This window comes from Pleurodeles waltl, chromosome 4_1 (genome assembly GCF_031143425.1).
Source record: "Pleurodeles waltl isolate 20211129_DDA chromosome 4_1, aPleWal1.hap1.20221129, whole genome shotgun sequence".
Classification (NCBI taxonomy): domain Eukaryota; kingdom Metazoa; phylum Chordata; class Amphibia; order Caudata; family Salamandridae; genus Pleurodeles; species Pleurodeles waltl.
Genome location: NC_090442.1, coordinates 199,524,890 through 199,813,247, shown reverse-complemented (window position 1 = coordinate 199,813,247; position 288,358 = coordinate 199,524,890).

Sequence of the window (288,358 nt, the reverse complement as noted above, 5' to 3'; positions counted from 1 at the left end):
CAATTAATGACCTGTAGCTGTCTGTAGTAATCACATCAGGACACTGTTGTCATATCACCAACATCTGTAAAATGACAAGCCATGGGTGACAGTAAGTTGAGATGCAAAGGAAGTGAATCCCTTCATGCTACAGCCACACAGCTAAAATCAATAGTCAGATTAATGTTCAGTACCACTGTCTCACCTGTGTGTCATTGGAAGTATTGACGTATAACTGATGTTCTGTTGTCCACAGCCTCATCCTCTGCCTCCTCATCCTCACTGTCCTCAGGACCCGCTGCTGCCACAGGGTCATCTGCAGTCTCCTCCCCCTGAAGAAAAGGCACATGTCGTCTGAGGGCCAGGTTGTGCAACATGCAGCATGCCACTACTATCTGGCACACCTTTTCGGGTGAGTAGCACAGAGATCCACCCGTCAGATGCAGGCTTCTGAACCTGGCCTTCAGGAGGCCGAAGGTCCGTTCGATGATTCTCCTGGTTCATCCAAGTGCATCATTACAACGGTTCTCAGGCCCTGTCGTGGCATTCCTCACAGGAGTCAGGAGCCACGATAGGCTTGGGTAGCAGAGTCACCTGCAAGTATCGAGGGACAAACATTAGCCTGACACAATGCTATGGGGATAACACCTGAAGGCATACACTGACATACAGTGGGTGGGGATTCTGACTCACCTATTAGCCACACCGTGTGCCTCTGTAGTTGGGCCATCACATTTGGGATGCTGCTATTCCTCAAAACAAAGGCATCATGCACCAACTCAGGCTACTTGGCAGTGACATGGGAGATGTACTGATCCGCCAGGCACACCATTTGCACATTGAGTGAGTGGAAACTCTTCCGATTCCTGAACACCTGTTCATTCTGGCGGGTGGGGGGACAAACGCAATATGTGTACCGTCAGTCGCCCCAATAATATTGGGTATATGTCCCATTGCATAGAATCCTGCCTTCACAGTGGCCAAATCTTCCACCTGGGGGAAAGCAATGTTGCTGCACATGTGTTTCACCAAGGCATACAATTCCCCTGCCAGCACGATTAAGAACAGTGGCTGTGACATTCCTGCTGCCAAACCCACTGTCACTTGGAAAGAACCAGTTGCCAGGAAATAGAGCACTGATAGAACCTGCACAAGAGGGGGGATCCCAGTGGGAGGACGGGCAGCTGATATCAGGTCAGGCTCCAATTGGGCACACAGCTCTGTGATTGTGGCATTTTCCAGTCTATAGGTGAGTATTATGTGCCTGTCCTCCAGTGTAGCCAAGTCCACAAATGGTCTGTACACAGGGGTTTGTCTCCTGCTCCTATTCATCCGCAGTAGTAGGTATCTAAGGGACACAAAAGTGAGTAGGCTGTCACAATTTGAACAATGGAACCACCACCTCAGTGTGCACACAGCATTAATGTGATGGGACAGTAGGAATGACAATGTATGAGTAATTTTTAGCAATGACGCAGTTATGTAAGATCTGAATGTTGTCCACCACCATGAAATGGCAACCGCCTGTCCTGTATCTAGGGACAGGTGGAAGTGAGGTAACTCCGCCGACGTTGGGCGTTGTGGCGGAAGGCGGTCTTGCACCGCCGTGCACTTCCTCATTGGCTAATATGAGGCTCTATGGAGTACAGCGGCCAATGGGGATCAGCGGTGATGGTGTACACCCCTGCAGACGTGACCGCATTTTCTATCTGAATCCTCACTTGATTCCTGACTCTCCACAGGACAACACCTACACTGTGTGTGCTGCTGTGACCTGTATCTGGAACCTACCATGGCCCGTGTGACCGGGGAAAGGGAACCCTGCCTTCACTTCGATGGAGTTGGAGCGCTTGGTGGATGGGGTCCTACCCCAGTATGGACAGTGTATGGGCCTCCAGACCAACAGTTGAGTAAACCTTGGGCATGATGCATGTAGGAAGATTGCATGGAGATGAGTGTGCAGGCATCGTGTCAGTTGGGGGGGATGTCTGGTGGTAGTGCACATGGTGGGCACCGGGGCGATGTGTGTGCCAATAGAGTTGGAAACGGGATTTGTGGGCCATATATGTGACAGGCTGGATTGTATGTGTAATGCTGTCCTCCTGTCTGTATTACCTCTGCTGGTCAGCGGCCATCAAAAGAAGGGATTGTGGCGTGCCATCGCCATAGACGTGTGGACCATGGGGTTCTACAGCATGCGGAGCACCCACTGCAGGAAACGGTGGGAGGACCTGAGACGCTGGCCACCGAAGACCGCGGAGGCCCAGCTGGGGATGGCCTCCCAACGAGGAAGGGGGTGCCCGTCGGAACCTGACCCTCCTGATGGTCTGCATACTGGCGGTAGCCTACCCAGTGCTGGATGGGCGCTTGAGGGCATCACAGCAGCCACAAGGGGGTGAATACTGTGGGCGTTATTACAATAATTGGTAGGTGGCATGGGATCTGGGTGGTGGGTGTGAGTTAGTGGGTGCCCCTTAATGCCAGGACAGACATTGCAGCGTGATCCAGCCCAAGGGTAATGGGTGTATAGCAAATGCAGGTAACCTAGCTCGGTTGCATTCCATGTCAGTCGGGGCTTTGTGGGGCCCAGTAGGGGTGCAGTTGGCGGTGGTTGGCCTTCACCTTGCTGTGGGATCTAGCCAAATCAATGCCAGTGCAATGCATAGTGCTCAATCCTGATCCCTGTGCGTGACGGTGCTGTGTATGCCAATCGTGGTGCTGTAATTGACCCAGTGTTCCCGTTCTCTCTTCCCCCCCTTTTTTCTTCTGTCATCCTGTCCATGTGTGCATTAGCATCATCTGGCGGATGAGCAGGGGCAACGGTGACAGAGGGAGCTGCATCCCACAGGACCCAGGAGGCAGAGTCCACCCACGCCGAGGGAACCAGTGGGACGGAGGGTGAGGGGAGTACCACTGCGGAGACAGGAGGTGACAACACTGACTCAGATACCTCCTCTGATGGAAGCTCACTGGTGGTGGCGGACACCTGTGTAACCACCCCAGCTGCAGGTACAGCCGCCACCCCCATACCAGCACCACCCTCCCAGTAGCCCCTCAGTAAGTAGCCCGTGCCCGCTCACCCAGGAGGGTGGGCATCTCCTCCGCCCCAGGCACCTCAGGCCCTGCCCCAGTGAGCACTACTGCCCTGAGTGAGGAGGCTATTGACCTCCTGAGATCCATCTCTGTAGGGCAGTCAACCATTGTGAATGCCATCTAGGGGGTGGTATCCCAGATGCAGCAATGCAATGCATTCCTGGAGGGCATCCACGGTGACTTGGCGGCCCAACAGAGATGGATTCAGGCTCTGGCCTCCTCTCTGATAGCAGCCATTGTCCCTGTTCCTACTGTCCCCCTCCAACTACTCAGTCTCATCAACCCATCCCATGCACACATACAGACGAGCATGCATACAAGACATCACACAAGAGTCGCAGAGTCAAACACAGGCATCACACTTCAGTCCACAAGCACTGATACAAACAACAGACAGTTGCACATACATCCACATCCACTGCTTCAACTGTCTCCTCCTCCTCCTCCTTCTCTACCTCCCTCACAGTCACATCCACACTCACACCTACATGCACTGCTTCAACAGCCACTACCTGCACCACCACACCAAGCAGCACATACACCTCACTAGCAGACACCTCCACAACATCCATCCACATGTCCTGTGTCCTCTCCCTCCCTGTCTGTCCCCCGTCCTAAAGGACACAAAAGCAGGCACTCAGACACCCAACAGCCATCCACCTTACATCAGCACACTGCCCATGCACTTGCACCCAAATCCAGCAGTAGTACTCCTCCAACAACCACTCCCTCAACCTCCACTCCCATCCCTCCTCCCTCATGCCGCCCCACCATCCCTAAGAAGCTTTTCCTTGCCCAACTTGACCTCTTCTCTCTCCCTCCCTCCGTCCTGTCCGTGAGAGCAGGGTCCCAACAGCCCAGCCCACCACCTCAGCCAAATAGTCCACTGGGACAGTGGAGGCACCTCCTAGTGGTGGGGGCAAGACAGTGAAGGATCCCACTCCACCAGCCAGGAAAGGCAAGGATCCCACTCTACTAGCCAGGAAACTGAAGGATCCCACTCCACCAGCCAGGAAAGGGAAGGATTCCACTCCACCAGCCAGGAAAGGGTAGGATCCCACTCCACCAGCCAGGAAAGGGAAAGATCCCACTCCACCAGACAGGAAAGGGAAGAAGCCCTCATCTCCAGCTGAGACACAGCAGCCTTCACCTCCTGCAGAGGCTGGCAGGGTACCAACACCACTACCACCAGTGGGCACGAGCCCTCATCCCCTGCTGAGACACACCAGCCCTCGCCTCCTGCAGAGGCTGCCCACGAGGCACCTTCCCCAGCTGTGACACAGCAGCCCTCACCTCCTGCAGAGGCTGCCAGGGTACCAACACAGCCACCATCAGTGGGCACGGGCCCTCATCTCCTGCTGAGACACAGCAGCCCTCACCTCCAGCAGAGGGCATGTAGGCCACCCTCCAGGGACTGATGTACAAGGAGCCCCCTCCAGAAGCAGTGAGCAGGTTCCCCACCTCAGAGACTGTGACCTTGCACTCCCAAGCACAGAGAAATGGGCATGGATCCCCCTCCAAAACCAGTGGGCAACTTCCCCAGCTCAAGTGCGGTGACCTTGCACTCCCCAGCACAGAGAAATGGGCATGGACCCCCCTCCAGAAGCATTGGGCAAGTTCCCCACCTCAGAGATTGTGACCTTGCACTCCCCTGCGCAGGGAAATGGGCATGGAGCCCTCTCCAGAACCAGTGGTCAAGTTCCCGACTTCAGCTGAGGTGTCCCCCACCCTCTTTCCCCCTGAGGTGCCTGTCCACTTCCGAGATGTTGCCCCTGCAAGTTTTGTGCTGAGTTAGTCAGGATCAAGTTGGGGCTTGGACCGTGCACTGTGGCCATGTGGGACTTTTGTACTTTGGACTGGGCATTGGCCCTTTCTGGACAATTGTTCATATATCTTTGTTCTCCAATTGGTTAATATGGTGGCTGTTGCCATGCAATTACAATCTCAGTACTGCAGACCTGTAGTCCTTGTATTGTTATGCCGTGTGTCCTGTGCCATTGGTTTGTGTCTGCAGCTGGTTGTGTGTATGGTGTGTGTGTGAATGGTGTGTGTCGTGCTTGTGTGTGTCACTCTCCCTTTCCTCCCTCCCTCCCTTGTGTGCTAGGTGGCTGTACTCACCGACGTCGTCATCGTCGGCATTGGTGTTCCAGTTGGAGCATGGCGTAGAAGAGCATCGGGAAGACTTGAAGTTCCATTTCCAAGGCGGCGTTGATCTTCTCTGTGTCTCTGATGGTGAGCCTTTCGTTTTCTTTAATGTGTTTCCTCCAGGCTTTGGATGGTGTTGGTACTGCCCTGGAAATCGTGGCGGTTTGCTGTGTCATGATTTGGTTGTACTTGTCTTCCGCCTGGCTGTTGATGGCTACCGCTGTGGTGCGTGGTGTTAACTCCCTGGTGGTTGGTGTGGTACATTGGCTGTCTATGGGAGTTATCACCTCCATGGTCCTAATTTGGCGGTAATTACCGCCAGCCTGTTGGCGGTATTACCGCCACTTTAACAGTCACTGCCAATGTCATAATGACCACCTTAATGTGTATCTACGTATCTAAACCCAACTGTGACACTGCCTCTATATTTCTGCAGCAAATATTGAAGTTGAACGCTGGTGGCATATCTGCTGCCTGTAAGTGCTGTTAAGCTTGTCAAAATCTAACACCAAAACACTGAAAAAAGAATTGAGTGCCACTGGGTACTACACACACTGTAAATCATAAGGATGCCTTAGAAACACTCCACCAAACTAAGGACAATCAAGAAACATAGATCCATTGTCTCATCATTGACGTCTTTTTGTGTGTGAAAAATGGAGTATGGTAATTTCAAGAAGGTGATCCTGCAGCTAAATCCTAAGCACTTGCTCTTCTTAGCTGAGAAGCAGGGGTGCACCACCTCAATACTAGCACAATTGATAGCGTATGGCCTTAGAATCTAGAGCAAAAAAAGAGAGAGTTCCCAAAGGACTTATATATTTCATCACTTAATTAATACATGGCAACATTAATAAATGATACATCTTTCAATGCTTAAAAAAAGAAGAGACTGGTGTAGTCAGTTGCATATCACAGTTTTATTGCAGGGAGACCTCTTTTTAGTAATTTGTGTGGTTGTATATCACAAGTGGTGACATACATTGTATTCAATACATGAATCAGTGTGGGGTGCAGCACAGTGACCAGTGAGTGAGGAATGGGAAAGGGAAAGAAACACCCCTTTTAATTGGCATTCTGATATCAACAATTATATAATTCTTGTCCATTGAACCAGAAGTTAGTCAATGTTTCAACTAGGGGTGGGCATAACTTTCGGAGTTACATGAAAACTCTATGAGATTCTAAGTAGTTCTGCCAATGGGCAGAAAATATGCATGTTGCTCTCCTCATGCTGCAATTTAGCACTGGTAGCCCAAGCAGTGTTGAAAAATGCACAGGAATGGTACCACGCGGTGCGCACGTCGATTTTGCTGCAACAGCAAATCTACTTGAGAAAGCAGCCCTCTGACTGCAACTGCCCACATTAGGAAATCGTGCTACGGGACACCGAATCTCATTCAGGCTCACCAGTTCGCATTGCTGGAGCCTTGCGGGAAACAAATTCTGCTATAGAGCAATTGGTGGAATTTGCTGGGAACTCTGCGTTACAAGAGTAATGTGAAGTCACCAAATTCCACCAATTCCACGGGCAAAATGAAATATTACACCCACCCCTGGTTTCATCCTCTATTGTCTGATTTCTGAGAGGGTCACCATCAGGACAAATGGACAGAGTCTCTTATGAGGGTCACCATTCTAAAAGAAAAGACATATACACAGGCCAGATCGTTTCTATTTCAAATGAGGAATATAAAATTCACCCAGTGATCATTTCCTTGGTTCTGGTTATGTAATTAAAGGTTTCTTAGTGAACATCCAGGTTCAGAATCCAAGAATAAGGCCGCTTTTGTTATTCTTATGAAGGGAGTCAATGGGAAAGTGACAGACCTATGTAGGGCATCAAGAAGTTCCCAAAAGAGGCAAGAAGGTGATGATTGAATCTCTAAAGTCATAGATGCATTTGGAGGAAAAAGAGTGAGATGGAGAAGAACATACATTATCTCTACCTCTTCCACATCCTGGATGCAGTGAAAGTGTTGTACAACTAGCTGGTGCCAGGGGTGCGGTGTTTTAGTCTGACGGGTGTTCGACTGTAAAGGATCCAAATAGCCAGACCAACAGGTGCCCGGGCATACTATGGTAACCCAGGCCAATGATGTTAAAAAACATTTTTTGTACAAGGATGCCAGAATTAATGAGGTGACACATTGACTTGTTTTAAGGTGGAGTCCATCGGGATACTTGCTACTGAAGCAGAAATCAAGAGAGCACCTTTGCCTGCACAATCATTGTTGCTGTGGGTACCCAGGTTACATACCAAGGCACTGAATTCATTCATGAAAGAGACGCCTGCTCGGAATGAGGCTGGTGTTTATGAATATAAGGGAAGTTACGGGAGGCACAGTGGACCGGTTCACTTATCATCTGAGTACTATAATTCAGACTTTTTTAAATGGGCCTACACAGGTCACTGCATAATTGTAGACAACATACATGGTGGTGGTTGTTGATGCAGCCACGGCATGGAGGAAAGAGGGAATGCAATATGGGTTTTTGGACAAGAGGATAAAGACGATGGAGTGGGACAGGGAGGATAAGAAATGGCAGGTTCAATAGAAGGGACATCCATGCCAGTTCTTAGAAACAGATGTCTAATCTAGCCACTTCAAGGAAAGTGGGCATTTTTGGGGGCTGAGTAAGAGAATAAGAGTTACAACATCATGTTAGTAGCCACCCAGTCCTGTGGGAGGGGGTCAGTGAGTCAAAATAAGGTAGTAACACCGGAGCCAATTCATAGCATCAGGGTTAGGGGAAATCAGGTGGGTCCTATTTTCTCTCTCTGAATTAACTCTGTTCATACATACTGAAGCTTAGCTACTGGACTCGGTGGAGACATTGCCCTAGATCACTGTAGAGGAATGTGGTACTCAAATCCCCTAACCTATTCCATCTTTTCTAAGATTACTAAAAAAAAGGGCAACAATAACTTACCATCTCCTGATTTGGTTCTTGATGAACACTGAACGGGATTACTCAAACAAATGCACAGAATGTACAAAAAAATCGATTTTCAGTTAATTTAACCATAGTTTGTGGATAGAGTCTCCAGAAGGCCTTATATGCTGGTACTGTACACGTGTAGCAATGCAGAATTCTAGGAAGGGGAAGGATTCTGTCTCTTCTGCCAGGCGGACACCATTAAAATTTAAAAAACGAGGGATTTATGTCCAGCCCTAATCGGATATGCCCCTTTCATTTACAACAGGATATCTTCCTATCTCAGTAAAATTGAATCCGATATTCCAGACAGGAAAGACGCAAAACTTCAGCCATCTCCTCCTTTTTAACAAAACCACCAATGAATCTTCAGAGAGCATCCAGTGAGGGAATCCACCAGATAGCACACTACCCGCCCAGCCACCTAGGCAGAAAGGCATGAAGAGAACAAGGTGGAGCTTCAATCTCTTGATGCAGCGAGTTAGGGGTCCACCTTTGGACATGTTCACTCTATGTATGTGTGTATGTATGTAGGTATGTAAAGGTACTTGTGTAGCACAAACCTAACGCTGAAACACAGGAATGCTGAACATAGGGAAGACAGTCCAGGGTAAGTATATGTATATGTACTCTACCTGAGGGTCCCTCAACAGAGAAGAAAATGTGATGGAAATGACTCAGCTAACTCTTTTAAACTATTCATGAAACAAATAAGACAAGAACATGTTTGGCTTTCTCAAGGTGAGGTATTACAGGAAGTGGTTCTCTGTTAGATTCGAAGATGTAGCGTAGCAAAGCCGATTGACTTTAAATCAGGTGAAGAAAACCTGTCCCAGTGTGATGCAGTTGAGGTCATAGGTAATACCCAAAACGTTGGTCAAGGATACTGGTAACGAAAAGCAGATATATTGTGGTCCGTCTGAATCAGGGCATCCTTCTTCGTATCTACTTCGTCTTGAGAAAGCCGCAGGCCTGCGCATTGAGATAGGGACGAAACACGTGTTGGCTGTTTGTCTTATCATTCACAATTACACTTTAGAGTCTATCATGAAGAAGAATAAACATTACTTCATATTAGAACTTTGTATTCCGCATGAAGTAAGTTTTCTACTTGGTCAACCAGCATTGTCTCTTAATTATCTATATCATCATAAAGCCCCTCCTTCCCCCCTTGCACTTCCTGCTTGATTTCGTCAGCTGTGTGTGTCTATAGTTGCGTCAGCGTTTTGAAAATTGCAGCAAGTTCTGTAAGGGGACAATGTTGCTAATGTCGCAGCTAGCAGAACTGGCAGCGACCAGGCAGAGTCTGTCGCATTCACCACACGTGCTAGACTAAGGCGGGGAACAATGTAGCAGTGGCAGGCTCTGTGCTGTGTGTGAGCCACACCCATGTCGGCTCCTAGGCTCTGCCTGTGGCTCTGATTGACTGCGCATGGTCTAAGCTAAAGGCTAGGGCGAGGGTATATGAAGATGCTGAGTATAGTGTTAACAGCACATAATTATTGATATATTGGCATCATTCTTAAAAAGAAGCTGAGTCTCTGAGGGTTAGTGTAGCAAAGTACCATCTTTCTTGGTATGTTACCCCCATTTTTACCTGTATGTCAGTAGGTATTTGCCTGTCTCACTGGGATCCTGCTGGTCAGGACCCCAGTGCTCATAGTTTATGGCCTAATGTGTGTGTCTTTATAGTGCTTAACTGTGTCACTGAGGCTCTGCTAATCAGAATCTCAGTGCTTATGCTCTCTCTGCTTTTAAATTTGTCACTGTAGGCGAGTTACTCCATTTACCAATTTCAATTGGCACACTGGACCCCCCTTAAAAGTCCATAGTATATGGTACCTAGGTACCCAGGGCATTGGGGTTCCAGGACATTCTTATGGGCTGCAGCATTTCTTTTGCCACCCATAAGGAGCTCAGACAAACCCTTTCACAGGACTGCCACTGCAGCCTGCATGTCATAGTGCACACATTATTTCACAGCCATTTTCACTGCACTTAAGTAACTTATAAGTCACCTATATGTCTAACCTTCATTTCATGAATGCTAGGTGCAAAGTTACTAAGTGTGAGGGCACCCTTGCACTAGCAAAGGTGACCCCACATAGTCCAGGGCCACTTCCTGAAACTTTGTGAGTGCGGGGATGCCATTACACATGTGTACTAGATATATAGGTCAATACCTATATGTAGCTTCACAATGGTAACCCCGAATATGGCCATGTAAGGTGTCTAAGTACATGGAATTGTCCCCCCATTCCAAATCTGGTATTGGGGAGACAATTCCATGCATCATGGGGGCCCCACCAGCGACCCTCAGTACTGCCAAACCAGCTCTCTGAGGCTTGCAATGCAGCTACAGCTGCTGCCACCTCACAGACAGGGTTCTGCCCTCCTGGGGTCTGAGCAGCTCACTCCCAGGAAGGCAGAACAAAGCATTTCCTTTGGGAGCAGTGTGTTACACCCTCTCCCTTTGGAAATAGGTGTTACATGCTGGGGAGGGGTAGCCTGCCCCAGCCTCTGGAAATGCTTTGAAAGTGATGCACTCCTTGCATAAGCCAGTCTACACCAGTTCAGGGACCCCTTGTCCCTGCTCTGGCGCGAAACTGGACAAAGGAAAGGGGAGTGACCGCTCCCCTGTCCATCACCACCCTAGGGGTGGTGCCCAGAACTCCTCCAGTGTGTCCCAGACTTCACCCATCTTGCTTTGCAAGGTGTGGAGACACTCTGGAGGCCTCTGAGTGGCCAGTGCCAGTAGGTGACGTCAGAGACCCCTCCTGATAGGTCCATACCTGATAAGGTAGCCATTCCCCCTCTCATGGCTATTTAGGGTCTCTGCTGTGGGTTCTTTTCAGATTCTACTTGCAAGTTTCCAGCAGGAATCCTCTTCAACTACTACTTCATCCTCTGACCTCGAATCAACCGCAGCCTGCTCCAGGAACCGCTGTAACAACAACAAAGTATCCAGAAGGGATACTTTTCCTCTGCAACTTCAGGTCCAGCCAGCAACTGCAACAGTTTCCACAGTGTGCACGCTCTGAGGACTCCCTGTCTTCACCCTGCACCAGAAGGACCGAAGAAATCTCCCGTGGGGTGACGGAGTCACTCCCCTGCTCAAGCAGGCACCTTCTAAGTCGACGACCGGTTCTCTTGGACTCCTCTCCTGGTGACGAGCATGCTCCTTGGAACACAGAGGGTGGACCCCATCGACACAGACTTTCCTGAGGTCCTGCTGTCCCAATTTGGAGGAGGTAAGACCTTGCCTTCCCCAAGAACGACAGTACCCCTGTGCACCGCATCTTCTTCACCTCCTGAGGCCTCTGTGCACTATTCACAAAATTCCTTCGTGCATAGTCTGGCCCAGGTCCCCAGCACTCTATCCTACGACGCTCAACTCGCTGAGTTGTTCTCCGGTGGCGTGGGACCTTCCTTTGTTGTGCTGCACCAACTGCATTTTGCACCTCCTTTGTCCCCGTGTCCTGGGACTCCTGTGGGTGCTATCTGGTGCTCTGTGGGCTCTCTGAAGTGCTGACAGCTCCCTCTTCCTCCTCACATAGAGGTGCGGCCCCCAGGTCCCTCCTGGGTCCAGATAGTGCCTACTTGACGCAAAATGTGACTTTGCCGGAACCAAGGCTTGTTGGAGGAATTCAGCGCCAAACCTTGCCTGCATCCAACTTCTCTCAGTGGGGCATCCAGTGCATCATGCAGGAACCCGCTGACGTCTTCCTAGGGTGCATTTCTGCAGTCTTCGTCCAACCGGGGACTCCTCTTTTGCACCCTCTTCTGGGTTGGCAGGGGCTCCTGTCCTTTCCGGAACTTCTTTCGACTTCTGGACTTGGTCTCCTTCCTTTACAGGTCTTCAGGTCCAGGAATCCACCATTTGTTGTTTGCAGACTTGCTTGGTTCTTGCAATAACTCTAATTACGACTTGTAGTGTGGCCTAAGGAAACTTGCAGTACTTTACTCCTACTTTTCTGGGCTCTGGGGTGGGGTAATTTACTTACCTTTACTGTATTCTTACTCTCCCAGCGATTCTGCACACACTACACTTGTCTAGGGGGGAATTTGTGATTCGCATTCCACTTTGTTAGTATATGGTTTGTGTTGCCCCTAGACCTATTTTCTCCCATTGCATTCTATAGCATTTCCTATTGTTTGCACTATCCTATGTCTAATTACTTACCTTATTTTGGTGTCTAGTGTATATATTGTGTATAAAACTTACCTCCAGAAGGAGTATTGCCTCTAAGATATTTTTGGTACTGTGTCACCCAAATAAACTACCTTTATTTTTGATAACACTGAGTAATGTCTTTACTTGTGTATAAGTACTGTGTGACTATAAGTGGTATTGGAGGAGCTTTGCATGTCTCCTAGTTCAGCTTAAGCTGCTCTGCTATATCTACCTCTATCAGCCTAAGCTGCTAGAACACTACTACATTTCACTGATAAGGGATAAATGGACCTGGTATAAGGTGTAAGTACCCAAGGTACCCACTAAGAACCAGGCCAGCCTCCTACATTGGTGGTGCAGCGGTGGGATAATTACTTGCAATTGCTTTACCACTTTGTTACTAGTGCTTTTCACAAGAAAAGCTTGCTCCAATACTTAGAGCATACATAGTATACACCTAGAAGTAATTTTCTAACTTTCTAAAAAATTCTTTAAACTTTGCAAAAGTTTTACAAAGTTCTGAAAAGTTTTCTTCTTTTCTCTAAAAAGTTAGCTCTGTTATTCTACTAACTTTTTACTCACTTTCCTAAACTTTTTCTCTTTCAATATGTCTTCTATAGAAGCTACCCTTAGAGTTGTGAAAACAACATATGAGAATCTTAACTTTAAAAGTTTGAGGGATCTCAGTATTGAAAGAAGTTTAGGGATTGGGAAGAACCCTAATAAGGAGTTCCTCTTAAATCTTCTCCTCCAAGATGACCAGGGACTCAGCACTGGTCCAGATCAGACGGGGGGAGGGGGAATAGAGGAAGATTCCAAACAGGCAGGCTCAGAGAAGCATACTGATAATCCTGGGGAGGGTCCTTCCATTGATCTTTCTGTTAACAGGCCCCCTAGTATTACTGGGAGTGGGAAGGGTTCACACACTAGTAGGGTTCCCTTCACCCCTAGACGCCAGGTCACTAGAGTGACTCCAGTTAGAGAAAGATCAGCCTCTGCACATTCCCATGTTACCTCTGTTTCAGAGATATCCCACACATCTAACCCTGAGGACCAATCCCTAGATAAGGGAACTCAGAAAGCTTAGGTTAGAGGAGGCCTGACTGAGGCTATTGCAGCAACAGTTGGCCTTAGACAGGGAATCCCTGGCTGTGGAAAAGGAAAGGCAGGGTTTGGGGTTAGTTCCCCATAGTGGCAGCAGCAGTTTCAGAAATTCAAATGTTAGGGAACCCTTATTTGACTCTAGGAATCTGCATAAAGTTGTCCCTCCTTATAAGGATAGAGGTGACTTATATAAGTGGTTTGCTGCACTTGAGAGGGCCTGTAAAGGTCAGAGGGTCCCTCATGTTCAGTGGGCTGCTATCCTGCGGCTATCCTTCTCTGGCAAGGGGAGAGACAGACTCCTTATTGTTAGAGAGGGTGATGCAGATAATTACCAAATTCTTAAAAGTACACTCTTAGATGGTCTGGGCTTAACCACTGAACAATACAGGGTAAAGTTCAGAGAGACCAGAAAGGAGTCATCACAGGATTGGACAGACTTTGTAGACTGTTCAGTGAAGGCCCTAGAAGGTTGGTTAAATGACCGTAAGGTGACTGACTATGAAAGCCCGTATAACTTAATTCTGAGGGAGCATATATTGAATAATTGTGTGTCTGACCTGTTGCATCAGTATCTTGTGGACTCAGATCTGACCTCTCCCCAAGAATTGGGAAAGAAGGCAGACAAATGGGTCAGAACAAGGGTGAACAGAAATGTTCATACAGGGGGTGACAAGGACAGCAAGAAGAAGGATGGTAAGTCACATGACAAGGGTGGAGACAAATATAAAAAATCATCAGAGTCTTCATCAGGCTCACAAAAATCCTCTGGGGGTGGTGGGTCCAAATCCTCTTCTCACAATAATAAGAAACCATGGTGTTATCTGTGTAAAGCCAAAGGTCATTGGGCAACTGATCCTCATTATCCAAAAAGAAACACCAAACCTCCCACCACCACAACCCCTACTGCAGCCACTAGTGCCCCTAGTAATAGCAGTGGTGGTGGGAGGAGCTCTACTAATAGCCAATCAAAGGGTGTAGCTGGGCTCACCATTGGTAATGTAGTTGGGGTTGGTCTAGTTAGGGAGATCACTGAGGCTGTTTTAGTCTCTGGTGGTGGCATTGACCTCTCCACTTTAGTTGCTTGTCCCCTTAATAAGGATAAGTACAAGCAGCTACCCCTGATTAATGGTGTTCAGGTTGAGACCTACAGGGACACAGGTGCCACAATGGTGATGGAGAAACTGGTTGCCCCTGAGCAGCACCTACTTGGTCATCAGTACAAAGTGACAGACGCCCATAGCAACACTATTAGCCACTCCATGGCTGTTGTGAATCTCAACTGGGGGGGTTACTGGTCCAAAGAAAGTTGTGGTAGCCACTGATTTACCTGTAGAATGTCTGCTAGGCAATGATTAGGAGACTTCAGCTTGGGCTGAAGTGGAGTTGGAGGCCCATGCAGCAATGCTGGGCATTCCTAGGCATATCTTTGCTCTTACCAGGGCTCAGGCCAAGAAGCAAAGAGGACAGGGAAACTTGAATCCTGGAATAATGGACCAAGTGCTCCCAAAAACTAGGGGTAAGAAGGGCGAACCCTTGTCCACTATCCCTCCCTCCACAGATGATTCCCCTTTTGAGGAAGAGGAATTCTCTCCCTGTGCAGAACCTACACCAGACGAGCTGGAAGCTGATACAGCTGAGCTTTTGGGTGCAGGGGGGGCTGCTAGCAAAGAGCTAAGTCTGGCACAGCAAACCTGTCCCACACTGGAGGGTCTCAGACAGCAAGCTGTCAAACAGCAGAATGAGGATGTCAATGACAGCCACAGAGTTTACTGGGAGAATAATCTCCTCTATACTGAAGCAAGGAACCCTAAACCTGGTGCCGCCAGAAGACTGGTCATACCCCTTCAGACCAGGGAATTCCTCCTAACTCTTGCTCATGACATTCTCTTGGCTGGGCATTTAGGCCAGAGTAAAACATGGACAGACTGGTTCCACATTTTCACTGGCCCCATATGTCAAAAGACACAAAGGAGTTTTGTCGCTCCTGTGTCACCTGCCAAGCAAGTGGCAAGACTGGTGGCACCCCGAAGGCCCCCTTAATCCCACTGCCAGTGGCCGGGGTGCCCTTTGAAAGGGTTGGGGTTGATATTGTTGGCCCGCTTGACCCTCCAACAGCTTCTGGCAATAGATTCATCCTGGTGGTGGTGGACCATGCCACAAGGTATCCAGAAGCTATCCCCTTAAGGACCACTACAGCACTTGCTGTGGCAAAAGCCCTCCTGGGAATCTTTTCCAGGGTGGGTTTCCCTAAGGAAGTTGTATCAGACAGAGGTAATAACTTCATGTCTGCATACCTCAAGGCAATGTGGAAGGAATGTGGTGTTACCTACAAGTTCAGCACCCCTTATCATCCACAAACTAATGGATTGGTTAAGAGGTTTTATAAAACTCTCAAAGGCATGATCATGAGACTCTCTGAAAAACTCAGATGGAGATGAGATGTCCTGTTGCCATTCCTCCTTTTCGCCTACAGGGAGATACCACAAAAAGGAGTGGGCTACAACCCCTTTGAACTCCTATTTGGTCACCCTGTTAGGGGTCCCCTTGCTCTTGTTAAGGAGGGTTGGGAACAACCTTTAAAACCTCCAAAGCAAGACACTGTGGACTATGTGCTTGGCCTAAGATCTAGAATGGCTGAGTACATGAAAAGGCCACTAAAAGCCTTCAGGCCAGCCAAGAGCTCCAAAAGCAATGGCATGACCAGAAGGCTGTCCTGACAGAGTACTACCCAGAACAGAAGGTGTGGGTATTGGAGCCTGTGGCACCAAGAGCGCTCCAGGACAAATGGAGTGGACCCCATTACATTGTGGGAAAGAAAGGTGAGGTCACCTATCTGGTGGACCTGGGCACTGCCAGAAGCCCCCATAGGGTGCTTCATGTCAATCGCCTGGAACCTTACTATGACAGGGCTGACTTAACCCTGCTCATGGCCACAGATGAGGGGAGGAGGAAGAGAGTGACCCTCTCCCTGACCTCTTCTCCACCACTGAAGCTGATGGCTTGGTAGAAGGAGTGGTTCTTGCAGACTGCCTTACTGCTGAGCAGAAGGTAGACTGTAAAAATCTCCTAGGACAGTTTTCTGAACTCTTCTCACTCACACCAGGTACAACTACTTGGTGTGAACTGGACAGTTTAACTGTCAAAAGTAAAATTTACAGTTAACCTGACCATGTCAGAGATTGCATTAAAACAGAGGTTCAGAAAATGTTGGTTCTATGAGTTATTGAGGCTTCTGATAGCCCCTGGGCCAGCCCAGTGGTGCTTGTCCCCAAACTGCATGGCAAAGATGGAAAGAGAGAAATGCGGTTTTGTGTGGACCAGAGGGGTCTTAATACTGTAACCAAAATTGATGCTCACCCTATACCCAGGGCAGATGAGCTAATAGATACACTGGCATCTGCCAAGTATCTAAGCACCTTTGATTTGAATGCAGGGTTTTGGCAGGTCAAATTGGCAGAGGATGCTAAACCAAAAACTAAATTTTCAACCATAGGGGGGCATTATCAATTCAGGGTGATGCCCTTTGGTTTGAAAAATGCACCTGCCACTTTTCAGAGGCTGGTGAATACAGTCCTCCAAGGTTTGGAAGCTTTCAGTGCAGCATACTTAGATGATATTGCTGTATTTAGCTCCACCTGGGTTGACAACCTGGTCCATCTCTGGAAAGTTTTGGAGGCCCTGCAAAAGGCAGGCCTCACTATCAAGGCTTCAAAGTGCCAGATAGGGCAGGGGAAAGTGGTTTATCTGGGCCACCTGGTAGGCGGAGAACAGATTGAACCACTATAGGGGAAGATTCAGACCATTATGGACTGGGCTCCCCCTACTTCACAGACCCAGGTCAGAGCCTTCTTAGGTCTCACTGGGTATTATCGGAGGTTCATTAAGAACTATGACTCCATTGCTGGCCCTCTTAATGACCTCACCAGTAAAAAGATGCCTAAAAAGGTATTGTGGCCAGCTAGCTGTCAGAAAGCTTTTGAGTAGCTTAAGCAGGCAATGTGCTCTGCACCTGCCTTGAAGAGCCCAAACTACTCCAAAACATTAATTGTCCAAACAGATGCTTCTGAACTAGGGGTAGGGGCTGTATTATCACAACTTAACTCAGAGGTCCAAGAACAACCTGTTGCTTTTATCAGCAGGAGGTTGACCCCTAGAGAAAAGCGTTTGTCTGCCATAGAGAGGGAGACCTTTGCTGTGGTCTGGGCTTGCTGAGGCCCTACTTGTTTGGGACTCACTTCATTGTTGAAACAGACCACAAGCCTCTATTATGCTTTAAAAAATGAAAGGTGAAAATCCTAAATTGTTGAGGTGGTCCATTTCCCTACAGGGGATGGACTTTACAGTGGAACATAGACCTGGGAGTACCCACTCCAATGCAGACGTACTCTCCAGATATTTACACTTAGACAATGAAGACTCATCTGGGCAAGGTTAGCCTTATTGTCCCTCGTTTGGGGGGGGGAGTTGTGTAGGAAAGTACCATCTTTCTTGGTATGTTACCCCCATTTTTACCTGTATGTCAGTAAGTTTTTGCCTGTCTCACTGGGATCCTGCTGGTCAGGACCGCACTGCTCATAGTTTATGGCCTAATGTGTGTGTCTGTATAGTGCTTAACTGTGTCACTGAGGCTCTGCTAATCAGAACCTCAGTGCTTATGCTCTCTTTGCTTTTAAATTTGTCACTATAGGCTAGTGACTTCATTTACCAATTTCAATTGGCACACTGGACCCCCCCTTATAAGTCCCAAGTATATGGTACCTAGGTACTCAGGGTTTTGGAGTTCCAGGAGATCCTAATGGGCTGTAGCATTTCTATTGCCAGCCATAAGGAGCTCAGACAAACCCTTTCACGGGACTGCCACTGCAGCCTGTGTGAAATAGTGCACACATTATTTCACAGCCATTTTCACTGCACTTAAGTAACTTATAAGTCACCTATATGTCTAACCTTCATTTCATGAAGGCTAGGTGCAAAGTTACTAAGTGTGGGGGCACCCTTGCACTAGCAAAGGTGCCCCCACATAGTTCAGGGCCAATTTCCGGAACTTTGTGAGTGTGGGGACGCCATTACACGCGTGCACTACATATAGGTCAATACCAATATGTAACTTCACAATGGTAACCCCGAATATGGCCATATAAGGTGTCTAAGATCATGGAATTGTCCCCCATTCCAAATCTGGTATTGGGGAGCCTATTCCATGCATCCTGGGGGCTCCACCAGGACCCCCAGTACTGCCAAACCAGCTCCCTGAACCTTGCAATGCAGCTACAGCTGCTGCCACCTCGCAGACAGGGTTCTGCCCTCCTGCGGTCTGAGCATCTCAGTCCCAGGAAGGCAGAACAAAAAATTTCCTTTGGGAGCAGGGTGTTACACCCTCTCCCTTTGGAAATAGGTGTTACAGGCTGGGGAGGGGTCGCCTGCCCCAGCCTCTGGAAATGCTTTGAAGGGCACAGATGGTGCCCTCCTTGCATAAGCCAGTCTACACCGGTTCAGGGACCCCTTGTCCCTGCTCTGGCGTGAAACTGGACAAAGTATAGGGGAGTGACCACTCCCCTGTCCATCACCACCCTAGGGGTTGTGCTCAGAGCTCCTCTAGTGTGTCCCAGAATTCAGCCATCTTGCTTTGCAAGGTGTGGGGACACTCTGAAAGCCTCTGAGTGGCCAATGCCAGCAGGTGACGTCAGAGACCCCTCCTGATAGGTCCATACCTGATAAGGTAGCCAATCCCCCTCTCAGGGCTATTTAGGGTCTCTCCTGTGGGTTTTCTTCAGATTCTACTTGCAAGTTTCCAGCAGGAATCCTCTGCAACTACTACTTCATCCTCTGACCTCGGATCAACCGCAGCCTGCTCCAGGAACCGCTGTAACAGCAACAAAGTATCCAGAAGGGATACTTTCCCTCTGCAACTTCAGCTCCAGCCAGCAACTGCAACAATTTCCATGGTGTGCATGCTCTGAGGACTCCTTGTCTTCACCCTGCACCAGAAGGACCGAAGAAATCTCCTGTGGGGTGACGGAGTCACTGCCCTGCTGAAGCAGGCACCTTCTAAGTCGACGACCGGTTCTCTTGGACTCCTCTCCTGGCAACGAGCATGCTCCTTGGAACACAGAGGGTGGACCCCATCGACACTGACTGTCCTGAGGTCCTGCTGTCCCAATTTGGAGGAGGTAAGACCTTGCCTTCCCAAAAAACGACAGTACCCCTATGCACCATGTCTTCTTCGCCTCCTGAGGTCTCTGTGCACTATTTGCAAAATTCCTTTGTGCACAGCCTGGCCCAGGTCCCCAGCACTCTATCCTACGATGCTCAATACACTGAGGTGTTCTTTGGTGGCGTGGAACTTCCTTTGTAGTGCTGCACCAACTGCATTTTGCACCTCCTTTGTCCCCGTGTCCTGGGACTCCCATAGGTGCTATCGGGTGCTCTGAGGGCTCTCTGAAGTGTTGAGAGCCCCCTCTTCCTCCTCACACAGAGGTGAGGCCCACAGGTCCCTCTTGGGTCCAGATAGTGCCTACTTGACGCAAAACGCAACTTTGCCGGAACCAAGGCTTGTTGAGCAATCCAGTGCCAAAACTCACCTGCATCCAACTTCTCTCTGTGGGACATCCAGTGCATCATGCAGGAACCCGCTGACATCTTCCTAGGGTGCATTTCTGCAGTCTTCGTCCAACTGGGGACTCTTCTTTTGCACCCTCTTCTGGGTTGGCAGGGGCTCCTGTTCTTCCTGGAACTTCTTTCGACTTCTGGACTTGGTCTCCTTCCTTTGCAGGTCTTCAGGTCCAGGAATCCACCATTTGTTGTTTGCAGACTTCGTTGGTTCTTGCGATAACTCTAATCACGACTTGTAATGTGTCCTGAGGAACCTTGCAGTACTTTACTCCTGCTTTTCTGCGCTCTGGTGTGGGGTAATTTACTTATCTTTACTGTATTCTTACTCTCCCAGCGATTCTGCACACACTACTCTTGCCTAGAGGGTAATTTGTGATTCACATTCCACTTTCTTAGTATATGGTTTGTGTTACCCCTAGACCTATTTTCTCCCATTGCATTCTATAGCATTTCCTATTGTTTGCACTATCCTATGTCTAATTACTTACCTTATTTTGGTGTCTAGTGTATATATTGTGTATAATACTTACCTCCAGAAGGAGTATTGCCTCTAAGATATTTTTGGTACTGTGTCACCCAAATAAACTACCTTTATTTTTAGTAACACTGAGGCCCATATTTATACCTTTTGACGCAAATCAGCGCTAGCGCAGATTTGCGTCAAGGGGTTTACCGCCGGCTAAAGCCATTCCAACACACCAGCCGGGCGCCTTATTTATGGAATGATGTTAGCAGGCGCTGCGGCCTGGTTAGCGTCAAAATAAATGACGGTAACCGGGCAGCGGAGGCGAAGGGAAGACGCAGGGTTGTGCACCAAAGAATAGTGCAAGTCAGGTTAGAGTAAAAAATATTGGCTCTAACCTGACTAGCACCATTTTTTGGCGCACAACCCCCATGGAAATGACTCCAGTCTTAGCAAAGACAGGAGTCATGCCCCCCTGCCCAATGGCCATGGCCAGGGGACTCCTGTCCCCTGGGCATGGCCGTTGGGCACAGTGGCATGTAGGGGGGCCCAGGTTAGGCCCCCCCATGCCACTTAATAAAAAAATATATATATACTTACTTGCACTCACCAAGGATGGGTCCCCCCGTCCATGGGTGTCCTCCAGGGGTTGGTGAGGGTAGCAGGGGGTGTCCCTGGGTGCAGGGAAGGGCACATGTGGACTGCTTCCATGGTCTCCCACCATAGAAATGAGCCCACAGGTCCCTTAACGACTGCCCTGACTCAGGTGTTAAAAAACGGCGCAAATCCGGCTGGGCGCCTTGTTTTAAGGCCCACCTCCTCCTGTGCGTCATTTTGACGCCGGAGGACAAATAAGGCTCACATGCCTTGCAGTCATTTTTTGCATGGGAATGCTTACCTTGCATGTCATTAGCGCAAGGTAGGTTTTCACATACGAAAAATGACTCAAACTCCATAACTTTGACGCTGGACGGGTCAAGCGCCAAAGTATAAATATGGAGCTAGGTTTGCTCCAAATTTGCGCCAAAATAAATAACGCAAATCCAGCGCAAACAGAGTATAAATATGGGCCTGAGTATTGTCTTTACTTGTGTATAAGTACTGTGCGACTGTAAGTGGTAATGCAGGAGCTTTGCATGTCTCCTAGTTCAGCCTAAGCTGCTCTGCTCTAGCTACCTCTATCAGCCTAAGCTGCTAGGACACTACTACATTTCACTGATAATGGATAACTGGATCTGGTATAAGGTGTAAGTACCCAAGGTACCCAATACAAAGAAGGCCAGCCTCCTAGAGTTGGCTGGAAGTTAGAATCCAGCTGGTGAAGGACTGAAGTCGTGGTGTTCGTTCCAGATAATAAGACTGCACAAAAGGCAAACCATTAGGAGCCAGACAAGACATACAGAGCTGGAGACGGTGATGCTTATTACTAGATCAGAGTTGAGGTCTCTGATTAAGGAACACAGCCTTGGTTGAGCTGCAGGATAACAGACAAAGGGCCTGATTCTAACTTTGGAGGACGGTGTTAAACCGTCCCAAAAGTGGCGGATATACCACCTACCGTATTACGAGTCCATTATATCCTATGGAACTCGTAATACGGTAGGTGGTATATCCGCCACTTTTGGGACGGTTTAACACCGTCCTCCAAAGTTAGAATCAGGCCCAAAGTCTGGGGAAGACATGGATGAAGGCCCAAAAGAAAAATGCAACCAAGGGCATCAATTGGTGGAGGTGATGGCATACATTACCATGTCCTAAAATTCTAAGAAAAGCCTGAGCAAGATGAGAAGGTTTTTTTAGACAATATGCCTCTTCGCAGGCTGCTGCACTTCCGTTACATGAGGTAGGTAAAGAGCTTGGTCCTGAAGGAGTGGAGGGGTTTGGAAAAATCATCTTTTCCAAAATTACTTGGTAGAATTTATCTATTGGAACAATTTCAGGGCAATTTTCTACACATTATAAAAGTAAATATCATTCTGGAAAGTATGGTATTCACCTCATTCTTAGTGTCAGAGGATTATTCTCTTCCAAATGGCGTACAAAGGAAGGCAGAGTGCCTTTAAAAGAGGATATTCTGCATCAAATTTTCTTTAAGAGCAAATATTTATGCTGCATGTGCCGTAAAGGTGATGAGAAAGGACTTACAAGTATTATTTGAATGTTGGCAAGAGGCTAAAGACCCTGCTGAAGAATGAGGAAGATGGAACTGCTTGCCCAATTCCTGTCAGATACAGTTTTTGATTGTTTATGAGTAGCAGCAACTTTGTTGGGGGCATCAATAGCTGGCAAGGGATATTGAGGCTCAAGCTCAGGAAAGTGGATCAGTCAAAAAGATCTTTAATTCACCACCTTCCATTTTTAGGGAACAGGTTGTTTGACACGTAACTGGATTAAATTGTGAAAAAGTGAGGAGAGGAAGATGCTTTTTCCATTTTGAGCAACTTCTACAAAAAATAGTTCCTCCAGAGGAAGCTGGGGAAAGCACTTAAGGAGAAGAAACCTCCCTTTCGAACCAGGGCTCGAGGTCGGGGCAGCGCTATTCTCCAAATACCAACTACAACCTGACACTCAGGAAGTCAATAAATCTTGACTATTCAGAAGCGTTAGTAGAAGTTGGTATAAATAATTTATATACAGAGTGGGTCCAAGGGGTATCAGGGCAATGAGTGTTGGAAGTCATTAGTGATGGATAACCATGGAGTTATAGAAGAAGATGAGCTTCCATAGGGTTTTCAAATCATCTTGCAGATAATTACTTTCATCCTACCCTGATTGCAAAGGGCGCTGCCAAGAAGCAGGAAATTCTGTTGGGAGTACCGACTCTGTGCCAGTAAGGTGCCATAGATTTAGTGCCAGTTTGACACAGAGGGAGTGGAGTGTATGAGATAATTTTCTTATTACTAAAGTAAGAAGAGAAATACACTTCAAAACTAGATTTCAAATAGCTCAACAAAACTCTTTGCGCCACTCACTGCAGTATGTTGACTCTACAGATGGTGATACCAATGATAACAAATCAGAACTTTTCGGCGATCTTGGATTTATAAGATGCATATTTTCATGTCCTGATAAAGGAAGGTAGTCAGCAGGGTCTCAAATTTGCGGTACAGGAGCAACATTTCCAATTCAAGGCCCTCCCCTCTGGCCTATCCTCATCACTTAGGGTTTTTTTAAAGGTATCAGTACAAGTTGTAGTTTTTTTTCAAGGTTTTTAACCATTTCCATACTTGGACGACTGCCTGAAATCTGATTCTTTCTTCTTTCTTGAAAGTGGAAGCCAGTGTGAAGATTTTTTTTTATTTTACTGTCTGGAATTGCTGGGACTCATAATACATTTTCAAAAGTCCATTCTTCTACAAAGAAGTTCAGTGGGGCATGCATAGAAACCCAGAAACACTATATAATAGAGGCGAATAAAGAGTAATCAGTGAACTTTGCGTTAGGAGTATTCAAAGCTACAATGAAGTAAATTGTACGCAAGTTTGGAAAGGAACTGTTTAAGTAAAGTGTCTCTGCAATGTTATCATTGCCTTTGAGGCTTATGTACAAATCAAGGATTACGACTGGGACAAGAACCGACGATGCTGAGGTAATGAATTTACTGCTTACAAGTAATTGTATTAAGCCAAATCAAGATCTCCTCGTCCCATTCTGCATTAATCCCCCTCTCGTGTCTTGTGAAAACAGGAAGTGCCAGGAGAAGGGAGGGCATTTATGATGATAGTCCGAAACAGACGTAGGGCTGTGTTTTGAATTCAAGCAGATGTCAGAACTCGCTGTCCGTGGCTAGAGCCTCATTGATTAGGAGTGGGACAAGCAGCTGTTGGTTCGGAGTAAAAAAGAGAGCTGTAAATAACTGGATTTCTCGAAAGGTGCCAGAACAGACATCATATAGCAAGGGCTATTTCACTGCCCCTTGTTGCTGTCATGTACAAGGACGGGTGACATTTTATCTATTCCATTCCATTCAAGGATAGCTGACTGGCTGTCGCCTTTTCCAAGGCTGTGCTATAGTCACTGCGCCAATAGATACGGTTCAAAGCAATTCAACCGTGTTTTTTTGTGTTGTGTAAACTGGTGAAAATGAATGACGGCGACCGATTGGCTTTAATCCACGCCAACGGTCTCACGTCGCCAACGGTCTCACGTTGCGCGTTACCGGAGGCGTTTTTCAAGAGGAAATATGGCAATATTCCACATAGGGGCGCACCTAGATTCAAATCTAATAACCTGAAACCACCGAGCTGGCAGCCTCGGACATGTGTTTGTGAGAAACTTGGCTTCACAGAGATTCAGGCGACTTGACATTACCTAAGGGGCGCCACATGAATATCACCACCAAATTGTTCAGATTTTCCAAGAAGCAACAGGCTGAGCGCTGGTCCCAGCATGCGGAAGTTTTTTTGTTTGTTCTGCCGCTAATTGAACAGTATGTGTTAAAAATGAGAAGAGACTCAAGGAATCTAAAAATACAACTTCTGAGGCACAGGAATTTCTCACAGGCCTGGCAGGTTGCGTGGCGCGCGCCACAGAGCTGAGAGTGCGGCCCTGCTGCTCTGGGCAATGGGGTTGGTTTCTGGCATATGGTAGTAACAGACACAGTGAATAGATGTCACATTCAGACTGAGCTTCAGCTGTGTGCTATCATGCACCATTTTATGTCGTTGCTAAAGAACCACATGGAAGACGCCATTTTATGACAAAACGAACCATGGCAAAAACTTTCATACAAAGTTTTAGAACAAGTCCACCATATGTATAGTGCAATGAGAAAATACGTATAAAACACGAAACAAAGAAAATTGGAATGGCGCTATCCGACCATAAACACCTGTCAGGGTTGGTGAATGGTATTGGAAAACTGTAAACTATGCCTCATATTAATAAACTATCAAAATGCAACAACTGATACCATATGTGCCAGCATTTGGGGTCACCTAAGAGGAATTCTAAGGAAAACATCAGGGGAATTAATTTCCACATTACCTTGCACTGAATTGGATCAAGTCTTGAGCGGCTGACAGTTACATTTACCTTTTCCCTCCCTTGAAAATCGAGAGAGTTGTGTTTCGTTCAAGAGTGTTTGCGCATATGCTACACCTCCACCTGAATTTGCATTATTTAGAGCTGCACAAGCTCAAAAAGTACTTACTAATGAGTTGGAACTCACCCCTGAGACACATACATCCTGCTGTAAATAGTAAAAAGTCACACGTTCCACCTCACAGGAGTAACATCACAAAGCCAGGCCTTCCTGGCATTCTCCAGGCCTTGCCCTGTGTCCATGCGGCAGGAGTCCTTATTGTGAGGCTCTTGTTAAATCTGGACTCCTGCACATACCCCAAAACCTTCATCTCCAGGACTCGGTACTTGGTTCAAGGAGTGTGGATAGCATTTGGAGTCTCCCTGACTTCCTATTCGGTGCAGGTTCCAGGTTGAGGAAAACTGCAGTCCCTTGGGCTGTGGTATTTACCAGTTAATAAGATATTCGATGTCTGGAGACCAGGCATGGTGCAGGTTGTGGATTTGTGGGCATCTACACCGTCATTTCAATGCTATGGGAGCTTCAGTGGGGCGTTGATGCCCAATTATAGTGGTTAAGTGTGTGGGCAGTGCCACAACCTGTGCTATGCATTGTCTGTGCAAGTAAAGTAGTGAACCGACCATGGACAGGCATGTGCACTGTTGTCAGTGGTTGTGCACAAGAAATTGTGTATGCACAATGAAAGTGTACTTGGCAACTTGGAGGGAACACATGATCTAATGAAGGCATCTGAATCAATATATAGCACAACTACGTCTATGTTGCTGGAAATCTGTTTATGTTCATTGGGCAGCATTAGATTGACAATGAGTAGGCCAGAACATCAGAAGAAAGGCCAAAGCTGTTTCTATTCTCAGTCATTTTCCTTTCCTTTACCAGGAGGAAGCCTGGAGGAAGCGTGAATCCCCGTGAATCCTCTGTGGTCTTAGAGCAGCTCTTATGAGCTATTGTCTAGCATTCTATGTTTAAGGTTATGCACAGCTTTTTCTCTTGCAGAAGTGGGAGTGTGGGATGTTATGCCAAGGAATAAGAATATCAGGGACTTCATGGCTCAAATACTGTTGCATACAAGGAACAGCATGGTGTTCTAGGGCATGAGGTGCCAGCGAATTCCTCCAGTCCGATCCTCAGACAGTCCCACCAGCCTGCCCAACCCATCATGCATCTCCATTAATCCATCAGGGGTGCTCTGCCAGGCTGGAAGCAGCTAGATATCACTTTTCTTATTCGTTGTCAGGGTTAATTGTACCCTTGGCTCTTTGGACTCTTACTGACAACATAGCAGATCAATGCAGTTCATCAGCAGAGCTGGTAAACCATAAAGGTCAGCAGAGACTGGGTGGTCAAGAGTGACAAGTGGGCACTTCACATATGTTATGTATTAATGTATCTGTCGCTATGGCCAACTGTGTATGCGGCATTCACTTCACTGTGGCTGCTGACAGATTTCCCAAAAACAACTAAGAAAGGGCTAGTATATCAGGAGTGTTTTGAACTGGTCCTGTGTACGATACTCCCATCAACCTTCAAAAAAGACAAGGGTACACAGTTCCAAACAATGTGTTCTGTACAGATTCTAAAGAAACAACAGGATCCAAAGAATCAATTTGATTTAGAACAAGAGCCCTCACTCACCTAATGGTGAGTGAGGGCTCTTGTACTATGATTTCTTAATAGTATTACAAGGTACTAAAAATCTCTTTGAGGACCAGATTTGAACTTCCTTGTGACACTCTGGCCTCATCTGTTTGATTATTACCTATAGATGACTCTTTGTGCTGACTAGAGGCTTTCCTTCTCTTTAGTTGTTTATCATGTCATCTGACCATTTACGATGATATCTGGTTTGGACATATATTCCTTTTTTTTTTTTCCATTTTTTTTTTTTTAACCTGATCCATACCTTGCTCTAATATTATTGATGCTTCCGGTTTTCCGTGTGCCCTTAGTATTTCCAAGAGTTGTAGTTTTTTTTCCAAGAGAGGCAGTTGCTCTATCTTTGACTATTAAGATGGCCGCCACCATGGGATGGAGTTTCTTAGTCCTTTCTTTATTTCAAAGATAATGTTGTTCTTTTATGGCCGCCATCTTAAGTGAACCGCAGTCCTACTTCTATGTTCACGGCTGCCCTCCTTTAATCGGCACCTCTCCGGTCCCGTTCTCACTTTTCCGGGAACGCGGAGCTAGGGGTAGGTGCTGAACCGCCTGGTGGTCCTATAACGCAGGGTAAGTGTTCCCTTTGAGCATGTGAGCTTGTTTTTGACGATCGCCCGGTTCCTGGACGATCGCTATCTTTGCAAACTATTGCGGACACATTGATGCGAGGTAAACAGCGTGTGAGGAGCTGTGTGTGCTTGGTGGGAGCTGTCATTTGAAGGGGGCAACTTATCTCTGGACATTACTGAGTCTATGCCGCCACTATTCATTCTCCACGCTTGGTGGGAGCTATCATTACTCATCTTTACAAGTTTAATGACGATCAATACATTCAAAACTTCCCTGTTACGTTTTTTGTTATGACCATTTATATACTCTTGAATTTAATTAAGCTGATGCCTCAATACTATGGATGTTTCTGACTAATATGGGATGCTTTTGATTCAGACTCTGTGTACGTTCACACTTCTATACATGTATATATATTTCTTTATATTTAACTATTATGTATGACATTCTTTCTGCATTCATACCCAGTTCATTAAACCAGCCTGGACTACTGATGCTCGCTGTTTTCCCAATGCGGCCCATCCTTTAATACAAGGAGGGTAAGGATGCATCCTCCGGGTTGTGAGGTTTTTTTCTGAATATTTGTCACTTGTGTGATACACTGAACATTAGGGATCTTCACCTGATTGAATTCACTATGCACAAAAGAAATATAAAAAAATGTTTATGATTTTATTTCTGTACATTTTCTCCTTTCAGGTTCCTGTGATAAGCATAGATTCCTATTGGGTTATAACATGTGGATTACGTACGTTTTGGTCCTGACGAATCGCACCGATCTTAATTGACATCTTTTGCGAGAAACATGTTGACCAGTATAGTAGTAGCATGGTGATTTCTGTGCCTACTCTTTGCTTTCCCTGAATTTTGGGACTGCTGACCCTTTCTTAATTTTTGTTTCTTTTGAGGGTGGATTAGACATCATTTCTAATTATTACCCGCATTTAGGGCCATATGTACGAAATCTTTTTCCCATAGACACAGAATGGGTAAAATCCTTTCTTACATCTGGCCCTTAGTTTTTAATCATGACAGAGGTCGTTGTTTAATTAAAATAATCTCTCTAGACCTCTAGCCATTTGTATCCTCACACACCCACATACCAATCCCATTTTCCGCCATTCACTAACCAGCATTCCTACATTCAAAAGATCTCCGGCAAAGAGCCCGCACGGGGGGCCCGTCAGGCATTGCAGTGCCGGCCTGACGAGGAGCAACAGCCCGATGATGAAGCATGTCACCATTTGATGAGTTAGGGCTCTTGTTCTAAATCAAATTGATTCTTTGGATCCTGTTGTTTCTTTAGAATCTGTATAGAACCCATTGTTTGGAACTGTTTACCCTTGTCTTTTTTTAATGCTGACAGATTTCCTCACTTTGTTTAAAGCAGTGGAAAAGGTTACACTCGAGCAGGGCTGTTGACTGTCAGGTTTGACGTTTGACAGGGTCAGATCTTCTGCATTGGCATCTCGAGGTACCACTGTGGCATGGCCTCATCTTCACCTGTAAGAATGACATGCCAAGAGAGAACAGAGGGGCAAGAGTTCTAAGATGCTGGCTCATGGCATCCATCCTTCCATGGACAAATTTCCCAAAGCATCTAAGGACATAGTGCATGCTGGAACTTTTAGAGGGAAACCTAAATAATGGTCCATGTTCCTCTTCAAGAGGAGTTTCTTTATATTAGTTATCATACAGACAGTCTTCATTTTTCAAAGTTCATCAAGCCAGTCCAGGAAGCAGCCAGTATCCTCCCAGGCCCCATCAGTGCCTGCCCCGCTCTGTATCAAAAGAATCAGCAATTCTGGACCTGGGAGTGCCCCATCTTGATAGCTGGCGATTGTTCACTGTCCTTACCTTCTTTGCAAAGTTCTAGCTAAAAAAAATCTGAATGAACAAATTCGAATTCATATCTAACTAATGTGCGTTTTTATAAGGAATTGGAAAAATAGGGAAACAATATAACCGAGATACCAGAAGGGTGAATAAAACAGTTTAATTCTTACATTTGTTATACTTAATCGTGTTTTCAAAATGCGATGGTTTAAGAAGTGTCATTGTCATTGCCAGCTTTATTGTTAAGGTAATTAAAACCATTACAATAAAATCATCAATAAAACATTTTCTTAAGTAAAAATAAAGACACAACAAATACCCTTATATCAGTAGAACCTTGATGTTCCCAACTGACCCAGGTACAGTTGGCAATCAAGATGTATTTGCCTGGGAAGGCTCTATAATGCTTTATAATGAACACATGCTATGCCACTTATGTGATTGTCTACTCTGTCCTCATCCTTACTACAACTTGGTAAGTTGCACTGCACCACCTTCTAAGTTATCTAGTGTCGTCCCTCAATGATGAAGGTACTACAAGTTCTTATACAAAGAAGATATACAACTGTGAATCTATCTATACCTTAAATTTCTCAGACAGTTCTTAGCCTTCTAATAACCCTCCATGCTTTGTGCTAACCCACCTTCTAAATTGCCTACTGTCACCCCTCAATTTAGGAGGAACTAAAAGTGCTTGTGCAAATAGAGCGTGTGACTGCAAATCTATAACACAAATGACTCAGACAGATCTTAATCTTCTAGTATCCCTCCGTGCTCCATATTGGCCACCCCCGCTAGTTAGGAGATCAGCCATCATACTGCTGTAACATATTTTGCACATCTAGTCAAGGCCCAGACCGCTGAGTATGAGAAGCAGATGTTAAATGCTCCACACAACGTGGTGAGTTGGGATGCTCCACCTCCTGAGTTATATAGTGTTACGTCAATGTTGAAGGTGCTAAAAATGTTTGTACAAATAAGACATACAACTGCAAATCTGGCTATATCTAAGATTTCTCTGACAGATCTATGTTCCATGTGAATAGCCGCGCTCTACAAATCCCTGATTGATCGATTGAACCTTCTAAATTGTCTACTGTCGTCCTTGAATTCGGGAGGAACTAAAAGTGCCTGTGGAAATAGAGCATATAACTGCAAATCTGTAACACAAATGTCTCAGACACAAATGACTCAGGTACCTTCTAGTAAGCCTCCATGCTCCTTGCTGGCCACTCCCAATGATTGGGAGAACAGCCACCTTACTGCTGTAACATATTTTGCACATCTAGCCAAGGCCCAGACCGCCGAATGTGAGAAGCAGATGTTAGATGCCTCCACGCAAGTGGCACCCCCAAGTCCACAGCGACTGGCTTGATTAGCTGTCTCCTCTGGGAAAATAAAGAGGGGCAGCAGCAGAGAAGATGTGATCAAGTTTCATGTTGGTAGGAGCAAAGCCTACAGGCTCTTTTATCTTTATGTGAGGGCCAAGAAGGATTAAAGTATTTAATTGGCACAGCTAGTGTGCGCATGTAAAAGATCTGCAGTCGAGTTTCTACGTTTATTGACTCTAAAAGATATGGCTGTGGGGCCTGACCAAGTAGGAGTCATTTAAGACGGGATTTGACGTTCACTAGAAATTTCCTTTGATCTTCTATTGAATGTTATTTTCCAAGTATTAAATGGAACAGTATCTGCCATCTGAATGGAGTCTCCCATTTCAAAAGTCTTCAGTGCATTGTTTACCTGTGTGTACCAAGGGTTACCAGGAGTTTCAAAAATTAATCTCAAATAGTATTTTACTGACTGAGTGTTTGCCTTCCTGAGCGTGTTCTAATACTTCAAGATGGATGCTTGGAAATCCAACTTCTGTGACACAAGGCCCAACGCCTATCTTAGCCTGGAGTGTCGGATGTATTTTGGTTGTTGTAAAAAAATGTATACGCCCTACAGTGGGCTTGTTCTATGGTGGCTTCTAAATATCCGCAATATGCCAAGTTGCCATACTGCAGGGCCGGAAGCAGAGTCGCCTTTGTTACCCTCAGTATTGGGGCTGCCGATGCGTTTCTTAGTTGGTTGTTCAACTGGGCAATCCCGTATGTGACTGTGGCGGATTTGTTCCTGATTGCACTTTTCTGTATCCTTGCCAGATTATTTTCACTGAACCACACACCAAGGTAGTTGTATTTCCTGGCTGTGACTATGTTCTGATTTCCAAGTTGCCAGGTTATGATCTTTTTATTTTTATACCTTCCAAGTATGAGGACCTTTAATTTTTCCTGGTTTACTTGCAGCTGGATGGCTATAATAAATGTATTTAGGGCGTTTAATGCCCGCTGTAAGCCGATTTTTGTACGGTCTATTATCATGATGTCATCGGCATATTGGATGATTTTGAAACTTTGTGGTACCACTCTTCAGCGGGACCAGTCTGCTAGCCTCCAAGCTTTTCCCTAGATCTGCTGTGTACAAGTTAAACAGCAGTGGGGCCAGGACGCTTTAGGCCTCTGTTGGTTTCTATTTTCCGAGTCATTGTGCCAGGACCAATTGTTACTTGAACCCCTCTGTCTGTATACAATGAAATAATGGCACTTAGGAGCTCTGTGGGAATGAACCATGCTGCCACCTTTCTCCATAGGGTATCAAGGTCAGTCCTATCAAAAGCTGCACTATAATCCACAAAACAGCAGAATAAAGGGAGATGATTGTTTATAGCCGCTTTCTGCTGCAAATTTGAGAGTGCCACGATTTTATCCACTGTCAAGGCACCAGGATGAAGCCAGATTTAAAAAACTGCAGAATTTGACACTCCTGGACCCAAGCCTCCAGTTGGTCCAACAATATGCAAGCATATATTTTGGCTTCCACATCCAAGATAGCTATCTAAACGATAGTTTGAGGCAACTGTATGATCTCCCTTTTTGTAAATTGGGCACAGTATAATCCCTCTCCAAGAGTCCGGGACTGCGGGTGACTGAAATGCACTATTAAAAAGCAGGAACAGCCTCTTTGCCCAGTCCATCGGGGAACATTTGAACAAGGAAGCTGGCAGTTCAATGGGACCTGGGGTGCCATCCTTCCTTATGTACTTAATAACTTTTTCTATCTTTCTGGCAGGGATTAGATCTAGTTCTGCATGTTTTACTTCTTCAGAAGCAACTGACTGCTCTAACCCGGGGACTACTTTGGTTTCTGGGCCTTCTTCTACCTCCAAGGAGAGCAGTTTATAGTGGTGAGAGGATGAATTCATGATCGTCTCGGACCTTTTGCCGGATGTGCCAGAAACCGGCTGAGCAGCTGTATGCAAGTTTGTGACATGAGTGACCCAGGCAGCCTCTGAAACGATGTTCTCCCTTAGAGCATTGCCACTCTTTAACTTGTTTAAATGCTCCCAGAAGCAAGCATGATTTGAGTCCTTTAGTAAATGAAATAAGGTTCCCCATTCTTTTTGATCTTTTGCCATCTTACTCTTCCAAATTTTTTTCTTTAAGATTCTTCTTTTATTTGTTATCTGAGCCACTGTGCCATTTGTGGGCTTTTGTTTATGTGCGCGCTGAGCTCTACGGAGAGCCTGGCTTGCCCTAACAACAGCTTTGTCCAGTTGATGCTCCTTGATTCTCAACATGGCAGGTCTAGCTGGATAAACACTGGGAGATTTCCCTCCTAATAGAGATAAAAGGTCCTCCACTGACTTCTCCCACCATTCAAAATTTAGGTGCGATTTCAAGGACTGGGTATTTAACCAGGAGGTTTTATGAGATGAGTATTCTGGTCTTGATGTAATTCTTCTTACTAGGCGAACCTTCTCTGTGTCTGTTGGTACCCCTACCATAGTGATCGTTTCTGGGGGTTGAACCTGAAGATCTGCAATACATTTGAACAGATTATGATCACTCTCTGCCCTTTCAGTTACTTCAAAGTGGGTGAGCCTTGGGGGTCAACCTTTCTGACAAAAATATGTAATCAATGGTTGAGCCTTCCTTAAAAGTGTGAGGAAATGCACTAACTTGTTGTTTTATCAGGAACTCCTGGCAAGACGATGTTAGTTAAAAAGAGGCCAAGAAGTTCAGTATTAATTGGCGCCCGCTGTCTTGAGAGGTGTCATCTGATGGACTGCCTACCCTACTTACATTAAAGGCTTCCAACATGACTATTTCATGCCCGGGATGATCAAAGATGACGGATACCAAGTTATCCAGGAGCCCATGAATTGCTGCTGGCTTTAATTTCTTTGTGGTATTTATATAGCAATTAACCAATTTCAAGTCTACTTTTTCCTGATCGATGTTCAGGCCACTAATGGAGACTACTTGGGCCATTTTGCTATTAATTGAGAGTTCAGTGGCCACCAGATTATCTGAGTGCTTAACGAAAATGGATAGACCACTAGAAGGGCAGCCAAAAATACTTGGTAGGGTTGCTGGCAGGAAGATCTCATAATAGGCTGACAGGTATGATGGAGCAAGTTCCCAGTTTTCTGCATGCAGACAATGTCATTTAAGTGTAGGTAGGACCAAACTTCCCTGGACCTAACAATACTCCTGAGGCCTGCCACATTCCATGACAAGATTGACAAAGATTTAGTTGATTGCTAGGAGTAATGCACTATGACCCCCTCAGTGTTAGGACCATTGTGTCAGTCCATCCAGTATGTGAGACTCCTGCTCCCTCCACAGGCAATGTGGGACTGAAGGTGTGTCCATAAGCACCTCGCTTCGTTTATGTGTGCAAACAATAGATAATGCCCGCGGGGCTTCTGTTATGGAGGGTCAGCCATTCTTCCCCTCATTTGGGCCCCTTAAGATGGTTTTAGACATTTCCTGGGGCCAGTGTTTAATCAGACAAACGGGTATTTAACAGGTGGGGGATATATAGATTGATACCCCATTCAGCAAAAGACTCTCTGCCCAAACTTCGGCTCCCTGAGCTGCCCATTTTCAGATTGTTTTTGTGACTTTTCCAGTGGCATTTAGGAATGGAGGCTCAAACCTGACGCAGTCCATCTCCTCCCATGAGATGTGTCTGAGTGCTGGAAGATGGCTAAAGAGCGGTAGTAAGTTTCCCCTGTTTAAGGTGTCTATAAGACCTTTTGGAGTGTAGCGTGGAATGAAGATTAGTTCCAGAGGGTCCTGTTATGCTATTCTAGGTGTAGCATATGTGGTGGGCAGCAAGGCTTGTGGGGACCCCACTGACTACTGGGAGCTCTACGCAATTCAAAAAAGGGGCATCCATGCTAGGAGGAACATTATGGGTTTTATTTATCACTGAACAGGTGGCAGACTCCCTGCGGCTCATGTTAATGGGTAACCCTGCAATCTCTGCGGGTTGTGAGGTTTGCCTGACACTTAAGCTGACTTACAGTGCAGACTCATATGCCTGCGTGCTATATTGGCTAGAGTACTCCATTAAGCCCCCCTCTATACGTGGAACTGTAGTCATCATTCCTGGGTTTACTTTCAAGCAATTCCCAGTAGCTTGGGTGCCCTCATCCAGAGGTATTCTCCGGTCCAGGTGTCATTGCTGCTCCACTGGTGGTGATTTCGAACAGTGGGGCGTGCCCAATGAGCTCGGCTGCCAATAATCCCCTTGAGGGAGCTGACTGAGTCACTGCTGCCTGTTCTTGAGACTGGGCTTTTTGAGTTGTCTTGGCTGTTTCAGGTAGTGGGGCTTGCCCGGTAAATTCGAGCTCCCCCTTCCCCCTAGGGGAAACTGACAGGGACTCTGCTGCTTGTTCTTGGGAATGGTACTTTTGAGTTGTCCGAGACAAAAAAAGTGGGAACAACTTAGCTGAACTGCTACCCTCCTGGGCTTCGTTTGCATTATTTGCTTTGTATCTTGTGGCTGTTCTACTTTGGCATCTCTGTTTCCTAGCTTGCTTTTTTATGCTTTTCTTCACTCTCCTTGAAAGGCCAGAGGCCAATATTTGAGACTACTTAGTAGGCAAATTGCTAGCATTTTGCCAAGTCCCCTTGATTTACTAGAGATTCTTCAATATTTAGTTCCAGCTTTTAACACTTAAGGGCTTCTGTTTCCCCACTTTGTACTGTGACGAGTGTATCTCTGTCGCCTTCCTGGACTGGGTGGCGCCCTTGTCCAGCTCCATCTTTTTGTAACGGGCGCTCCACAGTACAGGGGATTTCCGATACCATTACAGCCTTAGCATCTGAAGATAGCTGAAAAGGATTACCTGATACTACCACTGAATCTGCAATATTTAAACTTTGATCTGCATAGCATACTTGAGGAGGGTAAGAGGGTGCTGCAGCAGAAATCTCTTCCCTCTTTACAGATTCCTTAACCACTCCACTGGTTCACTCAGTATCTCGGCTAAGGAACTCATCTTGTCAATTATTGTGGAGCATGGACACTGAGTTCCCTTTTTGGTCATGGTAAAGTGACTCTCCAAGAGCGGTATCTTCGCTCTGATGTCGAGTAGATGTGTAGTCAGGGAATGAATCAGGTCAAGTTGCAACTCCATGACTGCCAAGGAAGAGCCCTTGCCATAGCTTCCTGCGAGACTCTGATCGCCACCAGCTCTTGCATATCTGGCATGCTCCTAGATATTAAGGCGTGCTCCCTTTCCACTTGAGGGCATCCTCGCTGTTGAGGTATGACTGAGTTTCACATCGATCTATGTGTCTATGTTGTTGAGGAAGTGTTCTGACAGTACCCCAAGATCCTGATCTGTAAAGCTCGCTCTACTCGGGCTGATGGGCAACGTTTTCGTTTCTAGTGCTGGGTCATTTGGAGGCTCCAAGTGGTTTCTTTCCGTTGCCGAATGCCCTAGTTCAGGGGTCCAAGTTCACGCACAACTTAAGCGGTAGTCGTAATCTGGTGTGTTCTATTATCGGGCCCCAGGATGTGCGAAAATACCACTAGGGAATTTGGTTGCTGGGTGGCTTTGTCCTCAGCTAAACTGTCATCACTGTTCTTAAATACTGGCGTTACGGACCATACTTGAGTTATAGTCTTGCTAGTGATATAGGGATTCCAATAGAATGTTGTAAAGGTGGGGCATGAAAAGAGTCTCTGCACTTTTGGGTCCCCCAGAGGAGCCACTACTGATGTAATGTCATTCAATGTGCGTGGCACCAGGTTTTCTGTTTGATTTTCTAGGCCCCCACTTCATGTATCCCTTCTTCGACACACTCTTGTCCCGCTACTGTGGTTTTGCGAAGGAATCATATTATCGAGTTCTTTGCTGCGGGGTAATCCTTAGTGACTGAGTGATCTTCACTTTGAGTTGTCTCCTTATTGCCTTTGAACGCCCTAACTACCAAAGACAGTAGGGTACTTGCCCCTTCATGGGTGGTTTGCGGGGTCTAACTGTCTCCCTGTCCTAGCCGGTGCGTGTTATACTTCCTGTTAGTCATCCTTGCCAGGAAGTGCTTCTGAGCACAGCGTTCCATGCAGTTTATTTAACTCTGGCTCCCATTGGTTCTATAGCTCTGTGCGCTCTATGCACCTAGCCCTGGTTAGTTGACTGCATCGCCACACCTCCAAATCCACTACTCGCACTGTGTTAGTAGATGGAGGGGCACGGGCACGTAGCCTAGAGCATGGGCATAGTTTATAGTCTGTTTTCTTTGCCCTACTCGACACAAACCCTTTGCCACCTCTCCTCCCTAGTTGACAAGGGAGCAGAGGGGCACAAGCATGCAATTTAGGAGTCCAAAGTCTTGCGAGGCTTGCAAGATTATTGGGCAATGTTATAAGTGATGTCCAGGGCCAATCCCAGGCATACTGTTTGTGGGAACTGTAGAGTTGGGTGGCGTGGGGTGACTTGGAGTGCTGTGGTCAACAAGAAAATAAACAAGCATTTGCAATGCACTTGGGTCTCGCATTTCTCCGAGTTACAGCTATTAGAAGTTGTAAACTCCCAACCGGATTTTTCTTTCCACATTGAAAGAAAAATACAGCGCGACCGTGCTGCTACAGTTCACTCGTAAAGAAACCTATCGGCAAAACTGCAATTATCTACGTAACCGGCAAAAGTGCAATTCACTATGTAACAGGGTCGATGTTATGCAAAGCGCTCGACTTCTGCCAAGCGAGATCGCGCTACAAACAAAAGATGAAAAGTAGTACACAAACCTGATGGGAAACAGTGAGCCTCGCATGTTTTCAGTACTTGGTCACTGCGCTCGAGGAGGGCTAACCACCGGAAAAGGCATGACGTATGCATGCCTTCCACTAATGAAAGCAAGCAGATTTTAACAGGCAAGCCCACGAACCAATGAAAGACAACTGACGTGACGTCAACGGGGCTCCGAGCCCTTTTCTAACTCCTAAAGCGTCTCACAAGCGAAATGCATGCGCAAGCGCATGAGCAAGCGCATGTGATGCAGGCTCGACCAAAAAACGGCTGCCTAGCCAAGGCTGATTCAAGGCCAATACAGCGGACAAAACATGGTCTGCCTGCCTTCCGCTGACCGCATTGCCTTCTGCGGCCCTGAGTGTTGTATTCCAAGCTGCTGCGATCACGGCTGATGGCTCCAACAACATCCACAGCGGCTCTCTGCACAGCATGGCTCTCAGCGCGACCCAGAGTGGCCGGGCGATCCTTGCAGCAGCTGCAACGATTGCGGCCGCGGACTCCTCCTCCTCCTACGTCTTACAGTTTAAGAAGTGACATCAGTTTGACATCAGTGATGTAGTCATCATTCCTGGGTTTACTTTCAAGCAATTCCCAGTAGTTTGGGTGCCCTCATCCAGAGGTATTCTCCGGTCCAGGTGTCATTGCTGCTCCACTGGTGGTGATTTCGAACAGTGGGGCGTGCCCAATGAGCTCGGCTGCCAATAATCCCCTTGAGAGAGCTGACTGAGTCACTGCTGCCTGTTCTTGAGACTGGGCTTTTTGAGTTGTCTTGGCTGTTTCAGGTAGTGGGGCTTGCCCGGTAAATTCGAGCTCCCCCTTCCCTCTAGGGGAAACTGACAGGGACTCTGCTGCTTGTTCTTGGGAATGGTACTTTTGAGTTGTCCGAGACAAAAAAAGTGGGAACAACTTAGCTGAACTGCTACCCTCCTGGGCTTCGTTTGCATTATTTGCTTTGTATCTTGTGGCTGTTCTACTTTGGCATCTCTGTTTCCTAGCTTGCTTTTTTATGCTTTTCTTCACTCTCCTTGAAAGGCCAGAGGCCAATATTTGAGACTACTTAGTAGGCAAATTGCTAGCATTTTGCCAAGTCCCCTTGATTTACTAGAGATTCTTCAATATTTAGTTCCAGCTTTTAACACTTAAGGGCTTCTGTTTCCCCACTTTGTACTGTGACGAGTGTATCTCTGTCGCCTTCCTGGACTGGGTGGCGCCCTTGTCCAGCTCCATCTTTTTGTAACGGGCGCTCCACAGTACAGGGGATTTCCGATACCATTACAGCCTTAGCATCTGAAGATAGCTGAAAAGGATTACCTGATACTACCACTGAATCTGCAATATTTAAACTTTGATCTGCATAGCATACTTGAGGAGGGTAAGAGGGTGCTGCAGCAGAAATCTCTTCCCTCTTTACAGATTCCTTAACCACTCCACTGGTTCACTCAGTATCTCGGCTAAGGAACTCATCTTGTCAATTATTGTGGAGCATGGACACTGAGTTCCCTTTTTGGTCATGGTAAAGTGACTCTCCAAGAGCGGTATCTTCGCTCTGATGTCGAGTAGATGTGTAGTCAGGGAATGAATCAGGTCAAGTTGCAACTCCATGACTGCCAAGGAAGAGCCCTTGCCATAGCTTCCTGCGAGACTCTGATCGCCACCAGCTCTTGCATATCTGGCATGCTCCTAGATATTAAGGCGTGCTCCCTTTCCACTTGAGGGCATCCTCGCTGTTGAGGTATGACTGAGTTTCACATCGATCTATGTGTCTATGTTGTTGAGGAAGTGTTCTGACAGTACCCCAAGATCCTGATCTGTAAAGCTCGCTCTACTCGGGCTGATGGGCAACGTTTTCGTTTCTAGTGCTGGGTCATTTGGAGGCTCCAAGTGGTTTCTTTCCGTTGCCGAATGCCCTAGTTCAGGGGTCCAAGTTCACGCACAACTTAAGCGGTAGTCGTAATCTGGTGTGTTCTATTATCGGGCCCCAGGATGTGCGAAAATACCACTAGGGAATTTGGTTGCTGGGTGGCTTTGTCCTCAGCTAAACTGTCATCACTGTTCTTAAATACTGGCGTTACGGACCATACTTGAGTTATAGTCTTGCTAGTGATATAGGGATTCCAATAGAATGTTGTAAAGGTGGGGCATGAAAAGAGTCTCTGCACTTTTGGGTCCCCCAGAGGAGCCACTACTGATGTAATGTCATTCAATGTGCGTGGCACCAGGTTTTCTGTTTGATTTTCTAGGCCCCCACTTCATGTATCCCTTCTTCGACACACTCTTGTCCCGCTACTGTGGTTTTGCGAAGGAATCATATTATCGAGTTCTTTGCTGCGGGGTAATCCTTAGTGACTGAGTGATCTTCACTTTGAGTTGTCTCCTTATTGCCTTTGAACGCCCTAACTACCAAAGACAGTAGGGTACTTGCCCCTTCATGGGTGGTTTGCGGGGTCTAACTGTCTCCCTGTCCTAGCCGGTGCGTGTTATACTTCCTGTTAGTCATCCTTGCCAGGAAGTGCTTCTGAGCACAGCGTTCCATGCAGTTTATTTAACTCTGGCTCCCATTGGTTCTATAGCTCTGTGCGCTCTATGCACCTAGCCCTGGTTAGTTGACTGCATCGCCACACCTCCAAATCCACTACTCGCACTGTGTTAGTAGATGGAGGGGCACGGGCACGTAGCCTAGAGCATGGGCATAGTTTATAGTCTGTTTTCTTTGCCCTACTCGACACAAACCATTTGCCACTTCTCCTCCCTAGTTGACAAGGGAGCAGAGGGGCACAAGCATGCAATTTAGGAGTCCAAAGTCTTGCGAGGCTTGCAAGATTATTGGGCAATGTTAAAAGTGATGTCCAGGGCCAATCCCAGGCATACTGTTTGTGGGAACTGTAGAGTTGGGTGGCGTGGGGTGACTTGGAGTGCTGTGGTCAACAAGAAAATAAACAAGCATTTGCAATGCACTAGGGTCTCGCATTTCTCCGAGTTACAGCTATTAGAAGTTGTAAACTCCCAACCGGATTTTTCTTTCCACATTGAAAGAAAAATACAGTGCGACCGTGCTGCTACAGTTCACTCGTAAAGAAACCTATCGGCAAAACTGCAATTATCTACGTAACCGGCAAAAGTGCAATTCACTATGTAACAGGGTCGATGTTATGCAAAGCGCTCGACTTCTGCCAAGCGAGATCGCGCTACAAACAAAAGATGAAAAGTAGTACACAAACCTGATGGGAAACAGTGAGCCTCGCATGTTTTCAGTACTTGGTCACTGCGCTCGAGGAGGGCTAACCACTGGAAAAGGCATGACGTATGCATGCCTTCCACTAATGAAAGCAAGCAGATTTTAACAGGCAAGCCCACGAACCAATGAAAGACAACTGACGTGACGTCAACGGGGCTCCGAGCCCTTTTCTAACTCCTAAAGCGTCTCACAAGCGAAATGCATGCGCAAGCGCATGAGCAAGCGCATGTGATGCAGGCTCGACCAAAAAACGGCTGCCTAGCCAAGGCTGATTCAAAGCCAATACAGCGGACAAAACATGGTCTGCCTGCCTTCCGCTGACCGCATTGCCTTCTGCGGCCCTGAGTGTTGTATTCCAAGCTGCTGCGATCACGGCTGATGGCTCCAACAACATCCACAGCGGCTCTCTGCACAGCATGGCTCTCAGCGCGACCCAGAGTGGCCGGGCGATCCTTGCAGCAGCTGCAACGATTGCGGCCGCGGACTCCTCCTCCTCCTACGTCTTACAGTTTAAGAAGTGACATCAGTTTGAAATGGGAAGCGTTTTCCATTTATAATAAAATCCGAAAGCTCCTTGCACTCACAAGCCCCCTAACATCAGACACATCTGGCTAGCAAATTCTGATTTTCGCCTTGCACTCACAAGCCCCCTAATATCAGACACATCTGGCTAGCAAATTCTGATTTTCGCGTGAAAATAAAGCCCATAAAAATTACAATTGTGCGTTGCATGACGAAGTCCAACCATTTTACAAACTGGATCATTAAACAGTGTAGCTTCGTCTTTAATTAGCAACCAAAAGCATGTTTTAGATGTGAAAAACAACTCACTCTTTTAGTATAGGAAACAAATTTGCACAAATATGTTGTTGTGTAAAAATGGCCTCACATTAATTTACAAGCTGTACACAAAGTACGTAACCTAGACTTTGTGAATACCAACAGGTGCAATTTGTGCTGGATAGACACAAATCCACAATTTCGAAATGACTGAAAACTGACCGTGTGTTCCTTTTTCCTCCTCCCTCCACTCACTCCTCCACTGCCTCCCCACCACGGGGGTCACAATAAAACAATTGTTTGTGTTTTTTATTTACCGATCAAGTGGTGCCTATCACCTGGGATCGGTAAATGAAAACAAGGTAAAAGACATCTGTCTCATTCTGCAGGCATGTGTGTTGATGCATGTACGTGTTACAGGATGGCATGCTGTGTAATGCTATTACGCCATTCCATTCAAGCTGCTTTTTCCCATCACCCATACTGCTCATTCTCTTCCAGTCCAGCTGCCATTCATATTGCTGCCACCCCAAAGGATTGGTTAGAGTGGCCAAACACCAAACTGAGTGGCTGGAGAAATGCTCCACAGAGCTGTGAGGGCAGCTAAGCCTAAAGGGTACTGGACTATGGATATCTCGCAGTAGCCTGTGTTTGGGCAGATAAAAGAATCATTACAGTAGAACCTGGGCTGCTCTGTATACACCAGTTTGACAAGTTGCGGCACAGCGAACAAAATGGCTCTCCGATAAGTGCTGTCCTTGCAAAGAGAGACACACAAAGCAACAACGTGTCACTAAGTATGCAAAAAGACAATACCAGTTCACACAAAATAAGGCATGAAAAAGATCTGTTCTTTTAATCAAGCTCATATGGACCACCAGTCTTTCATTTTATTGATCATAAATTCCTCATTTCATTATTGGTATACAAGTAACCCCACAGTCGATAGGGGTCGAAACATGTCGACCAGCCCCACTATGGGCACTAGCTGATAAAAGACTAGGTAGAGGCTAACCAACTGAAAGAACTAAAAAGTCTACCAGTATACCTCCTAAATAATGCCAATACTCCCTGGCTATGCCCCTTTAGAATTTTGTATGGATAAAATTAGTAAGGACATGGACCGTCAATTGGTCTGTAACTTTCAGGAACTGGATGTAAATTCCATGTTTTTCTCATTTATCTGGCACTTGTCAATGCTGCACTCATTGAATGGGGTAGAGAAAAGCACAAAATACATTTTATGTTAACTGTTATATTATGATGTTCGTGATTTGCCAATTTTTCAATGTATTCATGTGTATGATTTGTGTCTTATGAAGATTTTATACAGCGTATCAACGAGCTGATGAGATCAATAATGAAATATCTTTAATAAAAAGATTTGACTATCAACAGATTAGTTTTCTTCATGATTTAGCCTGTGAACACTAATAATTTTGAGTGACAACAGTCTTTTGATATTTAGTGTTCCAACCTACCGTGTGATAAGGACTCATCCCCGCTCCTCGGGGGTGTTCCATTTACCTCTTTGAGAGATAGCCTGTACGCAAACACCTAGGCTGCCCGCAAATTTTTCTGTCTTCCTATGCGAGAACAACCAGTGTCTGTTCGATTGGAGTAGCAGCAGCTGCGCACTGCCTTTTGATTTCAAGGACCTTTCAAGAACGATTTTTATTAACCTAGGTGATACTCAGGTCACAAACATCTGCCCACCCCTTAGAAAGGTTTTGAACTTGTGCACATTGTGTATCACGTACCATGCCATCTAAGCCTTGGTTTTGCATCTATTGAATTTGTTGAGCACTTCCTTAAATGGACAATGTCCAGCCCACCCATTAACTTGCTCACGGGCCTACTCTTGAACAGGGTCCTATAGTCCTACTTTTGTGACGATGGTAGGTGTATAAGAGACAGGGAAAGGGGTGGTATTGGTACATGAGGGGCTCTCAATCAAACCTCCTTAACTGCCAGATATAAAGTGTGGCGACGAAGGTGATGCCACCTATGCAATGCTGCTCATGGAATTGTGTGGAGAGTGTAGTATTTGTGCATAAGAGGCAGGAACAGAGATTTGGCGATAAAAGTAATAGCACTGCCTAGTGTTTAGTCTTAAAATGGATCAAAAATGCATATGTATCGTAAGTTGCTAGAGTCGCTGCCAGAGTCAGACTGGCCTATAGAGCAATCAGTCAGTGTCCAAAGGGCTGCTCTGGCAGGTCAGTGTGTGGGCAGGTTTTTTGGCTGTTTGTGGGACTGTTTTGCGGTCTGCTCTGCCGGTTTTTATAATTGATTTCCCTGAAATTAAAACAAACATTGCTTGCAACAAGCTCAAGTCCATGCAGTCTTCTGTGCCATGAAGAATACATATACACAGTCTTTGTAATTTCAAAATTGCCTGAATTTTCAAACATAGGTCACGTTTTATCCATGCCAAGCAGGATTGCTTTAGAAGACACCCTAGAGATATCAGATGATCACCCAGCTACATTAGAAGTCAACAGCAACACTCAGAAAATTGTACCTGATGATTTGACGATGACTTGAAAATAAGCACTCAATGACTGCTCTAGATGTGATTGTCCTTGAAGATTTAAGAATGACTTGAAAAAGAGTGTCTGATTACATCACAAGATGAGCTTGTTCTTGATGATTTGAGGATGATTTCAAAATAGGTATCTGATTAGTTCACAAGGACCGCTTGCATTCAAAAAGATGAAAGTGTTACTAAATATTGGATAATGATTTGGTGATTACTTCATGAGAAAGTTTGCCGGTCTGGTTTCAGTTTTGTTTTAAATTGTAACCAGCTGGGTGGTTTCTGAAGTATTTCCTGATTATTGCACATTGTCATCATTTAGATATTAAATTAATTTTCTATCATATGCGAATAAGCAACTGATAAACAGCAGATAACATTTGTTAAGTAAGTCAAAGTTAAGTATCTTTACTGACGTGTTACCCAAAAATCATATCTATTTATTATAATTGGTAAAACAAAGAATCCAAATGTTAAAATGTTCAACATTTAATATTAATTATGCAAACCACGCTAAGTCCAACACAAAGGTCACACTTAAATGGCCACTAGCCCTTCTTTTGTTAAAGTCTCGCCTTCCTTGGGGCTATCTGAATTCTAACTCCTAAATGGCAATGGAATGCAGGGAAACGAGGGCACTAAGATTATCAATTCACAAGTGTTTAAGAACAAACATAATTTGGAAGCCGTTTTTTAAAATCCCTTTATTTAGGAAATGCGCATGCGGAGTATGAATGACATATGCATCTGTGGGATGGGTACAAGGAAGAGTCACACACCATCCATTCTGGGAGACATTTTATGTTGAGGGTGCTTGGTCTGGAGAAAAAAGTCAGAATGTAAAACATGAGACAGTAGTTGGGGTTGACTGTACTAATAAGTCTTTACTAAAACACAAAGAAACCCCTTTAAGCAACCTTAAACTTAATGAAAATTTGAAGAAAATATTATACATATTTAAATCTATACCTTGCACTTTGTATGCTGCTCCTTGTTGCCAGTTTATAGCTAACTGTGCTATATCAGAAGTATTGTAGCGTATGAAGTGCAAGTAACAAAAGTATTTCTGTGACAAAAGCAGTAACCCACTATAGTGAACTATCTAGATGAAAGCAAATTTGAGATCTGTATGTTTCATGTTGTACTTTGCAGCAGACACATTGATCCTCAATGCAACTTTATTAAACCCATTCTGTCCAGCAAGTGCTTTACCCGCCCATGGGGTCCTCCTCGTCCCAATCCTAACATCTGAGGGTATGTCTCTCTCCTGACAGCTGTAGCACATAAGTATATCTTTTATTTCTTCTACAATATATATATTTTTTTAGAAAATAGCTCCTCCCTGATTGACTCCTTTGGTTTTTGTTCCTGTCGCGGAGCATGTAATTTTGTTGTGAAGAGACCTTCTTTTAGAAAGAAGATTCCTTCTTGGGATCTGTCTATAGGGTGTTCTTTTTGAATCTCTAGAGCATGGGTACTCACAAACTTTTTCTCGGGGGCCAAAATTGCAGTATGGTTTGCGGCCGAGGGCCGCACTGAAGTGACAGCGGGGGTGGGGTGGGGGGGGCTTATAGGGGGCACAACCATCCCGCCCCCTTTTTCAAAACATTGCTAAACAATGCTGCATCTGCTCTCACCCCTACCCCAGTATCACACACAGCGCCATCTGCTCTCACCCCTACCCCAGTAACACACACAGCGCCATCTGCTCTCACCCCTACCCCAGTATCACACACAGCGCCATCTGCTCTCACCCCTACCCCAGTAACACACACAGCACCATCTGCTCTCACCCCTACCCCAGTAACACACACAGCGCCATCTGCTCTCATCCCTACCCCAGTAACACACACAGCGCCATCTGCTCTCGCCCCTACCCCAGTAACACACACACTACATTAAAAACAAATAAATAAATAACCAAAGAGCCTTACCTGCCTCAATAAAGCACTGTAAAGATGCCACAAATGTACAACGGCAGGCAGGCGGGCGGGCGGCAGACGTGGAGACGGTGACAGGAAGCAGACGAAAAAGCCCCGTAAAAGTTAGCTGCAAGCGCTGACTTTTAAGGGGCTTTGGCTTCCTGCCACTAGCCAGGATCGTCATGGAAACGCCATAAATAATGCCCGCCGTACGTAAACATAGAGGAGGGCCGCGGGAGCATGCGCAAAGAAGCCACTATTGCGCATGCTCCCGCGGCCCTCTTCTATGTTTATGTACTGCGGCCATTATTATATGGCGTTTCTCGGACGTGTCCGCGGGCCGCCAAGGTAGGTCCGTGGGGCCACTGGCGGCCCGCACTTTGAGTAACGTCGCTCTAGAGGAAACAGAATTGGTATGGTTATTGGCTGAGGTAGTGTTCTTAGTGACCATTACTTTAGCAAGACATCTGGTCTAATATTTTCTCTTGGTCTATCTTTCCGTATCTCTATGGCCACCTCATCTTTTCTCTCACCTCTTCTTTCTTCTCCTCCCTACTATTGCTCTATTCTCCCTTTTCATTTCTTCTCGCCAAGAGCAGCAGCTGCAAAACTTGAAAAATAGAGCAATAATAAACTGTGTTTATTATCGTTTTATTTTTCAAGGGGACGGGGGCCATGAGGGATGAAAGCCATGGAGAGGGAGGCGTGCAATCCCCTCAGGGTGCATGTGAGTTTAGCCAGCCATCTAAGGATAGCCAAACACACATGCGCTCTGAGCTCTTTCCAATCCGGCACTATGTTGCCGGGTTGGAGACAGCAGGCACAGACTCCCAGTCTGCCTGGGAGTGCAAAGCCAGGGCACTCAGGCCAATCTCAACGCCGCTAACATGCTGCCAGCAGCATGAGAGCAGTATTAGGATTGGCCGCAGGGCAGGCTGGGAGCCTGTGCTTTCAGTGGAGCAGCGATTCGGCAGGTACATTTTTTTTGTTTCTGTGTGTGTCCTGTCCCCCCTCACTCCACGGCCCACCACCCGTCCCCAATACCAACCACAACTGAGACCATGTATGGCTATAGAATAACGAGCAGGTTGGAAACTGGCACACGGCATTGCTCTGTGACACGAAGAACAAAGAGGATTTAAAAATAGGAATCGGTAAAGGAAGAAGATGCATGCGGGCCACTTTTATTTTGGATCCCGGGCCTATTTTGTGTCCCAGTCCGACCCTGGTTGCTGCAGTACCATCCACGGTTCTTCCCAATTTATATTCAAAACATGGGTCTTGTGATCAGGGACCCAGTAATTATTTTTTAAACCCGGCTGCTATGATGCCTTGTGCCAGCAGCAGGTGGATTGACTACTAAGTAATACGGCAGCTGTTTTTTCTTTGCTACAAAGGTCACAGGATTTTATTATACCTAGCCCTGTCATGCTGTAATAGTGCTTTTCAGGGGCCAACCACGTACATATATATATGCATTGCTTTCCCTGCCTGCCATGCTCCATCTGCCTTAGTGACCATGATAACACGCATCAGGAGTGCATTTGCAGAGCCTCGAAGCCACATGTGAGACAACTGCCACTGCATGAATGTAACTTTGTCATGCTTGCCAACATTTTAGAAGAGAAAAGTGGGAGATTTAAAAAAAATATTCATGAATGAATTTTCCCCATTGACTTCTATTGAAACAGAGGCCATTTCAGGCGGGAGAGAGCCTAAATAAAGCCATTTTTGGCTTAAGAAATCGGGGGTCTCCTGCTTGAATCGCGTTTATTGGCATGTCCGCTGTGTCTTAGCACCGTTGCAGTCTGCCACTGCGTTTGCAAAATAAGCTTCTGGGCCTCCTGTTCCTTTCTAGCTGATCACACGTGGCTCTGCGTAGGTGTGAAACCCGCATCTCTTCTCCAGGGGTGATCAGGCTGCATGAAGGCGCCTGCGTACCCAGAAGTCCAAGTGTCACAAAAAAGGGTAATGAAACTGTGTTTGGAGAGGGGAGGGTGCTGGGAAGATGAGCGAGTCGGTAAAAATAAAAATAAGATACACACCACCTGATGAAGGCAGAAGTGAAACAAAGGATAAAAATGCAAAGCTAAGATATCAATGGGACGGTTTAAGTGTGTAATGGAAAGTTTCAGAGTTATGAAAATGATTGAAAAAGTGGAATTACTACATATGAGTAAAAATAACTGTAGCGGAAGTTGTTTTCTATTACTGCAGGTTCACTTCGAGCTTTAGCTATACCTTCCAATAACTGCGGGACTTGATAGCGTAGATTTTTTTCTGATGTATTTTTCTATATTAAATAGATTGCATGGTGCAATTTTTCTCCAACATTGACACCAGCGTTTAGACTACATTAGCAACACGAATTTTCATTTTTGTTTTCATCTCGGCGACTAACGTTTCAATGTTTAGTTTTATTTAGGAAAGCTGAACCCTCAGGTCAGATTCAACATTTCCCAAGCAAATTTCTGTTTTAATTTTTTAGGTACATACGATCTGAGGAAGATTTTTCACATAAATATGTGGTGGGAAAAGGAAATAAAACCATAAGGGCCTCTCATTTCTCCATAGCCTCTCTTTCTTAGGTAATTCATTTGTTTTCTAGCTTCTCTCATACCAGTTTAGGGTGTTGGAGCACTTTACGGGGACTACAAGGTGTAGGATTCACATGTCATCCACACTGGCAGGCATTTTCTCAGAGTGCTTGGACTGGAGAAGCACAAACTCAGGATTCAGAACACAACACAGTGGGCAGCGTTGACTTTAATAATAAGAATGTATTTCTACGCAAGCAGACCTTTTTTTAGCAGCATAAGGAAATGTTAAACTGGAAGAAAAAAAAACTTTCTAATTTGGGCCATGCAGCTTGCATTCAGCTCTTTAATGGCAGTTTGAAGCTCACAGTGCTAGATTACAATTATAACTTATGTAATACACCATAACAAAAGAATCTCTGTGATAAAAGCAGTAGCCCACTGTGCTATGCACATAAAATACTGTTCTTTGCAGTAGGCATAATAACCATCTGTGCTACCTTTGACTCAAAACTGCCACTAGACACAATTCCCATCTCTCTCCAGCAGGTACATTATTCACTAGAGTTATCTTGATGCTTTTATTTTTGCCAGAAAGCTGCTTGGTATACAAGGAATTGTGCAGTGCTTTTAAAACTGCTGCACAAAAAAAGTAATAAATATATAAAACACAAATATGTTTCTCAGTGGCCCCAGCTGGAGAAGTGCCTCCCTCCCAGCCCAGGCCTGCGGATCCCCTAGGACTGTGTCACGGACCCCTGGGGCTCCACGGACCACAGGTTGGAAACCACTGCATTGTCATCTTATGCCAATTGGGAGTAGCCAATTCAACATTTATTTTGTAATGGGTTAGAACAATGGTAGAGAGGTCTGGTTAGCAGGCCTCCGTACCCTCTCAGAGTTAAAATAAAATCAGCCACATCAGTGCAAAACTTTGGAGATGAGCAAGCAAAAAGGGGCATTTCCTTACACTTTTCTTCATATTAAGGCTTTGTTTTTATCTCACAGTTCATTTTCTGCAGTTTTTAAATACAGAGCGAATTTGAGCCAAAGGCTGAACTTTTTATATGAGCACCAATTACATTACACAAGGTGCCATGCATTATAGATAGGCACAGGGAAATTAAGTGCCCATAATCACAGGCCATTGTGCCAATGCCAAGACTCAAACCTGGTTCCCCCGTTGAGAGCCCTGATGGTAATGCCACATTCTGGGTGGAGGGAGGGACGCAGGCAGGCAGAAGCCACATGAAAGCTTGCCTCGTTATGGGATGGAGGTTCCAACAGGACCTCGAGCTGAGCCAAAGCCAGTCTTTAGGCTTGAGCCTGGCTCAAACTTTCAGTGGCTCACCCATCTCTACTTTTTAAGACAGTACATAACACTGGCTATGCACACCAGAACAACAGAACTTTCCAGACACCTCAGCTCGCCCGGACTCCTACTTGCACACATGTGACGCATAGGGAAAACCAGATCCGGCTATGGTGTTTTCTGCATCGATCCTAAAGCGCGGAACAACTGCCACTACACATAAGATCCTCCTCCTCACTGCTTAAATTCTGCAAGAAGCTGAAGGCCTGGCTTTTCAAATAGGCCCTAGGTTTGGCTAGACCCATACCTGCTTAGCGCCAAGATACCCCCCTGAGGACAGTGCACTCTACAAATCTGCATAACATAACATCATATGAAATTTAAAAGTGGGACAGGAGGAAACATTCATATTATCAAGTCCCTAGAGTGTCAGGAACCTAAAAGCTATTTTCACCATGGCAGGGCCAGCTGTCCTATGTAGAAAACCAGAGTACAGATTAAAATACTGATACTGTATCTCAGGAAATGGACCCACTAACAAAATAATAAAAATAATTCTAATAGTTATTAAAAATCCAACTCAATGGTGAATTCAGATTTTAAACGAATAGTAAGGAAAAGTAATGTTTAGAAAGTTACCCTTTCCCTATATGAAGTTCCTAAAGGTTTATTTGCATGGGCTCTCCAACTTCTCCCAGTCATTGATTAGTCTTGAATAGGTGAAAAGAGGTGTGAAATGCCTCCCAAGAGCAAACAATAGACTGACCTAAATGGGCACAGGTGAGTTCTGTTGGGACCGAAAAGTCCTCTGCATGGTAAAAATATGTACTCCTGCCCTGAGTGCCCAGTTGTTCTGTTGTCTGTATCCCTAATGCCGACCTTTTTTGTTATAGGCGAGCATGGATCATACGTGTGTGCCATGACATAGACCTGTCTCACGGACTGTGGTCTTTTTGGACAGGGAGTGGCACCCAAAGTGCTACCCTCATGGAGGTGGAAGGTTACCGCCTTCACCAAGAGTTAAGCAGCATGAGCGCAGTGGAGGCAGCGTACCATGTAATGAAAAGTGGTAGTGAATAGAACCTTTTCCCCATTTCACTGGAGTGAGGCCTATAGGCGTATTCACCTTTTATAATGTCTGCTGCAGTGTGCTTAACTCACCCCTGTCCTACATCAGGTAAGATGTGGAGTGCTGTGCAGCACAGGATTAGTGGCTCTGGGTTGGTTGTATTTGGGCCTGCAAGGGTACAGTATAAGGATGGAGCAGTACTGTGCAGCACATATCTGGTTAGTTCATGTGCTGGGTGTATGCATGCCTGAGAGGAATACATTACATGAGAGATGTTGTGCTGTGAAGTGCATGCTCAGGGAAAGCATGTGCTGGGTTTATGTGTGCTAGCGTGAAGTACAATACATAAAGTGTAAAGTGTTGTGCAGCTCACATAGAGAGTGTGTCTGCTGCCATTGTGTGTATTTGTAAATAACATACATTGGTTAAAGATAGAAAAGCTTCAGTGCTAAACTGTGTGCACAGATTGAGTGTATACTGAACATGTAAGGATGCAATGCATAGAGGTAACAATGGTGGACCAAAAATGTGTCATCTGCCAAGCAGCCAGATGGGCTGCGTGAGAAGGGGAATCTCTGCAAGACCTCTGTCTGCGACCAGGAATGGGTGCGGAGGCCTGCTAGTCTCACTGCTGGGTGACAGGATATCACCTGGGGAAACCAAGACCACTAGCACCTGCCTGCTTGCTAAGACCAGTGTGCCCTGTGAGGAAGAAGAGAGTGTTGGAGGGATCAAATTCCAGTAGGAAGCACTACTCTGAGGACTCCCTGTGTGAGATGTGAGGATTTGGCTGTGCAGTGATCAGGCAATAGCCAATGTACAAGACTGTTTTCAGCAACCCCATTTGTCAGAAGAGGGCCATCATTGACTGAGACAAAAATCAAGTGGATGGCCGGAGGATGCTGAGGCCATACAGCCTTGTTGCAGTGAACCTGTATACTAGAGTGGAGTCACAGGTGAAGAAGTTGTGTGACCAGCAAGAAGGGACTCGTGAATGCCTGAGTTGCGACCCATATGCCAGGAGGGGCTGCCATGGTGTGGTTGATGGCACCGAGTAGTTACGTTGCATCCGTGACGTACCACTGCAACTCAGTGTGCTTTAAAAATGTTGTTTATTACAGAGGCAAGATGTTTCTGTGTGACCACTTAGAAGTGTTGATGAGTGACAGAGTCAAGACTGATTGTGCCATCACTGTGAGGCCTTCGTGAGGACCATGAACAGGGGCACCTTTTACATCTGGGCGGTTCAGGAGGTCAAAACCACCTGTGTAGACTATTTTTGAAGTAAGGACTCCAGTGAGTGTTCAAATGTGTTTGTAGGGCAGGTACTTTGCAAGTACTTTTAATTTATTTATTTTCATCTGTAAAGCAAGCATTTGTACAAGGGGTAATGTACACAGCAAAAAAGGCGGCGCATTTGGTTTATGTAGGAAATAACGCAAGGGGGACCATTACCGAAGCTAGGAGGTCCATCCATCTGGGTCCTGGCACTAAGCTTGCAGCTGCATGGTTTGAAGCCTCCAGATGGGCCAGGTGCAATTTGGTGATGCCCATCATTAGGTAGCTGCCTCACTTTATCCTAGATAGCACCATGGACTGACTTAAAGCCACCCTCACGGAAGAAAGGTTTAATTTCTTTAGAGGATCAGGCTTTTGTCCAATAGAGAACCCAGAGAATTTGGACAGTCAATATAGAGGATCATGTAAATAGTGTTGAGCCCATTCATCAAGGATTTCTTTATACATATTCACACTTTTTAAAAATTATACAACATTTACTTCTAACTTCAGCAACAGGAGGATGACATTATTTGTCCTGAATAACACAGTGCTTGATCAAGAGGCAAAGCCCGGATTACAAGCCAAAACGCCAGGTTCTAGTTTTAGTAATTTACCCAATAGAGTGGGTGGAGGAAGGAGATGCACTGTGTGTCTTGTATAACAGAAGTCATTTGTTAGGTCTATCCTATGACAGCGCAAATGCTGTATGCGCAAGTGCTTGTGAGAGATATTTTATACAACAAAGGGCTTGCAGCCCGCTGAATGCTTTACATTAGTCGACTTGACACTCTTATTTGCTGCCTTCTAATTGGCCAGCATGTCCCGGCTTCACTTCCTCTTCTTTCGGCTGGAGCATGGACCAAGTACTGATTGCTTCAGCTTTATTGCTGTGCTGTGGTTGGCTATGATTCAGGTACTACTAATTTTTTTTCTTCTTCCCTGTCATCCTTGTTGAACCATTTTGCCATTTGAAGCCATGTTTTACTATACCACATGTACTCCAAAGTAGCCATTTCCTCCTTTGAAATGGATGTTTATTGTGACAACAGATGTTATCTGCTTCCAAATGTATTTTCACTAAGACATGGACATGGGCTCAATTGCTTTCTTTATGTCATAGGATGTTTTTCCCAAATGTTTATTTTTTTCTTTTTCACACATGTGGAGATTAACTGAGTTGCACAGAATCAAATGGGTGTTGTACCGAGACGTAACAAGCATTGGCAAAGCCAATAGGGCTCACCTTTGAGACTTCTGCCACTGCCATTGCCATTGTGTCATGCTGTACAGCATGGACATTGCTGAGTTTAGCAATGATTTGTAGCGATACTGTATAGCAGTGGGACTGCTGTGCAGCATGGCTAAAAATAATAATAAAATAAGGACTAGCTATTGCGCTTAAAAAGAAACCATGCATTAGCCCTGACTGCGTAATAACGCTTTTTAAAATTCGCTTTAGACACACTGCAAAGCGTCAACGCCACTATACAGCATGACTACAAAACACTGTGAAAGCCATTACTTGAAAGGTGATAGACTGGGGATGCTGCAGACTGCAGCAGTCAAAGAGCACCGCGAGCTCCCACCCAACCTGTCCAGGTGCCTTCGACTCTCAGGTGAGCCAATGAGCTGGGCCGGAATTCTGACACGAACTCTAAAGCTATATGCACCCTAGCAGGTGACAAGGGTACATCAAGGCTTTGGTTTATTCACACATTGAGCCGTATTACATCCCACAGACAGAGCAACAGAAAGATTCTCGAAAACTTTCAGAGGTTAAGGTGCAAGAACATTTAGGGACCCCAGTTCGCATTAGGCTGCAGCGTGGACATGTGACGTCATCTATAACATGTGGCAGCTTCATTTAAGTGTACAGCATGGGCACAGGATGGCACTTGGACACCCTGCCCCAGCCGTGGCACATTTCTGATACTGCAGGTTCTACCTGTGTAGACAGGGCCCATGCCGACGCTGCAGAAACCTGGCCAGGCTGCTGTGTTTCCAGGCGCTGTCCAAAACAATGAAATAGACCGGCCTTTTTGAGAAATTGCCAGGGTGTCTTTTCCATTCATTAGTGCTGCACAGACATGCAAGGCAGGTTCACCGCCCAGAGTCACTATTATAATAACGGAGACTGTTAATGGGAATCTTTGGCAGCCATTTTATAAATATTTGCTCCTCTGTGGCGTGCATCACGTTGTGCAGAGCAACAGATGATCACAGTATAATAGAGTCTTTAGTAACTCCCAGGAAAGTGTCTGCTCTGCAATGTCCTTAGTTGGCTAGAATGGCTGGAAGGTGTCTGCCTTCTCAACTCTCAAGCCTTTTCTCTCCCAGTGTCTCGCAAATATTATTGTAAAGTTTCTACTCTTACCCAGTTCTTGAGCTTAGCCACTTTTAGGCATGCATAGGACCAGGAAAAGGAAACAACTTGGAAAATAAGATTTTACACTCTAAGGTTTTTATAGATTTCAGTGTAATCACCTTAAACCTCGCTTTACAGCCATTTTAAGCTTTGTTAAGCTTTGGCTTAATAGTATTTCCATTAGTCTTGGCATGTATTGTATTTAATATAGAAGGCGAGACTGAGAGTGTTGTATATGGTTGTGTGTGATTGGTTGAACATAAAAGGAATGCTAACATCACCCCTCAGGAATGGAGTTTAGCTTTCTCACATTCTGACAAGATAGCTGCTCTTTTCACAGAAGGTTCACTAAAGTTCAGTGTGTACAGAGAACACTTTGAAGCAGTCATTTGTTGTGATAGCTGCTTGCTGGGTTACCATGCCTGCTGGTTGAGGTAGCTCATCCTCTTTACAAAGCAGGACTTTGTGTGTTGCACCCCTCGCCCCATTACAGAGCGCTAATCATCATCAACAAATGCTAATGCAGCATCATAAAGGAATTAAAACAAATGGATACATTGTTTGTTTTTTTCCTTGCGTAGAAATATGAAAATAAGTGAACAATGTGTTTTTTTGTAGAAAGTGAAGTATAATAAACCTAGTAATAGCAGCTTGTAGTAAGATTGCTGCATGCTCTTTGTACGCCCCTAGTGCGGAGATTGCGCCTGAGTGCGAAACCTCTGCAGTCGCAATGACTCGTAAGTACCTTTGTGAATACCAAAAAGTAGTAAAGTTAGAATTTGGTCTAAACTTAGACTTTTGGCCTAACTTTACCTTTGTGCATCGGGCGCTAAGTAAACCACTATGCCCTGTATGACTTCTGCATGGAGTCGGCATGATGCCTGAATACATTTATCCACAAAAAACACAAACTCCCCATTGCTTTTCAATTGGTGGGTAATCTCTAGTCGAGTTAATGCCACACTCCTCGTGATACCCTAATGTCAACTCGTAGGTTCTTGTTACCTCAGTTTACCCCCTACATCTATGAAATCGCTGTTTCTCTTACATAAACAAATCAGGAGTACACAAAAGAGAACATTATCAACATTTCACCTTTTGGCCTGGTTCACGCCACAGAAATAACCTATACATACATACATAAATATATACGAATACATACACGTGGCCCAAATCACATTCCACTTCCGGGATATGGCTGCAGAGCCTCTCATCCCGGGCCCTTCCACAGAGGATGGAGCCTTGCCCTTCCCGAACAGTGCAGTTCTCTCGTTGTACTGGTGAGAAAACAGCCAGTGATCTTCCTTGTCGCACGTTTTGTTTTGCAAGCAGGCCATAGAACTTGCCTCAAGGGGAATGCGTGCGTTTCAGTCTAATTAGCAGTTTTATCTTAATCTCGCAGCTGATGTGGCCTCAGGTGTCAGAGGCTCCTGCAGACTCCGGCCTACATTCCACTCGGCTGTTTCTGCTGCCTCCTTATGCCCACAGTTACAGGAGATGAAATTCCTCACTGCGCCTCTAATGGACAGACACACGTAACACGTTAAGGTAAAGCCCCCTTACTGCGGTTTCAATCAGCATCATCGTATGCAGCATCCTACTAGCTGTTTATTGCCACCAGGTTAGTTTCACCTTTGCTGTTTGTTACAGCCATTCTGCCCTATCTGCTTAGATATCCTGGTGTGTTGTTTTCTCTGAGTGCGAAGTAAGTATTGAAGATAACACCTGGTCTCTGAGTAAGGCTATCAGATGACTTAAATTCACCCGTGTCCGCTGCTTTACAGTTCTGGGCTTTTTAGATATATACTTGGTGCATTCTGGGAGATGGAGTCTTCATCTTATCAACTGACAATTGGATTAACACTGCAAAAAAGGAGGATTTCTAAGCGGAAAACTCAGAGAAAACACAGTGTCCCTGGTGGCATGGAGTCATATGGCTACCTATCCTCTAAGATCAGTATCCAGCACACATGAAGGGTATTTAACCATAAACCTTCAATCATATGAAGCTAAAAAATTGAAAGAACTTAGTTGTCTTGTTTTTTATTACAGTTTACATAGGTATTAACTAGCCCCATGTTAAAGAGTGAATTTCACCCAGCCCTGTTTTTGTGGTCAGCAGCAATAAGCATTCTGGGAGTTGTGGTTTTAGTATTCGCTTTATAGAACTCGGACTATAAATCCCAACATGCTCAGTGCTTTTGCTGAAAAAGCCATGACTGGATTAAGGCCGCCTTTATGGTATAGAGTGGGTTTGTAACTATTGTATCACTCGTTGGCATATTAAACCAATACCTATTGGCTTTGCCAACATTTTTATTTTTTACCAGTGCTGTTCAACATTGAGAAAACTCTTTTTTCCTGATTGCTGGTACTTTTCAGCATCGGCAACAAGCACTGAAAAGCCAAAAAGTTAGATAGGCGCAACGTATTGGCTTTTTCATTGTTTGCTTATTTATGGGCTGCAATCCATAAACGATGTTTGTTTTTAAACTGCTGTTCTTGCACCAACAGTGGAAATAATGAAACACAAAAAGTACAAACAAATCCCAGGTAACATGGAAATAAAAAAAGGGTGTCACTCGTTCAATGTCGTTGCATGGCCTCACTCTTCGTTTTTTTTAAAATCTTTGCTTGCAGCCACTGCCAACTCTCAAATCAAATCATTAACATTTATAAAGCGCGCTACTCACCCGTGCGGGTCTCAAGGCGCTAGGGGGAAGGGGGGGTTACTGCTGCTCGAAAAGCCAGGTCTTGAGGAGTCTCCGGAATGCGGAGTGGTCCTGAGGCTGGTGGGGAGGGTGTTCCAGGTCTTGGCTGCCAGGTAGGAGAAGGACCTCCCACCCGCCGTGGAGCGGCGGATGCGGGGGACGGCAGCGAGCGCGAGGCCAGAGGAACGGAGGAGACGGGTGGGGGCGTAGAAGCTGAGGCGATGGTTGAGGTATTCAGGTCCCTTGTTGTGGAGGGCTTTGTGTGCGTGGGTGAGAAGTCGGAAGGTGATCCTTTTGCTGACTGGGAGCCAATGCAGGTGTCTCAGGTGTGCGGAGATGTGGCTGTTGCGGGGTACGTCGAGGATGAGGCGGGCCGAGGCGTTTTGAATACGTTGCAGGCGTTTTTGGAGTTTAGCGGTGGTCCCAGCATAGAGGGTGTTGCTGTAGTCCAGGCGGCTCGTGACGAGGGCGTGGGTCACGGCTTTTCTGGTGCCGGCGGGGATCCAGCGGAAGATCTTGCGGAGCATGCGGAGGGTGAGGAAGCAGGCGGAGGACACGGCGTTGACTTGTTTGGTCATGGTGAGAAGAGGGTCCAAGATGAAGCCGAGGTTGCGGGTGTGGTCTGAGGGGGTCGGTGCGGTGCCAAGGGCCGTGGGCCACCAGGAGTCGTCCCATGCGGTCGGGTTGTTGCCGAGGATGAGAACTTCCGTTTTGTCAGAGTTCAGCTTTAGGCGGCTGAGTCTCATCCAATCTGCAACGTCCTTCATGCCATCTTGTAGGTTGGTCTTAGCACTGGCGGGGTCCTTGGTGAGGGAGAGTATAAGTTGGGTGTCGTCGGCGTAGGAGGTGATGATGATGTTGTGCTTGCGTACGATGTCGGCGAGGGGGCTCATGTAGACTCTGAGGCACTCCTTTCTCTTCCAGTGCTTATTCATCAAAGGACAGTAGCACCCTGTGTGGAATAGTGAGCAGCTCAGCAGGTGCACAGGCCCAGCACCCCCTAGACTTACCTGCGGCCAGCCATCTGACCGGTCAGTGCCCTTGTGAACCTGGCTCCAGTGCCTCGAGGCACCCGCCTCTCTCCCTCTCACCATGTGCAATTCCCTCGCTTATATATATATATATATATATATATATATATATATATATATATATATATATATATACACATTTCTCTCTGTGACTTTTTGTGGCATTTCTCTCCCTCTCCCTCTCAGTCTCTCTCTCTCTCTCTCTCTCTCTCTCTCTCTCTCTCTCTCTCTCTCTCTCTGTGAATTGTGTGCCATCTTCTTGCTCCTTGTGCCTTTTTTCTCCCTCTTTGTATCTGTTGTGTCACTTCTCTCAATCTATGCAGCATTTATCAGTGTCTGTGCCATTGCTCTAGCTGTTTTTCTGACCCCGCTACTTCTGTGATCTATCCCTGCATGCCCTCTCCCAGTGCCACTTTCCCGCCCTCTGTACTCCTCTTCCCTCCTCCCCTCTCCCTATCTGTTCCTAGCCTTACTCTTTATTCGCCTCGCTCCTCCACAGACCCACCCACTGCCAGGACCCACTTTAATGGCAGCGTGGATGTGCCACTGGCGCATTGCTGTGCCGTGGCGAGACTATCTACACCAGTCTGCGCTTGGACCGCGCACACTGCCAGAAATCCTGGTCCTCCTGTGATTCACCACTACTTCACCACCCTACTTAGCACCCAAAACGCCGGACAACTCATCACCCTCTTCTGGTGCACCACACCACACAACACATAAGGAGTTTTCACATGTTCCCTCTGCCGTTTCACCTGCACGACTGCTCCTGCAACTCTAACATCCAAGAACATACGCACAACACCCAACCCCACACACTCTCAAGCACCTACCAACAAGCACACTCACTCCCATCATACATCAATATCTTGCATGTGCAGCAAACACGCCACAGTAATCTGGGTCCTGCTGGATGACAATGCCTTGGACCTCCTCTTCCTTATGGAAAATGGCTGACCACAGCTTCAACGCTAGACATTGCTACCACCATCCCTGCCAGACACAAGAGCATCAGGGAATACTGTCTAAACAGGTCTGGAGGAGAAATCATCATCGCATACAAAAGACACCGTCCACTGCACCACCTCCTCTGAAGCCAGAACAAACTACATGGAACACCTCTGCTTTGAAATACAATGCACAGTAAACTTCAACCTGAGTTGAACCCTGGTCTACCACCCTCCAGGCCCCTGGGTCAACTTTGCTAGCAACATTACAGACTTCACATCGCCCCACTAGACCTTGACTCAAGCACATTCATCCTCCTCGGAGACCTCAATTTCCATCCAGAAGACCGGACCCACCCCAGCTCAGCAGCTATACATAAGAGCTTTGATACCTGCGACTACCCTAGCGCATAATAGAGCCCACCCATGCTGCCAGACACATCCTTGATACTGTCTTCAAATGCTGTAGCAACATAATGATCAACACACTCAGACCAATCACCTGGTCAGTTTCACAATCAGCATCCATCAATGCAGAAAACCTCCCACAGTGGGCCCAGCATGCTGACATCAGAACAACATAACAGAAGCGGATTGGATGTCCGACCTCCAGAAGAACAAACCAGAACTGACTGGCTCCTGGAACATGACATTGAAAAAAACAGTTTGATCACTAAGTGCGCCAACACTCTGGCCCACATGGAACAAAGCTACACAGCAAAAACCAGAACACAAGCCAACTGGTGCACAGAAGACCTCAGAATGACCAAGCGACAATGCAAACAGCGGAACGTAAATGGAGATCCAGCCAATAGGGAGCGGAAGAAGATGCTTTCAAAGCCGCCCACATAAGGTACCACCAGCTAATTCATGAAATTAAGAAGAAGGTCCTAGTCAAATGAATAAACACCACTTTCAACAGCAACAAAGAAAACTCAGCAATCATCAAGAACTACAACGCACCCACAGCTGCCACCGACAGCATCCACCCCACCTATGTAACAACCTATCAAACTACTTTTGCAGCAATATCACAACCATAAACAGCAGCTTTGGCCCGCTACCAGACCCCCTGACTCTCAGCAGAAGTCTCACAGTGACAAACACAGACAACACACTCACCATACAGGACACCATCAGCACAAAGGAATCCACAGCAATAATGAAGAGCATACACTCTGGGGCCCCAGTAGATCCCTTTTCCCGGTAGATCCCTGCCCCCATCACACCTTCGAGGAAGGAGCTCTCCATTAGAGAGGCCCTGACTCTCATCCTCTACAGCTTCATCAGCGAAGCCACCTTTCCGGAACTATGGAAACATGAACCATCGATGCCCTCTTAAAGAACCCTTCAGCCAACCCAACCAAACTCACCATCTACTGACGGGTATCCCTCCTACCCAGTCAAAGTCCTGAAAAGAGCCATCAACAAGCGCCTCTCTACCACCTTATCAATCATCAGCTTCTCAATGCAACACAATCAGGACTTAGACCCAACCATAGCACTGAAACCACCCTCATAGCAGCAACAGACGACATCCGGATGATCCTTGAAAGGGGTTAAACTACCGTCTTCATCCTTTTAGGCCTACCAGCAGCCTTCAACACCATCTCCCATCCATTTTGATCCAACAGCTTCATGAAGCAGGCACCTATGGACACACCCTCGAGTCACAGGACAAACCCAAACTGTCAACTTGCCCTCGTACTCGTCTGAAGCACAGCAACTCATCTATGGAGTCCCGCAGGGCTCCTTGCTCAGCCCAATGCTATTCAAAATCTACATGACCCCACTGGCTGATGTCAACATAAACATCCTCACATACGTCAGTGACACACAACTGATACTCTCCTTCTTGGACAAAACACCTAATATCAGGAACAAGTTCGCCCCAAGTGCTCCAACTGCCTCAAACTGAACTGGAAGAAGACCAAAGTGGTGGTCTTTGAGAAAGATGTCTCACCATGGGACTCCACCTGGTGACCCACAGTCATCGAACCCACCCGCGCATTGCTCACAAGCAAGAAACATCAGAATCATCAAAGACAACAAACTAGACATGGCTGCCCAAGTCAACTCTGTAAACACATCCTGCTTCAACACCCTAAGTTTGCTGAAGAAAATCTTAAAGTGCCTATTAGACAAACACCTCACCACCTGCAGACTAAACTACGGCAACACCCTCTACATAGGGATACCCAACCAGTTCACATGAAGACTGTAAGCCATCCAAAATACAGAAGCCAGACTAGACCTCAACCTCCTGCATCACACCACACCTTCTGGAACCCCACTGGCTCCGATACACACATGTGCACACTTCAAACTCCTCACACACATCTACACAACACTCCACAACACAGGCTATGGCTACCTGAGCAGCCACATTCATTTTCACCAATCTTCCAGATACCTCTGCTCTGCCAGTCTCTCACTAGCACACACCCACATATACACAAAAGCAGTGCAGGGGGGCGCGACTTTTCATACCTGGGTCCTAAAGCCTGGAACGACCTCCTACAAAACATCAGAGCCTCCTCCTCTCTTTTTGACTTCTGCAAACGCTGGAGACCTAGCTCTTCGAATAAGTTCTCCAGCGCTGATCTAGCTCTTTAAATAAGTTCTTCAGGGCTGACCTCAAAGTTCTCCAGCGCCTAGATATCATCACGGGTGACAAGCGTGCTATAAAACACCAATAACATATCATAACATAAGAATCAGCATGCTTAAAACTATAGGACTTGCTACATTTGTTTGCCTGTATTCTGATTGAGCTCATACTTACATATGCACTTAAAATAAACAAATATGCACCTTAAAGAAGTACATGTAAGCGATAAGACAAGAGAAAGACCAACAGCCCAGTTGAACGTGTCGCATTTCGGACCCTTTGTCACTTGCATATCATACTAAATCAACATCCCTGCCTTTTGTGGACGGAGGTAATTTACACCAGGGATTAATTACGTTTATTATTACTAAAGCCCACATCTCCAAAGATTTAATCTATGCATTCAGCAGCTCTTCAATAAAATGTATCTGTAAAATGGGGATCAGAGAAAAGGCAGGAAATACAGTATATGTATCTGTAATCATTCATGACTGGTTAATGATGAATCATGAAGGATCAAAAGCATTATTGTGGCCAGCTCAGCTATTAGCAGCAAGTGGTGTATTGGACACTTCCTGACTGACAGTGAAATCAATAGTGTTTGTCACTAGTAAAACTGCTGCATAATGTACTGTTAAACCCCGACTGTTACCTGTAACATTGCCTTTTTAACAAACCCTTGTAAAGGTCTTTGCCCAAAGAAAGACATTTAAACCTGGTTCATGCTAGCACTGTGCATCTCTGCATGCTTCTGCACAGGCCACAGCAAGGCATCTCTTCAAGGAACACAGCATCTGTCTCCAGTAAGGGTCCAGCCCCTACAGTTAATAGGCCTAAACCCTGAGAAACTTCCTCTTCCTGCTCTTATTAGAGATATTCCACCCTCACTCGCATGTTGTGGTGTTTACAGCGCTTTGCAACTTCTGAACTAGTTTGCGCTTTTTAAAAACTCGTATAAACAAACATATATAGTGCATGGACACCGAGTCGCCAAAATACCAGGATAGTGGATGTGACATCAAATGCCCTTTGCCCTCCTTGACATCAGTGAGAAAGGGAGAAGGTAGGAATGACAAAGAACCTGCAGGCGTGACAAATAAGGGTCAGGGGTTGTAGTATGGTGGATGAAAGAAGCATGAGATGGAATAACGATGCTATAGTCAGCACACTACAGCAGAGTACCCCCTCCCACAGTAAATACTTGGGTCAGCCATGTCCACTCGCCTAGAGGATGATCTACATGCAGGGTCAGCTATGATCTCGGGGCAACAGGACACGCAAGATCCAGTTAATCAGGGACAGGTGGATGAATGAATCAACGAGTAGATGAGGGTGGTGGCAGCACTGATGCCCTTCTGAGGCAACTGAGCAGGTTGAGTAGAAATGGTATTTCTGTGATTATCGAGTCCCCTAGGCCCATTCCAAAATGACGACCAACACACCAATACACTAGGGGTGGGGAGGTGGGGGATGTTCTTTATTGACTTATTATATGTTGGGTTGGTGATTTCTGTCACGGTAGCCATTGTTGAATCCTCCTATCACCGGAGAATATATCTACGGGCATGAGATGCTACTTCAATGCTGCTCATCATCTATGGGACAGTTTGAAGTAGCCATACTTCATCTTTGCATATACAGCTTTTGTGGTTACTGTACAGTGTGGTCACGCTCCTGATAGTGATGCACAGTGGATCGGATATACAATATTGATTCTTTCCTGTGATTATAACGTTATGGCTCTGTATGACGACAAAAAATGTGTTTTTTGAAAAACATGGGTGAGCCACTTCCACCAACCATCTGAAGGTCATCATCACAGTGCCACTCCACCACATCTCCAAAATGACTATGTGGTAAAGAGAGCAACGTTTGCACCCTTTGTGGTGGACCTCTGTACCACATTAAGAGCCAAACAGCGTTGCAGTCTTTAACTGCAGAGTGTGGCAGGCGAAGGACCCCAGCTCAGAGTACTGAAGCTTGATGTTGCAACATGCAGTGCTGTGATACATGCTTCTAAAGCTGACAGTTTCAGAATTTTGGAGAAGGATGTGTTTCACTTCTTGACATTTTATTCATGTGTTGGTTAAGATTGCATCGCTGATGCACAGCACGTGGCACAGTTGAAAATTTCAATATCTGCTGGTTTCAATAAGTGTGAATTGTTGAGAGATATGGGTTGGTTTTGTAAGAAATTACCAAAACAAACTTTTGTCAAATTTCATAAAGTATTGATTGCTAATTAATTTCTTAACTGAGTTCAGTTTGTTGTCACAATACGTTTTGAAACCATACAGCATATGTCAGTAGCAAATCACACTCAAGCAGTCTCTAAGAGATAAATAACTTATTTGAAGACAGAATAAAGGAGGGTGTCTCAGATACAGTGTGCAAGCCACTTGGAAAGAGGTAATCATGAAAAAGGTTTACAAGTTAATTTGTCAACATGATATGGTGAGCTGTAGACGAATGTAGGAACCTGGCAATCAAAACCCCCAAACTGTATACTGTGGCCAACCACATTATTGACTGATTTTTTTCTGACTAAAATAGTCTCAATTTCTCACTTGTACTTCCTTTAGAGATTGCTAGCACTTCCCTTAAATTATATTGCTGTCACTAACTGGTTGCAAAAATACAGAGGTATAATGCAGGACCTTGCCTCCCATGCAGCACAAGAGAGACCCCAACTGTTCATGGGCCCCTTGCCCTTCAGGGGGGTCCTCATTCAACCCAAGGTCAATGAATTTCTGTGAGATACATGAGATTCATGGGCCCATCTTCTCATAAACGATGGCCATTAAAGACCTTCCAAGGTCAGAAGAGTAGGGGATAGCACAGCAGTACCAGATGCACAAGCAGGGCTCTATCCCAGGCACTAGAAGGCACTGCATGACACTGGCTTGCAACAGATCCTAGTATGAGACTTTCCAATTTGCCTCAGCACTGCTGTGACCACCGGCGTCATCCTGTGTTAACTTTACTACTAATCTGCATCACTTTTGACATGCAGAGCCTCGCTTTCATGCTTAGCAACAGGAAGTTCAAATAAGGTGCTCAAGTCCGGAAAACTTTACCTTTATGTATCATCTTCAAGGTCGGATGTGCTCGATCCCATGGGCTCTTCTGGCAGCTGCAACGCTCCCATCGTTTCGGCCTCAGCCATGTGTTTCCCATGGTCCTCTAATGCGTGGAAAGCCCATACATTTGTCCTGCTCACGCGTGCTTTAGCATATATGCTGACCGAGGACAGAGGGGACCTCTTGTCCCCCGAATCTGTGACTCGTAGATCATTCATTTTTGTTTTAATAGATATGCTCAGGCTTCTTTCATCACTAGCAAATTAGGGACAAAAAGACAGACTCAAGGGGGTGTAGGTTCCACTAGCAAAAGACAAATAGAAAGCATTGTGAAGCAGTGTCTTCAAGCAACCTACATCCATGTTCCAAATAGGAAGACAGGAAACCAAGATTTGAACCCACTAAGTAAACCTCCCATTGTGAATTGAAACATATTGATAAAAGTAAGGAAAGGAACATCAACAAATTGTAAGGTGATCCCTATTCAAGACAAAAGGGACGGTCAAGGAAGAAGGAATCCTCATGTTCCAACCCCATCACTGTCTATGTAAACAGGCAAAAATAGGAATGAAATAGTATCCAACACCCACTAGAAGACACACATGCAGGAGAGCTAGTACAAGAGCAGTATGAAACACCAAATACCCAATCTCTGTACTTAGAGATGAATTAACACAGCTACAAGCGAACTCATGGAGAACTAACCCAGAGTACTCCACATTCCATAAAATAAATGCTAAGCTAGGGGGAACAGGACCCTAACTAGTCGCATCACATCAGCCATACCCAAAAATGATAGACAACCCATGCAGTGCATGAACACAAGGGTGCCCATAGTGCCACTGACAATGCCCTAGCATTGCGGGCCCTCACTCCAGAGACATGGTGGAAGAAGAGCAACAGAGAGAGGAGGGAAAACAACATCAACAGAGAAGGCACACAAGGCTGTAAGACCTGGCCACCCACAATCAATCCTCACAGGCTCCACCTAGGATCCATGGCGGCCATTAGATGGATTTAAACCACAAAGTATGTATGTGAGAACCTAATTAAACATTGACTCCACCAAGAAACATCTTCTATTTCCAGGCTAGATATGACAAGCAATATCACCAAAGTGAATTAAAATTCTCATGTGGAGTAGACCACTTCAGAACTAAATGCACCCAATACACCCAAGAGCAGAGAGACCGACACACACAATCTTGTTGCAGTTATTAGAAACTGAAACCCATTGGGGAGAGATCGCCGAAGCAATGAAATCAGTATCTGGAGGACTAGAGGGATTCACCACTGAGCTCTTTAAAGAATGCTCAGATACACTAGCTCTGAAAATATTGGAGGTTTACAGAGAGGCTCAAACAATGGGTGCCCCCACCCTCCACCCACCGAATGTGTGCAAAGCAGTCCTCTTGAATCTATTGAAAGCAGACAAGCCTCCCAAGGACCTTTCTTTATACAGACTACTATATCTGCTAAGTCATGATAACTAAAATACAAGCCAAAGGAATATCTGTCAGACTGCAGTCACATATGAGGAACGTAGTCTCATCCAAGAAATCTGGCTTTATACCCAGAAGAGCAACTGATGACGATCTCTGGACTTTTTTTTGGGTTATCGCAACAGGTCGATCCCAATTTACCATTTACAGCAGTTCTACTAGACAGTCAAAAGACATTTGATTCTTTAGCGTTATCATACATGTTCGAGACACTCACTTGTATGATCCTGGGTGGATGATTTCCTGGATGGAAACACTTTTTATATATCCACCTCTCAGCCAGACTGCTCATCAAAGGTGTGCCCTCTCCCAGTATTTCAACTGCGAAGGCTACTCAACAGGGTTGTCCACTGTCACCACTTTTGTTTTATATGGCGGGTGAACCTCTGATCAGTATCCTGAAGGAGCAACGTTGTCACTGCGGGTTCGGTCTAGCTGGTAAAACCTATCTAGACTCCCTATATGCGAATTACATAATAGTCTACATCAAAACACCCTTAAACAAATCTCAATCCAATTATAAGGGACAGGGCCAGATTTGGAAGATCCTCGGGCCTTAAAATCAATTGAAATAAGTTGCCGGTGATCCCTCTCACCCCAGCGAGACTTAAGCCAACCATAGACTTTCCATTACATTTCCAAAATCAAAAGAGGATAATGCTCAGGCAAGTTCAACCTTTACAGGGTCATATAGGGGTGTGTGATCTGTGCAGAGAGTAAGACAGAATGTCATTCGGTCTGACCTAGAGACGTCTCAGCTGTAATTCCTGTTGTATATTTTTTGAAAAAAATCATACTAAACATACATACATAGATATAAAAATAAAAGAGATGTTAGTCAGACCTCTTCATCCTCCAGTCTGTTCTCCCGTCAGTCGCATTTTGCTTCTACCCAACATAGTCTACAGCATTAGGCAATGTGTCAGCTCACTTCTGCCATTGGCTCTCTCCACTTTGAGTGAACCTAAAAAGTAGTCCACGTCAGTGCCAAGGCTGGTGAATAAATCTCTGCTTTTTTAATGTATTTTTGTGGTAGGCCTTTTTACTTATTTTTCGGTAAGGTACACACACCACTTTTGGGATTCTTAATAATTTTAATCTTTTAACGTTTGATGCATATATTTTCACAAATGGCATACTAAATAAAATCAAAGGAATTAGGGAGCGTAATCAAAGGTGCTGAATTTCGTTTTTACTGTTTTTATTATGACTTATAATTTAAAGAAAGTGTACCTTTGCGTATCTCATCATTCTGTTCCATGTGCAGTAGTTTTTCATGCAGTATGAATGTTGCCCTGATTCATATTGGGACCACATCTTTGTGACCTTTGGATCAAACGATACTATTTTCTGTCATTCAATCAAAATTTGAATTTGAAGTACTTTTCCTTAGCCTCAAAGTCTGTCGTCCCAAGGTCAGTCATCTGCTAACCTCAACTCGCAACTCTCTAGCCTTGATTACAAGTTCCTTGTAAAATTCCTACAGTTGTGCAAACCACTATTTACACCAGGTCCCAGACTGACGAGTTTGTCGAATTTTATCAGCAGTCGGACTTTTCTCCTTGTAAATCTCAGCTCCTGTTTTAGGACTACGGTGCAAGCAAACTTAGTGTAGGAACACAGGTGGGGAGGTCTTCAGTCACAGAATAGAAGAGCCTCTATTGTCCTACAGCAAGAGATCTTAGAAGACGAGCCTACTGCCAGAATGGAGCGGGCACCTCATTGCTCTGTGCACATGAGTGTTAAAAGGGGAGGAATGCATCGCCTGGTAAAGGGAGATATGAGCAGAAGAGGCTGATAGTGAGAGGGTAAATAGAGCTCTGGATAATGTACACAACAATAAAAGTGTCATAAATGCTACATGAAGAGTAGATACTGTTTGCTCTTCAAACTGGATGTAAATCTCGATTTACCACGTACAATAGTTTGATGATTTAACCAGTGCTTTAAATGGAAAAATAGAAGTGCAGGTACTCTGTACCACAGTACTTGCTTCTTTCTGAGAAGTGCCGGTACTCTCCAATTAAATGTATTACGTTTTTCTTGAGATATGCCGGTACTCTCCCTCAAAAATTTAAAAAGTGCCGGTACTCAGTACCGGAGAGTACCAGCCCATTTAAAGCACTGGATTTAACACCATAAAAGATACCGAAATAAAAAGATAACACAATGACACACTTATTGCCCGTGAGCTCTAACTTTTCTCAGCAGAAAGGAAATTCAGAAAGATCCCAAGATACTGTAGGAATTGTTGTAGTAAAACATATCTACTTGACATTGCATAGATGATGAAACTTCCTCTTTAACTACAGTTATACGATTTAGGCCATGGATTTTTTTAGTAGGGAAAACCCTCCGATCACCCTCTCAAGTAGATGCAACAATGTAAAAGGAAGCGAGTCAGTTCTTCCATCTGGGTTCATTGCCTTATTTTGCAGGTTGTGCTGTTCACACATCTAACAAGGAGGCCAACTTTGATCACTTAAACCTAAGCTTAGTGAAGGTTTTCCTCAGGGAAGGACAAGAGGCAAGAAGTAGGTAGCCATGTATTGCAATCGCAGAGGACTTGCACCGCTCACCACTGTGCGGTAAGCATACTTTGTCTTCTCTCAGCTTATAATAAGCAAAATGTCAAAGCGATAAACAGATTGGCTCCACTTCAATACAAGAAAGCTAAGCTCATGGACACAATTAGCAAGTAGTTTACTGAAGAATTAAATATGTTATGAAGAACTAGAATGAAATTCGATATACAGTGGTAGAAATTGGGCTCTCCTACAAAAAAAGCTCAAAGGGGAAAGACAATGACAAAACATATTCCTCTTCTGCATGGTTTACTTGGAATTAATGTATGATAAATCACAGATCCAGAAGAGGAGGAAAAAACCCAGTATAGTCCCTGATAAGCATGGTCATCCAGCGGCTATGATTCTTGGGTGGGGTGGACAACCTCCCACTCAGCCTCAACATCAGTTTTGATAGTTACATCACATGTGTGATGTCACAGTTTGTCAGGGATGCAGATTGAGGAGTTATATTGATGTGGCAAAATCTCACAAATAGTGAATTTTATTTATTCAAAAAGGAATCGGCTAAGGTAGGTGGCATTTTTGCTTTGGTGGCATATTTGCTTTGCAATCAACTGCTATAACAACCCATAAAGGTGCCTTGAGTAAAGAGTAACAAACACATTGTAGGATGCTGGCCTGGTGTGTGGTGGACACCTGTGGTGTTGGCACCTTATTCCAGGTTCAGGCAACCAGTATTAGTAAGTATTACAGTATCTAGGAATTCAGGGCTCTCTAGTAGTAGCTGTGGTGAGCAGCCAAGACTTATCTAGGAGGAGTGTGAAGCACTTGCAATATCACAGTAGTCACACACTAATTTATCACAAATGAAAGGAACCACACAGTGTTGCAAAAATAAAGGTACTTTACTATAGTAACACTGAACTAGAATACTATAGGCCATCTCCCCTATCTGGGGATAAGTACACACAAATTATGCACTGGTAAGTACTAGGCATTAGCATAAAACATTAGAAATAGCAAAAAATAGTGAGGGCCCGATTGGGGGGCCAAACCATATACGAAAATAGTGGAATGCGAGAATGGGTCCCCTACCACAGGATATGGAGTCATTAGCTAAGGGCTGGGAGAGTATGGAACTCCAAGAGGTGAGCATCTAGAAGACCCCCAGGGATCAGGAGAGCAGGGGTAAGTTACCTGGTCGTCCCATAGGCTAACTTGGGGCTTGGAATTGGAACAAAGCAAGAACAGGACCAGGCCACTAGAACCCTACAGTGGATTCCAGATGAAGAGGACCTGTAAAAGAAGGGAACAGAGTCCAGTCCAAACAAGTGTGTCCAGGTGGGGCAGGAGGCAATACCCACCCTTATGTGGATGAAGATGCAGGTTGACAGTGGTGGATGACGTCCAGCTGCAAACGAGCTACAGAGGAGTGCCTGAAGTCACCTAGGACCTGTCTCTCGATGGTCGCCGGATTGCGGATAGGTCAGTGGTCAGGAGGACCACCAACAAGCCCAAGCAAATGCAAATTGTAGCTGAAGAGGACCAGTAAGGTCCAGGGGACTTGACCCTTGGAGGGGAGTCTGGGCTGACCCTCAGAAGACAGGAGAGCCAGGAGAAGGAGCCGGAATCCCCACAAGCAACCCACTGGCAGCAGGCTCAGTAAGTCGCAGTGAGCCCCAGTCAGCACACATGATGAGGAGTTCCACATGCCTGGAGCAGCAGAGAGGAGACTGTCCTTGCAGAGGTAAAGTGCAGGGGGCCGGGCTACTTGAAGCCTAAAGATCCCTCGGTGCACGAGTCAACAAGCCTTGGTTGCTGCAACAGTCGCTGTTCACAGGGATGCTGCCCTGGAGAAAGAGGCAAGGGCTCACCGTCTCCCAAGTTGGAAAGAAGGCAAAGTGGATCCAGAGGACCCCTCAGAACCATCACCTGCATTAGAGAATCTTCACAGATCCAGAGGACAGCAGATCTCGGCAGCTGGATGTCGTTGCCTTAGGTGCCTGCAGATGCAGGGGAGTGACTCCTTCACTCCAAGAGAGATTACTTCTTGCTTCTTTGGTGCAGCTGAAGTCTTGCCAACCCCAGAGGATGCACAGCTGGTGAAATGTTGCAAAGTGCTGACAGGAGCAGTGGAAACAATTTTGCAAGGAGAGGTTCTCTGTGTTGCAGTCTAGTTCAGTTCCTGTGGAGTCCAGCAGCGGTTCCGGTGGCAAGGAGCAAAAGAGGTCATTGCAGAGGAGTCCTGGTGGAGTCTTGCACGCCGAATCTGGGGACCCACACTCAAGGGAGTCCCTAAATAGCCCACAAAGGGGCTTGCTCACTTTGCAAGGTGACCATCTATCAGAGGGGGGTCACTGATGTCATCTGCATAACCTGACCAGTCAGATGCTCCCTGGGCCTCTGCCCATCTTGATTTCAAGATGGCAGAAACAAGTGGCCATCTGGAGGAACTGGACACCACCACTGAGGTGGTGATGGACAGGGAAGTGGTCACTCCCCTTACCTTTGTGCAGTTTGCGCCAGAGCAGGGATTGGATTATGCAAGGAGGGCACCAAGCGTGCCCTTCAAAGCAAGCAAGTGGCGTGGGGAGGCTACCCCCACCCCGGCCTTGTAACACTTATTTCCAAGGTAGAGGAGGTTGCACCCCTCTGCCACAGGAAACCCTTTGTTCTGCCTTAACCCTGCTTGAGCTGGTGAAGCAGCAGGAGGGCAGAACCCTGTCGGAGGGGCTGCATCAGTGTGGGCTGCTCACAGACCCTGGAAGGCTGGTGGGAGCATGGAATCATGCCACTAATACTGGCATCAGTATTGAGGTATGATTCTGACATGTTTGATACCAAACATGCCTAGGCTTGGAGTTACCATTATGTAGCTGTAGGAAAGTACCATCTTGCCTGGCATGTTACCCCCATATTTCACTGTATATATGTTGTTTTAGTTGTATGTGTCACTGGGACCCTGCCAACCAGGGCCCCAGTGCTCATAAGTGTGCCCTGTATGTGTTCCCTGTGTGATGACTAACTGTCTCACTGAGGCTCTGCTAACCAGAACCTCAGTGGTTATGCTCTCTCTTTGCTTTCCAAATTGTCACTAACAGGCAAGTGACCAATTTCCCCAATTCACATTGGCATACTGGAACACCCTTATAATTCCCTAGTATATGGTACTGAGGGACCCAGGGTATTGGGGTTCCAGGAGATCCCTATGGGCTGCAGCATTTATTTTGCCACCCATAGGGAGCTCTGACAATTCTTACACAGGCCTGCCACTGCAGCCTGAGTGAAATAACGTCCACGTTATTTCACGGTCATTTACCACTGCACTTAAGTAACTTATAAGTCACCTATATGTCTAACCTTTACCTGGTAAAGGTTGGGTGCTAAGTTACTTAGTGTGTGGGCACCCTGGCACTAGCCAAGGTGCCCCGACATTGTTCAGGGCAAATTCCCCGGACTTTGTGAGTGCGGGGACACCATTACACGTGTGCACTATACATAGGTCACTACCTATGTATAGCGTCACAATGGTAACTCCGAACATGGCCATGTAACATGTCTAAGATCATGGAATTGTCTCCCCAATGCCATTCTGGCATTGGGGAGACAATTCCATGATCCCCTGAGTCTCTAGCACAGACCCTGGTACTGCCAAACTGCCTTTCCCGGGGTTTCACTGCAGCTGCTGCTGCTGCCAACCCCTCAGACAGGTTTCTGCCCTCCTGGGGTCCAGCCAGGCTTGGCCCAGGAAGGCAGAACAAAGGACTTCCTCAGAGAGAGGGTGTTACACCCTCTCCCTTTGGAAAAAGGTGCCAGGGCTGGGGAGGAGTAGCCTCCCCCAGCCTCTGGAAATGCTTTGATGGGCACAGATGGTGCCCATCTCTGCATAAGCCAGTCTACACAGGTTCAGGGATCCCCCAGCCCTGCTCTGGCGCGAAACTGGACAAAGGAAAGGGGAGTGACCACTCCCCTGACCTGCACCTCCCAGGGGAGGTGCCCAGAGCTCCTCCAGTGTGCTCCAGACCTCTGCCATCTTGGAAACAGAGGTGCTGCTGACACACTGGACTGCTCTGAGTGGCCAGTGCCAGCAGGTGACGTCAGAGACTCCTTCTGATAGGCTCTTACCTGTGTTGCTAGCCTATCCTCCTTCCTAGGTAGCCAAACCTCCTTTTCTGGCTATTTAGGGTCTCTGCTTTGGGGAATTCTTTAGATAACGAATGCAAGAGCTCATCAGAGTTCCTCTGCATCTCTCTCTTCAGCTTCTGCCAAGGAATCGACCACTGACTGCTCTGGACGCCTGCAAAACCGCAACAAAGTAGCAAAGACGACTACTGCAACCTTGTATCGCTGATCCGGCCGCCTTCTCGACTGTTTTCCTGGTGGTGCATGCTGTGGGGGTAGTCTGCCTCCTCTCTGCACTAGAAGCTCCGAATAAATCTCCCGTGGGTCGACGGAATCTTCCCCCTGCAACCTCAGGCAACAAAAGACTGCATCACCTCTGGGTCCCCTCTCAGCACAACGAGCGTGGTCCCTGGAACTCAGCAACTCTGTCCAAGTGACTCCCACAGTCCAGTGACTCTTCAGTCCAAGTTTGGTGGAGGTAAGTCCTTGCCTCACCGCGCTAGACTGCATTGCTGGGTACCGCGTTATTTCCAGCTTCTCCGGCTCCTGTGCACTCTTCCAGGATTTCCTTTGTGCACAGCCAAGCCTGGGTCTCCGACACTCTAACCTGCAGTGCACAACCTCCTGAGTTGTCCTCCGGCGTTGTGGGATCTTCTTTTGTGACTTCGGGTGAGCTCTGGTTCACTCCTCTTTGTAGTGTCTGTTCCGGCACTTCTGCGGGTGCTGCCTGCTTCTGTGAGGGCTCCCTATCTTGCTGGGTGCCCCCTCTGTTTCCTCACGCAATTGGCGACATCCTGGTCCCTCCTGGGCCACAGCAGCATCCAAAAACCCTAACCGCGAGCCTTACAGCTAGCAAGGCTTGTTTGCGGTCTTTCTGCGTGGGAACACCTCTGCAAGCTTCTTCACGAAGTGGGACATCCATCCTCCAAAGGGGAAGTTCCTAGTCCTCTTCGTTCTTGCAGAATCCACAGCTTCTACCATCCGGTGGCAGCTTCTTTGCATCCTCAGCTGGCATTTCCTGGAATCTGCCCAATCTTGACTTTGTCGCGCCCCTTGGACTTGGTCCCCTTGTTCCACAGGTATTCTCGTCCAGAAATCCACCTTTGTTGCATTGCTGGTGTTGGTCTTCCTTGCAGAATTCCCCTATCACGACTTCTGTGCTCTTTGGGGAACTTAGGTGCACTTTACACCTACTTTTCAGGGTCTTGGGGTGGGCTATTTTTCTAACCCTCACTGTTTTCTTACAGTCCCAGTGACCCTCTACAAGCTCACATAGGTTTGGGGTCCATTCGTGGTTCGCATTCCACTTTTGGAGTATATGGTTTGTGTTGCCCCTATACCTATGTGCTCTCATTGCAATCTATTGTGACTGTACATTGCTTGTATTGCTTTCTATTGCTATTATTGCATATTTTTGGTATTGTGTACATATATCTTCTGTAAATTTTCTATCCTCATACTGAGGGTACTCACTGAGATACTTTTGGCATATTGTCATAAAAATAAAGTACCTTTATTTTTAGTATATCTGTGTATTGTGTTTTCTTATGATATTGTGCATATGACACCAGTGGTATAGTAGGAGCTTTGCATGTCTCCTAGTTCAGCCTAAGCTGCTCTGCTAAGCTACCTTTTCTATCAGCCTAAGCTGCTAGACACCTCTTCTACACTAATAAGGGATAACTGGACCTGGTACAGAGTGTAAGTACTCCTTGGTACCCACTACAAGCTAGGCCAGCCTCCTACAGTAGCTATGGCCAATACATAGCTAAAATAGCTGTTGCGCACTTACGAAGTCCAGGAAATTGGAACTGTAGTTCGTAGGGGCACCTCTTCTCATGCAGGGGTGCCAACACACACAGGGACCTGCACCCTCGTCTTAGGGCTGGAGAGGCCTACCATAGGGGTGACTTACAATGCCCTAGTGCAGTGACCAGCAGTGAAAGGGTGCATGCAACTTTTCACGCAGGCTGCAAATCGCAGGCCTGCAGACATAATTTGCATAGGCTCCCGTGGGTGGCATAATACATGCTGCAGCCCATGGAAGACCCCTGGTGTACCAATGTCCTGGGTACCTAAGTACCATATATTAGGGACTTACAGGGTTACACCAGAATGCCAAGTGGGGAGTGTAAGGGTGCCAAGACAACCACATTTAGAGGAGAGTGCACAATCACTGGGGTCTTGGTCAGCAGGATCCCATTGAAAACTGTCTAAGCACACCGATGAGGCAAAAAGTGTGAGTAACCATGCCAAAAAGAAAGACTTTCCTACACACATCAATTTGATACAAAATCAAATACAAAATAAGTTGATTCTTGAAATAAAATCAGTTTGCATCAGGAACATGGATTCATTAAAAATAAAAGTAATTTGCAAGTAAAGACCCAGCCAAGAAGCTCCCAATTAAATACTCACCATAATGAAATATACACCATTTGAAGATAAAAATTGGTGGTAGGCAGTGAAGGGGTTTGTGACAAGATTAGCTGGAATACATTAAATGAACTGATGAACGTGAAAATGATCTAAGGGTGTTGCAATCTTATCTTAAAATGTTTTTCCAGTATTCAATTTCCTCATTATGTAAAGAATTTATTAAGCAAAAATAACAAATACACAATTTTTCATGTATGTGATAGATTGGCGTAATTTGCAGATGATAGGGTCATTCTTAGTGGAGTCACTGCAGATGAACCAAAGGTTAACTCCTTTGCACGGAAGACAGGAATCCGAAAACCTGATAAAGACATACCTTTAATTGTCTGTGTCGATCTAATGACTGAAATCAGTAACACAAATGATAAGGCTGACACATCTCACAAGTAAGACTGGATTATTTTACATAAAGCAAAAATGAGATTGGCAATGAAACATCCAAAAATATGAGGGGTGTCCTTAGTGTCAGCTCCAGAGAGGTATTGGGTTAGGAAAATGTAGTAACTCACTTGAGCTGAACAAATATACTACGTATTGCAAAAGTTCTAAGATGACACAGTCTCGCCTACTTCACTTTAACTGTACTATGTTAACATCAAGAAACCTGGTCTAACAAACTGGTGAATGTGCTGAGATTTTAGGATCTTAGACATGTTTGTTGATTGTGCTACGTTACAGCATTCCTCGGGTAAAATCTGGGGCCCAAACTATTGTGTCAAAGGGGCAAAGATGATGTTCTTAGCAGAGAAGGGAATCTTTTGGTGGTTTCTTACCATGATCCTGCCTAAGGTTATTCAATCCAAGGATGTCCTGGTAAGCTTAAGATGGGCAACTGCACCTTACTATGGCATACAATGAGAGAATCCAGCTAAATACTTTCTACTAACAACACTGATTAATATAAAATATAATTTATTTCTTTATTTTTCTGGGGGTATTTATGACTCATGAACCTAAAATCAGCCAAGAAGCAATAGAGTGGTGTGCAATGGTGGCCCAGAAAAGAGATAATAAAACAGACAGAAAAGTACACTTTCAGGTTTTGTGTATTCGAAGGGAAGCAAGGAGGTGGAGTGAGCGGAACAAGACGGGATATGGTTGTGGGTCGTTCACAACAACACAATGGAGAGGGGTGTTGTTAGTCCAAGATCAGGGAGTAGTTAGACTGTTAGTTGTTTAAACGAAGAAATTTGCTCAAAAACAAGTTTTTACAACTTTGCCTGTGTTGGAGGAGATTGAATTTGTTGATAAATGCCATTCGAAGATTAAATCCTCTCAAGCAATTAGAAGTGAATCTTTACTTCTGTCATTCTTGAGAGAACGTGAGCTTTGGATCCGATATGTCCTAATGTCAGAAACTGAGCTCACATGCCACAAATGTTATTGACGGATGCCAGCTGACACTATTTTATTTCTGTCTCTAATTATTTTAAACTGTGGTCACACAGCAATATTTTCAGGTCAGTATTTCAGTTGTAGTTGCATGATGGTGCTGGATATCACTATGGTTCTACTTTGTGAGCAATTTCCGCTTAAGCTGGACAGGTCTATGAAGTGTGCTGGATGGTCTATCCTGAAGTGCATTTCTGTGGTGAAATAGCATGGTTGAAAACCTCTAAGGAGTCCTCGATCAAGTCTGTTTGTGCGGAATAAATCTTGAATCTTCATTGAGTTCCACTGAAGTAGTTTAACCTGACCTCCCAAAGAAGAAACATCAGTGGGTATTGTTATTGTGTTTGCCACTGCACCTAGAAAGTGATCTACTGAGACTAGCATGGCTCCAAGTGCTGCTATCTCATCTTCAGGGAGAAGGCATAAGTGGATGCTACCCTGTATTCTTGAAGATGTATACGCATAGTGCACAAGTGAGATAGTTGAGGGTCTGCAGAGAGGCTCTGCTGGTTCTTGGCATGGTGTCTGTGGAGTGGTGAGGTACTGACAATGAGTGTCCAATACAGGTATATATTGCATTTATGTGTATTCACTGGTGTAGTGGTCCATTCTTTAGAATGCTCATAGTGGAATGTACATCTTTACTCCTGCAACAAAACGATTTTTATGTATGCTTTTGGAAGATACCCAGGACATGGAATGATTTGCCAGTGCACATTAGGAACCTGACAGATCATCTGGCACCAATAGACTGCTCAAGGGTGAGGGTCTGCAGAAATCATTACCAAAAGTAAGTAACTTGTTCTTGCACTTGTATCCCTTGCATGATAGAGCATGTGAAACCACCAGAATTTGCATGATTTGCATATCTCATTTATTTCATAACTCTACTAACTGAATCCACATCGGCACATGTCTGTTCCTGTCCTGAAGTGTTTCACCTTCCACACTAAGTCCTACTGAGCTCTTCCTACAAGAACACTGATCAGCATGTCCAAGCGTGACCCAAAACACATAGAACTGTATTCTCCAATAACACGATTGTCAGTAAAAACACAGTGTAATAGTACAACCAACAACAGAATTATACACATTCTATACTGTATGTGCTCAATCCCCATTCACAATACAGGCACAATTAGAGGTGCAAATCAATACATAAATAACGCATTTACAGCAATAGCAACAATTAAAAGCTTACTTCCCACTAGACTACAATCAGTATAACAAATCTAATAATGTTGCATAACTTGCCATTACCGGCAACACTCACAACTAACAATACAAATGAACTCTGGGCTACACAGAGTAGCATGCTACTACAATGCCTCAACAGGGTTAGAAAGTGTTGTGTAAATAAACCATACAAGCCAATCTACATTCTAGTCACGCCTGCAAGACCCGAACTGTTCTGTACATGGGTCTGTCCACCACTGTGCAGCGAGTTAGTCTAAGCAGTGCCAAGATGTCATTCTGGAACACCCTGCTTTCAGAAAAAAAAAGAAAACATACTGTAACATTGACAGAGATTTGTAGCTATTGATAAGATATTTATAATATGCGCTTCATCCGCTGTAAGCAGAGAGCAATCAACATTCACAATTAATGCCTGGAAAACTTATCAGTGTTCTTTGTTACACCTTGCTGAGTTCTTGCTCTAGGCTGGCATTCTGGGGGTTGGGGCAACACAAAGTGGATTTATTTATGTATTTATTATGGTTTTTATAGAGCGCGAAGCAAGCCGCAGGGGGAGCGCAGGTCTTTCCAGAGAACATAAAATTGGTCCGTTTGAGACAACGCCGGGGTAGACAGTGACTACAGAGTAATCGAGGCTGCATTAGATCAGCAGAGAAGAAGCAGAGATGAAGAATTCTCGGAGGGAGATCATGAACACAGTAGGGTGAGAAATGTCACTGCTGACCACGAAAAGGCGTTTCCGATGGGTTAGGGCAGGAGAGCATACACTCGAGGACTGTGGCCAAAGGGTGAGGTTTGGGTCAATTATGTGACTCTGAAGAGTAGGTTCATTTGAAATAAAAATCACCGATATGCTCTCTGTGCAAAATCACCTCGTTCTTCTTCCTGTTTACAGTTCTAACTATATGAAGATATGAAATGGTGCAGCTTGGAAATAATGATGCTAGGCCAGGGGATCCGTGCATGCGTGTGTGGCCCTCTGGAAATAAAATCAGGCACCTCAGCACCTCGAGGCAGCATTTTCAAAAACAGAAAGGTAGAAACCCAGGAAGAGCTGATGTTGGAGAATGTTGTTAAAGGAAAGTCCTTACTCCTTGCAGTGGGTAAGGCCAACCTGACTGAACAGCTTAAGGTAGCCCCTGGGGGGCCATCCACAGGATCCATTGCGTAAAAGAAAAATAAGGGGAATGTGCTAATAGAGCCACGTACACAAAATGCCAAGCTAAGCTTAAATGAATCTCATCCCCAGGAGGGCTTTGTCAACCGAGGGAACACTATGCAAAGAGAACACTATGAGCAATAAATGACGCAAAGTCCAATACAGTTCAGATAAATTAAGAGGTCAGAAAGCCCCAGTTCCAGAATCATTAGTATCTCATGGAGGTTCTGTAGAATGTACTACTTGAGAAGGAATGAAAGTATCAAGTAACCTGGGGGCGCCAGAAAGCCGGTGTGCAAGATGGCTGCACTCCCTTGAAGCTGCTGCAGTCTGGAGAAATAATCCACCATGATCCTGCCTCATCAAGAGTGCTGTAGCATTGCTCTAGGGGGCTGTTGCTCCCCAGACACTGCCCTAGTTGCCGGTGAACTCATTTCGCTCACCTACGATCTCAAACTGTGTGTTTATCCCTACCATGGTCCGTGACCGCACTGATAACAATAGCCCACCCGGACTGAGCAAGGCTGCTTGTTGTCATCCTTGGGCCTTTGAGGGCTGGCTCCTGGATTGTCCGGCTGCCGGACAACTTGATGCAGACTGAGGGACAGGGGGTGCTTCCCCACAGGTGAGAAGCAACTGATGGAGGGGAGTTGTGTGGGGCCCTGGGGGTGCGGCCTGCCACTAAACTGTGGTCTAGAGGTATGGTGGTAGGCCACCTGTATCCGTGCCCTCTGCCCTATGGTGCTGGAGTCAGTGACGGCTCCTCCGGGGCCTGCTGCGCTGCTGGCCTGATTTCACTGATGTTGGGCTCCAGGAGATTACGGGGTGCCGCTCGGTGTGACCAGCTCCTCCCCCACACTCAGCATTACTGCGACTCCCCCGCCAAACGGGTGGACCTGATCTGACCATGCCACTATGCTTGTGGAGACATTATGGTCAGGGCGGAGTGGGACCCTGATCTCTTACACCATGTTAGACAGCTATTCACCTGTATACCAGCCTGTGAAGGCCTCATGTGGAGATTCATGAAGATAGAGGGCCCTCTCCATAGACGTACATGTGGCCTTGGCCCGCTGGACATAGTGAGCTGACAAGGGTAAGGTGTCTGCTCGTGCCCCCACGCTTGCTCTGCTAGTGGGGTTAAGGCTGGACCGGGTCTCTCACCCCCTTTTTGAGGACATTCCCAACATCTCTCTCCTGGACTAACCATTAGGACTGCCTGTGCATTGTCTCTTTGGCCCTGGGAAGCAGTGGGATCTGGCCACATACACCACTTGACCCCCTCGCTCTGTTGATATCTCTGTCCCCCGGTTGCTGCAGACTGCGCTCTCCTCATGGAGTTGCCCTGCCCTTGAAGCTGCTATTAGTCTGTCTCACCCTGGGGCTATAGGCCCTTGAGCACGATAGGCAAATCTGAGGGCCATCAAGCCAAGCTCAAATATAACTCTCACCAGGCCCAACGAGCGATGGAAGCTGGTGCTGAGAAACCAGATGCAACTGGCTCATCCTCTGACATGACTTCTGACTCAACGGACATGAAAAGGTTAATGGTGGCAATGCAGCAAAGCTTGATGTCCATCAAGTCTAAGATGGACACCATGTGTAGCAGGATGGATGCAATCATGTACAAACTGCAAAAACGTAATGATCGGTTGCAGGAGGTCGACCACCACATCTCCACAGTGGAGGATACGTTCTCATCTTGAGGGGACACTTTGCTCAAAATGGAGAAAGTCTTAAAGGTCAAAACAGTGAAGAACGAAGACCTAAAGACAAGGTCCCTTTGTAACAATCTTCACATTTTGTGGGTGCCAGAATCCACCAATACAGGCAAGATGGAATATCATGTGGCAAAGTTACTCATTATCCTATTTGGTGCTGAATCCTTCTCAAAATTCCTCATCATAGAACAAGTGCATCGCACTCTGGCGGCCTGGCCACCACCATATTCTGTTCTGGGTCCTTCTCTTCTGGCATCGTCTTTAGCTCCTACGCTCCACTTCCTGATCGGCTGAGTCTCCTGGCTCTATCTGCGTCCAATGAGTGGTTTATATTTTTACTGTGTTCTCCAGACCCTGACAGCTTTGATGATCATAGTGTCCTTCATTGAAGCTGTGGCATTGTTGGTTGTGTTGGTGTCATCTGTTGTGACAATGGCTTAGTCTTTTACAGCTGTAGAGCTTCTCCTCCAAAACTACATAGTCTTTTACAGCTGTAGAGCTTCTCCTCCAAAACGTTGTGATCTGTAGCTATTGCCCTTGTATAGGATGGTTTCCCTTCTGTATCAGCAAGGCCAGGACATTGCATATTCTCAGATGCATTTAAGGTTGCCACTCTCTCTTCCTTCATCCTACCACAGTGATCAATTTTAACTTGTTGTTTTGATAATGCATTGCTGCAACATGTAAGCCTGCCCCAGATATTGAAGCATTGGTAAGTTAGGGAGGCTTTGCACATAGTTCACTGTAAGCTAAGTATTACTTAGCAATCTACAACAATAGCGACTTACAAATATTGACTTATACTATATCAGTAAGGTAAATAGATGTGAAGTTAGTCTCGAAAACCTGCACTTCCCTTGACATACCCATGGCAGGGAAATAGAAATGACTGATTTTGTTGAACATCAACATTTTTGTAGTTAATATTGTGACATACAACCATAGTTATTGTATAAGGTGACTTAAAATCATTACAATACAAAAATAAAATACAATTTCAACATCAATTAACTATACATAATTATTTGCTGGCTGAACTTAAGTGATGACTGTTTTTAATAACAGAAGTAACATGCATTGGCAAAGCCAATAGGTTTTGCCTATGCAAAATCTACTGGCTTTGTCAATGTTTTTTACATGTTGCACTGCAGCATGAGCTGCTCTGCAACATGGCTTATAGAAAAAAATAAAAGCACTATGACGCGGCCAGCGCTGCCTCGATCATAGGGCTTTTTATACTTTGAGCCATGTTGCACAGCAGCCTGCACTGCAACATGTAAAAAAAAACAGCGTGGGGAGAGCACGAGAGAAGAGGTTGGGTAACACAATAACACAATAGGGAGCAGGAGAGGGGTGGAAGAAGCGGGGCTGGGTTAGAAACAACAGGGAAGTTAGAAACAAAGGAAAGCAGGAGGGTGGGTTAAGGATAGTAGAAGAGTGGGGAGTGGATTTTGAAAGAACAACAGGTGGGGTGGGGGTGAAGGAGAAAAGTTAAACAAAAAGGGTACCTGCAGTAGCCTGCAGTGGAAGGACACTGGCCACCAGAAGCAATACATGGTCCAGCTTCCACTGCAAGACAAAGCCTCAAAGCCCAAGAGGAAGATAGAGGAAAGGAAGAGGCGCTGACCAATAGGAAGAACCAAGAGTGATGTTGGAGTCAACCAATTGGAGGTAAGGGTCAGTAATGGGCGGGCTCTAAGCCTCTTTTAATTTTAATTTTTAAATACAAGAGATTTTGCAAGCACAGCACAAGAGCTCTGCAAGCGAAACGTAAAAATAAATTAGTCAAGTAATTGCAAATGTCCCTGTAATTTAAAATTACATTGGAATGAATGCTTACCAACATTTGCCTCAATAGAGTTTGTCTGCTTCTTCAGTAAACGTTTTCAACTTTAATTAGATGTGTAATAAAGTGAACATTCACCCACTAAAGCAAACTGCCACAGCTTGTTTAGCCATTTTATTTGGCATACTGTGGAACCAATGTCTCACCAATCCTTTGCCTTCTTGAAGCAGACTTTTGCGAACACATAAAAGATGCAATATGTTCTCGTATGTTGAGCAGCAAAGGCAAGGACACAAAGGCTCTATAGTCATGTCTTTCGAATTGGAACTGAATTAAGCAACATAAAATGTGAGGACTTATGCCCGGTATGTTTTGCCAGGGATTGGGCAAGGTAATGATGAACTAATCGTTTAGTGATATATATGAAGGCTCTAACAACAAATCTTTAATAACTGATTTGAAAGTTCATAGCTAGGTTTTTCAAGTTACAATTCAGGAGAAGGAACCAAATAGAACTTGGCCCCTCCCTGACTGTCTAATTCCCAAACCACTTATTTAAAAGTCCCATGAGGTGAATGAGTACGGATTCCAGAATCAGGGACTGTTTTATGAAATTTATCTATGAAGGCAAATGTACCATATAAAAGTGGCAACCCAAATTTTATCATTTGAATGGTGAATAAACGCAGAATACAGGGTATAAAAGAAATTAAATGCTGCTACAATTTCTTATATTAAAAGTAACCAAAAAAGCTTTCGGGTTAAGTTATTTAGATGTGTATTATTTCTCTCTCTCTACTTTTCTGCCAAACACATGACTTTGTAGATCGACGGCCAACATATTTCCCATTGAAATAGTTTTACCTCTACTAACACATCAAGATCTTCCTTTTCTAGATTTTTTATAGTAGATTTTGATTCTTGTTACAATCTTCAAGGGAAACCAGTGTTCTTTGTAGATGTACCACATTTCCACCCAAGATAACATCTGCCTATTGAGGCTGGTATGGGGCTGGCCACTATCCTTTGGTGGGAAAATCCCAAACCGTGAAAAACAATCAACCATATGAACTGTACATAAATTGAATAATATTGTAGCCAGCATGCAGCCCTGCTTCTTTCTTTTACTGGCCAAAATGTTGTATTACAACCCTTTTTACTTTGACCCAATTTATGAATGCAAACTTTTATTGCTCTCAATAACTGAACTGAAATCCCCCATATTTTTAGGTTCCATTAATGCATGGATCTATTAACTCGATTAAAGGCTTGCCAATGTGCTGTGCATTCAAAGACAGAGGCCAAATGTCAGGCGCTCTCTTCCAAGGGCGCTTGTTTACCTTTCTTCCTCTGGCTTCCCAGTGGGAGGATTTATGTGACAATCTTGTGGGATACTGAGGTTAGGAAAGAGTTTCCTTTCTAGCACACAAAAACATTTGAATTAATTATATAAGTATTTCAGAACATATCAGAACTATGAACTCACAATGAAGCACATTTTTCTTTTCTAAAGTGTGTTCGAAACAAATACTTGAATATGATCAAAACAAATCATTAAACTAGATGATACAATGTCCACACATTTTCGTCTGTGCACTGTATAGTTTTATTAGTAAAACTGTATGTCTGTGCAAATGCAATAGCCAATTCAATTGAATATGTGTTGTCTGTAATGGCAGTGTGCTACCACACCATGAATACGCCACTCCATTCTACTCTGCACCATTCTACTTAATACCACTCCACGCCACTGCACTCTGCACCACTTCACTCTACGCCACTTTACGTAATGCCTCTCTACTCTACCGTGTACCACTCTACTCTATGCCAATGCACTCTTCGCCATGCTACTCTACACCACTGCACACTTTGCCGCTGCACTCTACACCACTCCATTCTAGGCCAAACCAATATACTCTGCACAACTCCACTGTATGCCACTGTACTCTACGCCACTCTGCAAAACTGCACTCTATGCCAGTACACTCTACTCCAATGCACTTTACTCTGTAACACTCAACTCTATGCCCCTGTACTCTACGCCAATCCACTGTACGCCTCTCTAATCTACTCTCCACCACTGCACTCTACACCACTTTACTCTATGCCATTACACTCTATGCCACTCTATCCACCTGCACCGTTTCACTACACACCACTTCATTCTACTCTGAAACAATCTACTCTATGCCACTGCACTCTCAGGCAATTTACTCCACTCGCCTCCACTCTATGCCACCGCACTCTATGCCACTCAACTGTTAACCACTGCACTCTATGCAATGTACTCTACACAACTGCACTCTATGTAGATGCACTCTATGCCACTGCACTTTACTCCATATCACTGTACTCTATGCCACTGTTCTCCATGCACTCTACTCCACTCTACACCACTGCACTCTGCAACACTGCACTCTCTGCCACTGAAATCTATGCCACTCGACTCTGCACTATGCCACTCTACACCTCTGCACTCTATTGCACTATACTCTACTCTGAATTACTTTATGCTACTTTACTCTGGACCACTGTATGCCACTGTACTCTATGCCACTCAACTCCACTGTGCACTCTACGCCACTGCACTCTATGCCACTTGACTCTACTCTCCACCACTGCCCTCTGCATCACTCAGCTCTACGCCACTCCACTCTGTAACATTCTATGCCACTCTACTCTGCACCACTATACTCTGTGCCACTCTAATCTGCACCATTTCACTTTGCACCACTGCACTCTACTATGCACCACTGTAATATACACCACTGCATTATATGACACTGCTTTGTACGCCACTGAATTCACTGCCACAGCACTCCACACTATGCCACTCCAATTCACAACACTCTCTGCCATTTCACTCTACAACATTCTACTCCACTCTTCGACATTCCCCTCTATGACACTCCACATTACTCTCCTCTATGCCACTAACTTTTAGCCATGCTGAACAGCAGCCATGCTAGTGTACAACATGGCTAAAACACATTGTCAAAACCACTAGTTCTTGCATAGGCGAGACCTATTGGCTTTGTCAACGCTTGTTTACTTCTGTGACACTCAAAGACAGACTGGACTACAATGAAGGCTTTCTTGATATAGACCTTGTTTTGACATGGAAATTAAAACTGGACAGTATTGAAGAAAAGGGATCCTTCAGTAAAGCCAAAAACTATCATTGGCACTTATGAGCAGCCTCTGTGATGAAAGGGTGGTGAGAGGCAACAAGCACAAGAAAGACAATGAAAAAGCATGAGATGAGAAAATAGCATTGGCAACGCCAATAGATCTGTTTTTTTGACTTAGCTAATGCAGACCTATTGACCTTGCCAATACTTTTTGCCATTGCTATTCAACATCAGCAAAAGATATATAAACATGCTTATTTCCCAGTGCTGAAAAGCACTGGAAAAAAGGGTGAAGATGTGCACATTTGCATGAGTCATCATAAATGTACAAGTACATGTCTTGAAGTTATCGCAGCCCTGGTTGAAGATGTGTATGCATCAACATCATGTGCATATGCTTACAGCATGACGCAGCTGTCATTTTAGGAGAACTTTACTTACTGTTCCATGATAGTGGACACCAATCTTGTAAGGTAAATAAAACAGTTGAATGTGTCAAAAGCAGGTTTTTTTTAAAAAAAGGACTGTTTGAGAGGGGAAAGGAGGAGGAGGCAAAAGACAAGTTTGGGGTCGGAAGAGCAACACGGAGAGCACAGGAGTAGGGATGTAAGGGGGGAAAGCAGCACAAGGAGGAGAGAGCAAAAAACACATGCACTTCCATGGAGTGCTAAAGTCAAAGGAAACAAGTAGTCCCCTGAATGCAAGCCATGGAAGGATACAAGTTATTCATGCAAAAGGATAGTAAAAAAGCTATGCTTGAGAGGAGGGGCAAACACAAGAAGAGGAAGAAAAGCCATTGAGTAAGATGTAATTAAATGAGGTTGGCAAGTAAGCCAACCAATAGTAAGCAATCAGCTGACTCAAAGTCCACTGTACGCATTGGTACTGTCCACAATAGGTCTTCAACAACAGTCAGCTTAACACCTAAAGCCCCTTAAACTGAAAAGTTTTTGCATGTAAAAATGTTTCACATTTCCTTCATATATGACTAAGATTTAGCGTCATGGCTGTAGCTAGGAATGTGCCATACCGGTTTCTTTACAGAAAGGTAGGAGCTGTAGAGCTCTTGTGTGCATTTGTCTGAAACATTGCACTACGTCCCCTGGAGAGGTTGCTTTGTTGAATATGTATAAATAGACTGGCAAGTGCTCAGTTCATGTCAGTTTGCAAGCAATTTTTAATTTATCATAACATGGAAAGACCCGAGTCAGAAAAACGACCTTGTTGCAAAGTGTCTTAGAAATGTGTATGCATTCAATAATATGTATACTTGTTTCCAAACCTGTACCCAGTGTACACTAGAAATCAGAGGTGTCGGAGAGCCAGATCCATGCCATGTGTTCTGACCAATAATGTAAGATAATGTAAATGAACTCCATTTACTTGCACAGTGTGTACATTCATCTTTTGAGAGTGTCTAAGAAATATGGCATGTATCTAGGCCTATGTTGAGCAGATCTGCTATAAATCATACTGCCCGTGGGCGCTTACAGCAGATGGACAACACCATGTAAAACACTAAGGGGGTCATTACGACCTCGGCGGTCTTTTCGCAAGACCGCCGAGGTACCGCCATGCTGAAGACCGCCAGTGGTGGCGGTCTTCCGCGCCGCATATTATGACCGCTGGCAGCCCGCCGTCCTTTTTCGTACGGAAAGCCCCCAGCAGCCATACTGGCGGACGGCGGGAAAGTGGAGGTTGCTCAACCTCCACCGCCACGTCAACAGAACACCGCCCACTGAATCATGTCCCATGATTCGGTGTGGCGGTGTTCTGGTGACGGTGTTCTGGTGGCGGAGCTGCCCCCATGGATCCCGTCCCCTCCTGGAGGATCAACGGACAAGGTAAGTAGATCGTCTGTTAGGGAAGGGGGTCGGGGGGTGTTGTGTGTTGTGTGCGTGCATGGGGGTGTGGGAGTGTAGAGGGGGTGAGTGAATGAGTGTATGCGTGCGGGGGTGTTGTGTGTATGGGAAATGTGTGCGGGTCGGATGGTGTGCATGTCTGTGTGTATGTGTGCGGATATGTGTTGTCGGGGTGTATATGTGCATGTTCGGGGTGTGTGCGTGTAGGGGTGTGTATATGTGCATGTTCGGGGTCGGGGTGGGGAGGGGTGTGTATATGTGCATGTTCGGGGTCGGGGTGGGGAGGGGGGTTGTGCCACCTTTGGGGGGTGGCAGCAGGGTGTGGGGTGTGGGGTGTGGGGGGAGGATTTGTGGGGGTAGCAGGGGTGGGGGAGACCCCTATCAGTGCCAGGGTAGAATTCCCTGGCACGGATAGTGCCTACCGCCATGGATCTCATGGCGGTTCCCAACCACCCGAGATCCATGGTGGTATGCAGGGTCCTGATACCGTCGGCGGTCTAGTGACGACCGCCGGGCTGGAGACCGCAGTCACCAGCCCAGCGGTCTTCACTGCCATGGCAGTCGGAATGGTGAAGTGGCGGATGACACCGCCGTGGTCATAATTCAATTTCTTTTTCCGCCGGCCTGTTTGCTGTCTTACCGCCGCTTTACCACCGACCGCCAGGGTCGTAATGAGGGCCTAAAACAGGTAAATGTGACTCAGCGTCACAACTCCTTCAGGATTCTCTAATATCCCTGTAGAAATGAATCCAGAAGCATGAAATGAAAATATCAGTGTGTGTATCACTTTTCCTGTATTGTTGTGACGGGGACACAGAAAGTGCCAAGGCTGGTATTGCACTATAATATGTGCCAACTAGTTTGGGGTGCAGCTCTTTAAGAACATATGCAGTAGGAATCCTAATTTGAATGTGATTCTCATGTGAACCCGAGCTTTATGCAACGTATGAACTAGCTCATTAGCACCCTCTGTCCAATAATTACTTCAAAATTACCAAAGAATCCCCAGAGACCCAGGTACAAGCCAACGTATAGTCTTGTTCAATGCACTATATGAAAGTGCAATTAACAATACGCAGAAAAACAAAAAAGTGAGGGGGTGGAATGCTTGAATTGACTTCAGCTTCTGGTCTATGGTACATTCAGATCCATCGTTATTTACTCTACCACTGCAAAGTGGGACCAAACATATGGTAGGTAATCAGGCATTACCTACCATGCTGCTCCAGGCCAAGGACCCTCTGAACGGGAACACAAGGACCCAAGACCAGCCTCAGATTTGCAGGGTCTCATCAGGCTGGTGCAGCTTGAGTCTTCTGGCGCCTTGGCTACAGGGCTCACACCTGGGATCTCACTTGAAACAGAGGTGGGAGAAATGTCTGAAAGATCTCAACCACTGGTAAATACTCCTAATTAAATTAAATTAACTAAAGGCAGTTCTGAGTAGTTTGATCATGACACCAAACCAGGAAACAGCATGGCTGGCTCAAGATGAAATCACAAATCCAACCTAGAGTAGCATACTACACGCTAGCTATGTGCCTGCAAACTACGGTCAACACACAACGTAAACTGAGTATTATGAGGTGTCTGGGAGGTAAATCTTTAAAGATGAATGGAGCATGCCACTGCAACCAGTACTAGCCTTTTAAAATCATGTTTTAATAAGAACTGAAACAGAGGCTAGGTCCTTGCTCTGACTGGTTCTCGCCTTCTCTCTCTATTGTTTTGTGTTAAGTGCACTTTATGCAGATCATTGGACCTCCTAAGTTTTTAATGAATAGCTTAAAAGTAATAACACATTGATAAGTAGTTTTATCCTGCTTTATTGTGAATGATTTGTTTTTATGACCTGTTTTACGATAGGTTGCCTAGGACAGTGTATTTTTGTTTTGTTTTCCTACACTTAGTAGCTGTTCTAATGTGTGGCATTATGTGCTATATAAATAATAAACAATTGGAAATTACACTTACGGTGCCAACTCATGATCCTCAAGCAGGTTGATACTGGGGCACACATCTAAACCCGAATATCAGATGTAAATCCATTGTGTGTCCATTATTAAACTATAACATGTCCCACGTTAGATTGACTTCTTCCGATGTGTCAAAAAATATGCCTTTATTTACTGACATACACCTATTGCAGATCTTTACACATTGTGTACTATGTACGTTCGAGTGCAGCTTCAGGACAGAAAGAGTATTGAATAATCTAAGCTTAGCTCTACAAGGTTTTCTTTCACACCCACAGAGAACACACCCCTTGCATATATTATGCCTGGCGCAGGCATAATGTGGTGCAAAGGGTTACAAATAATACATTTAAAATGTGGTGCAGCGTTTTTGCCCATCATTAATGTAAAAACGAATGACACTAATGTGTCGTTAGATGGTGCTAGGCCCCCTTAAACCTGGGCCTTAGTTCAATGTACCAGCAACTAAATGTGAAAAAGTAGTTTGTAGCCTCATACAACCACCCTCAGTACATAGCTGATGTGCTGTCTGTACTTTCAAGGTTACTAACAGTCCCTAAACAGGGATCCAGGGGCGCAGTGGTAATTTGGAAACCCAATTTCGTTCTTTACAATATCACACAAGAACTGCACTAAAAATAAGGCACTATGGGTCAGATTTATCAAGGGCTTGTGCTGTCATTGCGTCACACAAGCTGACACAAAGGCAATGCAAGCCCTTAAGTAAGATTTACTATGCCACGTGCAGCCACCTCGCATGGCCCTGTGTGGCATACTCTGGAGTAACGCAAGGCAGCGCAAGCCGTTGCTTTGAGTTACTTTCCCTGAGAAGGCGTTCCATGGGTGGGTGTTCACACGCATCCACCCATGGTTTTGGGTGCATTCCCAGATTTATTAACACTAGTAATCTTGGGAATGCATCAAAATGGTACGCCTCCCTAGTGGAGGCGTAACGAGGATAAATATGTTTATTTCTCCTCATTTTTGCTCTTTCTACGAGTGCTGCAATTTGCAGCACACATAGAAAGAGGGAAAAGCGTCAAAGGTTTTTTTTATGCAGGAAGGTGTTTCTTCCTGCACAACAGCAATCCTGGTTGTAATGCAGTAATTGCATTATTGTGCACTATTGTGGAAGGATGCCTGCTTTGGTGCTTGGCAGCAACAAGTGCACCAGCACAGTGAGAGAGCAGGAATGTGCCAATTCTTAGTAGATATGGTGCATTCCTGCCCTCTGCATTTGACACAGCACATTGCAGCAAGTTGTCTTATTGTATTGTGCTGCTTAACATATTAGTTAATCTGCCTCTTTATGATTTAAGTGTTTATTTCAACAGTCTCATCCTGTTGATTAGCACATCTAAAATAACTACACAAATTATTATTAAAACAGCACTAATGGATATTGAAAACAACAAAAATAAAATGAACATTTGTAACATAATGGAAATATAATTTAGTAACTTAACACCCTAAATCTACTTCTATACTCTGTACTATGACAGCATTAATTAGCATAACCTGCATCTAAATTTTCTTAGGGGGAATCAATGCAATGTGTAACTGTTTACAGCATGGAGATGTTATTATCAGTAGTTGGGAGAGAGTGTTTCCTCGAAAGAAAAACATGTATCAGCATCAGCTCCTCTCTTCCCAGACTTAGCTCGGTATCAGCTTTCAGCACAGAATGGAATGCTGTGACATCACAGTAGTCTGGCAATTTCTGTCAAGATCTTCTGTCAGTAACTTGTGTGATAATCTGGGTGAAAGACCTCTCCTGGCAAGTGGTCAACTGGCGGGCCTTTTATACTATATCTAATCTGAGATGTGAATTTCTGACATAACCTTCGGAATGGTTGACATAACATGTGTGCATCAATATCCTAGTCTTAGACGCATTCTTAGGAACAAATAAGGTAGATTAACGTCAATTCAGACTACACTGTTTATGTTGATGTTATTATCTGACCTTGAGATAGAGAAAACAAGGCACTTGTCCCAGACTGATGTCACAACAAGTGGCTTATCTAGGTCATTGTCTGTGCATTAGGTGTCTTATCAATGCCATTGTCTGAATGTCCTTACACTTTCCCAGTTTCTTGGAAAGATAAGTACAGACCACATCTGCATTAAAAGCAGGCATGTCAATGATTAGCAAAAATAGAGAAATGGAGTCTCGGCCTGCCCAATATAGCATCTGGTCTTAGGAACTTTACGTCAAGAGGGGCAGTACCACATTGCCATCTGACCATTCCTAGAAACGCCAAGATATAGATCTTGGCTTATCATTCAAAGAGCAAAATGGTGCACAAGAATGCTCTTGGACTGACCCAGAGATTGTAAAAGATGTTGCTGTCCTAAAATGAGTCAAGTAGGAAAGCCTCTTTAGAACTGTGATTCTTAAACTATGATCCCAGGAGCCCAGGGGTAAACAAAAAAGCAAAGTGTACGACTGAAAATTTTAAAACATTAAGTAAATGTGAAGGAATTTGTAAATGGAGGCCAAACATTAAGGTGGTGCCATTTTATTGATTTGTGGGCTCATTGCAAATGCATCAAACAGACTACAGTATGATTGATGGGTGCCCTGAGTTGATTTTAGAAAATCCCCAACGTCTCACCAAAATGAACATTGTTATTTTTTATTTTGAATTAACTAAGATACTTCACTAGTTGTGTATTTGTTTGATGCTTGCTTATCCTGTATTTTTTTGTATTATTTTTAGGTTCAAAATCATCCAACTTGCTTAAGTCGGGGACCTCCTCTTCCAGTAATGTCTCAGTCGGGTCTGTCTCAGTCGGGGTCCACAGAAGTCAAAAGGTAAAAATGGACCGCTTTAGACCATTCCACGGCCCACCTTGGCTGAGGAAACAGACTCAAACTGTTTCATGGCAACCAACCCTTGGATTCAGCTTTTGGATGAGGGATGAATTTAATTCTGCTAGGGGCTCTTTGTAAATTTTCTTGCAGATATGCATATCCTCCCCATCCCCCCTCCACCAGAACTAGAGATAGGCAGAATAAACCCTCACTGTACAACATGGGGCTGGTATGAACATGTTAACATGACTACTTTTAACTCCCATCCACCACTGCTTCTCCCATGAACATCAATACCAGAGACCACTTAAAACCAACTGCAAATGCACCAGATTGACCCTTGCAGCCGAGCTACACCAAAGGGTTTGTCTGTTGGCGATCAGATAAAAGTAAGGAAACTGGCTCAAATTGGCTTTCTCCTTTTTCTCCCAGAAGAGTACCCTCAAGAATTGCTTCAGTCGCTGCTGGATCCCTGGTGAGGTCATCCTTCCAGAAGGACAGTTCATCCACCAGCTGCTTTAAAGTCCCTGTTTATGGTAACTGTTCACAAGCACAGGTTGCTTTACGTAAAGGTCCTGGAGGAGGCCCATATCTATAGAAATCACATAATTTAAATTGCATTGTTCCAGGGTGTATCCATGTGTAATGATATGCACACCCTATCTGAATTATTGCAAATAGCAGCTCCCTAATTGCATCCTGTGTTCAGGCCTGCTTAATTAGTTTCTCCTGTAATAAGGAATTGGAAACCCTACTTCAGTCGCCCACATCTCTACCTCTGTTGGTGACAGCAATCGTGCTAGTGTAAAGAGGCACAGCTCAGAAGATGAAAGGTCAGTAGACATAGAGACTTCAATTCAATTGACATAGAGACTTACTTCATCAGAGGGAGGAGATGGTGGTAAAAAAGAACTTCGACAGAAGGTGGAAAATCTCCTGGGAGTCACCACTCAGCTTGGTCACCCTGATGCGAATAAATGGGGCCACCAGACTGAGCCAGAAATCTTAAAAACCCAGAGAGACCAGGAATTAAAACAAATTAAATAAGGGAGAGAATTAGACCTAAAGCAGTGGCTGGAGCCTATTACAAATGTGTCATAGAAAGATATTTATGTACAAGTACCTCAACCCAAAAATTCAAGGTGAATGACAAGAAGTTCAGTGCCTGCCACACCTCATAAGATCAGGGGAAACAGCCTATGGCGAAGTACCCGGGACCTCTGAAAAATTGCAGTTTCAGGAAAGAAGAACACGGCTAGGAGACAGATGGGCCAAAGAATCAAGTGGAGGTATAAGCTGCCAAATGGAGAGACCATGCCAAGAAGTGTGAACATTACAGGAAAAGCTGGAGGGACCCAGAACAATGCCCTTGTTGACCAAGAGGGCTATTGCTACTTTGCTACAATGTACAGTGGCATAGGATGCACCAGAGACATGTATGCCAGAGTATCAACAACAACAAATATTGTACTTGAAACTATCATAGCCAGAAAATCGGCTTCCAAAACCTTGTGCCTGATTCAGCACCCTCAATGATCAGCATCAAAACTACGCCGTAAGCCATGGGATGCATCCTGTATCCTGACATTTGTAGAAGAGTTTTTATTTATCAGAAACTAATGACTAATTAAGGTGCATTAGTCAGCATGACTAGACCAAAAATTAGCTGCATTGACAAGCATTCACATTAACTGACGAAGAAACGTGTATATTACACGTGCACAAGCTTTCTCCATGCATGTGTCACAAATTCAGCGAAAATACATCTCCAGCCGAGGGCTCTGTGTATAAATGCTACCCGTTGCAGAACAGGGAGGGTGTCTCTTGTAACAATGCCAAGGCCGCTTGAAGGAGCCGAAGCTCTGCACTGTAGTTAAAGCAAGTTATTGTTCTTAATGTGTGAGCTCATATCCTTAATTAATTAGGGCCTTACCCACAATCTGTAAGAGGAAGTAGGTGTTGCAATAATGTCATGGAAACTAATAGTTTGATTGGCTATTGTGATGAAACATTGATTCTGCATAAGCTCATGTTATGAAATGCACGTGATTTCTGTACCAAAATTATTAAAAATGTTCATTCACTTTGGAGATAAGCCAGGCTTTTTGACTTCACAGTTTTAGAAATTTAGACATTTTGTTCGCTGTGGAATGATTGCTCTGAGACCTTTGACTTGAGACTTACTACTCTGCTCTGAGAGCTGTTTGAGCTTTAATTTGGAGACACACCTAACTGTCTGTCTGCTTCCAAATCAGTTTGATTGAACTACTTTCCGTAATGAAACTACATTTTTTGAGTAAAAGTACAAGGAGATAACTTTAAAAATCGTTTTATGTATTTATAAACAGCCTTTGGCTTAGTCTTTGAGAGGCTCAGATAGTCCCTTTACCCCATATGGCTCTCTTGATATATTAGTCAATAAACTTACCTTTAAAAGGCTGCAGAGAGTAAAACACCTGACCAGTGGGAAAAATCGCCCGGTATAGAGAATGATGAATCAACATTATTGCTGTGGTGTACTCTGGCCTCCAGCAAAAGAGCTGTTCTTGTGAAGAACCAAGGTGCCCCATCATTCTGGACATACCCAGGTTCAGCTCTAGCTAAATGAACTTCGATGCTTACATATTTTTGAAGAACAACCTGCAGTGTAAGCTAGTATTCAAGTGGGAGTTGAATGTGTCCGTGCCAAAATGATCATGCCTTTGGATTAAAATGCAGAGAATATGAAAAAGTACTTAGATGATCTGAAAGCATCAGTGATCATCCACAAGTCTTGTAGTCTTTACACCTCCCTGTGGTTGCTTAAAAGAAGAACCATGAGGTCAGGATGTGAATTGACTACTGAATATGGAACAATAGAACCATTCCTTTGGATGATGCCCTTAAAAGCGTTGACCGAATAGTCATCAATGCAGAAGTGGAAACTACCAGATCTCCAAGTGAAGAAAAGACTAGGAGACAGTAGTATCTATATAAAACGTTTTTCTTTTGGGGGGACCACAACGACCCACAATAAAAATGGTGGGACCACCTATATAAGGTTCTCATAAACAGTGTGGATGCCCATGTATGTGTGTATATAAATATGTGTGTGTGCATGGATAGATGGATAAACAGATACATACATAGTCATATTCAAACAATGTCTGTTTTTTTTTTCTGTATTGCCGTCAGGAGCACCGACAAGGTTTCAAGGACGCATCAAGAAGGCAGTGAGTTACTTGCATTTGGTTAACCTTTGCGTGCTTTGGACAGTTGGGAGGCGTCCGACGCCATGGTGCTCATGTGCGTCGGATGGCTCCTGGCCATCCATGCACATGGCACTGGAAATCCCTCTGGTGCAAGCACCAGAGGGATTCAGCCTTGGTTGCTGGGGAAGTGCTTCTCCGGCAACCAAGGCTGAAAATAGCCCCACCCTGTAATGATGATCCGTGCGCCGTGCTCGTCAACATCATTACAGGGAAAATAAAAGTAAAATGATTCGATAGGCTCATTCGCTTTAATTTTCTTCGATGCTCAGGGTCATATCTCAGCCCCATGAGCACTGATTTCAACAGGAGAGGTACCGTTAGAAAGGTGAAAAACTCCCCTGTTCAAAGGTATCTTTCCATAGTGGATCCCTGCTTGGGGATTGCCTCAGGAGGGCAATCCCCAAGCAGGGATCACCCACTAGACACCCGGAAGGGGAGTGCAGACCCTTGGGCAAGGAATTTTGATTTATTAATTCAGCCCTTCTGACCCCCCTGGGTGGCAGATGGGGGCAAAAGCCCTTAATCTGTCCCCCCTGGGGTGCAGAATACCCATTAGGCACCAGGGACTACTTTCCATATTTAGGAAAGGGTGGAGGCTGCCCAGAATGAGCAAGCCAATGCCCCTACTCCCAAAAATAGGCACAGTCTTTCTGCCCCCTTCACTAGAGCCCCCACTAGAGCCCACTAGACACCAGGGTTTTTAATTTTCATGAAAGAGGGGTGGGGGCTGCCCACCACAGAAATGGGGACCAAAGTCTTTCTGCCCCCTCCGTGGGACCGATAGGGTATTCACCCCCGATCTGCCCACTGGGCGCCAGGCAATAATTTTTTTTAAACAAAGAGGAGTGGTGGATGCCCACCTAGGGGGCAGTTGGAGGTAATTACCCCCGATCAGACCCCCCCCCCCGGGGAGGCAAAAAGCCCACTAGACACAACAGAATTAAAAAATATAATAGAGGGGTGGGAGCTGGCCACCACCATGGGGATGTTTATGCCCCCACCCCAACTGACAGGGCAACAGTCTTCCTGCCCTCCCCTGAGGACTAAAGCATCTCATCCCAATGGTAAGAAAGAGTACATTCGACTTTTTGGGTGTTGATCTTACATATGGACTAGGAGAGATTGGCTAACTCCCAAAATTGTCCACTTGCAATGGTGAGCGGCTGCACTTTTTGGACTTGGGTACGCTGCTGCCTGGAAAAACAGACCAGACACTATTGAAAACTAAACATCTTGGGGAGTCCAGGGTGGTGTGCTTCACATGCACCCCACACCATTTTCTTACCCATAGTGACCTGCAAACCTCCAACTTTGCCTGAAATCATGCATTTTCCCTACATTTCTGTGATAAAAACGTTCAGAATCTGTAGGAAATCACAAAATGGGATGGAAACTTCTGAAATCCTCAGGAATCCACAATATTACTACCATAAAGCATTACACCATCAGTATGGATAAAAACTTTGCCTCACTTGTGTGAGTGCTCGAAGCACAGTCAGCCGAAAAGTATATGAAAAAAACCCTGCCCTTTTGGACCTGCTTTAGCTCCCCCTCAATTTTTACACGTTTTTGGCCCTTCCCTGTCACAGGCATTTGGCCCACCTACACAAAGTGATGTCATTTTTATTGGGAGACCGAGGGGAACGCTGAGTGGTAGGACATTTCTGGCTCCCTTCAGCTTCCACAATTTTCCATCACAGAAATGTGAGGAAAATTTGTTTTTTAGACAAATTTTGAGGTGTACACGATGCGTTTTGGGAGGTTTCTGTCATGGGCAATAGGCCTACCCACACAAGTGAGGCACCCCTGGGTGTCTAGTTTTCAAACATGTACAGGTTTGCCAGGTTTCCCTAGGTGCCGGCTGAGCTAGAGCCCAAAATCTACAGCTAGGCACAATGCGAAAAAGGGTCTGTTTTTAGTGGAAAATGTGCTGTGTCCACATTGCGTTTTGGGCCTTTTCCTATCCCGTCACTAGGCCTACCCACACAATTGAGGTACCATTTTTATTGACAGACTTAGGGGAATACAGAATAGTAGAACAAGTGTTATTACTAATTGTTTTTCTCTGTATTTGCGCCTTTTAAATGAACAACAGTGTCTAAGAAAAAAGTCATTTTGAGAAATGCCCTCTAATTCACATGCTAGTATGGGTACCCACATATCCAGAGATGTGCAAATAACTACTGCTTCTAAACTCCATATCTTGTGCCCATTTCAGAAATACATAGGTTTCCTTGATACCTATTTTTCAGTCTTTATATTTTACCAATTGAATTACTGAATACCCAGTACACAATGAAAAAACATTGCAAGTTGCAGCTCAGTTATTGGCTCTGGGCACCTAGCGTTCTTGGTGAACCTACAAGCCCTATATATCCCCGCAACCAGAACGGTCCAGCAAATTTAACTTTATATTGCTTTCAAAACTCTGCCATAGTTTGAAGAAGTTACAGATAAAAACATGGACACAAATGGCTGTTTTTTTCAACTCAATTTTAATATTTTTTTTATTTCAATTGTTACTTTCTCTAGGAAAACCTTGAAGGATATACACAAATGACCCCTTGCTCAATTCAGAATTTTGTCTACTTTTCATAAACGTATAGGTTTCTGGGATCCACAATTGATTTCACACCCATTTTTACCACAAACTGGAAGGAGGTTGAAAGCACAAAAAAACAGAAAATGGGCTATTACCAGAAAAATGCCAAAAATGTTTGGAAAAATTTAGTTTTCTGATTCAAGTCTGTCTGTTCCTGAAAGCTAGGAAGATGGTGATTTTAGCACCACAAATGTTTCATTGATGTCCTTTGCAGGGAAAAAAATTATATTTTCTTCTGCAGTACATTTTTCCCATTTTTCCCACAAAAATCATAATTTAGTTGTATTTTGGCTAATTTCTCGGTCCTCTACAGGGAATCCACAAACCCTGGGTACCTTTAGAATCCCCAGAATGCTGGCACAAATGACACAAATTTGGCGTGGATACCTTATGTGGACAAACTTTTTTGGGGGCTTAAGCACAAACTACTGGGGGGACTAGCAGCGAAAGGGTTAAAGTGCTAGAGATACTCAATAGCATGTCTTCTAAAAAAACATTGGAGAGGTGAGCATAATAAACATTGTTCACTATTAGTATAGTAAAACATAGGCAGAAAAGAAAGAGGGTTTAGCCCCCGCACCCATAAAACATAGGAGAGGTGAGCAGAGGAACTCTCCCTCTAGGGTTAGCAACCTTTTGATCTGTTTCCTGACAGGTGGCAGTTCTGCTGGTTCAGTGCCAGTTATATTAGCCACAAAATCTTGTAAAGTCAAATAGAAGAAAACCGAGTGATGTTAGAGGACCTCAACACCTGCCCTTTATTATCGTTTTTGTGGAAAAGGATTGCATCTGATGCTGCTGGCGAGGGCCGACGCTCTTATGGAGGAGCCGCCCCTGGCATTAACTCTTGTCTCCTTTTTCTTGCAATCGAGCCTCAATCTGTACTGTTGAGCCTGTCAGAGCCACGATCATGGTGTGGCACCATGAAATGATGCTCTCTCTGAAAAGAGAGCATCATTTAATTCCTCTTTGAGCCGTGCATAAACTGCAGAATCCGCCACGTCTGTCTAGTGGCCTCAACCATGAGCTGCTGAGACTGAGTGATATAGTGAATGAGATCTTGATTTCCGTGATTTCACATAGGGAGGTCTGTATGGGCTGATTGTAATGTGTGTTTTTGCTACATTTTACCCTAATCAGTGTCATAAACAAGTCATAATTGTAAAACTAGTGACTCTTAATAATAATCAACAGAGATGCTCATCCCATAGATTATTTTGTGAGGAACGACAAATTAAAGTGAGCTTAACTGTGCCACAAAAATGTAAATAACTCTGAGCCAAAAATGAACAAAACTGCAAAGTGTTTGCAGAGTATTTTTCTAGGAGTGCTAGAAGTGATGAGGAAGTCCACAACTCTGAGAGCAATGAAGGGATCACCCTTCTCTGACATCTCCCGAACCATTCCCAGTGACTCAGTGGGAATCTGTGACTATTGTGGAATTCCAAGAAGTTAGAGGAGGTGACGATTGACACGGCTTATTAGGAACACCCTCGCCTGACTAGCTGTTACAGGGTCAGCCCTATGTTTAGTAATAGCCTGAGCCATCTCCTGGATTGGAATTTCAGCAGAATCCGTGTCTGCTTAATGGCCTTACAAACTGTCAGTGAGTAAATATGGACCAGTTTCTCCATCCGTGATGCCCTAACACGCCAGTGAGTATTAGGTGGCTCAATGTTATAGCTACGGAACTTCCACCTTTAGATTCCCAGAGTTTTGTCTGTCCCAGGTCAATAGTCATCAAAATCTATAACCCTTTGACAGGTTGTTCACGATCCATGTGAAATGACTTGGTGATCTAATTTCAGCTTCCACCATAAAACTGCCCACTTCACTGAGCCACTACTCAAAGGCTACCCCTTCCTGACATCCTTATCTTTTGAGACAGGTCTTGTTCCAGGCACTTTACAAAATGGGTTGTTACTTCCATTATTGTTTTTCAGGTCCCTTTTATCTTTGATCTGATTACGTGGCCTACATTCATACACATATGCTGATGACACTCACCTGTTGTTCAGACGTAAGAAGGTTTATCTCTCCAGTGTCTTTCGGAAGTCTAAGATTAGATAGGGCAGCAATGGCTGTCGCTTAATAGAAAGAAAAAAGAAATTCTTATCACTGGAGGAAAATCAGATCCCTTTCATCTGGCCTCAGGACTTTGGTCTGACTCCTTCACCTTCTCACAGCCTAGGTAATTAAATAGATTCTGCTCTGCAGATGGAACCAAGTTTCAATCATTTTAGTTGAGTTAACTGAGAAACATTTGGCCCATGCTACCTCTCCTCACCTTTGAAGGATGCAGTAAAGTTGTCACAGAAGAGGGCCAGATTATGCGACAGGGTTGAGTAAATTATGCAGCAGGAAATGCATGAATGCAGCACATTTTGTAACAAGATTACTCATTATTTCATCATTTTTAAACTTGGTAACACTGTCTGGGCATTGGTTGCACATTATTAGTACCATTTTTATACCGAAATATAGCAATAAGCAACAGAAAATCGACCGGTCCAGCTTTGCTAAGGAGCTTTCATGTGCAGCAACACCCGCTGCTGCATGTTTAATAACTTTTGAACCGTTTGAGCCAGGAACACATTTTTTGGTTAAAATCCACAGGTGGCACATCCACACATGCGGCAGATGATGGATTATGTGTTAAATGCGGCAAATCTATAATTATGTAACAACCTCAGCAGCCACACAATTGCATAATTCCAGTGGCCCTGTTCATAGTTCTAATCGCATCTCAGCTTGATTGTTAAAGTGGACCCTAATTAAGCATTAATTTATTGCCCTTAATCAGTTTAAAACCTGACATGCTATAGTACCTGTACATCAATTCTGTCACAATAGCCCTATTTTGAAATCATTGCATCGGGTTCTCACACCACATGAGACTATTTTAAAATTGTGCACATTGTTCGCTGTTCATTGCATGGAACAATCATGGAAGCCAAAACAACAAAATGCCAGAGTTAGCGGGAGTGACATCGCACACCCTTTGACCATAATGATGCCACTGGAATTGAGATTTTTTACCATTTAACCCTGATTTTTCCTAAAAGAGATACCACATAACTTTAACCCTGATGACATCAAAATAATTGACATAGCTTAAGTTCCATAATAACTGCCTGATTAATATACCAACACAGACAAATATCTATTTTACATAACACCTACATTCGAGTGCTGACATGACCTGTCAGGGAAATGTTACTCATTTCTCTTTGTATTATAAGTATTGATTTGAAGAGGACATAGTGTCACATAACACAGAACAACATTGGCAGCTTAAATTATTTATACCACCAGCTGTCAGATTTCAATTGATCTCGTGTATACCACAACAAGAAATGTATTGAAAAATCATAGGGAAAGGGGAAATTATTTTAAAAAAAGCAATACTAGCTATGTCAACATATATTCATTGATACAGACTGCATATTGGATTTTAATTATATTATTGGCCTAAATTATACATTCTCAGTAATATATTATGATTTATTATCAGTTGCAAGGCACCCATACTTGTTCAAAGCAGAGACGTGAAGGTTTTATTCAAACATTTCATTTTTTAAAGTATTCAGAGAACTGAAACAGGGCAACAACCTGTTTAAAATTTGTTTGTGTTTCTTGGTCAGGTTTTAATCATTCGACTGTGCATTGCACTGCTGATTTTATAAAATTTACAAAAAAGAAATAATAATGTCCCAGTGGATTCCGAAGAAAGTAGGCTTATCAAGCCATTGTTATCTTCTTTGATTGTAGTGGGTGCTGGTGATCTTTTAAAGTAGTGTGCATAATACTTGTGGTAAATTGTAGGAAGTGAGTAAATCAAAGTAGTGACCAAAGAGTACTAAAATTATGGACAGGAAGGCCTCACCCACTTTTTCGTGGCATGCTTCATCATCGGCCAGTCCGCCCCACTGTGATAGGACAGTGCCAACCCCGCTGTCTCAACCTTTCTGAAAGAGAGCCCAGAATAAAGTAGTTGTGGTTAATCAAGGAGTCTAGATATTGTAATAAAACTACCTCTGCATAAACCCAGAGGATTCCATTCATTCGGAGGATGCGCAGGGCAGGGTTAAAAAATTGATAACCTTGGATGTTTATGAGAGACAATGTCTCAACACATCCATTATATTAAATAAATGCCAACATGTTTCGGCCATCAGAAGGATTCCTCCTTTAAAAAAATAGGGAGGAGGGTCCAGAGCCTTCATCAGGGCATTGAACAAATACCCCTATACTCTGTCCTACGTGCCTAGTCATCCACTAAGGTAAGAAAAGGTTTTACCTTTATTTGTCAGATCAACGTCTGATACCTCTAAGAAGGCAAATAATTAAAACCTTAATTCAATCTGGGTGCTTTGTCCACAGCAAAATGAAGGAGACATTGAGGTGAGTCTCTTTCATCGGACAGCCAGTCGATCTGTCCAAACACAAACGTGTCACAAATGTGATGTACTTCTATCGTAAGTATCTATGCGTAAACACGTGAGCATGCACCATTCGTGCTACCACTTACCCTGTCAGTTCAGTTCAAAATCTTTATTCGGCAAGTTTAAAAATAACGATAAAAGTACATCCAATATACACAACATAAAACAGTTTACTTAAAATGACATTAAAATATCCCAGCTGCTCTCAAGAGCCAACATTTTCACTCATTTAAATCAACTGGCACATAATGCTCTTACTTAGATGCATGTCCTTCATTATAAAAACGGCAACATTAAAACACAAAAAGTGGTCACCAAGTGCAACCAAATGTTCCATTCCTTTATTATGGTTTCTAATATTGATGGGCAAGAAAAAATGGTTTACGATAAAAACACCTAAGGTTCTTATAGAAATCACAGAAGAGCATGAAGTGCAAGGTGCTGTATTTTGACAGCCCATCACATGGGCATGGCATCTTATCAGGAGGACAACTCTTTATTTCAGGAAAAGCAACCAAATGGTGGACTGTCCCCAATCTGAATCCGATCAAATCAGAACGATGTTGGATATTATTGACACAAGTTCAATGGAACGGACTGCCCTCCCCAGGAATAATGCACATATTAGAGGCAACCATTGATTTATTCAACTCTTTTCTCATCCTATGGTGATACCTATCATTAAAAAAGATTTCCTTAATGTGTCTCTTAATAAACGATAAAACTTCACGTGGGTCTCGACAAACTGGCATACTAACGAAAGAGCTAAAAGTCGTATTCAAATGCGGAGAGAAACATTATCCAAGGTTAGACAATCTAAAATGATTGATTTCGTAAAACGTGTTTCACCCTTTAATCATATGGAGAGCCATAGTAACAGGGGTTTTACTAAAAGCATATCCTCTATAAACTGCAAACCAACCACCTTATGGACGATCAACAATAACACAGAAGTAGATAAACACAGAAGGCGTTTCAGAAACATGATTTTCCTCAACTTGGAAACCGTTACTGGGGGTATAACCCCATAATACTGCCCCATAGGTGGCAGTACACACTCTTCTGGCGTTATATATCTCCACCATCTCCTTGCCCTGGCAGGTGCCCAGTTTATTTTAAAACCTAAAAACCCCACGGCAACACCTACTCATCCTAAATTTGGCATTTTACACCTGCTGACTCCACGCACCATTACTTGTAAATAGAACCCCCAAATATCAAAAGGAGTTTACTTCAGAAATTGGGGACTCACCAATAAAAAAATCTACTTTTTTCGCTTAGCCCACATACCATTGATAAGGTTTTAGATGTGTTAATCACCATTCTTTTAGATGCTATCAACTCTCCAAATGCATCTCTCAGCTTCTGTAGGGCTATAGGTGTCCTAGATAACAACATGGCATTGTCGGCATACAGCAACACCAGCATAGGACGGCCAGAGATGCTGGGAGCATCAGCCGACAGAGCTCGCAGGGTTTCATCCACTCCATTAATAAAAAGTGAAAACAGTACAGGGGCTAAAACACAGTCTTGTCTAATACCTAACCCCACCCTAAATGGCGGGGTGAACATTCATCCTGGGGCCAAATTGCACTTGAGAAGATAGATTCCCATATTGCCGCGCAAGAAAACAAATGATCTCCCTCAGCACACCAAGGTAGGACAAGGTTGACCAAAGAATAGAATGGTCAACCAAGTTGAACGCACTGCTTAGATCAACAAAGCAAAGATAAAGGGATCCTGGATTGGCTCTAGTATATTTCCCAATCATTAGGTCCAAGTTTACACATTATTCAACGGTACAAGACCCTTCCTAAAACCATACTGTGCGTCTCATAAAATAAGAGTTGTCCTGCACCCACTCCTCAAACCTTTTTAGAAGAATCCTACTCATCAGTTTTATGGATGGAGGAGTCCAAGAGGGAAATAGGCCAGTAATACTTTGGGTCTGCTTTATCACCATTTCTGTAAATAGGCACAATTACTGAAACAGCCCAAGATGGGGGGGATCTCGTTTACTGCTGCTGAATTAAAGACCCTAGTCAAAATAGGGGCCCAAAGGTCACCAGCTGCTAGCAAGGAGGACCTCATCAAGGGTGATATTTAGGGGGAGAGGGCTCTGGAGTGAGAAACCCTCACACTCTGTAAGCTACCCTGTCATCTCCAGGGTCCAAAACAGTGAGTCACATCAGTGAGGGCCCTCTCCTGTAGTCACACACTAAAACAGATATTACTCTTATTGTTAGAACACGGCTTACACTAAAAAATATATGTATATCTCATTCAAGATGGGGGAAGTATGGAGTGGAAAAACACTGTGCTCTATCTTCCCAGGATGTCAAAAAATAGTGTATAAAACATTGCTTACATTCCTTCTCAGTGTGATAATCAACTTATTGTCTGTAGTGAAGATTATGTCACTGTTACCATAGTTCAAGTCATGTTCATGGAGTTGTATGGGTATTTTGAAACACATACTCATGAGTCTGGATCATAACAAAAATGTGCACAAGTACATTCTCTTGTCAGGCAGTGGCATTACATTATCTATATCCCCTATAGCTTATCGCTGGGGTATAGGCTGCCCAATTCAGCCTTAGAGAACGCTTTGTTACCATACTGGAAATCTGAGTGCCATTCATACATTTGTGGGTATCATGCATTCATACATAATGCTTGTTAGCGCTGTCTATATTCATGTAAACACATTACCATGTGGCATCATGATGCAGGATGGGAAGTTCTGAACATATGCCTCATTACGGCTGAAGAAAATTCATGCAGACCTATTGCTGTGTGCTATTATGACGCTGGCCAGGAAATATCAGATCCTATGTTGTGTGTCACATCACCATTATGATGAATTCTGGGTGAGGGGTTGAGTCCCCAGGGCTCATATGCAGATACATGAATACCTGCAACCATAAAGAGTATTGTATTTGTATGAGGGATACGCACATGCATGCTGTAACATATGAATGTGTGGAGAGCAGAAATGCCATCTCAGTAGATGGGACCGGGATTATTTCTCCAGATGAGTCCCAGGCACTCAACCCCCTCACCCATAATTCATCATAAGAGTGACCCTTATGTCCAAAATTACCTCTAGCATATCAGGGCCAGGATTTTGCCATGGCAGCTTCCTTCCATATGCCAAAGTTATCCTAACATGCCACAAATTACTCCAATGTGTCAGTGTCAGCATTTTGCCACAAATGTTCTCTATGCCAAGATTTTCATCCAGGACGACAGAGGCAGAGTTCTTCCACGGATTTTCTTTTGTCCAGTATTACCTTAAGTATGCCAGCATTTTCCACTGGTGACACTTATGCCAAGAATTACCTCTAGTTTGCCAAAACCACAGTATTTACAAGGGGAATCCCATATGCCAAGAATTAATTCGGGTAATATTGTTAGTATTTTGTCACAGGTGCCTGTAATACTATGAACTGGCTCCAGCATGCCAGCATATTGCCCTGGGTCTGAGCCACAAATTACCCTCAGTATACCTGGGTCACAAGCAGATTCTCAAGCATAACACCACGTTCTCACTCACACTCACTTACATTCACTCACTCGCTCTAATTTTCATTCACTAACACTCACCTTCGCTAATTCATTTCACTCACTTGCACTCTCTCATTCATTCTCACTCCTCTCTGACTCGCACTCATGCATTCTCACTTATTCACCTTCAGTTACCGTCACTCTAACTCGCTTATACCTTCTCACTCACCTGTACTCACTGTCATTCATTCTTTCTCACTGATTGTCACTAACTCTGACTTAATCCTTCAAACTCATTTATTCTAACTCACTGACTCTTACTCAGATTTGTTCTTATTCTCTCTCACTCATACTCACTGGCACTCATTCTTACTCTCACTCACTCATTCTGACTCATTCATTTCAACGTACAGTTACACCCACGCTCACTCATTCTTACTGACACTCATTCTCACTCACATTCACTCACACCCATTCTTAATCATTCACCTTGCTCACTCTCCTTCACTTGCAGTTGCTTTCTCTGTCACTCATTCTCACTCATACATTATGACTTGATGACAATCTAACTTATTCTCACTTGCTATCTCTCACTCATCTTCATTCATACACATGCTCACACAGACACAAACACAGATAGACAAGCTTGTTCTCAAACTAATACACTCTCACCCACACGCACACACAAAACATACCTTTTACAGCATTTTATTTTACTTACCTCATCTTTCAGTGAAGGTTCCATTACAGCTCCTGGTATTCCTTTTTTAGTACACTAATAGTGAATAACAACATTATTCACTATTGGTATAGTAAAACATAGGCAGAAAAGAAAGAGGGTTTAGCCCTTGCATCCATAAAAGTGTGTTCCCCTGTGTTCTTGGCACTGATTTTGCCGCTGCTGAGGCAATGGGCTGGCTGGAAATGTAGTGCCCGGGGTTGCATATGTAACCCAGGTAACCCCTGAATTATGTCCATGTAAACAATGGCTACATTTAATTCTGTCTGTTCAAATAAATATCGACCGTCTAGACATCTTTGTTCGCCTAAAAAGATGCTTTTTGAAGTTCTGACATTCCAGAAATCAAACTACCTTGTGGAACACACTTCCACCTGATGTATCATTCACTTCTTCTCACTTTGACTTAACCATAATAGTTGAAAACTTCACTATTCACTTCCTATTTTCCATGAACAAAGGAAGAAGGGTCGCTCTTCTGATGACTTACCTCTAGCACCATGAGCCCTTTGGCGACAGTGTGCCTTATAAGAAGTTTATAACTTAACCTAATTGTTATCAGCTCCTGTATTAATAATGGGTGCTCAAAATTCACCACACAAGTGCAAAAAGGCCTAGAAGCAATTTGGTGTTTGCTGTGCGAATGATGTCCTGCACAGAGGACATCGAATGATCACGATTCCCATTAGAGAAGAAAAATAATTATAGGTGACTCATGCTGCTGAGTAATGTTCTTTATTTCTTCATGTCTGTTATTTTGTTGTGCCATGAACCCCTTTTCTACTCCACACTCTCTGTACCACAGACCAACATTTACAACTTATTCAAATAGCAAGATGGTGAAAAGTGGAAATGGGCTAATTTTATTAAATATTTTTTAATCGTTAACATGTATTTTACTCAATTGACATGGATGTATCACTTCTTGGTTGGCTCCACATCATATCCACTCAGATAAGAAGAAAAACATATGCACAGGTAAAGGAGGTAGGAAAATATGGGCGCAAGGAATAAATGTTAGATGGATTAATTTTTGGTTAGAGATTCCAAATACAGGGAGTGCAGAATTATTAGGCAAGTTGTATTTTTGAGGATTAATTTTATTATTGAACAACAACCATGTTCTCAATGAACCCAAAAAACTCATTAATATCAAAGCTGAATATTTTTGGAAGTAGTTTTTAGTTTGTTTTTAGTTTTAGCTATGTTAGGGGGATATCTGTGTGTGCAGGTGACTATCACTGTGCATAATTATTACTTAACAAAAAAAAATATATACCCATTTCAATTATTTATTATTACCAGTGAAACCAATATAACATCTCAACATTCACAAATATACATTACTGACATTCAAAAACAAAACAAAAACAAATCAGTGACCAATATAGCCACCTTTCTTTGCAAGGACACTCAAAAGCCTGCCATCCATGGATTCTGTCAGTGTTTTGATCTGTTCACCATCAACATTGCGTGCAGCAGCAACCACAGCCTCCCAGACACTGTTCAGAGAGGTGTACTGTTTTCCCTCCTTGTAAATCTCACATTTGATGATGGACCACAGGTTCTCAATGGGGTTCAGATCAGGTGAACAAGGAGGCCATGTCATTAGATTTCCTTCTTTTATACCCTTTCTTGCCAGCCACGCTGTGGAGTACTTGGACGCGTGTGATGGAGCATTGTCCTGCATGAAAATCATGTTTTTCTTGAAGGATGCAGACTTCTTCCTGTACCACTGCTTGAAGAAGGTGTCTTCCAGGAACTGGCAGTAGGACTGGGAGTTGAGCTTGACTCCATCCTCAACCCGAAAAGGCCCCACAAGCTCATCTTTGATGATACCAGCCCAAACCAGTACTCCACCTCCACCTTGCTGGCGTCTGAGTCGGACTGGAGCTCTCTGCCCTTTACCAATCCAGCCACGGGCCCATCCATCTGGCCCATCAAGACTCACTCTCATTTCATCAGTCCATAAAACCTTAGAAAAATCAGTCTTGAGATATTTCTTGGCCCAGTCTTGACGTTTCAGCTTGTGTGTCTTGTTCAGTGGTGGTCGTCTTTCAGCCTTTCTTACCTTGGCCATGTCTCTGAGTATTGCACACCTTGTGCTTTTGGGCACTCCAGTGATGTTGCAGCTCTGAAATATGGCCAAACTGGTGGCAAGTGGCATCGTGGCAGCTGCACGCTTGACTTTTCTCAGTTCATGGGCAGTTATTTTGCGCCTTGGTTTTTCCACACGCTTCTTGCGACCCTGTTGACTATTTTGAATGAAACGCTTGATTGTTCGATGATCACGCTTCAGAAGCTTTGCAATTTTAAGAGTGCTGCATCCCTCTGCAAGATATCTCACTATTTTTGACTTTTCTGAGCCTGTCAAGTCCTTCTTTTGACCCATTTTGCCAAAGGAAAGGAAGTTGCCTAATAATTATGCACACCTGATATAGGGTGTTGATGTCATTAGACCACACCCCTTCTCATTACAGAGATGCACATCACCTAATATGCTTAATTGGTAGTAGGCTTTCGAGCCTATACAGCTTGGAGTAAGACAACATGCATAAAGAGGATGATGTGGTCAAAATACTCATTTGCCTAATAATTCTGCACTCCCTGTAGATGCCACTCTGTGTGCAGGTGTTTGTCGGCAACTATACCTCCAGATGTGAAGGTTGCAGAACTTCCCTCGAGGGTTGGACAGCCCCCACACTCATAGAGAGGAGATTTCATTTGTTGCCCCATCACGCTCTGCTCCACATTCTCCTACGCCAATGGCGTCCGATAGCTTTAGGGGGGAGGGGGTTGGGCGGGAAGCACACAAACACTCATTATTTCACACACACAAGCACGCACGCACATCCATTAAACATGCACGCAGGCACCAAACATTCATTTTAAAAGATCACACACAAACACACATTCTTTCACACACACACGCACGCACACACATCCATTAACAACACTCATAACATTCAAACATGCACGCACGCACCAAACATTCATTTTAAAAGATCACACACACACTTACCTTCAGCCTCGGAGGTCCCAGGATGGTTGGGTTTGCTGCCTTCCCTCACTGGCTGACCTCAGGTCAGCCAGTGAGGGAAGGCAGCAGTCCCAGCCTCTTCATAGAGTGGGATGGGGTCAGTGAGACTGCTGACCCCACCCCACCCTGTGACGAGGTGTCAATGATTGACATTCGCCCTGGGCACTTCAGGGCTTAAACCTGAAGCACCCAGGTCGAAGTCAATGGGTGACGCTTTCCTCGTCACCCAGGAGAGGGCCTTGAGGCACCTTTGCTGAGCTGAGGAGGTCACGCCCATAGGAGCTGTGACCTCCTCAGCCCAGCAAAGTTAAGCTCAGGCAGCCAAATCGCGCATGTCTGCTCCTGGCTGTCTGACCTGAAGATTAAGAGTGACACTCTTCATGAGGGGCAAAAGGTGGGGGGGCGTGGCCCCTCCGCCCTAAAGGACAGGCCGCGCCTGTCCGAGGCTCCCTCTAGCCCTCACTATTACTGCACAATGCCTAACCCACAATTAATACAAAGAACATCCAATACGTGTAATGGGGGCTCCTTCACCTGAAATGGCCCTGACCACCTGTCTTGTAGAGCACAAGGCTCTACGGGGGCCATGACCCACACTTTTTGGCCAGGCTGAAACTCAACCTGAGTGGTATTCTGGTCGTACCAGCGTTTCATGTCTTCCTGGCTTGCCTCAAGTTTCTCTTGTACGAGCTTCCTGAAGCGGGTGGTCTGGTTTCGGAAGGCCAGCATGTAACTAAATACATCCTGGGGTGGCTTCCTAGGAGCTTGCTCCCAGCAATCTTCACCAGACTCAGAGGTCCTCTGACCGGGTGCCCATACAACAGTTCAAAGGGGCTAAAGCCAACCCCCTTCTGTGGTACTTCCCGGTAGGCAAAGAAAAGGCATGATAATAGGACGTCTCACTTATGCCTCATGGAGTCTGACAGACCCCCAATCATGCCTTTCAGGGTTTGGTTGAATCTCTCAACCAACCCATAACTTTGGGGGTGGAAAGGGGTGGTGAATTTGTAGTTCACTCCACATTCCTTCCACATGGCTTTTATGTACATGGACATAAAGTTGGTACCCCGGTCAGATACCACCTCCTTGGGGAAACGCATTCGGGTAAAGATCCCCATCAGTGCCCTGGCCACAACAGGTGCTGTCACTGTCCTTAGAGGGATAGCTTCCAGGTACTTGGTGGCATGGTCCACCAAGACCAGGATGAGACCTGTTGCCTAGGGCTCTCTTGGGGTCCAGAGGCCTCACTATGTCGATGCCCACCCGCTCAAAAAGGGGTGCTCATGACAGGAAATGGTTGGAAGGGGGGCCTTACATTTCCCTCCACTTTTGCCACTTGCTTGGCAAGTCTGACAGGATCGGCAGAATGCATCAGAATGTGTTCTCATCTGGGGCCAATGAAAGTGGGTGACAAGCCTGTCAAAGGTCTTGCCTTGCCCAAATGTCCTGCTAGAGGCACCTCATGAGCTAAACCCAGTAGGAAGGCTCTGAAGTGCTGGGGTACCACCAGCACACAGACTGCCCCAGGTTCAGCACCCTTAGGCTCGCTGTACAGGAGATCATTCCCCTAGTATATCAGGTGATCCTTGGGCTCAGCACCAGCTGCCTGGTCTTTGGCCTGCTGCCTAAGACCCATGGGAGTAGGGCACACCTTCTGCTCCGCGCAGAACTCCTCCCTGGCGGGACCCCCCTCCTACTGCCAATGGGTCAGCTCAGGTAGGTCTCCCAGTTCAGCCACTTGTTCCCCTGTAGGTGTCGGGCTTCCCCCTCGAGGTCAGCCTCCTCCCAGACCATGGGAACTTCTGAGAAGGGTTTCCCACACCCTTTGCCCTTTCTCGTGGCAGTCACCTGGGCCAGGTCTGTCTGATCACCCTGATTGGCTGCCATGGACCGAGTGGTCACGCATGCCTACTCTGGCAACCCCAACATCCCCAAGTGCGACCTGAGCTCCACCGCCTTCCAGGCAAAAGTCTCCAGGCCATTGCCCAGCAGACAGTCAAATGGCATGGTGGGACTCACAGGAACCTGAGACCCGTCCCCACTCAAAGGGAACCTGCGCCACTTTACATTGGGGCGCTGAGCTGTCCACTGCAACTACTCGGTGGAATACGCCAAGGACTATGTGCTCTTCAGACACCAGGTGACACCGGACCGTGGTCACACTGGCTCCAGTATCTCTGAGAGCCTCTACCCTCTGCCCATTGATGGTCACCCACTGCCTGTATTTTTTTATGTTATCAGGCATTAGGTTTCTCTGGACCATCTCACCGTCCCCTAGTGAGACAAGGGTAATTTCAGTGGGATCCCCCCCCCCCCCGGGACCACCTCCTCCCCAAGCGCTACACTGGCCAACCCCTTGGTCCGCCCACCGCTAGGTGGTGGTGTCCACTTGGGACACTTGGGATCTCCCTTCATGTGACCCTCCTGGTCACAAGCAAAGCACTTAGAGGGCCCTGCCTCTGCAAGTTTTCCTGCAGAGGCCCATGGTTTCTTATCTCCTGGGGGGCGGGATTTCTTACCCGGGTTATTAGATTGGGGCCCTTTGAAAGACTCCTTTTGTTTACCCTTGTCCCCCCTACTCTGCTGCTGGGAACCCTGCCCACCTTTAGCAGAGTCTCCCCCATATACCTTTTTGTGGGCTCTGGTACTCACCCAGCGGTCCGCCTCCATAGCAAGCTTCCTGGGGTCAGTCAGCCTACTATCAGTCAAGTGCTGTCGCAGCTCTGCAAAACACAGACTAGAGAAGTGCTCCCATGCAACTAAGTTGTACAGCCCCTGAAATCTGTCACAGTACTGCCCTTCACCCAACCATCCAGTGCTCTGCAAAACGAATCTACACACTCTAACCAGGTCTGGGACTCAGTTTTCTTACTCTGCCTAAACTGATCCCTGTACTTGTCAGGAGTGAGGCCATACAGAGTGAGAAGGGCCTCCTTCATGCCAGCGTAGGTGAGGTTGTACCCCTTACCCAAAGGTAACAAAGTGTCCCTCCCCTCCTCTGTGAAGTGGTTCACCTGTTCCCCAATTCTTCTCAGAGACCCTATTCATGTGGATGGACGCCTCATATCCCTGAAACCACCTCTGTATGTCATCTCCCTTCTTGTACTCTCTTTCTATGTTTTTAGGAATGTGCACAATTCTGTCTGACTGCACTGAGGAATTGCTGCCACCATCCTGGCTGGACCTACTCCTCACATCCAGCTATTTTACTTTAAGCTCATGGTCCAAAAGCATATTTCTTTCCTCCATGGCTCGCTGCTCCATCTGAGCCTCCATTTTTAATCTCTCCAACTCAATCTGGTGCCTCCTGGCAACTCTTCTGTCCTCCAGCTCCTCTGGAGTCAGGCCTTTTGATCCACCACTGCTGCTTGGCACAGGGGGTACATCCCCCACTGGCAGCTCCTGCACCCTCGGTACATGTTCCCTAGAATTTGTGTCAGCAGACTCTCCATTTGGATCCTCAGACTGCCCACTGGCAGTTCTGGCTGCTACCCAGGCTCTCAGCGCCTTCTATAGCTCCTCCTTTTTGGTGAGGCCTCTCATCTGAACTTTGAGATTTGTACAAACTGCCTTCAGTTTCTTCATGGAATAGGTTTCCAACCTATCCTCCTCAAAAAACAAATCCTGGGATGCAACTGAAGATGCTCTTGATTGAGACATAATGTCGTTGGGGTTCACTTGAACTCAAGATCAAAAACAGGTCAAAGAGAAAAAAATCAAAAACAAAAAACTGTATGTGGCACGTAATGGTCTGCGATATGGTAGTAGTGTAAACCAATCACTGTAGATCAAGTGCAAATGGAAGTCCTATCCTCACCGCTGACAACCAATGTTAGAAATGGGGTCTCTAGTTGGCAGTCGGTTTGCACCCTGTCCAAGTAGGGACCCTCACTCTAGTCAGGACACAGGAGATACCCGCTCAGATAACCCCTGCTCACCCCCCCTTGGGAGCTTGACATGAGCATTCAGGCTTATCTCAGAAGCAATGTGTAAAGCATTTGCACCTAACACACAGTAATAAGTGAAAACACTACAAACGGACACCACACCAGTTTTAGAAAAATAGCCAATATTTATCTATATAAAACAAGACCAAATATGATAAAGATCCAACAAACAGTAATGAAAATATGAATTCTGCAAGAATTACTCAAAAATACAGTTCCTTGAAGTCAATAGCTCCACCTGGGGCTATCATGGCATCGTTGCGGGCCAGCTACAGTGTTGGGAAGACCAGCAAACAGTACCTTGGATTTGCAGGACGTCGTGATCCTCGTGGTGAGCTCCGGAGAGTGGCGTCGCTGACGTCGCGGTGTCAGTTCCACAGTCAGTGCAGGAGTCTAGGGCCCTTGAGGTCACACGCGTTGCGGATCGAACTCTAGGATGATGACGTCAGGTGCGCCGGCGTGGATGGTGTCAGGGCTGCAGTGTGAAGTGGGACGATGTGACGTGCGGTGCCCACAGGTCACGGTGCAGGCAGGGGATCGGTGACGGCATTCAGTGGCGTCAGTGAGACCAGGGCTGCGGTGTGAAGTGGGGCGGTGCAATGTGTGGTGTCCAGACACTCACCAGGGGGGCGGAGACGGCATTGTGTGAGGGCAGGTACAGTCCTTTCAGGTGTGAGTGACCACTCCTCCCCTCCCCTCCAGCACAGATGGCTAATCAAGATATGCAGGTTACACCCTATCCCCCTTTGTGTCACGGTCTAGAGGAGAGGTGTGAACAGCCCAACTGTCAAACTGACCCAGATGGGGATTCACAAACAGGCAGAGTCACAGCAAGCAAGAAAATACCTACTTTCTAAAAGTGGCATTTTCAAACTAACAATCTAAAAAACAACTTCACTAAAAGATGTATTTTTAAATTGTGAGCTCAGAGACCCTAAACTCCACATTTTTATCTGCTCTCAAAGAGAATCTGCGCTTTAAGGATATTTAAAGGCAGCCCTTATGTTAACCTATGAGAGAGATAGGCCTTCCACAATGAAAACCGAAGTTGGCAGTATTTCACTGTTAGGACATATAAAACACACTAGTATATGTCCTACCTTAAACATACACTGCACCCTGCCTATGGGGCTACCTAGGGCCTAAGGTAGGGGTGCCTTACATGTAGTAAAAGGGAAGGTTGAGGCCTGGCAAGTGGGTACACTTGCCAAGTCAAATTGGCAGTTTGAAACTGCACACACAGACACTGCAATGGCAGGTCTGAGTCATGTTTACAGGGCTACTAATGTGGGTGGCACAACCAGTGCTGCAGGCTCACTAGTAGCATTTGATTCACAGGCCCTGGGCACCTCTAGGGCACATTACTAGGGACTTATTAGTGAATCAAATATTCCAATTATAGATAAACCAATCCACAGTTCAATTTATATGGGGAGCACTTTCACTTTATCACTGATTAGCAGTGGTAAAGTGAAAGAGACAATAAACCAGCAAACACAGAGTCCAAAACCAGGAGGTCAGAAGGCAAAAAGACAGGGGAGACATGCCAAAAAGCTGCCAGATCTAACAGTCAGTACTTACCCCCTTGTGGCTGCTGTGCTGCCCTCAAGCGCCCATCCACCTCAGGGTAGGCCACCGCCAAAATGCGGGCCATTAGAGGAGTCAGGGTCCGACGGGCACCCCTCCCTCATTGGGAGGACATCCCCAGCTGGGCCTCTGTGATCTTCCGGGCCCAGCGTCTCAGGTCCCCCCACTGCTTTCTGCAATGGGTGCTCCTCTGGTTATGGACCCCCAGGGTGCACTTGCTTGGCGATGGTTCTCCAAAGCCCTTCTTCTGATGGGCACTGACCTAGATGGGTGACACAGACAGGAAGAGACTGTGATTAGGAGTGGCACTACATCAACAGCAGTGGCCTACATACACCACACACATACATCTCCATCCACATCTATCTAAATGGATCACACTCCATATATCAATGCCCCCAGCATGCATGCACACCATGGCCGGTATGGCACCGCCACTCACAGCGACACACCCCTATCACACACGCCAATGGCATGGGGCTCACCTGTTCTTCTGGTGCCCCATACAGCTGTCCATTCAAGGGTAGGACTCCTGGGTAAAGGCCAGGGCCCTATCACCTGCAAGACATGGCATAATTGCTCCCATAAACTGTACACAGCAGGTCACGTAGTGGAGGTCTTGCTTGCAGGAGTGTCAGTAGTCAAGTGAAGCAGTTTGCAGAAAATGGCAGTCACGGCCACCCGGTACAGGACTGTCACTGCCGGCGGTGATCATCATTGGCCCCAGTCCCCCATAGGCAGCAAAGGCAATCAATGAGAAGTTACACGGCGGCATACGCCGGCGGAACTGCATCACTTCCAACAGCCCTGTACTGCAGGACAGGCGGCTGCCATTTTATATACAGTGAATGTGTTTATCTGAGAAATATAAGTGCATCATGACACTGAAATGTCCCGATTAGTGCACAGGCCCATATATGTACATTATGCACGGCCACAAACATATGGGATACAACACGTAGGTCACATGAAGTAAGTATGCCCCTACATGGTGGCCCGTTGGCTGTTTTGCTACCTATATCACTGTCATATGTACATGCATGTCCTGTGCGGGACAGAAATGTGCACTCAACCTGCACCATCACACATGTATTGGTTGACACATACCATGTACAAGACCCGTTCAGTCATGTCTGCATTGTTCAGTGTGTATCACGATATATTGGACTGATAACATGTTTCACCTACACATCACATGAAACAATATTTCCCTCTCCATCCTAGATACCATGTAATGAGGAGAATGAGGAATGAACCAGTGTACCGTCCGGTAGTCAACCTCACCACCTTGGAAGAAAGACACATCGTGCAGACCTACAGATTGAATAGTGTCACCATCATGGACCTCTGTACTCATTTGGAGGCTGGTCTACTGCCTGCCATCTGCAACCCCAATGCCATCCCTCCCATGGTCCAATTGTTGTCGGTGCTGCATTTACTCGCCACAGGGTCCTTACAGTTTACAGTGGGCTTGGCTGCAGGGATGTCACAGACCATGTTTAGCATTGTGTTGTGGGACGTACTGTCAGCTTTCCTGAAGCACCTGGACAGTTGCATCCGGTTTCCCCAACCTGCGGATTTGGCCACAGTGAAGGCTGACTTCTATGAGCTGGAACACATCCCTCACCTAATAGGGGCTTTTGATGGCACACATATTGCTTTGGTTCCTCCAAGTGTCAACGAACATGTCTATCGGAACAGGAAAAACTTCCACTCTATAAACGTGCAGGTGGTGTGCTTGGTGGACTAGTATATCTCCCAGGTGACTGCCAAGTTTCCAGGAACCGTCCATGACACCTATATAATTAGGAACAGCAATATCCCAAACATGATGGCACGTCTAAAATGAGAGAGGGCTTGGCTAATTAGTAGGTATCTGTGTGGATGTGTGTCTCTGTTGTTGCACCTGTCAACATTATCTTCCATGTGTCTGTATCTGGTTTCTAACAGGTCCTGCCTCTATTCACACAGGAGACTCTGGATATCCTAACCTTCCCTGGCTGTTGACACCAGTGAGGTACCCTACCTCCAACGCAGAGACACATTACAACGAGGCCCACAGTAGGATGAGGTGTGTGATTGAAAGGACATTTGGTCTAATCAAAGCAATATTTAGATGTCTCCACGTCTCAGGAGGTGCACTCCTCTACAGTCCCCAAAAGGTGTGTAAGATAATTGTTGCCTGCTGCATGCTCCAAAATCTGGCCCTCAGAAATCACATCCCATTACTGGCAGATGAGGAGGTCTCTGCTGGACCCTTGGGTGGTGATGGACGCATGGAGAGTGATGAGGAGGCAGATGATGATGGTGTAGCTGAGTCCAGGACAGAGATGATCAATCAGTACTTCCAATGACCTACAGGTATGTTATCTGTGTGATTTAGCAAATTACATTTTAGCACTTGGATACAATGAAATATCCATCCTGGCTAGGTTTATCAGTGGGGATGCCATATTTACCCTTCCCATATGGGGCTGATGAAGGACGACTGATTGTATGTCTGGAGCAGTGTAAGTGGTCAACACACTGCCATATTGACCATTTATAGGTTGGCAGGTTTACATCTACTTGCAACAATTATGTTATGTGCAATGTGTCATGTCATCTCCTGTCCAGAAGTGAGACAGGCTATGGACTGTATGAAGAGTTTCATTACATATCCTACCTACTGGTTGAGGCATTGTTGGCAAGTTGTGTCTGCATACAGTTTGATGTGTTATTTACAGCCCATTCCAGATGTCAACTACAAGTTTTTGGTTATGAAATTAATGTATTTTTTGATGTAGAGGTGCAATGTGATGTTCCCTGTTTCCTAGGCATATGACAATGGCAATCATTGGAAGTTCCTGGATATGGGCATAGGGTGGCACACTGACTCACATCCTGATTTGTGTCCCTTTGTTGTATTTTTTACAGATTGGACTACTGAGTCTACTCTGTGTGTGCCTTGGCTACTGACTCTCCTTTGATACCACTAATATGCCATGTATGGTGTCCTAAGTTCCCTGCAGAGGGTGCATACCTTTACTGTGATTTGCACTGGATGTGGGTTGATGGGTGGGATGTGACATGTCATTTAAGTTTGTTAACATTTACACATTATACAATGATGACACATATGCATTTTCTGTGCTCTACAGTGTTTATTGTGCATATTGGGTTCAACAGTTGATGATATGCTGGATGAGATCCTCAAAGTAGATGGCCTAGCTGTAGGTACTACAGGATCAGTGTCCAAGGGGCATAGGAAAAGGTGAGTAATGACATTGAACAGTCAACCGGGTGTGTCAGAGGCACACAAGGGAGAATGTTCAATGGAGGTTCACTTCCTGGTGGTGGTTTTTGTCTTGGCATCTGCTCCAGCAGAATTCCTGGATGGATGACCACATTTTCATGGGCGATTATTTGGCCCATCTTTTCCTGAGATTTCTGGTATACACCCAGGGCTTGTGAAATGGACTCCTGGTCAGTTGGCTCCTTTGGCTGCCCCGTCATCTGGCCCACGGGTGTCCCCCACTTCCCCTGCCCCCATGTGCCTGTGCCACAGGCACGGTGTGCCCACTCTCAGCGTCACCAGGACCTTCATTGTCTTGGGTTTGAGGATTTGACTCTGGTCCATGGGCTGCGGGGCACACAATTCATTGTCCTGTCCTTGTGACACAGGTCTGGGAATGAGGGGTTGACTGTGATGTTGTTGCCACTAGGTGGGGAGAGAGTTGGTTGAGGGCAAGGTGAGACTGGGAGTGGAGAACTGACCAGATGTCCCCGATGGGCCAGGTAAGTTGTCACTGTCTATGCATCCTGAGGCATAGTCGTCACTGGGGCCTTCATCCTGGGGAGGGCTGGCTGTGTCTGGCATTGTCTCCATTGTGCAAATGGCTGGGGTACCTGTGAAAGGAGTGGAAGAGTGTTACCTGGTGAAGGTGTGTTTGGTTGTCTGTTTGTCTGATGTATACAGTGGCTTCACTTGGTTCCCACTTATGGCAATGACAGATGCAGCACTGCAGGCATTGGTTGTGGATTGTGAGGGGGATGATTTGTTACATTGTGATATGGGGCATGGGGATTGCATACATCATAGCCATGAGTTTTCCTCATTCTGTGCATCCAGTTGGTGTGGGGGTGCAAGTATTGTACATGCAGGTGTTGTATTGTGCAGTCCGGTTAACAGGTATTGCAGTGGATGTGCAGGTGCATTGTGGGAGTCGTAGTGTTTGTTATTGGCATTGCTATCCGTTCACTTGGGAGGGACTGTGTGGGCACAGGGGAGAGCTATTGGGTGATTGGGTGTGAGAGGGAGTGGTTGATAGGGTGATTTGGGGAGTGATAGGGTGGTGAGGAAGCATGCTGGACAGGAGTAGTTGGTACCAGAGGAATGTTAGTGACTTACAAGACTCCAGTCCTCCAGGTATTCCAGTCAGACCCTCAGGATGCAGTATTGCCAAGACCTTCTCCTCCCACAATGCGAACTTGGGGAAGAAGGTGGGGGTTCACCACCAGTTATGTGAACGGCGACCTGGTGTCGTGATGCCATGGAATGCACCTTCCCTCGTAGGTGGTTCCATCTCTTCCTGATGTCCTCCCTTGTGCGTGGATGGTTTCCCATGAGTTTACCCTGTTGCCAATTCTCTGCCATAACTCCATTTTCATGGCTATGGAAGTTTGCTGTACGTGTGCTCGGAACAGTTGTGGCTCTACCCTGACGATTTAATCGACCATGACCCTCAGCTCACTGTCTGTGAAGCATGGGTGCTTTTGACGTGACCTGGTGGTTGTGTTGTGGGTGATGGTGTGTGTTATGTGCAAGGGTGCAGTGTGTGGTGGTTGGTTGGGTGGGAGGTGCTTGGTTATGTGCGCCGTTGTTGTGTGGTGTTTTTGTGCAGTGGCGATGTGTGTATTGTGTAGCCAGTGCAGTGGTGTGGTGTGTGAAGCGTGTGTGGTGTGATGGTGGCTATGGTATTGGAGTGCTGTGTCTTCTATGTGTGCACTCCTCTGTCACTGTGTGTTTCTCTGGTTGCAAAGGTTTGTGGGGGGGTGTGGGGGGTGTTATATGGTGCAGTGAGCAGGTGTTTGTGGTGTGTGTATGTGTCTCACATGTGGGGTATCCGTACTGTCCAATGTGGTATTGTGTTCTGGCTGAGGTGAGTTTTTGAGAACCGCGGTTTGGACTGCCAATGGTTCACCGCTGTGCAACTACTGCTGTGCTAATTTGTGGGTTGTAATATGGAGAGCAGGATGTGGTGGCGCTGGTGGTGGGACCACCTCTTTCCCACCCTCAGCTGTCCTGGCGGTGTCGGATTTGTGGCTGTATTTTGGCGGTCTTCATTTTGGACTCTTAATACAGCGGGCGGGATACCGCCAACACTGGTGGTCTTTTGGCAATCTCAACTGCGGCAGTTTTGCCAAAAGACTGCCAAACTCATAAAGAGGCCATAGTCTTGATCAGGACAACTTAAGGATACCTTATTGTGCTCTGTATAGATGCAGCTTGATTTCTGCAGACACATATTAATAACAATCACATTTCAGTCGGTTAATGGATGGCACACAAATGCTGCCAAACTGCAAATAGATTTACATTGTTTTACAAATCTTCAGCTCCATTAGTTGTCCCTCTCCTCACATCACAAAGTCATGCGTTTTTAAATGAAAGTGGCATCATTGTAAGGTGATCATTTCTACCTCAATGTAAGGGCTTAATTTCCTGATTTTTGGAACTCCCTAATTTCTAAAATACAGTAAGTGCATCATTTCCAGCTCACAAAGTGCAACATGGCCAGATCATTATAAGTTCATAACTGTTACATCAAAGTAATGGCCATCATCATAAGCATGCTATTCAATAACATATTATTGTCCGATCATGATAGCAGTTTAAGGCCCTCATCTCAGCCGTAAGTGCACCTTTTCCATTTCCGATCATCATGGCCATATCCCTATATGTGTACAGTGTTTTGAGACTGTTCCAAGTGCTGCATTCTGAGATGAATGTAAGAGTGTAACTGCCAGAATTCTAGGTCATGCTCTTTTCCTATTTCATCTAGTGTTGCTTACTGTTTGCTGCTGGCTGGCAGATGAGAGTTCATGAGGGCCATTTCTGTTAGGGTTCTTCGAGCAGTGGGCCATCTGCAGTTACTTGCATTTTCTTATTTAGTTGTCACCCAAAATGCTGCTTCTGCCTATCACAGACTCCCATTACCACACAGACTTAAGCTGATATACTTAACCAGCTTAGAAACCAACTGCAGCACAGGCAAGTTTTGCCACTTGCCCCCTGTATTAGCAATAGCTTGTAAGTTGGAGGGGTGGTGCGCAGTTCACCTAAGAACCATTTGAAAAAATGGGAAAACATAGAGTTTAATAACATAATTTAATCTTTCTTAGTGGGTATGTCAAAACCATGGATGATCTAAAATGGACATAACTACACTAGACTGTGGTGTGACATATATTACACCTAGACATCATGGGTGTGAAATTTTATCAAGTATATACTTGTCCAAGGGACAGGTTCCTTCATAAATCTATTTGCCCTTTAAAACAAATCCACTTGTCCCTTTGGTGCCATGTAGTAGTGCAGAGCTCTGATAATAGACTATTTGATAATGCCAGGGCTCATACTGTAGTAGGGCTTGAATACTAGTAGTTTCCTTACTTCCTTATTTTGGCACCTTTCAGCAAATCAGATCTACATCCTGAGGATGGAGATAGGGGTAAGCAATAGTTCTAGGGTTGGAATGCCCTTTTGAGTCTGTGCAAACTTCCTAACTTGCATGTTTTAGGGGTTTACGCCAGCTCTTCTCTACTTTTTTTCCATACAGAGAAAGGTTGGAAATGTCCTCCTGACAACAGAAGAAATAAAACGTTCTGCAATGTTGGGAAAAAGTGGCCGGAGGGAAAGTGAACTTGTAAACGCTCAACAGATTTTCATATGAGCAAATCTACACAGGCATACTTGCAAGTGCTAAAATATGGTTCACAAATGTTTTCTAGGAGTGCGACTTCCGCTTCTGTAAATCGGTGTGAATTCATGCAAGTCGTAAATCTGCAAAAATGCAAGGACATATACTATGTGTGCATTTTTGTGATGTTCTTGAAGAATTCAGTCCCTAATTGATTGTATTAAAATTCTCTCCCTCTCTCTGATTATCCGTTGGCTTCACTGCGAACGACAACATTTTACTCTTTCCCAAACAGCATATTGGTGCATAAAGTAGTTTTGGTCAGTGCCCTGAGCTATAGTGGCAAGGTGTGCTTTTTGAAACCAAAAATAATAATAAAGTTTGATAAAACTCATATCAAAACAAGACATGCATTGACAAAACCAAAATGCTGACCATCTATGTCAGACCAATTGGCTTTGCCAATGCTTGCTTATCTTCATGTTTCCAATACTCTTGTGGGAACTGGTTATATTGATTTTTCCATTATGAATTGTTTTTAAAACTAGCACGCATCAAAACATTTTACTGAATGATGCTTTAAAGAAACAGCAGCACCTAAATTTCACAGTAGTTTAGCAAAACATTTTATTTTGAAAGCAAAGAATCACCAATATTTCTTTCAAGCTTCTGTAACTTTGCATCAAACCAGAGAGCATACGGGGAACATTATAAGTAGCCTCATATTGTTTAACTTTGCAAACGTGTGTGTACATGTATTTTATACTGGAACCACTGTCAGCAGTGCAGTCAGAGCTTACAACATTTCTTTAGAGTGCTCACCCTAATAATAAAGACTTTGCATTAATGAACCGTAAATACAGGTTTGAACAGTTTGAACACCATTAAATTATGGACATAAATGTTACCTTAACTACAGACAATGCCCTCCTTGATCCATAATGTGATACTGTAAGCTGGCAGCCAAAGGGTTTGTGCTGCAGGGGGTTGAGCTTACTTGTATTTATCAAGGTCATAAGCCACTGAGCTGGTTACTGCACTGGGTTGTCCATTTGAAGATATTATGTTTAAAATTTAGGGACCTGAACAGTCATAGTTTAAAGGGAGAAATGGTGGAGAGATCTGCTCTAATGGACTTTGATAATATTATTATTACAAAGTCCACTCCAGCCTCCTTTACTTCAAGATAGGACTTTATTGCTTCTTCTCCACTCTGCGCCTTCCTTCACCTCCTTCTCTGTCAACTCTCAACATTCTATCATGCACTTCAGATCCCTGCCACCTCCCGAACATTCCATCCTGAGTCTCTCACATAGGGGAAGGACGGATCATACCATTACGAACTACATTCCACCCATATCTAAAACATTATGTTGCCAATGACATTAATAACATAAGGACTATATTTATCTAATGACTGTATCTTAATGGAACTATATACAGCTAACTTATTAACTTATATAAATTGACTAATTACAACACATCTTCCTCGCAAATAAAATATCCAAACAATGGGGAATGGAATTTACTTTGGAAAGGATAGTTTATATTTAACCAAGCGATAATTCCTGGAATGATCAATATTCACAAACTGTTGACTATTTGATGTAGTCCTTACTCCACACCGGAGGTTTGGTCATCTGACTACTTGGAGTTCTCAGTACCTTGTCCCTGATCTCCATCCGCCTTGGTTCCTTCCATGTAGAATTCTTGTCTGTGACCTTGGCAGTAGAAGGAACACATCTTGCAACTCTGTCCATGCTCCAGCACTGACCATTTTCTAAAATAACAACATTCTTCTTTACCTCTGAAATGCAAAAAGGACCCATGAATTTTGTATCCTTCCACCCGCCTCCCGAATAACCAATTGGTTTTCTGATCATGACTTTATCCCCCACTTTCCAGCATTGTCCCTTAACACCAAATTTGGTATTATACCTTTCCTTATAACCTTCCTGGTGCTTCACTACCTTTGTTCTAGCAGTTGGAAAAGTATTCTTACACAGTCTGCCCCCACCCAACCATGAGGGATAGAATTTAGTACATGGTTCTCTGCCCCGTAATGCTGAGAAAGGTGAGATCTTTGTAATCGAGTTGGGAGTTGTATGATATGCCCATAACATTTCTCTAATGGCACTTTCAATATTCAATTTGTTAATACTTGCCAATTGGATACATTCTTTTATCATTCTATTGGCCCGTTCTGCTAAGCCATTGGCTCTGGGACAATATAAAGCTGTGGTGTGATGTTTTACCCCGATTGAACCCAGGAACTGCTTCATTTGGCTCAAAGTTAATTGGACCCCATTGTCCGTTATAAGAACTTCTGGAATTCCTTCTATGCTAAATAAATTTTTCAAGAAGTTGATGACTGATTCTGTGGTAACAAGGTTGACTAACTTTACTGTGATCCAATGCGATTGGTAGTCAATAAGGACAATCGCAAATCTTGTAGGTAGACCCGTAAAATTAAGGGGTCCAATGATGTCTAACGCTAATTTAACCCATGGCTTGGTAGGAATCTGTACTGGAGAAATGGGTGTCTTGCGTATTACCTTTGATTTGTCACTTAGAGCACAACAGGAGCATTCTTTAACTTCATCCTCAATCATAGAATCCATGTTTGGAAACCAGAATCTTTCTCTTACTCGGGCTTTAGTAAGACTTCTTCCAAGATGACCCTCGTGAGCAAGTTTGATAATTTTTAGTCTGAGATTACTAGGAGGTATGATTTTGTCATTCCTGAGAATATAATTGTCTTTCTCATTAATTTCCAATCTTACCTCCCAATATTCCTTGATGAAGTCCTCTACATCTTTTTTATTCCCGGGCCATCCCTCTCTCGCCTTCTTCCTTAACAGCGCCAAGGAATTGTTTTGTTGGGAAGCAGAATTCCACTCCTCATCACTTGTGGATGGTAAGTCAACCGCTAAGATAGGGTATTCTAAAGCATCAAAATTTTCTGTACAGTCTAATGGGGTTCTTGAGAGGAAATCCGCTGCACAGTTTTTATTTCCTGGTAGATACACCACTGAGAAGCAGAAATTTTCCAAAGCTAGAATCCATCTAGCTATCCGGGGTGTGCTATTATTAAACCCCCTGGTGGAAAATATATATACCAACGGTTTATGGTCTGTGCGTAATGTGAATTGAGCGCCCCACAGCAAAAATGTTAAATGTTTTACCGCCCAGAAGCATGCGAGAGCCTCCCTTTCAATTACTGAATAGTTAGCCTCCGCTTTGTTTAAGGTTCTTGAAGCGAATGCTACTATCCTTTCTTCCCCATCAATAATCTGCGATAAGGTTGCCCCCAGGCCTAACTTGCTGGCATCGGTTGTGAGGAAGGTTTTTCTACGGTGGTCAAAATTACACAAATATGGAGCATTAATAATGGCCGTTTTGATTTCCTTAAACGCTTTGTCATGGCACTCGTTCCATTCAAAAGGAACTTTATTTCTCAACAGTTCTCTAAGATCTGCTGAGACCTTTGAGAATTTTTTTACGTACTTGGCCATAAATTCAGCAAGGCCAAGGAAGGACCTCAGCTCATCTTTGTTTTTTGGTGCACTGGCATTCATTACTGCGTCAACGAGTGAAACTTTGGGTTGAAAGCCATCCCTGGATATAACATGCCCTAAGTACTCCACCGAATTTACTTTCAGTCTGCACTTCTCTTTCTTTAATGTGAGACCTGCTGCTTTTAACTTTTCTAGGACAACTCTAAGTATTTTATCATGCTCAGTTTCTGTTGCACCATATATAAGTACATCATCCTGGAAATACAACGTATTGGATACGCTGCCTAGGATGTTTTGCATGATTTTTTGGAAAACCGCCGCAGCTGATGCTAGGCCGAAAGGCATCCTGTTGAACATGTAAGATCCAAATGGAGTGGTGAATGCTGTTAACCATTTGGACTCTGGGTGCAATTCGACTTGATGATATGCACTCGAGAGGTCTAGTACAGAAAAGTATGAAGCTTCCCCCATGGTGCTCAGTATTTCGTGTATTCTCGGAAGAGGATGCCGCTCAACCCAAATATTTTTGTTTAGGTCTCTTAAGTCTACACAAATCCTGATTTCATTGTTATTGCTTTTCTTGGCCACCACAATGGGGGCCAACCATTCGGAGCATTCAATGGGTTGGATAATTCCTTGTGACTCTAATTTTTCTAGTTCTTTTTTTACTAACTGCTTCAGCAAGTGTGGAATAGGTCTGGTTTTATGCACAATGGGTTTACTTTTGGGCTTGAGTTTAATTTTATGTTGAAAGTTTTTAAGTAATCCTAGTTGCTCACAAAAAATTTCAGGAAACTCTTGAATGAAAGCTTTCACCGAATTAGAATTAGAATTATCAATACACAGAACCTGTTCAGGATTATTGGGGTCCAAAGTTATCCCCAGTTCTTTTTGATGTTGCCAACCTAAAATATTGGACCCTTCTTCTACAATATATACTTTCCCTACCGTGGATCTGTCTTTAAAGGAAATGATACTTTTAAACATGCCTTTCAAATTTATCGGATCTCTGTTGTAACCCTTGGGGCTTATGTCAGGATTCTGTAGCACTATTGCACTATTTTTTTGGATTTTCTGAAAGTTCTTTGCATCTATTATGGTTTTAGGGGAACATGAGTCAGCATACATTTTTATGTTCTCATTATCAATTGCGACTGTACACACGGGGTATTGGGTGTTGATTTTATCTTCACAATTGACCTGCAAGATAATCTTTTTAATTAATTGCGGTAGTTCTTCAGATTTTTTGTTATCCCCATATTTGGAACTATCTTTACACACCCTCGCAAAATGACCTCTCCTATTGCATTTCCTGCAAATTGCAGATCTAACTTGGCAGGACATGGAATTGGCAAGGTGATTGTTACTGCCACAGCGAAAACAAGTAAAATTCATTCTGTTCACATTATACTTTTGGGGTTGCTTCTCATTACACTTAATTTTAAGAATTTTCTCCTCTTTTACTTCCTCCACTACTTCATTTACATGTGTATCAGGGGAAGGGGAATTAATTTCCTGTAGACAAATTGCCGTATGTTCAATTGATTTGGCCAATTCAATTGCTTCTACCAAACCTGGCTGTTTCTGCAAAAGCTTTTCTTGTATTTTAAGGTTGTTAGTACAACGAACTAATTGATCTCTAATTAGAGAATCATTTAATTCTCAGAATTTGCATTACGTACTCAATCCTCTTAAGGCTGCAATATAGCTCGTTACACTTTCTTGCTTGCTTTGACACCGGGAATTTTTTTTATGTCTTTCTAATACTACATTGACTCTATCTCCAAACTGCTTTTCTAGCTTCGAGTATGTAATAACGTACTCATCTTGGGCTTGCCCTTCCGGGAAGACTGGATCAGGGAGAGATTCATATATTTTCCTCCCATGAGTTCCTAGATTATGAAGCAAAATATGTTGCTACCTAATGGGATTGAACTTATCCCCTCCAATTGCAATTAAGTAAGACTCAAAAATCTTAAACCAGTCTTTCCACGGTACATTTGGTTCACCCATCTCATTCAAAAATGGAATTGGTTGTGACATTCCTGCTGCTGCCATTGTCAAGGTTACTTTGTGATGACTCTCAATAAAACTGAACTATATGATTAATTAGGGTACATAAGAGAATACCACAAACAGATTGTACTGACACACTAGATTACTCTGTATGAATATCTATATATGTGCAATTTTAAATAAATATCTGTTGAAAATTAAAGATCAAAATTGTATCTGTCAGAGTTAAACAACAACAAAAACAAAATTTATTCGTAAAAGAGTTTAAATTTTCAATTTTGTCGAAAGGCTGTGCCTGTCAGCGTAATTGTTAACAGGCTAATGTGTAATTCTTGACAGACGAAATTGCTGTGCCTGTCAGCGATTAATTTACGGTTTGCAATTCACTCTTGGTTCGTCCTTGGGGAAATCCGAAGACATCTAGTTTCGATTTCAGTGCTGTGAGCCGTCCCCGTTGAACTCCCTTTGACCTTTTTCAATTTGTTTTCGCTTCACTTCCAGCTGTAATGGAATCCCAGTCAGGCTTGAAGCACTTCGAACCTTCGCCGTCGAATTAACACCAAACACATGGAGATTAAAACAACCTGCCGCTCGTCTTGTCAGCTGGGAATTCCAGTCAGGCCCGAAGCACCCGGCACTCGCACATTCGACCTCCAAGGAAATCAAAGCAGACCGCCGCTTCGTCAGGAATACGCTGTCTGACACTGTGAACTGCCTGAAGTACACGGCACTCGCGCAGCCGAACTCTGAGGAGATCAAAGAAAACCGCTGTTCGTCTTGTCTGCCAAATACTGACACCGTGAAACTGACGAAGGCTTCCACCAATGTAAATAATATAAACGCACTATGTAATTACTCTAGTGTTGCTCCGAAATCACATTCACAATCCTTACAGAAAGAAATTTCTGTTTGTTTTCAGCTTAGCTTATTCTTGTTAGCTTTCACTCTCTAACCGGATCTCCTGATTACGTTCAGTTTATGTTAAAATTCCAAGTTATTCTTCTGCCATAAAGATTTCACCTCAGAAGGACACAGGATAGGTGGAGAGTCACCAACCTGAAAAAGGGGTGGAGAAGTATGTGCCCCCTTACGCACTCCTCGTCGCCAGTATTACAAAGTCCACTCCAGCCTCCTTTACTTCAAGATAGGACTTTATTGCTTCTTCTCCACTCTGCGCCTTCCTTCACCTCCTTCTCTGTCAACTCTCAACATTCTATCATGCACTTCAGATCCCTGCCACCTCCCGAACATTCCATCCTGAGTCTCCCACATAGGGGAGGACGGATCATACCATTACGAACTACATTCCACCCATATCTAAAACATTATGTTGCCAATGACATTAATAACATAAGGACTATATTTATCTAATGACTGTATCTTAATGAAACTATATACAGCTAACTTATTAACTTATATAAATTGACTAATTACAACAATTATCCCATATCTAATTGTCATTGTAAGATGTCAAGAAGTGATCATAGAATGTAGCTATGTGGGACCTGCAGTTGAGGACTAAATCAAAGTCCTCCATTGGCCAGCAGCATGTGGCAGATCACTTGAGGTATTTCATACCTGTTCAGTTGGAAATTGTTTATTGCCGTGGACTAGAACAGTATGGGCCATGGGCATGACCCTTAGCAGTTTCTATTATATGAGTGTAAGAGGTTCAAGCAGTAAAAGGGAATTATTATGCAGTATGCATGAACTACAATCAACTGCAGGGATGTTTTGGCATTAGTATTAGTGTGGGTGATATTTTGGATTGGATTTTAATTGCATTTGTATAGCCATTACTACCCCTTGATGAAGCGTTGCAGTGCTTTATGCCAGGCTGCCCGCTTCTCCAGACGTCGGGTGAGGCTTTTTTTTTTCCTAACTAGAACCTCATTGAATTTCTAACGGGAGCCCTGTCTTGAATTTCTAAAGGGCGGCCATTGTCTTGGGAGGCTGTAGCACTTAACAACTTTATTAAAGTTCCTTTTAATTCATCTACAGTTCAGTGTTATTTAAACAATACATCTCCCACACGGGATGTTCTCAAGTTTCAAAGTAAAACTGTTGAGGTGTTATGGTTGAGGGGGGTAGAGGCAGGCACATAAATGATGTTATTTAGTTGGAGGATGGCTATTACCGTTGCTGAATTTGAGTAGTAAAGAATAAAAAGGGAGAGAAGATAATCATTTTTATAGATACAATAATGAAAAAAGAAGTTGGTGAGGACATGCATACAAAAGCATTGGTCCAATGGGTGGCAGGCTGGCAGAAGACGGAAAGCTCTAGGGATAAAAGATTTGGTCAGCAGAAGTGAAAAGGTACAATTAACAGCACCTATGGGTTTCTATTAAGATGAGGAAACATGTTTTAGAGCCATATGTGTAGGGGAATTGGTTATGGTTACTTACTGGTGACAACCAAATTATCAGAATTTGAGAAAGTCAAACTTCTTATTTTGATAAATAAGAAGAGCCCTTCTTACGACTAAAATATATAATCTCTTTTACCCCAGAAAAGGAGCAGGAACCATTTGTTGACATTCAATCAATGAAGTACGGATTTTGAAAGAAAATTAGGGTCAGGTTTTAAGATTACTTTATCTTCCATAATAGACGAAAAAGATGCCCAACATAAAAGTGCTCCCAATTCTTCAGTACTTTTGCCTGACATAATAGCCAATGTCAAAGTGATTTTCATCTTCAAGAAGAATCTTTATATCAACCAATCAAGACGCTGAAATAAATGCACCCGAAGGGCTTGCAGCATCAAAGGCAACCCCCAAGGAGAAGGAACAGCTCCTCAGTTAGAACAGGCAATTTAAAAACGTTTTAAAAGATGATAAGGAACTTTCTCACATTCAAAATTTTCCCACGGTTCATAAATGCCTTAATGGAAGCCCATTGATATCTTAAGGTGGAAATTGATAGATTTTTCCAAACCCATACAATAAAAACTAAAGAACCATAGGGGACTCACACTGAAAAGCTGAAGTAGCATGCCTAATGCGCCACTTTTGAAACCTCTTCCTATGTTTGTCATAAGCAGGGCCACGGAATTATTTGATTCTCTGATAGCTGTGATTTCCTTATAATTAAGGTTTGGCCACATAACCCAGGGGTGTAACAAAGGTCCTGCTGCCCCCGTGGGGCAGGGGAGCCCCGAGTCAAAGGGGGGGGGGGGGCTCAGCACAGCAGAGCACCTGGCCTGAGTGAGTCCAGAGGGGGGATTATACTACCTAGATTACTATACATCTTTGTAAATCTGCCAGTCTGGGTCCCAACTAAATGGTTCAGGCAGCATGACTCATTGGTTCGAGAACTGATTCGGGAGACCGGCAGACAGAGGGTAGCTCTGAACACAATTACGAACCCAATTACAGATGGTGGCCTGAATGTCCCAGACTAAAAATTATATTTTCAGGCTGCAAAAATACAGTGGGTAGGACACTGGCTAGCTGGAGAATGTGTGGAAGAGATGGTTGTATTTGGAAGAGAGCCAAATCAGGAAGTTCTGACAGCTCTCTTACTAAGGAGACCAGTTAAACCCCAGAAGTTACTATTTTTGTATCTGTAACCCTGAGGTGCTGCACAAAATGTGTTAAAATCACTGTATAATATCTCCTGCATCCTCTGGTAACACCTCTAATTGGCCTATTACATGGCGGTGTCACTCCCTGTTTTTTAAGGTACAGCTCCTAAAACAATTGTTGGGGATTATTTCGAGAATGGGATTATTATCCCTCTTGATCAGTTGATAGAAGCCCATGACCTGTGACAATTTCCCAACCATTGGTCATTGGTCCGTACATTTGCAAAATTGTTTAATGCAAGATTGAAAGAACCCTCCACATCATGCTGTGTTGCGGCTGCTCATGACGATAGGGAATTTTAGGCATCCGATAAACTAGTTTTATAGGGCTCTTAATGGGTTGCTACGCAAAGGTCTGTTCAAGGATAGGGGGAGGTGAGATGAGGGTCTGGGGCACAAAATTATTGATAAGAAATGGGACAGGATATTGACTTATACACAAAAGGTGGCCCAGAGTACCAGATTGAAGTTTAATCAGTTTAATTTCCTGCACCAAACATCCCTCTCTCCAGGGAAAATAGCTGGTATTTATGGTGGGGATTTGTGATTATGTGGAAGACGTATGTCAGTGTTGAAATTTTTTTTCCATATGGTATGGAGATGCCCTGTAATACAAATCTACTGGGAACAAGTTATCAGACACTTGGACAGAACGTTTGATCGGGAGATAGAGGTGACGCCAGAGAATTGGCTTTTGGGAGGGTTTCCCAGACCATAATCCTAAAAAAAAGCTGCAATAAATTGGTGGACCTTGCCCTGGTACTAGCTTGAAAGCAGACTGCTGTGACACAGATGACTGGGAAGGTGCTATCAGGCCCAACATATCTTAGGTGGAAGACAGAGGTAGAACACTGAGCCTGGGCGGAAGAAGAGGCTTTGTTACTAGACGAGACAAGTGGGCTGCATAGACTGTCAGATACATGGAAAGAGGTGACCCAAGCTTAAGAGAATACTCTAACCCAGCCAGGGCTCAAAGTGAGACCACTGTTGACACTGTAGATATCCCACAGGGCTCTGTTTGGTGGGCGACTGCCAAACCTGAAGTGGCAAAAATAAACTTGGGCCCCCCTTGACATCAGAAACCACAAACTAATAAGCAGATAAGATTATTGCAACAAAACTGCAGGCTTTGCTGTTAAAATTTCTTCAATTTCACCAGCAAAACCTGTTGGTGAAATTGCAGAAACACACTTGTTTAATTGTTTGTTTGCTTCAAAGTTTGTATATGAAGGAAGAACCCCATTTCCATAATGCTTGTGTATACTGACTACAAGTGTACATATATAGCATGTTAAATTGTGTATGATATCCTGTATGATGTTTGATTAACCTAATAAAAAATAAAGTTTAAAAACTGAAACACTGGCCATGCTTTTCTAGACACTTATGAATCACTTTCAGATCTGTTACCATTTTGGCCATCCACCTACCATTTGTTTAAAAAACAAACTAATAAGGTGGAAGTTGTTTGTTTTTGAAAAAAACAGGGTCACGCCTAACTCTCCACAACAAAGTATCTTTTTCTTTGGGGGCGGGGGTTATTATTTTAATTTTTCTATTTGTCATGATCAGGTTCACCCTGGCGGTGAAAAAAAAACCCAGCATCAGGCAGTCAGGCATAATTAGGGTGGGCAGTGTGATACCTTTACGTCAGCAGCCAGCATTCCATCAGGCCTTTGGAGTAAGCTTTCCGTTGACGGATGCAACAGGGGCACTGGTGACGAAAAGCTGGTGGTCCGTCTACTCTAAATAGGGTGGGCAGAATAAGGGTTTGGTGGACAGCGTTCTGCACCGCTCTGTCTGCCTGACCATCCTCTCAAAACTGAGAATCCTTCTTCAACAGCTTTTCAAAATGAAAATGTTTGGGCTGTGTATGCCCTATAAATTCCAGCCCTCAGTGCTAAATGTGTAACAGAACATGACTTCTTTAAAGAAGAATCTATCTTCTCATTTGTCGTACCTTTGGTGACAATGTCAACAGCCAGGAATGTCCTCCCCACCAGACTACCTATGAAGGAGTCAACGGTTATACAATGGAACACCGACTTCCGAAACAACTAGTGCCTTAACAACGAGGTCGGAACACCGACCTCGTTGTTATTACTAATGCCTTTACCACGAATGCCTGAACAACGATATTTCGTTGTAAAGGCATTCCTGATAAAAGCATTAGTAATAGGCACCATTGATCCTGCATCCCTCACCCCACCACCCCAACCCCACCCCAAAACCTAAAACCCCCGACCCCCCACCACCTCCCCAAAACCAAAAACGCCCCACCCCCCCAACCCCACCCCAAAACCTAAAACCCCCTGACCCCCCTCCCCCTCCCCAAAACCAAAAACGCCCCACCCCCCCAACCCCACCCCAAAACCGATAACACCTTGACCCCCCACCCCCTCCCCAAAACCAAAAACGCCCCACCCCCCCAACCCCGCCCTAAAACCTATAACCCCCTGACCCCCCACCCCCTCCCCAAAACCCAAAAAAAACCCAACCCCGCCCCAAAACCTAAGACCCCCTTACCCCCACCCCCTCCCCAAAACCAAAAACGCCCCACTCCCCCAACCCCGCCCCAAAACCTAAAACCCCCTGAACCCCCACCCCCTCCCCAAAACCAAAAATGCCCCACCCCCCCATCCCCACCCCAAAACCTAAAACCCCCTGAACCCCCACCCCCTCCCCAAAACCTAAAACACCCCACTTACCTTAGTCGTCCCCTCGTCACCTGCGTCGTCCTCCTTAGCCGACTCCCTTCTTTGTACCTTAACCACGCATGTTCATTGTTCAGAACATGCGTAGTTAAGGCACAAAATAACGGAGTTGTGGTTAAAGAAAGCGTTGTTCCCGCTTTCGTTAACCACGACTTCGTTATCAAAACTTCGGCATAAAGGACGTTTCCCGGAGTCAACAATCACTGTGTCCGGTACCTTATCACCCATCTGTCCCAAAAGGATACAACTATGTCATAAACCTGGGCATATGTATTTCATCAGGACCCTTCCACTCCCCTAGAATCACATTAATAACGTGCATGAAAAGGCAAGTCAACATGCACAAACTTTTGAAATTGCCTTTAAAGCACATGGTGTCTCCACTTATAAACCCCCTGTACCTTCCCGTTTGCTTGTGTGGTGGAATGACTGCTTCACACTCAGACCCAAAAAAATCAGATCTAGAGAGCATATCTGGAAATACAGCCCTCTTCCGGCATCAAATCTCTCGGAGGATTCTTCATAACATAGCAACAGTCTCTAAGGCCATTCTTTTAACTCTTTCATTCTCTGCCTCATAACTTTTCTCCTTAGCAGGAGAGGAAGACCTGGATAACAAGGAGGATTAAGGGAGGAAACCATATGTTGTTTTTTCCCATTTTCTCCAACACCTAAGACGATCATAGAGTAATCAAAGTTAACTAAGCCACTTGGCTTTCTGAAACAAACAATCTTGACACATCAGTCAGTAAACTTTTGCGATTTTTACCTATTTCCCACTGTCTTAACCTTTTACCTGCGGGTGTTGGCCAGTGGCCAACACTGTGGAGGTATTTAAAGAACCCTCTATTGCTCTGCACCAGAGGGAGTCCTTTATTCTTCTTTAAATCAGGCTGCTCAAAAGAGGTTCCCAAGCAGCGTGATTGTTCTTTTAGTTGTAATGATGATCAGGGCACAGGGCACACTGACTTCATTACAGCAAAGTGAAAGTAGAAAGAGCCGATGGGCTTGTTTTACTTACACTGAATAAGTGCTCTGGGGCATATCTCAGCCCCTGAACACTGATTCTTTTGGGAGAGGTATCGTTGGAAAGGGGAGAATCTGACCAATGGATCCCTGCTTGGGGATTGCCACAGGAGAGAGATCACGAGTAGGGATCTACCCACTATGCACCAGGGATGGGTGGAGTGGACCCTTAGGCAAGGATTTGTGCTTCCCCTGGCACATTTAAGTATTTTAGTATTCCTGCCCATTATATGGCAGGAAAAGTTGGAAAGATATTTTTTTTAAAACACATATGGGTGGGGGATGTCCACCATGGGCATGGTCATGCCCCCATCCCAGCTGAATGGGACATCAGTCTTTCTGCTCCCCCTGGGAGGGGAAGTGGATGAATCACCCAAAAGCCAATCAGACCCCAGGGAAAGCTTTATTAAAAAATATAGATTTGGGGGCTGCCGACAGTAGGCCTTACCATGCCCCCACATTAAATAAATGTGCTGACAGTCTTTCTGCCCCCCAGGGGTCGGATGGGGTAATTACCTTCAATCTGTCATCTCGGGGGCAGAAAGTCCAGTAGATACGGGATTTTTTTGTGAAAAAAAAATAGGGGTGGGAGCGCCCCACCCTGGGCATGGCCGTGCCCCCACCCCAAAAACAAAGCAGGCAGCCTTTCTGCAAGGGCTCCCATTGACCTTGGTATGATCTGTTCCTGTTGCAGGCACTAGGCCCAGCCCCACAAGTAGTTTATCGTGTTTATCAGCACAAGTGGAGTAACGCTGGGTGGTAGGAATTGTGAGGATTCGTACGGATTACAGAAGTTTCCATCACAAATATGTAAGGAAAATGTGTAATTTCAGGCAAAGTTTGAGGTTTGTAGGGAATTTTGTGGGTAAAAAAAACCCAGGGGATCCACTGAAGGCACACTACCCTGGAAACCCCTGGTTGTCTAGTTTTTCAAAAATGTCTGTGGTTCATAGGTTTGCCATGCTCGTGCCACAGCACGGCCCCAAATACTGCAGCTACCTCTGTTGCTCATTTATCAACGTAGCACATTAGGACCTTTGTGTCATGATCTCTTGGCCCCTCCACACAAATGGGATATCGTTCTTGTCGGGAGACCATGTGGGAACTTAGGGTGGTAGGAAAATTTGTGGCTCCAGAACTTTCTGTCACAGAAATGTGAGGAAAATGTGTGTTTTTTTAACCAAAGTTTATGTTTGCAAGGGATTTGGGGTAAAATTACCTAGCGAGAGCCACGCAAATCAGGCACCATTGGACTACCATAATTGTGTAGTGTTCAAAAATGTGCAAATTTGCTAGATTTCCCTAGATGCTGGCTGAGCTAGGGCCCAAGATCCACACCTACCCACTTTACAAAAGAAAGTCAGTTTGGAGTGAAAAAATGTGATGTATCCATGTTGTGTTTTGGACCGTTTCCTGTTGCAGGCACTAGGCCTACCCACACAAATGAGGTACCATTTTTATCGGAACACTTGGGGGAATGCCAGTGGAAGGCAGTTTGTGGCTTCCCACAGATTCCATAACTTTGCATCACAGAAATGTGAGGAAAATGTGTTTCTTTAGTCAAAGCTTGAGGTTTGCAAGGATTTCTGGGTAAAGAAAATACTAGTGAAAGCCACATGTCACCCCACCTTGGATTCCCTCAGGTGTCCTGTTTTAAAAATGTGCAAGTTTGAAAACTAGACACCTGGAGGGCAAAAAGGACACAAATTTGCCATGAATACCTCATGTGGAAACACAGTTATGGAGCCCAAATGCAAACTATCCTGAGGAACCAAAAAAGTGAAGGGGTTAAATACTAGCTGAAAGATGCATAGTTCCAAAAGGATTTCCTGCATGTCCCAAGTAGGGTGACCACCCTTCTGTAATTTTCACGGACTGCGCGTAATTTTGCCCTGCAGTCCGTTGTCCATGATGAAAGGCTTAACAGACAGCATTTGTCTGTAATTTTAGCCTTTCACCTAAAAGACTAAATGTAATTAGGGCAGATCAGTTTCCCCAGCTGGATTGAAAGGCAGAGAGTCTCCTTTGCTCCGAGGGAGAGAGGGGCAGACAGATAAGAAAATGACTTCTTGCCAGGGTGTCTCCTTCCCTAAAGAAATGCAAATGTGCGCAATTGGTACATCTGTAAATGTAAACGGGTTGGAAACCTGCATTGACTTTAATCTAAGGAGTCACTTGAAACTTTCTGATGACAAAGATATTCTCTTTTAGAGATGTACTGTAAGGGTGTTCCAAGGTGAGCTGTGAAGTGTGTGGTTTTAATAGACTGTTATAAAAAAATGTTAGTACTAGGTATAAACTCTACATTATTCAAATCTGTATTTTAGAAGGACTTTTTTTTTATTTAACCGAAATGTTTTTGCACATTTTGTAGCAGCCTATATTATGATGTGTGTAATGCATTTTTAAAATAAGGACCTACACATTCACAGTTCTTTCAGGGACCTCTGTACTTCATCATACTAACAAACATTGGCAAAGCCAATAGGTCTTGTCTATGCAAGAGTTATTGGCTTTGCCAATGTGTTTTAGCCATTTTATAAACAAGAGTGGCTGCTGTTCAGCATGGCTTAAAGTTAGTGGCATAGTGGCGTAGAGCACAATGGTGCAGAGTAGAGTGCAGTAGGGTACAGTGCAGTTGTTTAGAGTGCATTGACATAGAGTGGAGTGACATGGAGTGGCGTGGGGAGATTAAAATGGCATAGAGTGCAGTGGAGTAGAGTGGCATACACTAGAGTGGCAGAGACTGCAGTAGTGTAGAGTGATGCAGTGGCATAGAGTGCAGAGTAGACCCGTGTGGCATAGAGTGCAGTGGTGTAGAGTGGTGCAGAGTGGAGTAGTATAGAGTGGTACAGTGCAGAGTAGAGTATAGTGCTGTAGAGTGCAGTGGCGTAGAGTGAAGTGATGCAGAGTACAGTGGCACAGAGTGCAGTGGCATAGAGTGCAGTGGCATAGAATGAAGTAGTACAGAGTTGAGTGGTGTAAAGTACAGCGGTGGAGAGTGCAATGTTGCAGAGTAGAGTGTCAGTGCAGTGGTGTAGAGTGGCACAGAGATCAGTGGCATGGAGTACAGTGGTGCAGAGTAGAGGGCAGTGGCGTACAGTGCAGTTTAGATTGCATTGCGTAGAGTGCAGTAGCACAGTGTGGCATGAGGCAGAGTAGAGTGGCATAGAGTGCAATAGAGTAGAGTGGCATACAATAGAGTGGGAGAGAGAGCAGTGACGTAGAGTGGTGCAGAGTGGAGTAGTGTAGAGTGGTGCAGTGCAAAGTAGAGTATAGTGCTGTAGAGTGCAGTGGCACAGAGTGAAGTGGCGTACAATGCAGTAGTACAGAGTAGAGTAGTGTAGAGTACAGTGGCGGAGAGTGCAATCTGGCAGAGTAGAGTGTCAGTGCAGAGGTGTAGAGCGGCATAGAGTGGTACAGAGAGTGCAAAGAGTACAGTGGTGTAGAGTAAAGGGCAGTGGCGTACAGTGCAGTTGTTTAGAGTGCACTGGTGTAGAGTGCAGTGGCATAGAGTGGCATGGGGCAGAGTAGAGTGGCATAGAGTACAGTGGAGTAGAGTGACATACAATAGAGTGGCAGAGAGTGCAGTAGTGTTGTGTGGTGCAGGGGCATAGAGTGCAGAGTAGACTCAAGTAATATAGGGTGTAGTCGCGTAGAGTGGTGCAGAGTGGAGTAGTGTAGCGTGGTGAAGAGCAGAGTATAGTGCTGTAAAGTGCAGTAGCGAAGAGTTGAGTTATGCAGAGTAGAGTGGTATAGAGTGCAGTGGAAATGGTGAATTTGTGCAAAATGCAGTAGTACAGAGTAGAGTTGTGTTTGGTGGCCAGTGCAGTGTTGCACAGTAGAGTGTCAGAGTGCAGTTAATTAGAGTGCATTGGTGAAGAGTGCATTGAAGTAGAGTGCAGTGGTTTAGAGTGCAGTGGGGCAGAGTAGCATTGAGTGCAGTGGCGTCGGATAGATTGTTTCAAAGGAGAGTGCAGTGGAATTGAGTGGAGATGTGTAGGATGGAGTGAAGTGGCATAGAATACAGTGGTGCAGAGTGCAGTGGCATAAAGTAGATTGTTTCACAGTAGAGTGAAATGGCGTAGAGTGGAGAGGTGCAGGGTAGAGTGGAGTTGCATACAGTGGCTTAGAGTGTGATGGCATAGAGTAAAGTGGTGTAGAGTGCCGTGGCGTAGAGTAGATTAGAGTGACATACAGTGTATTGATGTAGAGTGCAGGGGCATAGAGTTGAGTGTTACAGAGTAAAGTGCACTAGCATAGAGTGTATTAACATAGAGTGCAGTGTCGTACAGTGCAGTGTTGCAGAGTGGCATAGAGTGGAGTTGCACGGACTAGATTGGTGGTGCCTAGACTGGAGTGATATAGCGTGCAGAGGCACAGGGTGCAGTGTTGTAGAAAGCGTAGAGTGCATTGGCATAGAGTAGAGTAGAGTAGAGTAGAGTAGAGTAGAGAGGCGTAGTGTGAAGTAGCATAGAGTGCAGTGGCATAGAGTGGAGTGGTTCAGAGTGGAAAAGGGTGCAATGTCCCACAGTGCATTGGCATGGAGTGGTGTAAAGTGGAGTGATGCAGAGTAGGGTGCGGTGGTGTGGAGTGGTGCAGAGAAGAGTGGAGTGGTGTATGCATGGTGTGGTAACACACTGCCATTACAGACAACACGTTTTTGATTTTAATGACCATTACATTGCACAGACATACCGTTTTTCAAATAAAACTATACAGGTGACAGAAAATAATGTGTGGAAATTGCATCACCTAATGCAATGATTTGTTTTAATCATATAACAGTATTTGTTTCCAGCACAGTTCCGATTTAACAAAAAGGTGCTTCATTTGTACTCCCAATTCTGATATATTCTAAAGTTTATTTAAACATTGTTGTGTGATAGAAAAAACTCTTTCCTAATCCCAGTATCCAACAAGATTGTTGCACAAATCCTCTCACTTTGAAGTCAGAGAAAAGTAAACACTAAGGGCCAGATGTAGGAACGCAAAAAACTGTGAGTCGGAAATAGCGACTCCTTGCGAATCGCTATTTCCGACTCGCGAAACGATATTCTAGTAAAGATCTCTATTCCAAATAGCGAGTCATAGTGGAGTCGCACTGCATTTTGCGACCTCGCAAAAAGCGAGGTCGCAGATTGCACGAAGGGTGTGGTCCGGTGTCACAAATTGCGACTGACTCGCAAATTGCATGCAGGTGGAATTTAGCTTTTGAAATACCCACTTCCTGGTTCTGAGTTATAACATCAGAACCAGGAAGTAACCACATGGAACAGGGAAGAGGGAGGAGCCCACCCAGCCAAACTGCAGAGCCACACCCAGGTGAGAGGAGCTGCAGCAACAATGGCTACACAGGACAAGGAGACACCCAGTGGAGGCAGAAAATGCAAAATCAAGTTTTCTGAAGAGTTGGATGTGCTGACCGAGGAGTGCTGCCTGTACCATGAAGAATTATTTGGCAAGGCAGCAATGAGTGTCCCTGACACCCAAAAAAAGAAGATCTGGCAGGACATCCAGAACAAAATCAATGCCATTGGTGTCAGCCACCGCACCCTGGATGAAATCCGCAAAAGGTAGTATGACCTTCGCTCCAGGACAAAGGAGAGGGTGACGGAGCGCATGAGGGAGATGCATGGCACTGGAGGAGGGCCATCTACTGTTCCAACCCCTACAGCAATCGAAAGCATGGTGGAGACAACTCTGGAGCCAGAGGCTGTACTGGGCATTGGAGACGTAGATAGTTCTGCACCAGGAACATCAAAAAGTAAGTACCAAAATAAATGCATTTACACCAGCATCTGCACTATGCACACAATCACAGTACACATCAGCAGGCACCTCAAGAGTAGCTCCATTCACAGTTTTGCAAACTATAGAATAGTGCATTATGGGCAATGTAGTACAGTAGTCAAAATATAGGCAAATGTTTATTTTGAGGCATCAAACATATGTGCGATACTGACACTGTATCCCCTATGTCCCACAGGTCTCCCTCAAGGCCCCCCCATCAGCGCCACTGTGCAGGGAGAGGAACATGGCACAAACACACAGGAGGAGGCTGACACAGACACCGCAGGGAAGTGCAGGACAACACCACCCGTTCAATCGGCACAGGAGACCATGGACGATCCTGCTCTAGGTATGGAGGCAGCCATTGGGACACCAGGGCCAATGCCTATGGAAAGGCAAACACATGGATAATCAGGCGCAGAGTGTAGACGACGCCGCACAATGCAGTCTGTGCGTAGGGAGGATGTGTCCGATGAGGATTTTGTGGGAATTGAAGCATCCTTATTGCAGAGTCAGCACCTGCAAAATAGACAAATTAGGTTAATGAACCGTAACCTCTCAAGACTGCATACCACTATAATGCATGGGCTGGCAAATGTGTACAACCAGTTCACAACAATGAACACTCACTTGGGTAACCTGACTACCTCCACAGACAATTTGGTCAGGGAACTGGTGGCTGACAGGGCACAGGCACGGCGCAGGAAGCGCAACACTGCTGCTCGTTTAGACAGGCTAGGTGTGTCCATAGGGCTCCTGGCAACCAACACAACCTGCCTGTCAAGGCGCACTGTCAGCCTACAAGTGGAACTGGGGCATTTTGCAGGAGATGTGCCACAAGGACTAGGCCGCATCAGCCATGTGGTGGATCTGCTGGAGACCAGACAGGCTTCAAGGGGCATTGGGGATACCCCGCAGGACAGTGAAGAGGGCTGCACTGTGAGTAGTGTGTCTGCCACTGATGCACTTGTGTTGCGGAGTAGCAGTGCACGGCAGGGCTCAGGGGACCAAGCTGGAGTGAGCCATGGTGGCCACAGTTGCAGGAGGCTGTGAGCTACTGACACGTACTGTTACACAGGCACATGGACATAATGTGTCAGATTACACTTGTTTTTTTCCATACTGTAGTATAGATCACAATTATTTCAACATTATAGTCCTGCAATAAAAGGGTTAGTTTGTTTGACTACACAACTGGGCTATGTATGTCTTACATTAGTGAGTGTTGTCACGGTTGCTACGTACCTGCAAAAGTAGTGGGTTGCAATGTGGTTCCGTCTCTCTCTGCCCTTCATTGCGATGCTTCTATCCCCAGGCTGTCGGTGGGGTAGCTCTTGCTCCTCATCCTCCGAATCTGTGTCTTCAGGGGTGAGATATAGCCCACATCTGGTGGCAATGTTGTGTAGGATGGCACAGGTGGCAACTATTTTGCATGCTGTTTCTGGGGCATACTGAAGTGCTCCTCTACTTTTGTGGAGGCATCGGAATCTTGACTTCAACAAGCCAAACGTCCTCTTGACTACAGTTCTGGTCTGCCGATGTGCAATGTTGTATCGCCTCTCATTCTGATTGTCAGGTGTTAGGTATGGGGCGAGTATCCATGGTCTCAGGGCATATGCACTGTCACCTGTTTGACAAAAGATGCAAATTTAGCAGGGCATCACAGGGTTACGCAGTGACATGTATGTAAGGCTTCAGTGTGTACTCGCCAGTACCTAATAAATATCCTTCTCCAAACTCCCCACGTTCTAGGCGTTGGTGTATCCCACTGTGCCTGAATATGTATGCATCATGTGTACTCCCTGGATATTTAGCCACGATGTCTGTAATGACATTAAAGGCGTCACATACCACCTGGATGTTTAGTGAGTGGGTACATTTCCTATTGCAGAACACATATTCCAGATTTGCTGGTGGGCAAATTGGTATATGTGTCCCGTCCACACACCCTATTACATGGGGAAAGTTGGCAATTCTGTAGAAGTCCAACTTGGTGCTGTTCATCTCTGCCTCATTTCTGGGAAGGTATATGTATCTGGACATGTGGGCGAGTATGGCATCTAGGAAACGTCTGAAGAATCGTGAGAGTGCACTTTGGGATACCCCACCTGCCAGAGCAATTACCCCCTGATAGCTACCCAAGGCCAAGAGGTGCAGTGAGCACAGCACTTGCACATGTGTGGGGGTGGCGCTGCCACGCATTGTCTGGCGTTCAAGCTGTTTCAGCAGTTCAATTATCTCTAAGATAACAGCGCTGTTCAGTCTGTATTTATCATAAATCTCCTCCTCAGTTTGTTGAAATAGTGTCTGCCTGGTTCGGTATATCCTCTCCTGTCTCTGCCTCCTCCTCCTCTGCTGGGCAACCTGGACTCTCCTCCTCCATGCAATCATGTATAGTACAGCCATTTTGAGTAGCCCAGATGCGTTCTGGGTCTCCTTTTATACTTTGGTTCTGGTTACCACCTGCTCTGAATCAGTGGTAATCTGGGTGTGCAAAACGGGCTTTTTGCGACTAGTCACAATTTGCGACTGGCTTTTGCATACGGTTTGCGACTCGCAATTTGTGACTTCTAATTGCGGGTCGCAATTTTTGCGAGTCGGTAATGGGTCGCATCGCTATTTGGTACTCCGAAATGGGTTTTGTACATCCCAGTTCGCATTTTGCGAGGTCGCAAATAGCGCTGCGTCCCATTTGCGACTCGCAAACATTTGCTACATCTGGCCCTAAGTTCCGTCGAAGACATAGCCTGACATTTTTGAATGCACAGCAAATGTGATGAGAAAAGAACAAGATTAACAGGCCTGTTTACAGAAAGGGAGCACTCCGAAGGATACTTTAAATAGGGTTTGGGCAAGGAAAGAGACAAACTCAAGCTACATAGCCTAAAACAAATAAAGCCCTCAAATTGAAAGCAACAAAATGTGAGTTAGAAACCACAAAGCCAATGGCAAGCAACGGGCGGATTGCATTCCCAAGGCAGCTCTTTGAATGTACTTAAAGCTGTGGGATACTTTGTGGGAAAAGTCCAGTCTGTATCTTTCAGAAGTTTGGCCACATCAATCACTCAGGTAGTATGACGAGAAGACCTGGAGTGGTCTCAATGTTGCAGGAAAGGTCTGCACACCCATTCTATCGGTATGCCATCGACCCCTATGGTGTAGAGCTTCTGGCACACCTCATGTAGGGTAGCTTTCGCGTAAAAAGAGCTACCCGACGGCGCCCTAGCGACCAAATCAGATGTGTGGCATGTCTGAAAAAGGAAAGAAGGACGAGCGGGGGAAGGTTTGCAAAATAACATTATCATCGGGGTAGCACACCATCTTCACTAGTGCCACAGGGCCCACTACTGAAAGCAGAAGAGAAGACCAAAAAGGAAACTGGGCTCGGCAGGACTGTGATTCTCTGCTGAGATTTCCATCCTGCAAATCAGAGGGAGAATGATAGATATTAATCACTAGGTATCAAAAGGTAACTGATTCCCAGTTCAATCTGAGGTCTAATTGTATATAAAGGGGGAAACAGTGCCATATGTTAAGGAAACACTGATTACATTTTTAAATTGTTACATTTTTTGTGCAATTTACATCCCAAATATTTTGAAGATTATAAGTGTACTTGACACTACCAGATCAATAGTTTGGCTTTTACTCAATTTCAAAACCATTTTAAGACATGGACAAAGCAGGCAATTGCCTTGCATAACCTCGCAAGTGGTCTGGCCCCTGTTCACCCTTCACAAGCACGAACAGTGGACCATTGCACCAGAAGAGAGCGCCAAGGTGGGTGGGTGTTGCTTGTTCAGCCACTTGACACTGCCTCTACTGTTTCTCTCCCGTCTGCAGAGACAACTCCCCACATACCCAATACCTTCCGATAGTCTTGGTGGACCCATCTTGTCTGGTTTTAGGAATTGTCCCACCTTGTTCTTTTCTCCCTTATTTATCAGGTTCTTAGCAACAACCTCCCATTTGATCTCGATTTCATCCTCCTCTTTTATCTTTGATTGGTAGTCCAGGCTCCCAGTTCTGAGATAAATGTAGAGTCCCAGACATACACTCTAGTGCTGTGAGACTACAGACAAGCTGTATGTACCTCACATCCTGACATTAGGTTTGAGACTGTCGCCCACACCATCTGCCCTGCAACATTAAATCCTAGTGCCAAAATAGACACTTGAACGTGAAGGCCGCCAGCCAATTTTACCGATAGTCACGAAAATAAAAGGCAAAGCCAATACCTCAACGAGGTAAGACCCATTTCCTTAGCCAATGCTTGTTTATTTTGTTTCAGACAATGCTCTGCCATATCCCAGGGGTAAGACAGAATGTTGATGTATGCTCACTGCAAAGCAACCTGGGATGCAGGAGACAGAGCGCTAACTGAAGAGGATTATCACGTCTGGGAGAGTCGTGTCCCACGAGAAGGCGCGCCTCAAGGCCCGTGCAGCGCGGCTCCACCAATCACCGGCGCGCGCCACGCAGCCTCTTCCTGAAGCCCAAGGTTCCCATTTGCAGTTGCTAACCCAGTACAAAAAGCCCGTTAACAACGCACTGGGCTAGGAGCCCGCTTCCAGCCCTAATGAAGCACGAGCCCAGGAGAATTATAAACCAACACAATAGCTTATGTTTACGTCATGTTCAGTAAAACAAGCCCTGTACCGAGTATCCGCCGCCTCTGCTGCTGCTCAGTATCCGCCTTTTGAAATATGAACAACATGAAAGCAGGCAGGAGACAGTCCAGAGACAGGCGACCGAAATGGTGCATTGTTTAAAGCGCATGTGGATGAGGCGCGGGAAAAGAATGTACACAAGTGAAGCCTGGAGGAAAGGAAGTGCGGGAGGATGTGAGGGGCATTAGCTTTCATTAATAGCATAAACACAGAGCTGGTGGAGAGCGTCCGTCAGCGCAGGAGGCCATTACCAACCGAGCTACTTCCAATGTTATTGTCAATGTTTCTTATGCTACTGGCCACCATAATCGTCTAGATATTTTCAGTGTAATAATATCAGTCTAGATATTTTTTGTTATTTTAAATATTAGTTATGGTAGACATCTTCCATAAACAGATTATTAGTCAAAATATTGGTCTAGATATTGTAAATGTTGCTTTTAATGTAACTTATGTTCGAAATTCTCAATGACAGCAGTCACAGACAGAAAGCAGACATTTTCAATTTAACAGTAATTCAAAGCTATTATCATTAGATATTTTCAAAGTAGTCACTATTTCACTCTAAAAATTGTCAATATTGCTTTTTGTGTTAAGTATATTTTTTAGGTGTAAATGGTATATCAGGCCACATATTTTAAATATGACTTGCCATTGTCTTTATGATGGATATTTCCAGTGTTAAAGAGAATACATGATGATATATGTGTAGCTGATATATGTGTATGTAAATTATGAACACACAAGAGTTCAGTTCCACTTAACCGGGGGAGACAGTGCGTGGCAACCAGTGCTTAATTTGTGCTTGTTGTTTCCGGTGCAGAGCACCAGCACTTATTTTTGAGGGCTGGCACTTATTTTTCTGTCTCAAGCATTTATTGCAAGCAAAAGACACATATGGGAAACCGGAGTAAGAGAAAAACGAATAAGCGTCACAATGGGAGAAAATTCTGCAGGAGTGAGCTGTAGGGGCAGTGAGTGGCTGTAAATGCATTGAAGAGGCCTGAGATGGCTTCAGGATTACGGAGCCTTGGTATTCCATGTTTGCACATTTGATTGCAGCAGCCGCATGTTTAAGACAAGGACTTTGGGTACTGGCGCATTCTTATTTACAAATTAAGTACTGGTGGCAGCACCTCTCCTCTTGTCAGTTCCTAGCAGTATTACAGACACGTCTGTCTTTTTGTTACAGGAAGTGTATGTTGGGCAATTTCGTGTGTGTTGCCCTCAGCTGCACAGAAACAAAATCCTATAAAGAAGTAACACATTGGGCTACATCAAAATGGGAACAGGAAGGAGGACACTTTTACTCTACAGTGTGTATTAGCAGAGTTAAGCTGTACACTCAGAAGAGTGTTAAGAAAAGGCGTCAGAAGATGAAGTTTGTGTTGTAAGCAGTGAAACTCAAATGCAGAGAAAGCAAAATATTGGATTGTAGGCACTTTTAAGAAAATTACAATATTTTTTGTTGCATGTTTAATAGAGCCTATGTGCATGCATCTCTCTGCGAACACAATGTTGTAAATCTATCAACACTATCATGACAGTAAAATAAAACAAATAAAGGCAGAAGAGCTTCCCAAACAAAATAATCATAAATTGGTAATTAAAATTTAGTTGTGTCAGCAAAGTAAATACAATAGCGCAAACTGACTTAAGTCTAATAGGAGTACTTGATGCGCCCATCAGTCTAATAGAAGGACTACTTGATGCGCCCATAACCAAAACCTAATGGGAACACAAAGGGGGCACTGTAACCATCCACGAAATGCCACGCAATGACAAACCATAAAAAGCACATGAAAGTCAGTGGTTGACTGGGGCAAACCTTTATATATACTTGATAACATGAGGGCATTAAGACAGCTTCAGCTGTTTGTAAACAGACCCAAAAAAGGCCAAGCATAACTGAGGAGCACTGGCTCTGGGGCTGCATAGCATCTAGAATTATAAAGCACCAGTCTGAAATACTGGAGAGAGACCAAAGATGTGCTGCATGTTTACTGAAACAGTAATAAATACACCGCCCAAGCCCCTAACAGAAGAACTTGAGACGTAAATAGCAAATGGAAGTGTGTAAAATACAAATATATAAGAATAAATTACCTTGCCAAATAGCATCTAAGCAGAAGTTCTATATGACCATGAACTAAGAGATCTGTCAGCCTTCTGGAAAGGTTGTTCTTCCAAAAGGCACTTTTTTAACACGCCCGCTACAACCGTCTTGATTTGTGTTGGGTTTGTTATTGTTATGCGATTTCTGAATCAGTCTCTGGTTTCCCTTCTTTTTCTTCTTCACATGGACCCGCCCCACGTGCTACTTGGCGCTCTCTGCTCTCAGCACTTCCTTACTTCCTTTGTAGCTTGGGTGGGTTCCAAGTCGGGGTGGAGTATGGGATCCTAACGCCAGGCTCTTCGTTTCAGTGTGTAATAATCACACGCAAGGAAGTCTGTGAATTTCCCGTGCTAGCGTTGACACTTTAATTCCATAGAGCTCACCTCATTTGCCCCTTATATTAAACACCATTATGCATCCTTTTTGCTTTGAGGAACATTCTTTCCTACTTCCTTTTGTCATTGCAACTTAAAAACAAGCACTGGAAAGCCAATAGTTCTGGGTTTAATGTGGTAATGCATGTAGCATCTGTATATTAGACAAGCACATGGGTGGGAGCCAGTAGGAGGGTAAAGAAAGTGCTATAGTTATAGAATAGTCCCTCAGGCAGTTCAGTGCAAGCATTAGAGTGGAAGCAGAAGGGTACAGCCAAAGCGCCAAAGCATTAGGTAAGAGATGAATACTCCACTAGTCTGAGCCAAGATGTGATTGACAAAGTTCAAAGCCAATGTCTGAAAGAGGTTGGTTAAAGAAAGGCAATGGTTGAAAGAGGCGAAACCCAAGTCCACTCTTTGTATATTGTTGGCTGTCTGTCTGTTTCACACTTGTGGTGTCAAAGCCTAAACCTAAAAAAAGAAAACAATCACTTCACCTATCCCACAAGATATGGTCTCAGTTACCTGGATGTAAGTGAGCCCCCAAAGAATGTCAACAACTGCCATCCCTGCCATTGAAAAGAATCCATGACTATTTCAAGGGAGTGATTGTACCACCTCTCTCAATGGAAAAAGCACTGAATTTATAATTTCAAGACCCATTTCCGGTTCACTATATATAGGAAATCTGTTGCAGAGCATAGTGGGATCAAATACAACAATCTGTAACTGGGATTCCTACCACTTGTGAGTTCCGAAACAAGAGCAGTTCTCCCTCACTGATAACCTTTGGACGGTGGCCAATGTGACTGTCTGAGATCCACCTATTTCGCTCACTAAGAGTATTTGCTGATTTTATGTGATACCCTGCTGCTACCCTCATGCCATCTTAGTCTGCATGTGGCAGCTCGGGAGTGTGATGGAGTCAGTGGGGGTCATTACAAGTTTGGTCGGGGGAAAAAGCCACCCGCCAAACTCCTGCTGTCAGGTTGCCACCAGTGCGGCTACCTTCTTGCGGGCCCCATTAGGAGTTCCCCACTGGGTCAGCAGGTGGAAACTGTGTTTCCGCCCGCTGGCCCAGCGGAGAACAGTTCACAACCGCAATGTTGCAGTGTGTAGGGTGCAACAGCACCCATCACGCTTTCACTGTCTGCACTGCAGACAGTGAAAAACGCAACTGGGCTGTCCATGCGCCCCCCCTGCACCCCATCTCCATCAGATTTTACAAGGCCGTGCAACTGCCATGTAAAAGCTGGCAGAGAGGGGGGTCCTAATCCCCAGCACGGCGCTGCATGCAGGACCGCCATTCCCTCCAATGGAATGAAACTGGCAGTGCAGGTGGGCCGACTGTGGCCCAACCGTCACGGTCAAAATGTGGCGGTCTGACTGCAGCCAAAGCGGTTGGACCACTGCTTTGGTGGCAGTCAGACCGCTACCATAGCCCTGTTGGTCTAAAGACCGCCAGGGTCATAATTTGGGCCATTGTGTTGAGGATGGTCTATTGCACTGTGGCTGTCTACAAAATCACCCCATCGGGCTCAGTGTCCATGTCTCAATCGTGCCATGCACAATGGTGCAAAGCAGTGAGAACTAGCCGGATATCAACGGCTAGGCTCTACTTGGAAATTCTGACACATACCCACTGATCTTATGGTATGAAAGTCCTGTCATTGAGCAAACCCAGTGCTTCACAATAGATTACATTCCTGCGCAATCTCTCCATGTTATGCTCCTGCTAGATCACATTAAATATCTATTTGATACCATAACATTTCCAGTACTGTGCTGCCACATTAGACTCCAGAAAGCATTGCCTGACTCTACCTTTCATCTGCAAACTGTCCGATAATGTCTTCCGTCTACCGTACAATTGTCAGCGTCTCTGGCCTGGTTCACCATGATGGTCTTCGTGTCCCCAAAAACCCTACCTTCCTATTGGAACACACTCCTCTCTTGCTAAAGACCTGGTGATCAAGCATTGGATCTTGTGAATGTGAGCATTTCCTACTTTGCTGTATTTACATGTTCCCAATCTAGTTCAATCATCCCTGCCATCAAGAGCTGGGATACATGTCATTCACCATGTATGCTCCCCCCATGACACAGATGGTCTGTTCAATGATGTTGCTAGGTCCGTCAACTGTTTTGAATGCCATAAACTGAAAGACGTCTTTACAGGCCCACATCAAGTCAAACTGGAGTATTTGGCTCTGGAATTAAGCTAGTGTTCCTCTCCAACCACCACAACGTGGCAGAAGTTCACACTTTCCCCTCTCCATCTTGTCCTCTTCCATGTGGTCTTCCAAAGCAGTACTCTATCCTATTATTATCCTTTTCTTTTTTCCTGTCCCTTGGCCTCTCTGATTAGATTCTGTGAGCTTCCTTCCTATGCTTATATTGATAACCTTGTGCTCTTGATAAAATTGGTCAAGGTCAATCAGGCCTCAAGACGGTCTTTGCCTTTCCACTGTCGTGAAGTGAGATCTCATAATTCCATCCTTGAGGGCATTTTGCCACTAAAGTCATGGGGTTAGAACTCAAGATTTCATTCTAAAGGGCTTTTTGCTTGCAGGTTACCAATAACCACCAGAATAAGGTTCAAATCACTCTGCAAAGCCCAAAAGCATGCCCAGAGCTGAGACCCTTTTTGTTTTCTGCCTCCCTCAAGCTCCAGGCAGCTGCAGGCCCATGCTTTGAACTCAGCTACAAGTTTCCCAGTGGTAGTGCTGTGCTGCTATGATGTTTGTCTTAGCCCAAGAGCTTTCTGTGCAGGCTCAACAATATTGAATCTTTCCTCACTGATTTTGCACACGGTCTCTCCATCTATGTCAAACAGATGATGTTTGTCTCAATTATTATCTTCAGTTAAGAGCTCATACACTTCAAATCACAACTTACACTCAACCAACCTTGATCTCCTTGCCAAACACATACCTCTGGATATAGTTGTCTGGGAACCCTGTGCTGGAACTCTCTTCCAGCTGAAATATGTCCCCCTAACACTATTTTTCTACTAAGTATAGCACTATATATGACTGAAACAGAGAAATAATAGCTTGTGGTGCCATCTTTAAGATGAACATTCACCAGCCATGCAGTTCAGATTCTTCTCTATATATTGGCGCACTAAACTGGTAATATTCGGTGTTCGGTGTTATGTAAGAACTGTTCTTACATAAAGAATTTGTTGCTGAGATGCTTTGGCTGCTACATCCAACTAAAACAATTAAGGTAATGCTTGCGTTTGATAGACACTGTAGGTTAACTCATCAACTATCCAAAACAGTAGGTGCACGAATATTAAAAGTAATAAAAGTAAATGTACGTTGAGCTAAATAGGTGGTGTGAGAAGCATCCTGCTGTCCTGATGTGCTCCTAGTAAATATTTAGGCTAAACTTTGGATTGGAAGAAAGGTTACATTGCAGGCCACCTTAGTGCCTGTGCAGATATCCAGGTAGCCAGTAGATGCCCCCAGTAGGTGGTGAGGAGACCACCAACATGGCTTGTACCTGCAGACGGCCATGTGTTACCACTGATCTTCTACAATAGGTTCTGGAATCTCACGTTGTGATTCCACTTGTGCCATCTAGTAGTCATATTATACCAGTCCCTTGTAGAGGAGGGGGAGGGATAATTGGATGTCTGAAAATCGACCAATGTATCACATCACACAAAAACAAAATATACACATGTATGGAGTGGTATTTGTATAGCGCTGTCCAATGCTTAATTTGTAAATAAGAACGTGCCGGTGCCCAAAGCTCTCATGAAACACGCGGGTAATGCGATAAAATGTGCGAGCACAGAATACTGAAGCAGCAAAATCATGAAGCCAATTCAGGCCTCATTAATCAATTTACAGCCACTCCCTGCTCCTTCAGCTCACTCTTGCAGCTTGCATCTTTTTCCCTTTCTGACGCTTTTAGGTTGTTCTCTTCCTCCGTCTTCCCATATGTGGCTTTTGCTCGCAGTAAATGCTTGAGGCAGAAAAATAAGTGCCGGCCCTCAAAAATAAGTGCCGGTGCCCCTCACCGGAAACAACAAGCACAAATTAAGCACTGATGTTGTCCAAGCTGGAAACAATGGTGCCTTAGACACGTTGCAGGCCTGTTACAGCTGATGTAGTATAAGGTGTATTCGTAAAGCGCGTGCTCAACTTTGGGCTTCTTGGTGCTGAATAGCTAATGTTTTTGCCCCCTCACTCAATGGTGGATAAGGGGACAAAGACAGTTCCCTGTCATGATGCATTAGTTCACTGACCCATCAGACATGACACTAGATACGCACATTAAACGTACACCGAGGATAAAGCTTCCTTCAGAAATAGCATAAAACGCTGCAGCCATGTGAGGATATCTCCATGCAGCCAGAGGTGGTGTGCTCGGGAATGGGCGGGTGCGTCTGAGCCAGGCAGATGGCACACTGCCATGCATACAAGAAATACTATTCATGCAGGCATGTGGCTTGGTCTTGGTCAGGGGGGAATTCCGCCAGAAAGTCCAAGTAATAATTCATATATCTAGTAACAGCTGAGGCCGATCTGCAAGGAGGGTATGCAAGTCTGGACAGCAAGGAAGAAGAATGAATCTAGAGGGGACTCATTTTCTGTAAAGCTTTCTAGTATAATTACAGTTGGAAAAACAGAGGTACCAAAACTCTTTTGTGCCAAAAGAAACAGTGGAACATAATTATACAGTCAGAGCTGGAGGAACAATTTAAATAAGCATTAGCACTGGCGTAGCCAATGCTCCTAATTTTAAATGAAAGTGCCTGGATGTTTCCATCCCTACAGCCATTCATCCAACCATGCACTCAGTCACTCATCCTCGCCCTAAAGCAGCTGCTCTTCTAACCATTGATTAAATCTTGCATTTATCTAGTCACCCGTCCACCATAGCACATGCACACAAATTCACCAGTCAACAAAGAGGCATTTTCAGTTGTAAGACAGACCTACTGATGTTGCAGCTAGTTTGTGAAGGTGTGTTTGCTTCTAGTAGAGTGTGACGTCTATCCCCAACCAACACAAACCCTCAACTAAGGGGAAGAGGGGCATAGTGAGATTTCAACTTCTCCGTCGTCAAGCTTCATTACTATGAAAACTCTGTGAAGCATTTTCCCCCACCTAGTATTTCCACACAAGGTCCAGGCTACTACCTCTCTTGTACTGTCTAAACTGGATTACACCAATGGCCTGTACCACGGATCATCTTTATCAGCACTCTGCTGCCAGACTACTCCTAAATGTAAAGCTACAAGCCCACATCTCTCCTGCCCCGCCACTGCTTCCACCACCTTAAAAAAGCACAGATGCACGTCATACTGCCAAGCACTTCCCCATCCTGCTGGCAGCTGGCACAGTATGTGTTTAAGCTTCCCAACTGTAACTGTAGCTGTATGCCCCTTCAGCCGCAGGCACATATCATATACCCGCTTGATTCAATGTGCTGCACTTGTGAAGGAGACAGGAAAGCAACTATCTCCATCCACGCCGTGCAAGTGCTTCGTGGTTCCCCGCTTCCAAAGCAGCCAACATGCCACTCACGTGTCCCCTTATATGTTACGTGTCATGAACTAGTCTTCCTGCTGACGTGATAGTGTGCATGCGTGCGAAGGACATTTAGGATCTCTGTCCACGTTCTACACAATAATCAATGCACGAGGTAGTCGTAGGAGTGCAGCCTCACGGGTACTTCAGCCCAACACGGAAGTAAATGCTTGCGCTTCTAACTGTCACTGCCACAATAGACTCAGCGCTCATATTCTTGAAGGAAAAAAATCAATTAAACCCACATTTGGCAGAGTTCCTACCAGGAACAGCAGACTTGGCTCAAAAACAGTGACTGCTTGTCAGCGCTTTCCAGTCTAGTGGTCATCTTCGTTCATCTGTGTACAGTTCAGTAGACCACTCTCTTGAGCTTGAGTTTATTGGTTCGTTGTGCGCAGGCTGTCTAATGGAAAAAGACACAGTTAGAGTTCAGGGGATCTGCATTTTCTCTTCTTCCGTCTCTTTTTCCCCTCTTGTACCTTCAATGTTCCTTCAATTCTTTGTTTCATGAGTTCTCTTACACGTAAGTACACTTCCAGATCGTCACAAGTGTTGTAAATAAAGATTCTTCCTTAGTAAGTAGGAGTCAGGGACCCAGCTCACGAAGGATAGCCAGTTTAGGTTTACTGAAGAAGTTACAAGTTAGGTTGCAGGTTGCTTAATTAAAAACAACACCAGGAGTAGCATCCTCTCTGCTCAGCCACCCTGTCTAGCTGTCCACCCTTTCAGGCACTCACCAATACCCCAGGACTTCATACACTAGCTGAGCAGAGCAGGGAAACCGAGAAGCTGTGCAGATAATGCATTACAACCAACAGCAGATATTAACAAGCTCTCATCCTGGCGCCCCTGATCTCCATCTAGGTCCCCCCATAGAGGTGCACTCCTGCAGCATCCGAGCCATAGTGGGAGCTACTGCCTGAGACGTTCGATGGGGCTGTAGAGGGTGCATCAGCCTAGTGTCCTGATACTGCTCTCATGTTTGGGGCCTAGTATTGAGTCCTGCTGTGGAAGCTGCCCGTGAGCCCCGCTGGAGCAAGGACTGCCACTGCCGGGGCGTAATGGAGTAGTCTTGACCCACTCCTCTTCTGGGTTTTGCTGCGGGCACACTATTGGGGAAGGGGGTGCCTCCACTGGCTGGGCCTGGTCTGCTAACTGGCACAACAGAGTGTCCTGCTATACAGAGGGGAACCCTTGCGTGGATGAACACCAATCCCAAACTTACCTTTTTGTCTCAGGCAGGCAGGACTTTGACAGCTGAAGTGGGGCAGCCTTGTCAGAAGAGTACACCAGAGAAGAGGGGGCACTGGCTCACATGCCCGGACTGCAGGCACCCGACCAGGCTCTGTGGAGATGTCACTCTGCAAAGGGGGGACTGGGGAGCCCGTTGGTTACTGCATGAGGAGCACTGTCTATGGTTTGGACTGGATTGAGAGGTGATGGGGAGCAGGCACACTAGAGATGGGCAATGAGGGGGCAGTATATGGACATCAAACCACTGTCACTGCGCCATGAAGTCCTAGACACCCCCAACTTTCTTGGGCAGGCGGGATGCAAGGTCCCTCCCCTGCCCAGTTTGCACGCAGTCGCATCCAGGAACCTACACTTCAGTGATGCATGTCGATATCGGAGCCCCCTTCAGGGTTCGGGATCACAGGTGGCTCTATGCTCGTTGGTCGGATCTGCATTACAAGCACCCCAATGCTCCCAGGCTAAAGGCAAAGGCCAGACACCACATAACCCCGGTCTGGCTACGTTGTACCCCCTCCCAAGACAAGGACTTGGCATGCTCACCTGCCTAAAGCATACCTAGTAGCTGCCAAAGAGGTGGCACAGTCTTCTGAACAACCCGAGACTGATGTAATCATCCACCAAAGGTGCACCACACACGTGTGATATCTGCCTTTGGGGTGGAGCATCCTAAACAGCCGTGACCTAGCACAATTACTTGCATCCCGAGACAGGAGCTATTGACAGTCTTTAAACATTCTAATCTCCCCCAACTGTTCAACGTTTGCTAGCACAATGAGGTGAAGCATACACACCCCAGTTAGCCCTGCAGTCATTGAGCCACAACCAGGTGACCGTAAGCCTTGTTCTACAATATAATTCAAGCAGTGTGGCTGTCCGTGTCCTTCGGCTCGCTATACCCTCTGGAATGGGTTGACTGGGTGCGTTATTTGGGGGCGGGGGAGAGCAAGATGGAGGCCGCGTAATTCGGCCGCGAAGCGTCTGCTCCGGCCGGAAACTCCCCAGTGCCGCGGCAGCCTTCCTGCGAGTCGGAGGCTTTCTCAGCGGCGGACACAATGTAGCGGCTTTGTTTTTTTTGTTTTGTTTCGACTGGATACTTTAAAGCCGGCAGAACTGATGCTTTTAGAATAACTGAGGATACTGTTGCCTAATGCAAAAGAATCATATGTTACTCTCATGAGAAGTGCTTTAGCTTGCTCGGCTCCTGGTTTTTTTTGGAAAGTAAAATTACGTGGGTATTGCTGACGGGGACAAAGGATAGCATATTGCCTCCCCTGGAATGTGGCCTGGTTCGCTTCTGCTTTTGCCTGAAGGCAACGCCTGGTCTGTGCTCCCGGATGTCAATTGGGGACAACTTCTGACGTGGACTCAAAAAAAAACGGTCAGAGTTTCTTTCCTTTATTATAAATGTTTGGCATTTGGCATATACTATAATAACGTATCTTTGCTTCAGAAAGTAAAAAAAAAAGTAAAAATGCCACCAAAGGGAACGAAAAATGTGACTTTGTCTGGACGAGGCAAGCCGGCAAGGACTAGTTTGTCAACTCGGCAGGGGGGAGCTATGGATATAAAACACGGCTCAGGTGAGAAGGCTGTCTCTAAAATTAAGAATGCCTCATTGGACAGGTTTCTTGAGAGAGGGAAGGATATACTGGTGGGGGGTATAGATACCCCCCCTACCGTCATGGAGGAGGTTGATCCCTTAGTAACCGGTGAGATGGCGGCTGCAGACGGGCCCCCCCCCAGGAAGATGGGGGGAGGCAGAGTGATGTCGTAGACGTGGCAGCTCTAGAAAAACAAGATACTGGGAGCCAGGCGGAACAGAGGAAGAGCTTGCAAAGTGTTATGATATTGACACAGGTAGACAAGGGAAATCAACAACAATCACAACAAGAATTTCTCAGCGGTACTGGAGATTCACTACACCCTGCCGGTTTGTTAAAGCAGGGGCCCGCGATGGTACGTGATAATGAGACAACACAAGGGGACAAGTTTTTTTCATTATCGGATCATTCAAGTTGGTCAAGCAATGAGCTGCTGGACTTAGAGGCGGATAAAACTTCTTCTGAACTTGATTCCGAGGTATCCTCCTTGGCACTGGCACTAGGGAGGGAATCACATGAGAGTAGCAAGAGTGCTACGGTGAGGAAAAAACAGAGGAAGAGAAGTGAGCAAGTAGTATCTAACAAGCACTCTATTAACTCACTGGATACTAAGGGTCCTCAGGGTCTTCAGTGGGAGTACTCTAAAGATGATTTAACTCTATATGACAACGGCGAAAAACAGCCCAATCCTGTGTCACTGGAAACCATATATCAAAGCATTATGGAACATCGAGAGGAATCCAAATCAGAGAGCCGTAGGACTCAAGCGGCTTGCCGTAAGATGCAAATCCAGATTCGTCGGGTGGCGAAGACATGTTCGGAGTTCACTACACGGATGGAAGAAGCGGAGACCCGTATTTCGCATCTGGAGGATGAGGCTGGATCTCACCAATCGTCTCGAGAAGCTATGGAGAAACAACTTGAGGACACTCAGTGGAAATTTACAGATTTAGAGGATAGATTAAGGAGGAATAATTTGCTTGTATTGGGTGTACCAGAAGGACTTGAGGGATCAGATACACATAGCTTTATGGTCGCACTTTTTAAGGAGGCTTTTCCGGACTTACAACATTGGGATTGGGATAAAGAGATTCAAAGAGCCCACCGATTTCCCTTTAGCAAAGTAGGGTCAAACTCAGAAGGATGAAGTGGTAGACCTAGAGTAATATTAATCTCTTTGCTTAATTATCAGGTAAGACAGGCCATATATGATCGAGCTCGACCCAATTCTAGAAGTAAGGCTAAGGGGTGTGAGTTTTTTGTGAGACCAGACTTTTGCCACAGTACCGTTGAAAAAAGGTGGAGGCTCCGTCAGCTAATTCAACCACTTCAAAATAAGGGGGCACAGGTTTTCTTATTAAACCCAGCTAAACTGAAAGTAGTAATGGACAACAGGATCCACTACTTTACGTCAGAGGTGAAAGCTAGTGCTTTTTTGGGTAGACTTAGTGGTCCGGTTTCTTAAGGTAGAGTTCTTTGATTAAGGTACAGGGTGGGGGAAAGCAGAAAGGGTTAGGAGTTGAGAATTGAGAAGATGAGGTGGTGGTAAATAATCCCTTAGGGCTCCCCTTTTAGGATTAATTCCCCCCTTATAAAACTTACATAAAAAAAACTCAGATAAAATAGCATCAAGATAGAGAGAGATAGAGATAAAGTAAGTGAGAAAAAGAGAGAAGGGGCAAAAAAAAAAAGAAAGAGAAAAAAAACAGGCACTGGGTGGGGACGGTCGGAGCGGAAGCTTTACCATCATCAGGGATAGTGAGATCCCATACTTTCCAGAAACTGGGTGTAAGGGTAGGGGAATGGGGGGGTGTAGGTGGGTGGGGAGGTGTGGTTGGTAGTAGGGTTGGGTTGCAAGTGGCGGGAGGGTGGGAGAGGAGTGGTGGGGAGTGGGGGGGTACTAATATAGGCAGGAATGCTCAGAATAAGTTAATGAGGACATGTCAGAGGAAGAGGATTTATATGGTTCAATGTCAACAAGTAGGTTTATTTAAAGGAGAAAGTAGGGATGTGAAATTGGCATATCAAATTGAACGATATGGCAAATAGATTAAGGATTTGTACGTTGAACATTTGTGGCCTTAATAGCCCTCAAAAAAGGAAAAAAGTGGCAGCTGGGCTTAAATTATTTAAATCAGATTTATACTGCTTACAAGAAACACACATAGCATGGAGCAAGCGAGAGCTCATACGTGAGCTTGGGTTAATACCTCTGGTTTGTACCCGGCAGGAGGTATCGACACGTGGAGTGACGATACTCGCTAGAAATAATAATGTGCATGTCTTTCGATCTCGAGCAAGTAATGATGGGCGATGGGCTCTCATAGAACTATCTGTGAACACATTCAAATTTACTCTATGCACTATATATGGTTCAGTTTTTGACGAGGCTGAGCCCCTGGATACGTTGAATATGGAATTAGTCGGATGGCCCTTACCAATAATTATTTGTGGTGATTTAAATATTCACTTAGAGGTAGGTAGTAGTAGTATGGGCGCTCAGAGCTTATATCAGGGACGAAAGCCCAAAGTATGGAAAGCTTTAAGGAGGTTAATAATGGAACATGGGTTGATGGATGTTTGGGAAAATATCAAAACTTTAGACCCTGGGCATACCTATTATTCATTCCCACATGCTAAATTAGTAAGGTTGGATTACTTTTTTATATCACAAAATTTAATCCGAGGGGCTGAAATAGAATGCAAACCTAGATTTTTATCAGATCATAATCCGTTAATATTGTCTATAATAGTAAAGGGGCCGTCCAATCCGCGGCGCGTGTGGACATTTGACAGGAAATTGTTGGTTGACCCAGGATACATATCCAAATGAAAGTGTGGATTCATCATTTTTTTGTTACTAATAGGAATACGGCAGATCTGGGGATGGTATGGGATTCATTCAAAGCTGCGGTGAGGGGCGAAACTCTTAGCTATAGTTTGGGAATACAGACAGCTAGGGGGAAGGAAATTGCAGAGCTTCAAGAAAGATTAATAATAAAAGAGAGGGAATTAGCCTGTAAAATTGCTAGAAAAGAAGACGTCACTCTCACTCAGGCCCAGACGACGATCCTTAAGGCTAAAATAAACGTTTACCTGAACAAAACAGTTGCAGCCGCCTATCAAAGCCATCGATCTGAATGTTATGAATACGGTGAAACCACAGGAAAAGTCCTAGCTAGGCGGGTTAGACAAAAGGCGGTTAAGCAGAATATTCTGAATATAATTGATGGTAACGGGCAGAAACAGGCAGAGCTAGAAGGAATTTTAGAGGTTTTTAAGGGTTACTATCAGTATTTGTATAGAGAAGATATAATGTACTCTGAACAGCTGCAAAAAGAGGTTAGCGGATTTCTGGGGGAATTAAAAAGTACAAGGCTCTCTTCTGAGGAACAAATTATATTAGATGCACCAATTCGGATTGATGAGATAATTGGGGCAGTGAGCTCCCTGGCAACAGGGAAAGCCGCTGGGCCGGATGCTATACCACTTGAATTTTACAAGACTTTTTTAGTAGACATTAAAAGGGACATGCATAGTATTTTTTGTATAGCGCAGACAGGTCAGGCGCCTCCATCGTGGGAATGTGCAGGTATTATAGTGTTAAAAAAAAGGGACAAACCAGCAGAGTTCCCCAGTTCGTATAGACCTATCTCCTTGTTAACTGTAGATGGAAAGATTTATGCAAAGGTTCTGGCCAGTAGATTGGCAAATGTAATAGATAGATTGGTAAGAAAACAACAACATGGGTTTATTCCTGGCAGAGACACAATTGACCATATAAGAAGAAGAATATCCATGTTTGATCTTGCAGAATTGCATCGAACAACTTTGGGGTTATTACTTTTGGATGCCGAAAAGGCAGTTGATCGTGTATCGTGGAAGTTTTTATGGGAAATTATGCGCTGGAAAGGCATAGGGAGTGGGTATATTACAGCTATAAAAGCCTTATATGCAGCCCCAAAAGCTAGAATATGCATCGCAGGTCTGGAATCAGATATTATTTCAATCTCAAGGGGGACTAGACAGGGATGTCCCTGCTCCCCCTTGCTCTTTGCTCTATACATTGATTCTTTCTTGCTGAGATTAGAAGAATGCAAAAATATTAAACCTCTATTATATCATGGAGAAACATATAAGGTGTTTGCATATGCTGATGACATAGCTATAGTGACAAGTAATACGGAGGAAGCTATTAAGGCAGTAGAAATAGAGGCAAGAGAGTTTGGAAGATACTCTGGATATAAGTTGAACTCTGATAAAACACAGATAGTATGCTCTGAGCATGTTTCATTAGCAGACAAACGGCTGGTATCTGAAGCGGTGTATCTGGGGGTTAAAATTACACCAGTGGTTAATCGGTTGGTGGAAATTAACTTCGTTCCACTGTTAAATAGAATAAAGAAGGATTTAGACAGAATGCATAATTTGCATCATTCATTAGAGGGTCGTTGCAATGTATTGAAAATGATGGTTCTTCCGAAAATCCTATATTTATTTCGGGCCATTCCCCTTGAGGTTAACAAAAAATGGCTTAAAAAATTGGAAAAGATGGGGAATAACTTTTTATGGGGATATGCCAAAACAAGAAGGGCGTTGAAGTACATTACACTTCCCAAGGACCGAGGTGGGTGGTCAGTCCCTAATTTCACACTGTATTATTATGCTTGCTGTCTCCAATATATGGATGAACTCATAAGGGGAAGTTTTAGTGGAAATTTAGAAGTAAAACAAACCTCTATCTATGCTATGATGGCGTGTGGGGAGGCAAACGGATGGCTATCGAAATTTGAGGAACCAAGCTATTTCAAAAAAGTAAGATTCAAGCCTTTCTTAGCCGCCTTTAAAGTTTGGGCTCAGATAAAACGGAGCATGGGACTGGGAAAGATTATGGCTTACACACCAATGAAATTCTCAGCTATTCCTAATCATATCTTTAGGGATCCCATATTAGCTTTTTGGCGTTCTAGGGGAATAAACAAAGTTGGAGACTTGTATTGTAAATCCGGAAGTAAATCTTTTATGGAATTGCAGTCCCAATTCGGTTTACCTAAGACCCATTTTTTTAAGTATTTGCAAATACGAAATATTTTACATTCTCAGAAGTACGACAGGTCAGGGATGTTGGAAATCCCTGTAGTTGAGGCTGTTAAAAATGGCGCAAAGATTGGCAAGCTATATACTTTACTAACAGAGTTACAATCAGATGACATGGTACATCAGAATGAGCGATGGATTGTACGGTTTGGGGTGGCTGGGGAATGGGTGGACCAATCTTTAGCCATGGCTGATACAACATTTCTCTCAGCTAATCTGAAAACCCAGCATTATAAGACATTGATGGACTTATATTATACTCCTGCAAAATTGAAAAAGTGGGGGAAATCCTCTGGAACGTGCACTCGATGTGGGGAAGCTGCAGCTGAGATAACGCATATGTTTTTTGCATGCCCAATGCTACGGGGAATATTAAATGAGATAGAGGTATTTCTTAAGAAAATTACACATTGCAATGTTCAGCTAACTGTTATGCTGGTAGTACTAGGGGTTGTGGACTCACCAGAAAGTATGGAACCTGCACTGTATAAAATAAGGCGATTTTTATTTTTGTCAATGGCAATATATCGTCTTTGTATTGCTACAGACTGGCTCAAAAAAGAACCCCCCACGTTTGAGGGTTGGTGCTCTAGATTACTTGCCATTTATAATATTGAATTAAGTCTTTATAAGCTAAAGGGTCATAAGAAGAGATGCAGGGGGGAACGAATTTGGGCACCATTGACTAGATGGTTGGAACATCAAGATACATTGTAAAAAAAAAAATGTTAACCGTTCTGATATGCGATGTATACAACAGTTTTTTTTTTCCAGGACCTCCTTCTCCTTTTTTGTTTCTTTTTTCTTCACGGATATATTATGTCTTCTTTTCTTGTTTATTCTTTGTATAGCCCTCCCCCTCAAAAAAAAAACAAACATTTTTTAATAAAAATAAAAAAAAGGAATGGGTTGACTGGCTGTGAGCTGTGACTGTTTCTCCCTTGCTTTTCTCAGTAACCATCTAGCTTAAAGCTGCGGACCTAGGCTCATCCCACTCCTTGCCCCTATCTGGTTCCCAACACCTCACACCACAAGACGTGGTGAGAATGGATAGGCTTAGATCAGCCACAATGACTCTCCAGTTACCCACAATTAGTGTTCACCTTAAAACAACAGACCTTCCAGCCTCACATTTATCAAAGCACCAGCCTGCTGCTCCTGATAAACTCTGTGTCATCCTAGAAGCAATAGAAATGACAAAGGCATCCTTTGAAATATAAAAACTGCCTCAGTGGCACTAGACGTGGGTCTACCGTGGGATGACCACAAGAAATTTGTTGACAGTTGGAACGCATGCTACATGTTGGACCTGGCCCTTTCTGCCGGGGCACCTCTAAACCTTTTACCTTCACCCCTCCTGCTTTGCAGGATTCATGTTTGTTGGATTTAGCACTTTACCACTGCTTACTGCTAAAGTGTTTGTGCTCTCTCCCTTTAAACATAGTAAATCTGGCTGGTACCCAATTGGCACATTTAATTTAATGCTACTAGTGGGCCTGTAGAACTCGTGCCACCAACTGAAGTAGCCATTTTAAACATGTCTCAGGCATTTTCTTGTCCCAACCATTCGGTGCCTACAGCCTGTTTTCTGGGTCACATGACTAGGTGTAGTTACCAGTTGGACTTTGTGCATTCGTCCCATACAGCCACACAATAGAGGGACAGGGTGTTGGTAGGATGGGCCATTCACGCAGGATAGGGAGTGAGGAGCTGTGCACAGCCCCACTTGCACTTGAAAGGCATTGCCTCATCACACACACAAAGAACTTCACACTAACCTTTGGTTACATGCAAAAAAGAACTCCTAAGAAAGGAGTGGGTCCAGTGCACTAGCTCCCTGTATAAATTGCCTTAATGAGATAACTAGGGGGACTGAACCGGAGGACATTGGACCCTAATCCTCCTAAAGTAACACGTATATATACTAATAGTGGAAAAGTCCCTCTAAAACAATGTTGACATATTTATCATAAGCGAAATGATTAAAGAATTCCAACGTTAGTAGTAATGAAACATGAGTCCGCAGTTGGATTTTGTTCTATCTTTCTTCCAGCCTCGAGAAAGCCCCGGCTTACGTGCCGCTAGGGGCGAAACACGTGTTGGCTGATGTTTCTGTGCTGTTGTTTCTGACTCACTAATGATGTTTGGGCGACGCTCCCAAATCAAAGTAATGGATTCATCACCAATGTTATAAACTTTGAATAAATTAGGATTCATGAAGATCAGCTTGACGTCTTAGTGCTGTTACTACGGATTTACCTTGTCTATTTGGTCGGATATCCTAATGTGCTATTTCGGACTCATGTTTCATTACTACTAACGTTGGAATTCTTTAATCATTACACTAACCTTTGGTGCCCGCAGATATCTTGGGGCCAAGGCATTGAGGCAGAAAATCCCAGGCACTTCTGTGAGGGGAAAACTCCAGAAGCTTCTTTCACTTCAAAGCCATCACCAGGTATAAAACTAGTATCTTCAAACCCATCCTTCAGTGCACTCCTAGGCCTGCAGAAGACTACAAAAGGACTGCCTTGTACTCCAGAGAACTGCCCTGCTGCTTGAGGCCTACCTTGTTTTTAAGGGGACTGCCCTGCTTCTTGAGGACTGCCTTTGCTCTTGAAGGACATAGGGCCACCTCCTTGAACCAGAGTGACAGCAGGGGTCAGTTATCTGACCTACTTTTCTGGTTACAGGGACACAAGCTTGAGGGGCCTCCCTGCAACTGCCCAGCTGACCTTCTGCAACTGGCCATGACTAAACCTGCAACTACACCTCTCTGGACCTGAAGATGGACCTGCCTGAGCCCTGCTGGCCTCTCCTGGAGTGAGTTCCCCATCACTAAGAGGTGCCTCACCAGGTCCAGGACCCTTGGCTGGTATCCACTGAGCTCTTCGTGTAAAATCTTGAAGTTTTGAACTTTGCATGCCAGACTTTGAGAAGGTAATTATTTCAGCATGACTAACCTAGTCCTTGGGTCCTGCCCACAATCCATCATGGGCAGCGTGAACTTGTGACTTTGGCCTGGTCTAGCGCGACCAAATACCCACAGTTAGCGCTTTCTATTTCTTGGTGCTATTTTTACTTAAATCTCTAAAATTGTTTATCTCCGTTTCTACTGATTGTATCTTTGTCATTTTGGTCTCAATTTGATTATAAATTTTTACTAAAGTTTTCTAACTTGGTTAAGGATTTTTCTAACTTGGTTTGGGATTGTTCTTGTGTTGTGTTTTAACTTTATTACTGTTTGTGTGATGCATAAATACTTTACTCGGTGCCTCTAAGTCAAGCATGGCTGCTTTTGTGCCAGACTACCAGAGACTTAAGCACAGGTTAAATCAGTGGCTTTTTGGTTGACTCTGACAATAATGGTAGTTGTTGATTGAGAAGTGTTTCCACCTCCCTGAACCACTACCCCAATTTCCCACACAACAGGACCTGCAGCCTTACGCAACTACTTTGCAACAGCAGTTACATGAATTGACGGACAGAGTGCGCTTTCTGGAGAGCAGGACTGAGGACACTAAAGGCCGTGCTCGGAGTAGCAACTTCAGAGTGGTGGGCTTGCCGAACGGCTCTGATGGGCAGGGTATGGTCAAATTGTTAGATAGATGTATTAAATGATTTATGGTGCCCCCAAAAATTATCTCCTTTCTTCTCCATTGAGGGAGCTCACAGAATACCAACTGCCAGGCTCTTCTCCAAAGCCAATTGTAGCTAAACTACTTCACTTCAAAGCCCAGAAAAGATTATGGGGGTCATTCTGACCTTGGCGGTAAAAGGGCCATACCGCCGGTCAGAACTCCGCCATACTACCGCCGCGTCCGCGGTAAACCGCCACGGTCATTCTGACCACCAACTGTGAATCCGCCAAAAACCCGACATCCAAGGAAGGCCGCCGCATCAGAGGGCCGCGGAAAACTGGAGATGACCAAACCTCCACCGCCACGCCAACACAAACACGCCCATGCCATTCTGACCCACCAATCCACGCGGCGGTCTTTCAACCGCGGTATTCCATTGGCGGTGCACACCGCCGCGCTCAAAATACACACACAGCTCCAAAACACTGCCACATTGGGCAATTTGAAATACACACACCTGACACACATACCAACAACACTCCCACACATCCATACAAGTATAAAACACACACCCACATCACCCACAAACCCCTACGACCGAAGATCAGAGACGAAGGAGAGAGAGACACATCACAGAATAGAGAGCTACATCACACAGAGGCACACTACACCATCACACACACCACATAGAAGCACAAAGCACCACACACCAACACACTCATCACCATATATACCACCCCACACCTCATCCACACCACCCCATGGCACCCCAAAGGCACCCACGCTTTTCGGACCAAGAACTCCGGGTCATGGTGGAGGAAATCATAAGAGTTAAACCGCAGCTCTTCGGCTCACAGGTGCAGCACACCACCATAGCCAGGAAGGCGGAGCTATGGCAGCGGATCGTGGACAGGGTCAACGAGGTGGGACAGCATCCCAGAAATCGAGACGACATCCGCAAACGCTGGAACGACTTAAGGGGAAAGGTGCGCTCGATGGTCTCGCGACACAACATCGCAGTGCAGAAGACTGGCGGGGGACCCCCACCCACTCCTCCCGAATTCACAGCATGGGAGCAAGAGGTACTCAACATCCTGCATCCTGATGGCCTCGCTGGAGTACACGGAGGAATGGACTCTGGTAAGTACAATCTCAACTAATTCCCCCCCCCAGCATGCTAACCCCCACCACCACCCTCACCCCCAACCCCCCATCACACATCCTCCCTGAGAATGTCTCTCCAGCACAACCCACCCAACACCAACCCCTGCATGCCCCCACAAACTATGGACACCCATCACCCAAGCATGACCACTGCACATACCCCCCCCCCCAACACCCCCACAACACCTCCCCCAAGGGAATGGCAGCACTGGGGGACAAGGGCACCAATCAATGGCACGCAATAGCACACACAGAAACAATAACCATACTCTCTTACCCCATGCAGGACCCGAACGCCAACACACCGGCCAGGAGGGTCCAGAAATGTCCATCCCCCCCCGGAAGAGGCCCCCAGTGATGACAGCAGCTCTGTCGACCTGGAACCTGATGACCAGCCCGGACCATCGGGGACCTCTGGACAGTGGGTTCCCCACACACAGGCCACAGCAGACCCAACCCCCTCTGGGACCAACAGCACAGCTCCCACCCAGCGGGCCCATGCCTCTGTCTCTAGGACAGGTCAATCAGCGGTGTGTCTGCCACTACAGGGCACCCAGGCTAACCCACCACCCCAACAACAACAGGGACCTGGGGGCAGTGGTAGTGGGCACACCGTCCAGGGGACAGAGGCCCAGGGAAACAGGGCAACTCGGAGGGCTGCTGTGCGACAGGGGGGGGAGGAGAGGCCCAGGGAACCCACTCTCCAAGAGGCCCTCACCACCATCATGGCAGCCTACCACCACTCCCAAGAGACGATGGCGACGGTACTGGGCAGGTTCCAGGAGATCCAGGCACAGCAGGAGGAACGCTACCTGGGGTTCACCAATCAACTCACCAACATCTCTACCGCTATGGGGAGCATAGTCCAGGCCCTCAACCGTATAGAAGACACGTTGCGGGACCGTGTGGCACCACACAGGGCCCCTGTCCCTAGCCAGGAACAGCCTACCACCTCCGCCGGCGCTAGTGGACAGGAGGCCCCACCACAACGACAGGCCACCAGAACCCCACCTCCTGCTGAAGAACCACCACCCCGCAAGAGGAGCCTGAGATCAAAGAAATCGACAGAGTAGGATGTCAAGACCCCCGCCAGCATGAGACCCCCCCTGAAGTCATCCCACTGTCCCACATTGCCACCCTGTCCAACCTTGAACTGCCCCTGCTCCATCCTTCAACAGGCATATGGACAATGCACCTGTGAGACTGAGAACTGGACTCTGCCATGGCCATTACTCCACCCCCACCCATCACCGTGTGTATATCATGTAACATTATCTAGCACAAAAAATAAATCACTCAATGCACTTAAATCAAACAGGAGTCAGGCTGTATTATTTACAAATGTATAACACGTTACCGGTCAATTATGTTCTGTTAACTTTGTGCTGAACACATACCGAGATCAATAAGCATTAGTCCATGGGCTAACCAAGCAGTAGTCACGGAGTGGGTCATACAGCACTGAAAAGGGAAGGGAAAATCAAACATCAGTTTTAAAGAACTGGGGGGTCATAGACAGTGCTTTAAATGGAAAAATAGAAGTGCAGGTACTCTGTACCAGAGTACCTGCTTGTTTCTGAGAAGTGCTGGTACTCTCCAATTAAAAGTATTACGTTCTTCTTGAGATATGCCGGTACTCACCCTCTCAAAATAAAAAAGTGCCGGTACTCAGTACCGGAGAGTACGGGCCCATTTAAAGCACTGGTCATAGACAAAGCTGAGAAGCAGGAGGCTTGCAGGAAAAGTAAAATGGCGTGCTTGATTCTTACCTGTGTGCTACTGAAAATACTGTTGGATAACTCTGTCCCTGTTGTCTGTGTCGTCCTCTGAGTCTTCCTCCTCTTCACTCTCCGCAGGCTCCACAGCTGCTTCAACACCACCATCTGGACCATCCTCCTGCAGGAAAGGCACCTGACGTCGCAATGCCAGATTGTGAAGCATACAGCAGGCCACGATGATCTGGCACACCTTCTTTGGTGAGTACATCAGGGATCCCCCTGTCATATGCAGACACCTAAACCTGGCCTTCAGAACCCCAAAGGTCCTTTCTATGATCCTCCTACTTCGCCCATGGGCCTCATTGTACCGTTCCTCAGCCCTGGTCCGGGGATTCCTCACTGGGGTCAATAGCCAAGGCAGGTTGGGGTAACCAGAGTCACCTATTAGCCACACACGGTGTCTCTGTAGCTGTTCCATCACATAAGGGATGCTGCTATTACGCATCACATACGCGTCATGCACTGAACCAGGGAACATTGCATTCACATGGGAGATGTACTGGTCAGCCAAACAGACCACCTGGACGTTCATAGAATGGTAACTCTTCCTGTTTCTGTACACCTGCTCATCGTCTTTTGGGGGGACTAAGGCTACATGGGTCCCATCAATGGCACCAATTATGTTGGGAATATGTCCAAGGGCATAAAAATCACCCTTCACAGTGGGCAAATCAACCTCCTCTGGGAATATGATGTATCTCTGCATGTGTTTCGTCAGGGCAGACAACACTCTAGACAAAACCTTAGAAAACATTGGCTGAGACATTCCAGATGACATGGCCACTGTTGTCTGGAATGAGCCACTTGCAAGAAAATGGAGGACTGACAGCACCTGCACCAGAGGGGGAATTCCTGTGGGTTGGCGGATGGGGGACATCAGGGCTGGCTCCAGCTGGGCACACAGTTCATGGATAGTGGCACGGTCAAGTTGGTATCATAGTATGATGTGGCGTTCTTCCATTGTCGACAGGTCCACCAGCGGTCGGTACACGCGAGGATTCATCCTTCTCCTCGCAAATCCCAGCGGACGGTGCCTAGGAAGGACAACATGGAGCACAGAGTCAAGATAATCACTGGTACGTTCACCACTGCTTGCATGGCACACGGTTATCTAGGTATTGAAAGGCGTGTATGTGTGGCAATGCCAGGCCTAGGCCTGTGTGTCGCAGTAGAGATTATGCCATGTGGGCCCTTGAAATGGCGGCTGCCTGACCTGTGAAGTGGGACAATGGGATGTGAGGTCACTGCGCTGGCGGAGCACACCGTGGCAGTAGGCGGTCGAAGACCGCTATGCGGAGCCGCATTGGACAACATTGAAGCCTATGGGTTTCAGGAGCCAATGACGATGTGCGCCGGCGGTCGCGGTACGCACCGCCGCGGTACGCACCGCCACGGGCGTGACCGCCATTTTCTATCTGCTTAATCACTCGAGACCTGATCATCCACAGGAGAGGACCTATACTGCAAGTGCTGCTGTGAACTCGGTCTGGAAGTGACAATGGCTGCTGCGACTGGGGAAAGGGCCCCTGCCTTCACGTCTGAAGAGTTGGAGAAGCTCGTGGATGGGGTCCTCCCCCAGTATGCCTTACTCTACGGTCCTCCAGACCAACAGGTGAGTACACCGGGTGCACATGGAATGGCCGATGCCTGTGTGGAGTGGGGTGGATGTAAGTTGGTGGGGTGGGGGGCGAATGAGGAGTGCAACGCACGACAGATGAGAGCATGTGCTATATTGCAAGGTTGGGGAGGGGGGGCCAATCACATCTAACATGCAGTAAGTTGATGAATGTTTCCTTCCCACCCTGTACATGTCACATAGGTCAGCGCCCATCAGAAAGTCGAGATTTGGCGTACCATCGCCAAGGAAGTCCGGGCCCTGGGGGTCCACGTCAGACGGGGCACCCACTGCCGCAAGAGGTGGGAGGACATCCGCCGCGGAACCAGGAAGACCGCCGAGTCACTGCTGGGGATGGCCTCCCAACCTAGGAGGGGTGCCAGTCGTACCCTGACCCCCCTGATGTCCCGGATCCTGGCGGTGGCCTACCCTGATTTGGATGGGCGCTTGAGAGCATCACAGCAGACCCAAGGGGGTGAGTATCAGCACATTCAGCTATCTTTCTGCGCAGTGGAGGCGTCTGGGTGGGGAGGAGGGTTGGGGGTGACATTAGGCCAGGGCGCTTTCTGTAGTGTAGTCCTCTCCCTCAGGCATGGCCCTGTGCTCCCGGCCCCCACCTCCGTAGGGTGACAAGTCCAGCTATTGATGGTCCAGCCTCACACATGTGCGCGTTTGTCGTCTCCTGACCTGCTGTCCGAGTCAGAAGTACTGAGTAGTGTGCCCCGAATGCGCGGCTTAGTGCATGCGGCTCCTGTGTCTGTCCTCTCCGCCAACGGTGTTGACATTGCATGCACTCAACCAGGTCTTCTCTTTCTCCCCCCACCCTTCTTCTTCATCTTCTTGTGCATGTGTGCATTAGCATCATCAGGCGGAGGAGATTTGGCATCGGAGCACGAGGGAGCTGCAAGCCACAAGGCCCCGGTGGGCACAGGAACAGACACCGAGGGCCCAAGTGAGCCGGAGGGCGAGGGGAGCACCACGACGGGGACCGCTGGTGAGAGCAGCGACAGCGACACGTCCTCGGATTGGAGCTCCCTAGCGGTGGCGGCAACAACCGGGACCCCCGCCTCTACAGGTACAGCCGCCACCCAGCGCACCAGCCCCGCCCTCCCAGCAGCCCCTCAGCCTACGCTCCGTGCCCGCTCACCCAGGAAGGCGGGCGTCTCCTTCGCCCCAAGCACCTCAGCCCCTGCCCCTGTTACCCCTGCTGCCCTCAGTGAGGAGGTCATTGATCTCCTCAGGACACTCATTGTTGGGCAGACTACCCTTTTGAATGCTATCCAGGGGGTAGAAAGGGAGGTGCATCGGAGCAATGCCTACCTGGAGGGCATTCATTCGGGTCAGGCTGCCCATCAACGATCGTTCAATGCTCTGGCCTCAGCACTGACGGCAGCCATTGTCCCTGTTTCCAGCCTCCCTCTTCTGACTGCCTCCACCCTGTCTCTGTCTCCTGTTCCTCAGCCTATCCCATCCACACCATCTGACCAGCCTGCACACACCTCTACACCCAAGGGCAGCTCATCCAGACACAAGCACCACAGATCCCACAAACACTCACCCAAGCAACACACAGATGCAGACATCCCAACAGTCACTACCACCCCTGTGTCCCCCTCCTCCTCGTCTCCCTCCTCCCTCCCTGTGACGTCTCCACTCACACCTGCATGCACACCAACATCAGCCAGTGCTTCCATCACCACCACACCCTCCTGTACAGTCCGCAAGCGTGCAGTCACCACCCCCACTGCCATTTACACGTCCCCTGTGTCCTCTCCCACTGTGTCTGTCACCACCCCTTCCAAGACACACAAACGCAGGCAGACACCCACCCAACAGACATCCACCTCACAACAGCCTACAGCACCTGCACCTTCACCCAATGACAGCACACCTGACTCTCCTACAACCACATCCTCTTCCTCCACTTCCATCTCCACTTCTCCTACCTTTTACCTTGGCCCTAAAAAAGTTTTCCTGGCTAATCTTGACCTCTTCCCCTCCGATGACCTACCCCCTCCATCTGCAAAGAGTCCCAAGAGCACCACGGCCACCACCAGCCCAACTTCGGGTGTCACTGTTGTGCATGGGTTCTGGAGCCCACCCTTTGCCAGCAGTGACACCTCCATCAGCAGCAAGGACACATCCAGCCCCCCCCCCCCGGCAAGAGGACCAGGAAACACAAGGGCCGCCGTGCGAAGACTGACACGGCTGCCCCCAAGGAGCAGAGTTCGCCCACTTCACCAGCCACAACGTCTAGGGGAGGCAAGGGCCCGAGAGCCCCATCTAAGGAGCGTAAGGGCAGCAGGGCGGAGACGTCAGCCAGCAGGAGCGCGGAGCAGGTGGGCCCCACATGCCACATCCCAGCTGTAAAGGAGGACACCAAAGGGCCCAGGACTCTGTCACCGAAGGGCCCAGGAACATCACGGCCGGAGGGCGTCTGAGCACGGAGTCCAGGCCAGGTCTGGCTCCCTTAAACCTACTGGATGTGCACCGCTGAACAGGGCCCGCCGTGCAGAAGAGCACAGCTGAACAGGGCCCCGCCGTGAAGACAGGCACCGCTGAACAGGGCCCGCCGTGAAGATAGGCACCGCTGAACAGGGCCCCGCCGTGCAGAAGAGCACCGCTGAACAGGGCCCCGCCGTGAAGATAGGCACCGCTGAACAGGGCCCGCCGTGAAGACAGGCACCGCTGAACAGGGCCCGCCGTGCAGAAGAGCACCGCTGAACAGGGCCCCGCCGTGAAGACAGGCACCGCTGAACAGGGCCCCGCCGTGCAGAAGAGCACCGCTGAACAGGGCACCGCCGTGAAGACAGGCACCGCTGAACAGGGCCCCGCCGTGAAGACAGGCACCGCTGAACAGGGCCCGCCGTGCAGAAGAGCACCGCTGAACAGGGCCCCGCCGTGAAGATAGGCACCGCTGAACAGGGCCCGCCGTGCAGAAGAGCACCGCTGAACAGGGCCCCGCCGTGAAGACAGGCACCGCTGAACAGGGCCCGCCGTGCAGAAGAGCACCGCTGAACAGGGCCCGCCGTGCAGAAGAGCACCGCTGAACAGGGCCCGGCGTGCAGAAGAGCACCGCTGAACAGGGCCCCGCCGTGAAGACAGGCACCGCTGAACAGGGCCCGCCGTGCAGAAGAGCACCGCTGAACAGGGCCCGCCGTGCAGAAGAGCACCGCTGAACAGGGCCCGCCGTGCAGAAGAGCACCGCTGAACAGGGCCCGCCGTGCAGAAGAGCACCGCTGAACAGGGCCCCGCCGTGAAGACAGGCACCGCTCCGCTGGGCCCCGCCGTCTCAAGCACCGCTCCGCTGGGCCCCTTCATCTCAAGCACCGCTCCGCTGGGCCCCTTCCTGTCAAGCACCGCTCCGCTGGGCCCCGCCGTCTCAAGCACCGCTCCGCTGGGCCCCTTCCTGTCAAGCACCGCTCCGCTGGGCCCCGCCGTCTCAAGCACCGCTCCGCTGGGCCCCTTCCTGTCAAGCACCGCTCCGCTGGGCCCCGCCGTCTCAAGCACCGCTCCGCTGGGCCCCTTCATCTCAAGCACCGCTCCGCTGGGCCCCGCCGTCTCAAGCACTGCTCCGCTGGGCCCCTTCCTGTCAAGCACCGCTCCGCTGGGCCCCGCCGTCTCAAGCACCGCTCCGCTGGGCCCCGCTGTCCCAAGCACCGCTCCGCTGGGCCCCTTCCTGTCAAGCACCGCTCCGCTGGGCCCCGCCGTCTCAAGCACCGCTCCGCTGGGCCCCTTCCTGTCAAGCACCGCTCCGCTGGGCCCCGCCGTCTCAAGCACCGCTCCGCTGGGCCCCTTCCTGTCAAGCACCGCTCCGCTGGGCCCCGCCGTCTCAAGCACTGCTCCGCTGGGCCCCTTCCTGTCAAGCACCGCTCCGCTGGGCCCCGCCGTCTCAAGCACCGCTCCGCTGGGCCCCTTCCTGTCAAGCACCGCTCCGCTGGGCCCCGCCGTCTCAAGCACCTCTCCGCTGGGCCCCTTCCTGTCAAGCACCGCTCCGCTGGGCCCCGCCGTCTCAAGCACCGCTCCGCTGGGCCCCTTCATCTCAAGCACCGCTCCGCTGGGCCCCGCCGTCTCAAGCACCGCTCCGCTGGGCCCCTTCCTGTCAAGCACCGCTCCGCTGGGCCCCGCCGTCTCAAGCACCGCTCCGCTGGGCCCCTTCATCTCAAGCACCGCTCCGCTGGGCCCCGCCGTCTCAAGCACCGCTCCGCTGGGCCCCTTCATCTCAAGCACCGCTCCGCTGGGCCCCGCCGTCTCAAGCACCACTCCGCTGGGCCCCTTCATCTCAAGCACCGCTCCGCTGGGCCCCGCCGTCTCAAGCACTGTTTATGGTTCACTGTGCCCACCATGCCTCCTCCTTGACCAGTGGAGACTGTTATCCACTTGAGAGACTGTGGCTTTGCACTCCCCAGGATGGCAGAGTGGGCAAGCCACCCACTGTAGAGACTTGAGAGACTGTGGCTTTGCACTCCCCAGGATGGCAGAGTGGGCAACCCACCCACTGTAGAGACTTGAGAGACTGTGGCTTTGCACTCCCCAGGATGGCACAGTGGGCAACCCACCCACTGTAGAGACTTGAGAGACTGTGGCTTTGCACTCCCCAGGATGGCACAGTGGGCATGGTGGCCCCTTCGTGGATCTTGCGTCGTGGACTCATGTGGCTGTGGTGCCCCCCCCTCCCCTTCCCCCTGAGGTGCCTGTAGTATTTTCATCAGATGCCCCTGCAGTGTTCTCTCCAAAGGACTCAGGTCTCCTGTGTGGGCTTTGCCCTTGTGTCGCTACACTGTAGCCCACGGACTGTTCCATTTGACTTGGATGTAGCGGACTAATTGCCTCGGTTCTCCATGGCAGTGTGTATAGTATTATTTTGTTATGGATATTTTGCATAGTTGCCGATACATCTCAGAGTCTATTTTTTATATAAAATTTTGGTTCACAATTTAATTATGTCTTTGCATTTTTCAGGGGGGTTTGGGTGGTGTCACTGTGCATTGTTGCTCTGCATTGGTGTGTACATAGTTTGGGAGGGTGGGGGTCGCATATGTGTGTGCCCGTAAGCTTTCCTCCTCCCCCCTCCCGTGTGTCGTAGGTGCAGTACTCACCGTTGTCGTCTGCGCCGGAGTTCGTACTCGTGGTAGATGAGCAGGTAGACGAGTGCAGGTAGGATGTTTAATTCAGGTTCCATGCTGTCCTCCGTACTCGTGGAGTGTGTTTTGGTGCACGTTTTCCCGTCCGTAGTCTGTTTCCGCCGTGTTTTTATCGGCGGTGCTCCCGCCCCGGAAAAGGTGGCGGATTGGTGAGTTGTGATAGTGTGGGCGGTACATTGTCTGCCGCCTGCCTGTTGGCGGTGACTGCCGCGCTGTTTGTCTGTACGGCGGTGGCGGTCGGAGTGTTAATGTGGCGGGCTGTGTTGGCGGTTGCCGCCAGGGTCAGAATTCCATTTTTTGGACCGCCGGCCTGTTGGCGGGTTGGCCGCCGCTTTATCACCGACCGCCAGGGTTAGAATCACCCCCTATGTGAGTGGTCAGCCTGCCTGGAAATGGTCAACAAGAGGGGCTTCGTTTTCTCATACCACACACTGGTGGTGCAATACCATCTCTAATACTCCTTACTTTTTCCTGACAAGCTCTTGATCACCTGCAGACAACAGTCACACCTCTTCACTCACCTAGCAGTGTGCTGGGACTGGACTGAACTTCCGGAAAGAAAAGAACAAGACGAGAGGCCTGGGAAAAGAGATAACAACAGAGACGCTACCAGGGTAAAGGCCCCGGAAAGAAAACTGATGCCCAACGCAACCACCTTGCGTCACCTACTTAAGCTCAACCCGAAGAATACTTTGCCTTGGCAAATGCTGAAACATTTAGAGAGACTATTGTGGTATCCATGATGGAATGTAGAATTTTGGGGTTGTCATGACCATCCATGAGGAGACCAGTATTCCACAGGGAGAGAAGACGGCGGTTGATGCTTCAGTGTAAGGAGGAATTAATGTAAATTGAAGAAGGCATTTATAAACTCACCCATTTGTGTGGATTTCGTTATCCTGAAGGAGAACATAATACTGGCGATGAGGATGGTACTGAAGCAAAGCCTCTGTCAACAGCAAGAAGTATCAGAGCCAGAAGGTGCAACAAAACAGAACTGAATACAGTTGGTTTGAATTGTCCCCAACTGAACATTGACCTCAGAAGCTGCAGAGGACGAGCCACTGCGGTTGCCAGAGCTGCCTTCCTGATAGCACTGTAGGTGCTCCCATATTCACAGGAGCCGCCATCTGCAATTTGGCAGGGAATCCGGTGCTGCTGCCGCCGGGCTTGTTGCACCGCTACTACTATGAGTGAGTTTTTCCTCAGACAGGTGGAAAGGAGGAGTTCAGCAGTGACGGCTGGACACACATGTGCATACCAACCTGTGGAGGATTCATTGTGTTTGCTAACGAACTGTTGACTGGGAACTTTCGGCGGCCATTTTGTTAGTACTCCTGGCTCATTCAGGTGTGCGAACAATCAGCTGTCTGTGGAACTTTCAGCAGCCTTTTGTAAGTACGGTAGAAACGGCGATCCAGATACCTTGATTAATACATGCGGAGCATCTCCGTGATTCACACACCGATTTATTAAATCTTAAAACAGACAATGTGGAAGCCAGTAGCACGGTGATTCACACACCCATGATTAAATACTTAAAATATTAATTAGTAAAAGACTGAAAAGATACAAATGAATACCATTTTCTGAGTACTGCTGTACCTTTATTAAAATAGTGCTGAACATCTTGATGATTCACACACCACAAACATCGTCAAACTGTTAATATAACAACAGAGATCCGTGCACCCTGTGTAATTTATGTGAAAGCCCTGTAGTAACACAGTGATTCACACACCAATATAATTTACCAGATTTATTTTTTTTTTTAAATATATTTATTGGTTTTATATTTCGAAATATGATACAAATTGTTCAGTTTGCAACCACAGGATAAACCAAAACGATGATTAATTATCTAAGTCTTGAAACAAATACACACAACCCCTCTATGCACTTCACGGAACGCTTCTGGTCTTGCAATATCATTCCTGGCTGCACCCTCCCTAGGTTTATCCTTCACTGTTTATTTTATATAGGCATTCGTTTGAGACCAGTGTGGACCTTGCTTTACGTGCATGGGTTCCCTGAGTGTCTGAGGGAAGGGGCATCAACTAGGTTAGTGTATGCGAGTGGCTCCCCTGGTTTTCTGCTCCCCGCGCCGCGCCACCACTGTGGTGACATAGTCTTAGTGGGCATTTATTGCTAGAGAGATGGGCGGGTGTGATGCATGTGCACTGTGTTGTCTGGGTGTCTTATGAATTCTGTTCCCGTGATGAGGGGTGCAGGTGAATTTATGCTGTGGTTGTTGCGAATACGCGCGCCCCAATTTAAGGAGGCTTTTCATCGTTTTTGGCCTCCAGCTTTGTTACCATATCCTCCCATGTAGAGCAACCTGTGTGTTGCCGCCCTTCACGCACCATTCTTTTTAGTACCTGATATTCAGTACGCGCCCAGCGTGTTATTAGAGAGTGCCAGGATTTCAGATCGGGAGCCATAGAGGCTTTCCAATGCATTGCTATTAACCTTTTATACATTAAAAAGGCCAGGTCTATAAATTTATGTAAATGTCTTTGTTTTTTGGGTCTCTTCCTAAGTCCCAACAGGCAGGACCCGGGGTCTGCTACCAGTGCCAGTCCCGTAAGCCCAGATACCTCCTCTACCACCTCCGCCCAGGCCGTTTGTATATTCGGGCAATCCCATACCATGTGGAAAAAGGATGCTGACGGCAATCTGCATCTGGGGCACATTGATGCTGCATCAGGGAACATGCGCTTTATTCTGGCTGGGGAAAGATATGTTTGATGCGTGTAATTGAATTGGGTATATCTAAATCTGGGATTCCTTGACACACCTCTGATGTGGGATAGGGCCTTAGGCCAGTCTTCCAGTGGGATCGGGGTGGGGAGTACTGCGTTCCATCTATCCCATGTTTTCCCTGTCTGTGTAACAGGGGTCTTGTTGAGGATTCTATATAGATTGGATATTGTTTTAGTTTGATCGCTGTGTTGTAGAAGCTGGTGAAGCACAGGGGAGATCTCTGGTTCCGAGGTGTCCATTCCCCAAATTTTCCTGATTTCGTGACATATGGCATGATATGTCAGGAACTGTCCCGGATTTATCTCCGTGAGGGCCTGAAGGGCCTCGAACGTCATTAGTTTACCGTCTTCGTAGCAATCCCCTACGGTCAGTATTCCTGCTTCGTTCCACTGCTTTGCAGCTTGCATTCTGGCTGCGTTCCCCACTAACAGGTAATTCAGCGGTACGTGTGGAGAGTATGGGAGCTTATCCGCTCTTTTTTGCACGTATCTGGCCCAGCACGCGTACGCAGCTGCAAGCAGTGGGTTGACCAGTGCCACTTTGGGGGGCTTCGTCGACAGCCAATTTAAAAGGGGGGTCCCGTTCCGCCGAGGCTCTAGGCTCATAGGTTCCGCTTGCTCTGGTCTGTGGATCCAATATTGGACCCATTGAAGTTGTGCGGCTGCATAGTATTTTTCAAAATTCGGGGTTCCTAGGCCACCATTGTCCAGCGGACATTGTAGTGTGGGTAGCGCCACTCGCGCTCTGCCACCTCCCCAAATGAGCTGCAGCAATGCTGTGTTTAGATTGCTGAAGAATCTTTTGGGAATAATTATCGGTAGGGCCGCAAAGTAATATAAAAGCCTAGGTAGAATCAACATATTAGCAATCGCCACCTTGCCGGGTGGCGAGAGAGGGAGCTTGTTCCAGAATTGTAGGGAGCCTTTTATAGATGTTAGCGCCTTCCCCAGGTTCCCATCTCTTAAGTCTTCCGTGGCATGATATATGTTTATCCCTAAGTATTTGAATGTTGTAGGGCACCACTTAAGATGTCCTGTCTCTGGGGGATCATGATTATTAGGAGCCCTTTTTACCAGGGGAAAGACACACGACTTCTCCCAGTTTACCACAAGGCCAGATAGGCCTCCGAATTCAGCCAGTAAAGATATTACAGATGGGATAACTGCACAGCCGTTCCTGATATATATCAACGCATCATCTGCATATAGTGAAATCGTGTGATGTACCCCGTTCCTAATAATTCCCCATTCATGCTCCATGAGGCGAACTTTTGCCGCTAATGGTTCCATTGCTATGGCAAACAGTAGCGGGGATAAGGGGCATCCCTGCCGTGTCCCCCTAGAGATCGGGAAACTATCAGAAATCACCCCGCCTGATTTCACCCTCGCGTTCGGGCTAGAGTACAATGTCCGAACCCAGCGGATATAGTTAGGGCCTATTCCCATACGGGCCATCGTGGCCAACAGAAAGTCCCACTCGAGCGTATCAAAGGCCTTTTCTATGTCTAATGAGAGCACCATTTCCTCCTGTGCATTCTTGGGGGTGTCTCCTATTATGCCCAGCAATCTTCGAATATTCAGGAAGGTGTTACGTTTGGGAATGAAGCCACTCTGATCTGCATGTATCAGTAAGTGCATGAGGGGGGCCAACCTGTTGGCCAATATTTTGCCTAATATTTTGCAGTCTGTGTTCAGCAGCGATAGTGGTCTATAAGATTTCACATCTGTGTGGTCTCGACCCTGTTTAGGGAGTACTACTATCAGAGCCTCCCTTTGAGATGTGGGCAAGCTTTCTGTAGTCCACGCCTCTTGGAACACTCCTAGCAGATGAGATTTCAAACTGGGTAAATAGGCTTTATAATACTCCGAAGGGAGACCGTCAGTGCCAGGCGCTTTGTTCCTGGGTAGCTGTGCAAGGGCTAGTTCTATTTCTGCTATTGTTATAGGGGTTTCAATTCCATCTCTATCTGGTTGTGGTAGCTGGGGTAGGAAGGAGTCCGCCAGAAAGGTCTCTAGTTGTGTAGCCGTGCACGCAGTACGTTTAGTGTATAGGTTAGAGTAATAATTCCTAAACACCTCGTTTATTTCTGCTTGTGTAGTAGCCATTTCTTGCGCGCCCGCCCGGATGGCCCCTATCGGGGCCTGCTGTCTATCCTCACGTAGTAGCCACGCTAGCATTCTGCTTGATCTATCTCCTTCCGTTTGCAACCTGGTTAAGTAATATTTATAGTCGTGGCAGCGGAGCCTGCTATCTGCCTCATTATATTTTAAGCGCTTTTCTTTCAGGGCAATACTGGTAATTTCCCCCCGTGCTACCGCTTTTTCCACATCCCGCAGCTCCTTCTCAAGTTTGCTAATTTCCGCCTGTAAGGAGCGTCTCACTCCCCACGTAGTGGACATACATACTCCGCGGGCCACTACTTTGTGGGCATCCCATTCTATCGCCCGGGTTGTTGCAGACATAGCGTTTATTTCCCAATATTGGCCTATAGTTTCCCCCAGTGATGTAGCGAATGCTTGGTCTTGTAGAGCTTCCGCCTGGAATCTCCAAGTGGGTATTACCTGACGTGCCCTGCCCCAATTCAGGGTTACCCGCAGTGGCGCATGGTCCGAGACTGTCTTTGCCAAATATTCGGATTCAGTTATCAGCGCCCCTATTTCGCGAGTGCCCCATATTATGTCAATTCTAGTGTGGGTATTGTGTGGGACCGAATAAAATGAATATTCTTTTTGCTCTGGATGGCCTAACCGCCATACATCATATAGGCCCATAACATTTGCCCATTCTTGCAGGGGACTTACGAGCTTCCTATTAGGTGATGCGCTCTGGTGGGCGCTAGTTCTATCTAATGCTGCCACTGGGGTACTGTTAAAATCCCCACCCCAGATGGCAAGGGGTATGGGGTGGGTCAGCAACGTTGGGGTGAGAGTGGTGAGAAAGCCTATGGTGCCGCTGTTTGGGGCGTATACCCCGACCACAGCCATTTGTCTACCATCTAATCTGCCCTCCATTACTACGTACCTCCCTCCCTGGTCTATCTTGTGTGTTGACAAGAGGAATGGAACTCCCGCTGCTATCCAGATCAGCACCCCTCTCGCGAAGGTCGAATATGTTGTGCCAATCAGCTGGCCCCCCCACTTCACTCGCATGTCTCGTAGATCCCCCTCCAGCATATGTGTCTCTTGCAAAATAGCAATATGCACTCCTAGTCTCTTAAGTCGAGCATGCACTCTAGCCCGTTTGTTCGGGGTCTCTAGGCCCCTGACATTCCATGTTAGTATAATATACTGGTTCCCCATGTTGCTTCTAGAAGACATCTTATAGGGTGCAGGGGATATGTTGCTGTGACATGAGCCTGGGTTTTAATGTTGGCCCATCTGGTCTCTGCCTTTCTGCTGCTAACATTTAGATATAACGGGTGCAGGTCCATCTTTAGTGCATTAAGTGATTCCGATCGCTGCATTTCTACTAAACTACTAACCCCCACCCCCCTGGTTAAACCCCCTATGCTACTTACAACTACAATGAAACTACAAAACTTAAAAATGCGTAACATAACTTTTATCCAGTTGGATTTACTTAGTGGGATTCTCATATCTTACAGATGTGGCTCTTGTAAGGGGCTCACATCATGCCGCAGACTAAGGGCCCGACCACAACCCCGGAGGACGGCGCCAAACCGCCCCAAAAGTGACGGACACACCACCCACCGCACCACGAGTTCCATAGGATATAATGGACCCGCAACACGGTAGGCGGCACACCCACCACCCCCGGGACGGCCCAACACCGTCCCCCAAAGCTGCAACCAGGCCCCAAGTCTGCCAATATACTCAGGCGCCCCCCCTTGGCATGTTTCCGTTCCTTCTGGCCCCACCCGCCCGCCTCTTGCCACCTGTTAGTGCCCCAAGTCACTTAGCTTAGTGTTTATATCAAAGATGTATATTGTTGGAAGCGTTCTGTCCCCGCAACTCGGCAGTGTCGTGGAGTCTCTGCAGGTTTTCCTGGTACGAGCGCCATCCCTAGTGTTCACTCTGGATCTGAGCGACTAGTTTATAGATCATCCGCAGATCTCGGAGTGACCTTCGGCCCACCTAGTTCTCCAGTTACCGTGGATACGGAGCTGGCTGTGTCTGAATCCAGTTCCAGCTCCACAAGCCCACCGGGAGTTATATTGCTGCTTTGCATGTGTAATGGCGTCTCTTTAAGCACTTTTGCTCTTTCCTCTGCTGCTTGCCGGACATTGGGCTGGCCTCTGGTACGCCGTTTGGATCTCGTCCCTGCAGTGGATCTCCCCCATTTCTCGTCCTCATCTGCGTCTTCTCGGGGGTGTGCAAGGCCCTTGGCATGGAGCCATGTCCAGGCGTCCTCGGTACTGGTGAATATATGGGTACGGTCCTCCATCACTACTCTCAACTTGGCTGGGAAGAGCAGGGCATATTTTATGTTCTGTTCTCGTAAGCGTTGCTTGATTTTAACAAAAGAATTACGCCGATTCTGCACCTCTTGCGTGAAGTCAGGGTAAGCATTGATGTTCGAGTCTTCATACTTGAACGGGCCCTTATTGCGGAATTGTTGCAATATTGCATCTCGATCTCTGTAGTTTAAGAACCTGGCAATCAATGGTCTGGGGGGCTGGCCAGGGGCCGCAGACCTGCCCGGAACTCTGTAAGCCCTTTCAACTGAGAAAAACTTGGATGGAGCCCCACTTAACACCTCTTTAATTAGCCACTGCTCTAGGGAAATTTCTGATTCCGGTTGACGCATACTTTCCGGGAATCCCAGAAATCTCACGTTATTTCGGCGCGCCCTGCTCTCCATTTCCTCGGATCTTCTCCAGAGTATCTTCAGCTCTTCATCCATGCGCTGACTTTGTTTTTGATTCCCTTGCACTATTGGGGTTAGTTCCGCTATCTCAGCTTCAGTTGTTTTTGCTTTTTCGGCTAGGCTGCGATGATCCACTCGCAGGAGGTTCAGGTCTTGCACGACTGCATCAATTCTGCCCTCCAGTGATGACTTAGTGTCCAGTATTGCCTGCAATACTTTCTCGAACTGGGCTGAATGCGCTAGAAGTGTGTTTTCCAGAGATTGTAAGGATGGGCCAAGTTGTTGATCTGTTGGCGTTATCGCTTGGGTTGTTCGATCTGGGTTCTTGATTGACTTGGCTCTCCCGGCCATTTTGGCTGTCAGGGGGGTGCCTCCCAATCCGCAGGGATTTCGCACTGATGGGCTTGCGATTAGACAGTAGAGCAAAGGAGCATCCAGTCCTGATTCGGCTAATTTTGGCCTGTGTGTTCAGTGACAAATACTGCAGTCATTGATAAGTTCAAAGGTCTAACTCAGCGTTCCCATGGGGCTGTCCGCCAGGCGTGTCGAAATGTGTAGGGGATACTGTCCTTGGGGAAGAGCGCTTGTTTCTTCTTGTGTGGCGGCGGGGCTTGGTGTCAGAGGTTTCCCTCAGATAGAGGGGAGAATTGCTGGACGGCTGGGTGAGGTGCCGAGGCACGGGAAAGGTCCCGGGTTGGGGCGCTCGCGGGGTGCTGCGAATATGCCTTGTGCAGCTAGGAACCCTTGTGGCAGGGACCCACTGCTAGAAAGTCCAGAACAGTCCACGCATCTACAGTCCAGCCCAGCCGTCCATTCTGCCTGTGGTGGATAAGCTGTGCTCCCAGGAGCACGCAGTGCGCTTCTGTCTTGCCCAGTTGCGTGGGTGGAGCGGTGGAGTGAGGGGGGGGGCGCTTGCCGCCCCCTAGGTTTACCCCCTCCGCGAAGTTTGGTGTTCCCCTACTCGTGGGCGCCCTCCTCGCCTTATTAATATTTTAATTCTTTTTTTTTTTTTTATTCAGATGCACCAAGTTTCTGGTCCTGGACTCCCCGCTGCCTGCTGAGCCGCCGCCGCTCCGCGTCTGCCCCGCCGGGCCTCCTCACTGCTCCTCTGCCGCCCTTCTCCGCGCCGGACGCCGAGATCAAAGATGGCGCCCAAGCTCCTGAAGACGGAGTCCCAGGGCGCCCGGCAGTGCAAGACTGCACAATCCTCCGCCGGACGCGCCTCCCCTGCTCTCCCAGTCTCAAGCAGGCGGGGAGGCAGGCAGCGGCCGCGCCCGGTGAAATCGCGACCGGGGCCGCAGCCGCAGCTCCCCCCGCCTCTCACCTCTCTCGGCGCGGGCCGACGAGTCCCAGACTCGCCCCGCGGGGTCCGGAGCGCGCTCGCAGCGCGAGCTGAATGCCCCGGTCTCCCCCAGCCGCGCCGCCGTCCCGGCCGTCCCTGTCAGGCCGCTGGGGGGGCGCCTGCCAGGATATCCCGAAGTGGCCGGGAACGGAGCGCTCGGATCAAGCGACCGTCCCGGCCGCCATCTTGGCTCCTCCCAATTTACCAGATTTATAATGTGGTAAAATATACATAAATATAAATACACAGTAAATAAAAGTTGCTGTGGCAAAACATATTATTCAAGATAAATTAAAAAGGATGGTATTTCAGCACCTCCCGCATTTTTAATGGAATGTGGAAAACCTGTTTTGGACTTGGATCAGGGGGAAGATGGTTTTGAAGCTTATATTGATGCTATTGGTGGATATATATTTACAGACAAATGCAAGTTTGCAATTTTGAAACACTGTTTAGGAGCGGAAGGTTGGCGTATATTAAACCATTCACCTACATTGATAACTGAGGATGAAAAAGAAGAAGAAAATGATGTATATGAATAGGCTATAAAAAGCTGGATTTGCATTATGAAAACAATTAAGTAGTAGCACGTCATAAATTTTTAAGTAGAAGTCAATTATCTAATGAGACGACTGATTCATTTGTTAATGATGTAAGAATGTTATCTACCAAATGTAACTATGGGTCATTCAGGGACCAAATGATTTCTGACCAAATGGTAAACAAAACATTATATTCAAAATTACAAGAAAAGTTACTTTTGGTAGATGATTTCAAAAACTATTGAAGATGACATGGATAGTGGGAAAACTGATTAGCAGGTAACGGGTAACAGCAGACTGGAAATTGATGTTAATTGTGAAAATTCTGTTGATAACAATTAAAACATGATTTCAGTTAATGATGCCACGATGAAGCAGTTTGAGTGAAAGGTTTTACATCGACCTTCTCAATGCAAAACATGTAACCCAAAATGGTGGAAAGTTCTGTTTGTTAATAATATTAGGTAATGTATGTGTAAATATTTACATGCAAGATATAAAGGCCCTCATTATGAGTTTGGCAGTACCTGGACCCCCATGTTGGTGGTGGCGGTCATACCGCTGACGGCCCGAAGGTGAAGACCACTAAACTATGACTATGGCGGTCATGCCAACAGTTTACAGCCAATACACCGCCAGTCCCGCCAGTGCGGTTAGGCCGTCATGGATGGCGGTAGGCACCTTGCGACCGGTGTGGACCATGTTTCCACTGGATACATTACAAGCCAGTCGCACCGCCACCAAAACTCTGTCGGAAACCAACTCTATAAAAGGAGACACTCACCTTCAGGAACACACACAGGTTCGGAGCAGCCATGGAACCAGAACTCAGAGTCCTCCCACTGCTCCTACTCGCACTACAACTACCGAACCAGCGACGACGAAGACAACAACTGTAAGCACACCCACCTAGCACACACTGGAGGCAAAGCCTTTAGAAAACACGTATACACAACACACACAGCGGAGACGGCTAGCGATGGCCACACACATGCAACCACACACCCATACCAACAAACACACATCTACATACACACACACGCATACAAAGCACACACACACATACTAAAAATACACACACCACGGCCAACACACAAGTATCATCCACACACCACCCCGCACCCACATCATCGCCATTGGCTAGCACACCCGAACACAACACCACCGAGTCACACAACAACATCATAACCCCAACTACACAAATGCATTGGCAAGCCAATGCACTGCACACCTACACATGACAACACATGCTGACAACACAGAACAACTCACAACCAATCAACACCATCACACACCCATAAAATGTACCATATGTCACACCACGACCACACACTGCATATGACATAGCCATCACCACACACACAGACGCACACAACAACCACACAATGGCACAAAACACCACCACAACACATCGCACCATGAACAATACACTAAATATCTACACACATGCATGTAACTACACAATCATATCCTGCACACAATACACACTCATCACAGCGGGACTGATGGCAGCCCCTCACACACACATGCAAGCCATGCACTAAGCATGCACAACCAACACACACAGATGTCACACACACACACACACAAACTATGGACCACGAGCACAAATTTGTCATAGAGAAAGAAAGGTAGGACAAGTAGTGTTCGATGAATGCCAACATCTTGTTGGCCCAGATGTATTAAATTGTGTAATTAAGAATTAAATATGAATTATGTACAAAATAGGCCATGGGCCAGTCCAATGCCCGATGTACCAAAGGCACATTAGGCACCTCACTGTGCCCCAACTGGACTCCTGGCTGCAAACTGACCTTCAGAGGTTAGGGGCATCAAGCAGGCACCTCAGTGGCAAGGGGACTTGTGGGGGGGTTTGGGCTTGGGAGAGGGGTCCTTGGGTTTGGGTGGGGGGTCCTTCGGTCTGGGCTGTGGAGGGGGTCCTTTGCTTTGGGGGGGCTTGGCTTTTTGGCAGGGGGAGGGGCATGGGCACTACCAGGGATGGCGGGGGAGGAGGTGGAAGGGCTGGACTTGGGGAGGGACAGAGAGCGCTCCAGGGTCTCACAGGGTGTGAGAGGGGGTAGGTTACAGGGACAATTCATAGAGGAAACATTTATTTGGCACACAGGGGCGGTCGTGGCAAAAGGGTTTGGAAGTGGAGGGAGTGGGAGTGGTGGAAAGATGTGTCTTTGAGGGTGTCTTGTGTGCAGGTGCGTGGAATGCTTGTGTGTGCTGGGTGTCTGTTGGGTGGGTGAGTGTGGATGTTTAGGTGTCTTGGGAGTAGGGGGGAGGAGGTGCTAAGAGATGTCATGCTGGATGGGTGGCTATCTGTTGGGGTGGTGGCTGCAGGTAAGGTACATGTGCTGCATGTGGGGGTGTCGGTGGTTGTGGTGACTGGGGTGGATGTCTGAGGGTCTGATATTGTGGTGACTGTGGGTATGATGGGACTGGTGGCTGGATCTGCAAGTGATGATGTGCTGGCTGCAGGAGTGTCAGGTGTAGTGTCTGTGAATATGGGGTGGTGGGGGAGTCTGTGCAGGGAGTAGATGTTGTTTTGTCTGCAGGCGGGTGTTGTCTGTGTGGATGCTGGCAGTGGGTCTTGTGGTGCTTATGTTTGTCAGTGCCAACCACGTCTGTTGAGGTGGAAGCATGCCTGTGTGAATGTGTGCTCTGGATAGGTGTGGGGAGAAGGGTTTGGGATTGGGAAGAGGTAGGTGGAGACGGGACGGTAGACAAAGGGACACTGGCTGCCGTCAGTGAGGAGGCCAGAGCCTGAAGCAATCTCTGGAGGCCAGCCAGGACACCGTGAATGCCTTTCAGGAATGCATTGCTCTGTTGGACTTGAGCTGCCAGTCCCTGGATGGCATTCACAATGGTCGACTGACCCACAGAGATGGACCTCAGGAGGTCAACAGCCTCCTCACTGAGGGCAGCAGTGCTGACTGGGGCAGAGGTGCCTGCGGCAAAGGAGATGCACACCCTCCTGGATTAGTGGACACGGGTAACTGGGTGGGGAGTTACAGGGAGGGCGGTGCTAGTAACAAGGGTGGTGGAGAATGATGGTGCTGGGGTGGTCTCAGATGGCTCCGCCACTGCCAGGAAGTGTCCCCTGGAGAAGGATTCTGAAGATGATGTGTTGGATCCACTCTCCCCCATGGCACTCCCCTCGCCCTCCATCCCACTGGGTCCCTCAGTGTCTGTGGTGCCACCTTCCTGGGTCCCGTGGGCTGCTGCTTCCTCACTCGCCTGTGCCCCTGCTCCTTCGCCAGGCGATGCTGATGCACACAAGGAGGGAGAGAGAGAGAGATAGGGGCAAAATGGTTAACATGCACCTCCCATTGACACAGTTAAACATGTACATCTGGCACAATACATATCATGGATAGGCAATCTCATTTGTAAAGACACATTAGCTACATCATGTCATTACATGTCACTACTACCCACACCTGACTGCCAACCCTCACACCTACAGCAAAATCCAAGTGGGACAGCACTACTAGACTCATCCCCATGATGCCAACCCATGCCCTCCTAACCTGGCAAAGCCCAAAGCCAAGCAAAGCTGTAAGAGTCAAACACCATATGATGTGGCCCCCAACTATCCATGTTGACATGAGGTAGGCAGTCAGTCAGCAATACAGCAGAGGACAAGCTAGGGGCTTTGTAATAGATGCCATATACACACAATGGTGACACATCAGGGATCTCCCAGGGTACTTACTACCACCAGTACCAACCCATGGTATGGAAGGACACATCCCCTCAAGTATTGCTCCTAGGAATACAACATCTGTGCTATCAGGCCTCATCAAATCAACATGTATCAGTATCCCATTTTGCCTACCTACACATACCCTACAGTCAGCAGATCACCTGTATAGGCCTAGTCAGTTCTCAGGCCAATAATCCTGTCCCATGAAGGCCAGTTCTGTGGTGGAACTGTGATGCCAGCCGACCCCACAATCTGCCTATACCAAAAACAGTACATGGTTTACATAGTCCCAGTGATGAAAGGAGAGTCACACAGTTGCATATACAGGTAGCCTACACAGATGGCAGTGGACTGACACCTCAGAGCCACTAATGCAGATAGATGGAGCTGCCGCTTCACAGTACTTAGGGTGCTACTGACACTCACATCCATCATAAGGCCAGCATGGAGTCACACATGTGCCTATGTCATTAGTGCATCTCCACATTACAAATATGGAGAGGTATGGAACAGGGAGATGTAGATTCACTGACAGGAAAGCATGGGGACACATCCACATATAATACTCTGCCAGGTTGCCTATTGCCAAATCCCAAAAGTTGATGCACATGTGGCATTAACTACAATGGCACTTTGCCAGCATTGAGGCACCCATATCCCAATTAAGGTCAGTCAGTTCCCAGGATCCAGTCAGCACTCATACCCTTGTGGCAGCTGTGCTGCCCTCAACGCCCATCCAGGTCAGGGTAGGCCACTGCCAAAATGCAGGCCATTAGGGGGGTCAGGGCACCCCTCCCTTGTTGGGAGGACATCCCCAGCTGGCCCTCTGCGGTCATCCAGGCCCAGCGCCTCAGGTCCTCCCACCGCTTGTGACAATGGGTGCTCCGCCGACTATAGACCCACAGAGTCTGCACTTGCTTGGAAATGGCACGCCAGATCCCCTTTTTCTGATCGGCATTGACCTGCATGGGTGACACAGAAAGTCATGTACACTGGCACCATACCAACAGCAGTGGACTTATTACAGCAGACCCATCAAATGCCCACACACACTCACCTCACGGTTCACACACCTAAACTCCATTCCCCCTGCATGCATGTACTCCCTGACCGGAACACGTACGCCATTCACCATCGCACACACCCCAATCACACATGACTAAGGCATTGGGCTCACCTGTTTCTCTGGTGCCCCATGCAGCTGTCCATACAGGTGTAGGACCTCTTCGATCAACTTCTCCAGCTCTTCTTGGGTGAAGGCAGGGGTCCTATATCCTGCAGGATATGGCATGATGGCTCCCAGAGACAGTATATAACAGCTCACGTAGTGGTGGTCTTGCTTGCTACAGTGTCAGGAGTCAAGTGAGCAAGGCATCAGAAAATGGCGGTCAGAGCCGCCGCGTACAGCACCATCACCGCTGGCGGTGATCACCATTGGCCCTAGTCCCCCATAGGTAGCAATGAGAAGTTGCACGGCGGTTGCGACTGCCTACTGCCATGACAACATACGCAGGCGGTCTTAGGTCACATCCACCTGTCCAGTGCTGCAGGACAGGCGGCTGCCATTTTATGCACATATTATGCCTTGATGTCTTTTTCGGCAGATTGCGCAGTGGGCCCAGTTGTGCCATCAAGGTTTGGCACTTACATGTGACATGCATGGCACAGTGACCTTATGTGGCAGGTTGTCTAATGACCAGCATTTCCAGATACTCGTCGCCTGATTGGCACTGTAAGCTTATTGGTATATGGCATGACTTCATACATGCTCAGTGCAGGACAAGTCAGTATTCCACTTATGGTACATGATACATGTGACATAAGTCATAAACTATTGTTCAGGGGTAGCAATGTGCATCAAGTGTGGGGTCCATGCCACTTCAGCATGCCCAATATAGTATGTGTCAGCAGTGTGCAGCATGTCTACAGTGTTAGATGTGTGCTATTTGGTATGTTCTGCTAAAATGTGTGGTGTGCATATCACATTGTACATTTTCTCCTATCCATCCTAGATATCTGTGATGAGAAGATTGAGACATGCACTAATGTACCGTCCCCTAGTGGACATTGCAACCCTGGAGAAGAGGCATATAATATAGACCTATCGTCTGAATCGTCAGATCATCATGGATCTATGTACCCAGTTGGAGCCAGATCTATTGCCTGCCATACGTAATCCCTATGCCATCCTCCCACAGTTCAAGTTCTGTCAGTGCTACATTTCCTTGCCACAGGATCCTTTCAAATTACAGGGGGCTTGGCAGCAGGGATGTCACAGCCCATGTTCAGTCTTGTGTTGAAGAATGTACTTTGTGCTTTTGTGAAACACCTGGACAGCTACATCAGGTTCCCCCAAAGAGGGGATTTGACCTATGTGAAGGCAGACTTCTATGATTTGGGACGCATCCTTCATGTGATGGGGCCATAGATGGCACTCATGTAGCCTTGGTACCTTCCAGTGCCAATGAACAGGTGTATAGGAACCAGAAAAACTACCACCCCATCAATGTTCGGGTGGTGTATCTGGCAGACCAGTATATCTCCCAAGTGGCAGCTAAGTTTTCTGTGCATGACTCCTATATTATGGGGAATAGCAATGTCCCACACATGATGGCACGTCTACAGAGGGAGAGGGCTTGGCTTATTGTATGTATGCATTTGGATGTGTGTCCCTGTTATGGGACCTGTCACCACAGGGGTCCCTGTGGCTGTACTTATCCTGTAACAGGTCCAATCTCTGTGCATACAGGTGACTCTGGCTATCCTAACCTTTACTGGCTGTTAACTCCTGTGGGGTACCCTGCCACTGAAGTGGAACTCCATTTCAATGAGGCCCTATGGCAGGATGAGGTATGTAACAGAAAGGACATTTGGCCTCATGAAGGCCAGATTCAGGTGCCTGCACGTCTCTGGAGGTGCCCTCCTCTACACCCCACAAAAGGTGTGCCAGATCAAGTTGCCTGCTTCATGCTATGCAATCTAGCCCTGAGACGTCATATACCCTTACTAGCTGATGAGGAGGAGGCAGCTGGACCAGTGGCTGGTGATGCAAACATGGAAATTGATGAGGAGGCAGATGAGGAAGGTGCAGCTGACTCATCAATCAGTAGTTCCAGTAACATACAGGTATGTTGTCTGTGCATTTGCATGTATGGTACTTCAACATACTTTTATATCAATTGACCTTCTGACTTGGAATATCAATGGTGGTGGAATGTGTTTCTACCCCTATGTGTGTGTTGTGGGAGGTGACTGACTGCATGTAAGGTGCTGAGTTGCACGGTATCATCTCTAAACTGTCTACTCTATGCAGGTTGAAAGATTCACATCTTCAGTGGACAGGCCTGTATTGTGCTATGTGTCCTGCATTCTCCTGTACTCATGTAATTCCAGCGACTGTGCACTGTTCATCTATGTCACTCCTACCTATTGCTTGAACCATTCATTTTCAGTATCCTTAGATTACTGTTCACTGAGTGTTTTTTTGCACATGAGAGGTGCCATGTACAGTGTTTTGTGATGTATGTCCATCGACTGGTGATGTAGAAATGTTATCTTTGTGCCCTTTTAAGTTGCCTACTACACTGGGCACGTCAACTATGGACTACATATGTGGTTTGTATATGACCATGCCTACTATCCTGATGGTTGACTCTGTCATGGTCTTTTCGCAAGTGGGATAAGTGGATTTACTCTGTTGTGTGGCAAGACTATTGACTCCCTTACATCCGCCCTGGCACATATCTGTTCTACTGTCTCTGCTGCAGAGGATGCCTCCCTCTGCAGTCCATTTCACTGCCTGTTGGATTGTGGCCTATACCACACTGAAATTTAGGTAAACATACAATTGTATCTGTACAAATAAAGACACATATGCAGTAGCTGTGATCCATAGTGTTTATTGTTAATAGAGTGGCAAACAGGTAATGAGTGGGGTCACGGTAGATTAAATCCTCAGAGTAGGTGGCACAGCTGTAGGTAGCACAGGTCTAGTGTCCATGGGCCATAGGAAAATGGAGTAATGTCATTGAACAGTCAACAGGGTGTCTCCGTGGCACACAAGGGGCCTGCTGGTGGCTGGAGGAAGCATGCATGGTGGTGCTGATGTCCCTGAACACCCCTGCAATGGAGGCCATGGTTGCACTGAGGGCCTGCCCCTGCTGCATGGCCTCCTGGTGGTATTCTCTCTGCAGCCTCTGGTTTTCCCTAAACATGGATATGATAGTTGATATGCTCCCAGGACTTTGGAGATGGCTTCCTGGTCAGAGGCCTCCCTTGGCTGCTTCGTCCTCTGCCCCACAGGTTCCCTACCACGTCCCCTGCCCCCATGTGCATGTACCCCCTGGCACGGTATGCCCACTCCTAGTTTCACCTGGACATTCATTGTCTTGGGTGTGAGGGGTGGACTCAGGTCCCTGTACTGTGGGGCACACTATTGATTGAACAGTCTTTGGGGAACAGGTTTGGGGACAAAGGGTTGGCTGAGTTGTTATTGTCACGGGTGGGGGGGTTGATGTGGAAGGGTGAGACAGGGAGTGGTAGACTTACCAGGGGTCCCAGATGAGTCAGGTAGGTCGTCACTCTCCAGACATCCAGTGGCACTGTCCCCATTGGGCCTTCATCCTGAAGAGGGCTGGCAGTCTCTGGTAACCTCTCTGTGGTGGCTGTGGCAGGGGTACCTGTGAATGGAGTGAGAGAGAGTTAACTGTTGGAGATGTGTATGGTTGTCTGTTAGTCTGATGCATACAGTGGCTTGACTTGATTTCCAGCAATGACATTGAAAGGTGCAGCACAGCTAACACTGTTTGTGGATAGTGGATTGTGACATGTGTACCATGCTCCTTGGGGTTGTTGTGACTCAGGCTTAGTCACTTTAGCTGAGTGGGTGGGTTCTGTTCCTGTGTGATGGTTCACATGACAGATTTGCCCTGTTAGCTGATGGGCGTTCCGGCTTGGTATATGTGAGTGGGAATGACTGTACACTTCAGCATGGTGTCCAAATGGGAGGGGGGTATGTGTGTATGCAAGGTTGTTTGTCCTGTCTGTGCCTGTTGTGCATGGAGTATACCTTCTTACTTTCAAGGACAGGATTAGTCCCTATCAGGGTAGTAGGCCTGGATTTGTGGCCCTTAGGATTGGTGACAGTGCTGTGTCTGTGTTTGGGCATGTTTGGCATTGGGTAGTGCCATTGCAATGCTGTCATTGCCATGTTGTGGTTCTCAGTGGAAGCATGCAGTTGTTGTAGCTAGTGCAATAGTCATAAATGCAAGTGAAGTGATGTGACGTGCAATGGTTTAAATGTGGATGGGCTAGTGCATTGTGGGAGTCGTAGTGGTACTTGGCAGTGCTATCCATGCACTTGGAAGGAAGTGTGTGTGCATTGGAGGTGGGTGGTGGTGTTGCATGCAGGAGAGGGGCATTAGGAGACAGGGTGGGAGGTGTGGTGGGAGGAGTGAATTGGGTAGTGTGTGGGTGGTGAAGAAGCATGCTGGACAGAACAAATTAGTGCCAGGGGAGTGTTAGTTACTCACCAGAGTCCTGTCCGCCAGGGATTCCAGTCAGGCCCTCAGGATGCAGAATGTCCAAGACCTTCTCCTCCCACGATGTGAACGCTGGGGGAAGAGGTTGGTGCCTGGACACCATGGAACAGACCCCATAGGTCATTCTACCTCTTCCTAATGTTCCCCCTTGTGCGTGGACGGATGCCTACAGAGTTGACCCTGTCGACTATTCTCTGCCATAACTCCATTTTCCTGGCAATGGAGGTTTGCTCTACCTGTGCTCCAAAGAGTTGTGGCTCTACCCTGAGGATTTCATCGACCTTGAACCTTAACTCCTCATTAGTGAAGCGTGGGTGCTTTTGACTGGACATGATGGTTGTATTGTGGGTCGGGGTGGGTGTTGTGTGTGTAGGGTGCTTGGTGGGGTGGGGGTATTTGGTTGTGAGTGCTGGTAGGTTATGGTGTTTGTGTGTAGTTGTGATGTGTGTATGGTGTAGGTGGTGCAGCTGTGTGATGAGTGTGTAGTGTATATGAGCCTCTTGTGTGTAGGTGCTAGGTTTGTGAATGTGGCTGCTCTCCTCTCTCATTCTGTAGTTTTAGTCAGAAAGGCTTGTGGGTTGTGTGGGGAGGTGTTATATAGTCTGTGTGGGATATGTCTGGTGTGTGTCAGGTGTGGGATCTTCGAACTGTCCAGTGTGGTGTTGTGTTCTGACAGGAGTATGTTGTCTTCAGCGGGTTAAACCGCCTATGGTTTTCTGCCATGGAAAGACCGCTGTGCTGATTTGTGGATCATAATATGGTGGACAGAATTTTGTCGCTGTGGCGGTGCTGGTGGTGGAATCGCATCTTTGCCGCCAGCCAGTGTCCTGGCGGTGTTGGATTTGTGGCTGTTTTTTGGCGGTCTTCATTGTGAACTCTTAATAGGGCAGGCGGAATACAGCCAACACTGTCAGTCTTGTGGCAGCCGCAGCGGTCTTGCCAAAATACCGCCAGATTAGTAATGAGGGCCAAAGTGTTTCATGCAATTTGTTTCTTGTCTAAAGATATTAATTATAATCTGTATAAATTTGTTAAAGAAGGGGAATGTGTGGTATCCATGGTGGAATATGGAACTGTGAGGTTTTCATGGCTGTCCTTGAGGACACTGGGATTCCACATGGAGAAGAGGTGGCGGTTGAAGTGGGGAGAGGAACGGGCGGCCAAGTTTGCTTCAGTATAAGGAGGAATGAATGTAAATTAAAGAAGGCATTTATTAACTCACCCATTTGTGTGGATTTTGTTATCCTGAAGGAGAACATAATAACTATAATGGCTACAAACTGGCTACTAGTGTGGAGGCAACAGCGACTTGTCACTAATGCCCTTGCAGGGAATCTGAGCCCCTTCCAACTGTGACCCAACAAACTGCAGACGATTTTCTTTAAGTCCACCACAAAATCCCTTAAATGCTCTAGGCTTAAATGTATATTGGACATGAATATACTACAGTATTGTTAGCTACTCATAATGCCTACCACTTTGCAACATTGCTAACTCTAATTAATGACTGCTGTTACTCACGGTGACAATAAATGCTTGGTATACTACCTACACTTTGTCAGGAGCACCTTATTTAGCCAGCAAATGTGCTTCTTAGCCCGTGTGTCCTCCCTACTGCCACCCTAGTGCTTTGAAGACGCGACCTAACACAGCAATGACACTGGAAAGCCGGGCAGTGCTCCACGTAGAGACCGCCACACCTCATTTTCCCAAATGAGCTGATTTTGGGTTACTACAAGGTTTGGGCTGGTGGCAGTTTGATTCCTTACCTATGTATTAAAGCTGTTTATTGTTAGCTTTGTTGGTGCAAGTGTGGGACAACAGAATAAGCAGACCTTTCAACAGCATAACATTACAGTAGCTGTAGGCACTATGCAGCATGTGATCAGTGTGCTAGGACAAGCAGCCTTAGAAGCAGACGTTCTTAGAGACCACCATGACATCGCCAACTAAACTCACTTCCCTCACATGCAACATAAGAGTCATGCATACTGCACATAGGAGGCAAGAGGAGGAGGGTGCATAGAGCCTTTTCCACAAGAGGAGTTTCACAATATGATAACCAAAATGATTAGACTCCAAAAGCACTGGAGAGGGAAGACCTTCTCCGCCAGTTACTCTATTTATGCCAGAGGGGCCCTAATATTAGAGCATGTTGGCGTCCGTTTTCAGCCACACCCTACTGTTCTAGAAAAGGATGGAGATATGTCTGGTGGAGGGACATATTAATGGCAACTGAATCCTCCTAGGTAGTATAAACGCCCCAATAACAAACAAAACAGGTTCCTAAACAATTTATTGGACCAGCTAGCACAATGGTCTGGCAGTTCATGGATCCCCGTTGGAAACACTAACAGTGTAATGGACAGTAAACTAGAAAGACCATATCCCCCCTCGCATAGCCCCCCACGATGCACAACACAAAGGGCCAATCTCATTGACAAACTCACTAGTCTCAAATGGACATATGGAGGCAACAAAGCTTTGGGGTCAAAATGTATTCTTTATACTAGGTCCCACACAACCTACATGTTTGCCTAGACCAAATAATGGGCTCTATCACACTGCCTACACATAACACGCACTGAATACCTGGGAAGAACAGCTTATGATTACAACCTGTTGGTCGTTGGCTTCAACTGGGGTACGACCCACCCTCCCTTCTGACCTGGTGCATACAACACAGTATGCTAAGGTTATGTAAAGGGGTCCCTGAACCCACGCTATGGTGGGAGCTCCCAGAACCGTTGCTAGTAAACTCAGAGGGTCAGCGATTCCCTTTTTCACCTGGAGGAGGCACTTGACCCCACTCAAAGGGGTACACTTACGGCAGTGTGCTCTAGGCACTTGACATTACTTTAGTGACATCATCAATTACATTACATATGCCACAAGAATGCATGCAGAGGGGCACAACACGAGTAGATTGTTGGTGTGGCTTATTAAGTGACAACAAACACCCACACTAACACCATCTATTCAGGTGATGCCAGATATAGCTGAACATACACAACAAAAAACCCACAAAGCCTTCTTTACCACTCCACATTATATAGTAACACCAGTGGTGTAACAAAGGCCCCCGTAGCCCTGCAGTGCAGTGGGGGAGCTCCAGGGGGCCCCCTCAGCACAAAACACTGTGCACAGGCGGCAGGCACCTGCCTGAGGATTTGGAACTGCAGCAGGAATCCATGTAAATTGGGCAAACCTTGCGTGTTTCCTCCCTCTCACAATGCCACAGCAGTGTGGATAGACCTGGAGGGAGCAACACTTCCTTGGGAGGGCTAATCCTTCAGATCGTTGGGGGTTAGGATGCATCATTCTGAGCATGATCTGTTAGACAACAATCTTACCAGAGTGGTATCAGCACTGAGGGCCAAGATTCTGTCAATATATCAATACAATTACAATTATTACTAAGATGGAGAGCGAGCATATCTCCCACGGCAGCAGCCTGGCCGCACTCCACCTTAATGTGGGTGGAGGCTGAAAGCAAGGCACTGAGAGGTGAAAAGACAGGAGGTCTCAGGAAACGTCCTGTAGAAAATGGGTGGACGGAAAGTCTTTTCAGCATAAAAACACAGGCCGAAAGTTTTCTACCGCAGCACTCTACAGTACCTATGGCAGCATTTTTTTTTTTAAACTAAGATACTTTAAGCCTCTGCGGTCAAATAAAATGCTACGTTATTTTTCATGCTTGAACGGGCTACATAGTGATCCCCGTAGAAGATCCGTTCAGTTTAGATGCCTGCCCAGTCCGCTGGGCAGAATGAATCTGGGATCGCTTGTTACTTCAAATAGAGATCCCAGAGAGAGCAAAGTTATGACATCACAATAGATTGAGGAGCATCAATACATATTTTACTGGTACCTCCCGGAAGATATTGCATGAGGTAGAGCTTATTTTAAATTTCTTGCCTAAAATTACCTGATGATTCGGGCTAACTTATAGGTTCTGAAATAGTTTTTCTTAATTGTGTGGCTAGCAATTGATTCTCAATAGGAGATCATTAACACAGAGCACGTAGGAATAGTAGCTGTATCAGCCTTGTTGTATCACAAGACTTGCAGGTTTGTGAGTGGTAACCAGGAGGCGTAGGACTTTATTCTGCGTGTCCCATGCCTAAAGGATATTACAGTGTGCCAAGGTAAGCCCATGGTGTAGCCATGACTTGAGTGCCAAGTCCTTTCAACGTGGATTTGAGGTGCTGGTCTAAGTACAAGCCATGCAGTCATTATGCCTTTGTTTTACAGTGCACAAGACTGCAAGGTTGTGCTGTTGGAGAGGAGTCCTCCTGCCGTATCCTATGGCCATGCACGGGATCTTCGCGGATCGATTAATTAAAGGGAATGCTCTGGTCAACACAGTGAAGGACACCGCGTATATATGTGAAGATCATGACTCCCTGAAGGAACCCAAACCCTTGTCTACATTTGAGCTCTCTGAAGAGCTACAGCACATGACTCTAATGATTAGCTGCTCTTTACTACTTGTATAAGTAGTCCTGGGACCCAGACATAGCTGATGTCACACACGTTTTACATATATTCCACTGGTATAATATGGAGACAGCTGGTCATTTGTGCGATGTGCGGTTGATGTCATACAATAATCTTTGAACCAATCCTATAAATATATTCTTCTGTGAATCTTCAAACACTATACATTATTTAGTAGGGTCACCCTATATTATTTTTATTTATATTATCAAATCCATAAAAAAGATGATAACTGCAGTTAGTACACACATTTACACTTTGAGATAGTAGAAAATCAAAATAAAACAGAACATTCCATAACAGAGAACTATATTTAAACTTCCAGCTTTTATCTTTCTGTCTTATAGATCTTAAAGGCTTTTGTACACAGTGCTCAAAGCACCATTAACAGCATTTTTCTTCCTTACAATAAATAGACCATGAAGTAATGTAGAGATTGAAAGACAGAGACAACAATATCAGTGGCAGTTGGTAATTTTAGCAGGGGTGGGTGCTGGGGGCCACACATGCATTCACACCCACCCACCCACACACACCCATTCACAACACTCACTCACAAATACACATCCATACATACATAACACATGCAAGAACCAAATATCCAAAAGCATAAAACTTACATGCCCTGCAGCTGCCTGGAAAGGAAGCCCTGGAGGTTCCAGGAGGGTTGGTACTGCTGCTGAGAGAAGGCAGCTGACTTTAGGTCAGACAATGAGGGAAGGCAGCAGTCCTTCACTCATCATAGACTGGGATGGGGTCAGTGAGACTGCTCACTCCCTCCCACTCTGTGACGATTGTCACTCTTTGACACTTGGCCCTGGGCACTTTAGCTTTTAAAACTGAAGTGCCCAGGGACAAGTGTCAATGAGTGACAGTCCATTTTGTCATGTAACGAGGGGGAGGGTCTCAAGGCACTTGTGCCAGGCTGAGGAGTTCACGGCCAGGGGACTGTGAAGTTCTCAGCCTGGTAAAATTCAGCTCAGGCAACCAGGCGCCTGCACATTTAGCGCATGTACAGCACCTGGATGCCTGACCTGAACAAGAAGAGTGTCTGTCAGGCTGACCTTTGTTCAGCTGACAGACATTCTTCATGTCTGAGGGAAAAGGGTGGGGGCATGGCCCCTCCGGCCATATGGACAGGCCGTGGTTGAACAATATAGATATAGTACACAGTGGTAGTCTCCACTGTGTAGCTAAAGGTAGGTCAGAAGTTCCACACAAAGAGAGTTTTTTTTATTTTTCTAATAACGTTGTTGCTGTTTGATGTAGCTTCACAAAACTTTCCAAACAAAAACATCACACACTTCCGCTCCTTCCTGGAAAGTTTCAGGGCAATCCATGCTGAGAAAAAGAGGTGGGGCTCCCAAAATGCGATCTCCCAATGCAACTTCCCATAGCAACTTTAGACAAAGCTAAAGCAAAAATGGCTGAACAGTGTTACACCAACTTTGAAGGAAAACTGTATCTTTACCCTTAAAGTGTACTTCTTGTGAGTTGGTGTAAATCCCAACAGATTTTAATACCTGAAGGTTCAAAATGTATGGATATCTAGTACCGTGTGACTCCAATGGGACCAGTAGATCAAAAGATAAGATCTTATTGGCAGCTGTCAACATCAACGAAGATGTTGGGCAGCCATTTACGACTTGGGGACTCAGTCCCTGTGCCCTGAAAAAAATGAAAATAACACAATAAGGGGAACAGCACGGATACCCTGAGCCCTTAGGCCTCATGTGGTGGAAGGACCCCATCCCCCCGGACGATAAAAAATATTTTTTGACTCACTGTACCGTGGTAACACTGCTGTACTATAGGAAACTCATTTTTTTTTATAAAAGTGGGGGGGGGGGGGCCTGCATCAGCTCCCCTCCCTAAGCCAATTTTTGCCCCAGGGACTTCATCTCCCCGAGCCCCAATGCCCTCGTTTACACTTTTTAATTATATATTGGGGGGTGGGCGGTGTGCCCACCTCTTTGAGCCAGGTATCACCTGAAGGAAACCTATCCCTTGGGGTCGGGTGCAAGTCAATGACACATCCTCTGAGACAGTGAAGGAGACAGCATTCTTCTCTACCCATAAGAGCGCTTGCTGGGAACAGTGAATTGCTCCTGCCTCGGGAGGGGGACAGAGAAAGGTTTCCCCCTGCAGCATATCCAAAATGGCATCCTCACAGGAACCACACGCACTCCATGCCTTATTTTTGACTTAACATGTGAAACTTTATTTGTTTTACTGAGTGACCCTATTATGTGGCTTTTAATGTGTTCAATGTCACCTGGTTACCTGGTGCCGGCTGGGGTTATTTACGCAAGGTTCTCTCATCCAGCAGCCTTAATAAGCGCCTCTACATTTGGTCAATCACATGTGCCGATTAATCATGGTGCCGACTGGTGCTAAACTGATCTCATACATGACTGTTGAAGTGAAGTTTATGTATGTGTATGCCCACTTGAGCTGGTTTATTTCATATTGATGAAAAGTTTCATTGAAATATTTATTTGTTTCATTACTTCTGGCTGGGTTCGAAGTGGGGAAATCATATTTCGAGTACTTCACACAGCCATGGCACCTATCTAAGACCGCAGTTACAGCTCTAGGCTGTTTGCAGTTCCTCAGCAGTCCTTTCTTTATGTTTTGTAACCATACATCACCATTTAAAATACGTTTGTGTGTTGCACTGTTTCACTTGTGAACAAGACAAGCAACCTTGTCGAAACACGTTGGGTGTTTTTTGGTTTGCCTCAATAAAAACAAGATGGAGTAACTGCAACCTAGAGTGCTTGTGGTTCCTGTGAGGGCATAAGTTTGGATTTGATTACATGTTTCATGCACCCATATATGCTAGCTAGGGACAGAGGCACCCGCAGGGCTTTACGATCATAATATATATATATATATATGTTTTGAATTTTGTGAAGTTTTGTCAAGCGGCGCCAAAGTTATTGGCAAAACAAAAAACACTCTGCCTATGGCAACATGGTCCTGACTATAACTTATAACTAGCGATTGGCTACCGCCAGTAGGTAATATATATATATATATATATATATACACACACACACACATACACACACATATATATGTGTATATATATATATATATATATTTTTTTTTTAACTTCATCTGGGTTCATGTAGCACCAAGCTCCCCAGGAAAGATGCACACTCCGGTCCGCTTCACCGATAAGACTCTCATTTATTCAATGTGACAGCAACCAAACACCCAACACATTTAGCAGGATGCCTTGTCCTGACGTTGCACCGCCACTAGGAGTTCCTGGGAGGGCAAGAAGACCCTAGAGTTGAAGGAGATATATATATATATATAATACCTACTGGCGGTCACCAGATAGGACCATGTTTCCATTGGAATAGCATTTTTTGACTTGCCTATAGCTTTGGTGCCATTCACTAGCCACAAATTTTTCCCCAAAAATGTGGCAGTAATTCTTGTTGCGCATGGAAAGTTTAAGGGTTATCCATCAAGCGGGGGCCGAGGAAGAGGAGGGGTAAAAAAAAGTGCATTTCCCATGTTAATTCCCATAGGAGTTTGGAACACGATTACAGCCCGAACCACTGGACAGAATTACACCAAATTTGGCAGAAAGCTAGATTTTCTTCCAAAGATTGTGCTTTTTGTTATTTGGTGTATATCTTTTTAGTAGTTGTTGAGAAATTTAAGGAATTCCAAATTTGTATATCTTGGGCCGCAGTTTCTCCGTGTCAACTTTGCGAAGAATAACAAGCTTGTGCAAGGTAATGAAGAACTCTGATTGGCTGCCAACACTTCAACCAGGACGTGTTTCACAAAAAACAGAAAAAAAGAAAAGGGGACAGGGTAGGAATACCTTGACCCCCAAGCCTTAGTCTTGGGGTCCCAGAGGGACCCTGGCAGGGCACAAAATATGCTGCAAATTTGTGAAATTAACGAATTTGTGGCAACATTTTTTTAAAAAATACAACGCTGTCTCCTGTGCTTGTTTTAATTGTAGCCCTCGGGTGGGCCAGGTCCCGGGGGCATGCGGGCTTTAATAAAAAAAAATAATAATAAAAAAATGCCCTAGAGACCACCACCTCCCACAGCTAATTTTAATAGAAAGCAGGGGGGCTGCGTAGACCCCCTGTATCCCAGGGACCATCACTCCCTGGGACTACAAATTTAAAATGATATGACGGGGCATGCGGACAGCACTGAGCTCCAGGGACCACCACCTCCCTGGGACTAAGTTAAATATGTAGCGGGGGCTCGCTGGCCACCCCTGCATCCCACGGACCACCACCTCTCTGGGGCTTTCTTTTTTTTTTAAGAAGGTGGTGGGGCCATGTGACCCCCCCTCCAGGGCCATTCTCGACACCAGGGACCACCACCTCCCGGAGGCAGCATGTACTAATAGAAGGGGAGGGCCGTGAGCCACCCCGCTCCCCACCGGAGCCATGCATGGCCCTGAGGACTGCCACCCCCCAGCACCGGCTCCTGCTATGTCCCGGGGTGCCCACCCCTGGAACACAGCTGTTTGCTTTTGCTTGGCAGGAGCTTTGACAGCTCCCACCAAGCAAAAGCAAACATTCCGGTTCCAGCGGGCGGGAGCTGTCAAAGTCCTCCCGCCCGCTGGAAAGGAAGGTTTGATCTCTTTCCCTGCCCGCAGACATGCGGTCAGGGTAAGACGGAAGAAACTATTGCTCTTGCACACAGGGAGCTGCATGTTTAGCAGCTCCCTGTGTGCAATGTCAGTGCTGGTTCCCGCAGGAGGCAGTGAGCCGGCTGGAACCATGGGGCCCTTGAGGCTTCTCAAGGCGCTCCTTTAGCACACTGGATGCCCTGGCTGGGACCAGGGCACCGAGGGACACATGGCTAGGGGATGGGGTCCCTAGGGCTGTAATCGGCCTAGGGATGGGGGACTCACAGCCCTCCTCCCACTTTGAATTCAGGTGGGCCCTGAGGGATGAGATCCCCTGGGCCAAAATCAACATAGGGAGCGGGCCGCACAGCCCTCTTCCCCTTCAAATAATTGGGCAGGCTTCTCTGCTCACCTTAGTAGTATGCATATGTCTTACCACCTTTTGCCAGCATGATGTACAGCTTACCAAAGGACCCCCCAGTGCATTTCCTGACGACTTTTGTGGCAGGTTCATGATGCTGAGGAATATGAGGACATCTCAACAAAACAAAGTAGCACTTATGTGTTATAGATAAGAGAAAAGACCCTGGTTTGATGGAGGTTTATGTCTTTGTAGTCTCACTGGCCTCTCCATAGGAGGATCCATGTTATCACAGAATTCTGGAGAAAGACACATGAGGAACAATCACATTGCCAAATGCACACAAGGTCGTTAGAGACATTTCCTCATGATCCATTACGCAGTTCTAGTGTAGAATATTCATACTGGACTTTTACCCAATGATGTATCACTTATTAACTAACCAGTAGAAAGTACTCCAGTTAAGTAGACATTTTGTGCAAAACTGTGGACTCTTGTTGGATAAACGGGAAGGTGCAGTTCCTTTGTGGCACTCACGCAGCTACTGACACTCCCACACACTCCCACAACCACTCCCAGACACACTCTGACACTCACTCACCCATTCACAGACCCATTCACAGACCCACTCAGACATTCATGCACCCACTCACAGACCCACTCAGGCTCACACACCCACTCACAGACCCACTCATAGACTCATGCACTCACACACCATCCCAAACATTCATGCACCCACTCAGGCTCACATACGCACTCACAGACCCACTCAGAGACTCATCCACTCACAGACCCACTCAGAAACTCATGCACTCACTCCCAGATGCACTCAGACTCATGTACCTACTCAAAGACCTACTCAGACACTCATGCATCCACTTACAGGCCTACTCAGAGACTCACACACCCACTCAGAGACCCACTAAGGTACTCACACAAACACTCACAGGCCCACTCAGAGACTCATGCACCCACTCACAGACCCACTCACAGACTCACACGCCCACTCACAGACCCACTCACTGGGTTGAATATGGAGCACTAACAGCTTGCTCTAACCTTTACCACTTTCGAGAGCACAATAGCTGAGTACTGAAGCCTCGAAGGACACTCTGCTGAGCTACGGGTCGCCCCTCACATGAAAGTCCTGAGTAAGGAAATCCATTGATCCCCCACTGAGATGAACCAACTCCCATCAGTGACTTGAACAGCTTCCCCTTTACAAGGTAAACTTGCTGACGTCATAGAGATGCACATGACCTTCCCGACTCACCGTCTCATTCACGGCTTTGATAAGAACCAACCACATTCGACAAAAGGATCTGTGTGCAGAGTGCCAATTGTAGTTGCTGGGTGCTCTTGTACAGCTCGGTGCCTGTAGGTGGAAGCACTACTGTCGGTATCTTAGTGTCCCTGCTCTTATATCTTCCTGTCCCTTTCCATGCCCCAGCACCTGACAGGCCTGAACCCTGCTCCTTGTACAAACACCCGCGTCCCTTTGTCCTGAATGGGTGTCTCACTATCAGAGTATCCGTCTCTTCTGATTCGCCGCATTGTCCATGTCCAGTTCGGCAGTGTCTGTCTTCTTATCGCAGTGTCCTTGGCTCCCCATCAGTTTGAATCTCGTTGTCCTTCGTCTGTCTCTTGTTCCGTGTCACCTTTCCTGTTCCATTACCCATCTCTCTTTGCCAGCATCAGCATCTCTAGTGTCAGCATCAGCATCGTTGGTGTCAGCATCTGTCTCCCGTTGCCAGGGATCGGATCTCCTTGTGTTTGTTTTGTTCCTGCCTCCGCGTGCTGCTGTGATGGTGTCCTCCCATCGCTCGACTTCCGGCAAGCGTCTCAATGTTTCTTTGTCCTTGTCCTGCTGCTGCAGTGACACCGAGTCACTGCTGCAGTTTCACCTTCGAATTTATTAGGTGTCATTGTCCATTTGTGTCTGTCCCAGTGAACACGCCCACCGGCCTCAGGTCATTGTTTCCCATCATGGTCGATGAACCCTTACGCCGACGTCTGCTTCACTCTGTGTACGTATCGGTGCCCCCTGTGAGTGTCTCTTGTAAGCAATGGCAGCGGAACGTGGACGGAAGGTGACACCTTCCGTTGCTGCTGAGGGGAGGGAGGTGATGGCGGGTGATTAAAGAGGAAAGAGGGGAGGGCGCCCACAATTTGTATTCCTACAGCCCCCATCACCTTGGCTTTTATTTAATCACATTCTTTTAGGCGCTATTTGAGCATTCTTTACCCTTTACGTCATTGTGCAAATGAACACCAGCCAGACCCAAAAGGGCAGCTCACAAATGCGAAGGATAGCTCTTAGGGTTGGGCACTTGCTGCGGGTATTTGCGCATTAGTGTGGGGGTATACAAATGCGAGGTGACAGATTTCCTTTTTTTCTACAAAATGCTCTGTCCTGTCCTTTCATCTCCCTGTCTGTGGGATGCTTGTGTGTTCCTATCAGACAGGGTCAGCCTAGAGAACCAAAAGCAGCTCTAGAAAAAAAAATGCTCAAACCAGCCCCGCTCCTTTGATCTCCTCGCACTCTCTTTCCATCCCTCCTTTCTCTTGCTTTCCCTCCTCGCTCTCTCTTCTCCCTCTGAGATGGCTTTCTCTCTACCTCCCCCTTCACTCTCTCTCTATTGAAGCCACCCACAGCATGCTGCAGTTAACCTCGAGGACCTGTAGAAAGTGACAGAGTCACCAAGAGCACCCTAGGCTTTCAAAACTAGCCCAAAAGGATTTCAGCCCACCAGTCAGTGCTTAATTTGTGCTTGCGGTTTCCGGTGAGGGGCACCAGCACTTATTTTTTAGGGCTGGCACTTATTTTTCTGCCTCAAGCATTTACTGCGAGCAAAAGACACATATGAGGAAGACGGAGGAAGAGAAAAACGAAAAAGTGTCACAATGGGAGAAAGCAGAAAGCTGCCAGAGAGAGCTATAGGGGCAGGGAGTGGCTTTAAATGGACTAAACGGGCCCAAAATCGCTTCAGGAATAGCTGCCCCAGTATTCTGTGTTCGCACATTTAATTGCAGCAGCCGCATATTTAAGAGGAGAGCTTTGAGCACTGGCACGTTTTTATCTACAAATTAAGCACTGCCACCAGGGAAACGCCTGGCAGAATTAAAGGTGTATTTGGCCCTGAGATCAGTGGAGCAACAAAGGCCCCCGCGGTGCGGGGGGTTGAGCTCCATGGGCCCCCCCTTCAGCACAGCACCTGGCCTGAGTGAGCCGGGAGGGGGGTCCCCTGCACCCCTTCAGTTTCGTTACACCACTGCCTGACATCACAGTGCTTTTTCTAGGTGATGGTGAATATTTTCTCCAAAAAGTGCATTGGGCAGAATTTACCATGTATTTTAGGTCTTGTCTTCGAGACAGCTTTAGCGCTCTTGCTGGACTATTGTGTTTTACAAAAATGCATACACAATATAAAGGCCTAGAGGTGCTTTTGCTCAGGGAACTTCATTCATCAGTCTGTTAAACAGTCATTCATATTTTGATTCCACCCACTACAGCTTGGGGCAGTGGGTCAACTCACTTTACCCATTAGCTTCCTTCACTTATATAAGTATGCAAATGAAGCAGACAAATAGCGCCAGAACACCTTCCTTATCGCTCCTAAAACCCTTTACATGGCATAACTTTGACTGCACAAAGCCAGTGCACATTGTTCAGATCCACCCTTCAGTGCTAGGCCTGGTTCAAAGAGTCCTTTCAGTTATTTTTATATTGCGTTTAAATAGTGTCTCTTTATTTTGCCTGTACTTTGGGGCCTAGTTAGATGAGGGTTTATTTACGGTCCCCTATTTAAAGTTATAAAGCACTTAGGTGATTTAGTAACATTGTTTGAGTGCTTGTTAGATGGTGAGTTGTCTCCTTCACAAATAATAATACTAAAATGTGTCGTGTAACTGTAAGGCCTTCCTGTAAAAAAAATCACTAGAGAAATGTCACAGCACTTTTTTATTTTGAATTGTTATTTCAAACATACACTGAGCACATTTAGATAGGCAACTGTTTTTTTTAAAACTCTTGTAATAAAAAATAAAAAGGAACTTAACTATCGCATGGGCTTGCCAACACTAAACCGATTGGATTTCCCAGTGTTTGTTTTTTTTTAGTTCCACTGCAGGGAAGATTACAGTTAAAAAAAAGTGCTAATGATGGCTCCGGGGAAAGACTAGAAAAATGTACTTATGTGTACTCAGGCAGAGCAAAAGTACTCCTGCTTATGTTACCTGCTCCCACCAGGTTGTGGAATGGTCTGGGTAGGTGGGGCTGCCTATGGCAACCAATCATAATGGTCTAGCTGCAGACACCTTCTCCAATTGGTAGATAGCAGAAGAACTGCCAAAGCAGCAGGGCAGCTGTTCGGGGGCCACTGCGAGATAATGGCGTAAATTATTGCCCATTGGGGGTGCGTAAGCAAATTCAGGGATTTCAACTTTGCCCAGCGACTGGACACCACTTCAGATAGACAGCAACAAATACTTGCCTATTGCGGTTGTATTGCTGCATTCCATTGGCCGTATCGGTATCTCAGTAATTGTGGCAGTTGTTTGATGGGGAGTATGGTCAGTGAGTGTAGATGGTGCAGACGATGGAGGCATTTGCATTACTCACAAGAAGATCAAAGCCAGCTTTGCATCAGCGGGGGCAGAAGTGCAGACTTGGTTTACACAGACAGCAGAAGACAACGTCACTTCACAGCCAATGCGGGTAGAGCGTGGCCAGCAACAGTGGACGCCCTTTCACAAACTCAGACCAGCTTCAGCGTAGACAGGCACGGCACGTGCTTACCTGACAAAAGGGATTAGTGCGGGTAAAACAACAAACATGCAACCCTCCCTCATTAACAGAATAAAAAGAGCTCGGAAACCAGTAGCTGAGGCAGGAGCAGCATGGAAATTAGCAGCTGAGGCATTTCACGTCCACAAAATGCCCGGGGCTGATTCCAGTGTTGATGGACAATGATTCATTCAGCTCGACCACAGCAGCTAATGTCTGCAACCTGCTGTCCTAAAGCCCCTTTCTGCTTCTGTAGGTACGTGCATGCACATGTGTAACTGTATGTTGTCTTATTTAGAGTGTGTTGTGTGGGTTGTGCTGTGTCTCGCGCCAGTCAGTCTGAGGGCAAGAGCTTGAAAGGATCTATTTCAGGCAGTGCCCTCTCTCGTTCAGAGAAGTATTCAAGAAGATATTAGTCAAAACGCAGAAGGTTTTCAGTCTCTTAGATTGACTCTTATGAGAACTATCAATTATTAATGCAGAGCCTATCAGCCCATGGAAGTTACAGTTAATTGATAATATCCTTTCTCAGTCATCCGATAGCACAGCACATGTAAAAGGAAAGTAATGGCCATCACTTGCACGTCTAACCGGCAGCTGTTGCCACTGCTGTTACGGAATACACGTATGGTCTATACTTTGAAAAACAGTCTTCAAATTATTAGAGTCAAATCGACCAGTGTCCCACCTCTTATGTACAGCACCCACAGGTCCCACAAAGTGTGGCATGATCCGCTACATTTAAGAATAAACTACTACTATTACTACTGGTAGTAATAACAATAATAATAAATAATTAGAGCACTTTTGGCTGCAATGTAAAGAAGGGATTAGCCAATGAGAATGGCCAGACTCCTGTCATTATCTACTGCTGTTTGTCTGACTTTTAGTGTAATGACATGAAGAGATCATAAAACAGACATATTGATTGCCTGTGATGTGTGATATAGTGGGGGGAGGGGTTATGCTTAAAGCTTCATTAACCAGCACTAATTAAGTGATAATAGCTGTTAATTGTCCTTCCCATCACAATGCACCCTAGAGTTTCAATTGAACTCATAATTGTGTGTCAGGTAATTGACCACGGTTAATATTCGATGAAGGAAGCATTATCAATTATTCATTATTACTTTTAGTTGGAATGCTGATACCTCACTTCCACGCTGCTTCTACCTGTATTACTGCTGGAAAACGCAGCGGAAATGCTGCAAACGCTCCCAAGTTTCCAATAACATTACCCACGCCTTTTAACAGCAAAATGTACTCTGGCAAGCGTAAACCTATTCCTACCTCCGTCAGGAAGCAATGACAGCAGGCACCCAACTGGAGGAACCCAACAAAAACCTTCAAATGCCAAAAGAGCTGTGCAGAGGCCGTGGAAGCTCTGAAGGTTGGCGCACACCGCACACCCCTGTCCTACACACCCATAAACTCAAATGCATTGGCTGTGCTGTGCAACCCAGTCTTCTCCCCCAAACACTATTCAGCCCTTCTGGAGTCCCTAGCCTTGAGGGAGATCCTATGTTTTCCATAGGAAGAGTGTTGCCCACTACGTATTGTGAGTAGGGGGTCTAGCCACAGGAGCTGGGTTGTTTCCTTGCTGCATGAATTCTACCTATAAACTGCTCCCCAGTATTGGAAATAAAAGTGAGTGTCGAAGATAATGAGCGTCATATATTTTGAGAGTCTTGCTACAGTTAATGGCCCACAAGTTAGACCTTGTGACTCCATGTTTGAAATATAAAGTGTGGGATTCTCCTAACTTCTGCGGTACTTAGGCAGTGCCATATTGTAACCACGAGGCAGTCAAGGTTACTGAGATCGCTCACAGACTGGCCTGCTGGATGGAGGTTGCTGTAGGATAGATGTGCTGTCTGACACACGTCAGCTCAAATCAAGCCGCATGTAGCCTGCAGCATTTACTCTCTTCTATGATCAATTCAATACAAACAGGAGCCCGGTGGCACCACACTTTTGTGCCTCTAGACTGCTGTCCATGGTGGCAGTACAGACCACCCACATTTATTTACTTACCTGAGGTATGAGGTCTCTACTGCACAAGCTGCTGGAAATTAATTGCTGGCCATAATATGTTTGGAAGATTCCAAGCCTCTGGCCACAGAGTTCCTCTTTTAACTCCCCGCCTTAGTTGCCTCCTCATTACCTTCCAGGTCATAGGTCACACTCACTTATGAAAGGAGATGGAGAATTAATGCATTTCTTTCCCTTGCAGGTTTGCTTGCTGCTCATTGCTCTTTCTGAAGGCTTCCAGCCTTCCAGTGTTTGCTTCATCCACATTTTCCTGCTCCATATTGGATCTCTTAGTTCTATTTTTCTGTCTTTACTTTAAAGTTTTTTTTGGTGTTCTATTGTCTTCCTTTAAAGCGTTGTGGGTGTGCCTATTATGCTAACTTTCATTTCTTCTGTCTCATTTTTATCCACTTTGAAGCTATGGTGAAAGGAAGGACCTTATCTACATTTGTAGAAGCAAATAGTTTATGAGTCACCCAGAAGTCTTGCTGACTTCCAAACCAGCTTCATGATCTCGATCAGGGTCACCCCACAGTTAGTTAGACACCTTTCCAGACAAGGATACATTGAAGCCCATAAAGGATTGAGTCTTAATGAGACACTTGACACCTTTCACATATACTATTAGGTGCAGGGTGCCACCGTGGCTCTTTCCATGGGCAGTCAAGAGTCGGGAAGGAGTTGTCAACTGCAGGTGACGCCGCAGGAGCTCCGGAGACTTGGCTTTGATCAACCAATCGTCCAGATAAGGGAATACTGCTATCCCCCTCCTTCTGAGCTCTGCTGCAACCACCGCCATCACCTTCGTGAAGACTTGAGGTGCTGAAGTAAGACCAAACGGAAGGACCGCAAATTGATAGTGTTGCGACTCCACCACAAACCGGAGATACTTCCTGTGTGACTTGAGGATCGGGATATGAAAGTAAGCATCCTGCAAGTCGACAGACACCATCCAATCCCCTTCGTTCAACGCCAAAAGAACCTGTGCTAGGGTCAGCATTTTGAACTTTTCCTGCTTGAGGAACCAATTCAAAATCCTCAGGTCCAGGATTGGCCTCAACCGACCATCCTATTTGGGGATCAGGAAATATCTTGAATAACAGCCCTGACCCCTCTCCTGCTCTGGAACCAACTCTACTGCACCTTTCGACAAAAGGACTATCACTTCCTGTTGTAATAAAAGAAGATGGTCTTCCGAACAGAAGGATGGGCGGGGAGGGGTGGGAGGGGAAAACTCCCGAAAGGGAAGATTATAACCTTTCCCCACAATATCGGTGACCCAGAAGTCCGATGTTATTGACTCCCACATGTTTAGAAACTGAGACAATCTCCCCCCTACAGGAGATGCATTCAAAGGGAGTGATGGAGGACTAAGGCTGCTTTCCCTGCTGCACCCCTCCGGAGGAAGAGGCAGAGTGCTGCTGGGTGGCCCCTCTGGTACGAACCCTACTCCTTCCCCTATATGATCTAAGGGGGTGAGCAGTAGTAGGTTGCTGTCCTGCTGACTGGAATCTCCCCCGAAAGGAAGAACCTCGTCCAAACCCCCTGAACCTCCTAAATGATCTCAAAGGAGTAGAGGTGGAAGCTTGCAAGACCAAGGATCTTGCTGTGGCCCTACTCTCCTTGAACCGCTCCAAGGCAGAGTCAGCTTTTGTCCCAAAAAGTTTATCTCCATCAAAGGGTAAATCAAGTAGGGTTGACTGCACATCGGGAGAGAATCCTGAAGATCGTAGCCAGGCATGCCGTCTTGTTGCTATGGAAGTGCCCATAGCTCTGGCTACGGAGTCAGATGTGTCAAGTCCAGATTGGATAAGCTGGGTCGCAGCTGCCTGAGCGTCCGCCAAAAGGTTCAGAACCTCCTGAGGCAATCCAGAGTGTGTCTTGGCCTCGTCCATCAGAGCATAGATGTACCTGCCCAAGATACAGGTAGCATTTGTTGACTTAAGGGCCATGCTGCATGAAGAGAACGCCTTTTTTACAGATTGGTCCATTCTCTTGGATTCCCTGCCTGAAGGAACCCCTGGAAAAGATCCTGGAGCAGTGCGGGAGGAGCATGAGTCCTGCACCACTAAGCTCTCTGGAGTCGGATGTCTTGACAAGAAAGCTGGATCTCCAGGAGCCACCCGATACCTCCTTGCAACATACCTATTTACTGCTGTCGAAGTCACAGGCTTCTTCCACACCTCCATTATCGCGTCTACAAGTGCCTCATTAAATGGAAGAAGCGGCTCCACCACTGCCGAAAAAGGGTGCAACACTTCCGTAAGAATGTCGTGATCCATGCCGGCGCCATGAATCTTGATGACGCCTGTGTGATTTTTAAGATTTAGAAGAAGACCTACGATGGTGATGTCTCTCCTTCTTTGATTTCGCCAAGAATAACTTGGCCTCCCGCTCCTTGAGTGCTTTCGGATTCATGCGCTGGCATGAACCGCAAGCCTCGACTTCATGGTCAGAACTCAGACACCACAAACAATTTTCGTGTGGGTCTGTCACCGACATTCGGCCACCACACTCCCTACAGAGTTTAAAACCCAATTTTCGTGGCTGAGACATTGTTACACTTGAAGTGAAACAGTAGCTCCCTGGTAGCCTTGAGGAAAAAAACATTACTCGAAGGCACGGAAAAAAGGGAACTGACGTCTGCACGCCGACGAGGACCTCTTATTGCCTTGATGACGTCACGGCGTCGCGTGGGAGTCGGGCAATTGTGACATCATCGTCGACGTGCAGAGCTAGAATAAAAAGTTCAGTCGGATGCTGGCGCATGGGGGAAAATTCTTTAGGTGAGGAATCCACAGGTAGATGTATCCATCAGAAATTCTATTACATTAACATGTGAGAGTGAAAGAAAGGTTTTCAGAATATATAACCGTAACTGGGTAACCAACAATCTTAACACTCTCAACTCACTCCATTCTTTCACTTTACTACACTTGATTGATGAACATAAAGCTAGATTGTTGAAATACAATGGCCTCACTTCATGATCAACCTCGGACTGACGTTTAAAATGAGTCCCCTTCCTAATCTCTTCCCCATCTCCCATCATCTGTTCTGCATAGGGTGGGAACCTGTGCAACATGCATTGAATCAGTTCTCAAAGAGGAGGCAGCAGAACCCTGACTTTGTAAATCAGGGTTAAACTTTTTCACAAAAGTCTCTGCCTGAATGATGCCTTTTCCCTTTTGGTCAATTATTCTCTTTTCTTACACATCCCTTGAGCTCCTCCCCTGGGACCTTGTGGCCGGATGAGTGTAGGGTCACAATTCGGTTAGAGTTAGCTGTGTGCAAGTGTTAAGAATAAGGTGACCCTGCAGTCCATTAGAAATGTGCATGGCCAGTGATAATACGCATCCAATGTCACACAGTAAGTCCTGTGTGGTATCTGCGGCACAGCATGAGATGGTGTACTTTTGTGGTCTGGGTGACTTCGAGTTGCGCTCCACAGAGTATTGTGTGCCAGAGTACTAAGTTCAGAAATATCAAACTTTAAAAATATTGACCATCACTATATCATCAAGGGAAGCACAGAGTTAATATTCCTAACTCCACATATCTTGAAGATACTTGTCTCAAGGCACATTGATGCGGAAATAAGAAGTGTAAATATATATTTACTAATACATAATTACTTTGTAAATACAGTGTTACCTGACGTTTTGGAGTCAGTATTTTTGTAGGTCAAAGTGAAAAACTCGATATTCTGCCAGTACACCTCCTCAGGGCTGTCCCCTGTTCCCTAAGTATAGGTTCGGAGCTCCATCAGTCAACAGAGGTAAAACTTCAAACTCTATTTTACGAAGAAAGCTTTACATTTTAAATTGCAGTGTTAACTTTGGTACTTCTGTGAAAGCCTACAGGTCACTTTTCTCCTTTCGGGCTCTAATTTCGTCATAAAGTTCAAGAAAAAACTAAAACGTTGCTATTCTCAATTATTTAACTGTTTGGACAGTAATTTTAATTCAGCATTTTCTTACTAGACGCCAGATAACCCTACCGAACCGATAAACATGTGTAAGTGTAATATAAAATACTTATCCACTAAAAGGTTTCTAAATTTTACAGCTGTACCAACCATAACTCAGTCTGCCTCCATTTCCAATTTCTGACACCTACCCAGGGTGTTTTACTGGCATGTTAGCTCCACTTGCCAACACAAAGACCCTGATGGCCTTGTGATTGCATTGAGTAGCAGGCCTGCTCCATGACATAATGCTGATATCATGTGTAGCTTCTTTCATTTACTCTACGTCAATCTGCAGGATGTCATCTCACCCGCTACTAGTATATTCAGCTGCCATGAGGTCTGCACCTTACTCCAGCCAAGTGATCTGGGTTCCATCCTCAAGGGCACCACAAGGGGCTGATAACAAGTGTGGTGCTAATTTCCAATCCCTTTAAAAATTAATGTTTCAGAGATTTGTGGTGAAACATCAACAACCCGACAATATTCCACTTATAACCTTCAGCAGGTCCAACCTACTGAAACTTACAGTTGGAAAAATATGGCAATCAAAAACACGCAGAAGAAGGTATGAAATCCTCACTTCTGTAATTCATCATTTTCTAGAGAAACAGAATATGAGGTATTTACCACACCTGCAGTATGAGTACTTATGTTGTATGGTACATACTACTCATAGGCATAAGAGAGAGTCATGTACAATAAAAAGACTCACTCACCAGTCTATCATCAAGTGTACAATTCAGAGCTGTAAAACCAGACCTCCCCGCTCCATCACATCTGCACCTTCAACACACGCAAAATAAAGTCACTTCACAACACTGCTCGTAACTTCACACCCACTTTTCTACATACAACGATGCTACTATTCAGACAATTCTACAACCCATCCCTTCCAATACAACCAGTCTCCTCACCACCCAAGCATTTAGACCCTACAAAACACCTTCTAGGTCTGCTAGACGAGGATTACAACACCCAATAATAAATGTTTTATGTCCTTCTACAGCTAACATAACCACCAACATCACATCACCTACAACTTCTAAGGTCAATACCAACTCTTCCACAGTACGAAATCACACAACCTCCAAAACAGTTCTTTTAACTGGCTATTAGTAAATGCTCATTCTGTGTCCAAAAGGAGTTCTACATCTTCAACCTAGTGACAATCACAGAACCTGGATTGATCTTCATAACTGAATCATGGGTGGGGTAGGCATGCTCCAGTATTGCAGTTCCACCAGGCTATCAAACCATTACTCAAAAATTGCATTTGCAAAGGAGGAGGCTTCACTCGTATTTAAGAAAACAACAACTCTCACCAAAGCTGAGGATGTTTCCTTACAAGGTTGAGAGGCCCTCCTTGTCAGATGCAACCCTACCCCAACCTTTACCTGTAACTTTCACCTTTTTACAGATCACCCGTAGCAATGGAACATCCCCAGACACCTTTCTAGACACAGCTCACAACTACTTACCAAATATTCAAACCTATGCATCCTTGTCGACCTGAATGTATACTTTGACAATCCTAGTATGCTCCCCTTCAGACGATCCACACAGGGCTAGACGCACTCAACATACAACCGCTCATTCTCAAACCTGCACACATTGTGGGATACACCTTAGATGACATTTTCACCAACCCATACCTAGTCACGTTACAAGGGATTACTCCAGTCATGTAGTGAGACCACCAACTGCTTGCCTTCCAATACAAGACACCAAATATCACCCCATCAAAATTCAGCCTACTCACAACTAAATTTCGACCTTGTAACTCACTGAATTTGGAGGGCCTAGAATCCCAATTTTTTTCCATCACAGACCTGGACTCAGTAAACTCAGTTCATAAACTCTGAAAGTCGCTTCATGCAGCTTTTGAAATGTTAATCATGCAGAGATCATTAAAACATAACAAAAGCCAAACGTCATTTGGATAAATGCAGGTTTAAAAAAAGATGAAACAACAAATCACAAAGGTTCAATGGACCTGGCTCAAAACAAACAACCCTCAAAACAAAATACACCTACGCAGACATAACCAAATGTACAAGTCATCAATCAAAACAGCAGGATCCACAACCCTAAAAACCACAATAAAGATTTTTTTTAAATACCGAATTTCACAATTTGAAATGTTCCAAAGGAACCTATCCCATTTGTTAGAAATTTTGTCACAAACTGACAACTTATTACAGAACCAAAGCAGAAATGTCATATACATGCAAAGGGCCAGATATACAAAGCCAGATGTACGGCCTTTTGTGACCGGAAAAATGCTTTTTTCTATGCACCAAAGCAAAATGCGATTCTGTAACTTGTTTACCGAATCACATTTTGCTTTTGCGATTCGGTATTAGGAAGGGGAGTGTTTAGGGCGTCCCTTTCTAATACCGAAACTCACTGGCATGTAGGAACGTTTTGGACCATAAATGCAGTCACAAAACATTCAGTTACCATCAATTTCAAGTTGGAGGTAACCCATTCACAAATAGGAAGGGGTCCTCAGGGACCCCTTTCCCTTTGTGAATGGAAGCAGAATTTTTTTTCAGATCAGGTAGTGGTCATACGGACAGCTGCCTCCTCTGAAAAAATGATAAGAAAACTGTCCTCAGCCAACTAGAAAACTGTCCCCAGCCGGCCACCGTCCCTATGAGTGTGGCCATTCACAATGGGTTGCAAATTGTAACCTACCTCATGAATAATGATGAGGTAGGTCATTTGCAACCCCATTTGGAATCGCTAAATGTGTCTCAGACACATTTGTACATTTTTTTTTGTGAGTCTCTAATTGCGATTTGCAATGAATCACAATTAGAGACCCGCAAAATGGAATGGTTGTACATCTGGCCCAAAATAACCAACAGCAGTAACCTCCTTTCATCAGACTGCCCCAAGGGAAGGTTAACACAGTCTCTGCACTCCTTCAAAGAACATTCACCAACTGAATTTCAGGTCTTGTCAAAGGTAGCAGGCATGCTGGGTGGCCATTTGACTCTAATCCCTCACAAATCTTTGAAAACATTCTTCTAACAACTTCAGTGGTCATCACAGTCAGAACACTGATCAACAACTCTTTAACAACAGGAGTTTTACCAGAAAGCTTAAAAAGGCATGTATACAATTATTGTTAAAGAAGGCAAACCTGGATCCTCAAGACCCCGACAATTACAGACCAATAGCAAATGGATCATTCTTAGGCAAACCTAAAGAAAGAGCATTCCGTTCAGGAAGAGGCACTGAATAAGCCTTTATCTGTAATGACCTCAAAAACATAGTAGGCCAGAATTGGGCTACTGCCCTATGTGTTTTGGACCTTTCAGCTGACTTTGACATAGTCGATCATGACACATTACTCCTAAGACTCAATAAAGCAGGCATAAAGGGTACAGCTCTACTTTGGATCTCATCTTACCTACACAATCGAACAAATGTCATCTATACTTCTCCTTTCTCATCAAATCCCTACAACATAACAGCATGAGTTCCTCAAGGATCTATGAACTCCCCCTACTTTTCAACATTTACATGAAATCCTTACCAAAACTAACCAATGTTTTTGGGTTCAGCTGCTATAAATATGCATATAATACACAGATAGTTCTTAAATTGGAAAGCCCAAGGACATTAGACACTCTAAAGTCTTGCGTTGCCACCAGGCCAATGATTAATGGATGACATAGAGTCACCTAAAATGGAATGCCTCCAAAACTGAAATACTCACCAGTGACAAATCAAAAATGTATGACCCTCTTTACACATGGCCTAACAATCTAGAACCACTACGGAAAATATCCAATGAGGTAAGAAAACTTTGAATTACTATGGACACCAAGATGTCCCTGAATGCCCAAGTGGATCAGCTACCCAGGTAGAGCTTTTTTCCATGGAAACGCTCAACACTTCTTCCCACACCTAAGATGTCCATGCAACAATCTCTATTGTCCTATTAAAACTAGGTTACTCTAATGCTCTTTATCATAGCTCACCTTTATCAAGTGTGAGAAGATTAAAGAGAATTCAGAACTCTGCTGCAAGACTATCCCTACATGTAAAGCCACACACCCATATCTTCCAAGCCCTCCACTGATTACTAGTTGCCAGACTGTCCTTCTTCAAATTGCTTTGTATCACCTATAAGGCAATAAATGGCAAACAACCACTCACGAGTTATAGTTACCTTAGGGCATGAGTTATAGTTACTTGAGATAACTAGCTATAACAGGTGAATTTCTATGGTTTTGTATGTTTGAAATGTGAGCCTCACTATAACGTCCCTGGAACCTTTGTTTTTTTAAGTGAATTTCTATGTTTTTTTAATTCTATTTCCTAACTATAAGTCTCTGTAACCTTTGTTATTTTCAGTAAATTTCTATGTTTTTTTTAACGTAAAGTAATTTTCATTACTATACATTAATCCAACCACTGCTGCACGGTGGCGGTTGGCTGCAGGGCTTGGGCTGCAACCAGGCCCGGCCACCAACCTCTATTACAACCCAACCCCGCGCGCAGCAGTGGTTAACCGCAGGGGCCAGGCCCTGTGGCCAACCGCTAAAACCGCCCGGTCTTGTGCAGTGCGCGTTGGCCGTAGAGTATAGCCTTTGTAATTATGTTTAAATAGCGCTTACTACCCCTGACGAGGCATCAAAGTGATTTTCAGAGAGTTACAGGCTACTCCGGAACCCAAGAGGAATTAGTGGTGGATTGGTGTACGGAAATATGAGTACAGTATTAGTGTTAGTATGAGTTAATTTGAGCGGAGGATATGTGAGTCTGTTAGTTGGATTAACTAGAGTAATGGAGGGATAGAGGAGGGAAGAATCCAGAAGTGTTAGTTGGGAGTTTATAATACTAGGATGAGGCTTGGGCTGAGTAAAGGAGAAATGGAGAAGGGAAGAGTCTTTGGAAAGGGTTAGAGAGATCAAAGTAGTAGAAGGGGTTTTGGATGAGTCAAAGGTGAGATAAATGAGGAAGAATTTAGTAGGGTTGTTTGGGAGATCATAGTACTAAACTGAGGTTTGGGGTGACCTAGATGCGGTAGAGAAGGGAAAAGCTTAGGCAGAGTTATTTTAGAGATCAAAGTAGTAGAATGGGTTTGGGGTGAGTCAGAGTGGGCATGGAGGATAGATTGATAGCAACATGGGGTAATGGGGAGACAGAGCAAAGCTTAAGAGAGTAACTTTTATTTTATTTTATTTATTTATTTTAATTTTTTATTTATCTATATGTTTTTCTCTAGTACAGTAGGTCTAGAGTAATAAATAGATATGTAAATACATAGTAAGGGAATGTATGTGTAAAGAATATAATAATGGGTATGATAATATGAGATGTAAAGTTGTATTGTACAAACACAGACTTTCAAGCTTTGCAATATTTGATGTTAATTTATAAGTGTACTTTTCTAACATTCATTTATCTTTCCTCAATTTTTTAATAGTGAAATGCTTGCTGTTAAGATAGTTAAGAGAACATTTGCTTATTGTGATATAAAAAAGAAAGCAACTTATCTAGGAGCTATGCAATGACCTATGAACATGTTAAGCATAGAATAATAAACACATATATATGTATATACACAAACACATATGCATATACACACATGCTCACTCACGCATACACACATATATACATTTAACAATGAGAAAATATACATTTGTTAAACAGGCCTAAAGAGTATGTGTATATTTCATTATTATGAATTAGTAACAATACATGTTTCTTAAAGACCTATACATATCTAGAATAGAGTATACACATAATCAGATTAGAAATATTTATCAACACAGGCATATGCAGTCCATTGCTGTCTGGATATGGTGGTTAAGAAGAAAAGAGCCAACTCTTGAGTAGTCTTCTGAAGACACGAGTTGTAGTTACCTTAGGGCAAGAGTTATAGTTACTTGGGGTAATTCTAACTATAACTGGTGAATTTATTTTTTTATTAGGTTTTGTACGTTTAAAATGTGAGTCTAACTATAAGGTCCCTGTAACCTTTGTTTTTTTTAAGTTTCTATCTATCTATCTATCTATCTATCTATCTATCTATATATATATGTATATATATATATATGTCCTACTCATGATAAACTATTGGTAGTTATAGCTATGAGCAACTTTTTCCATGTATGGGGCGTTTTTTGTTTTGCCAACAACTTTAGCAGCATCATTTGATGAATCTTCACAAAACGAATCCAACAGTCAGTTCAGCTTCTGTGTTGAAAATTTTGGGGTGATTCATCAAGCAAGGGCTGAGAAAAAGGTGGGGTCCCAAAACACTATTTCCCCATCCTGTTCCTATGGGATGTTTTGATTTTTTAACACAACTACAGCCTTAATTGCTGAACGGATTTACATCAAATTTGGCAGAAAACTAGATCTTGGTCCAGAAAGTGTGCTTTTCATAATTTGGTGTAAATCCGTTTAGTAGTTTTTGAGTTATTTAAGGCTATAAAATGTAGATATCTAGGGACAGCCGCTGTCCGCAGATCCACCTGCAGAGGATTTGCAGATCTGGGGGAAAAGCAAAGCCCTGATTGGCTGGCGGCCACCTGACAGAAAATTTGTGGCCACATTTTGTTTCTTGCATTGGCAGGGTGGTATGAAAACAAGAGTGTAACAACATACAAAGGTACCCTGACCCCATTGGACACATGGAGGGGTCCCTGGGCAAAAATTGCCCAAATTATTCTTTTGTGCAATCTGCAGATCCACCAGGGGGTTCAGTGTGGCCACCCTGTGTAAACTTGTGAAGGGTCTGTATCCAAAGGCCGTGTGCTGCTTGTCTTTGGCCATGCCCTGCGGCCAACCCCGCCACACACAGCCAAAGGCCATGTGTGATGGTGATTAGATTAACGTGCATGTTAAAAAAAAAATAGAAATTCACTGAAAAAACAAAGGTTACAAGGACATTATAGTTAGGTTGGCGTTTGGCGTTCTGAAGAAACCATAACTCATGCTGGAAAGTAACCTTAGGCAACAAGTTACAGTTTCTTAACATCAGTATAGCTATAAGTATAGCTATAACTGCTGAATTTACATGGTTTTGTATGGTAAAATGTCAACCTAACTATAATGTCTCTGTAACCTTTGTTTTTTTCAGTGAATTATACATATATCTGTATGTGTATATATATATATATATATATATATATATATGTATATCCAACACCAACAATTGCAAAACAATTGATTTGTTTGCACTCCAGGAGAGTTTTATTACTTCTATCCAAAAAGAAGTGTAAAAAGACACCACCAACGCGTTTCAACTTCTCGGTCTTGATCACAGTATACCTGGAGTGCAAACAAATCAATTGTTTTGCAATTGTTGGTGTTGGAGATTGTGGAGGAATGGTCCTTTCCTCACGTTTGCACCCGTGAAATCAGCGCGCCACAAGTTGGACCTTTGGATGGTGTAATATATATAGCCACACATAAACACACACACAAATATATTACCCAGTGGCAGTCGCTGGTTAGTTATAGTTAGGACCATGTTTCCATAGGATTTATTTGTTTGCTAATAAGTTTGCCACCTTTGACGAATCTTCACAAAACGGTCTCATCCACCTCAGCTTTTTCCTGGAGAGTTTCAGGGTAATCTATCAAGCAGGGGCTGCGGAAAAAAGCGAATGCCCCAAAACGCATTTTTCCAATGCAGTTTTCCGTAGGAAAGTTGAAAAGTGATATCTTAAAGATAGCTGAACGGAATAACACCAAATTTGGCAGAAAGGTAGATCTTGACACAGAAAGTGTGCTTTTTGTGATTTGGTTTAAATCCGTTCAGTTGTTTTTGAGAAATTAAGGCTCAAAATGAATGTATATTTCATGCCACAGTGCCACAGCAGATCCATCATGGTGGAGCTGAGGATTCGCAAGCTGAAGCATGCATTGTGATTGGCTTGCCACGGCCTCAAGGAAAATATGTGGCTGCCATCTTAGATCTTGGAGACACAATCCCTAGTCCTACAAAATAAAATAAAAACCCTGACCCGACCCCCAGGGCCATGTGGGGAGTTCCACCCTGGGCTAAATTGTTAAAAAGAAATATTTGGGAGGAATCTGTGGCGCCGCTGATCCACCACCAGCCCCAGTGAGGCCCCCTGGAGAATCACAGTGGATCTCTGATGCAACAACATACAAAAAGGTGGTTGGGCGCCCACAAGAGGCCTGCCAGCCCCTGCATCCAACTTCACGCCGTACACGGGCAAAGGCCATGCACTAAAAAGGTTTGGGGACCTATGGGGACACTGGGCACAGGGCTGACCCTACGACCAACCCCACGCCACACACGTTGATAGACATCTTATTTTACACAATATACATTCACTGAAAATAACAAAGGTTAAACTGATAATATAATTAGGAATTGTAATAATATCTCACTTTATATTAAACTGTCAGTAACTACATAGGAGGTTATTATAACTTTGGAGGAGGTGTTAATCCGTCCCAAAAGTGACGGTAAAGTGACGGATATACCACCAGCAGTATTACAAGTTCCATAGGATATAATGGACTCGTAATACATCTGGTGGTATATCCGTCACTTTACTGTCACTTTTGGGACAGATTAACACCTCCTCCAAAGTTGTAATCAGGCCCATAATGTTTTAAACTCTAATAACCACAGAAATTCACCAGTTATAGTTCAAGCTATCTCATTATCTCAATTAATTATAACTTGTGCTCTAGGGTAACTATAACACGTGTGCAACCAGGCACAATTGCTTCATCAATAATCGTATTGCAAATGATGCAGTAAAGGCTGTGAAGGCCATGCGCCTTGGGGTTGGCTGCAGGGTCTGGCCAACCCATTGCATGCTGTCAAACCCACGCTGGGCATCCAACCCCACCTCCACTTGGAGGCAACCAACCGAACAATGTGCCTGCGCTTTGGCCGTGCACAACAGGGGCTTGGCCACAGAGAATGGTCTGTGTCTAGGCCCTGTGGTCAACCTACTCGAAGGCAGCCAACCCCTTACAGACTTCCAACCCCACGCCACATACAGCCTGTGACCTGAGCGGTTAGGGTTGACTTCAGATCCTGGGACCCCTACCCACAGGCCCAAATCATATACACTAAAAGGTGGGGGGCATGCAGCCTCTTCCCCCAGCTTTAATAGGCCCAGAGGACCCCACCCCCAGATCCTAATTCCATTAAAAGGGGAGTGGGGCGTGTGACCCCCCCTCCGAGCCTCATTAGCTCCTGCCTCTTTCTTTCACCGCTCTACACTTTCTGTCTCTTTTTCTCACTCTTGCAGGTTCTTTTTCATCTCTGCTTTTTAGGGTCGAGCACGCGAGAGCGCTCAAGCCTGTTGTAATCTCTCTATGGGCTTTTGCCCACTCTTGCTATTCATTCTTTGTTGTGCTTGTCTTAATTGCTTCATTTTTATTGGTGTATTTTGTGAAATGTCTATCCATTGTGTGCTGAGTTCCCTCTCCAGGCGATTTAACTAAGTAAACATTTCTGTTGGCCATCACACTACGTCACGCTTCCTTCCTCCTGTTACAGCGTATGATGGCCTCTCCTCAGGTTTCAGTTTGCCTTTCATCCCAGCCAAGATCCTTTCTAGACATTCACGCAGGGAGCCAATAAATCTCGAGCTCATGCTTATGGTGGCGATGGCACTTTGAATCGGCTTGCTTCTGTCAACTGTTTTATTTTTCATTTTCAATTTATGTGGCAAGAAAAGTCCAGTTAGGAATTTACAACGCTAATAACTCAAGCAAACAGGAGACCCATTGCACTGCAAATGCTTGTTCCCTTTGTCGCTGTTTTCCTATCTTTCTGTTCATCGGACTTTCTCCCCATTACTTTATAGCTGCTGCTCTGTGAAAGTCTAATGATGAGAAACACTTCCCAGTTCGCAGAAATGAGTGCTGTTGGCCACCACCCCAGCCAACGCCACAAAGTAAACATTGAGGCTTTGTCACTTCATGCAGCACACAAGCACAGGTCACTACACCCTCTCTGTGCCCATCATCTCAGAAGGCATAGTGAGGTGTGGTTACTGTTAATGTTATGCCATTAAAGAACGGTAGTTGGTTGCAAAAAAGCGTTAAGCTCATTTCGAGAGGTCAGGAAAAAGGAGGACTTTGTGGGTAAGAATTCCAATAAATGGGCGTTAGCACAGAAAACCAGATGCTTTGGCTGGACTTGCCTAAAATTCGTTGTTCGAAATTGCACTGTGAGGCAGACAGCTTGGATGCCAGCTATCCCGTCTCAGCAAAAGGCAGTCAAGCTAACACAGAGCCCACGAGTCCAGCCACAGCCAGCATGGCAATGTGAAGACTGAACTCCTTGTCCTCACGTCCAAAAGAGCAGTAACATGAAAAGTTAAATTCTGAAGCAGGGGGCAAGGTAATTAAATAGATTATTATGACATCTTTTTGAGAGTGTTTAACGAAGCCCACACCAATCCGTGGCTGTCGCAGAAAAGCCTCTAGGAATAACTCTGGGAGGGGCAGACCCTGCTTTGTACTAAAAGCTCCCATAATCCGATGTGTGAGGCCAAGGTGCATTCAAGTGAAAATCCCATTTAAAAGAACAGGGTGCCTCTACTAATCTACTGGGCAAGATTGGAGGGTGTTTGATCCCTTCCTGCAACAACTAGTGAAGGATGTCTGGGCTCTGATTTACACTCGGTTTCTCAAAATCTTGCCTGTAATCCCTGCTGAAATGACACAACTTCTAAGGGACAGACATCTAAGAAAGCCCTCCCCCACAACCAAGATGGAGACTTAGCCATGGGAGAGTAGTAGGTAGGGACCTAGAAGATGAGTTGGCTGACTGTGCAGCTATCCTGGATGGGAGGGCAGGTGGCGGGGGCTGTGGGTGCGAGGTTTCTAGGAGTTGTTGACATGATTATATGATATTATGCTTCTTGCAGACCTTACGGCTGTAGGTGGTGGTATGTGCCTAAACTAAATAAGAATAAACTAAGTTCATCCTAAAAGATCTGAATGAGAGTTGAGTTTTACCCTTTCTACTCCAAGATTTGACCCCTCTTGCTATAATTCTCCTTCACCTTTGTTTCTAGCTTTCCGCAAGTGTGAGGGATCTATTTCCATTTTTTTATCACTATCATTTTATTTATGGTAGTTCAGTCAAACAATAAGCAGTACAAAAGAAAGACACAAGTAGGTGGAAAATGCCCCCAGCAAAGCTAATGAACAAGGTCCACCTATACATAAGCAAACGGACGGACGGATAATAATTATGATCGCTGTACATAACAATCTGACAGTGAAGGCACTCACTCACTTATGTCTCGGTAATAAAGACCTCCCCAAACAGGTTCTTGAGACACAACTTTGTTGTCTGGAGCCACAGGCAGCACGTGTGTACACACTGTTCCATATAGAATATGTAACATTCAACCCCATTCAATTACAAACGCAGTAAAAGCTTGACAACAGTAGAACATAACACTAACTCCTCACCATTAGTCTCTGCACAGGCACTCACACACATTACTCATTTAGCCTTCCTATAGGTGTTTCCTGAGAACCAGCAAGAACTGTTGTAGCTTGTAGGAATGTGTGATGTGGAGCCTAAATACCTTTGGGTTGGCTACTAGCGGCTAGTGTGGAGCAGTAGCAGTCCAACTGCTTGTTACAGTAAATTAAATCTGACAGCCAGCTTCTGATGGTGGGTGAGCGCTTTCTCGCCATACACATACCACTCTCCTTTTGGCCAGTGGGAGCGCCACAGATGCCAAACAACGTACGTCCACAGGGAGAGGGGAAGTACACCCCAGGAGCTCAGTCAGTGGCTAAGGTGAGATATCAATGTCCAGCATGGCGGACACCTGCTTGAAGATTTCCACCTAGTACACCTGTATTGTGGGGCAGGGCCAAGCAAGGTGGAGAAAGTCAGCATGGAGACCACAACACTCATACAGGTGGAGTCCTGTGCCACCCCGTCCTATGAAGAACAACTACATGGATGCTATATCTGATGTAAAAATGTAAAGTGTGGAAGAAGTAACTTGTTGTTGGAGGAGATTGTGCCTGTTTGTGCCCAACAGTAACGCCAGACCTCGTGTGTTAGGGGATTTTGGAGGTCTTGTTCTCATTTTTCCCTCGTGCAAGATGTCAGCCATGAGGCCTCTGTCTCCATGGACTGGCGGAACTTAGTAATAAACTGTTTATTGGAAGTAAGGGGTGAGGAGAAGACAGGGGGCATATTTACGGGCCCCTTGTCCTACCTTAGCGTAATATTTTTGACGCAAAGGCAGCTCTAAGTTGGCTTTTCTGCCACACAATATTTACGAAGTGGCCCAGTGCTTGCATTGCACCACTTTGTGATCCCTTGCGACACATTTTGACTGAGTCAGGCATAATGTATGCAAGGGAGGGACGTTCCGGAGCCGGGAAGCCCCAAAAAATGGCACAGTGAAATTTACAACATTTCACTGTACCATTTTTTTCTGTTATTTTTAATGCCTGCTCAGAGCAGCAGTTAAAATGATGCGCCCATTATATTCAATGGGCCTCACTCTGCTTTGCTGTACTAGCATCAAAGTTCCGTTGAGCTAACGACCACCAGGGTGCACCGTATTGTAAATACGGTGCAACCATGGTGTCGTAAGGTGAAGGTGGGGGGGCGCGCAAGAATAGTGGTGCATCATCTATGATGAGCCACTTTCTTGTAAATATGCCCCAGAGTATCTTGCACGGCTTCAGATCCTGCAGAAAGGAAGGGAAGGCTGCCTTACATGTCTCATGTGACATACAGTAGATAAAGAAGTCCAAGGGCTTGGTGGGGTGTCTGTTTTCGATGTCCTGATACAGACCTCGGGTCGCTCCCCACGCCGCACGGCTCCTCCTGGGTGCCCGTGTCTCACTCCCGCTGCTGCTGAGGGTTCGCAGCCCCTGGTGACTGTTGGTTGTACTGCTAATCTTTTTTTCTCCCAAATTGTCTTGTAACTTGTTGTTTATATTTTGGCATTCTTCTTTTGCTTTTTGTCTCTCATTTTTGTCTCTCTGCTAGGCGCTCCCTTTGCGCCTCTGCCCTCTGTGCCCCCCCACTTCCCGCCGCTGCTCCCCTGCGCCCCCGCCCCCTTTTACCTTCTGTCTCCCCTGCCCTCGCCCACTGGCCGCCCCGCTCCCGCCTCCCAGCGGCTCCTCCCACTTCGCCTCTTATTGAGGTCGCCGTGCGGCAGTGAGTGCGATCTGACCTCGGGTCGCTCCCCACGCCACACGGCTCCTCCTGGGTGCCCGTGTCTCACTCCCGCTGCTGCCGAGGGTTCGCTGCCCCTGGTGACTGTTGGTTGTACTGCTAATCTTTTTTCCTCCCAAATTGTCTTGTAACTTGTTGTTTATATTATGGCATTCTGCTTTTGCTTTTTGTCTCTGTTTTGTCTCTGCGGTCCCGCCCCCTTTTACCTTCTGTCTCCCGTTCCCTCGCCCATTGACCGCCCCGCTCCCGCCCCGCCCCCCAGCTGCTCCTCCCTCCCACTTTGCCTCTTATGGAGGTCGCCGCGCGGAAGCGCAGCGGACGTGCGCAGCGGGCTCACCAAAGGCAAGCCCGTCTGCGCCGGTCCGGGCCTGGGCCACGCCCAGAGCCAGGACCCCTGGACCCCGCGCCCCCGCAATGCCAAACTACACTACGACTCCAGCACCCTCCACGCACTCAACACTGGACGAGACCACTCCTGCTACTGGGCCACCCCGAAGCGCACCCAAGGGCCCTTCGCCTGCCGGAACTGCAGATTCGCCAGCATCCAGCCCACCAAACCACCAACCAGAGAACCCAACCACCTCCACTGCATCCTCCTCAACACCCGCTCCGCTTGTAAGCACTGCATCGAACTCTGGGACCTCCTAGACACAACCACCCCCGACGTCGCCTTCCTGACGGAGACCTGGCTGAACACCACCTCAGCACCAGACATCGCCATAGCCGTCCCACAGTGCTACAAGATCTCCCGCAGAGACCGCACCAACGGAGTGGGAGGGGGAATCACCATCATCCACAAGGACACCCTCCGAGTCTCGACCAACACCGACGACACCCTCACCACCGCCGAGCACATGCACTTCCAGATCCACACCAACCCCAACATCACCCTGAGAGGAACACTCGTCTACAGACCACCCGGACCACGACCACAGTTCAGCGACACCATCGCCGACCTCGTCAGCACCCACGCCCTCGCCTCCACAGACTACATCCTCCTCGGGGACCTGAACTTCCACCTTGAGAACAACAATAATGCCAACTCCACCGCCCTGATCGACAACCTCGCCAACCTCGGACTCAAACAGCTCGTGACAACACCCACCCACGCTGCTGGACACACGCTGGACCCCATCTTCTCCACAAGCCCCCATGTGTCCTTCAGCCACACCACCGAACCCCACTGGACCGACCACAGATGCGTCCACTTCACCTTCAGGAAACCCACCACACACCACCGCACCCAACAGCTACCACGCCGTTGCTGGGGCAAGATCACCAAAGACCAACTGACTACCACCCTCGCCCTGAGACCACCCACCTACCCCACCGACCCATACACCGCCGCGACTAACCTCAAACAGTGGATCAACGACTGCGCCGACACCCTCGCCCATCTCAAGACCTCCACAACCAACCACACCAACAAGAAAGCCGCCTGGTTCACCGAAGACCTCCGGATTTCCAAGCGCACCTGTCGGAAACTGGAGAAGAAATGGCTCCACGACCGAACACCAGACAGCCACACAGCCCACAAGAGCGCCACCCGCAGACACCACCAACTCATCAGGACCGCCAAGAGGACCGCCTTCAAGGGCCGCTTACACAACAACGCACACTACACCAGAGAGCTCTTCAGCATCGTGAAAGAACTCTCCAACCCCAGCTCCAACACCAACAACATCCCACCATCACAAGACCTGTGCGACTCCCTGGCCACCTTCTTTCACCGCATGATCACCGACATCCACGACAGCTTCAACTCCGACACCCCCGCACCCACCACTGAGACCACCATCCCTGCGACCTCCACCCGCACCAGCCGCCTGACCGCCTAGTCCTACGTCAGCGACGAAGACACAATCAAAACCAAGAACTCCATCCACTCCGGATCCCCATCCGACCCCTGCCCTCACCACGTCTTCAACAAAGCCAGCACAACCATAGCGCCCCACCTCCGGAAAACAATCAACAGTTCCTTCAAGACAGCAACCTTCTCGGAAATCTGGAAGCACGCCAAGATCAACGCCCTTCTGAAGAAGCCCAAGGCGGACACCAAAGACCTCAAGAACTTCTGGCCCATCTCCCTGCTCCCGTTCCCGACAAAAGTGACAGAGAAGATTGTCAACAAACAGCTAACCCGCTATCTCGAAGACAACAACATCCTGGACCCTTCCCAATCCAGCTTTCACAGCAACCACAGCACCGAGACCACCCTCCTCACCACCACTGACGACATCAGGATCCTGATGGACAAAGGAGAAACAGCCGCCCTCATCCTCCTGGACCTATCAGCAGCCTTTGACACAGTCTGCCACCGCACCCTATCAGCACGCCTCCATGACGCCGGAATTCAAGAGAAGGACCTGGCCTGGACCACATCCTTCCTCTCCGGTAGAACCCAGAGCGTCCGCCTCCCACCCTTCCGCTCAAAAACCACCAAGATCATCTGCGGCGTCCCACAGGGATCTTCCCTCAGTCCGACGCTGTTCAATATCTACATGGCACTGCTCGCCCACGTCCCACGACAACATAACCTCAACATCATCTCCTACGCCGACGACACCCAACTGATCATATCCCTCACCGAAGACCCCCACACCGCCAAAGCCAACCTCCACAGAGGAATGAAGGCCATAGCCGACTGGATGAAGGACAGCAGACTGAAGCTGAACTCAGACAAAACGGAGGTCCTCATTCTCGGACCCACCCCATCAGCCTGGGACGACTCTTGGTGGCCCACATCGCTAGGCACAGCCCCGGAACCCACAGACCACGCTCATAACCTGGGGGTTATCCTCGACTCCACCCTCTCCATGACCAGGCAAGTCAACGCCGTCTCCGCGTCCTGCTTCAACACCCTGCGGATGCTCAGCAGGATCTTCAAATGGATTCCCCCTGACACGAGGAAAACTGTCACCCAGGCCCTCATCACCAGCAGACTCGACTACGGGAACGCCCTCTACTCAGGAACAACAACCAAGCTCCTGAGACGACTAAAACGAATCCAGAACGCCTCGGCAGGACTAATCCTCGACGTCCCCCGACGCAGCCACATCACACCCCACCTAAGAGGCCTGCACTGGTTCCCCGTCGACAAGAGGATCACCTTCAAACTCCTCACTCACGCACACAAAGCACTACACAACACCAGACCTACATACCTCAACAACCGACTCAGCTTCCACACCCCCACCCGAAGCCTCTGCTCAGCCAACCTCGCCCTCGCCACAATTCCCCGTATTCTCCTACCTCGCCGCCAAGACCTGGAACACTCTCCCTACCAACCTACGACAGACTCAGGACCTGCTGGCCTTCATAAGACTTCTCAAGACCTGGCTCTTCGATCAGTAGCACACCCCCCCCCCAGCGCCTTGAGACCCTCACCGGTATGTAGCGCGCTTTAGAAATGCAGTGATTGATTGAATGATTGATTGATAAACATCCCGTTTGGAATAGATCAGCCATTGTTAGCAGGCAACATTGCATAAGTCTGCCAAGGATCACTCTGTCTTTGGTATGGGGGTTCAAGGGAAAGTACGACAATGATTGCTCAGGAGCATACAGTATAGGGCATGCTGCTCTCTTAGGGAGTACGTCCCATGCCAGTTGAGTGCAGGCAGTGGACTTAATTTTGCAGTGGTTAGGCAAAGGACCCCCCCTCGGGCTAATGGATTAAGACACTGGAGCTAGTGTATCGCGCTCAATGGTAATGTGGGCCATGAAAAGAAGTGGGTGCAGGCAATAAAATGCAAATTGGTCCTTTGGCACACAGATAGTATAATTCGAAATAGGGGATGCAGGGCCACCCCAGTCATAAGGTAGCATTGACACTTCACATTAAATCTTGAGATGGATGCTAGCCCATGCTAGGTCAATCATAAGGGATTGTAATCACTTGAAAAAGTGTTTAGAAAGCTAAACAGGGACATTACTGAATTGGTATAGCACTTGGGGCAAAATTACCATTTTTCTGATGGATATATGTGAGATAATGTTAAGGGCAGTGCTCGCCAGAGTTTTATCTTATCTTCTATTTTTGATGCTACTGTTCTGTAGTTGTCCAGTATAACTGAATTTGTGTCCTGACTAATCTAAATGCCTAAATATTTAACTGAGGATGTACACCAGAGGAGACAGAAGTCTTTTGGTCAGGGATGAATGCAGGGAGTTAGTGGAAAAATCGTAGATGTGATTCAATTGATAGATATGTCGGACAAACGTTTACTTGTAGTGAATTTTCGAATGACTGGCCCTATGTTTTGATCTGGCTCTCAAAGAAATAGGGTAATGTCATCACCATACAAGGAGATGACCAGGTCTCAGGAAGTGAAATTGAGGTCTCTATAAGCATGGCGTTTCCTGATAACACAGGCTAGTGGCTCCAGCGTTAGTGAGAACAGTATGGGTGAGAGTAGGCACCCTCGACCGGTGCCCCCAATGAATCGGGGTTGATAAGAGTCAATTCAAGTGGACTCTGGTGTGAGGGTCATTATACAGTTATCAGACTCAGTGCAAAAAAGAAGTTGGAATCCTCATTCTAGTTAGAATACCAAAAAGGAAGTGCCACTTCAGGGAGTCAAATGTTTTAGTAGCGTCCAACAGGACTGCTACAGCTCTGAGGTTCATATTTATATGATGCATGAAACCAAAAATGTATCTAAGGTTGTGTGAAGTGGATCTAACTGGGATAAAATCAGCTTGTTGTGAGCACAACAAAACAGGTAATAAGAACAGCCAATTGGCCAACACTTTGGCCAAGATTTTGGCTTCTGTATTTATGAGAGACAGGGGCCTATGGGATTCACAGAAATCAGGTGACTTGCCTGGTTTTAGAAGTGTGATAAGCAATGTTTCCTTGAAAGACTGTGGGAGGGAGCCTGTGTTGCGCGCCTCTTCAGAGACTTGCAGAAGTCGTAGGGCTCGTAGGTCAGCGAATGCCTTATAGAATTTGCCTGGAAATCCATGCCTTCCTGGCGCCTTACAGATGGGCAGTCCAGAAATGACATCTTCAAACTCCTCAAGGGTCGAGGGGCTTGTCAAGGAGCTGGCATTAGGCGCCATCCATCCATATCATAGCGGGCATGCCCAAGAATAAGGTAAGCATTTCTGATGGAGGGGACTCCTGTGTGATATAGAGGTCAGCATAAAAGCCACTGAAATCCCCCAGTATTTGTCCAGCATTATAAGGCATAGCCCCATTATAATTCTGAATTTGGACTACATCATGGGAAACTCCAGACAGATACCGTGTGGCTGCTAATGTTCTGACAGGTATCTCGCCTTCACTGTAAGCTCTGGTCTTGGCATGGAGACCTAAGAACCTAATCTCTTTGTCTGCCACATATGTGAACTTGTTGAGTTTATCTTCATGTCTCCTAGGATCGCTGTGTTGTTATGCATATTTGTAGAGTGCACTGTCACACAGGAGGGTATCCTGGGGCTGAATTTGTTGGGGTGTGCATATTCAGTTTCTAGGGGGCAAATGTCTTTTTCCAAACAATTCAGGTTGTCATGCAGTGATTTATGAATATCAAGCTGTTTGGAGATGTATACAATGCACATAACTGCCTAAAATATGTCCCAGAGAAGGCCTTCTCTATCGGTTGAGTGGTCATTGAGTGGGCTTTGTCTGCCTTCAGTATATGGGAGTAGCACTCAGCAGAGATGTAGGGCTTGTCGCAATGAATGGTCTCTAGTTGAGCAAGATACAGCATAGCATATTTGACCCAGTGTCTGTTTTAACAGCAAGTACTCACATGGAGCCTCTTCTACTGCTATTGTAAAATACATGTAGACTGATAACGAGAACTCCCTGTGGGTCAGGAATTGTTGCTTGTGTGCAAAGTGCAGTATCACATCTTGAGCTCTAAAATTCAGTACTCAGGCTATAATGGGGCACAAAGTGACACCGGGAGGCAGTCGGGCTGCAGACAGGTGTGCTTATTCAACCGCAGACATAGAAAATTGATAATCCCCAAATAGTGCAATGAAGAGTATTTCAACAAAGGTCATGAGGTCGCCTGTATTGGGTGACTCCAGGGCACCAATCAAACGTAAATTGTTGTGTCGAGAGCATACCTCCAAGTCCTCATTCTTTGACTTGATCATACTGAAGACCCTGTTTCTCTATTGTGTGGGACGAGTCATCCTAGACTGTTGAAATCCATGTATATCTGGTTTCAGGTGTCCCTCTTGCTTATCCAAGGCATGATTCATCTGGTTCACCCCATCCATCAGTGAGTTCAATCTGGTGTCAGTAGAGAGCAGGCTCTTTTGCATGGTGATAAGCAGAGTCTTATGATCCAAATCTTCTGTGTTTCCTACATCCGTTTGTGTTGCCTCACCCTGTGATTGAAATGATGGTCTGGAGGCGTGCTTGCCATGAAAAGCAATTTTGAAAAACCTGACAGTGGAGTCACTCTTGGCGCTCTCCTTTCCTACATTGTGTGGGAGCCACTAACTCTATGAACAAGAGTGACAGGCTCTAGATATAAACTGCGCTGCGGCCTATGTTATGAGTAGGAAGAGACCTATAACTAGGCTGCATCTGTGGCATCCGTGGCATGGAATACATGCAGAATGACCTTGCCCCACATTCAGATGTCTCCGCTGCGCACCACAGGGTGTTGTCGGGGCAAGAAACAGGGTCTAAATATTTGCAAACCAGCACATACCACGTCATCAACAGGATCAAGATGCAGGCAGCAGGTCTTGATTCTGATTTAAAGTTGCTTTCAATATATCTCCCACCTGTACAGCACTAGGTTGCCAAGGGTTCAAAAGAGGGTCCGCAGTCTGCAATCATCATGGTTGTAGAGTGAGCATAAGCTATCCCATCGGATTGAGATGCCTGACAGGGAAACAGAATCGGGCAGTGCACTGTCCCAGAAAGCCCACAGTCATCAGCTCTGCCACACAGGTCCAGCTTTAGGGCGGCGCGAGCGGTTTAGCCGCACCGGATGCTGATCTGGATTGGGGGTACGCTGACCTCAAGGGGGGGCTGTGTTTACCAAAGACTTACAAAACTTGTGATTTAAAAGCACCTGCTGAAAGGTTCCTTGTGCGTCCAGCCTTCAGGAAACAATAAAAATGTCAAGATACCTCTTGTGATTAACGTTCCTGCAAGGGAGAGAGATGGGAGTTTTGTCTAGTGGCAGCTTTGACTCAATATAAAGTAGCGCAGAGAGTTAATATGCATGCTGCAAAGAACAGAACTATATTCATATGGATAGCTGAGTTGATTAGTAAAGCCAGTCTTTACCAGCGCTTTACACCACAAGAAATGTATGTTAGAGGAGCTATGGAGAGATGAGGGGCACTTTTGCCTGGTGGTAGTAAGAGAATCCGAGGATGAGGTCCACCAGTGCTAAAGCCGGCCCTGCTGCCACACCTTCAAGCACTCCACCAATGCAGGGCCTACACAGAGGAAATGGCACCGCCGGTAGTCAAGGACCTGGATCAAACTGGTCAATGGTCCTAGAGCCTAGAACAGGGAACAGTCGCAGGCCTCACTGCCGACATGCTTCTGGGTAATGAGTGAAGGAGGACGGGTCCAGAAGGACAATGCCGCCAAGCCCATCATACTGAGCTCCACTCACCACAGAGGCTGCTCCAAAGAGTTGGTTGCAAGAAGCTACCACGCCGCTCCCTCCGACTGTCACAATTGGGCTCCTGGGGTGCCATCCAGGTTACTGCTGGCGGGATACACCACTGCATGCAGCCTGACATGCCAGTGAACGTGCATCCCAGCATTCAAAAGCAGCGCAGGGCAGGACATTCTGCTGCAGGCCTACTTCAATCCTTCACCGCTGGCCCAGAAGGATAATTAGGCTACTCTGCAGGCCTCTCATCCGCTGGTCAATGCAGACCATCTGAATGATGGGAAAGTGCAGAATCGGCCCCACCGACCAGTGAACAGGCATCTCCTCATCCGAGAGCAGCATAGGGCAGAACAGAGACACCCAGCCAGTCAGTCTGGCATGTCAAGTAGGCTGCTCCTCAAGCCTCCAGTCCATGCAGGTCCCCTAAATTGTGGTAAGACAGGAGGAAAGAGGTATTCCTGGCCTGCCGACAGGGTTGCCCAAATGTGCATCAGAGTCAGATTGCTAGAGAGGCCCGTCTCCGGTAGATGATGGAAGAGGATATTAAGCTCCAGCACAAAGAGCAGCCATCTTGGAGTCAGGCACTCTGGCGCCCCCACTATTTAAATATCATATTCATGTTTTATATTTTCCCCTTGGGCACATAGAAAATGCTGAATGAGGGAAAGCTCTGAATAATTTTACTGTCAAGTCTGTCTCTACACCTCCGCCTAAATATCTTCCATCTGGACCAAAAAACGTATTGAATTACCAAAGAACAAAGAGGACATTGTGCTCCAGAAAGACTCTGCTCCTTTTCTGCACGTATGATTACTCGAAATGTGGCATAAGAATGACTACAAAGTCAAGAGCCCTGAGTGCCCATCAAAGACCACCTCCAGCTACCAGTGTCCATCCGCAGCATCCTGCTGCTGTAAAGTGTATATGGTGCCCTCCTGGCAAGCCTAGACCTCTGGTCTTTATCTGTGGCCATTCAGGAGACCGGTTTGCTGACTAGCGTGAATGTCCATCCCACAGACGTTTTAAAGGGTTCTTGCCACAATACTGCAGTCAAAAGCCTGCCTGCAGCATCCAAGCAAAAGGGTGCCCTAACCCCGGTTTACCATACTGTCTGCCTTCCCCCTCCGTCTGATTGTGCATAGTTCAGGAGTCCTTGGAAATCTGCAGTAACATCCCTGTAGCGTCATGAAAGTTAAGTGTTTGAACAAGTGCAAGGATGCCATGTGATGTTAAATATGATTAGTAACGATTAAAGGCATTGCAGGCCTTGATACATGTCAACATGGACTTTGCCCATGTTATGGATATGAATGATTGGTTTATGTAGCATAATTGTGCGAGGCATAGATTTTAGATCTGAAATAGCGTGAGTTTTTCTGCTTCATTTATGCAAGAGAACTAACACACTATTTATAATATATTTTTCAGTTCATGTTGCATCGGCAGGAGATTATTTTTTCAATTCCCTGGGCTGCACGCAGCAGCTGTGGCCTGCTTGCAGAATGACCTTGTGCTGGCAGAATTTAAAAGATACAATGACTTTCGATTCCTGGTAATTCTAATAGGAGCATTGCTTTTAGTTCTGTGTTGCAAAATGCAGGCCCCAGGTACGTTAGATGCATTTTCACCATAAGCTTTTAAAAGAGGCAAATGTTTAAAAAGACTCAAACAGTGGGGGCGGGGTACTGAAAACGACCAGTTGGTGTGAAGACATCCTGTTAAATGGGGATTCTTTTGAGGCCTTCTTTTTTGCAGGTGCGTGGGAGGTTTTAAAGGACTCGGTTATTTCTATGAATTAACAAATGCTGCCACGAAGCAACTAAGGGTTATAAACTAATAGTTAAACGTTGTGTGATTAACAATATTTGTCGTGTTTCTAGGTTTCACGCTTCACCTATTCTCAGTCACTGAGGTATTTTCACTCATATGGTTTACGTAAGAATAGCACATAATAAATTGTTATCTTTCTAAAATACGAACATCTATATCATCTGCTAAAGCAAGAGATCTTCTGATAGGTCTGATTCCTAAGTATCCATCATAAGTATCTCATTGAGAGGGGAAAGAGAAACATTTGCAGGTTTTCTGCAAACATTATCATTTCCTTTGGGGGCTTGAGGTATTTAAAAGGTTGTAATTCCCACTATGTACTATGTATTGTGAACTTCAGAGTTAGTTTTCCACAATTCTCAATGCCCCCAAAAGACCGCTAAAGACCAAACCACCAATAAGAACTTTAAAACCCACCACTAGAGGACTTGAAAAGCAAGCATGAAAAAAATCCTTATCACAATTCTCACAATGTAGCCCCAACTAACCGACCGTGACCCGCAGTTGTTCGAGTACTTTACAGCACACAATCCTGTTGGAGCTCCCACGTTTATACTTAAAACTTTATTTACACTGTGGATCATTACATAAGATTACATGGCGTCATGGTTTCTAGGCATCATCCCTCCATTCTTATTTGCTTGATTGGGCAACGGAGTCCCAAACTTTTTTTTAAGATTGAGCTGTTACATGCAGTCTGTTATGGAGATGTGCCAGGAAAAGCCAATAGGAAGCAGTAAAAGATAAAACCTGGCTGCATTTGCTACTTTCAGCAAAAGTGTGCTTCCATTGCTGTAGATCACGGTGAAGTGCCCCATAGGGCATATTGATCTGCTTTATGCAACTTGACGCAAGTCATCTTTTAATCTGAGGCAATCAGCCAAACTTGCAAGAAATGCCATCAGATTAATTTCCCTCCAGCACACCGTATCATTGCTCTGCGTTCAGGAGCTATGTTCTACCACATTAACTGAACATTTAATACCAGCCTCCACTCATACCAACTCAATAAAATTGTCAACAAACACATTGGTTAGGTAAGTGAATGTGGATTTCAGAATAGCAGATTTGTGTTTCCTTCTATATGCTTCCCTTGAAGATATGTTGGTATACAATATTGTGGAGATGACATATGTGTTTGTCAATATGATTATTGTTGATACTGTGACATAAAATCACAGGTGCCCATTGCACCCTTGAACAATCCCTTCCTACTCATCATCCCTGTCCCTCCCTGGCCTGAATCCTACATATTACATTTTGCCCTCTATCCCCCTTGCCACTCAAATACACGTTGATTTACTAACCCCGCTCCCTGCTGCACAGCATACTGTTAATCTTTCCACTCAGTACTACCCTTCACAGTCATGCTTCCTGTTTTCAAGCCTCTGACCTAGAAATGTGCACATTGCTTCATTCCATGGTCCTCCTCCCACTTGTGGTCCTGTTTCCCCATGCTCGCGCCCCGCAGCTCATGCTAGTCACCTCACCTGCCTCCTAGTTATTTCATACTTCCAGCCAAGGAGCCTCCTTTCCTCCTATCCCTCCCTAACAATCTGTTTGCCCCACACCACAGGGAACTGCTCACACTGATTTTCACCTTCTGCTTCTCCAGCTGGTCATGCCCATGTTGATTTAACCACAGCCCCCGACCACACTACAATCTGGTCACCTTCTCTCCTCCACATCTTTCTTCATCACAGTTTCCCACTGCAGTTTATGTTTCTTTTCGACATTTGCCATGAGCTTCCTGTTCCTTGAGCCCCCCAAGACACCTCTCACGCTGGACTTCTTCTCCATTCATGGAGGCCCATATGTCCCTCATTTTCAGGGCATGCTAGCTGCAGCCACTGGCCCTCTTTCTGTAAATTTACCATCAAATCACGATTAGTGTCTGTCCATTCTGTCCCACGTTACTGTTTACTGCTCATTCACCCTTCGCCATTCACTGTGTACTTAGGACTGACGATTCATGCAGTGGACACAACATAACAGAGATGGCACCCAGAAATGGAGGCACAGCTCCAGATGTGGTTTCCATAACTGGTCACCCCACCCCACCACTCCTACAGTTGATAAGGGTTCTGGCAACACTCCTCCTGGTGAGACGCTGCCCATGCTGTAAATGTGAGGGATGTCATCCACACTTCTGCCCAAAGGAGAGGTGCTTGTGTCTCGGTGTCTCACTCTGAAGGTGCAAATGTTGCGACCACCTGTGCTGTACCTTTTCTTTGCACTGCTGATGTTCATACCGTATCTATTACGATGTGTGATAGTGAGACTGGTCAAATCTAAATCTTTTTATTATCCAAGAGTTTACTTCATCAGTGCAAATGGAATAAATGAAATAAGGCCTCCTTCAGAGTGCACAAGAAATGGCACAAACTGGAGTTTGTGTCCTAATCAGAACTATAACTGGTATAAAAATACTGCACAATACTGATTGTAGTAACAGTCCAATAACCAGCTACCTCTACTATCACCCAACTGTATTCTCGCCTTTGACCATGTACAGCACTCTGCTGCCTTTCTGGCTAGGTTCTTACAATACAAATAAAACTTGCATACATATATACAAACACATTTTACACACACTTTGAACCAGGTAAATCGTGTAGCCACAGAAACATTCTGTGTTTTGCAACTGGAAATGTAGGAAAACAGGTATTACAATGTTACCCACCATTTTGGCATGCAGAACTCCACAAAATGGGTCATACCGCATTTGCTAACTAGCACACCCAGTGGCATCCATATTTACCAGGTGCAGTTTTACCTCCTAAAATACCAGTGCATTCATAACACATTCTTTAGAGTGAACCCCATTAAATACTTATGGCCTCAACTTGGTTGATTGCTGATGCCTAGGAAAAATAAAATCCTTTTATGAGCAAACTTATTCATGACATTTCACTTTGTATGATATTGCATTGCTTTACAATGGACCTCACCCTAGCTTAGCAGCTCCTGGCCAGCACAGTTTTGCCTGTATTGCCATGGCCAAAGATGAATAGGGAAAGATTTTGGAAGCTGGAATAGGTTCTGCAGCGAGGTGCAAGAGGGTCACTGGGGTAGAGAAGGAACAATCTGGTTCTCTTAACTTCTGTCTCTCTAATTCCCAAAGACTTGTGTGGCATATGAAACCCCTAAAACTGCAGACCCTAAAATGACACCTCAATAGCATGTCCTGGGTTGTGTTAAATCTCCGTTTCATGAGGCAATGTGTCCCCGAGAGAAGGCACCATACAATAGGTCATAAATATAATCAATTAAGTAAGCGAGGACACAATAATTGAGTTCTAGGGCAGGAACAGAAAATTTAAAGATGTATTACAAAAAATCCAAAGGTGCGGTACAGAAATTATTAATGCAAATGCATGAAGCTAATGCCATGACGACGTCAGCAAACATTATAATGCAAAATCAGAAAAATTATAAGTTCCAAATGAGCAGCAAAAGCAATAAGAAATCACACAGCGCCCTAATAGCACCCAGGAGAATTGTGAAAGTATTCTGGCAAATTCCCAAAATCTGGTGTTTAAAGACATTCTTCTTGCATAGGAACGCTTTCTTTTTCAAAATCATCATGGTGTGAGCAAAAGAATTACTGTTTTAGCAAATCAGAGCACAGATCTATTAAATGTCATTTTGCCTTACCATCTAAGCACTATCCCACTACATGAATATTGATTCTGCCCTCTCTATGCTAATGTCATCCGGAGGCGATAGAGCAAATTAGTTACAAGAACAATAGCAAACTACTGTGAATGAATGCTCTACAGTAAGGAGCAGAAGGGCCTTGGGAATCTGTGAAATTACTGCAATCATGTTTTTCATTGAGAACTGCAAGAACAACGTCAATGGGAATAAACAAACATGAGTCTGCTTGAACGTGTGCTGCAGAAATGATGAGCCGTGAGCAAGCAGGAGGAGACATCCATTTTTAACAAGTCGGTGCCCAGGCCTAACTGATGGCTAGCTAGCATGAGCCAAAAAAAGGCTCTTTAACAAGTCACAGCAAATTTGTTTCAAATGCAGTCCAATCCATGTTGGTGTGTACATGTAAAGTCAAGAGTAAGTTAATAATATTATTATTATTCGACATTTGTAAAGCGCAAAGTTCACGTGACCGGTACCTTGGTGCTAAAAAGTCATTCCAGTAAAAAACCCAAGCAGATTAAGCATTCACAGTTTACACATAGAAGAAGACAAAAAGGAAGAAATTGGGCATCACTCTAAAATATCAGATTAAAACCTCAACTCTTTTACTATTTAGGGAAGAGCCACATTTTCAGCTTTCTCCTAAAACTTTAAATTCACGTTCCGCACATTATTAATAATGCACAACAAATAAAATGCTGAAAAACTCTTAACACTTGTTTAGGGAAAACGGTGTTCATCCCAGGCCGGTAGGAGAATTTGGACTAAGCGGTCATTTCCCCACTGCCCTGGGAACATCTGGAAGAGAACTGCATTTTAAAATATTGGGACCTGTGTAGCATGACTTAAGGTACTAACTTTGACCTCTTAGCTGTCTCAAATATTTATAGTGACATATCGCAAGTAGGTCTCTTTACACCTGAGTGTCTGTGTCTTCACTGCTGGACCCACCGGTGGCAGAGATAAACAGTATCACAACAACCCATGGAGGACTACACTGAGATGTCACAGAAGCCACTGCTTCACTGGTTACAAAGCAGCCCACAGGTACATTTTATACAGCTGAGGTAAAGGCACAAAAGCGACAGTTTTGTGAGGCCCCAACATGTGAAGCGCGCACCCTGGGCAAGTGCAGCAGCAGAACCTACGTCAACTCATGTGATCCAAGGTAGCATTTATGAAGAATTGTGAACATCAGGACTCACTGTAAGTGAAGGCTCAGGCCCTGCAAAGATGCATAATCTAATCAGCAGGAGGGATGTTTATGGAGGTGTTTCCCTCACACTAGTATTTGGCCTGGATGCTTGCTTTCTACGTGTTAATCTTTCTGAGAATTCAAGTTTAAAAGGTCACCTGAGAGGCGCAACTTTAAGACCTGCTTGGTTCAATTATTTAAGCTGTACTGATGTGTTAGTACACCATATACTTTATGAGCAGCCCTTGGGAACCGGGTGTCTCTTTACACCTGAGCGTCTGTGTCTTCACTGATGAGTTCCAGACAGGTCAGGAGGGAGGAGCCCGGGACTTTCTAGGCCTGTTGTTTGCACTTGGTTTCCCTGCTGGAAACTTATTCACAAGCTCATTGAAGGGGGTAATTAAACAGCACTGTGTACCTTCGAGTGATATACATATTTCTACCAGTTCCTTTTATGTTGGCCTTGTGTTGTAGGGAGGTTTCAAGTCATCCCCCATAGCAGGTGGTTTTATGTAGCAGGTAGCATTAAAAAATGTAGCTTCTCCTGAAGTGAGTATGAAACAAAAACTGCATTGATCCTGCTATTACATATTTCCTGGAGCAGGGTTTGACTTTCTTATAGCACAGGTTTTTTTTTAGAAACTTCACATTACTGCATACAAGTAAAGTTTCTTACTGGGACCACCTTCAGTGCAGTATAATACAGTGCAATGTGCCAGTGCCTTGTTTTTATGAAGTCATCGTTGCTTTCTTTTGTGGCAGACCTCTACAAAACAAGCTATTTTACAACTAATGCAAGGTGTACCTCAAGATGTAGGTAAGCTAATACAGTCACACTGCAAACCCAATCCCATGCGAGTATGAAAGGAGTGAGACCAATGTAGCCCAACAAGGCCTGCCTATGTGCATAAAACGTATTGTGAAATGCAAGTTGTGCTCACAGGGTGTCTGGAACATGATTTTTTCAGAGAACAAGAAGACTCACTCGGATTACTGAAAAACCTAAATAGGAACGTGCAAATGGCAAACAAAAGGCAATGAAAAAATCTTTAGACAGTTCATACTATAAAACACAACTGCGTCCTTCAATTGTAAGAGGCTAGAGATTGGGGTAGGGATACGATCTACAGAGATTCTGTATTTAATAATATGCTATTTGGTTTCAAGTCACCAAAGGGTTAGCAGATATAAAATGAGATTCTATTTCGAATACAGTGCAGTGTGGAGGGTATGTCCGATTTGTAACGGGGTGAGAATTGACGGTATTCGCCAAACAGTACAAATCTCTTGCAGCAGCGAAGTATGAGCTAATCACACGCACCAGTCCTGATATAGGGAGTCTAGACTTATATTATATCTGCATTAACAGTTCTTCAGTGGTCAAGGCAAAATCTCTGCAGTCAGATTTTATGTCACAATATGAGAGTCTTTCTCGCCCTCTTGCTCAGGTAGACTGATGGACTAACCTTGCACGGACCATCTGTTCAAACCGGAAAGCCATAAGCAAGCATACTCTATTAACTAAACAGATGAAGGAAAGCAGACCGTGTATTTCATGAAACTTGCCAGGTAGTTTCTCTCAAATTTGAGAACACGATTTTAAGGAACTTCTTCTTTAAAATATTTGCTTCTTTGAAGAAATGTGAGACATAAATCAACAATGTATGGAAGAGTTCACTGTTTTCTAGTGAAACATGCAAAAGAGCCTCAAGGTAACTAATTGATGTAAGCTAGAGATTCATAATTCATATTTGATTGCTACTTGAACTCTGGAACCTACTCTGGCCAAAAATCTGTTGTGCCACTAGTTGCGTTTATTGTCTGGAGAGCTAATTCATCTATAACATTTATAAGACTAACACTGATCACCACAGGAATTGTTACGACTTAAATAACTCAGAATGCTAGTTACCCGAAATGAATTAAGATGTATGGGGTACCTTCACTCAAATTAAGCCCCAGTTTATTATTGGGGACATTAACAACACCACAATTACGCAAGCTCATAGTGTCAGTGAAGAAGGCATGGTATAACAGCAAATCGGTAATATATGAATTTGATATATTCACATGTTTTGAATTTAAAACGCTCCATCTTTGAATTAATAAGATGAAGATATTTTGAGATGATTGTGGATTTGGGGAGTCCATATGTATGTTTGTGTCTTTTAGGGTTCACGTCTTACTGAATGCATGATTGCAAACAAGAAGCCATGTGACGAAGATCCATGGTGGGTCAAAAAGTCCTGCAGATTTTTTGTTGCTCTCCAAAATAAATGCAGACCATCAAGCTCTGTTGTGGCTCAGATGCTTTCTTTGATAATATATAACCTACTGGCGTCACCACTAGGTAGTTATAGTTAGGACCTAGTTTCAATAGAAAAAGCGTTATTATTTTGCTAATAACTTTGGCGCCGTTTGATGAATCTTCACCAAATTCCCCCCCCCAGAAAATGGTGCTCACTTTAGTTGCTGTCCGGAAAGTTTCAAGGTGATCTTTCAAGTGGGGGATGAGACAAAACGCGTTTTTCCCATTCATTTTTCCATAGGGATTTTGAACAGTGATAGCACCCAAACAGCTGAGCGGAATTACACCAAATTTGGCAGAAAGGTAGCTCTTAGTCCAGAAAAAGCCCTTTTTGTTATTTGGTGTAAATCCATTCAGTAGTTTTTGAGAAAACGAAGGAAAATCTAAATTTGTATATATAGGGACCCAAAGGCTTCGCAAACGCTCCCGATCTCATGCTGAGATCTGATTGGCTGCCAACATTTCAACAAGCAGGTACTGGCAACCCTGTTGGGACTCAGCTTCAGCCGAGTCCCTAAAAAAAAAACTGAAAAAAAGAAAAGGGGGCAGAGTAGGGACACACTGACCCCTTAGCTCCGGTGCTGGGGTCCACAGAGCAAAAAAGCTTTTTGTTATTTTTTGTTTTCAGCTGTAGTTGTGGCAGATCTGCAGAAAGTAAAAAATAAAATAAAACAAGTGCAGGCTCCATGCTTGTTTTAACTGCAGCCCCCAGGTTGGCCAGGTCTGAGAGGCATTCATATTTTGAATGGGAGGAGGCCCTTATGTCACCACGCAGCCCAAGGGCCACCACCTCCCCGGGGCTCTAATCAAATTAAAAACGGGGAGGATGAAGCCCGGCCCACCCACAGCCCAGGGGACCACCACCTCCCCCGGTCACACATTAAAAACAAATGCAGGGGGACCTTTTGGGTCCCCTTCAGCCCCGGGGACCGCCACCTCTCCGGGGCACACATTCTATTTCAATCTGGGGGGATGCACGGCCTGACACCTCTCCTGCAGCCCCGGGTACCACCACCTCCCGGGGTAAATTTGAAGAAAAAAAAAAAAGAAAGTGTGTCCGTTTCAGATCCCAGGAGCCCCGGGAACCACCATCTCCCCAGGGCTAAATGTAGAGTTGTAGTGGGGCCATTGCCCCCCCTCAAGGAGCCACAGGGCTCGCTCCTGCTATGGGTGTGGTGTGTGTATATATATATATATATAATCAGTCGCGGCTCGTAGTGTTAAAGGGGGTGGGGCGGGACAGCGCACGTGAGGGAGGGGGAGCAAGGGGGTGGCAGTGGAGAAAATATTAATAACAATAAAAAAATTTATAAAAATTAACTTACCTGACGCAGTGTCGCACTGCACCCTGCTCCTCTACTGGCTGCAGGCAGGCACAGGCTCCCAGCCTGCCCTGCGGCCAAACCTGACGCTGCTCAGAGCAGCATCGGGATTGGCTGGGAGCGCCCAGCCAGGGCACTCCCAGGCAGACTTGGAGCCTGTGCAGGCTCTCTCCAACCGTGTTGTTGGGCTGGAGAGAGCACTGTGCGCTTGTGTGTTTGGCTGGCCCGAGACAGCCGGCCAAACACACATGCACTCTGGGGTGGGAGTGCTGAACACTCCCTCTCACTACTAGTCACCCCCATGGCCACGCCCCTTTACAAGGAAAAGATAATAAACACTGTTTATTATCTTTTTTCTTGTAAAGGTTTTTGCAGCTGTCGCTGCTGGCGGGGGTCGACACTCCTCCGCCCTCATGGTGGAGCCGCCCCATATATATATATGTGCATACATATATATTCACTTAAAAACAGGGAGAATATAGTTAGGCTCAAATTTTACACACACAAAAACCATAGAAATTCAGCAGTGCCTTAAGGTAACTATAACTCATGCCCTCGCCATGCACAGTTTTCTCATAAATAATTTTCCAGCAAATCTTGCAGTAATATTATCAATGATGTCATAGAAAATGTTATGAGTGATATAATATGTGGGGTAATTAGCAGTGCATGGTGAGGGCATGAGTTATAGATACCTTAGGGCACGCTTATAGTTACTTGAGATAACTCTAACAATAACTGCTGTATTTTTATGGTTTTGTGTGTGTGTGTGAACAATCTAAACCTAACTATAACATCCCTATAACCTTTGTTTTTTTGGTGAATTTTTAAGGTTTTTAAATTCTATTTTCTAACAATAACATCCCTGTAACCTTTGATTTTCTGTGAATTTCTATGGTTTTTAATGCTATTTCCTAACTATAATGTCCCTGTAACCTTTGATTTTTTCATTAAATTTCTAGGGTATTTTTTAAATGTGACGTATTATCAATTTCCATAAATTAATCCAACCGCCAATGCGCATGGCCTTCAGTCGTGTGCGGTTGGATGCACGAGGGGGGTTGCTTGTGGCCAACCTCCCGCATGCTTCTAACCTGCTGGAAATGGCCCTTTCTGGAGGGTCATTTCCAAACCTTTTTGCCTTCCTCCTCCGCTTTTCTGACCTCATGTTTTCTGGCTTTAGGACTCTGTGCACCTTTTCACTGCTGACCAGTGCTAAAGTACATGTGCTCTGTGTCTAAAACATGGTAACATTGGCTTCTCCATGATTGGCATATTTGATTTACTAGCAGGTCCCTAGTAAAGTGCACTATGGGTGCCCAGGGCCTGAAGGTCAAATGCTACTAGTGGGCCTACAGCACTGGTTGTGCCATCCACTAAAGTAGCCTTTTGAACATGTCTCAGGCCTGTTATTGCAGAGCCTGTGTGTGCAGTTTAAACTGCCATTTCATCCTGGAAGGTGTACCCACTTGCTAGGCCCAAACCTTCCTTTTTATTACATGTAAGTCACCACTGGGGAAGGCCCTATTTAGCCCCACAGGCAGGTTATCAGTGTATTTAAAAATGTTTGGCATGTACATTTAAGTATAAAATGTCCAGATAGTGAAAGACTCTCAAATTCGGCTTTCACTATTGCAAGGACTATCCCTCCCATAGGCTGATATGGGGATTGTCTTAAAACGATTTGTAAGTGTAATTTCCAATTGGGAAAAGATAGAAAAATGGAGTTTGGTGTCTCTGGGGTCATAATTTAAAAACACATCTTTTGGTAAAGCAGGTCTGCAAGTCTGAAAATGCCACTTTTAGAAAGTTGGCAGTTTCTTACTTTAACTATTTTGTGCCTTAGCCTGCCTCTAAATACTTATCTGGGTTTAGATGACAGCTGCACTGGCACATTCTTTGAAGATAGCCACAAATTGAAATGGCTGAGTGAGACAGGAGACACATCTGCATAATGATAGTTGTCCTGGGCAGGGAGAGGGGGAAAGGGATCCTTATGCATTTCAGAAAATTCTTTTGAATTTACCCCTACATCAAAGGCAATTTTGGCTATAAGTACTGAGCCTCTGACACCATATACTCAGAACACTTCTTATTGGAGACATTCTACCAGGAAGAAGGACAGCTGTGCTGTCAGGAGGGACTGTCACTTTGCTGTTTGCTCTGCTGCGTTGGCCTGCTGCCTGCTACTTCTTGCCTGGGAGTGAGAGAACTGGATCTAACTCTCTACATCTTGCAATCTAAAGTTTCTCCAAGGGCCTGACTGAGCTTGTCTCCTGTTTCTGAAGTCTCAGGGATATCAAAGACTTCACCTGCTTCTTGCTACCAGCATCTGGGCTCCTCTGGTGTGAGTCCTGTTTTGCCAAGGCAAGCCAAATCCAGTCCTGGGCTCTTGTAGGAGAGTGTGGTGCTGCATCACAAGAACCATCGCAATGGCACCTTCATGTCCCTTCGAACCCAGGTATCCCGCTGCAGACATGACACTTGGCCGCTGCCTACACCAACTTACAATGCAGCCCCAGCATGGCTGACGCAGCTCTGATGCATTGGAATCGGTACTCAGTGTTTCTGGACATCAACGCATCAACAACTTTGCCCAATCAGGAACCGCTGCATTGCCTGCAAGCACGATGCATCCCCTCCTCTAGATCAATGCATCTTCACAGAGCATCGGCGCAACCAAGGTACCGCCAGCGAGTCTGTGTGACTCCTGTACCTGGCCCACGCTCCTTCACGATTGGACTGAACCTTTGGATTTGCCCCAGTCCAGCGCAACCAGATAGCCCCAGTTGGAGCTATTGACTTCTAAGCACTGCATTTTCATTTAATCTTGACTTGTGTATGATGGATTTTTGTTGTTTTGGTCTTGTTAGATTCAAATAAATGTTGGCTATATTCTTTACTGGGCTCTTTAGTTTAGCCTGACTGTTCTGTGTCAAGCTACCAGAGAGTGAGCACAGGTAAACTTTGTGTGCATCTTACTTGCCCTGACTAGGATTGAGGTCCCTACTGGGACAGAGTGCAAACCTCTGCCAACTAGGGACCCAATTTCTAATACAACCCCACACACAGAAGGGTACGGCCAATCCCCCAAAGGCAGACAACCTCTCCTAGCCGCTTTTGGCCCCGGGGAACCCATCCACTGGGGCCTGGTGTGTTTTTTAGGGGGAGGGGACATGGGCCCCTCCTCCCCAGGCCACTTTGGCCCCTGATACCCCATCCCCTGGGGCCTGGCAACATATTTCAGAGGGAGGGTGGCACACGACTCTCCTCCCCAGACTGATTTTGGCCATGGGACCCCATTTCCTGGGACCCAGTGCATTTTCTAGGGGGGTACCTGGCCCCCCTTCCCGGGCTGTTTTTGCCCCCAGAGACCACATCCCCCACGGCCTACCACTATATTTATGGAAGAGGGGGGCACATCAATAGGATGTCAGCTAATTAAGTTTTTGTAGTGTTTTACTGTAACATGATTGGCTGCTGTGTTTTGTAGTAATCCTCGCCTCTTTGTCCTTATTAGAACTGAAAATGATTTGACGCAATAGCTATAACATTTTTTACTCTCACTGACCCCATCCCACTCTGTGATGAGTAGGGACTGCTGCCTCCCTTCATTGGCTGGCAGGCTGTTCCAAATGGGAAGGAGTAATTCCGACCTATGCTTGAACGGATGTGGACGGAGGGGTACCCTGATACACACACTATGGGGCTGCCTTAAGATGCAGTCATTCTGGGAAATGGTAAGGTGCAGGACCTCAAAGGTGCAGGAAATAACAATAGATCTCACGTCGCAGCTGGTGGCCCTGGGTATCTGTGGGGAGAAATCACTGGACAGATACACAATGATTTTCTGTAAGACTGTTCTGATGGTAACTTACTGAGATTTGATCCGCAAGTGGAATGGTACTACACTCCAGACAGTGCAGGAATGGGAATCTGATATGGATTAGTGCATGAGGGCTGAACAACTAGTGTATCAACCAAGGGGTTGTCCCAGAAAATTCTACAAAGGGTGGGGCCCCTGGAGGGTGGCTGCGGGTGCAGACTGATAATGCCAGATGGGGAAGCTGACTACAGGTAGGGGTGATATTGTGAGGGGGGAGAATTCAGGAGGGAATGTTTCACAATATTTGAATGTTTGACATGTGGGGTTGAATGCTACCCATATATGTACTCATGATCATACCAGCAGATATTGTATTGACAATGGAACCATTGTGTTAAAATATTTTGTTCATGGTTCCCAGGTCTGTTGGATTTATTGCATCAAAATCTCCAATAATACTATATTTAAAAAAAAGCTAGAATCCTCTGAAATTACTTAAAGGTAACAGGCAACACTTTACAAAACAATAAACCTATTAAAGTGTTAAACATATTAAATAAATAGGACTCACTAAATATGAGCAGATAACATCTGAAACTGAATATGTCATACTTTTGTGGTTGCAGCACACACAAACAGCACAAAGCTTCAAAATTAGTCAACCAAAATTTCATGATTCCAAAACCAATGTATGTCAATCTCCACCTCTCTGGATAAATCATACTTTTGGAGGCCATGGGGTTTAACCACAATACCAAGAGGTAAAGACAACAACAATTATTCCTAAACTGAGGAGGCAGGTGATCCAATGCAATCTCTCAAATAATCCTGGAGAATTTCCTGGGAAAAGGCAAAGAGGATGCTCATAGACATGAAAACAAGAGTGCATCCATCTCTCAAGCTGACCGTGACACAATTGCTGAGCAGAAAACCAGCAGACATACAGTGCCCTTCATCACAAAGAGGCAGAAACGTGGCCAACCATACCAGTGAGCAATCTGCACAGATATTCAGAGAAGACAACTAAGTGACTGAGGATGCGGTGACTTGACCAATGTCATGGTTGAGAACATTCTCCCCTTCAGCATCCTTCTACCCCAGTAGATACGTTATCCCAAAAGTCTGGAGAATGTCTTCTGCCCAAAGTATAGTCTCCTTGTTATAGGTCTCCCACAGAAGGTGAGAAAGTTATACTTGGAGATTCAGGAGCACTTTTGCCACAAACTGTGACAAACCTGAATAGGAAACATGAATCTCTGTGGGGTCTTTGAAAGACACTCCGATCCTGCTGGTCTTTTCCACTTTCAGCCTTTGCTTCTGGCATCTCTTGGTATCAACATCAGCATCCCATAGTGGAGCCCCAGGCCACTTAAGACATTTCCAGAGTCAGGTAATATGCCAGTGAGGCTGAGTGATATAACATCTAGTAATCAATCTGGTATTCCAAGGGGCTAGGTGACCAATGATCAAGAAGGTAACCTACTAAGGGCTCCAACGCAGTACTGCAGATGTTACATCCATGTCTTTGGAAAAGGCCCAGTCCACAGGGTGCTGTTTTATTACTATGAATGAAACAGTTAAAGAGCAAATATGCTGAGCAGAGATGAGAAATGCCATAAAACGGGAATAAATTTCGGGTGGCAACGATTAATGGTTAAACCGGTAGTATTTAAATGTGGAAGTTGTCTCTACAGGTGAAACAAATGCAAGCCACCAGGGGCAAGATCTCTATTAGTGTTCTGAACGTGGTACTCCAGCAGTAACCAGTTCAAGTTCTAGGCAGCGTAAACACAGACAAAACATCTCCCAAAAGTGTAGCCACCAGTTTCGTGAAACATAAGTTCCAGAAGCGCTTGCTGCATGATCCTTATGGGCCCTATTTGTATTGACTGAGTGAAAAATTATTTGACACATTTTTTCTCATAGATTGCCTAATGAGGACCGGTGCATCTGCAGCTGGAATACAACAGTAGGTAATAACTCAGCCATTTCTAGAGAGCTGCAGAAGGCTGTAAGGCTTTGGAAACGCTTCCAAAGATCTAAGAACACCCCAGGCTACTAAGTACAATACACTATTTCCCACTTCTTTTCTTTTCAGGTTTAATGCATCCTGCTAAATCTATTAAGAATGAGAAAGTCATATTCTGATACACCTTACGGCCATGCTGATAATGCGAAGTAACTAACACACCGTGCTGAATCAGCTCTATGAATTGCTCCTTGGTAAAAAATAAAAATAAACAAAATAGCATCACCCCTTTGCGGTGAAGCAGCTTTGCCTTATCTGGGCCTCCTTTTGGCATTGGACGACTGATAATGTAGTCCCCCTTCCTGCTTGTCTCTAGAGGCTTATTGCCACTTAAATGCCACAAATGATGGGGATCCTGGTAAATTCTTATCACCTTCACATACTCAACCCTCAGGCTCCATCTTCATCAAAGACAAAGCTGCTCGCTACTCTACACCCCAGAGGTTCAACAACCAGGTGGAGCAGTTCACCCAACCCACTCAGGATGTCCAGGTCAAGCCCCCACTCTCATGGCTATTGCCAAGCTACCAATGCCTAACATTGCCACCTGGACTCTGATTAATTACACCACGCACTTTCACCCATCCCAGATGATATGACAAACCTTCAACCAAGATATATGGCAGCAATTAGGAGGAGAAAAAGTAGAGGGAGATGGGGAAGCGGAAGACTAAAGATGTCTGCAAAAGCCTGAACCTTTTCTCACAGAAGGGTTTTCAACAACAAGGGAAAGCAACCCCCACTCTCTGTTTATTACAGAATAAGGGGCCCAGGAGTGCTGGGATCTCCAGGCTTGAAACTCCACATAAGTCCCAAATCAAATTTCCTAGTCAGAAGGTAGCAGATAAGTGATAATATAACAGAAAGAAACCTATTTACAGTCTGGAAGAGACCGTAACCCTATTTGGTCCAATTTCAATACAGGAAAATGGTGAAACATTTTTCCTAGGCGCCATTAAGACATTTTCTCTGGTAAAGCACCTGACAGTTCAGAAACAAAAACTCTAAACGGACCTTTTCACTGTGTTCCTACCACCAGTGGCTTGACTCCTACCAGAGTCTAACTCAGAACTGTCAGAGTGTGAAACATTTTGTATAGCTTATCCAAGTTCAAAAGGAAGAGAGGTAGGAAAGAACATACAAGTTTCCAAATATACATGTTTGAAATCGATATGTGTCAAAGTCAGAGCTTAAAATGCTGAAATAAATGTTGGATGCTGAGACATGTGATCAAGACTTACACAAGATCTCCTGTAAGTATCTTCAGCTAGCGTTAACCATCATCAAATCTGATCTGGGTAGCTATGCTAATGTCTCCCATCCTTATGGTGCATAGCGAATATTTGCCAGTGTTTGAATAGCTAAGTCAAATCACAGTACTAGCAGAAAAAAAAGGGAACTGCACAGATCTACCTGGAGAGTATCTTCCATCAATCTAATTACCACCCCCATTCAAGATGGTGTCTATTCGAAAAAGCTGGACTTCCAGATCTTGGGACCAGCAGAGAGAGCATAAGTGCCACACACCTTTCGTCTCAACATAGATGACATCCTTTCACCAGGACCTAATTTCCAGTACTGGGTCAAGGACATTGTCAGGATTCTCCTTACAGGTCTACAATCATCCATCCCTTTTTATGAAGCAGATCCATAGCTGAATACAGAAAATTGTAAAGACACGGAGTGGTGTATCTGTATCTTCAATGGGAACACCTTCTGTTTCTGACAATGAACAGTACCCCTGAGTTTGAACACACATTTTCATGCTTTATAGCTTCTTCAAAATATTGGTTTACCCCAAACTCTTATTTCTACAAACAGAATTATACAAACCTTACTATTGAGTTTCTTTCTAGGCATCAATATATATATTCACCCTAATTTCTAAATGAATATTTAGAACAAGGTTATGTGTTATGGAGTTAAGTGATTCTTTAACACCTTCTGTGCCGCAGACGTAATGGTTACGTCCTGCGGCACAGTGCTGCTGTGCCCAGGATGTAACCATTACGTCCTGGGCACACAGCCCAGCGGGAGCGCTAGCGCTCCCTCTGTGGGGTACCCCCCCACCCCCCCAAGTCAGGGATGGAAGGGGAAGGGACCCTTCCCCTTCCACCCCCGACCCCCCCACCCCCCCTGTGACGTCAGCGCGTGAGCCCGCACTGATTGTCACAGAGCCTCCTCCCATCGCGATGGAAGCTCAGCTTCCAGCGCGATCGGAAGAGAAATGCTTTGCAGTTCTCTTCCGATCACGCGGGGGAGGCCGAGAGAGGCTTCAAAGGGAAGGAAAGTTATTTCATTCCCTTTGAAGTCTCTCTCTGCGTTTTGGCAGCCGGATTGAAAGCAATCCGGCTGTCAAAACGGCCACTAGACACCAGGGCTGGTTTAAAAACAAAAATGAAATTGACATAAGGGAGCGACCCCTTGGGCAAGGGTCATTTCCCAGGGGGGGCATTTTTTTTTAAGGCCTTTTATGCCCCCCCAGGGGGCATATCAGCCTATTATTAGGCCGATCTGCCCCCAAGGGGGGCAGAAACCTCTAGGCACCAGGGATAATTTTTTTGTTTTTTTTGTTTTTTGTTTTAGAGGTGGGGAGCGACCCCTTAGGCAAGGGTCGCTCCCATAGGGGGGCAAAATATATTTAGGCCATTTCTGCCCCTCTTGGGGGCAGATTGGCCTATTTTTATGAGGCCAATCTGCCCTCAAGGGGGACAGAAACCACTAGACACCAGGGAGTTTTTTTTTTTGTTCGTGAATTTCACGTAAGGGGAGCGACCCCTTGGGCAAGGGTTGTTCCCCTGGGGGGGCAAATTTATTTTAGGCCATTTCTGCCCCCCAAGGGGGCAGATCAGCCTATTTTAATTAGGCCGATCTGCCCCTAAGGGGGGCTGAAACCACTAGGCACCAGGGATCTTTTTTTTGCGCCGTCAGGCAAGGGGAGCGACCCCGTAGGCAAGGGTCGCTTCCCGGGGAATGGTGGGGGACACATATATTTTAGGCCAACCTCTAGGCACCAGGGCTAAAAAAAAAATTGTGATTTTTTTTTTTTTTTTTTAGAGATGGGGAGCGGCCCCTTAGGCAAGGGTCGCTCCCCTGGAGGGGCAAATTGTATTTAGGCCATTTCTGCCCGCTTTGGGGGCAGATCGGCCGATTTTTTGTCAATCTGCTCCCAAGGGGGCAGAAACCACTAGGCACCAGGGATCTTTTTTTTTTGCACCGTCACACAAGGGGATCGACCTTGTAGGCAAGGGTCGTTCTCCGGGGGGGGGAATTTATTTTAGGTAATTTCTGCCCCCCCTGGGGCCGGCTGAGCTAGAGGCCAAAATCCACAGGTAGGCACTTTGCAAAAAACACCTCTGTTTTCTGTGAAAAAATGTGATGTGTCAACGTTGTGTTTTGGGCCATTTCCTTTCGTGGGCCACATTTTGAGGTTTGCAAAGGATTCTGGGTAACAGAACCTGGTCAGATCCCCACAAGTCACCCCATCTTGGATTCCCCTAGGTCTCTAGTTTTAAAAAATGCACAGGTTTGGTAGGTTTCCCTAGGTGCTGGCTGAGCTAGAGCCCAAAATCTACAGGTAGGCACTTTGCAAAAAACACCTCTGTTTTCTGTCAAAAAATGGGATGTGTCCATGTTGTGTTTTGGGGCATCTCCTGTTGCGGGCGCTAGGCCTACCCACACAAGTGAGGTATCATTTTTATCGGGAGACTTGGGGGAACGCTGGGTGGAAGGAAATGTGTGGCTCCTCTCAGATTCCAGAACTTTCTGTCACCGAAATGAGAGGAAAATGTGTTTTTTTAGCCAAATTTTGAGATTTACAAAGGATTCTGGGTAACAGAACCTGGTCAGAGCCCCACAAGTCACCCCGTCTTGGATTCCCCTAGGTGTCTAGTTTTCAGAAATGTGCTGGTTTGCTAGGTTTCCCCAGGTGCCGGCTGAGCTAGAGGCCAAAATCCACAGGTAGGCCCTGTTTTCTGTGAAAAAATGTGATGTGTCCATGTTGTGTTTTGGGCCATTTCCTTTCGTGGGCGCTAGGCCTACCCACACAAGTGAGGTACCATTTTTATCTGGAGACTTGGGGGAACACTGGGTGGAAGGAAATTTGTGGCTCCTCTCAGATTCCAGAACTTTCTACCCACACAAGTGAGGTATCATTTTTATCGGGAGATTTGAGGGAACATAGAATAGCAAAACAAGTGTTATTGCCCCTTGTCTTTCTCTACATTTTTTCCTTCCAAATATAAGAGAGTGTGTAAAAAAGACGTCTATTTGAGAAATGCCCTGTAATTCACATGCTAGTACGGGCACCCCAGAATTCAGAGATGTGCAAATAACCACTGCTCCTCAACACCTTATCTTGTGCCCATTTTGGAAATACAAAGGTTTTCTTGATAGCTATTTTTTACTCTTTATATTTCAGCAAATGAATTGCTGTATACCCGGTATAGAATGAAAACCCAAGACAGGGTGCAGGTCATTTATTGGCTCTGGGTACCTAGAGTTCTTGATGAACCTACAAGCCCTATATAGCCCCGCAAACAGAAGAGTCCAGCAGACGTAACGGTATATTGCTTTAAAAAATCTGACATTGCAGGAAAAAGTTACAGAGCAAAACGTAGAGAAAAATTGCAGATTTTTTCACCTCAATTTCAATATTCTTTTTTTTCAGTTGTTATTTTATGTAGGAAACCCTTGTAGGATCTACACAAATCACCCCTTGCTGAATCCAGAATTTTGTCTACTTTTCAGAAATGTTTCGGTTTCTGGGATCCAGCATTGGTTTCATGCCCATTTCTGTCACTGACTGGAAGGAGGCTGGAAGCACAAAGAATCGTAAAAATGGGGTTGAAAAATTGGGCTTTCTGATTCAAGTCTGCCTGTTCCTGAAAGCTGGGAAGCTGGTGATTTTAGCACAGCAAACCCTTTGTTGATGCCATTTTCAGGGAAAAAACCACAAGCCTTCTTCTGCAGCCCCTTTTTCCCATTTTTTTGAAAAAAACGAAACTTCACTGTATTTTGGCTAATTTCTTCGCCTCCTTCTGGGGAACCCACAAAGTCTGGGTACCTCTAGAATCCCTAGGATGGTGGAAAAAAAGGACGCAAATTTGGCGCTGGTAGCTTATGTGAACAAAAAGTTATGAGGACCTAAGTGCGAACTGCCCCAAATAGCCAAAAAAAGGCTTGGCACACGAGGGGGAAAAGGCCTGGCAGCGAAGGGGATAAAACCACATAAATGGGCACCCTAAAATTGACTTTGGGGGCTGTGAAGAGGAGCTTGTTATACAATAGAATAACAAAGAATCCCACTGACCCAAATTTTAAATTATAGCATGTTCTGATTTGTCTTTCACACATAATAGTCTATTTATTAAATATTTTAAACTATTTTAAATACAATAATCACATGATCATACAAACACATTTGCTATAAGGGCATTGCTGAATTTTTGGGTACAGACATCAAACATTTCTAACTGTTACGCTATTTTTTTAAGGACTATGGGACCTATGAAAACTCTCCTTTCTTGGGGCTGATTACGAGTTTGGAGGTCCAACCGTCGGACTGCTAAACCCGTGTGGATGAGGCCGTCATCAAGCTGACAACCTCACCCCTTAAGGGAGCCGAGGCCAATGCCGTCTCACACCAGCACCCTTGGAATGCACACTATCTGCAGAGCAGACATTGAGCATTCTGAGGATGCTGGTGGGGGGCCCCTGCATTGCCCACAACATGGTCGTGGGCAGTGCAGGAGCCCCCTGCGGCCCCCAGCACTGGCTTTGGGCCAGCCTTCCCATGGCCTTATACTTATAGTTATACTTATCTGAAGAAAGTATAACTCGTACCGGAAAGTAACTTTGGGCAACAAATGATAGTTTCTTAACATAAGAATAACTATAAGTATAACTATAACTGCTGAAGTTCTGTGGTTTTGTACGGGTAAAACGTCAACCTAACTATAACATCCCTGTAACATTTGGTTTTATCAATAAATATATATATATGTGGAGCTAGGTGTAGAAATTCTAGATATACCTACCTGTTGTTTTTTTATTATTGATATTTGTCCTTGATATCGTCTACCTTTGATATTCTGGTGCTGATATTCCGAGTGTACACTTCTTATGTGCATATCCCTAGAACTACATAAACATACTTGTGCAGATGATATAACCATGTACGCTTAGCATGTATCACTAGGTGGGTGAGCCCTCTTTTTGAGTTTAAGCAATCACCTATCATCAACAGGGCTGCTGGAACCAGCCAACGTGCTCTGTGTAAAAACAACATAAAATCACACCAACAGGCAAGCACGGCTTAGCTGGATGTCTCCATGGCAGGGACACACCACAATTATATGGACTGCCAAAAGGAAGAGGGATGAAGTGGTTATACAAAATAACAGTATATGATAGGATATTGTGAAATCTAATAGCAAGGATGTTTTAATATGAATTGCAATAAATATGTTTTAAAGAAAATAACAGTGTAAGATTTACTTGTTACACACGTTAATGTGTATGCTCGTTACAAAGGAACTTGATGTTCCTGCTTTTTGTCTTGGGTTGCCTGCCAAGTGAGTGAGACCTCTTTGTCTTGCATTCTGCGGTTTAATGCAAGTTTATGTGTCTACATTTCTTTATTATGGTATGGGAGTGTTTGATTATTATGAGTCATAGCGTTGGGCATGGGCCTGACGGCCATTTTTACGGGAAATAGATGCAGCCTATTGACAACCATGAGTTATAATTTTTTAGCAGCCCTAGGAGAAGACTATATAGATAGAAAGACAGTTCACGGCCTGGGCTTTACAGGACTGAGGTGGCACCAGTGATAAGTCTGATTGGCTCTTACATGGGTGGTGTTTATACAGTCAGGGCCTAATCTACAAAACATGCACCAAATAACTGTGTGAACAGTTGAATATGAAGCTAAAAATTTCTGAATCCCGAGTCAACAATTCTGCTTACTAGTATAATATATTTTATGCAGTAAGTGCTGGGTCATGGGTGGAAACATGCAGGTTCCAAAAGAAGAGTAGGCAGGTTTGTGGAGAGAGACTGGATACGTAAATAGCTTGTAACATCATCAAAGTTGAACCTTTATGGGTATTCACAAATATCAAAAACATTTTGCATGACCATTCTTACCCCTGAAAGACATACATTCACTCCTAAAAGGGATTTTCGAAGTTTTATGTTGGGAATGATTATGCAAAACATTACATATTTATAGCATTTTAGGCAAGGGTATTCGTCTTCTGGAAAAATATTTTTCAGATGAAAAAAAAATACTTTACATTGGTAATTTCACCACTCCCACCATTTTTTAATACCCTTAACATTTCTAGACACATCTTCCAGCATTACCTCAAATTCAACATTAACAATAGAGAAAATACTATAGAACACACAGCTAAAATCAAGATAATTTTACAGCACACAATGGTGTACTCTTTAGATATAGGGACTAAAGTAATGTATGAGCCAATTATATAATTGAGGTTCGCAATATATATAAAGCAATAAGAACAATGCACAATGCCAGGGCAAATTACGTCCCAAAAACAAATCTTGATTAGGATGTACAGCACACTTGTCTGTGATGCACAACATACCAAACCACTCCATCTTCTGAAGGTTGGTGATCTTACAGTCTTCAGAAGAAGGTGTGGTATGTGACGTAATCATGCCAATAGCTGAATGTAAGTTGAAGTTCTTTTATTGAGAGCAGGACGTACACAACCTTCACAGTCCTCCACCAGCAACCGTCTCCTTGCACCCACCTTCCATTCTAGAATCCCCAGACAACCATTCGCACAGTTCTTTCAATATCCCCATCCAAACCAGGCTACCAATACAACATGTTCACTCTTTTTTTTGACTTCACAATACCTAGATGTCCTTCATGAGTCACATCAAGAATTTTCTCCCTAAGTACTTCAGGAGGTACAATCTTATCTCCTCTCGTAAGGAAATCATCGTCATTAATAGTCAATTCGTCTCTGACTTCGCACCGCTTAAGGTAATCCTTGGCCAATTTATTTCTGCAAGGCCAGCCAGATCTAACATAACCCATTACCGGATGCAAGACATTGTCATTATTGTAAGCAGTTTTCCATTCTTCCCTACAACATTATTCTCCAAGTTAGTAGGACTTCCCTCATCAACGGCTGTTATAGCGACATTGTAGTCATCCCACTTACATGCACAGCTTCCCTGATTGGGTAACGGTGACTGGCTCAAATAATCAGCCACCTTATTTCTGATGCCTGGGAGATACACAACTTCATAAAACTTAGTTCAACATCGTAACAACATTCTAGCAATGCGGGAAGTAGCATTCACAGCACCCTGTGACATTAAAACCTTAACCAAAGACTTATGATTGGTTCTCATCACAAATTTAGAACCCCATAGGTAATGTCTAAATTTTTCCATACCCCAAACTGCTTCCAGCATTTCCTTTTCAATAACAGAAAATTTCTTTTCTGTGGAAGATAAAGCACGTGAAGCAAATGCAAGGTACGTTCAAAACCCTCCTTAGAGACCGTTGCTACTTGCATCAACAGTTAGTATGCTCTGTTCAAGGCTGTCAATCTTCACAATACTATTGCCCCACTCCCACAACCTAACATTAGAATCATTAGCTGTCCTCCTACCCAGTTTTGCAAAATGCCCCAATACACCACAATAGCCACACTTAGATTTAACTGCAGGACAACATTTGTCTCTTGCATATTGTCCCTTTTTTTGTCACATCTGTAACACAAGGTATTCTTTTTCTGCAGACTTTTCCTCATCCCAGGTTTATGCGTAGCATTCTCAGTGCTGGTGAACTTCTTCTCCTCATGCATTACTTTACATACCAAATTTCCTTTTTTCCCATTACCCAAAGCAGCTTTGGCACAGTGTTTTGATAACTCTGCTTTCTTTACAATGACGCTAATATCATTAATGGGAGCATCCCCGCTAACTTATAGTTTTTCTTGCCCCCCTGCATTATTAGAATGCATAATAATCGGATTGCGAATAAGTTCATCATGTAGTTGCCCAAACTTGCAAGTAATCGCCAGCTTTCTGAGAGCAGATACATACTCCTCAACCGCCCTATCCTTGCCTTGTTTACGTTGAAAGATATTGTGCTATCTACGGCCGCGCAAACAACAGGTCGGTAATGCACGACCAAGTCTTCCAAGGCGTGTTTGAACACACTGGAATCATCACCAGCTCTTGTTTTTTTTCCATCCGCGTGAAAACTCTTTGTCCCTTGGGACCCAAACTATGCAAAAGTATGCACTTCCTTCTTACGCAGAATTCCTCCCAACTCTCCTATTCAATGGCAGCAATGTAAAACAAGAAATAATCTTTCCAATCAACCCATTTCAGTGCAGTTCACCTGTTCTGGGAAGGAATGGAACTGGAGGAGTAAGTGAAAACGCCTGCTGACACATGTTTTGTATTAATGTTTACCTACTTTTAGTAAAAATGCGTATACCATGTAATGAAACACGTAGTCTGAATAATCAAATATACCTATACGATGTAGTGAAAACACATAAGCTAATAATCAAACCTTCTTCAAATGTACACTTAAAATAATCCAGGTGTGCACATCACAGATAAGAATGAGTGATAACGTGTGCACATCACTGAATTACTTTTGCAATTGACCAACAGGTGTTCACAAATGTACATGTAGGGTGTGCACATCGCCGCTGTAACATGGTTTTTCAGTATTTTTTATGTGCATTTATTCATGCAATGCAAAACATGGTGGGACATGATACGCAATTGGAATATTAATCATTAGCAAGTCACATAGCAGAGAAGTGACCAGTGACAGAGTGTCCAACAAACCAAAAGTATAATAGAGAGGTAGCAGAGGGTCTTGATGCACAGATCCCAATCATGAAAGTGGTGTGCAGAATGATCTCTATTTCTGCAGTTTTGGGCCCCACATACCCATCATTACATCTATACACATCCGGGAGCCCAAAATCAATCACATCATCACACTAGAAATGGCGCAAAGGGACACAACCAGGGCTGGAGATGTTCCCTGCATCTCAATAGTAGGGGAAGAAGCCCGTGATAGGGCTTCCTCGTCCACGATTCGCCCACCAGGGACCAGCCTGGACCAAGCCACCAGTACGGCACGCCAAGTGGGCAAGATCAACACTTGAGTACACCCCCATTCCCTTCCTTCCGGATCACCTCCCTCTTGCACTTCTCCCATTTCACCAACTCCACCCCCCATCAATTCACATCCGGGCCACATGGAGATTTCCAGCTCATCGTCAGTTGTCTCAGAGCAAGAATAAGAAACAAGTCGGTAAATCTATCCTTCACCTTCAGAATGGCACTATGGTCATGCAGGCACAACAGACACAGATTGGGAGTGAGTTAGAAGTTCCGATCAGAACCCCAGTGAATGACCTGGAGGACAGTAGCCCAATATGGTAGCATCATCAGGCAGGACTTGACCAGGTGGAAAAAGCCTGCATCATTCTCTGAGCATCAAGGACAGGCCAGCACTGCGCAAGGGGAACATGACATGTAGGCACCAGGGTTGAGGTATGTCCTGTGTAAGTAACAGAACTGAATAAGCTGGAAGCAGGCATTCCTGGGACACTTTGGGGATGAGCTCTAGTGCCTCTTACGAGCTGTGTGAGACAATAGTGTGCCCAAGTCCTTTTTCCACCTCTGATTCAGGCGTGTCAGGTCCAGCTGTGCCCCCTCAACAGCACCCTGTATAGTAATGTGACTGCTTTTATCCGGCCTGTGATGAGAAATATATAACACTGGCACTCATGTGGTGGTGGTTTGGCAACACCATGGCCCCACCACTTGCGTACTCCATGCAACAGAGCCCTGTGAAGCAAAAAGTGCCCCACTGAGAGGTCATACATCTCCTGCAGTTCAAAGAAAGGACATGTCTCACCCGCCACAAATAAGTCACTCACTATTGTGATCCCAACCTCCATCCACCAGTGCGGCCTCGATAGACTGCCAATCTGCCCCAATGTATGGCAACCAGCAACATTAGCTCACTTGCATATGGTAATGTATTGTGCATCTTCTGTAGTGCCCTAGCCCAAACATAGTGCGGCATTTTAATTAGTACATTCATATTCTGAACCATGGAGGTGGGCACGGGTTGCAGGAAGATACTAGTCAAAAGGTTTTTAGAGGGCAGGCCAAGCTCTTGATGGTCTACACTGTCCCACAGTGTAGCTCTGCAATGGGCTGTCCACTGCAGCTTCACTGCTAGGTAACAAAGTTTAAAATCAGGCTCATCCAGCCCACCCTCCTCCATGGGCAGGCATAGTTTCTGCAGTGCCACACACCGCCATAAGGTTCCCCAAATGTCAGTAGGATACCATCCAACTCTCAAAAGAACTTCCACGGATGCTCTACTGGGAGGGCCACAAACAAATAGAGGAGACGGGGCAGCAGTACCATTTTAGAGACAGCTATCTGACCACTCACCGACTGTGGCAGAGTGTTCCATAAGACCACCGATCATTGCAGGGCAGCAATTGTGGCACAAAAATTGCCCGCGTAAAGCATGTCCATGGTAAGTTAAATGGTCACCCCAAATAACAAATGGTGGTTGGTTCCCATTGCAGAGTCAGGGCAGTCGGGATGGATCTGCACCACTCTTGATTGTCTCGGGGAGAGTAGACACAGGATTTTCACCAGTTTACCTCTAGAACTAAGTAGTGCCTGAAATCAGTCAGAACAACCACTGCCCCCCAAAGTCAGAGTCCTCCCCTCTCAAATATAAAAGTATATCATATGCGCATAGGATGGGATAAAGGCAGTCAGTAGAAAGTTGCAAACCCCAACAGTGCCCCCGCCCCCCGGACCGCCCTGGCAAACGGTTGCAAAGGAACATAAAAAAGAGAGGGAGATATTGGGCACTCCTGCCTGGTGCCCCACACTACTCCACTCCACGAATAGGAATACAACTGTTTTGGTCAGGGTGGACCAGGGAGCACATGTGGGGAGTAATCCGCTCGCCAGAACCTTACTCAGGATCTTATAGTCAGTATTAAGCATCAAAAGTGGGTGATACGAATCAATAAAAGTTGGGTCCTTATCCTTCTGAGATAGGAACACAATTGTGGCCTCACACAAGGTGGGGGGAGCACTCCCTCGCCCGGGAGTCATTAAGTAGGGTCAAAAGCTTAGCAACAAGGTCCACAGCATACCTAGCGCAGAATTCGAAGGGCAGGCCATCAAACCAGGGGACCTTCCCCTCACCATCTCCTTGATTGCACCGCACACTGCCTGCTCAATAACATCCACCCACAGTTGGGCTGCCACTGCAGGAACGAGGACTACTTCAGAGGAATCTGCAACTTAGTTCAACATATCTACCTCATTGCTCCCCCATCTTCATGGAGTATAGGTCCCTGTAATAGTGGAGGAATGCATCATTAATCCCCTGCTGAGTAAATGCCTCACGCCCGAAGTGTCACGGACCTGGAGACTAGTATGCCCTATTACCTCATTCTGTAAGAGCCACACAAGCATTCTGCCTGACTTGTCTCACTCGGACTGGGTCCTGGCCACGTAGGCTCAATAGTCAAATTGCTGCAAACATTCCACTAGGGCAAGCATTGAGAACACCATCAAGAACTGCTTCCTGCCACTAACTATCGAAGTGCAACTGAGCATATACTCCAGTTTTGCTACAAATGCAGTACCCCTGAAGTATCACCTTCAAAGCCTCCCACTCCATCCCCACTAATGAGGCTGAGCCTGTGTTATCAAGCCAATAGCAAGTAACTTGTTCCCCCAGAGGAGCCCAGAAGACTGAATCCGTCAGCCTTGTGGGGTCCAAGTTCTAAGTGGGGACACTCGGTCCGTATGTGGACCAATTAAAGGAGCACAGCACGGGGAATGATCAGAATATGTCCTCACCAAATACTCTACAATGACCACTCTTCACTATATGTCAACTTACAGCTATAGACTCTATGCAGCCGTACCTCCAAGTCATGTAAACCAGAGCAGTAGGAGTACACTGTGGCTTCCAGGTTCTGTGCCCTCCAGCATTTGTTAAGGCTCCACTGTGCACCCCAAGTGCAGGTAGCCTCCGCCATTCTATTAGCTAGTGTGTTACACAAGAGGGATGCAATCTAGCCAACCTCAAGTCCACTACACAATTAAACTCACTCCCCACAATCCTCAAACAGGGGAGCACCAGCAGAAGGTGAGGGACCAGGCTAGTCAGAAAGGCAGACTGGTCTACATTTGGGGCATAAACATTCAGCAGGGCAACATCCCTACCATCCAGTCAACCCAGCATCAACGCATAACGACCATTAGGGTCAATAACCACCCTATGTAACTGAAAGGGCACCCCGTGCAAAAGCAGAGTTCCTTAATGGAGTGGTACATTCGGGGGAGAAGAGCAGCCAACCAAAGCAGGAGAAAGGGAAAAGAGAAGAATAGAGCAATATACAGGACATTTAGCGCACCCACGGCCAGTGCCCTCCAGCCCTACAAATTAGAAAACAGGAGAAATCGAGAATATTATTAAAAATGCAGCCACCTCACCACCTCAGCACAGTCAAAGTAACAGTATCATCCTTAGTTATTGCCATCCAGTCTATCTTCGAACAAGATCATCAGCCATGCCCGGGGTAACCCCCTGGAAGTGTGTTCTCCAGGCCCGGTGACAGGTGTCAAGGAACCCCAGGTTTCGATACACCCAATTCAATTATATCAATCAGACGTACCTATCATCAGTCCAGCTGAGGGCTATGTTCCCTGAGTCCAGCCCTCTATGTCCCCGCTGCGGCTCCCCCTCAGCCCACTTTTTTCACATGGTGTGGGAGTGTGGTCCTTTAGCAGAGATATGGCGGGAAGTGGTAGCCGATATTTCAGAAACTGCGGACCATTTATTTCCGCTAGACCCTAGATCCTGCTTACTGGGTGTTAGAGTAAAAGAAAAAAAACACAAATATATCCATAGGTATGCGGACCTAGCACTCATAATGTGCAAAATATTGATTGCGATGAATTGGAAAGCCCCTAAAGCACCAGAACTAAAGATGTGGTGCTCCTTGACACTGCGCTGGGCACGCACGGAGCACCAAGTACTACATAGGCTACGTGACAGAGGCCAGACACACACAGGAAGTGACGCCTGGGAGTCATTTGTTATGAGACTAAAGGCTAAAAATGATGAGTGCCCACCATGAATCCCGACAAAAACATAGTGGCTTAGGAGTGAGGGACCCGCCGACCATCCAAAACGACCACACAAAACATAATCAGAGAGAATACACTAGTAGATCGATACTGGCCCAGCGCGGAAATAAGGCCTGAACGGTAAGGTCAAGGAGGGAATACCGGCCCGCCTTAGGATCACTGCGGGATCACGCTCCCATAGAGATGGTAACGGATGTGTCAAGGGACAAATCAGGGCTTGCGCGTTCCACGATAAACAAATGAACAAACATCCAGAACACACTCTACAACACGTGTTACTACATAGTACTCCACCAACACACGAAAATTAGGTAAGAGGGGAATAAACTCCATTAAGAAGCTACTGTCCGCATTACCATTAATAACTTATGCTATAGTTGTGTACTAAAGAATGTAACTCCTACAATACGAAATTAGACCTAGGCTGTTGTTAAATTATCATGTCATTACAGGTCAGGTGTATCCTGTTAGTTCAACAGCTGTACTTATTGTCAAATTACTGTGTTGAAAATAATAATAAAAAAAGATGTTAAAAAAAAAAAAAGTTGGTGGTAAGGCAGGTCCCTATCAGTCCAGCAGCGGTTGATGCAGGCCCACCTCCATTGGCCACCTCTGCTGCCACCACTTCCACGGTAGCAGTAAAGTCGGCGGTGGTGGCAGTCCTGAGGCGGTGTCACCACCCAACTCCTGATCGGGCAGTCGTACCACACAGGAGGCCGTCGAAAACTGGATGGCAGAACAGTGCCCGCCTAACTTGTAATGGGGCCCTGAAGTGTTGCCTAGAAGAGCAAGTTACATACCTTCGGTAACGCTTTTTCTGGTGGATACACTAGCTACCTGTGGATTCCTCACCTAATGAATTCTCCCCAATGCGAAGCATTCAACTGAAACTTATTTCCAGCTCTGCATGTCAGCGAGGACGTCACAATTGCCCAACTCCATGCGGCTCCGTCTGACGTTATCGTGGCAATAAGAGGTCCCCGCCGGCGTGCTGACGTCAGTTTACACCATTTTTGACGTGCCTTTGAGGCGAACAGGTGAATACCGACATTCCATACTCATTATGATTGTATCCAAGAAAACTTTTATACAAAATTTAATCAAATAGAAATAGCAAACAATATCAATATATATCCGCAAGAATACATAGTCATAAATATATACAAATATATATGTATATATATATATATATATATATATATATATATATATATATATATATATTTATATTTACATCCTCTCACAATTCAGCAATATACAAATATACATATATACACCCAAGGAAATCTCGGTATGACCAGACAGACTACGGGGAGGCGGGTGGGACCGTGAGGAATCCACAGGTAGCTAGTGTATCCACCAGAAAAAGCGTTACCGAAGGTAAGTAACTTGCTCTTCTGATGGATACAACTACCTGTGGATTCCTCACCTAATGAATAGAGTCCCAAAGCCTCGGAGGTGGGTGTCTAACTGATCATACCAAGAACTCCTGCAGCACAGACCGCGCAAAATGGCCATCCCTCCTCACCTCCGAGTCCAAGCAATAATGCTCTACAAAGGTGTGGAGGGACACCCAAGTCGCAGCCTTACAAATGTCTGCCACTGGAACACCTCTAGCCAGGGCCGACGTGGCCGACTTAGCCCTGGTGGAATGGGCTCTTATACCAACAGGAGGAACTTTCTTTGCTAAAGAATAACAGATTTTAATACAAAGAACGACCCACCTGGACAGTGTTAGTTTGTGGACGGCCTTCCCCTTCCTCTTCCCCACGTATCCAACAAAGAGTTGGTTGTCGAAGCGGAACTCTCTCATCCTGTCTATGTAAAAACTCAAGGCCCTCCTTGGGTCCAGTCAATGTAGTCTCTCCTCCTCCTTAGATGGGTGTGAATGAGGATAGAATGACAAGAGTGTGATAGACTGCCCCAAATGAAAAGGAGTCACTATCTTGGGGAGGAAAGCCACCCTGGTCCTCAGCACCACCTTGTCCGCATGAAAGGTTGTAAAAGAAGGGTGAACACAAAGCGCTTGAAGCTCACTTACACGGCTAGCAAAAGTGATGGCCGTAAGAAAAACAGTCTTTAAGACTAAAAATCTCAAAGGGCAAGAATGTAGCGGCTCAAAAGGTGAACCCATTAAAAAGGTTAGAACCAGATTTAAATCCCACTGGGGCATAAGAAACGGAGTTGGAGGAAACCTATTGGTAAGCCCCTTCAAAAACCTCAATACTAAAGGGGATTTGAACAAAGAGGGTTGATCAGGTAGGCATAAGAAGGCTGAGAGAGCCGAAAGATAGCCTTTGACAGTAGCAACAGCGCAGCCTTGCTGTGCCAAGGACAATGCACACAACAATATGTCCGATAAATTGGCACTTAAGGGATTAATTTGCCTCTCGCCACACCAAGCCACGAATTTAGCCTATCTGCTCGCATAGACAGATTTGGTGGAGTGTCGCCTGGCCGATAAAATAATGTCCACCACATCTGGTGGGAGAGAAAAATAACTCAGATTGCCCCGTTCCATCTCCAGGCATGAAGGTGCAGGCTCTGGAGGTGGGGGTGTAGAACCTGCCCCTGCGACTACGAGAGGAGGTCTGCCCTGTAAGGGAGACAGAGCGGAGGTCACAGTGAGAGTTGGAGAAGGTCCGTGTACCACACCCTTCTTGGCCAATCAGGAGCTATTAAGATGACTTGGGCCCGGTCTTGGCAAATCTTCCTCAGAACTCAAGGAATCAAGGGTATGGGGGAAACGTGCAAAGCAACTGGCCATTCCAGGACATCTGAAACGCGTCCCCCAACGCTTCCTGCACCGGATACTGGAGGCTGCAGAAAGACGGGCAGTGGGCATTCTCCTGAGTGGCAAATAGGTCTACCTGGGGAAATCCCCACATCCGAAAGATGTAAAGGACCAGATCTGGATGAAGACGCCACTCGTGATCGGCCGAGAGGAGCCGACAGAGACTGTCCACATGCACGTTTTGAACCCCGGCCAGATGGTTTGCCATTAAGCAAATCGGATGGTCCCAGGACCAGAGCCGCAGAGCCTCCCTGCAGAGAAGGTACGACCCTAATCCTCCCTGCTTGTTGATGTACCACATCGCGGTCGTGTTGTCCGACTTGAACCGACTGACCGCGAAGGGAAGGGAGGAAGGCCTTGAGAGCCAAACGTTTCGCCTGCAATTCCAGCAGATTGATATGAAACATCTGCTCCACGGGAGACCAATGACCTTTGATCCCCAGGTCCCCCAGATGAGCTCCCCACCCCAGAGTGGAAGCATCCGTTATCACCGTGGCCACTGAACGTGGTAGTGAAAAAGGCCTTCCTTGAGAAAGGTTCCCATCCACAGACCACCATCGTAGATCCGCTGCACTGTCTCTGGAGATCTTTATCGACTCAGCGAGATCCCCTTTGTGCTGAAACCACTGCCTGCGGAGGCACCACTGAAGAGTCCTCATGTGCCAGCGTGCATGAGTGACCAACAGAATGCATGAAGCGAACAGACCGAGCAGGCGAAGGACCTTGAGGACTGGAACAACCGCTCCCTCTCGAAACATTGGAATCAACGCCTGAATGTCCTGAATCCACTGTGGCAGAGGAAAGGCTCAATTCAATGTTGTGTCCAGTACTGCCCCTATGAACAGGAGGCGTTGAGAGGGCTCCAGGTGGGACTTTGGCACGTTTATCGAAAAGCCCAGACTGAACAACTGGGTTGTCATCTGCAGGTGATGCAGCACGAGCTCCGGAGACTTGGCTTTGATCAACCAATCGTCCAGGTAAGGGAATACTGCTATTCCCTTCTTCCTGAGATTTGCTGCAACCACCGCCATCACCTTCGTGAAGACTCGAGGCGCGGAAGTAAGACCAAAAGGAAGGACCGCAAACTGGTAATGTTGCGATCCCACCACAAACCGGAGATACTTCCTGTGTGACTTGAGAATGGGAATATGGAAATAAGCATCCCGCAAGTCGACAGACACCATCCAATCCTCTTTGCTCAATGCCATAACCACCTGTGCTAGAGTCAATATTTTGAATTTCTCCTGTTTGAGGAACCAATTCAAAATCCCAGGTCCAGGATAGGTCTCAAACGTCCATCCTTTTTGTGGATCGGAAAACACTTTGAATAACATCCCTGACCCCTCTCCTGCTCGGGAACCAACTCCACTGCACCTTTTGACAATAGAGATAGAACCTCCTGTTCTAACAACAGGAGATGGTCTTCCGAATGAAAGGAAAAACGGGGAGGGAAGGGAGGAGGAATCTCCCGAAAGGGAAGGGCATAGCCTTTCCTCACCACACTGATGACCCAGGAGTCTGATGTGTTTGACTCCCACATGGGAAGAAAAAGAGACAACCTTCCCCCTACAGGAGATACATGGGACGCAATGGTTAGAGGACTAGGGTTGCTTCCCCTGTTGCACCCCCCCCTGAGGAAGAGGAAGAGGCAGGGTGCTGCTGTTGGGTGGCCCCTCTAGTGCAGACTCTACCCCACCCCCTAAAAGATCTGTAAGGGAGACTTGAGTGCTGCTGGCCTGTCTGCTGCGATCTCCCACATAAGGACGCCCCTCGTCTAAACACCCTAAAATGTTTAAACGACGTAAAAGGGGTTGAAGCAGCTTGAAGGCCCAAGGTCTTCGCTGTTACCCTACGCTCTTTGAAGCGCTCCAACGCAGAGTCAGCCTTAGTGCCAAATAACTTATCGCCATCAAAGGGCAAGTCTAAAAGAGGGGCTTGGACATCTGAAGAGAACCCAGACGTACGTAACCAAGCATGACGTCTGATAGCGATGGATGTTCCCATGGCTCTAGCAACTGAGTCCGTGGTGTCCAGTCCTGATTGTATGACTTGTGTTGCTGCAGCCTGGGCATCCGTAAGGAGTCCTTGCAAGTCCTGGGGCATATCAGGCAATGCAGTTTTAGCCGCATCCGCAACAGCATGAATGTATCTACCTAGGATACACAGGGCATTTGTTGACTTAAGCGCCATGCTGCAGGACGAGAAAACCTTCTTTGCAGACTGTTCCATCCTTTTGGACTCCCTGTCGGATGGCACACAAGGGAAGGAGCCAGGAGCAGACCGCAATGAACAAGACGCCTGTACCACCAGACTCTCCGGAGACGGGTGTTTCGAAAGGGACCCAGGGTCCCCTGGAGCTGATCTATATATTCTGGTCACCGACCTGTTCACCACTGATGAAGAAATATGCTTTCTCAATACCTCGACAATGGGATCCATGAGAGCTTCATTAAAAGGCAGCAATGGATCTGCAACAGCAGTGGCAGGATGTAGCACCTCCGTCAGGATATTTGTCTTGACCTGGGCAACAGAAAGCGGGTGATCTAAGAAATCAGCAGCCTTTCTTATCACAGAATGAAACGAGGCTGCCTCCTCGGTAAACTCCCCTGGTGAGGCTAAATCCCATTCTGGGGAAGTATCCAGCCCACTGTAAGTGTCTAACCCCTGAAAGTCACCCAGGGGCTCCACAATCTCCCCTTCTTCAAGGAACTGTCTCCGATACTCTCCTTCCTCCAACAATGTCTCCGATACTCTCCTTCCTCCAACAATCTCAGGGCCTTCCTTCGGGAACACAATTTTGCCTCCAGCCCTGGAGTCGACAAAGAGTTGACCGACGTCGAAGAACGGTGTCGAGTAGGTGTCACCACTCGATCTCCGGACCCATCCGACTCCGGAGATGGATCCATCTGCGCCGTGGACATCCGATCTCTACCAACCGACGCCATCCGGCTTCGGGATGACTCCATCTCGATAGACACCGGCGTCAAAGGCCTTTCCACAGACGTCGACGGCTGCACAGCCGGCACCGGAGTCGGACTAGCGTCCCCTGCCGGACAGAATGGCATGAACGGCGCCGGTCTATAAGGAGCCGGAGCGCCTAAATTAAATGCCAAGGGACCAGTGGGGCCAGCCGGCGCACCACCTACCGGCGCCATGCTCTGAAACATGGTAAACATGGCATTAAGGAATGCCGCTGGATCCGATCCCAGAGTAGGGAAGACAGGATACTCCTGTGGAGTCGGAGCCGGATCCTGGATATCCGGCTGCGCCGGAGAAAAGCTAGGACTCCGAGGTTTCACCATCTCAAAGACCGACGGCGCCGGAGAAGTCTGCGGAGTCAAAGGCTGAGGAGTCACCGTCAGGCTGACCTCCCATGACTTATGGTGCCGAGCAGATGGAGACCTCGACCTCGACCTCAAATGGCTTCCTCTGGAACAATGCCGGGAATCGTGATGGCGCCGCTTCCTATGACTCTTCGCGACTTCCCCGACGGAGATCTATGGTGACTCCTCTTCTCCTTTTTAGCCTTCGCTAAAAACAACTTGGCTTCACGCTCCTTAAGAGCCATGGGATTAATTTTCTGTCACGAACCACACTCCTGGACGTTGTGGTCTGAGCTTAGAAACCAGAGGCAGTCATTATGCGGGTCAGTAACTGACATACGACCTCCGCATTCTCTGCAAGGCTTTAACCCTGACTTCTTCGGAGCAGACATTTACAAAAATACAAAGTATCCCTTTCAACAGCAATCGACACAAGAGCTGGAGAAATATCCATTATTGAAGGCACGGAAAAAAGGGAACTGACGTCAGCACGCCGGCGGGGACCTCTTAGTGCCACGATGACGTCAGACAGAGCCACGTGGAGTCGGGCAATGGTGACGTCGTCACCGACGTGCAGAGCTGGAAAGAAGTTTCCGTCGAATGCTGTGCATTGGGGAGAATTCATTAGGTGAGGAATCCACAGGTAGTTGTATCCATCAGAATGTGCCTGTTGGGAGGCCCTGTATTTCTATTCTGCGTCAACTTTTAAATTATGTCTTTCTTCTTAACTGAAAAACAATTATGCTTTGATACAGTAAGTAAATAACCATGAAGCTTGTTTACCAAGGAGAACTACCTTCAAAACTAGGAAATAACTTTGTCTATTTGGTTGGCATTCCAGGTGTCAAGTGGATAACTATAACACAAAAACATTTGTTAATACTGTGTATGTATCTTCGAACATTTAGCATACTATTCAAAAATACTTCGCCAATACTTCTATTGGCGTTTGCAGTAGTTAATAATCCATACAAATAATTTCTTTAGGAGTAAACAATGCAACATGGTTCATAATTCCTGTTGACCACTCCTTTAGAAACAAACAAGTGATACGGAGTTTATAATCCCTATGAATGACTCTTTGTTAAACTAACTTGTGCAAGTCTATCCCTGTACTTCACAGCTGCTCAGAAACTTATATCCACTTTAAGGAAGATGGCATGATTCAACCAATAAGTCCCGGCTTCAGCTACTATGCAAAAACAACAGATGATGGACGGAATGCAGAGCAAATCAAACATTTACCCCCAGTCACAGATCTGGGTTTAATCCATCAGTTTTTTTGCTTGCCATGCCATTCCAGTTTAGACCCAGCCATATGTAAATTAGTCTTGACCCTGTTTCCCATGGGACACTATGCAAAATGATTGTCTAGCAAGGACGCTATAGGTACTACAGACGCTATGTAGGAGCTTATACTCTGCTTCAAGATGACGGTTAACTTCAGCAAGATTTGTGAGAGCCCTCTGGGTGCACGTGGCATATCGTGCTTTCTGTCTTTTCTCAGATGTTAATGAAATGCTTCCTTCTAAAATGTAAGGCTTCTGTTCAGGCAGTGCACTCTTCCATGCTCCTCAACTCCTGAAGACCTACACGCTCCTGAACCTCGGGGTACCCAGTCACGTGGACCAAATGCACAATCCTAACTGCACCATACAGTGCACTCTGAACTATCAGGAGTGGAATCTGTTACTAAAGTTAAACTCCCAGAAGATATGGGGAAGGACATCATTTGATTAATATGATTTGACATAAATGCCCTTTGCTGCATAGCAGTCACAGAGTCTATCTGAATTATAATAATCACCTGAGCCATTTCCTGAAGTGGATTCTCAGCTGGATCTATGATCAACTGTCCTGGCAAACTGCCATGCTTCAGCCCAAGGACTTACACCAGCTGAGAATTTCGGTCATGACTGATTCTCTTCGGGTATATCAAGGACTCAAATACCTCACAAAAGAAAAATAAGAGTAAAACGGGAAGGGGAAAAGAGAATACTGGAGCAGCTTATCATGGTGGTGCTCCATCTGAAATATTCGCAATGGACTGGTGTCTGCTAGTCAGGCTGGTTCGATGTCTCTCAGGTGATATAAGGTTTGAAGTCAAGTAAAGTACAATAAATATAAGTAGATAAGTGTATTTTAAATACAAGAAAGCAATCTACAGTGAAGGGAGTTCCATAACGAGGAAGGGTGGGATTACTCCAATCCAGGGTGGAGGAGATGTTGGGCAGGATACCTGTGAGGTCAACAACAGGACAAGAAGCAGGGGACTCTCTTAACAGTAGCAGACTGACGGTAGGACAAACAACATCCAAACAAACATGGACAAACAGCCAGCAAGAAAACTCCTAGGTGATAGAAACTAACTTGAAATGGGAGCTGGAAAGGGTAAAAAACAAAAATGGTGAGCAACACAAGGCCAAATGGATAAACCAAGGGTGAGCGGACCCAATACAATGATGACACTATTGGCCCAGAAGTGTATCCTTGATCCAGGAAGCCCATCCCCTGAAGTGGCTAGCATTGTCATCTTTCCCAAGTCCCATTTTACAACTCATGGTGTCCAATTCCTTTCCTCACTGTAACCCCGTGGTTATTAGGAACCAGAATGCAGCAATATTGTACTGCTTACAGAGGATTCGAGTAGGCCACAGTTTAAGCACATATGTCCATGAGCATTTTCGTAATTGCCCTTGACAGGAAATCTTGATAGATGATTTCAGATAGACTGTGCCTAACTGTCCACTGATTACGTGAGATGTAATTCATCAGTTCTTGCTACCTTTATCATTAACTATATCCAACTGTTTAACCAATATTCCTTGTTTTTATCTCCATTAAATGCATTGTCGACAATTTAAATACAAGAATAATTTTAAAGGGTCAATAAATTATATGTGTGCAGGTACATAGGTCAGGTCGCAAAATTAGATTGCATTTACAAAAAGTTGGTGTACCATTTGTCCTGCTCTGAAGTACCGTTTTAATATATTCATTTCCATGTTCGTGATGTTCCTTACAGAAGAAGTAGTGCTCGATTATCTCTTTACAAGGCCATTTCCTCTGGCTAACAGACACTGCATATGTAATTTCAAGTGTGCCATTGTTTTAAATTCACTAGCTTCTAGTGTAAATGTCACTGCTCATTATTCATGCAGGATGGTGTTCTTATTTTCCATGTGATGTGCTTTCTGTTTTACCAGTGGATATTATGATGTAGCACTTGTTTCTGACCACACTGGCAGTACAATTTGTATGTAACACACTGTATTTATAATGTGAGCCAGGCTCCTTTGGCTTTGAGCTTTGATTTACGTTTCCCCAGCCCAACAACACTTTCACAGAGAGGGTAGGGCGAGATAGTCATATTTGTAATGAAATATGTAAGTATTTTTCAACACACGTTGAACAACAATTGTCTGAGCAAATTCACTGATTTCTAAAAATATTTTCAAATTACAGGGCTATTTCATAACAAGTGATTTTTTCCCTTCTAAGCACAGGAAAGATAAACACAGACAGAAAAGGTTAGAGCCATGCCACTGACAATTAGCTCTTAAAAGTTTCAAACTTTCTACAGGTTCAAAGGGGCTATGAGTTGCGTAAAGAGGACAAACCATTTTATCCTTCAATAAAATGTATCAGTTTTTCAATTTGGCTGGTATGTAAGTCAAGTTCTGTATAAAATGCAGTTCTTTTGTGACTGTTATGCTGACAAATATATTGCGTTGATGTTCTAGTGTGATGACTAAATGTGATAGACAGAGACAAGATACCACACTCTTACTGGATGTGGCTGGTTGCCAAGGGAGAGCAGATTTATGCAGCACAAACATTTCAGTAAGGGTTTGTTTCTAAGAGGAATACTGCAGTATTAAAACTTTCACATTGATTCCAATGTGCTGATGTGAAATAGGCGTCTGAAAACCTACGATGATTGAATGTTTACTGTATTTATTGTTATACTGTTTTGGTATTAGGTTTTAAGGGTAATACCCACTGGCACTGGAGTAGAAAAAGTAAGTTGATGTTTCCCAGTGTTTTGTCCTTCTTATCATTTTTATGCCCTGATGCGCACTTCCTTAAAACTGAGCTATGTTTAGAGACTGAGCATAATCTCAAAGAGAAAGTGTCCCAAACTGGGGGATATCTACATTGTCTGCCTTCTCGTAATGGTTTTCTAAAATGCTCATATATGACAGCAAGGTTTAAGCACTGCCGTTGCTGGTACCAAAGGGCTGCCTCCTCTGGATTATTTCAATACCATTGGTAATCATGCTGCATCTACTTGTTCCTTTCCCAAGTCAAGGATATATAGTATTGTCTCTTAGGGCCATCTAAAAGGTTTCCCATGATGATTGAATATTGGGACTCGAAACCAATGATATCTACCTATTGGTAAGTGACATAGTTTCACTTGAAATGTTGAGTCAATGGTCCTGTTGCTCGAATGTTGAAAATCTAATATTTATATAGAGTGGATATGTATGTATATATCCTATAAGTACAATAGTGTCGGCTAGCCATAAACAAGTTCATTTAGGAAATTGGGAAATGTCACAAGTTAAAGTTAGATCAAGTTAAAAAATTACATCCAGTGAAGAGTGAAAAATATAACAATATATCCTTTATTATGAATTTATTAGATCCATTAAAAATGAGTTAAGAAACATCATGACTAAGCACAGCTGACCCCAAGATTCGCCAATCTTCATGGGCTTTTACAAATAAGATATAAATATTCAGCTCACTTGGCTAATTACCAGCATTTGATTAATTGATTCCAAAGTAACTTGTTGGACAGCTTTTACACACAGCTAGTGAATCAAAATACAAGCTATTTATTCATTTGTTACACATATGACTTCTGTCAATTTATAACAAGTTACACCTGGACAAAACTGTCCAATTACTTGGAGGCCCTTTAGTTCCTTACAGCAGGAACAAGTAAAAATACATATATAACCATGGAATTAATGTGCTTAGCCTTAGGAAAAGCTCCCAACCAAAACCTAGATTAACATACATATCATATTTATACAACACATGCAAAGGAAAACAGATGAGGTAAATATAAAGCACAAATAAAAGCAGAGATCCTCATCAATATTTAAACCACCAGGATGTACATTTGACAAAGGATCATCAGGTTGTAGCATCTTTTCCTCTCTGTTACCTCCACAAAAACGTTCCCTACTATGTCCTACAAATTCCAATAATTTGCTGTTGTTGTGAGTACAGCAACCAGCTTTCTGGGATCAATTTTTTATTACACCAAGAGGTTCGCAATCCACAGCTTTATGCTCATAGTGCTACCTATATAAACGCACTGCAAGGCCTAAATTACAAATGAGGTTTTGCCAATCATAAAAGTGGTATAAAGGTTCTTCCCACTGGGTCCTGAAATTTGCTTACATGTGTTCATAGAAGACTCAAAAAATATGGCCACATCAAATATAAAAATATATATTTCATGTAACCAGCTGGCATGCTTAAGTGGCTGTTCACACAGACTTTTGTTATATTCATGTATTTTGCTAGGCAAGCTAATTTAGCTGCTCAAGCTGATAACTTACCAGAATCCCCATTCATCAACAGAATCACTAGAGGATTATCATCTACGAGTCAAGAAGCGTCTGCTCCACAAGAAAGTTTTTAAAAAGTTATGCAGGTCAGCAGCAAGCCCCACCCTACAGAATATTGTAGTTCAACATCTTTTACTTTGCTGTAAAGGACATGCAATGGCTCAATATTATTTTTTTCTCAAGTTGGTTCAAGACTGCTCCTAACCCAACCTGGTTTACATCAAGAGCAACTACTGACATCAAGGATGAATCGAATAAATGCGACAACAGGGCTGCTTGCAATTCTTTAATGATTTTCTGCACACTTCTACGACACCGTTGCACATAAAGTCAGCCTCTTTTCTCAATCAGTTGCCTTATATTTTCCACTCCTCTGTTCTTACTCCAGAAAAAGGGCTACCACCATGGAGTTTCTACCATTTTTATTTTCCTTCTGTCACACTGACGACTATAGTTGTGCTCTATTTGAGGGGGCTGATCCAGTGAGGGTAGTGAAGGGTTAAAGGGGTAAGACCAGCTGTAAAAATAGAAGGGTTTGCATTGTGAAGAACCATAAACGTTTAATCATCAATTTGACAGTATAGACATATATCAGAGATGAGCTATACAGGCCTTTTCACTCTTTAGATGTAATGGTTTGAGTAATTTTAGGACATAGGTGGTCATTATGACCCTGGCGGTATTATGACCTCCAGGGCCAAAACGACGGGAGCACCGCCAACAGGCTGGCGGTGCCTCCCGGCGTATTTTGACCGCTGCGGTAGCGCCGCGGTCGCACCGCCGGGGCCGGCGGTTTACCGCCACAATGGCCCCGGCAGATGTAATCCGCCAGGGCAGCGCTGCTTGCAGTGCTGCCCTGGGGATTACGACCCCCTTACCGCCAGCCTGTTTCTGACGGTTTGCACCGCCAGGAAGAGGCTGGCGGTAAGGGATGTCCTGGGGCCCCCTAACAGGGCCCCGGCCAGTTTTTCACTCTCTGCATAGCAGACAGTGAAAAGAGCGACGGGTGCAACTACACCCGTCGCACGGCCGCAACACCGCCGGCTCCATTAGGAGCCGGCTCCTATGTTGTGGCCTCATTCCCGCTGGGCTGGCGGGGGCGCAAACTTGGTTTGCGCCCGCCGGCCCAGCGGGAATGTCATAATGGGGGCCGCCTGAGTGCGGCCGAATTGGCGGCCGCATGGCGGTTACCGCCCCCGCCAAGGTCGTAATGACCCCCATAGTGTAGGAGGCTGGCCTGGCTTGTAGTGGGTACCAAGGGGTACTTACACTCTGTACCAGGTCCAGTTATCCGTTATTAGTGTAGAAGAGGTGTTTCTAGCAGCTTAGGCTGATAGAAGGTAGCTATAGCAGAGCAGCTTAGGCTGAACTAGGAGACATGCAAAGCTCCTACTATACCACTGGTGTCATATGCACAATATCATAAGAAAACACAATACACAGATATACTAAAAATAAAGGTACTTTATTTTTATGACAATATGCCAAAAGTATCTCAGTGAGTACCCTCAGTATGAGGATGCCAAATATACACAAGATATATGTACACAATACCAAAAATATTCAGTAATAGCAAAAGGAAGTAATGCAAGCAATGTAGAATTACAGTAGATTGCAATAGGAGCACATAGGTATAGGGGCAACACAAACCATATACACCAAAAGTGGAATGCGAACCACGAATGGACCCCAAACCTATGTGAGCTTGTAGAGGGTCGCTGGGACTGTAAGACAGTGAGGGTTAGAAAAATAGCCCACCCCAAGACCCTGAAAAGTAGGTGTAAAGTGCACCTATATTCCCCAGAGAGCACAGAAGTTGTGATAGGGGAATTCTGCAAGGAAGACCAAACACCAGCAGTGCAACCAAAGTGGATTTCCGGACGAGAGTACCTGTGGAACAAGGGGACCGAGTCCAAGAGTCGCGACAAAGTCGAGATTGAGCAGATGCCCAGGAAATGCCAGCTGAGGGTGCAAAGAAGCTGCCACCGGATGGTAGAAGCTGTGGTTTCTGCAAGAACGAAGAGGACTAGGAACTTTCCCTTTGGAGGATGGATGTCCCACATCGTGAAGAAGCTTGCAGAGGTGTTCCCACGCAGAAAGACCGCAAACAAGCCTTGCTAGCTGCAAGGGTCGCGGTTAGGGTTTTTGGATGCTGCTGTGGCCCAGGAGGGACCAGGATGTTGCCACTTGGATGAGGAGACAGAGGGGGCGCCCAGCAAGTCAGGGAGCCCTCACAGGAGCAGGCAGCACCCGCAGAAGTGCCGGAACAGGCACTACGAAGAGGAGTGAACCGGAGCTCACCCAAAGACACAAAAGGGAGTCCCACGACGCCGGAGGACAACTCAGGAGGTTGTGCACTGCAGGTTAGAGTGTCGGGGACCCAGGCTTGGCTGTGCACGAAGGAAATCCTGGAAGACTGCACAGGAGCCGGAGCAGCTGCAAATCACGCGGTACCCAGCAATGCAGTCTAGCGTGTGAAGGCAAGGACTTATCTCCACCAAACTTGGACTGAAGAGTCACTGGACTGTGGGAGTCCCTTGGACAGAGTTGCTGAGTTCCAGGGACCACGCTCGTCGTGCGGACCCAGAGGAACAGTGATGCAGTCTTTTGTTGCCTGTGGTTGCAGGGGGAGGATTCCGTCGTCCCACGGGAGATTTCTTCAGAGCTCCTGGTGCAAGAAGGAGGCAGGCTACCCCCAGAGTATGCACCACCAGGAAACAGGCGAGAAAGCTGCAGGATCAGCGATACAAGGTTGCAGTAGTCGTCTTTGCTACTTTGTTGCGGTTTTGCAGGCGTCCTGAGCAGTCAGCAGTGGATCCTTTGGCAGAAGGTGAAGAGAGAGATGCAGAGGAACTCTGATGAGCACTTGCATTCGTTATCTAAAGAATTCCCCAAAGCAGAGACCCTAAATAGCCAGAAAAGGAGGTTTGGCTACCTAGGAAGGAGGATAGGCTAGCAACACAGGTAAGAGCCTATCAGAAGGAGTCTCTGACGTCACCTGCTGGCACTGGCCACTCAGAGCAGTCCAGTGTGCCAGCAGCACCTCTGTTTCCAAGATGGCAGAGGTCTGGAGCACACTGGAGGAGCTCTGGGCACCTCCCCTGGGAGGTGCAGGTCAGGGGAGTGGTCACTCCCCTTTCCTTTGCTCAGTTTCGCGCCAGAGCAGTGCTGGGGGATCCCTGAACCGGTGTAGACTGGCTTATGCAGAGATGGGCACAATCTGTGCCCATCAAAGCATTTCCAGAGGCTGGGGGAGGCTACTCCTCCCCAGCCCTGACACCTTTTTCCAAAGGGAAAGGGTGTAACACCCTCTCTCTGAGGAAGTCCTTTGTTCTGCCTTCCTGTGCCAAGCCTGGCTGGATCCCAGGAGGGCAAAAACCTGTCTGAGGGGTTGGCAGGGTCAGCAGCTGCAGTGAAACCCCGGGTAAGGCAGTTTGGCAGTACCCGGGTCTGTGCTAGAGACTCGGGAGATCATGGAATTGTCTCCCCAATGCCAGAATGGCATTGAGGTGACAATTCCATCATCTTAGACATGTTACATGGCCATGTTCGGAGTTACCATTGTGACGCTATACATAGGTAGTGACCTATGTATAGTGCACGCGTGTAATGGTGTCCCCGCACTCACAAAGTCCGGGGAATTTGCCCTGAACGATGTGGGGGCACCTTGGCTAGTGCCATGGTGCCCACACACTAAGTAACTTAGCACCCAACCTTTACCAGGTAAAGGTTAGACATATAGGTGACTTATAAGTTACTTAAGTGCAGTGGTAAATGACTGTGAAATAACGTGGACGTTATTTCACTCAGGCTGCAGTGGCAGGCCTGTGTAAGAATTGTCAGAGCTCCCTATGGGTGGCAAAATAAATGCTGCAGCCCATAGGGATCTCCTGGAACCCCAATACCCTGGGTACCTCAGTACCATATACTAGGGAATTATAAGGGTGTTCCAGTATGCCAATGTGAATTGGTGAAATTGGTCACTAGCCTGTTAGTGAAAATTGGGAAAGCAGAGAGAGCATAACCACTGAGGTTCTGGTTAGCAGAACCTCAGTGAGACAGTTAATCATCACACAGGGAACACATACAGGGCACACTTATGAGCACTGGGGCCCTGGCTGGGAGGGTCCCAGTGACAAATACACTAAAACAACATATATACAGTGAAATATGGGGGTAACATGCCAGGCAAGATGGTACTTTCCTACACATAGGAGGCACTTTAAACATTTAGGCACTTTAGCACTTTGGCCCATGGGTGTGCAACACTTTAGGTTATTAATGGAAGTGGAACACAGTTTAGAGGCACTTTAGAGACACAGCAGGCGCACTTTAAAGTAGATACAGAAGTACTTTTGGCACTCGCTTTCAAGAAAAGTTGTGAAGGCCATCACTGCAAGAGACGTGTCATAAATGATCAAGATTAGGTTGTGCACAGATCGACTACCAAGTACTACCAGGCCAAGTGACGAATGAAGAAGTCAACACAGTGCATTTTAGAGCTCAAACATTTTAAGCAGACCACACTGAAAGGAAAAAGGGCAGCTCTGGTTCATGATATTCAGGTGCTTATCACTATGTGGTACTCTTTTCTCCATCCATCCAAGCTTTGCGCCCATTTAGCCCTTTTAGGGCAAAATGGTGTGCACTGGATTTTATTTCTCTGTTTTATTTTACCTATGTATCAACTGCCAGATGTTTTTTGGGGCCTCGGAATTTGGGCTTTTCTTGTTGTTAGGTAACTCAAAGGTCAGGATTGCTATAATTGACCACTTAGCTAAAAAAAGATAGAAGGAGATGAGGTCTCAAAGTGATCGTTTGAAAGTCATTTTGTTCAATGCTAATGGCCTGAATAACAAGCTGAAGGCCAAAGCAATCAAATATTGGTTAAAAGGTCACTCTCTCAATATAGCCCTAATTCAAGATATTAATTTTGGGAAGGGGCAAAACAAAATTTAGTAATTTTTTTAAACTGGGCTAGGTTTGAAAGCACAACTGGCGCTAAGGCAGTCCCCAGGGGAGTGGAAATTTACAAAACAAAACATCTCAAATATGGCTTTAGCACTTTCCAAACAGAGAGGGTACGTGGGTGTGAATTATCGGGTTAATAAATGGTGTTACAATGACAGTGGCAACAATCTGTGCCCCTATTGCTGACGACCCATTCCATCGACTGATGACCATTTCTGGCAAATTAATTTTGGGAGAGATCTTTAACTTCTTTCCGAACCCAGAGTTAGACTCATTAACTAATACCAGAAAGCAAAAGAAGCCCCAAACCTGCAAATCACTATTTAAAAACATGCATCTAGTCAATCTATGAAAAAATGAATATCCGACCCAGCGACAATATACTTCTTTCTCGGAAAAGTATAAATGAGCTGCAAGATTAGACTATTTTTTATTCTCCTCAGATTTAAACCTATGTAATCACAGTCACATAACAGATGGTTTATCAGATCATTCACCAGTTGAAATGTCAGTGACAGGGATACAATTTGGCAGGTGTTTGTGTAACATGGTGAAATTAGAAGATGAAGTTTGGACTCATGAGATCGAGAATGAAATTGTTAGCTATTTCGAACTCAACTCCAATACTGCCAATGTACAAATGGTCTGGGATGCTTTGAAAGCTACCATACCCACATGTATAACTTCTACAAGTATTACAGAAAAAAAGCATCTTACAGAGAGGAGAATAAGTTTAGAACATGAACTGTATGTTGCTACTGAAAAATATTGACGTTATTAAACACACATTAAAAAAAGGGCTCAGGAAGGTTAATCAGCTGATGCAAGTCTACTAGTATGAGAGGGCTACATTTCCAACAGTGCCTACTTGGAGAAGATCTATGAGGAGAGTGAATACGTCGGGAGGTTATTAGCTTGACAGGCGTAGGAGAGAAGAGCACAGAATACCATTACGACATTTTATGATGAAAAAACAAAGATGTGGATTATTGGTCCCAAAAAGATTCAAGATACATTTCAGAAACATTGTGTGTATAGCACAGAGCAGGTGGCTCATATCGAACAGCTCAGACTCTGGACAAAATTCATATCCCCAAGTTGAGACAAAAGTAAGCCCGAGCTCTGGTGACTTTGTTTACTCTATATCTTTGGTTCCCAACCTTTTGACATCTGTGGACCCCCACTTTATCATTACTGTAACCCAGGGACCCCCACTGAATCATAATTCGAATCTGGGGACCCCCCACTGAGTCATTACTGAAAGCTGTGGACCTAATCTTTTAATATTATTAATTTCCTAAGCAGTCGTGGATACCCTGAGGAGGCTGTGCTGACCCCCAGAGGTCCCCAGACCACAGGTCGGGAACCACTGCTTTAGATGAAGTAGCAAGGTAATAAAATCCTTGGCTACCGGGAAGGCACGTGTGGATGATGGTATTCCTGCTGAATTTAATAGGTTTCTACCAGTCCTGAATATGCAGATTTTTAGACTAGATAATCACCTCTTAAATCTCTATTTTTGAAGTGGACACATCTACCTATATCTAGAATAATGGGGAGAACCGCTCCGATTCGTATGTCGGTACTACCACCATTCAACTTCTTATTCCCTGCCTTGCCCTGTGTTATGAAACGTTTTAAAGAAACAGAGGGAATGTTCTCTACTTTGATTTTAGCCAACAAAACACCCAGAATAGCACTAAGCAGTCTATATATGCCAGTAAGCTATGGGAACTTGGCACTGCCAGATCTGAGAGAATATTATTTTGCGATCTTTGCACATTTTTAAATGATTTTTTAAATTCAAAGGTGTTGACAGATGATAATTTCCTTTTAAACTCAATTTTGCAGGAATACAATATTAATTATTTTTTACGCCTGACCAAGTCACCTAAAAAAGTCTGCTATAAACGTCTGCAGTGGCTGCTAAAATGAAAAGAACAATTGTTGAAATATTACGATATACAAGTCATCAAATGATCAACTAGATTAGTAGGTATTTCAATAGAGTAGATAGAAAAACTGCGCATGGACCGGAAATAAATGGCTACTACAGCATCAGCGATCTCTTAAATTCTGAAACATGGAAGTGATGGGTTGCTATAGAACGAAGCATAGAACTCTACACTTTTTAAAAGAGTTGGACACTAAAATATTAAGGGAGAGACTGGATATAGTGGAAGATTTGATAGCACACGCAGACCTGTTAGGTATTGGAAAGCCACACTTCTAAAGCATAAGGAAGTCGATGTTTTTAGCAAAGTTCGACAGAACTGGCAGTCAAAGGAGGGATTGCATATTATGGCAGAGACCTGGAATAAGATTAACCTGTACAATTTCGCATTATTAATCTCCTTGTGCCATAAGCAATTCTATACCAAAAGGCTGCTATAAAGAACACTGCCTTTCCTGAATAAAATCACTCCGCAAATACTGTCAAAATGTTTCAGTTGTTCAATGGAAGTCAAGGGTAACTGGACTCGTACTACCTGAAATTGTCCTAAGATTGCGGGGTATTGGCCTTCCATAAAGGACTACTATCAGCATACAATCAATATAAATTTTCCAAATGATCCACAGTCAATATTACTGGGCTATTCATCAGATGTCAATATCAACTCAGAACATAAGAAAACACTTTCTTGATTCCTCTTGTTGCAAGGTCCATAATCCTGCAAAATTGGAAAATAGAATCTTTCCCCTCTTTTAAACAATGGTGGTTTACAATTTTGAAAATAAAGGGTTTAGAATGATGTTATGTGCTAAGTTCAGGTGCATATAACAAATTCCTGAGGTTGTGGGAAGGTTTTGAATAGATGAGATACTTGAGAGAAAAAAAAATGCACGTGTCTGATTACAGGTCAGTTTACTAAATGAAAAATGAATTGGTGTTGCAAATTAACTGGTTTGTGAAGCTTGTCAATTAATGGGAAAAATAGGATGAAAAGTAAGATCTTAGTACCATGAAATTTTCATTTGAAGTGTGGTATATCTTGGATAATGTATAATACTATTGTCCCACTGGGGTTAAAAGTGACAGCTTGATGTGAGGTTTTTAAACTCTGTTTAATAACGTGGTGAAAAATAGGTAATGTACATGAATGTGGTTCCTATGTTTTAAGATGAATTGATGGATTTATAGTAAACTTTTCCCATAAAAAAAAACAATAGCAGACACTAAAAATAGTTTAAGGCTGATCTACTCTGCACAAACTACACGATCCACATATTTCATTGGACTCCATACACTTTTCTTTCTTGTATTCCTTGATATCTTGTAATACTAGGAGTAACCCAATATTATGCTTTCCCCCTCTAAAGATAAAGATTAACATATCACCCTGAAAGACACAAACAATTTCTATGTCATCACAATACAGTTGAAGTGGAGCTCATGCTACAGGGCATTTGGCCAAATCAGAAATTCCATTTTGGTGCAATGAAAGCAGTGAGATGTCTGTAGTCTCTGTGCAACCCACCTTGATGGTAGGTTGCTGTCAAGTTAAGTGTGGTTTACCCTGTTGCTTAGCATAAGGCCATAAACATCTTTTGAATCAAAAGAAGTGGTTGACAATCCAGCTCCATGTCGCAATTCAGCTGGCACAAGGCTATGAATAGTCTTTGACCCCCCGTACTTTTCTTTTTCATAATTATGATAGTTGAAATCCATTGTGAGACATTTTCTAGTTTTATTACACCAGGCTTAAAACATTCAACAAGTATATTATTTAAGTCTTTCCTTGCTAATAATGGCATATTCATTGCTTTTCCCTTGATCAGTTGAGCTCTTTCGTCAGCATTTGATGGTTGTGAAAAAAACCCTCACTAGTCCAAGGTTAGATCTCTTGGCGACTTTTGTCAGCCTTTCTATATAACATTGCCATGATTAAAGCAAGAACGTCAGTCTGTTGTTCAGTGTCTAGCATCTGTTCTCCCGCACAACTGTGGATTCCCTCTTTGGACATTCCGCTTTGCCAATCCTTAGAAAATGTTATTTTCTACATTCCTTGTCCATCGTGGGGCAGTTCTAAATGGTAAGCATGGTTCGCTGTCTAGCTGTAGGATCTGCAGCGAAATCCTATTTCTTTTGTGGTTGCAATGCCTTTGCTTTTATCTGCATTATCTATTTAAGTTGGAGATTGTCTAACTTCTTGCAGACGATGTGCAACTCAGAATATTATAGCTCTTTTTAAAGGATTTTTATGCCCTCTGTAGAATGTTCTATATTTTTGATTGTGGCAATTACCCTCTCCAGGATAGGGTCGCAGTAACCTCTCCTGAGTATTTGCATGAGCTGTTCTCATTACAATGTGCTCCTGTATAATTTCGTCCACGCATGAAGTTGCCAACCTCCTCAACATTGCAGCATATTCTCCAAATCACTCTTCATCACCTGGTAACATAATAGAGATTGTGCCACTTCATATTATAGCCTTATAACCTGCTGCCAAGGGCTATACCTTTTGTTAAAGACATTGAACCCAAGTTACAGCTATAACAAGGGAGAAGGCCTTTAACAAATGGTATAACCACCCGTAAAAGGGTTGTAAGGCTATTAGAACATTCCACCCCCTAAGGGTACAATGTTCTAAATTAGAAAGGGAGAAGTATAAAGATGACTACTGGAATGTTGGAGCAGAAGGCTTAAACCAGACTTTATAACCCTTGTGCTGCTCTATTGTCTTCAATGGAGCGCTCTACATTCCAGTGTTCTAATATAGCCTTAGAACGTGCCGTAGCGGGCTCTACCGACCATTAAAGGCCCGCTCCCGTGTTAAAGGCCCAAGCTGAAGGCAAGGGCCTTTAACAAGGGAAAGGGCCTTTAATGGCCGGTAGAGCCCGCTACGGCGGGTTCTAAGGCTATTAGAACATTCTGCCACTAGAGGGCAGAATGTACTATCAAATACAACAAATTCCTCACGAAGCCCGAGGGGATTAAAATCCCATCAGACTCCGTGAGGCTTTGTTCACAGCTTATGCTGTGAACAAGGAGAGCATTGGAATGTTGAAGCTCCCAGGCTTTTACCAGTTATTAAAAGCCCAGAGCACTCCATTGTCTTCCAGTGTTCTAATGATACTTATTGTAGTATCAAAGAACAACTCTACTTGCTTTTTAACCCTAATGGATGCATTCTATTCCTGAGATGTCCCTGCTTCCTAGATTGGAGATATATAGTGATATAGACTCCGTCCCCCTACCTCCAAGCAAGTCTAGTGTCTGTTTAACTGGTGCACCGTAGTTAGTGCTGTCAATAGCTACCAAATACATCTCAAAACTCTATGGGGGTCATCACGACCTCGGCGGTCTTTTTGCAAGACCGCTGAGGGACCGCCGTGCGGAAGGCCACCTGTGCAAGCGGTTTGCCGCTCAGCGTACTATGACTGTTGGCTGCTCTCCGTCGTTATTCCGACGGAGAGCCGCCAACAGCCATACTTGCGGGCGGTGGGGAAGTGGAGGTTGCTCCACCTCCACCGCCACGCCAACAGAACACCGCCCAGCGAATCACGTCCTGTGATTCGCCGTGGCGGTGTTCTGTTGGCGGTGTGGTGTCGGCGGAGCAGCCCCCATGGATCCCGTCCCCTCCCGGAGGATCGACGGACCAGGTAAGTCGATCGTCCATTAGGGGAGGAGGTGGGGGGGTTTTGTGTGTTTTGTGCGTGCATGGGGGTGTGCGTGTGTGTATGTAGTGGGGGGGTGTGAGTGCGTGTATGCTTGCGGGGGTGTTTTGTGTATGGGAATGAGTGCGTGTATGGCTGTGGGTATGTCTGTATGGATGTGTGCGTGTATGTTTGAATGTGGGTGTGCGTGTCTGACTGTGTGTGTGGATGTAGACATGTATGTCGTGGTGTGTGCGTGTGTGTGTTGGTGGTGCCTGCATGTGTGTCCGGTGTGTGTGAGTAATGTTATGTCGGGGGTCGGGGTGGGGAGGGGGGCCCTGCCACCTTTGGGAGGTGTGAGGGGTGGTGGGGGGTGTAGGGGAGGGAGTCGGGGAGGGGGAGACCCCTATCAGTGCCAGGGAAGGAATTCCCTGGCACTGATAGTGCTTACCGCCATGGATTTCATGGCGGTTCCTACCGCTGGAAATCCACGGCGGTAAGCCAGGTCAAAATACCGGCGG